The 202555-nt window shown below is 37.4% G+C and overlaps 1 protein-coding gene across 1 annotated transcript; it reads left to right on the top strand.

Moving 5' to 3' along the window:
- The first annotated feature begins 13616 nt into the window (after positions 1-13616).
- Positions 13617-176447, top strand: LOC108679844 (kinase D-interacting substrate of 220 kDa). Its single transcript, XM_047880958.1, has 32 exons — positions 13617-15097; positions 140572-140790; positions 145073-145171; positions 145550-145846; positions 146238-146429; positions 147112-147273; positions 147563-147748; positions 148186-148318; positions 148903-149067; positions 150188-150395; positions 150756-150902; positions 151568-151716; positions 153065-153223; positions 153549-153672; positions 154603-154825; positions 155681-155860; positions 156432-156665; positions 157236-157403; positions 157829-157911; positions 158546-158707; positions 159018-159186; positions 159545-159658; positions 159896-160093; positions 160652-160825; positions 161299-161509; positions 169397-169479; positions 172002-172262; positions 173297-173426; positions 174093-174291; positions 174404-174629; positions 174666-175058; positions 175312-176447. Exons 1-32 carry the CDS (start codon positions 14162-14164, stop codon positions 175813-175815), a joined length of 6888 nt encoding a protein of 2295 aa, XP_047736914.1. The 5' UTR covers positions 13617-14161; the 3' UTR covers positions 175816-176447.
- Positions 176448-202555: the final 26108 nt, after the last annotated feature.

The raw sequence follows: 202555 nt of genomic DNA on the forward strand, positions 1-202555 counted from the left end.
TAGGTTAGGTTAGGTTAGGTTGTAAAGGTTATGTATGAATAATTAAGGTTACATAGGTTAAGGTAGGTTAGGGTAAGCTAGGGAAGTTTAGGCAAAGATGGCCAAGGTGATATAGAGAGAGATTAGGGACGGTTTTAAACTATTTAAAAGGGCTCAATTCTTGCTACGTTTTCAGAGTTGTGTTTTAATACTACAGTTGCAGGGTGAACTAATGATTACTGATAATGTGCCTGATGCTGCAATTGGATAGATTTGAATTATGCCTGTGGGTATTGGAATATGCTTTTTGTGGGCGATATTTTGTTGGACTACCGAGGGCTATTATAGAGTTTAGTATTGGGAAACGCGAGCCATTGTTCTTGAGATATGTTGGCGTGACTGATGAGTGATAAAGATTCGAGTGCTGCAATTGTAGTGAAGGCTATTTTTGATTTATTTTTTTGAAAAGTGATATGATTTACGAGTTTAAGTATATATTGCATTATTTGAATGATAGAGAGTGTGTGGGGTGGTTTGAAGTGAGTGAATTGGTGATGATGTGTTTGTGTAGAGAAAAGATTGCGCTAAAGTGATTGATAAATTTATGTTGTTTATGATATTATTTTAGTTGTTTTAGTTTGTATATGTTTGTTGTATATGTGTGTGTGTATTATTTTGAGGGATGTTGCGGTTGAGATGGTCCCGTGTTTGCTGGTTTTAAAACAGAAGCTAATTTCCAAGACCCAAAAGCGAATATTTTATATAGATTGCCAGGCATTTGTTAGTTAACAGCACACGACTTGAAGAAAGACTTCATGCAACTTGAACGTAGGATTCTTGAAGATTATTAGTTTTTTCTTATTTAAGATGTTTTTAATTTATGTTTACATGCATGTTCTTCGATTTATGGTAGCTTGAATATTCTATTCACTGGAAGGTTCACCACTGTATACTCTTTTCAGCGTTCGTCCTGTCAGTACTATGCTTTCCTTCAATTAAGATTTACAATCCCGAGAATTTTTTAATTTATCGGAAATGGGCCACTGCACAAGTGTCAAATTTTCTATATAATCATGGTCTTAAGAAATTACTCATTCGATTTCCTTAGCGATTTCGAGAACTTAATGACATACACCTAGCCATAGAGATGAACATAATTTAATCTCAATTCAGTTTCGTGTCCCAATAGGTTATTTTTCAAACTTTAGGCTGGAATTCCAGCGACTTTGGTGCCAATATTGCAACGATTAACGAGTTGGATGATTTTACAACACGTTGGGTTGCTTATTACGTTGATCTTCGATTTTACTCTAATGCTTTGAATGTTACTAAAATCGGAGTTTACCCTAAACATTTTTTTTAATCCGATATCGTGTTGAAAGTCTTGTTCGGTTCTCATCTTAAATTCTTACTTGATATCTTCCGGAAATTCATTCTCTGACATTTAAAATAATTCAGTGTACCATCTTCGAATCCCTCTTTGTGTTTTCTACGAGTTTCTTGAAGAAAACGGACAATTATCACCTGTATCTTCTGTATTATGTTGCCAGACTCTTTCTTTGGCCTCCCCAAGAGCGCCTCATACGAATTTGGCAGAAGTCGACCCTTTTGAGGAGATAAAGACACGCTTATCTGTGGGTAATTACACTCTTGCTCGTACTGTACTCTTGCTCTTAGCCTAAGAAAATTTCACTCGTACCCTTCACTAAACATAACACGCTATTTTCACCCCCGATTTTCAGTACCGGTATATCATATAATTACTGTTAGACCTTTGACGTTTTCTCTATTTTTTCTAGTTGCGCTTCGATGCACTGAAATTAGTCGGAAATATATAGATTTGGTATCTGTTAATATAAGTTCTTCCATAATTGCTGGCCATTATATATATCCACGGAGTTATTTCTGGCAGGGCTACCTGCAATTAAGTGCTCAGATACTCAGTGAAAAAGCACCGTCATCTAAAGCAGGAGCTCAAGAAAAATGGGTACAATTATTCTAGATCATGAAATTTGGATTTAATATTTAGATTCGTGGTAAAACGAAGCTTGGTAAACAATGATTGCAAAATAACGGAATTTTGCGAATAAGTGTGTGTATAACGATTTACACTCCTAATCACTGATTTCAGGTTTGAGAGTCGAATTGTACTGCATGGTCATAGCAGTATGTATATCTATAATTTGAAAGTCCATGATAATCTAAGAAAGACATCCATATCATGGCCTTTTAGAGAGAGGCCTGATCAATGTTGAATTATTTTTATGAATAACTTGAACGAGATTTTGGCGACTGGACTCGATACATACTGAGGAAGCTAGTACAATTCGAAATGGATTTTTATATTGGGGGTGATATTCCATCAAATATTTCATGTTATTGTGAAATTTTCTTCATAAATTATTTTTCAGGCAATCAACTGCATTTTTTTTCTGCGTTACTGGACGACGCTGCATGCAGGCAATCAATCACTGCAGGGGTCGTTTAGGCGTCTTGAACGGCCGAGAAAAGTTGTAGGTCATCATATTTCATCCTCGCCCGCACCTTATTCCTGCCTGATTATCAAGTTAGCGCTGGATGCTAAATTGCTGCTCAAAATTAACTAGATAATTTTTGGATTCCAGTGAACTTCCGTTTTAAAATTTTACTCGCTTTTCGCATGATGATGATGAATGCTACGTTGAAATTGATAGCTAAAGATGGTACATCTCCGCAGGAAACTAATAGTTGATAAAATTATGGTTCTGAGTGTGAGTTCCATTAAAAAAGTTTAACTCTTCATATATATTCTTTTCGTTTTCGCCGTTCCATGTGAGTTCTCCTGCTGATCTCTTCCATCGAACTTGAAGCAAAGGCGAGCACAAATGAGCCTTGCTAGCCGCACTCAGTGAAATTAGCGAGACTTTGTCTCAATAATGATGCACTTTTGCCTTCGTGTGGGTCATCCTGACCCAGTTTGCCCCTGCAAAAGAGCGTATATATTAGTCTGCTATATGCTAGCGCTGTGGGTAAGAAAGTGTCACTATTTAGACAATATAACCCAATCAATCTTCTGAATGCGCCATATTCCTGAAACGATGATAGGCACAGCGTGTACCGTTCTCCCCAGGCTATCTGGAGCGCTTCTCGGCCTCGGCAATGCAAGCCTGCCCTTCGCTGTACCGACGTCGACGTTGACGCGAGCCATGCCCTCGAGCCATCTCGCCGTACAAGCGGAACACAACCCTTGTTCGGGTTAATTATGTTGCATGCGGTATTGGCGAATGCAGCGATATTTTAGATCTAGTATGAGGTTTTTGGCTTTTTGTCCGAGTAAACCTCTTTTTTTTTTTTGATTTTCAGGAGATTACGTTTCTTTGCTGCTTCATATATAAATGCCCTCGAAAAAACTGAAAACTTTATCTCCACGTCAATTTGAATACCTACTCCCCTTACGAGTTCAGTGCAAACATTGGCAACTCGTCCTGGGATTTTGTTGTATATGGTTCTCATTTTAATTCATGCTGATTTAAAAGTTCTTCAACAACACTAATAAATCATTAAAGTTTCGTGGGTATCTGCCCTCTTCTGTCCATCGACGTCAGTAACTGATTAATTATCCAACACTATCAGCTTAACTATCGTTTCTTGTGCTTGATAATCCTTCTGATATTAGATTAACTTGATGTTGAATATAATTTCCAAATTAAACTAAAATATTTTTCTGACAGGAAGACCAGTTCAAACGCATAGTTGAAGTGGACTCAGTAATTAACACCCGTTCCGAAATGTAACAACAATTAATTTTTTTAAATCACTTCAAAGTTGGAACGATTTTTTACGAATCCCTAATCCATCTTTAGTTGTTCAATGTCTCAAAATTTCCCAAAACCCAAACAATCCGACACGGTTCATGTTCCGATACGATAGGCCGCGTTGATACGCACTCGAATTACTCCTTACGTTTCCAGTGTTAGGCTTCGCATACACAATTTTTCTGAAATACCTATACAAATTATAGATATGTTTGCTCAAGGGTACACTCAAACAATTCAGTGAAACTTGTCCAAATTGCGATGCACTTTTTGCGCTTGTGTGGGTCATCCTGACTCAATTTGGCCCGGCAAAAAAAGTGTATATATCAGTGCTACGTCCGCTCTCTGCTTGTGCTGCGGGTAAGAAATTGCGTCACTATTTGGACACAATGACGCATTTATTTTGTGCGTGTATACTTGTAGTATAGCTTACTGACTGTCAGATGGACCTCATTGTGCTGAGATATTGGAGTTCCTGGCTCCGTAAACAATTCTTGATAATGACTTTCTAAAATAATTTGAAGATCTACCAATATGTGTTGCTGGCATTCGAGTTCCAAGGAGCAATCAACATATCCGTTGGATACTCGATATTTGCCTCGGGGTGAGAGGGTTCGATATTTGCCTCGGGGTCTTCAAGCACTGAATTAAATTATAATGGAAGCTCGTTATTTCGAATGATCTCATTCTAGTCTATTGCATGATCGTGGCTCCTAGCTGTGCGCTATTCGATTTAACTGCACGCAATTACGATAAAGTTATTGATAAATGACCCGATGTAACCTGCCGTAAAACTTGCTGTAAAGGTGAGAGTTCTGGAGTGCTTGGTGTACTAGTTGAATATTATATCTAGCCTTGCTTAATGAACAAAGTAATTGTGTACTGTATGCCCATGATTGTCATGGCTTCACTCATTTTCTCTGAATTTTTTCTCTGTAGTTTAATATTTCTAATCATATTACCTCAATCTATGATTCTTGGTGGCAATTTTCAATTTAGCACCGATTTGATACAAAAATCAACCGTTTCTGTGTTGTCTGGCGTTCACTGATGATTTTTTTTAAATTACTTGGCTAAAATTTCTCATCAATCAGAAGTGGATGTGCATTCTTAGCTTCTTGATCAATATGTCAAGTTGTACTTCGAGAATTTAAATTATTTTCTACTGCAAGAATTTTTTAGGCTGATTACAAGAATGTTATGCTCTTCGGAAGCGGTGAGTGTTTCTAGTCGACGTACCTAAATTTTTAAAGCATAGATCGCCCAAGACACACCCAAAGACCTTGAACTGCATGCCGGGAAAAAGTTTTCTATTTTGAAATATCTCTGATTTTTCTCTAGTTCTCAGCCCTTAAAGTATTTCACTGAATAAGCTTTCACCACAATACCAGCTGAATTGTGATTTACTCACTCACGCATGCTTGATCTAGCTAATCATTACCTTAATTTTTCGCGGCACCTTTAGATTGTATTAAAAACAGGGACATTTTTTCCTCGTCGGAATTGAACGATGGAAGATTCCATTTAAAATTATTGCTCTAAGGCAAATATGGCTTGTCGTTCCGAACGTCCCTGACACTTCAGCTGATTGTGTTCTTCATTTGGTGACGGTTCACTAATATTCGTAAGAATATTAGCGAAACTTAGCTTCAAAACTAGCTCTTGGTTTAAGAGACAATGAACTCTCTATTTTGATCCGTGAAATATTTTAATATGACTTATTTGCATTTTGATTGCTATCTGCTTATTATCATAAATATATACGTAGTTATTTAAGATTGATTATAGATCGGATAAAGAATCTCCTATCGATGCATCAGGTAACGTTTAGCGAATTGGTGTATTGGTGTATTTTTATGAATGTTTTATAATAGTGCACAGAGAATAATAGAATGAATATGAATAATAGAATGTGCACAGAGGCTGTAGTAATTGTCGACACTAGCTTAGGAGCGTGTGCGCGTGGTATGAATTTCGTGTAGGAAGTTCCTTACATTACCGTGGTTTGTGGCATGTACGTACACTTTTGCTTATTTCGTTTTACGCGCCAGGAGCAAACTCGGTTCATGTTTGATCGAAAAGAGAGAACAAATCCGGCATGAAATATTTTTGACCATCTTATTTGTTAATAAATCTCAACGGAACGCCTCAAAGCTCATCCCTTTTATACATATTGAATTATAAGAGAACTACATAGTCCTATTCGCAAGCCTGCACTGTTTACCATATGAGTTGCAAGTAACCAATACCAGCATATCCTGGTGCGGGTCCGGGATCATTTTGACCGAACATTTCCAAGCTGTGAATTTGACTGGCTTCATATTGATGAATTGGCTTTTATATCGTCCAGTTCTATTTTTGGATGCGCCCACGCCTTGGTAAAGGCAGGGTTTCTCCTCGTCATTTAGCAGACCCAGAGCAATGTATTGCAGGCCGATGGAGATTCAACTGTGATTAAAGTTACCTGGTTTCATGATCCATGGCTACAATGTTCATTTGGTTTTAAAACGAATTTTTATGCTGTATCATTAAGTGGTTGAAAAATTACCTTTGATTTAGGCGCAACAAATAACTTGGCGTAACTCTATTGTTTCATCTTCCTTGCCTTTTTATTTTAGTTTTAGAATTTTTGCATCATCTCTTTTATTTGTTTTTTTTTCTGGGCTTAATGGTGATTAAAAAATACGACTTGAATCAGCTTGTCAACTACTGAGTATATATGCACGTGAATTTTGGTAGTAAATTATTCTATACTTTTCCCGACTTGCTTTTGGACATGAAATCGATATTCCATTTGTGGAGGGACTTAATTAAGCAGCACCTACCAAACCAACTGTACTTACTGTATGCTGCAGTGTTGTCTTTACTGATGTAAGACTTAAACATCCTGAAGAATATTGCTTTAAGCTACGTGAGAGAAAGAAGATTTTACGTGGTAGCAATTTGAAAACCAGCTTATTATGTAGAATTTAGTCCAACCCTATTTCAAACTTTATTTCATTTTAGTAAACTTTTGATGAAGTTGGCGTGCATGACATCAAGTTTTTCCGTATGTCGTTTAGCTTGTACCACTGCAATAGTTGGCCTTTTTTCCTTACTCGTGGACATTTCGTAGTACCTAGTATTCTTGCGTACAAAAGTGAACTTTGGGTGGGATCTTAACACCTTCCGCTACCTAGATTTTATGAAGGTTTAGCTACCAGATTCCTGATTTCTGGGCGGCTTTCTTCATGCAGGCGTTGGCCGCAAAAACTTGACTTAGGCTTCCATTTACGAGCGCGCGTTGGTCACTGCCTGTCATGCGCGCGAGCGTCGCTCCCCGCTGGCGTCTCAAATGTCATAGTCTTGACTAATGCGAGCCTTTTCAGGGGCAAGATCAATTTATGATTCATTTTCTTCCGGTTTCAATGTGAAGTCGTACTAATGAAATTTAATCTCTTTAGTCTTTATCCATAAATGAAATTTGATCGCATTTAATTCCCATTGTTTAAAAATTTGGTTCATCTAATTCATATACTTTCAATGGATCAAATTTCACGTTTATTTTCACACTAATCTGAACTAAATGGTTCAGTATCAAGCAAAAACGGTCTGACTTGAGTTATTCTTACGTTATTTTTATTCTTAAGTTAAGTTTGCCACTGTAAGGGATACAGCCAATAAATATTGGTTTATTCGTCTTTTCCGTTTGAACTAGCCTTTTCTTAACTGACTTTGCGGTGATAGATGCATAATGTGTAAAAATTTCTCCTATAGACAAGCTTTATATCGATCGAGGTTAATCAAGTGCACCTCGTGTAAAGGAAGTAAATAGTTTACCTGCTTGTTCTTAACATAAGTACTGATGGATTTTCCAATTTATTTGAAAATGAAATATTCTTACAAAATTAAGTTAAACGGTCTTTCCTAAGATCTGGTAGAACAGAAATATGTTTTTTAATATTACTAGTTTATTTTTTCGATGGTTCTCGGGCAAACGTCGTAAATGTGCTATGGGAAATTATATTTCAATGTTATATTCAAAATCGTATTAACGTTTCTCCACGCCTCAACGTATCTCCACGTAACGTGCGGCACGAGATGGTTAACTCGTAATTGTTCTACGCGTTGACTGCGTTTGTCAACACGAATTTCATTGTTCATTGAAGTTCGGACAAACGTGGTTAATGTGCCATAGTAAAATTGTATTTTTATGTTGAAATTTGCAGTTTACTATATTTGTCATCTGATGCATTAACTATAATCATTCATTCATAGACGAAGGTCAAGTATAATTAGATTAACTGTTTCTGGATAAAAACTGCAGGCCGCCGTACGGAAGCAATATTACTGAGCCCTGTTCAAACGACAGCCGTTCGACAAGACCTGACCTCCGCTATAAAGCTGGTGTAATAGCTTCGCATCTTCCGATAATTGAAGTCCTTTTTCAGCCTGAGCCTTGAAAGAATCGTAAGCTCAATTTGGCATCGTTCTCTTTCTATCCTTCAAAGTGCATAAACTCGAAGCTCAATTGCTGCTCATTGAATTTTATTGCTGTTCATCACTCGGGTCTTCGAGGTGTTGGATCGATGAACAGATTACCTATCAGTTACCCATCAGTTAGTTGGAGTCGTATTTACCCTGAAGTTATATCCGTATTTCATTGGCATTCAGTGAACGTTATGAGCGTTGCTCTGACAGATAGAATGGGTACAATACAGTACGAGGGAAGGCAACAATAGCAACTACACACTGTGTTGCAGCCTAGCTAAAAAGTATAGTGAATTTTTCCAAACTACATGCATTATTGAGGTAGATTGGAATTTGCTTACTATTCTCTTTCTTTATTTATCAATAGCGACTATAAATGAACAGATTGTTTAATTTTATATCGGTTAACCCGATCAGCACGGGCTGATCATGTATAATGGCTTCTGCGATAGAATTTAAGTGAAATTTATTCACTTAACGTACGTTAGGGGATTCATTCGTATGCGTCGTCGAGCTCTTCTCTTGTGCTGAGGGTCGAGAACGTTCAAGTCGTCCTCTAGATTCGTATCACAAATCTAATTGAGCACGCAGCCATCGGAACATGACACTTGCGTTGTTTCGTCACAATATTTCGCTCGGCCTTATTAACATTTACGGCCGTCTTGCGTTGCGACCTTTATGAAATGCCAGACTTTCCTTCCTCTGTGATCAGCTTTAGTGCTTCTTTGTATTAAAAAGTTTTTTTGTGTATCTGCTCGCAATATCTAACTGCTTCATTGTTACAGAGACTCGTCATTTATCTGTTCGCGTTACTTGAAAAAGCCAACGTATGAAATTTAATTCACTTGCATCTAATATTGTCTGCTTTATTTTTATTTGTTGGGAACTTGTCCAACGATCAAATTGAGTGTATTAGTCTACAAGTATTTTATGTAGGCAATCGTTCGTATGTATTAATCTTTCGCCATGGACCGTTTTTAAATTTTCATGTAATTTATTTCATTAGTATCTTCTCATTTTTTTATCCAGTTCTTCCGTCATTTTTTTCCTGCTGACATAATTTCATGATGATATGCATGTACGTATTGAGTTTTTTTTGTCAACCATCATCTATTCTATTTATCTTTACTTGCGCAAATTTAGTGATATGCTACTTTTGATATTGGTTTTGAATCCATCATAATTTTGATCATCTCTCAGCAGTTTCAGTATTAATGAATTAAATCGGTAAATTATAGCCCTTCCAGCTCTACCTTTTTATTTCACTATAGACACGTGTTTATACAATTTTGATTTAATTCTTTGTAATTTTCCACTGTTCGAAAGATTACCCATAACAATCGAGCCTTCCTTGTGTTCGATCCCAAATTCATTTTGGCACATCGCCTTGCAAGTCCGTGCATGTATATGTTTTGGCATTTTTTATACCGGGTGGCCTGAGTTAGCTTCTTTTCAAGCTGCGAGTTCTTCCTGTATCGCGAACTCTTTACCCGCGATCGAAGTGCGGTATTAAACCCTCTCGGCCGCTGCGAGATGGTGTTACAAATCACACTCACCTCCATAGCACGAGTTGCGCCTCATAACTTATGCCTCCGACATACAGCGCGTGATGCTCCCTGGCTCTTATCGTGATGTGGTCCGACGCATTATACTCTTGGGGCAGCCTTATAGCTGCACTGCATTGCTAGCATCGATGTTCGACGTGCGTGTGTAGACGCTAAACATGTGTTATGTGCCATGCTTGGTCGCGGACCTCGGAACAACTTGGTGATCTGGCTCCTCTGACGAGCCTGGAGTCAGCTTGCTGTCGAGTGACTTCGAGTTGCAACCCTGCATTGTATAAATTTTTCTTAATACTTCTGCATTTTTATATATAACTTTTTCAAACGTACAAACTTCATTATAAATTTCATTCCGTTGTCAAGAGACCTTACATCTGTTGTGTTGAGTAACACTTCAGAGAATTATTGAATTATGTACATCAATTTTACCTGATGCTGAATATTCGACGACTTGTCGACGCATTTGAATTGAAGTTTTTAATCTGAAGCCTTTTTTTATAATCGCTCGCTATTAATATTGTAAGGTGAGAGTCCCTATGCGCTCACTGCTGTGATAGAGTTGGTGCCTGCGTGGTGTAAACTTTTTGAGCCACACAATAAATCAAGGCACGCAATACGTTGGTCGCCGGTTATTATGCGTCCATGACTCGGCCGACTGACCCGCAACTCGGATGCGGCAGTCAGGGCAGAGTTTTGTGCACCCATGCACGGCGGGCAAGGCACCGTGTTTCGGGCCCCTTTTTCCTCCAGACCTTGAAAGACTTGCACCCAAGCACAGTGGGCAAGATACCGTGTTTCGGTTCCCCTTTTTCCTCCAGGCCCTGAAAGACTTGCACCCAAGCGCGGTGGGCAAGGCACCGTGTTTCGGGCCTCTTTTCCACGAGACCTTGAAAGACTCGAGACGGTGCGACCAATGCTTCATCGCTGTTTTTTTTTTGGCGAGTCTTTTCATGAGCCATCATCCGTGGGCCAGCGTTCGTGTTCATTATTTGGTTGCTAGATGCACCAGATTGTGGCTCGCTAAACTCTTGGTGCATCCCAAAATTACTCTGTAATATATTTCAAATTTGTAGATAGTGTTCGATTTATTACGTCCCGTACGTATATTATCCTCGAATTTTAGAAGAGATCTCGTGGCAAAATAAAGTATAGATGCAATTTAATGTAGGCTGCGATTTTGTATGATGTATGGCCTCACTCGCTTTTGTATTAGATTGCTAACTTAATACATGGTTGTCTTATGACTTGTCTTAACGTAATATCATTCTAATGAACTGCAGTGCGTTTGATCATATAACGTATTTTGAAACACTGTCTTGTGCTTGGTACAATTAGAATGAATTTTAGTCATTTCTACTAGAACTTGAATATACTAATTAGAGTACATAAAATCTAAATGTTGGTTAGGGCTTTGTGTGTGATTGTGATCAATTATATAGATTGTGTCGAGCATTTGCGCTTACGATTACCTTGCGTTAACTAATATATACTATTCGTTATGCATGTTTGTACCATATTTCATGGAAGCTGTAGCTGTAATTTGTAATCATTTGTAATGTTGTCATCATGGTTGTAATGGTTCGATGCTGGTATTCAGCATCTAACATACCAGTCAGTTTCGTGCTTTACGAGTCATTATTGAAGAGTTTTTTATGAAGGTAATTGTCCTCGAAAGGTCGAATTTTCTTCGATTTGAAAGGTCAGCGCTACGTTTTAATCACAACTGAGATCATCAGTCCCTGCATTTCTGTCTCCGCATGCCTGCCTCAACCCGGCCTCGTAATTATACATCTGTTTTATCTACCACACGAAGTGGTTGGCAATTTTTCTTCGTGTTCGTCGATATTTTAATCTAACCTCTATTATTACGCATTTCTTAGATTTATTTACTCCATTGTATGACCAGCATGCAGCACGGATTCTTTGCAACGGCGTTCGTGGGTCACCAATTGTCTTATGTTTAAACGAATTTCGGATTCTGTTAATTCTGTCGACGGTTTTCAGCCAGAGTACAAGCTTCCTCGATTTAATTGTGCTTAGGAGAGAACACACTGGAAGTTCTCAATATTTTTGGGTCTTATAAGTTTCTTTTTAACGAAGTGTGTTTATGACGTTTTATTGCGAGTTTCGATAATTTGTTGTTAGGAATAGAAATTGAAATTCATGAGGCAGCATTCTATAGATGCTCTGAAAGATGGGGTATTTTGTATTCGATTGTCTCGTGTTAGATCGAGTTCATCCCATGAAACAATTTTCTCTCAAACATTTATTATCTATCACGACTCTGCTCTCGAAATTATTTAGCATCATAAAAATTATAAGTGTCTTTTCAATGTTAATGCAAACGTGTTATTAAAAACAATTTTAGGTCTTAGAGGCCTGGGTAACTTTGATGATCTAAAACGATTAGGACGCTCCTGAAATCTTATGTCCTTACGTGAAGTTTTGGTCCTCCGTGTCCACGACACACATTTGTGCAAGCTTCCGCTATCGAGCAACTGGTAAAGTCAACACTAATGTTGATCTGACATCGAGAACAAAAATCAGCACCAATGTTGATCTGATTTCGAGAACAAAAGGTGAACACTGTTGATGCATGGGCTCGTCGCTAGTACCCAGATTAGTTACTCGCCCAAGAGTCTGAGTGTGCACTCCTGCCTGGTGATCGGCCGAGCTAATATTTGTTGATCTTCGTTCCTGTTGATCTACACCGTTCCTGTTGTTCTCCACCGTTCCTGTTGTTCTCCACCGTTCCTGTTGATCTCATCCGTTCCTGTTGATCTCATCCGTTCCTGTTGATCTCATCCGTTCCTGTTGATCTCATCCGTTCCTGTTGATCTCATCCGTTTCTGTTGATCTCCACCGTTCCTGTTGATCTCCGTTCCTGTTGATTTTCGCCTTTCTCTTGATCTTATACGTGCCTGTTGATCTTCCGTCTTCCTGTTGATTTCCTCGCACCTTTTTGCCTTTTCAGTTGTTCGGTAATCTTCCTTCTTGAGAATCTTCCCTGTCTCCGTTGGCCCCTAACTTTTTGAAAGTTCTTCCATCTGTTGATTGTCCATGCGAATGATCGATACTTCGCTTACACTGCTTCTATGTGAAAACCGTTGAAACATTTTTCTATACATCTTGGTACCCATGGTACGTGTTTCTCTGAAACCTTTCTGGGTGCCATGTTGTGAGGTGGTTTAGCGGGCGGTTTTGGGTAGAATGCAAAGCTTACCGCCTCACCTTGATGCTTCTTTGGGTGGCAACACAGTTGCCACCCTAAAGGCCTCTGCAGCGAGCTCTTGTCCAAGTTATCCCCGAAATGATTAGCAAGATTAAACTGAAATCATTTTGAGCCTAAAGTTAGGCAGGAGCAGGAAGCCTTTGACCGTCTGCCCTGCAGTGCCTGGAATTTCTAGATCATTCATCCATGCCTGATGCCGAGGCGTTGGCGGTTCCTTGCCACCCTGGCCCTCCAGTAACGCGGGAGCTTCCGCACTGTGTGCGTGTGTGGTGAGCTATTCTCTTCGTGCTGGCTGACGCTTTCGGATGCCGTGCGTTGTCCCGCTCGTTGAGTGCATTAGGATTCTTTTATTTCTCATCATTGAAAGACTCGTAAATTGTCACAAGTTTCTTGTAATTACTTGGTAGATAGTTACTTTTTTTAATAATTGGCAAGTTCATCAATGAAAGTTCTTCATTAATAATTTACCTTGAATTTTTCAGAATTCAATTTTGTTCTGCTAAATGACATTACTTGAATTCATTTCTATTTTTTACAAATTATCCCTACTCTTAGTTTTAAAGTTAAATTTATTTCCTTGTTAAAATTGAAATATTAACTGAAAAATGTATTAGTTCTCTGCAATTTAATGGTCCGGAAGATGCAGCAGGGAGTGAGCATCGAATTGTCATGTATATGAATATTTTTCAAACTTATGATGGGAAATTTTGAACCAGGAATCGACTTCGGCGGAATTACCTGATTTTGAAGTTGTCACTTTCTCGATTTTCACTTGAATATATAAGCCTCTATTTTATGTGAAACGTGTATGTAAAGAAGTTAATAGAACTTGAATGTAAAAATTCAACTGTCGGCAAACTCTTATTTCATTCCTGCTTTAGTGTAAAATTACGATTAATTAAAAGTTTCCCGCAAACGAACGAAAATTAGTTACATGGCTACGTCAGAGTTTACTGCACTACTAGTTAATCTTCACGTTTAACTTTCTAGTAGCGAACTCCTCGATCGACTTGATAATGTCCGGCTTCAGAGAGTGGGCTTATTAATGTTCTTGGTGCCGATATATGTTATTTTTCAAGGAGGTTATGATCGATAAAAATCTCATACCAACCCATTAGCCTAAAATGTCGGGCGTGGCACGGCGAGTTGCTATCAGGAAAACCGGCACCGCTGCAGCCCATCCACCTGCGATCAGAGATGCCGCTCAGCATTGGGCCGATACCTTCACCGAGCGCAAAATCAACTCCGTAATATACGAGCACGAGGAGGAGTCTGACAAGTCCTCCGATGAAGTCTTCTCTCAGGCCGGACGGCAACTGGAGCTTCTGACGGCGTCCGGCACTGCGACGCCGGGATCCGTTCTAAGTACTCCTGATTCCGCGCATGGATCTGTCGCTCGAAGGCGGTCGTTGACGAACGTGTTTCAAGCTAAAAGTGAAGAGCGAGTGATAATCGTGTGCCATGATGAAGGGGACAATGAAATCCCCTGCTTGGAAGAGACTGCGTCCCATGATTCCACTTTGGGCACGCCATCGTCAGTGTTTGACGAGCCCTCCAAAGTCGGCAAAGAAACGGGCTCCCTCCTGATTGAAGTCTCTGACAAACTCAACTCCATGCCAAAACATCACGATGTTACCCTCTCCAATTCCATTCCTGCAGACTATGAACCTGTGCCCCATGCACCCCCCACTCCAGTATCTTTGAACTCTGGCAATGACGGAGAAGCAGACGGATCTGCTGTTCCTCCAGAAATTGCAGGAGACCGTCGCATATACAGGAAACACGGCCGTGCAATTCATAAGAGCCTGGACGAGTCTGAAGGCGGGCTATCGGTTAATAATAGTATCGCCCTGAAGCAGCTGACCCTGTCGGTGCCCAACATCCACGAGCTTGACACGCCCGAGAGCGCCTGGTCGGGACGCACTACTCCACGTATCAGCCACAGCCCTCGTCTCACACCCAAACATTCCCCTCGTCTCAGCCCTCGTCTGGCGCACACCGTCCACAATGTCAAGAAGAAAATATCTGAGGCTGTTAAGCATGAGATGTCCGCTTTCATGGTGAGTCGCTGACACGCTTAAACCTAAGAAGTTTTTACTCTGCAGGTTTTAATGGTGTTCTGTAGATCTATTGGGAGAATGCGGTATTTATTTACGTTTGATCGTGGCGTTTCGTAGAACTGCTACGCGGACAAGCCTGACCTGTCGTGGCCTGCTTGTCGTTTGGGTGCTTCTTGGTTCTGGTAATCGGTTCGTTGCTCTTTGCGCAGCACTGATGGCAGTTTCGCGCTTGTTGTTTTATGAAAAATGATTTTAATATTCACTATTTTTCGCTCATCTCACGGGAAATAAATAACTAATAATGCACATTTAAAAATAATTTTAGTATTTGGCTTTCAGTTTTACAATTGCGAATCTTAAGAAGACAGGATTTTTTTCTGTTTGATTGAAAAATTCGCATGTACGCAATATGAGAGAAGCGGAATTTATTTCACTGAGACGATCTGTTACCAAAGTACAACCAAAGTTCTTTCTCCAACATGTTTTTGTTTCTGATTTTGGCATCAAAACAATTTACTTTCCAAAACTTGACATCTGCCACGTGAGGAAAAAATCCCACTGCATGGCGTCGTGTCCTGCAGAGAAAGTTGAGTTGAAATCTGGCTCAATAAACGTCGTAAGGATCACCTTTCTTTTCCTTGGACATTGATCTTTTAAAATTAACATTCATTTTTATTCGTAAATATTCAATATTGATGCCAGCATAAAAAATTATTTCTAATTTACACGGGAACTTAGTGGCTTAAGTTAAACTTCATCAAATTTGCTTATCGTTTTAATTAGGCTACGCTGCTCGGCGAAGGTGCGCACAATTATTCGTTATCTGTAACAATGGTAGTGAAAAAGGGCTTACGGGTGGTATCTTCTATAGAGTGAATATAAAAAATGTTGATTAAACGTTTTTACTAAAAAATCAACTTGTATTCAACGATTTTTTCCTTGTCAGATGAAATGAAATGAAGGTCGTTCTTTACTTCTGCATCTTCTAGTGCACTTCGGTGACTTAAGCGACATCTTTCATTAAAAAAGTTCGCTCGCAACAAGACACCGTGTATTAGAGCAAATACGAATTCGTGGAAGCTGGTGAAAGATGCATGGCTTGCTTAACGCGTTTCCTCCTCTTATTGATATTGGCTTCACTTTCTGAGCAGTAGAATCGATGATGGAACTTAGGATTATTTATTTGATTATGAAATCATTTTATTAAAACAGCCATAGAATAGCTTGAGTACAACCAACTTAATTAGTGCTAAATAAATACTTAAGGGAAATACGACAATAATTAACCAGGAGAATTTTCGTTTGGTGCCATACCACTTGTTTAGGTATAGTTTCATCGAGTGCGATACTACTTGGTTAGGTGAAGTTTCATCGGGTAGGGCGCCAAATGACCAGGTGCAAAGTCATAATTTTCTCCATTTTCTCCGGCGTGCATAACTCGGGATTAAAGGTCGTGCTGCTTCGATCTTCGAGATACACATCATTGGCGGTTATGAGGCTTATTATTGTTAACTATTTGCGCGAATAAAGCCAGTTAATGTCCCAGACCTGGAGCCATGAATTAGGGAAAGGGAAACTGTAGGATAAACCCTAATTAAGCGTTTGCACTGCAGTTCATGAGGAGTTCGTAAGTGTGAAGACGCAGTCTTCTCGTGGATTGTATGATTTTTGGAGAATACGATCGCTCCAATGCTTTGTGAACCGATAAGTCGTCCTTATTCTCTGTTGATTATATTTTACTGTTATTGCATTTCTAACTTTAATTCTGTAGTGGATTTTCTGTAATACATTAATTATTTTGCATCATGAAACGGGAAACGTATATTTGATGAAATTATAAGGGAATTTATAGTCTACCGCATTCTACGCCCTCCTCGTCGGGGTAAATCTTGATGACATCGATCGGTTTCTTTAAATAGATAGGCTCTTTGTGTGGGATACTGATGCCTTGCGCTTAATAAAGCTTCATAATTTAGAGATGACCTTAAATCCTGCACATGCAGGTGTCTCGAATACCGTGATAGATGAGTGATCTTGAGGTGTCACTTAAAGGTCAACCTTGCTTCTAGTAGTCGTGTTTCCACACCCATCAGTGAAGCTGCCGTTAATCAAACGTTTCATTTTCCCCATCGCTTCTTCGAATATTGAATTGCCTGAGTTCATGTCATAATGGACATCAATGCATTGATCATTTAGTCAAATACGTTTCATGTTTTGAAGTTTTTTTACAGAGACATTAACTAGCTTTTATGGTATTGGTATCTAAAGCCGGGTAACTAGAATTATCATCAGTAGGTGAAACGTTAGCACAACGAGCATGTTTTAAATAGACTTATTTTTGAAAACTAAGGCATATGTTGAGCTTTTTTGAACTTGGCGCGCTTGGCTACTCCTAAAAACTATTAGGAGTCGAAGACCGCTCAAAGAATATTAAGCTTCTGTGGATAAGGTATTGTAAACCAGGAAAATTTTCGTACCATACGTTATTTGGTCAGAAAAATGTTCATTATTGTTAGTAGCGTCTTTAGCCACACGCTGAATTCAGATACAACTATATATCTGTTGAGCTTCGTTACAAGCATTTTGATTCGGCATTGATTTTTTGTACTTGCATTTTTGTCAATATAGCTATATTTTAAGGTCGATTCACCATTTATTCTCATTTATTTAACCATTTTTAAGGCAGATTTACCATTTATCCTCATCCCTATAGCTATTTTTGAGACAGATTCAAAGTTTAAACTCAGTTTTTAGCCATTTCTGAGGCAGAGTCAAAGTTTTCGTTATTCACAATTTGAGTATATGTAATAGCCATATGGAATGTTAAACTGATTTGTGAACATTTGTTGGCCACTTTTGATGAAACTGATGCAAGTCTCAATGAAGAAAAAATTTGAATGTTGAATTTGGATAGTATGGTTACTTACATTTAACTGTAAATTCCATATGGCCTTGCATGTGCACTTCAAGATCGGCTAACGTTCGGGGAGGACGCCTCGGACGGGCGCGTGATGCTGGGGCGATGGTGAGAATAATGTTGACGGTACTTCTAGGGCTCATAACTGTAAGAATGAATAATTGTTATGCCTCCAGATACAGCTGAATGAAGAAAACTTTTGCTTTAAATTGTTCTGAGGTGTAAAGCCTAAAATAGATGAATATTTCGGAGCAAGCGACTTGGGTTAATTGTCTTGTTACGGCTTTCAATGCCATGCTTTGACGTCACGCTGGGGACCAAATCCGGTAAGATCCGGAAAAAAAACAGGGTTCAGACTACTTGGGGTTAAATAAAAATTAAGTTTCAGAATTACAACAGCGTGGGCAATTTGTTGGCCTAGAATTATAGACAATTTGTTGACCTCGTAGTGAATTCAACTCAAACTTCTGAACTCGTAAATTCATATGAAATAAATTATCAGTTTTGCCGATATCGCAGTCGACTCATGCCAGTCGTTACTCGCAGGCTGAGAAGACGTTAATTTATATTTTACTAGTGCTCAATTTGATTTTAAGAACTTTCTCTATAACGCTTAAAAATTATATTCCACTGATTAGACCATACTAGTATCCTGTAAGAATGAATTCCTATACGTTATATAATTTTTGAATCTATTTTAAATGTAAAGCAGCTATACCTTTTTCCAATATTCTTTGAATTACTACTAAACATTTCAAAGTTTTTACAAAGATGGTCAGTTGATGACGTTGTTGGTAAACCTACAGTGAGCTCAATGAGCGTCCTAATTCTTGTGATGAAATTCCTTGTTTTAGAATCCAGATAATTGTTATTTAGGAATTCTGGTGTTGGCTTCATTCTTGTGATGCTGGCAAGAGTCAGCATCACAAGAAGTAACCAAGGCAGGAGCCAGCATGAAGTAACCCTGTTAAGTAAAAAAATGTTTGAACAAAAATAATTGTACTCTGATGCACAGTATACCCGGTACTGAAGAACTGCATTGCGAATGGTTGACTGCCTGGGGACTTGTGGCAGATGTAATTGGTCTTATTCGCGCTGCTGCGCCCTTGCGGCAGTACTATTTTTTGTCCGATTTTAAGCATGTGTATAAAAAGCTTACCCGGGGCGCTCTGCGCCGTCTCACGTGCACCATATATGCATCGGGTTTCTGAACTCAGCCGTATGAGGAGGGGTTGGACATGTGCGTGTAAACTAGTTCTGTGTTTTTTTTCTTGCCTTGCAACTGCAGTCTCTTTTGATACTCGGGTGTGCGCGACTGGCTGATTCGGGATGAGTTAGATTTCTCTTGATGGTTTCATGTGAGGCTTCGCAAGACAAGTTTGATTTGTGGTATTTTTTCTTACTGTTAACCTTTCAAATTTGTATACAGCTCATTTGCAGAATAAGTACACCTCTGCTTTCTTCAGCTTCATTTCTTTAGTTTGTGCCATCAATTAAGTAGTCCTAAAAGCATTAAAGTTTAGCCTAGCCTGTTATCTCTGTCAATATCTTAACTGAGCCGCACAAAGAAGCAGCCTGGCTAGCGGAGCAGTCGATTAATTGCAAGTTTCCTTAATAGTTGAGAACAAATGCTCAGATAAAGGAACTTTTATTTACTAAAAAAATTCACCATTTTGTTTTCATTTTCTTGTATATTTGATTTAGTATCAAAAGTAAAAAAATGGTTAGTTGGTCTTTTATCGATGGTGATTTGTGATTTTGAAAGCGAATACATGCCTTAAATCGCAGGCGATATTCAGTTCTATGATCCTTGAGTGAGAACTTCACGATGATTTAAAAATTTTGACGAATTCCTTTCCTTTCGTCTGACTTTTGGCGGAGCATTGAAATAATATAAGGTACAAAACAATTCCATATTTAAGTAAAAAAATACGAATTTACTAGATGGCCAGATTAGATGCATCTATCTGCCGATAAATGCATTATAAAAGAACTACGCACTCTTGGTAGCCCTGCCCAGTATATGAACGAAGAATGGAAAGGGGTTTTCCAGACTGTGGTATTCATTTTAGTCTGGAAGCTCCCCGTTAGCCATGCCATCGTTGGGTCATCTGATAGCCTAGCTTGCCGGCCCACACCTCATGTCTTCCATTGATCAATCGAAGCAGCAACACATGATACACCTTGTACATCTTACGTGTGCTGGGCTGGCTGCAGGCAACTGTGAGATCAAAGAATCGGTCAAGAAACATGACAAATTTGCGGAACTATTTCAGTAATCAGAGCTTATTATGATTTCTAGACTGTGTTTTAATGATTGCAACGTTTGACGTCTGTACTTTCTTGATCAACCGGCTGTGGTCCATGATTTTATTAAAAATTGTGTACCTTAGTTATTATTGAAAATAATAACTATTGTTCACACGAATTCACACGAATTTAAGATTTAAATATTTTTAAATCTTATGTACCTAGCAGGCATTTTTTCAATTTTCAACCATAGAGGAAAAACGTTATTTCAGCGCACCTAAACCATTCTAAAATTCGTTCAGTTACTCAACGTTTAATTGTTTCGATTGACCTAATTTACCTGAGAAATTAAACTTTTCTATAATGATGTAAATTACACAAGGACGCAATGACGTGGTTGTATGTTCAACTAACCTCGCCTTACGGTCTACGTTCAACCCTAGATCATCTGAAGCTTCAACATTCGCTTTATTTTATGGTCTTGTTTAGTGTTGGTCTGTCTATTCCCAGTCGAGCGCTGAACGAACTGCAGATGTAGTGTAAAGCAAACTTCTTAACTTATGAACTTAGTAGCAAATTATACGTGAGTAGTAATAAAGTAAGCATGATTTTCAGCGGAAAGTACGACTTAATCTGTTCTTAATACTTTTAACTAGATGTTAGTCGAATTTAGTTCAATCAAAATGATTCGCCATAGCAAGTTAGTTTATAGACTTCTGATTGGGGTATAGGTGGTTGTCGCACTGAGATTTCTCTTTATCGCAGCCCTACTCTCATGATCGTGACTGTTGACCTGATGTGACGTTTTTTTCGATTTTCGATATTTCAGGAGAATTTTATGCCTCTTATTTTTTTCACATTCACTTTGCTTCATTCCTGTCTTTTCAAGCACTGGTAACTTTTTTAATACTTATTATTGTCAGCGCTTGGCGACTTTTCAGCCTTCAAAACTCCGGTAATCGTTTGCATTTTGATAATTCGATCGTTTTTACATTACTCATATTTCTTTATTCATTTGAGCTCTAAAGAAATCACATAACTTACACGACAGTAAATAAATTTTGAAATTTTGTCCCCTCCCTCAAAAGCAGTAAATAGATAATTTGCTTGTTAGAATTGCAGAAAACTCTGGCTGTACCGCGGTCCTTGACATGCAGCCTGTGCTGCGTTTCCCACCAAGAAACTCCCGCGAATTAGGCAGCAGAAGCCCGCGTTACTTAATGAGTATCTTTTGTCTACGAGCATTTCTTTGCTTGCTGACGATGAGGTTCTCAACAGTCTACAGCGTCATTAACCGTTGTCGATGGTGTTTTTTTAAAGACCTGGTAACGAGAGTTACCTTCACTGAACACAGGGTTAAATTGTGAAAGTATCATTTGTCAACTCTGCAGTAAAATCTGCAACTGATTTTAGCTTTTATAAATTACGGTCAGTGAGTACTGCTGAAAGTATAGAATTATCCTCGTATGGTCAAGGTAAATGCTCTTTATAATGCATATATACCCGTATATACTTTTATAATGCACTTTTACGTCATCATGTGTTTCAATGTTCGATTACGTCTACTCGTATTTATTTTATTATAAATTTACTGCATTTTACGTTAGGGTTTGCTGCAAATTTCTTCATACTTTTATTTGAGAAGATTTTCTATTCGAGTAAATGGGTGGCAACTAGGAATTGGTTCATTAGCTTCCGTTACGCCATCTACCAAGCTTTTCACACCAGTAGGAACTAGGTAAATTTTGAGTTTTACATCCATTGGTAATTTTTTTTTGTAAAATATTGAGTAATAATTATGATACGGTATTCATTTAAAAAAAAATGAATTTTTTCTTCTAGAAAAAAAAAATGAATTTTAAGTTTTTGCGTGAGGGTAAAAATGTTAGAATCTGTTATCGATAAAGAAGACTACTTTTGCGATCGCTAAATTATTAAGAATTTAGAAACCGAATTTAGAATTTCCTTTATTTACAAAAGGACGCAAAATTCTTGACATGGGCCATAACTTAGACTATCGTAACATGAGCCGAGCTGCGTGAATGAAGCCCGTCTGGCCGTAATGAAGAAATTTAAATTGTCTAGTGCGATTTGTCGCATTACATGCATGATTGCATCGCTTTCCCTAGCCGTCGCTTATTACAGTGTTAAGGCTCCTCAAATGATACACCCTACAACACAAGGAGCGAAATCACTACGTGGGAAGGTCAGTAATTCTTCACGACTTTGATCCGGTTGATCTTCGAACTGATTGGGCGACGCTAGCAAGAAGCGTTGCTTCAAGAGCTCTCATTAATCGTCCTTGACAAAGCAGTTGTGTGCATCCGACTGAACTTCCAGGCGTCTCTTGTTAACTGTTACGTTGTTATTGACCTGGCACGTCTCGCATACACTTGCTCATCTTGTGTAACCTGGCGTGTCTCGCATAATCTGGCGCATTTTTTGTAACCTGATACGTCTTTTTTCACCCCTGAGAGGTCGTGGTCTCAGCAATTCATCTGAATGAAACGTACATTCGTATTGCGTACTAGGCGCAATTGGTCTTCCAATGGACTTACTCGAATCATCCAAAAGAATATAATTGAAATCTCTATTACTCTTGATGTTGCCATTCAATTTCAATTTATAATCTGCCAAAATATTTAGTCCGCTGTAACAATTTTGCGTCTAATGCCTATTTCGGCAGATCGGTTTTAACAATTTAAGGGGCGTACAATCTATACTCGTGTCACTTTGTCAACGCAATATCGCTAGGTACTAATTTTACCGAAAGTTCATGACATTGATTTTGCGCATGTGTAGAAATTTTTTTGTATACGTTTTGTCTCCTATATGTTACTGCCAAACTGCATATCTACCTGTTTTGAGGTCACTGTTCAATGTTTCAAATTTGTGAAGGACATTAGCCATTCGTGGCCTCGGCCACAAATATAGCAGCAAGGTTGAAAAGCGGTCAGCTTATGGAGGCCAATTCGATAAGAAGTGCAACAAACTCAAACAAGCTTTAGGTTCTTGTCCATTATTATTTGCGTTTTTTACGGATTCGGGTAAATTGGAAAAAAATAAGTTTTCCTATTATAAAATACTGTCGTTTTATGAACTGGACCCATTAAATATTTCTCTGAATTGTTTACATTTTGACAGATTTGTGGTTGCTTATGTATCGCACCTAAGAGGTTTTCTGCTTAATAGTTGATGTTTCTTAACGCTCACGCGCGCCCTGTGGTCGCAGTTGTCCACAGGCGAGCGAGCCCCACTCCCTGGCTCACGCTCGATAACTGTTTACTGCAATTAACCTAGATCATTTATTTGTCGTTGCATACCCTTCATTGCGGTAGTATTGGCATACCCGGTGTGTTTGCATAAGGGCTTTAATTAAGGAGCTCACCGAGTCCGCAATTTACTAGTAATCAGAGAAAAATCATGTTTTATTTACTACTTGCAGGTTCGTATAAGGATTTTTAAATTTTTAACGGCATCTTTCTGTGTGTAACAACATGTGTAGGTATGTTATACACAACGAATGATATTGCAATAATCAGTTTTAGAGCATGCGGGTGAAAAAATCTGTATGCATTGAATTTTTAGTCGCCATGCTAGTTATTATATCAGTTTTAATAAAGGTTAGTTTTTATTAGGATGTTTTAAATTTAATCATTTTCTGTTCCCTATTGTCTTATCCCATCGTCATTATATGTTATTGTTTTTCGATTTTAATACCGCTAATGTCGCCTGTGAAGCTTTTTAGCGTATATGGGCATTCACATGGAAGCATTTTGTATTTTTCTCAAAATTTTTGATATTTTCTTGTTATGAATTTTTTGTATGCTCCTGCGTGAATAAAGAATAAAGAATTGTTGATTGTATTTTCTTAAGTAGACAAGTAATCTACGAAGCCGGAAACCTTACCTCGCTTTCCTTGTGTTCCGGCACCGAAATGTTCACGTAAGAGTCATCCAAGTATTCCTCTGTACGTGACACGCATACCGTCACGTATTTGTCACCTCTGATTTTTTCCTGCTGCCTTGATCCTTCTTCCGGAAATAAAGCTTATTATATGGTGTCAGGAAAACATTAAGTCAAGTGTCAAAAATATGTCAACTATTTGTGTAATATTTGTTATTTTTTATGAACTTAGAATATCAAAATTATTGGAGGGTACGTGCGTTCTCTTCAAAAGCGTCTTATCAGATTTTTGCCGAATATAGTTAAATAAATGCTACCGTATTCACTGTTTTTAGGTTTGCTGATACCAGTTGAATAAGATGCGTCAGTCGTGATCTTGCGAATAACCTAGGCATATACTGTTTTTTTCTTGCTTTGTTTGATCTTTTGTCAATATTTCTCTTTATCACGCCAAGTCAGAAACGTAAATAACGCTGTTAGTCGAGCGAATTGCAGATTTTCCTCTTTACGGAACTTTAGTGGAACTAAACAAAATGGGCAATTAAGATGAACGACCATCTCGAGACCATGTTTCTGAACTTACTGAAAAAGGGCTCGGATGTTTTCCAAAAAGATTTATCCGTGCAAAAATTTGAAATCCGCCGTTGAGACACGAATTTCCTCGTTTTTATTGTTAATCTTATGGTTTCCGTGTCGCTCAGAAACTTTTCGAGCTATCGCAGGTCAGGTTTTATCATGAGAATGGTGTGTTTAGTTTTAAATAATTCTACAATTTGTTATATTTTGCGATAATTAAATAACAGGATGTGTATAGACCAAATCACTATTAATTTTCAATATCAAGTTTCAAAATTGAGGTTCAACTTCCAGCAAAAATATCACCTGATTGCAAGGAATTAACGAATTTATTAACATCTAGAAAAGAGCAAGAAAATTCGCTATATTTTCCTTGATTTTTACATTGTAATAATTAAACTGTTGGTTTCTAAGAAATCTTTCTGATTTCACTTGCGTTGCATATCAAAACTTCAAAGGAACCTTCGAGGTCGAAGTTTCTTGCCTTCAAGCAAGACGACATGAAATTTCTCTGCTTTCAAGATCTCCACGAATGTGTCCATTTCGTCGATGACTTCTCAGGTATGCACCGAAGAACGCCAATTATTTACTATATTCTTTATTTATCAGATAATATACTTGTTTATGGAGCTCTACTCGACGATTGACATAGTTCATTGATGAAACTGCCCGTCCTTCACCGAACAAGATTCTTGCGATTTTTTTTTTTTTTTGTTCTCAACTAACGTTTCTCTGGTGACCGTCTCATGCTGGTCCGTCTCTGCCATCCCGTGTACGCGTGGGAATGAGGGCTGAGCGGGATCGGGAAGATTGCGACTTATTGCATTGATCATAAAAAAATTAATGAATTTATTTATATAATTTATATTCATTTATATAATTTATATTTATTTGTATAATTTATATTTATTTATATTTATTTTTATAATTTATATTTGTATTATTTGATAATTTTTAAATTAGCTCGATAAATGCCTGATTCTAGTCTGTAGAGATGTTTGTTAACGGAAGCGTGCATGGGTGTCTTGGGTGATACCAATTAACTAGGATTTCTGTATTACTATCACGACAAAGTGTGTGAGGTGGGAGTAAAGAGTATTAATTCAAATGTTAAACTCACAAATAAGGATCCATGTGACTGTCCATAATGTAAACAATTTTTTCCTCCTTGAAACTTGGCGTTTCAAATAATAACGAACCATGTGACTCTCCTTAATGTAAATCATTTTTTCCTCTTTAAAACTTGGCGTTTCAAATAATAACGAACCATGTGACTGTCCTTAATGAAAATCATTTTTTCCTCTTTAAAACTAAGTGTTTCATTGCCATTCGTGTGTGCAAGGCTGCAAGTTCCTCCGAAATCCGTTGATTATCATTTCATTTTCCAATTTCTGCTATTTTTCTGAAAACTGCTCAAGTTTTATCTCGTAAGCCATTTATATTTATAAATTTGATTATTGTTTCTCCCTTCTAAACTTAGACTTTCGATTTAATGCTCTCAGAAACTGGGTGTTGTCGATTGCCGTTGAAGCTTTCAGCTCGATATGACGCTAGTGAAAACGAGCATGCAAATCATAGACAGAGACAAGCTTTGTCTCCTCGGGCGAGCAAGATACCCGAGACTAGTACAGTCCTGGTAGCACGCCGGTCACTGCTTCCTGTCGCATCAATGACACTCCTACGCGAAGACTTTCGGTTTTGTTTGCGTTTTGATTCTTGAAAAATTAGTTGCGTCGGCCTTGCCATTGAAGGACGACGTTTGAATGCATTCGACGAGACGCCAGCCATCCTTGGCAGTCGAAGCGCAGTAACCGCAGTCAAGCGTGCAGAAGAAATTGACTTGCCGTTTCTCTTAGACTAACCTTGAATTATGTTAAATTTTCCGTGAAATATTTCGTGCATCTGATTTGAAAGATGCTGATGAGATAAGTCAATGAAATCCTGATGAAATCGACCTCTGTACTGCAGAGTATTTTTTTCTGTCGATAATAAATGCACGATAAGACTTTAAATTGAAAGCTTCCTTATTTTTTCATGGTCAAGAATAATCTAAACATTAGTGTTGTAAATTTGTTGAGCATGAATCCAATTATATAACTGCTACAGCAGGTTGAGAGGGTTCTGTTAGTAAGAATTGCATTATACTTCATTAAGCCGGATACGATCTATGTTCACGATTCAATAGGAACCCCGCCATATTACCACTGAAATACAGCCCTCGAATGAGGCGAACAAACTTTCGACACAACTTGACCCTGTACCCTCAGTCACGTACGACATTCCAGCATAGTAACAAATATTTAAACATTGTGCTGAAATACTGTTGATGCTTGCTTGTGGTCGGAGCTGCATGGGTGTCGCGGATTATATGATTTTTTGCTGATATTGACCTTTTTTAAAATGACTACCTGCAGTTTGACTTTTTCATGGCTGCCTTTCCTCTGACTCCGTGAAAAATATCCAGGATTAAACTATTTACGATCATTATCATTAATCATCTGTTGCGTCATTAATTTCGAGTTTCCAGATAAACTGTAGCCTTTGCCTTCAGATGCACCATTTTACGATGAGTCTGCACTTTATTTCGCGAAGGGTGAAATGCGTTAAAGGGTCAATGCAACACAAGTTTTGCGTGAAAGTTGTGGGTAACCGCGCACGCATTTTGCTGTAAGTGGCTGCACTAAAATCATGCGCATGGGCTATGGTCATCTGTGTTCTACCACATGCAGTCTTAAGCCTACAAGCGGACGTTAATTGTGTGAAGAACTGTCGTCTTCACAATCACTCTTCATTTAACTAGCAACTTATGACCGCATTGACCGCATGCAACGCATGGTTACTTAATTTTTGCTGTCTTTTTCCTGGAAAAATTCTCATTGAAGCTCGCGCAGATTTGTAACCAATGTCACAAATCAGTACCGTAGTATTTGAGTCATACTGTATTGACATTTTTTCATTATGAGTATACGTTCAGCCAAATTAAACCTGTAATGTATATACCTACTCTAGACTCGAGAAATTTACTCTACTAATAATTCTCATTTTTCGAAATAAAGTTAGTGTTTTTTTTGGAAATATTCGAGGTTCGTCGATATATCACGGAATATAAAAGTGTAATCTCGTGAAGATGCTGTATTTCTAGGCTACCCTTACGTGGAGCGTATATAACGAGTCCACACTTACTATTGCCGGGCTTTTTAGGCGTTGTCGAACTCCTCCTAGGAGTTTAATTTCTAGGACTTCTATGAGTCTGCAGGCGTTGTTCACGCCTGCTAAATCATACAGCAACATAAGCTTATGATCTCCTCACCTTCATATGGTAGGCGATATTATCACACCCCGATATCATCTGATGTGTCTTTAACTCCTTTTCCGAATCTCTTGAAATACTTCTACTAAATTTAATGATCACGCTCAATAATTGAGATGTGATTCGTATTTTTTTGTTCGCCATTTCTCTTCTGTGGCTCATGGACGTCTGCGAAAGCTTCATTATTTTATCGGACGCTCTTGCCCCGCTGTACGATCGCCGTCCTGACCTCGAGTGCGGGACGACTGAACCTAGCGCCGCTGCTGAGCTATCACTCGGAGATATGAGTGAAGTTTTGTCCAAATAGTGATGCACTTTTCACAATCGTGTGGGTCATCCTGACCCATTTAGGCCCTAGTGCCACGGGCAGTAAGTGTCACTATTTGGACCCGTTTATTCTCCCAAATTTATTTTTCATATGACCGATTCTTGCATGCATTAATTCTCCAAAGTTCTTTTCTTATGTCCCAATAATTTTTTTAAGTGTAAGACGAGCGCCCCCTGCAAAATGATCTCGCGCGGCAGATCGTAGAATCCTTCCACGCTTGACTCGATCCCACGGCGTCAGGATTGAGGGCACGTTGCACCTGTTACCAGTTCGTTATTATGGGTATTTCCTTCAATGCTAACTTGGTGGGATTGTGATCCATTTTGTTGGAAAATTCTTCAAATTTCTTTGTTTCTTATTGCATGATGTCGACGTGCTGTATATGAACGGGTTTTAGTGATGCAAGTTCTGGATGCACGGCGGCAATACTTGAAACTCTCGGGTATTGCCTTGAAAGTAACTTTATGGTTTCAGTTACAAAGGGTGAGATCTTACTATTCTGCTTGATTTTGCAAGCCTGGTCCAGTTTGCAAATAATATGTCTTCTTAAATTATCTTTGAATGTTTGATATGAGTTTATTATATTTATGGCAGCTGACAGCTGTTAATTTCTCGCCTCAGCTCGTGAGGACGCCTCCCTACCCATGGTCTTGACGCGCCATTCTTCATCTCTGCGTCAACTCAGAGAAATGAGTGAGACTTTGTCCTAATTTCGATGCTTATTTGCCTTTGTGTGGGTCACCCTGACCCAAATCGAGCCCGCAAAAGACCGTATCAGTGATACGTGCAAGAAGTTTGTGGTGCCTAACACAACGGCGCCTAATGAATGATGAATATTTTATGAATGAATGAATTTTATTTTAGTTCAGCTTAATTTGACATTAATAATAACAAAGGCCTGTATGAATGACTGTTCAATTTCACAATATGATCCATTAATTTCTCTGATAGTGCCATCATTACCATAGCTAGCTTGCCCGACGCGTCCATTATTTGCTCGCTGTTCAAGTTCACTTGAGATAAACAATGTATATATTTTATACGAAATATCGTCGATTGTTCTAAACTCTAAAGCGTTAATATTCTGATCTTTTCTCCCCTAAATCTTTCAAAATTCATTACTACAGTAAACTGAAAAGTTAATTAAACATCATAGACAGGCTTTACCTGTTTAATATGTTTGATTCTTCTAATTTAGTTACGTTCTGGCATGTTGTGTAATAATTGTTCTGTCCAGCGAATTTTGATGTTCATTGTTGGAGCTCATCCAAGCCTCAGTTTGGCGAACAAGAGATTGGTAGTCTTTTTTTTTTGTGAAATATTTCATTTCTTATATGCACATTAACAAAAGTTTTGTTACTTATTTTTGCAAAAACAAACGTTCATTAATCAAAATACTCGCGTCCTCCATTTTTTACATATACGCTCTAAAATAATTGTCCCTTCTTTAAACGATGGATATCGGAAGAACGAACTCATGAGGATAATTTTTCTGTTCTCAATTCCTTCTCATAACTTCTGTTTTAATACTTTCCCTGAACTCGTTTGTACACACAATTTTTTGTGTTAATATCTTACGGACACGTGGAATGGCTCCGATATCTTCCATCTGCATGACAAAGCGACTTGCTCCAGCACGCTCTTGCCTTAGCCTTAATTTGCCTGTAGATGAAAGGTTATTGCATATCGCTGATCTGATTATTTCCTTGCTTTATACGTGCTGTAGTGCTTCATGACTTCATTGCTATAAAGGTCAAAGGCCTCTGTGGGAATGATTGTTGTTTTTGAAGTTTGTACACTTGCGGTAAGATTAAAACTTTATTTCAAGCAGGTATTTTAAGAATATTTTGGGATATTGTTAAAGAATATACTTTTATTTTCAAAGTTAAACATGATAAATTGCTAGAAACGCCAGGTTATAAATCGTTAATATGACTTCTAATTCACCACCTACTCATATGCAATCCATCGTGTAGTTAGAAATAATATGCAATGCAACTTGTACACAACGGTGCCTAATGATTGATTAATATTTCATTTTATTTCAGCTTAATTTGACATTAATAATAACAAAAACACGTATGAATGACTCTTCGTTCATTTTATTGAATGCGGATTCCTGTGAATGGACCGAGTCTCAGTAGGCGTGAAATTAGCACCCACACAAGATGTAAGCAGTAACTGATGATACCGAGTTTCTTGTTGTTTTCGGAGCTGATCAAATGATAGGTGCACTTCCGGTTATTAAGCTTTTTATTGCACTTACGTGCCGGCAGAGTTTTACAAACTAACAATGTTTACTTACTTCTATGTAATTTCTCTCGGAATTTCATACATTTTGACACCGTTCGTCTGGGGTGTGGCATTGTGTGATTCATTGCAAGTTTAATTTGTTTGTTTTTCTTGTATATAAAATTCTAGAAATTTAATTTTTGCTTCTAGCGTTTGCTCTAATGCATGAGCTAAGATTAATGTATTTTAATTTTGAAGTGATAATTAATCAATTAATTTCATGTGAATTAATTTCAAGCGATAATATTCATGGTTTCGTGTTCTTACCATTTTATCGTTCCCATGTTTATTTAATACACACATGGGAAAGAGACTTCGATGCCTTGTAGGAAGTGATCCTGGCGAAAAGAAGTGGAGTATAAATAAATCCCGCGTAATTATACTATCACGAAAAATGATTAATTCATCGGTAGTGCATCTTTCCATGCACGTGTAGTAATTGAAAGTAATTAATCACTTTTAATATTGATCATCGTGCAGGCATTTCCTTGCGCTCATTACCACTTCCCAATTTTCCAGCGCGCCCTATGACGCTTGATGTGACGACAGTTTTCTAGATAAAATGCCGGAGATTTTGAAGCGAAGAAATCGGCGAGATTTAGTATTTATTTAGGCATTTTAGTAACCAAGAGCAAGTTGCGGTCGTACAGAATTGTAACATTTATATAAAGTTCAAAATTTGGCTTGCCAGATATCAAAATTGTTAGTACCTTTTGATTCACGCGAAAATCATAGTCGATCACGAAGATTTTGGGATTTAGAGGGCAAATTTTGTTACAATTTCAAAACTACCAACAATCTTTAGAAACCCGCGGAGCGAGAAATTAGTTCTGTACATTATTTCAGTATTTCAGTTTTCAATCGCACTTATTATTAAATATTGTCAACCATTTAGCAAAATTTAACTATTTTGTGATTTCTGCTCTGGAACTCTTGAACCATTGCTATAACGAGTGACCTTGGATTCCTGGACCGACTTGCATTTGAATCTTTTTGACTCCGTGGAAAAAATAGTAAAATATTTCTTTCAGATTTCAGATGTCCGAAAAGTTTTCAACTATTAAATTAAGATCGTGGCTGCGTTTAAAGCTTCCCACTGTTAATAGTCACAGGCATTCTACTTCCTATTGAGTGTGTGCGCTCCTGAATTGCATCGTCGTGACGAACGCACAAGAGGTCACCTGATGAGCGCTCTTTGTCCATTGCTGCATTTAAAGTCCTGCTTGTGAATGGGAGAGCTGCCTTTTGTTGAGGCTTGAGACTTTGTGTTTGAATCGTATATACTGAAATTGAATCGTATATATTGAAATTTACAACTCATGACACTGTTCTGGATGGTGAGTTAATTGCTAATACGAGTACAATACTTAATGGTACTTACTAATGGTTATCTGTATACTAATGGTAATCTGGTAATTAATGGTAATCTGTATACTAATACAAACTTAGTAAAAGGAAACTGAAAAAGATGCTGCAATATAGATAATTTAAATAGCGATTTAATAATTATTTTTTATCGTCAAACGCCCTTGATGATTAAATCGGAAGCACCACGTGTGTAATCACCTTGTTTTGACCATTTTCCTCTGGTGTTAACTCACGTTACCATGTATTTAGTCACGCGTGGCAGTGTGACGGTCAATGTATCCGTGGACCCAAGATTAAGTGGAAATTTTTATATTATACCGTCTCCAAGAATCACTGAACTTCCTGCAAGATGCTGGTGGGAATCCCGTGACTACTGAAGAGAACCGATCCAAAACTATGTAAACATTTCTAAATCCATTGTAAATATACGTTCAATCCTCTTAAAAATTTTGCTACACAGCATCCAAATTAATGGAAATGGATGGACCGATTTTTTTTCTCCGAGTATTTTTTTTACGCTAAGTGACCACCCAAACTCGCTATTAATACATCTGATACCATTGATGATAAGAGGCAAGAAGACAAGCTTTTTTTTAGTGGCCGATTCATTGAGGGAATTGAATAAAGTGAAATGACTCCCATGACTGCATAAATTATAATGACTTTTGGTCTTTTAGAGTTATTGAACTTGGTCTTTTCTCTGCTGAAGACTGCACGAGAGGTATTCTGTTTCTTCGTATTTACGCTCTTTAGTTTATATATTTCAAGTTTATCGAGAACTATTTATTATTTATTGACTGAGAAAAATGTATTCTCTAATATTCGACCGTGGGTCATTTTTCCGAAAGCATTTGTTGTGACATGGCGACGAGTACAACTTTTTCATTCATGACACACACGTGAGCGTGACAAGTCGACCTTGTGGCGCTAGCATATGCAGTCGCTTTCACGTCGTGTGGCGCTAAAACTGCATTTAATTTCTCTCATGTTCTCTTGGCGTGGTTTCGAAATTAAGGGGCGCATCATTCAACCTTTAGGACATGATGCTTTCAGCCTTGGAGGGGCATTTGTGTGCGCGTTGCTGTGGTAGCGCTGATGACTTCGAGAGCTGCAAGCGTGACCCTCAGCGCTATTGGCTTTCAAACCACGCTCACTGACAATACCTCTTTTTTGCCTGTTGTTTATTATTACATGCTGTAGCTTTTGCATAAATTGACCACGGCCTTACGGCAATAGGTTCATACTGTACTATCAATTACAACAGCTTATAGTCTCATTTATAATGTCTCGTACTGGCGATTTTTCAGTTCCTTATGTGAAATGTTTTCGTAGTTTGATTTCAATCCGGATTGAAATCTTCACTCATTGGAATTTTTTTATGTCTTGAAATTACTTAACGTTAAACTGCGTGAATTTTATTCCTTCATTCCCATTAGGAATTTTATTTGCATCTAAATCCTGTCACATACATTTAATAGAACGTGAAATCCACTCTCACCTTCTGTGCCTCCACGATTTGCTATGACCGTTAAACTTCTAACTTGGTTATTCAAAGATGCATTGACGTAATTTTAATTGTTTTATCTTTCGTTGTAGCCAATCCAGTTTTGCTTGTTTCGTACCATCCTCACAACTTTTCATTCAAAATCTTTTAGTTTCGTTCCACTTTTTCTTGATTCTTTACTTCTTCATGCTTTCGTCAAAGAATCTAATCGTGCAGGGTTGAATGATGGAAATTAAACCATTTTCAGGAAGGATGGCATCAATATTTTCCCACGTGACACTAAGATATTATGCAAAGTAATGTCTATTGTCTACCAATAAACGGTCGTCTAGCTAGTATTCGGGTTTTTATAACTACAAAAGCCTGCACACTTTATAGCTTGTCTTTGACAAGCTCACACCGTGCCGTTTCTTAACATTATATTACATAACTTGAGCATTAAATAAATTTATGTACTGTTGATCGTGTGTCGTAAAATCTGTTGCTAGATTATTATTTTCCAATTGCGATTATTACATATTTTTTCACTATTTTATTATTTTTTCATTTTTTCAATCACTTATTTTTCGTTATTTTTCTATTACGTACACTACGAAAATACTAACTTCATTCACGCACACCTCTCTTTCTTCGTTCCTCACTCGAACAACGGCCAGTTTCTTTAATGTAAATGTAGTGTTTGCAGCCTGGCCTGACTCTTCACTTACGTTCATTTGTAGGCAGCGGAAGCACACTCGGTTATTGCCTCACTTTTGCGCTGACACTCGATTATGTGTCTGGCAGTTGCTTGTCGCCTCAAGTGCCTCGGCACCTACAAATTTTGTTGCTAAGTTGCATGTTGCTGCTAAGTTACATGTTGTTGCTAAGTTGCATGCTGCTGCGTAGCTGCTTTCGTCGGAAAATTTTTTAATGAATATTTAAAAATATGTCATGTGACGTGCTGTATTTTGCTTTCCCCCGTGCCACTTCCTTATTATATGTTTCGGACATTTTGCAAGGGAAATGTTAATGAAAATGTTTTGCATTTTCGCTTGCATGGGAAAATGCTAAAAATACAAGAAATTTAATACCTATAGTAAGTTCCTCATTTGATGCGATTTATTGATGGTATAAGGAGTAGAAAATCATTTCAGAATGTATGTAATGCCGTCTCTGGATCCGTACTGCATGTGACTTTCAGATTGTGGTTGCCCTCATCCGTGACATTATTACCTATCACATCAGTTCAGTTTCTTGGATTATTTGAATTTGTGAATGATTCGTGACTTGCCTCTTATGGGTTGTTGCGTGTTCGGATACGTTTCAATAACTGACCAATAATGCACAACTCTATGTCGTCGATCTCCACTCAAGTCGCAATGGGATTTTGTTCTCAAATCTCGGTGCAATGAACGTATCTTAGATACAACGCAAATAATAGAAATACTCTCGAATATCGTGTTGTATTTAGCAGTGTAAAATGTTCCTGTGGGTTTACTTTTGGGCTGCGAAGAACAACAGTTTGATCTTGAACGACTTCTTCAAGGCTCGCTGTCTGTCACTGCACACAACACTTCGTTGTCAAGAGGTTTCCTCGTTCTCTGTACGATGTTCCTGTGAGCGGCTCTCCTTGGAAACTTTTGTCGGTATCCTTTGTTCTCTTCATTTTTAAAATCGACGCGACATCTACCTTTTTCGTTTCTGAGCACGACGGAAGTTTCCAAAATTCTCAGATTATTTCTGTGTCACTTGTGGAACTTCATCAAGTTTGAATTCACATTCAAACTTGATGAAGTTCAGCTGGAAAATGTTTCAGCTAAGGTACTGCTCAACTGAAAACTTTCTTGTCCAAATAATGAGGTTAGAATTCAATTTATTCAATGTGGTGTATGTATTGAAATTCATTTTCATTGTATTCTTACAACATATTTGGATTTAATGTGCAGCATTAGTAGTTGAGTACAGTTTGAATTATAATGCATTTGCAACCTTGCATAACACTTACTCATGTTATTCAAATTTTACTTGTGTATTATTTTTTATCACTTACGCAATTGTTAGCAAGGGATTCTCTTTGCGTTGTATTCAATGTACGTGTTGAAAATTCGAGAACTCTTTTTTTTCTTGCAATTTCAATTGCGAACTCAATTTTTTTCTCGCAATCTCCAATACGTAATTGATCAAACATTTATGCGATTGTTTCGATATTGCTGGAAAATATAGTCAAAATCTTTACGTTAAAACATTACTACGTTAAAACATTACCTACCTTAATATGACCTGATCTATGTTCTACATTGTTTTAAAATTATTCACTAATTCTTTGTTCAATTTATGATCTGAATAACATTTGTTTGAGATTAAGCACGTGTCGCATTGTCCCTTCTGCTCAGCCTATTATATATTAAATAAATATTTAACCCTGTTATATGTTGTTCGCATCCAAGGGTGATTAAAGTTTTCGCAATTTGAATCTACAAGTGACACTTAAGTCGGCAGGTGAATCCCTCATGAATTCATTTCTACTGACATAGCCAGTTCCTCCATGAACTCAAGTCATGATGTATTTCGTTAGAATTTTATTTTCTGCATGTAATAATAGGGCGAGCTGTTTTAACCTAATTCGTTACCAGTAGTTTACCTACATTTCTGTAATGGAATACATCTATTTTACATCTATTTTTTATTAACCTGTTGTTTTTCGCATTCTCCCTAGAGACGTCGTTTAGTAAATGCGCCAATTGCCTCGTCAATGTTGCTTAACCTTCCCGCGCCAGCGCTTCAATCTAATACTGGCGTACTGCCTATACTTGATGCAAGTATAGTCATTCGTTTTTTTCCTTGTGCGAGACCTCAATTTCTAGCCGTTAATCGCAGACTTGGAAGGCCGTCTAGCTTGATAAACTTTCTGTTTCATTTCTTCTCGGACGTTTCAGTCGAAGAGAGACCCTATTTTTACGACTTGCGAAGCTTTTCTCTGTCAGGCATTCATTTATTTCTTTTCCAAACATACACCAGTTAATTTTTTTAATGCTCTATTGTGTTTTCTTTATTGCGCTTCATCAAATTATCAATGGCTCATTTAAGGAAGTATGCTACAAAAGTAAAGTCGTACATCCTTGTAATTAAATTCTGGATCGCACGCACCAGAAACTATACATCGAATGCTCAATCTGTACGTAGTCTGTCTTTTGCTTAGCATCATTATATCTGCTCAGTCGCTGATATAATGAAGCTGTACGATATCGTCGTACTTGAATTTACCGCTTCATATTCATCCTTGATGTTCCCGAAAGATAACTTGAAAAAACGTGTTTCATAATATTGTTGCCATGTATTGTGGCTGAGATTATTCGCTTGATTATTTTTCTAGTTAAATTTAGTACATTTTAAAAAATTATTTCATTTCCATTTGAAATATTAACTAAATTTTACATTATTTCTGAGATTTTTAAGTTATGTTTGAAACAATTGAAACTTTTTTTCTATATTTATGATATAATTCGAAAATATATCATGCGAACTAAATTTACGAGAGATTGCAATGTTTTATCCAAGTGTCAGTTTGCCCAGTGTTCTACATGGCATTACATTCGGTTTTTCTAAGTTATCAAAAATTAACAGTATGACTTAACATTCATTGAATAGGCATTATTCAGGGCTGAGATTGTTTTGTGTAAGTGTATGAATGAAGTATTGGGTGTTACGCGTTTAAGTTTTATTTCAGTGCAATGAATATGCTCAAAGTTACTCATCCTAACATGCAGTTTCCAGTTAATCTCATAAAGTCATGGATCAATGATTCATTCATCATTCGCAGTCTAGATATTGTATATCAGTTAATTGCGCTTGCCTTGATATGATAGTCGTGAGCGTCGTGGTGTGGCACTATACCACGTCGCTCAATGAGATTTAAAGCTGATTAACGTACGGATGTTGATTGCCAATTCACATGCATGAGGTTCGGAGTGATGGGATATAGCGGGTGAATTCCTAAAAATAAAATCCAATACAATTGCTGGGAATCAATGAGCAAATAAAATGTAGCAAAACTGCTTTTGAATTGCGATGAAAACATGCAGTCATGAGAGCGTGGATAATGAACAGCGCTTGAGGGTGCATGAAAATGGACAAGCGTTGCTTTCTATTTTTTATGTATATGTAGCCACACACAAGTGGCTTGGCTTTAACAATCTTCATACCTTTAGTCATCGCATTTTGTTTCATAAGCTGCAATATATCCATTATAGATAAATTTGACCGTATGTTCTTGCTGAAGATTGCGACTCAGCTCGAGTAAAATTCGCCACTCAGAATGCACCTCGCGCTGACACGCTCAAGCTAAAGACGACCATACTGCGTGAGGGGTAAATAGAATATCATCCACTATTGAAATATTTATTGACCAGTATGGGCGTCCAGACGGCACACCGCCGTGTTGAAGTGTAGACTTGTTCTTCATGTGTACACCTCAGTGCTCGACATGGCTGGGTGTGGCTACGAGGCGCTTATGTGTTACAAGGCTCTTTGCACTTGCTAGGCTGTGGTCGCTCCTTACCTGTGCCGTGCTTCATCTTGTTCCTTTGCCTTCACTGCCATTATATTAATAGTTTTTATTCAATTATTAACTTATGCGACTTCGTAAATGATAATTATACAGAGAAAAGGTTTCAATATCTGGGTTATATTCCAAATGCAATTCCCAACGAGAAGATGGATTCCTCAAAAATTTTTTGCGTCGATTGCTTCACTCTTGCATCATGCCGACTTATTGACCAAATAGTATATTGTGTCAATTTTGTATATTTTGTTGGAAAGGTGGAAAATAATCACTAATATATTAATTGTATGCGTTTCTTAAGTTTCCATATTTGTTCTATAAATATTTTCAGGCATACCCGTTGAACAGACTTTCACCTGAAAATATAGTGTTGGTCTGGTTTTTGTTTGGATGCAAGAACGTGTAGGCTGGTGGATAGGTTGCCTGCCGGTCGGCACAGCTCGATCTTCTCTGCATCGCCGCTTCAATGTCAACTCCAATATACTTATATAATTGCCCTGCATTTACGGTCATAAACCAGTTCTTGCTTCCCATTTGGACTGCATGCTTTCGTATACGCTTCTGCAGACTATATACTGGAATTTTCTGCATTTACTTCGGTCAATCACTTCTCGATTGCGTGTCAGTGACCTTTCGGGTCTCCTCAAATTCACTTGTGTATGTTTCAAGTGTACAAGTATTAAATTACCTTGAGAACGTTAAACAACCATCGATAAGCTATATTTTTGCTCTCTTCTTTCAAATTTGCTGAAGTTTTGCCAAAAATGGCTACTCAAGTGAATGCCGCTTCACGCTCCGCACCTAAAATGAGTGCAACTTTTTATTAAAGAAAAACTCGTAGGTGAGGCGTTATAATTGAAACGTGCTATCATGACTAGGATATGTCCAAGTATAAATTGCCGCTGAAAATTCTGACATGAGCCCGCGTAAGGCTGAGTGTACATTAGGAGAGACTTGCAATGCATATATGTTACTGACTTCATAAGATAAATAAGGTGGCCTGCGCATTGTTTTTTTATCGCAAAATTGAGTTAAAAAGAGGTAATGTTAATTTTTTAGTAGCATAGAAGGCTCAGAATGGGATGCACAAATATAGGTCACGTTTGCCGTGACCTTGTCTCACGTCTGTCGTGGCCTTGCCTCACGTTTGTCATGGTCTTGTTTCAAGTTTGCCGTGACCTTGTTTCAAGTTTGCCGAGACCTTGTTTCAAGTTTGCCGAGACCTTGTTTCAAGTTTGCCGAGACCTTGTTTCAAGTTTGCCGAGACCTTGTTTCAAGTTAGCCGTGACCTTGTTTCAAGTTTGTCATGACCTTAAAAGTTTCACGTTTGTCGTGGCCTTGTCTGACGTTTGTCGTGGCCTTCACCTCGACCGGCACATTCCGTGCTGGGATTGCAGCTGTGATGAAGTTGATTGCCTCTCATCCCGCTTCACGACTATTAGAGCGACTAACTGATGACCCTTTCTAATGCTAATCCTATACCGAACTGTTCTTGCTGTAGTTCTTGCTCTGTATTATATTCCGTTATTTCTAGTCAGCAGAACATCACTCGAGACTGTTTATCCTTACAATTATTTTTACTCAACTTTTTGTTGCACAAATTATTAGTTTGTCATTTGTGGGCTGCATTAAACCTTTGCTATGCACGCTCCAGTGCCCTTTTCATTGTGCTTTATGAAATTCTTGTATAGGTTCGCTAAAAAATAAGATGGTTTTATAATGTCTCTGTTGACTCCAGACTTCTATAAAATGATTTTCATTTTTTAATGACAAATCTCGTATGTAATTGAGGAGGGTCTTTGATTAATTATCTTATGCTTCCTGATAGAAAAATCGGCTTCTCACTTCATCGTTCAAAGTCATTTGTTCGCTCATATTCTGCTGGACAGATTCTCCTGAGACTATATATATACGAGCGCTTGTTGCCATGTCGCAAAATAAATCACTGCGTCAACGATTTCCCTATTGGAAGTAATTCCCTCGTGTATAATCTAAATTGTTTCTCCAGTGAACAAATGATCGTACACGTTCCTCTACCGTATCTTGACAGCGCAATGCTGTGATCGCAGAGTTATATCAGTGAACTTATTCACTGTCAAGTATGGAGCAGATGGTGCCGTGCAAATGTTAACCCTGCCTTTTACATTGATATCCCTTACTTTTTTTATTTTTAATGACGGTAATATCATGCTTATGATATAATTTTATTTTTATTGCCAATTTTCTAGTTTATTTTCTTCTTAAAATTGGTTTTAATGGCATTTTCGCAGAAGGCCTTGAATGAATTCAATGTATTAGTAAATTAGATCTAATTCAGCTCAGCTGCTATTACTTTTCTATTTTTATGTATAGAGAATTAGTGAATGACAGACTAAGAGAGAATACTACACTCTGGAATATGGAAGGCGTATTCATCTTTCAAAACAGCATTAGCCATGCATGTGATTCCATTCCTAGCAAATACAAGGCTGCTGTACGTATTTTCCAAAAGATTTGTGTACTGCATGGCTTTCGGTATAACTGTCTCGTGCAAGGCTAATTCACATGATTTTTTTCACCAAATACGCGAACTGAAGATCCCATTCTTCTCTTCATCAAATTTATTCAAGTTTTATAATTGAGTTCCATCACTGAAAATCTGTTCATCATAATTCTGATGAAACTAACTATGAGTAATCTTGCGTATATTAAAGGCCGAACAAGTTTCACTTAACGTCGTCAATAATAATCTCATGCATCCATACTTCCAAGTATAATTTCAGGACAGCTAAAGCGAATAAATTTATTTTACCTAAGGTTCAAAGTTAAGCGTGTTTAAGAGGCGATTATTTTCCTAGTGTTCAGTTGCGAGTAGTGGCACACGATTCTTATCATTATTGTAATCCATTGCAAGTTTTCAAGCCTGAATTCTATGTTTTTCGTCTCTCGTCTTTGTTTAGGATGGCTTTTTTCGTTAAGACGGGCATTTTGTATAGAAGAATGTGGTGATTTTTTTGGTGATGTGTGCATTTTGTGGTGAAGAATAATGTTGGTTCTTATAGTAAAATTTGTGCACGTGGTCACTGACAATTATTTTTAAAATGTTTTGCTAAATTTTACAGTGTTTTTCAATTGATTTTCAACGTACGAAAGGGTTTTCTATGCCTTATTTCAGGCGAACATTTATTTGTACTCTTTTTTGTTTTTTAAACTGAGAAATTCCTTGCATTTTTTATTTATTTTTTTTTTGCTATGTGTTTTGGTGCTCGTCACAGAATTTAAGACGTGTATTGTTCCTACCAACGGTTTAAAAATAGTTTTCTGTCATAGCAGATTCAGTTTATTTTCTTAACTATTTTCTCTGTTTCTTTACTTATTTTATCTGCGTTTTAGCAATCATGCATAGGTCAATTTACACCACACTTTGAGTAGATTTTTTTTATTCTCTGTGTACAAACTATGTCAATAATAATCGTGTTTTTTCATAATTTTCTCGTCTTAGTAAACTTCATTAAATATTTCGGCTCAATTTTCTCGTCTAATCTCTCCAGCGCGGATTGTAGAATGTGTGTTTTGTATATAATATTTGGGTATGAAAACATTCTGTTCTCTGCTCATTTCACTCTCTGTTCTCTGCTCTGCTCATTTCTCACCATCAAATTTAACTTGTATTAGAATCACCTGATCTAAAGATCATCTGAAAGCAACCTCATGTACCCTCAAGAAAGCCGTATCCCTTTATAGTCATCCTTAATAGTGAAGATGGCTATTTAGGCTTGGTTTTCAGCATGCTGCGGGGCATGTCGAATATTCTTTAGCCACGATCAAGGCAGAGGATATTTTGACCTGGACGTGACTGCTTCGTTGCAAACTCTTTTTTTTTTTGCCGAGTACCGTATGCCAGATTGACAGCTCAAAATATGACGTTTTAGCTAATGTGCTGGAGCAAAAATATCCATACCAGATACCATCTCAATATACCAGATTTGGGAATTTTGGTATGGATATATATTAGTTGACTACGTTGCGTGGCTGGCATGGCACGTGATACCAAAGGAACTGAAGTGAGGACGGCCTGTGATCGAACTGAACATGTGGATGCGCATGGCATGGAACGGACCGCGACTGGCATACGCCTGGCCTGTGCACGGTATTTAGGTGTGTACCAAGCCTTAGTTGCCGCTTTACGAGAACTTCGTGTAGGTCGGAATTTTACAGAGTGTCCTACAAAAAATATCCCAGTTTATTTGATTGAAAGAATCTCTTTAAATACCCACTTCCATATTCATAATGAACAATGTATGTTTTACTTGCAAGTTTATGTGTAAAACTTCCCAGCAAGTATTAATTTCGCTGAAAGATTATCTACCTCCATCATTAATTATTCTTCCACAACGAATATAGAAAGAGTGTTTCAGGAACTAAAAGAAAACGGTGAAATAATTCGCAAATCTTTTCTTTCAATTGTGAATAGATGTAATATTAATTTTAAAGAAATAGAGGGCATGTAGAATGATATAAATTACTTTACCTGAAAAAACTAACCGAAGTCAATGATTTATTTCTTTTTTATATTGAAATTTTTTTAGGTTTTTGCAATATAAAAATTACTATGAACATGAAAATACTTCTGAACAAGTATTTTTTCTACTCTTCTCAGTAATTAGATCAATTTGGAGTGTTATTCAGCCCATTTAAAATCCCATTATTATTAAAAATTGAAAAATGACTACATTTGGAAAAAATAAATTTAAAAATATTTTTTTTTCAATAAAAACGTGTATATAATAACTTGAAAGGAGGGCACTTTTCTCTGAGACACCCTGTATATAGCTGATAAGCTAGCTGTCCCAGCCGTTCGTTATCGATAGGCTATACCTCTTGTCGGGGTCCGCGCACGGCTTTTAAGCCTATCGTTCCGCTCTTATAAATTCCGTTGCTGATATCGGATGCTCAGCCAAGATGTTGTTTCCTAGTATTTTATTAAACATGAATTCTCAGCTGAGCCAATTAAGCACCTTCAGCTGTTTCTGCTCTACGACGTTTATGTGTTGGTGCAAAAACACAGACAGACAATTTCGTACATCAATCCGCACAACTATGCGCGCAGTGCTCGCATTCATATTTGCAAATTGTATTACAATATTTATAAAATTTCATTTACAGCACTTGATGAACCTTATGGCTTAAAATTAATTGACTCAATATCTGTATACCAATCAAATGGTACTAATGGATAATTTCAGTCTCACTAACTTATTACACAATTTCATTTTACTTACATGACATTTTGCTATGAAAGTATGACATTCTGCTTTTTTCATTTCGTATGAACTTGCATTTTTTGCTTGTATTTTTTTCATTGACCGAGATCGAAGCATAGGTTGAGCGCCTGCGAGGCGAGCATTCAAGAATTATACAACAAATGACATGATGTGAAACACTTGCGGAAGAAAAATATAACGTTGAATTGTTTTGTTTAAAAAGTGACTTTCTAATTAAATTTCGAAAACTTTTCGAATTAAAATAGTCTATGAAGTTGATTAATGTATGCCCGGGAACTGTGGTTAGCATACGCGTTCGCATAGAACTTTTATCAAAAGCAATATTTATTTAAAACAGAGCTTCATTATTTGCATCTTGAAAATGCGGCGAAGTGGAGAACCAGGAAAAAAACTTCGTGCACTGCAGGGCGTTGCAACGTACTATTTGCTGCATACTATACTATTTGCTGCATTCATTAGCCACTTACGGGACATAAGTCGATTTTTATGAATATATTTTATATCTGAAGATCTCTCGAGCGAATGTGCATGTACTGATCTTGCTACATCGTTCGCCTGTATAATGTATTCTGACATGTCGTCACAATTTGTTGATGTGGCAGTTTGTCACAAATTTACATATTAAATAATCTGAAATTCAGTTAACATTGCGGCCAATTAATGTTTAATTCACGGAAATTTGTCTTGTAAAAACATTAATATATCCCGTTCTATTTACTTCATTTCATAGACCTCTTCTACACAGTCGGCATTGTTAACTTTCAAGCGGTCACCACAAGCGTCAGCGGCATTTAAGCCGCCCTCTATCACTCAAAATGACAGTCATCTCTGGTTTTTAATGAGATCTCGATTAGGTGACTTCATTCCAGGAAGTGGCATGCATCTTTGGACTAGACGAACGTTATAATTGCTGGGCTTCCTTGTTGATTTTGTAGCTGCCAATTCATTACTACTTGTTGCTACAAATTAGGATTTATTAACTTGAATGTCATAACGTGAATGTCATTAACGTGAATGTCATTAACGTGAATGTCATAACATGTAATATATTTTATTGCATTGTATTCTGGAGAATACTCGGTGAACAATATGTGTTAATCTATTACGCCACGAAAGAAATAATATAACAAATATAAATGTGACATGCTATTAATTGTAAAATAATAAACTTCTTCATTAATGGCTATAACATAGAACTTTTCAATCATTTAATTATCTACAACACGCTAAAAAATGAGGATGTCCTAAGTCACCAACTTACGGATTTATGCTAGCTTTTCCGCTTGGTCAATTCAAAAATTAATTCCTACCGCAGTGTAAGCAGTACTGAAAAAAAGACGAATGCACTTTGACCTTCTGGCAGCGTTTGAGTTAATCGAATTTGATGAAAGCGATACTTTCAATTACGACTCTCAAGTTCTGAATGGAAAATGGGACTTGTATAATATTCTTATTGGAGTTATTAGCATTCAGTTTTAAAATAAGTAGTTTTAATACAACATCATTCGCATAAAATCACACCAGGTGATTTTTGTGTTGTTTGGGCTGAATAATTTCTAAATAATAGCGAATACGCGTTTGAATAGATTTAATATTTATAGTGCCAGGTCACGAAACGCATACCTACGGGAATATATAATAGATTTTTTGGCACCCTTTTTGCCGCAGCATTCTACTCGTAAGATCAGTGTTGAGAACATCTCAACATTGGCACTGCATAAATTTTATGTTGGGCAGCGACGACAACGCTTGTGTCCCGCCCATTTGCATCTGTTTAACTCCGTAACTTATAGGTTTCTGTTCTTTGTTCATCGGCGATGTATCGAGGAACACACATTTTCTTTCGAGGAACTCGCATGCATTTATAGTGCTCATTTATCATGGGAACACGCATGAGCACTTACAACCAAGGAAATGAAGATTCTTATTGTGAATCGACAATGTTCTGAGTGGTAGCGTGAATAATATTGCTGGCATTGAGTTTGAATGGAATGTATACTTGTGCCCAATGACAAACTAACGTTAATTACACACCGAGAAACTTGTCTTCTCTCCTAGTGCATTCTTGTAACTTCATGATCGATAAAAACCACGTAAAATTGATGCTGGACATCGCAGCCCATACTGTAGTTTCTTCGAAATTTGATGATATCGATGCCATTCTAAATGGTACTCTGTAATGATAATTTAATGATGGCATTTAAATAATTTGCAGAGTTGAGTCTTAGAAAAAGTCCTCTGTAGTGGGTATTTCCCTGCCATAGAGAAAGTTAGACGAAACATTTAAAACTGAGTTTGAATTGGAGAAGATCATAAAATTTCTGAATTTTCAAATATATTTTATTTATAAAATAAATGTAAATGAAATGAATAATAGTATACTATATATAAATATATTTTAAGTTTTAATTGATTAACTGATGACTGGTTATCTCACCTGAATGGCAGAAATGTGGAGTTATTTGCGATTACAATTAATGATTTTTCGCGGAGTCATCACAGTTCGCTAACACTCAATTTATAGTTGTATAAATTGTTTCCAAAGCCGCAGGTTTAGGGTATATTTTGCACGCACTAACCTCCATCTGGATGGTTTTTATCGGTTAGAATACGGCTGTGTATTGATTAAAGACTAAAAAGTTTACGTACATAAACCTCTTTCATATTATAAGTTATTTCTATCTCGAGGAATGCCGCTCGTTGGAGTTAGACTTGCATGATGCTATTAAATGCTCGTCCGTATTATCCTTACAATTTGGGCTTTTGATTTAAAGTCTTCGTTTGAGAGGTTACCATTTCTGGTAAGAATATATATCTGTGCTTTTCATCTTGCCTGAAATGAGCTTAATGCTATGGGCCTTCTATTGCCTAGCCTTCTTCCGCAGAGTTAATTGTCTTCGGATAATTTTATGCTCGCCTGCTCTACAGGCGTATTTACGGTTCTTGTCACCGCTAGTTATGATATTTCCTTGTTTTGTAATTTTCAATTATCACAGCTCCGCTTTTAAACCTCCTCAAGATGGTCATGTTGCTTCTTCCTCGAGATGGTATCAACTGTGGGGAAGCGGTAACTAGACAAATAACACAATATTGACGAATACAAAACTGCTTTCTCACCATGCTACCATTGATTGAATGAAGGTTCTTATACATGATCTTCACTACAGTGTAAGAGGTTTTGTCGCCAAGCCTTGAATAATTGATGCTTGGTCTAGTTTTTCCAATTATATCCTTGAATATGCTACTTTGCATATACCCGACCGACCTTGTGTAACCAACGCAACGTCCGCAGTTGATAGCCTTGTCGATAGACGACGCATCGTCGCCTACAAGATTTATACGTGTTGACTTGAAGTGTCGTCGGGATCTCTATTCTAGACTGATAAGTTTGCATCCAAGGTTCTAGTTAAAGATATGACTCGCCTTCGATCTTCGTTTGCCTTATATCTCACGACTTGGATAAGTTTGTCTTGTCAGAATTATTTTGTTTAGCAATGCATAAAAAGTGTCTGATAAATATGTGACATGGCTAGTCGGATCGATTGTGTTCGAAGCTGAGAACATCTGTTCAGTTAGTGACATTTTAAATCTCGACCCGGGCGTCGACGCTATAATGATATTAGTTATCGCACTGTATGTGCGATCCTGAGTTGGGACAATCTTTTTTCGTCTCAAGAATTGTTTCTGAAGAAAGTGCGAAATTTTAAATATTAATTCATCTATGTTACAGCACGAATTATGCCACTCTGGAAACTGTGTTATGGTAATGGTAGTCGTGGTTTTCTTGGTTCTTTAGCCTTTTTTTATAATAATTCACAACGTGAATGAAATATTTTACGACAGTCAAAAATAATGTATTCGTGAGGCCTTGATTTTATTGTCGTGGACATCAACAGATATTATTCCAAAATGATACAAAATTTACTAAAAAATCATAAATTTCTAAAACGTTTCAGTTGTATACACGTTTTTCATTTAGTCCAAATTTTTAATTTGCTTTAGTTTGACGCATGCATTGCATTCAAAGTGGAGCTTTTTTTCTCTTCGTCCCAAGGGGTATTCTGGATTGACAATGTATGAATAATTGCATAGGTATTGTACAAAGAACTTGCATCGGAATCGGCTTTTATTACTTGACAGTTATTTTTTAACTCTTCGACATACTAGTCTGTATTGATCTTGAATATATTAACAAAAATTCTCACTATTCCTCATTTATTCATTTGCTCATTTATTTCGTATACTATATTACGTCACTCCATCTGACGCTTAGCCCTCGCTCACGACCACGTGCTCGTGTCCCGTCAGTTGACCTATGCTGATGGCTTCTAATGGACAGTGCGCCATAAGTCATGCTAGTGGCAGTTCAGTTAAGTGCTGCCTCCAGCTCCTATTTTCATATGGCGGCTATGAATTGCAATCGTGGCTTCCCTGATAGATTTGTGTGGAGGCTTTGACCTGCATGTAATTTTATTTGAAGGACTGCTTTATAGGATTTTCTTCTAAAAAATCTAGCTGATGTCAGCTTTTATTCGCTTTGGTTTTCATTCTGAATTGCTGCTATCTTCGTCATGGTCACTCAAAATTTTTTGCCGTGATAATAAAAACTCTTATCCTGGCGTGTTTTTGCTATCGCTCACTTATCCCGTGAGTCCCAAGAACGATTTCTTGACAACCTATGACGTCCTGTGACACAAACGCTGACCCGCTTGTTCTTAGTTCTACTACCATAAAATATTTACCTTGTTGAAATATTATGTTTATTGTACATCTTCCTACATTATCCTGTGGTTATTATGAGATGACCACGAAGAATCATACGAGATTAACGCGTATCATTAGTCTGCCCTAATCGCAAGTTCACAAAGAATTTGAAAGCATAGAAGACGTCAAGTAAATTCACCATATATATCAATGGTGAATGGAGGATGGACGGAACCAATGATGGTTCTGTTCTTCGAAGATATGGTGAATTTACGTCGCTTTCTTCGTGGGATTTAACTTCTATACTAGAAACCTTATCTATTCTAGAACCAATTTTGCAATGTATCTGCTAGCCCACTTCATTAAAGAGCATTCCATTCTCTTCAGTATGAACCATTGTGGGAAAGGTAAATTTAAGTTGAATTTTATATGTCTTCATTTGTTTTGCGGGTTACTTGTGTGTATAAGAATAAAATTACTACCGCATTTGTTACGAGAAAAAATTCTGTTCATGTAAATATGATTGAAGACCGCTCATCCATATAGATCGCTCATTATAACTCGCCTATATCCACATTATTTAGATGATCGTAAATAGCACTTCTATACATTCGTACGCTCATGTTCATGCATGCATTGTTTGGCGAGTTATTTGCTTACCCTTGAATGGGGCATGCGTTTGTCCCACGTTTTTGCCCTGCTTGCTTTGCAGTCTCGTTCGTTTTTAGATCCTCTGCTGCTGCGCCCCATTCAACGTTGATCCTTCCGCGCTCCTGGGCGGTCAAGGCCGAACAATGGGCGGTGCTATTCATCCTATTCATGGCCCATTAGCCAACATCTAATGATATCTGCGTTCCATTCTACTTGTTAGTTGCAATTTTTCTAATTCTAATTGGACTAGATTTTTTTGCGAGTTTTTTCATCCGTCCGCCCCTGTTTGTGAAATTTTTCAGGCCGTCATTATGGGAAGACGTCACCGAATGTGATCTTTCTCCAAATTTATTCTTATTTTGAGGTCATTTTTTATAGATTTTGTAGATGCTATCTGATGTTTGATTTCTTTTATTTAACACGTTGACTACGATTGCTTCATCTTGTACTATTATTTAATTTTTTGTACTTTTTTTAAGCAGGGTTGCCAAACGGTCATTTTTTCCGGACAAATTCCGTGATTTAGTTTTTCTCAATTGCGTTGGCCGGTTAAAATTTATGATAGGGGTACTTCCTAATTAAATTTTAAATACTGCGAAAAGAAAATAAATGGAATTTTTATAGCGGAACCTACAAATAAACTAGTAAACATTGAATTATCGGCCTTTTTTGGCCTTTTTTGTTCTCGGATTTGGCCGATTGAATGATGTACCACTACCTCCTGGAGAAATACATTTCGTGGTACGCATATGTACCAATACGTAGTCAACGTGTTAATGGATGTTATATTATATTTTCATAATGGAATGGTCTTTTTAATGATGACCTTCAAAAATTGAGTCTTAGAACGTAAAATACATGCCTGCTAATGTGTATTATAGAATTTAATATTTATCTTTGTATCGGTAATTTAAATATTTATTGTAATTGAATTTATAAGGTTAATTAAGTTAACATATTTTTATTCGAAATTTATCGCCGAATAGCCTCATAGTTTTTTACAACACTTCTCTTTAACTTACTTCTTGTTTGTCTGTTTGTCTGTCTGTCTGCTACAAATCTTGTAATCGAAATTTAACACACTTCTACTTATCCTATCGATCTGAAATCTTGCATACTTGTTTAAAGTTGGAGACAATGCATGAATCAAATGTCAAAATAAATGATTTTAAAAAGTAAAAAAATATTTTTTCAATATTAAAAAATTGAAAAAATTATTTTGTCAGCTACAAATCTTATAGGTACCTGATATTTGACACACTTTTACGTGTCTAATTGATCTGAAATTTTGCACACTTGTGTGAAATCAGAGGCAATGCATGAATCAATTAACAGAATAAATAATTTTGAAAAAAATTTATATATTAAAAAAATTATATATATTAAAAAAATTGAAAAGTAAATTTTTTTAATTTTCGAAAATTAGATGAGAAATTCATTGTACATCTGTAAGATTGGAGATACTGGATTTTTTGGAAGTGTTGTCTTTAAAAAGTAATTTTTAAACGTATATTATTTTAATCTGGTAATAGGTTTGTTTTATCCTGTTTAAATCTAAACTTCAATGCATCGTGCTCTGAGTCTAGAGTCGAATGTATACACTTGAAAATAAGCATTCATATTTGAGAATAGAAATTTCCTTCTTGTTGTTCCTATATCAAGTTTTTTATTCTTATTTGAATATTTTTGGGCCTAACGTGTAATTTAGCTGTCCTAGTGACATGGATATATATAACCCCGAATGTAATGCATATGCTTTATTTGGGTAAAATTAATTACTATTCGATTTTTTATTTCAATTTTTCACTGTAGTTTTTTATTTCCACAGATATTCTGAAAATAAGTTTGAGCGCAGTTAGTTTTATTGAGAGTTTGTGTAGCACGTATATGAAAACAGTATATTAAATCAAAACAACTTAAGAATGCTGAGCTTGCCGTCCTTTTCTAACCAAAGATATATATTTTAAAGTCTTCGGTAATTATTGAATATAGACTTTATAGTAATATCTTCATATTTTTTTGGCACGTTGAGAAAAGATTTGTGCCTCAGCGCATGCAACTGAATGATGAAACAAATTTGACTTTTGATCGAATAATTCAATATCTTTCTGAGTTCAGTGGAAGGTTTCAAACCTTCAATCACATTAATTTGATCGGCAATTCGAAATTTGGGCTTTAAAAATTATAAATAATTTACCGATAAAGGTTAATCTCACTGTAAGTGCTTTGGATTACTCTACCCAGGTGATACTCTACTGCTGAAATTTCCTAAATTGGCAAGGTCTTGCATGAGGATCGGATGGCTCCACTTTATTTTTTGCACATGTAGGAACGTTTGCAGGTTTAGCACAACAGTCCTCTAAACTTGAATTTTTTTCCTACTTTCGACCTCACTGAAGTTGCGACCGCAGTCTTTAACTCTCGTCGTCCGCCGTCGTTCGTAAAAATTGTTTCAGCTCCAGATTAGGGGAGTTTTTGGGGCGCTCATTGATCGACTCGCTGAGAGTCTGTTCAGGACTCTATCGTGTACACGATTTGCATATTCTGCTCATTGCTACTTTTGCTACTCGATCAAACTCATCAAACCTACTCAGGATCAAACATGATATTTAGTGGTAAGCTGTGTTAGAGAACTTGAACCTTGTATTCAGTATCAAAGGTTGAAGCGCCCCTCGTAAGTCACGCCTATAGGTGCAGCAAAGGTACGAAATTTTCATGCTGTCAAGGGCATGTTTTTTTGAATTCTTCAAGGGAAAATTATCATACCTCGTGCTTTTCATAAATTCTTGAAATAATGAAAAAAAGTTTCGCGTATGTGGCTTAAGAATAATATCAGCGTAGATTCATACATTTTTAACAATTTTCTGCATTTAAAAATTCATTTGCATGTTGGCGTTCACTGACGAACTCATGCATGCAATGTCAGCGTTCAAATGCGAGTCACTTATGTTAACGCCGTCTTCTAATTATAGCAACAGTGCGTCTTGGCTGTGAAGACGGGATAAAACTCTGCCTTTTTAAGAAGTGGCGCTGCTTTAAATTGAAGCTTCCCCAAGAAAATGTGCTAATCCGAGATAATATCTGGGATATCTTATTGATATCTTCAATGAGAATGAGAGAGAGATCCATTCATCGCTTCGTATCTCCGAGTATACGGACGTGGCGCTGACAACTATCGGTTACATGCATGATTGATTAGCCGCCACGGAGCCTTGGGCGCTAGGCTGCTTGCGTAGTTCTGGCTCACCGCAGAACACGAAGCGAAAACTCGCGTTGTATAGAGTAACTGAAATGATTTCTAGCGGGTCACAGACTCACAGAGTATTTGCGACTTTCGAATGGTGTAGTCCTAAATTGTCTATTGGAGACTTGATATATGGGCGAGATCTGATATGATTAAACCGATGCGTGTTGAGTACATTTCTTGCATACATTGTTGTAATCCGAATAAGCAGCTTATGCTCTTCCGCTTTATATCCCTTCTATTTGTGATACGATGTTATATTAATTTAATTAACGAACGTAGTACATAATATCTTTTGAATAATTGTGCACCTGATGAATAACTACCGTAAAATGGGGTAACTTAGACCGGCGGGGTAACTTAGACCACTTTTCGTTTTTTTAACAAAAACCCCCCCAACTCAAAAACTATTTGACATAGAAAAATTTTGTCAATGGGCATTAAAGGCCCAATACTGAGGCTACATAACACAATAGAAATATTTAAAAAGTTTGCATATCTAATAGGTTAAAAAATTAAAAATGTGACCCACAAAAAAAAGCTATTATTAAAAGCCTGTCAGAGTACCCCCTCCAATTTTCTTATTTTTTGGTAAAATAACTCCAGGTTTTGATGCATTGTAGTAGAACTCTTCTAGTTACATATGCAAATGACAAATTTTAGGAAAGTGTCATAGTTTGCAAATGGGGGCGCCGCCCCCAAATGGGGTAACTTAGACCACCTAATGTCAGCCCTGACGGGGTAACAAAAACCGGCTTGAAAGTTAATATATAATTACCATACATAACATATTTTATGATTGACAGCCTATTTATGTTTTTCTTTATGTTTCAGACTCTACAGAGTCTTATATATGGTAATTTTAACTTAATTTCCAAGCCAGTCAATATTACCCCATCAGGGCTGCCATTAGGTAGTCACATTTCCCTCATTATGCGGCGGCGCCCCCCTTTGCAAACTATGACACTTTCCTCAAGTTTGTCATTTGCATATGTAACTAGAAGAGTTCTACTACAATGCACCAAAACCTGGAGTTATTTGGAGTTATTTTACCCAAAAATATTATTGATTTTACCACCCGGTCTAAGTTACCCCAAGAGCTGGGGTAACAAAGACCATCACTTTTTTTGAAATTACATAAAGACTATGAGAGGCAGGAGCCAGCAATTTATGGTGAGTGAAGCTAGAGTATAGACCTGTATTTTGCATGTTTCAATTCAAGTTGAATTTAGCTAGTTAAAAAATGGCATCATTTATAAAAAAATAGTGGTCTAAGTTACCCCATTTTACGGTACCTGATGAATAACTACCTGATGAATTGTATTTGTTTGAATAGATATTGGTATCTCATTTCGTGCTTGTGTCAAGGTTACAGGGCTATGTAATTGTTTCACAAACTAATATATTTTTTCTATTTCTTTTTCCAGGTGAGTTTTGCTTGCATATATCCCAGTCAAGAAACGTGTTCATGTGAGTATAATGAGAAATACTATTGGATGGCCGAGATTTTTTTATCAATGCGCATTTTCCTGTCCTGTTGGCTTATTTTAGGACCTTGAATGATTTGTGTTATTGAAACTAACCGAAAGCTTGAACATAAATGTCACCCGGTAAATTAATTTCCTTCGTGGAACATATGACTGAACATTTCACTGCGACCTGAACTGCTGCACTACCAAACGTCTCTTTTCCGTTTTAGTGTAGGCAAATACACCTTGTTTTCCTGCACTTCCTGGTCACGGCGGCCGAGCCTGAGCCAACTAATGTATTGCCGACCTCTGGAGGCCTGCAGATCGTAAAATTGTCCTCAGCTGCACTTGCACGGCGCTGCCTCAACTCAGTGTGCTGATACATTATCCTTCAAGATTTTATTATTATCTTGAACCTGTTTTAGATAACCGTCGTCAATCCTATTTCTATCTTGAGCCTTTTAGAGATAGGCGTCATCAATGCTATTCTCATCTTAAGCCTTTTAGAGATAAGCGTCATCAATGCTATTCTCATCTTGAGCCTTTTAGAGATAAGCGTCATCAATGCTATTCTCATCTTAAGCTTTTTAGAGATAAGCGTCATCAATGCTATTCTCATCTTGAGCCTTTTAGAGATAAGCGTCATCAATGCTATTCTCATCTTAAGCCTTTTAGAGATAAAGCGTCATCAATGCTATTCTCATCTTGAGCCTTTTAAAGATAAGCGTCATCAATGCTATTCTCATCTTAAGCCTTTTAGAGATAAAGCGTCATCAATGTTATTCTCATCTTGAGCCTTTTAAAGATAAGCGTCATCAATGCTATTCAAATCTTAAGCCTTTTAGAGATAAAGCGTCATCAATGCTATTCTCATCTTGAGCCTTTTAAAGATAAGCGTCATCAATGCTATTCAAATCTTAAGCCCTGTTGAAAAAAGTTACCAGCAGCGAAAACGGGTGGTTTCCCAGCCATCTCAGCCTGTTCCTTTGAGCAGCTTTAAATGTTTTACCGCTTCAAAAATTCATGTCCGGTCGCTGATGTGTTTGAAACTTGAAGGCTGAATCGTCAGAATTTATCGTCAATTGATTCTTATCTCTACAAAATCTAATAGTAAATATACAGTGACGGAAAAGCTGATGCTATACTACTGTAAAAACAGCTTGTAACTCTGCGGTGAATATATTAGTGTAACGGCGGTGTTGGTATAGTACGTCTGAGTAAAAATGCAAAATCAAACTTTGAGGCTATTTGGTTTATATTTTGTAATCGTCTATTTAACGCCATTGTTTGTTAACGTGCTCGCGTTCGCGTGCTCGTATCTGTCGCTGTTCTAATTTGCGATGTCAGATTCTACAGTCGACCGCGCTAACTTGCTGCACTTTCCATTTTTCAGCTCCAATTTCTTCGTTGTATCTCGGAAGATTCCATTTCAAAGTTTTTGTTTCTTCTAAATTTCCGTCCATGTTCTCATTCGTAACTAGAAAATTTTGCCTGGGAATTGTTTCAGTAACATTGCGTTCCTTTTTTTTTTGAGTCATTACCAATTTTGTATGATTACAGAATTAATTTTCGTATGACTTAGATATAACGTTCCTTCACCTCACTAAGGCGAGAAAAACGTCGTTGCAGGAACTACAAAGAGCTATTGACTAGAGTTATACGATTTTTAATTAAAAAGCTTCACCCTCGTTTTTCATAACAAAAACCAAACATAATTCAAATTATGTTCTTGTTCCCGGACCTTAGTATCACAAATTTAACTTAATTATCTTTCAAGTGCAAAAACCGTTCGAATACTACTGACAAACATCAGTTCACCTGTAAATAACGTGTGGATTCTACAGAGATGGAAGTCTGCAACCAATAATTTTGACGCTCATTGCCATTTGTTGAGAATGATCTGAATGCGATTGCCATTTTTATCATTAAGCACTACGATAGCGGGGGCACCGCACCGTCGAATTTTAACAATTTCTCGATCCTTATTGCATAAAATATTAAATTATAGATAAACTTTTCAAACGAAAGCCTTGTGAATGAAAGTTCACAACACTAGAAGTGCTTCTAACTTATACATAAGAAACTTGTTTTATATTACAAATGAGAAAGAACCCCAAAGTAGTGTTTCCAGTTTTCTCTGTGCCTTTTAAATAGAAAACGTGATTTGTTCAGGAGGAACTACACTAGAAACTTGCTCGTAGCACTTGACTAGACGATAACGTTCTTGGCTCGCTTTAGAGTCCGACGGCATACAACCGAGTACAGTAGATTTAGCCTTAGGAGAGGTTGCGTTCAATTTGAACTCACAAATGATTCGTAACTAATATTACAGCTACAATCGTTCAGTTCCTTAATTAATTCAGGAATTTTGTTTTCGACTCATTGGCCTACGTTGGGGTATCTGTTGGGTTTAACCTTCACACTTGAAACAGAATTTGTTGAATATTCGACTCGAGACAACATATATACCGTAGGGTGACCAGACCATTCAACATATTCTTGGCTGCTGCCGCTACTTATGGATAGTATGAGATTTTTGTATTATGTGCATGAGCTTCTAGGGTTCAGAATTATAAATTTTGGTTTTAATTATTATAGAAGGAATTTACGAGTGGTATCCGTACGATTTGGAAATTTTATTCTTATTCTATCTGCAACGTGGTTTATAATCATGAAAGTGAGAGAAGTTATATATTTCTGATACGTTAATTCACATGCCAGCATGTCAATATTGTATTCTTTCTTCTATTTCAAAAGGATAAAAACTGAACTTGCCTGATTACTCCTGGATTCTATTCTTATCCCGTAACTCAGACCATGATAAAATTTTCCGAAGTTTCGTGAATTTATAAGTAACACTGGATTCCATTCTTTCTCTTGAATAGTGGAATAAAAATCATACAAATCATTGTTTTTTCGCTATGACTTCCCGAGAAACGTAAACTGGAGCTATGCTGAGAGCCACTGTTACAAATATATCTTTTCATAAGATTATAACTGCTGTCACGGTAGCTCAATCAACCTGCTAAGCCATAACTCGCTGTTTAACAGTGTATCATGTTTGCTCTCGAGTATTTTTTCTTGAATTGATTAATTTCACAAATTATCCTTCTAGGTTGTTATATTTTGTGGGTGAAAGAAGTTTCTCTGCTGTTGAATTATTTTTGCATATTTTGATATGACCGCGCGCAAATTGCGAGCTCCGATGACCATCGCCGCATATCGTCTGAATTTGAACCCGGCTAAATTTGTTTTATCTACATTCACTAGAGTTCATAGTCGATCACTTTTAACACAGGAGTGCATGTAAAACGCTCACCGAGTTATTTTGAGATCTGTGAACGTGTGTGTCCTGCAAATTGCTCATCCAAGAACGGATAGTTGCAAAAAAAAAACGAACTGGAATAATCGTAATGCTGTTTGGGATTCAGCTTAAACTAATCGATTGACGTCAGTGGCAGCGTGGTCTGCTTAACGCGAAAAAGATATTGCAATATACGATTTAGTTTCCTCATTTGGGAATGAATAAAATAAAGATAAACAGTTAAAAATGTTTGAATAAACCAGAAAGAAATATGATAGTCGTGGGAAAAGATCAGCTTTTTTAGTCAGTGTGGCGATGACGACGCTATATGCTCGGTAAACCTGTTCAACATTTGAGAACATTAATTTAATCGCTGATCTGAAAGTTGGTGGCTTTTCACAATAATATCCAGTTAAACGTATAGGAAACTATCGACCAGTCATCGCAACAGAAGTGCAACTCACAAATGCGCTTATAGATGGAAAGAAAAAGTTCTTTGTGTATCAGGTCACTGCCAAAAGTTTCTCGTTCCTGGTGAGTGGAGAAATTGTATTGGAAAATCCCCTTCAATTTTGTTCATTGATAATAAGAATCCCCTCCGTAAGTAAGCTGCAGCTGACGTCATTCAAAATGCGTCATAGGTGCGACGGTGCTATCACGTGCACAGCGTCAAGATTTTAATATGACTCGTGTTTGGATTGTGTAAGTCAAAAGTTTTTCGTTAAGTTTTGAAATCATGTTTTGGTACATATTTGTAGTCCTTTATCCATTATGATTGCGTAGTTTGCTATGTGCTTAAAAGTTAGGTTAATCTATGCATGTGTTTTTTATCCGTAATATTTTATGATATTTTTTCGCAGCTGAATTTTGAATTGTTATGCGTCTTTTGCTGTGGTCTATTTATTAGATTCATAAGCCACATATTTACTCCTGAACTGATGCGAGCGATTATTCAGTGCGGAAGCGACGATCCCGTGATCTGAATGCCACAATTAATTATTGCGCTGCGCCTTTTCTGGTCATCGCCATCAAATGCAATGAAGCCACTACCATGGAATGACCATTTGTTAATTCATTGATTCCAGAATATTCCGGTCGATACTTATCGGTATTGCAGAATATTCCGTTTGATGTTTATCGGCATTGCAGAATGTTTCNAGAATATTCCGTTCCATGCTTGTCAATATAAGTGACCTTGCATCGTCGCGGTTTTCTTGAGTTTCATCCAAAGATCTCCTTGTATACGCGTTTTTTAATCATATACGACTTCTTTCCACGTTTTCTTACTGAATAAATCTAATCATTCCTTGAATTATTTCATCTGGAGGTTGAATGTATACGGTAAATTATTTATCGAAATAAATTGGTCTGCTTCGTGCGATATTTTATTAAATAACTAAGCTAACGAGCCTGTGCGTAGATGGTCCTCTATAAAGGTGTGGACTGAGGTAGATGGGAACTGCTTGTAGATTATTTTTAGTTTGTTTTAATCTTATCTATTTTTTTCGAGCCGCTCTTTCCTTACCGTATTTGGATGCGAGTCCAGTGCTTCTGTTGGGCGTGGCGCGCACGAGTTCAAGTGGACATACCCGTTGCGTGTGGTCTCCTTATGTTTACATTTTTAGTAACAGGATGTGAATGCTAATACCGATGCTAGATAAATTTTTTTCTTTGAGTTTTCACCGAACTCAGACTCTGATGAGTTTATCAAAATTAAGAATAAATTGAATTTCTATCTTGCACAAATGGGAAAGCCTGTGCAACTCACTGACAATTATCGTAACGTTCTCTTATTCTCGTAGTAACGTTTCGAAAACTTTGTTTGACTATTTTCGTTATCGTATGTAGTCAGGAAACTGTTAACTCATGATTCAGTTGGGTGCGACCACACCTTCGGTCATGAAAATATAGTTTTAAATTATCAGCTTTCTGTTTACACACGGGAAAAATCCCGTCTTCTTGAGCACAGAAATAATATTACCAGTCCCGAGGGAGCGTCCGGGATGGTTTTCTGGTGCTCCCGACTTGAGAAAATGCGACCAAAGCTTCGGGTGGCGGCGCGAATCTCAGATTTGGCGTCACGTTCTGGAGCCGCTGCGCAGATCTGCTCGGCACGGGCGAAGGATTTACGGAGACTCACCGAGATTTTATTCACGAGTGACCCCGGTAGCCTCAGAAGATTTAAAGATCTTATAAATAGGCGTCAGTCTTTGGTGAATTCTTTCAGGAAGAATCCATGATGCTAAGTAACAAATGTCAACGTCTGAAAACAGATGGATGAAATATCTCGAGTGCATGTTCATTTTATAACTAATAACATTCCATGCACCCAATAATGCCAAAAGTTTTATTTTTAAACTTTCTACATGCCTGCACAACACTTCTATCCTTAAAACCAAACTACTTTCTACAACACTTTAGCTTCACTTCTTGTCTGTTTGTTTGTCTGTCTGTCTGTCTGCTACAAATCTTGCAATCGATTTTTAACACACTTCTACCTCTCCAATCGATCTGAAATTTTGCACACTCGCGTAAAGTTGGAGACAATGCATGAATCAATTGATAGAATTTATAATTTTAAAAAATTTAAAAAAATTTCAATATGAACAATTCTAAAAATAATTTTGTCAGCTACAAATCTTATAACTGATATTTAACACAATTTTGCCTGTCTAATTGATCTGAAATTTTGCACACTTGTGTGAAGTCAGAGGCAATGCACGAATCAATTACCAGAATAAATAACTTTGGAAAAAAAAAGTTAGAAATTGAAAAATTTTTGATATATTGAAAAAAAAATGAAAAATTAATTTTTTTAATAATCGAAAATTAAATGAGAAATTCATTCTACATCTGTAAGATTGGAAACACTGGGGTCTTTGGAAGTGTTGTCTTTAAAAAGTAATTTTAAAACGTATGTTATTTCAACACTTCTCTTTAACTTCACTTCTTGTTTGTTTGTTTGTCTGTCTGCTACAAATATTATAACTGATATTTAACACACTTCTACCTCTCCAATCGATCGGAAATTTTGAATACTTGCGTAAAGTTGGAGATAATTCATGATCAATTGACAGAATAAATAATTTTCAAAATTCATTTTTTCATATATTAAAAAATTTGAAATATAATAATTTTTTAATATTCGAAAATAAAATTAGAAATTCAACGTACATTCGTAACATTGGAGACACTGGATTCTTTAGAAGTGTTGTCTTTGAAAAGTAATTTTTAAACGTATATTTATATTATTTCAGAAAGCATCCTGAAAATTCATCATTGGAGGTAGCAGGATAAATATAGTGTGATTAGTTCTGCAGATTTCGCCGATTTCGATCGTTCATTCTACTTCTTTGGGTTTTTCAATTCTCCCCCTCTGCCCCACACTTCTGGCAGAGTGGAAATTTTGGCCGTTGAAACCCGGATTGTGTATCTTTATTTTTCATTTGGTAGTTGGTACTACTAGTTTTATGCATTTCAAACGCGCCGGGAAGAAGTTAGCTTCAATAAACCGAATTGTGGTTCACTTTTCGTTAAAAATTAAAATTAATTTCATCTGGGAGGCCAGTCTTGACGAAGCTTGGCATTACTCGTATCAGCATTTTTTATACACTCCAATTTGTCCACTATCTTCATTATTCAATTTAATAACCAGCTGCCCTCATATGTAAACGAGATATTATTAGGCTCTGCCATTACATTATTGCTCGGAATTTCTGTAAACGAGCTCGGCTTGAACTGTTGATCTAGACGTATAGCTGCCCGCCACCACTATTGAATATATGATATATATTATATATTATAAATATAACGCGTGAAAATAAGAATTTTTCTCTTTAAAATATGCGTCAATAGCAGGTAAAGTTCATAAAATGAATTTTCGTAAGTTTTGTCTAGATTTTGTCTTGCCAAAGATGATGAAAATTTCTTAAGCCTTTAATTAGACCTCATTCCGTACTCATAAATTGAACATTCCAACAGTTCACTCATTTTCCCTTGTAGGTATTTGCGATAGCACTGATCTCATATTGCCTTTTAGTTGTTTAGTTTTGTACCACAAACCTCAAGTACTTGTTTTTGCTAAGATCATTTGGTTCAGGTTGATATATTGGTCATTGTATTTTAATGTTTTATTTTTCAACATCTTTCGTGTTCAGAAAAATCCCGTTGTTTAAGTTATTGTTGCTTCTGTTTGTTAGGTTTCAAATTTTTAATTTGTTTTATTATCTTAAATATCTTGAAGTTGGCTTTCCGAAAAATTTTTGTGAAATATTTTCTATAATCGGCCTTCCCGAATTCACCAATTATGCTATCAACTTTGATGCTGTTGTATTTTCTGTACGATTTCCAATTTATTCTACCATTCTCTCAGAAGATTTTGACTTCATCTCCTCGAAACACATTTATGACAATTTTTATATTTCTTTTCACAACCTTTGTAAGATTAACTGTGTCAAGGAGGATTTTTTTACCCCATAGAATACCCTTCACGTTTAAGCAATAAAATGACGTTTATAAAAACTCCAGCGGCGGCTGACTCGTGGCCCTTCAACTTGAAAAACTCTTGACACGCGCTCACTCGTACCTGTTATGTCTAACGAGAGGCTTGAGCCAATTTACATCAAGAAAAAACAATTACGCTGAAAATGAAATGAAAAAGCTCTCGCTCATTTGTATGAAAGACTATCACTTACTAAAGTGCATTTGATGGCATTGCACCTTTTCATCATAAGCCGAATTCAAGAGGTATCCTAACAAATGGTATCAAATTACTAAATACTACCCAAACATCACACTATTCTTGAATTTTATTTTTAATATTGAATGATACTTAAATTATTTGAGCATATAAATCATTGGGTTATAGTATCAAGCAAGTTTATTATAACTTCGTTACGGTACTAATTTGATCAGTTTTATTTATGTCGGAATTTCTTATGTAGGTACTACTAACACGTCGACCTATACATTTATTTTCTCTGAAGCTTGTGTGAAATTGTCACAATTCTGTATAATTTCCTTAACCAAATCCTTGAATAGAAAACCTACCGAACATTTATTGTTACTAAGTTTCTACGTAAATACTCCATAAAATTTCTGCGAAATTTCTGTTGAGTTTCCTTAACCGGATTCCTGTCCATAAAAACTACCGATCTTTCATTGTTTTGCTCGGCCTGTACCCCTGAAGGTCCTGCAGCTCATGTCAACCTAGGGAAAGGCTCGTTCAGTTCCTCAAACCTGGCCCTGGCTGCGGTCAACACCGGAGTCCTTGCTTCCGCACTCGACCTTTCCGAAAGCGACCGCGTCCTCGTCTTTACGTTGAACGAACTGCACGTAAATTAAATTAAGGCAGGAATTCATTATACTTTTCAAATAATGAAACATTTGACAATGAAGCATTGAGTATAGTAAGAGTTCAATTTTTGTTTCATTGACGTTGGCTCTTCCCATCTTAGATGCCTTGTCTTAAAATTTTATTAAGACTTCTCTTGTGAAGCGAGCTTCACTCTAGTGATTTTTGTATGGAAATAAATGAGATGATTGTTCGTATATGGATACTTCGATTGACTCTGGCTCGGAATTTAATAGCACCACAAATGATAGTGGTTGATAGTGTTACTTCCCCTAATATTGCTGACTATTATTGATTATATTGATAATAATGTATGATAATATTATTGATGGCGCTGGCTAGAGCACTGCGAAGTTTTTTCTACTACTATTTGCTAAATCTCCCACCAGCCTCAATTTTGTCATATATCATCGTATTGAATTGAAAATCTAGACTGGTTGATTTTCAAGGTTTCAGATGTTCTGCAATACCGCCTTTTCAAGGTTTCAGATGTTTACTTAAAAAAGTATGTGCTGATTTGCTTCTGCGGCCGCAATGAAAGCAACTATTAGCAGCTCTGTACGGCGGTGCGAAATTACAAGTTTCTAGTTTTTTCTCGTAAGCTATCATCATTTCTTGTCGGGGAGTCTTCGAATTCTATTTTATGACCGAATAAATTTTCTCTGAATCGAGGCAGTAGCAATGCCGCTGATTCTTCGTAAGATATTTTGTTAATTTTTAATCTTCGTCTATCACGTTTAAATCCTGATTTGGAAATCGATTGCTCGTGGAGCGCAAGCACGGCTTCTGGATGGCTGTTTCCTTAATATAATTCCACTAATGCATATACTCTGGAGATGATTAATGCAATGATATCTTAAGATCACACGAATGTTGTACTCGATTTTTCGATTGTAATGAATTGGAATAGTTTTTTGATGTTGAGTAAATTGAAGCCTGGAAATGTCACGCCTTAATGGCGATGTCTATCCACTGCAATGTATCTATAGTACGGTTGAATATGTACAATTATTTTTGTAGATACTCAATTAACGCCTTCATTGTGTTGATTTAATTGATCTAGTTTCACATCAGTTATCTTCAAAACCCGGTAACAAAATTATAATTCGATTGCTTGCGTGAACTCATGATGCTTAAGTTTGAACACCGAAGGAAATGGTTTTAATGTATCGGCTATTGTGTTATTAGTTTAACGAAATGGATTTTACATGAACGCTCGCTAAATTAGTTCAGGTACGGAGTATTACCAAGTGTAAGTAAATTTAAAATGAGGTTTATCTTCATTCTAACTTGGATGTTATTCACGAAAATATGTTTCCGTTACCATGGTTTGCGTACTTAATGATCAAACTCTGTTTTCACTGCAGTATTTTCGATGTCTATAGGTAGGGTAATCCCAATGCTGATATAAAAAAATACCGATTCTTGCAATAAATTGTTAATTCATAATTCGGTTGAAACCAAATTAATTCCTGATATATTTCCGGGCACTTTCCGTAAAGGCCTCACGCATGACGTCGAACGCAAATTATCGTATATAAGGATATGACGAATCTAGGCATTGTAAAGCACCAATTGTTTGAGTATGCCAGGAAGAATGGCCTATCAAATAGAACAAGGTCGGAGGTTGAAACAAGGTCACCGTTTCCATTGTGAGTTGCGAGACTTCTGATTTTTTTAGTTCTCGTGACCGGTCATTACGAAATGTTTTTGTCGTCTATATCTCATTCTTGTCGGCAAAAGTTGCTGAGAGCTTCGGCGACTTCTGGTTGTGTTTGACCTCATCTTCTGGTTTGCCGGAAACTCGGTGATATTTCATGTACCGGTATGTGCTTTCTTTACTTCCGAGTAGGGATGTTTTGCTTTGCTGTGCTTTGCAAATCTTTGATTGGTATTCACTAGCAACATCTTTCTGATGGCTAACTTTGTTGGATTTCATTTTAAAATTCAGACTGTTATAAACGTGAATTGAATGTGATAAAAAGCTATTAATTCTTATTTCCATGAAGGTTTTGTGTAACTCTCCGGTCGATTATCCAGAAACGATATAAGAATCGTGCCTTCTTACGTAAAATGAATTTATGTGATTCGATTTTTATTTTATTATTTTTATTATTATTCTTATTTTGTTGCATGAATGAATTCCATTTCATATTGCGGATATGGACGAGGTTCGCTAATCATGCGAGAACCCGCCGAAGAGCAATTAAAAGAAATATATATATCTTCTAAAAATTCGAGCTAATTAGCAGCAATTCAAATATGAAAATTGTAATGCAATAATTTTCAGTATATGTAAACAAGATATCTACTTTCAAGTTGCGCTATTCATAAGAAAATCCGCTCTTTGTTTGCTTTTTCTTTGGAAAATGGTCGAAAATGGTTTCGATTCCATTCTGGTTTACCTCACCAATAATTTTGTAAGATTTAACCCATGGTCAGCCGTGTATTCGATTACATTACAGTCCGACCTAGCGTACGAGTACTGCTGTACAGTTAAGCAGATGTACACTGCAGCATGCAGCATGAGAACGCGATTTTGTGATGGTCAGGGCCAGCCATCAGCAGCGCATTCAACACCCGGGATGAGGTCATCAGAGCTGTCACGATGCGCCGGAGAGACATTAGCACACGGTCCATCATTTTCTCTCTATGGTTTCTTTTCTTCTCATTTGTATGGTCGCTTACTTCCTAGTATCCTACTGAGCTTGTATTTAGAAGTCGACGTTGGTCGCCTGCTTCCTATAGTATCCTATTGAGCTAGTATCGGTATCTAGAAGTCGACATTGGTTGGTTGATTAGTAGTTATGTTTTTGGTAAATATATCTCACCGTTACATGAATAATTATACAAGAGAACGTGATGTGAGCTTGCTTCTTTGTCACAAATATTCCATTTCCTAGTTTTCATGAATCCTTTAACAATCTGGTTTCATCTGCATGCTGGTGAAAACGGCTCCTTTCGGTTGCCTAGAAATGCATTTTTCATTTTAAATTCGTTTTTCGAGACGCGAGAAGTTTCATTAGAGTCGAAATCTTTGGTCGATTAATGACTCAGCAGTGACTACAAATGGCTAGTTTTCGAGATATACTCCGCACAGCAAGGCTCGTGATGAGCCTTCATGCATTCAAGCGTCGACTGAACATCAGTTAAGGGCTTAGAAAATGGTAACATATGATGAACGAAGCTGTTCGTACCTGGGGGAAGGCAAGTAAGATCAGAACCGCCTCACTTCATGAACACGATTAATATTTTAGGCTAAATTAATAGACTTCTCATGTGAAGATTCTTTTCAATTCGACGAGGCAAATATTTTGAACCCTGACCATGAGTTTGTTCGCGTTTATGATGCATTCTTTGTTGATTTCAAATGGAAATATAATATTTCATTGTAAACGGAAATTGTATCTGAGGTGAAATTCAATTTTTACCAAAATCCACTCGCTATATAACTGGCTTGGCTCACTGAAGTTTAATTCCTTAAACTAAACATTTGCAAATGCTTCTCGAGGTCCGAGTTTCGCAAAGGATTACAGGGAACGTGACATGCAGCTCAAGAAGCCTGCAAAAACTTAAGGATGAAATCTCAATCACACCAATGACTTCCTCCTGGCTTTCACGTTTCATTTCCTGATTGCTTGTCATGCGTTTCATTTCTCCATTGAAGACATAATTTCGAAAAGCATATAAAAACGAAAAATTGAATCCGTGCATATTTTTACTAGTACATTGTAATCACGTTAGTTAACAGGCACTAAACGAAAGTAATGCAAACATTCAGTGTGGGAACTATCTCGTGCGACTTTTTAAGGGGGACTGCCATATTCTAACCAAAGTTTACTCTAGCTTTCAATACGTCACTGAAATGGCATGAGAATCCAAGGCGTATGCAAAAGCATAATTGTTGTCGTGTTTCGTTTGACCTCCTTTCTATTATTGCAAGGTAACTACTAATTTCATGAGAAATATCCATGCCATGCAGCTTCTTGCATTGCAACTGCGGCTGTATAATTCAATTCAGGGCAAGGAATTTAGAAATTAATTGCATTTAATTTCCGATTTGAATATTATCTTGCATAGTAATATATTATCTGTTATGGTTGTGACTATGTCATTTCTTTCACTAATGTGATTGCCACATTTTTCAAGAAGCCCGAAAGATAGTTTCCCGAGAAACATGGAGGATAATCTAAACAGAAGTACTCACCATGTGGGATCAGTATCATATTTGATTAATAATTTTATTAGAATGCAGAAACAACCGATTAAAGGATTGAAAAAATATTACTATCTGCTGTGTAGGTAAAAAGCATCGTAGGTAAATCATAGCTGATGTGCGAAGCTCTGTAAGACAAATCGGCTGCAAACGAAGGATTAAGGCTTCTCCGTCTCGTCGCCCTTTTCCAACTTCTAACTAATTCATTGTGCAATGAGTAATTTACTTGTGCCGTCCCGTTACTTTGCTTGCGCCGCCCCGCAGATCGTGCGTGCAAGTTACGGAGGATCGTCAGTCAGCACGTTACGCAGGATCGTCTCGCGTTACGAAGGATCCTCTACACTTTACACAGGATCGTCTTCCCGTGGTACGCAAGATCGTGTACACGTTACGCAGGATAGTCTTCTCTTTACGCAGGATCGTCTTCTCGTTACGAAGGATCCTCTACACTTTACACAGGATCGTCTTCTCGTTACTCAAGATCGTGTACACGTTACGCAGGATAGTCTTCTCTTTACACAGGATCGTCTTCTCGTTACAGTCTTCTCTTTACGCAGGATCGTCTTCTCGTTACGAAGGATCCTCTACACTTTACACAGGATCGTCTTCTCGTTACTCAAGATCGTGTACACGTTACGCAGGATAGTCTTCTCTTTACACAGGATCGTCTTCTCGTTACGCAAGATCGTGAACACGTTACGCAGGATCGTGTACACGATACGCAGGATCGTGAACACGTTACGCAGGATCGTGTACACGTTACGCAGGATCGTCTACTCGGCGGTGGCCGCTCACCCTGCCCGTGTTCCATTCGCGGGTGTCAGGGCCGAGTACACTGCGGCTTGCTACGCGCATCTTCAAGCGCTTCCTTAGTACCTTTAGTAGTACATAAGTCGCGTGTAGACCGTACTGGTGCCCTGCGATGTTTCCAATTTTGTTTATAATCTTTTAACTGATCAAAGTATGATCATATAATAACGAATTAAAGGGAAATTCTTGACATTGGAATATTGAGAGACTATATATCCCTCACGTGTGCCCCACTGACAGAAAGTAAAAATATAATTCCAAAGTCATTAGCGGAAGTCGAGTCTCTGCAAACATCCCTTGTTTCGAGTAAAATAATTAGCGTATCTGCGAAAATGCATAAGATTATCAATGTTTAATAAGTTAGCCTGATCAACCAACTATAATTATCGTAATTTACAATAACGTTGTGTGATTATTACTCGAACAAGAAACTTGTTTACCACGAATCTCTTCGTCCTAATTTCTATCTCGAGTTTTCCCTCACCATACTTTCGTTGTTGACCTTCGAGCGTACATTAAGTTCATTCTTATAAATTTGTTCGGCTTTGCCTTGTTGGCACATTCATTGCATGATCAGCATCGTGAATGATCAGCATCGTGAATGATCAGCATCGTGAATGATCAGCATCGTGAATGATCAGCATCGTGAATGATCAGCATCGTGAATGATCAGCATCGCGAATGATCAGCATCGTGCCTTGTGGGCTCATTCATTGCATGATGAGCATCTTGTATTTCGCGTCTCTTCTGTTGGTTTTTAACGTCAAGTTGGTCCGTGGCTGTCATGGTCAAGGTGACATTGCGTTTACTTCCCACAAATCCCGAATGTTCCTCACAATGGGTTGTAACTCTGGTGGCAATTTGACGCTATCAAATGTGTGTGTTAAGGCCGCTCTGTGCGCTCCTGTGACTCCCATGGCTTTATTTCCTTACAATAAATGACTTATTTCGTTTAGAGTGGAAGTTGCTCTCGGTTGATTCTTCATTTAAACATAGAGTAATTCAGACTTTCGAGCGGTTCATTTCACTTAAGTCGATTGCTGCCTTATTATCATGGTAATTTTTATTTAAATTTTGCTCCGCATTATTTACTCTGATTATTTCAGCTAGACGCTCCTCAGAAACCTAATCCAATCGGATAAAGAGGCAGAAGGCCTCTCCCGAATCACAAGGATAGAAATTGGTCGCTGTTTTGGTGAACATTTTAAAAATATCCCTAAAATAAATTTAATTCGCAACTACCAAATTATCGACCGTTTTATTACGAATAAAGTGAACGCAATTCCATAACCAAGTTTTTAAGACCTAAATTCTACTTAGATCAAATGCTACGCTTACTTTCATGCGGCTGCTTTTATATTTCTATTAAAAACTGGAAAATGAAACAGAACTTTAACAAGAATTATTCCAGCTTTCAGCCTTTCATTCAGCTCATCATACTTTTTGTACGCAAGAAATTTTTATTTTCAATATTAGCTTGGAATTTCATCAGAACTCCTCGTGTGACCTTCCATGACCGCAAGCAACTCGTTGAAAAAGCTAATAAAGAAAACTTTGCTTCCTCCACGTGGGCCCTTGAGATCTTTGTTGACCGGAAGGAGTTTCGACAAAATCTTTGTGCTCGCCAAAGTTTGATCAAAAACCGGAACTCACTTTGATCTGACAGCTTACAAACCGGTTTAATTTTGTTTGATGAATTCAGATATTTTTTACATCATTTACGAAAAACTGCATAGTTTTTCTGTTCACGTGCCATTGGAAGAAAGTGAAAGATGAAAGTGTGTTCTTTAATTCTGCATTTATGTTGTTGTATGGCTAGTTTATTTCTTTCGTTGTTCATAATCCGTTTGGCTAGTTGGATTGTTTTATTGTGTATAAATTATTAGTTTCTGCATTATTTTTAATGCCTTCTTCCATAACGCGGCTGCGCTACGTACAAAAATATTATGGAAATCACCGAGCGTTGTTCTTCAAATAGCCATTAATTATGGTTCAATGCCCACATCAATTAAAGTGGGAAATTTCCTCAGTTTGAATTCAAATATTCAAGTTATGCCGTTAATTTCAGGCTCGCGAATGCCATTAGAACTCTGCTTATCAAAAACTGTTGCTGTATCCAAAATGTATTTCCGGTCTGGAAAATATTTCTAGAATTCGGGGCACAAATGTGAAGAAAATGAATCGACCCATTTTCTGCAAGTTATAATTTTCTACTTCATTTTAAGTTCTCAAATATTTGTTCTAATCGTCGTAACTTGTACTGAGTTCTAAACTAAACTTATAACTTGTACTCGTCTAAACGAGCCAAATCAATTCGATTATTTCTTGAAACATTCTTAGATTTCTGTTTTTTTTTTACTGAAGTTAAACTAGCGTGATCTTGTCATTGGGTCACGTAAATTTTTTCGTATAGAGAAATGAGTTATAACGAAATAAAATTAATTCATTTTCAGAATCCGTAATAACTTCATCACTCACTCTTCTCCAAGTGTTTTTTTTACTACGTGTTCTGGAAACTTGGATTATATAGTTGACTACGGAATATATAAATAAATGTAACAGGCCTGGTAGAAATTAGTTTTTATTTAAATCGAAGTAAATTTTATCATCATATTATAGTGATGTCCGCACTGAAGAATAGGCCTGATGTAACCTGTCTCCGATTCTTGTACTTTTCGTGACTTGTTCACAGGAGAACTAAAAACAGGTATTTTGACCTGATCATTTCAATAACTGACGATAGTTTGAAATATCTGATAGACCAAGTTCGATATAGCGCTATCGGCATTTCATATTTATCTTTATCCATAGCTTTCTTTATCTAGTCTTCTTGAACGCGTTCATACTCGGAGCGTCAACGATGTAATCAGGGAGGCTGTTCCACATGTCGGTGACTCGAAGCGAGAAGATGTGTTGTCGCGTGGATGAGTTGCATCGAAGTTATTTTAGTTTATAGCCGTGGCCCCTGGAGTTGGTTGTTGTTTTATATTCCAGTAATCATTCTGGTACCTTGTGGCTTGTATAAACAATGAGTATACTTCAATGAGTTCACGGCGCAGACGTCGATAACAGAGGCTTTGAAGCTTCAAAATCTTTAATCTTTCTTCGTAAGACTTGCCCTTCAAGCCTGGAATTATCTTTGTTGCACGTCTCTGAACACTCTCTACGTAAATTTTTTCCCTCTTCGGTTTCGGTGACCACACAACGTTTCCAAACTCTTGAATCGGGCGCACCACAGCGACAAATTGTAGCTTTACCGTTTCTGCATCTATGAACTCATAAGAGCGTTTATTGGATTTATTCCAAGAAGTTTATTGGATTTATTAGTTTGCGTTTCAATCTGCCTAGAAAATTCCAGCTTCTTGTCGACATTAACTCTCAACTTTTTTTCCATGCTAGACTTTCCAATCATTACTCTTTCGTTGCAACCGTGTCTTTTCATACATTATTTTGCTGTTCAATGTTCTCGAGGTGAAGTAATTTGTACTTGTCAGTATTAAAACGCAGCTTCCACGTATCAACCCAGTTAACTCGACTATCAAGATCATCTTGCAATTGCACTTTAATGACGCTTTCTTAACTTTTTTATAAACTTCTGTGTCATCTGCATACAAATAGAGCACATGCTTGACACTACTTATGGCAGATCGTTTATAAAAGCAACTCGCTTACCGTTAGTCTACAAAAATCCTGAAATGGAAAATTTCAAGTTCGAATAATTTTTATGTGTGATTTTCCAGGAACGTTCATCATTTTTTACTACTCAGTGCTAAACGTTAAGTTTACAAGTGGTTAGCGAAACCTTTAGCGTCTTTTTATTAAATAAACTTCTCTTGATATCTCTAACATTCCGCATGAAAAATGCACCTTGGCTACTGAAACGTACGACTGTATCATTGTCGCGGAACCGTGACGCGATCACGGGACGCGAACAACAAGGACGACTGCAGCAGAGGCGAGCTTGGCGTTGAATGAAGCGACGTCCTTCCCAGCACCGTCGCTGCATCCGCCGTCTCATTCAGGGAAACGAAGGACTGCAGCTCGCTGCAATGTGGAGGGCGACCTGCATGCTGTGGTCTTCAGTCTTGGTTCTGACTCGGGTCAGGTCGCTCGTGATGCTCGGTCAGGGGGCGGCGGTCGTGAAGTGTCGCCTATATTCGGTTTGGCTGAAAGATCCAAACTGCTTGCATATTCATGGCTCTCCGAATTTGGAGAATCATCTAAATCATTGTTTCGGGATACGAAATAATTTTAGTGTGAAAATTTTCACTTTTCATTGAAATAAGTGTTCACTTTAATTTTCATGACATGAGCGTGCAATATGGAGGAAAAAACTAATTGGATCGTAAGTGCTGGATGAGAAAGTGCTAGAGTCGTGACCTGCAACGATCCTTTTGAACAATCGGTGCAGAATGAATAAGCTTGTTGGTCCCTAGTAGGTGAGATGGATATCACGGGCATCGTGTTGTAGCGGAGAGTTCACGAAGCCCCCTGTATATTAGTTACCAGTTAAAAGGACTGCTGAAAAGACCTTTCTGAAGCGATCTGTGTGTTTATATTGTTGTATTGCTCTGGTGCAGCATTATTATTTAATGTAAATGAAATGGCCAGAACATGAGAATGACATGAAATTCAGTTTTGAAGCGTCTCCTACACTGTGCGCAGCGCTATGCAAATCCTTGTCGAGGCATATGCCAAGAAAATTCTGCTTCTATCGACATTAACTTTGTATTAATTATTTCATATGTTTAAATTATTTCTGAGTTCTGAAATGAGACAATCGACTTCACTCGTCATCTGAAAACGGACAGTTTGGGGAGCGTCATCGTGATGCCAGAAGTGCAAGACTCCAAGCCCTCATTTGGTGCTTCTGGTAATGGCGTGTCTATACAAACTTCAACTCTTATCCCATCATCTACAAATTTCGTGTGTAATTTATCGCGATCTCACTCTTCATCAGTCCCTAATTTATCTTATAGACCACGTGAGACTTCTGCTCCGGAAGTTCGTTCCCACAAAAAACCGGTGGCAAATTCACGTTCGTTGTCGGGATCTGCGATTCGTGTGTCAACCTTGGCTAGGAGTGATACTGTGTCCAATGATGAATGCTATAATATCGGTGAAAATGTCATCGACACTCTTGTATCTCGCGTACAAGTACAATTACCGACCTCTACTTATCCGCCTTTATGTATCTCTCAGTCAAATGAAACAAAAAATGCAATGTTGTGTGTCACATCGGAAAATATGGAAGGCAAGGAACCTTCGATGGCACGCGCCGCCACGTCTGAAACGACGCTGTTTGAGGTGCATCCAACGCCCCCGACTCATCCGAAACTTTGCAGATATTCTCTTCCTCAGATATCCTACGTTACGAGAAGGCAATCTAAAGTTAGATTCAATTATCCCGCAACTGATTTGCAATTCAACAGTGTCTCAACATCTCACGTCGCAACAATTTTTCGAAATCAGTCGAGGTTCCCTAGTACATCGGACGATAGTAATGTTCCTTGTAATTCTTCCGTTAAACTCAAACGTCGACGCGAAGGAGTCTCTCAAATGCCCCCAGAAAAGAAGCTTGACCCTGACGGTCCTTACTACCCGCAAGGCAATATTTCCAGACGCTTCAGTACTCCTAACAACTTGGCAAGCATCAGCAATGCATTTTTAAAAGATGAAACTCGAAGATTAGAAATGGCTCCTCGAATGGGGCACCGGGCTTCTCTTGGTGTCCGGCGGTTATCGGAATTCAAGGCTCTCACTACTAGCCTTGGGATACACATTCACGGTTCTCTGTTGTCTCTGGCTGGCACTTATGATAAAACTTTTAAGGTAAGTCTTCTAATTAACGCAGCTAATATAATAGGTTTTTGATGTTCGTTTACATTAGGTATTAGAATCCCCATCAAGTACTTTAATGTCTATTAAATTGAATTATTCTCTTCTCCTACATTTCAGGCACTTGGCACAAATTGATCAACTAACTTAACTTCAAATAATATATATTTTTTTAATTACACTACAAAGTAAGGCAGCTTTAGTCGGTCAACTTTATGTGAGGTGATTGCCGAAAATTTGTGAATTTTTCTCCCTATGCTAATGCGCTAGGATATAATTTTTCCAAAACTACCATGGGCTTCATTTCCGGGGGTCGTATGAAACAGGAAGTCCCGATCTTTGTCATGTGCAATTGCGTTGTTCAAATATGATTTTGTTTCGGGTCTCTTACTGTGCGCATTTCAAGACGTAATGTAACCCAGCTACGAAGGTCGTATAGCTGGGTTACATTACGACGGTGCGCTCGTTACGACGGTGCGGTAATAACTGATGTGACTGACGACTGAGGTATGAGATTTATGATCCTTGCTTGATCAGTTCTGCTTGCTGCCTTTATCATTTGAAGGGATGAGGAATCAGTGGTCGAAGGTTTCGTTTTGGGAGCTCTACAATTAAACGTGAGAATTGATGTTATGATTGATGATGATTGATTTTTGCCGCCTTAAACCATGTTGAAGAATTAGTCACTGTTTAATGTAGGCTTGAAATTTTCGGGTGAGTCTGGATTAACAGTGAATTTTTTTCTGTGAAATCGAATGATGAGGTTTATTTGTTGTAACCAATATTTTATTAAGAGAAAATTTACTTTAAACGAGCGACCAACATAAGTTCCTTACGGACCAGGCATTCATGGGTTAAAATATTTCCTTTTAACAAGATACGGAAGTTTATTTAGTAACTACTTATTGCTGAGGCAATCTCATGCGATTCGACTCGGAAAAAAAATTCTAGTCTCGTGCAGATGCATGACAATATTTAGTTATGATTTATTTCGATCGATTTAGGCTGTGAATCAATGGGACAAGTTGAATTTTTCGTCAATATGTCCCTAAACGAATCGAATTCCATGAATGACCGATTTATTCACGGATGTTATTCACTCACTTTCATTCCCTATTTTAATGTGTGTATCAAAATTACTTGCAGAAACAATCTAAACAAATGTGGAAGCTGATTAAACATGATCAGCGACTGTTGTTTACGTGTTGTTGTGCGTTCGCTGCTGTGTTAAATTGAGGACGGCCTTGTAGACTTTACTTCCCATGTTCCTTGGAAGACTCGAGCGCACGACTCCCGCAAAGTGCCTACGAGGACAACGCACGGCGGTGCGTAACTATAAGGCGATATCGTCCAAATTGAGGCTCAACTATAGGCCATTATTTGCGAGCGGCGTGGTGCAATATTGGTAGCTCGGGCGAGCTGGAAAACAGGGCTTTCCTGCGCACGGCTTATAGCGTCAGTAGAGCAGCGGCGTGCGTTCATAAATTCGTACGCGATACTTCCGCCATCGCCGGCGTACAAGCACCGTTGCGTGTGAACAAGCTCGACCGTCTTATCTAACGATCGCTATTCAAACGCTCAATTCTAGAGCTTTGAAGATTTATAATTATTCTTTTGTAAATATTCTGGTTTGTTTGGAATTTCAAACTCTCGGTTCAAGAGTTTTAACAGGTTTTTAAACATCATTTTATTCATAGTTAGTTTATCATAGTACAGAATTTTGAATTCGGTCGTACTCGATGATTTACCCACGTCACCTACTAATCTATTCTGAATTAGTTGAACTGAAAATTTCATTGACTATGATTGAATTATTTTCAGCTGTTATAATAAACTTTATTGTTTTATCATTTATTATCATACTTGATTATTTTCGGCTGTTATAAAGGAGCGGCTGTTAAAAACTCTGACTTTTATGCGTTCGTCGTATTTTTGGCATTCTACTGTTGGTTAGTTTAAGTTGTTGAATACACAATTGCCTGTTTATTATTCTCCCCGATTGATATACTTTTAATATAACATGTTATGATTTCTGGCGTTCCAATGTGATCTGCATGTTATAAAAAAAACTCGTACTCAGTTATGAAAATTTTCGATACTAAGCATTGCCATCAATATTTATGCAGATTTTTATTAACGAAACACCGTTAAATGATGGCAAGGACATCTTTAATAATAAAATGTTCTTAAAATGCAGGGAGTTTTCATATTTCCGATTATTTATCTAATGCGTGTGACTGGGTGCTTCTTATATTGAAAAATGTTCCTAAAATTTTTAGCCCTGATGTGATATAAACCATTTAAACTCTTAATTCAGCGTTGCAAATTATAATTAGATGTTAACGACCTTTCTAGGCTTGTTCATCTCGTTCATGTCATTCTCTCATTTCTAATTTTATTTGTTCATTGTTCTCTTCGTAATATTTTAGATATTAATTCTATTCGTTTATTATCACCTAGAAGTTTTGGAGCTGAATATGATATTGTTCGAAAATTCATTTTATTTGAGTAGGATATTAAAAAATTCTGTTTGAAAAATCTTGTAAGTTATTCTTAATTTTTACAGAGAATTATTTCAGGTCCCTGTATTAAAATTGCAATTTTATTGTGGGCAATAAGTTTACAAGGTTCTCCACTTTGTCTTCGAAATCTCACTGAAAAGATTTGCATGAGTTTGACTTAAGTACAGCGGAGACAAAAACTCTTGATTGTTGTGGCCTGTTGTGAATCATGTGTCTTCTTTTATGCTGGAAGACGCCCGCCTGTTAGTGCTTATTTTCCAACGTGACATGCCCATGCCAAGTAGTACCTACATTTCCCTGTGATGCCCATGCCTCATCTCCTTGTGATGTCCATGCCTCATAATGCCTCATCTCCTTGTGATGCCCATGCTGCATCTTCTTGTGAGGCCCATGCCTCATCTCCTTGTGATGCCCATGCCTCATCTCCTTGTGATGCCGAATCCTCTCACGACTTAGCCCCCTCCTCTCTCTGTTCAGAAACATGGGATTTTTTTCATGCTGTTTATAAAGAATATGGCTCTTTGTTCGGGGGATTGTTCAGAATGAAAACTCGTTGTGGATTGTAACGGTTTCTTAAAACAAAGAATGAACAATTTGAAAACAAAATTGAGGTTATTCGTAATTATAAACAATATGGAGAAAATAACCGAGGTTAACAAGCAATAAAATGATCATAACATATGTATATAATAACGTACCAAATTGCTGAACAATCTAGGGCAAGTTTGGTTTAAAACTGAATTTTGCCTGAGCTCACCAAATCTGGTCCTACCTAAAAGGTCCCAACTTTATGTACACGGGAGAAGTATGTTCAGTAAAAAATTCTTTACACTGTTTCTGTGTGCATAATGTTCAAGAAGTTGTGTAGTCTGTGAAGGGTCCTGCATGTTAGACCATTTGAAGAAGATGTAAATCGTATGGGATTTCACTCAAACTTGAAAATTTTAACATTCGAACGAATAAAATTTGTATAGAGGCTCGTCACTAAATGAGCAACATTTACTGATGAGCCCGTTAAGCAGCAGAACAATCGTGACTAAAAGGTACTCTATTAAAAAGCATTCATCTTTAATACCGAAAGAATTTATCAATTGATCGATGATACTATTGATCAATTGACCTTGGAATCGTTATTTAAAATAGTTTTCATCTAACTGAATTCTCGTGATCCATATTCTACCCGTTAAAATGACTTCCTCTTGAGGATTCCGAGCTTATAGTGAGGTTGAAGTTTCAAATCGAAATTTATATTTGATTCCTTTCTCTTCCTGGATATCGACTTTGGACTATTATAAATATCTTGTCGTGGCCAATGCAGCGACCACTCCCGTGTTTGCTGTCAACACTGCGTGTCGCGTATATGGTCCTCGGACAAATGGTCCAGATGAAGTCATTGTTTACAGTCTGTCCTCTCGCACAGCCTGCGAAAAAATGTACGCAAAAATTCGCTGTACTATTGCATGCAGCAGGCCAACTTTGATTCTTGTCGTGCCCTTGAAGGGCTTACGTCGTACTTCTTTCGCGGCTGTTATCCGGAGCATTAATGTAGTCGATCATCATTCGATCACGAAAAACCTGGAGGCATTTTTTGTGATAGGTTGTATATTTTATTTGCGGTGGGATTTATTATATTTTACTATGTTATGAGCGTCTTTCTTGTGGTTGATCTTTTAGGTAATGGTCATGGGATAATTGCGATCATGTCTACACAATCTTCGGCATCATCTCTTCGGTCCAGTAGCATAGTAGTACCGGAATATGCTCATTTTTTTAAAGCTTTCGTCATCGTTCATAATAACGTGCTCTCGTTTTGCAGAATCGTGCACGTCACTCTTGCAACAATATAAATAATTTTCTTGTGCAAGTAATGATGACCAAGATTGATGAGGATGAGACCCTTGCCTGTTGTGCTTCAAAATTGCGAACAAGTTATTTCTGGAAACCCTGCTCAACATGACCCATTAGTTATTTTATGACTTTTTTCCTTGCTATTAATGATTCTAGCCAGATCATTCATCAAAGCAAATTGGCAATAATTTTTTTCTTGCTCCATAAAGTATTTCCAATTATTGTAACGAACTCCGGTAAGATCCATTCAGCATTTTGTGAAAGGTATCCTGCTTTCTCCAGATACTGCTTTCTCTGCATGATAAAAAATTTATGGAGTTTTGTAGTTTTGTCCGCGGTATTGACAAAATCTGTTGCATACTTGTATGATGTGACACTGACCAAGAATTCTTCTGTGCAATTCGCCTAATCATTTAGTTTATTTATAATTTTAACAAACCGAGACATAGTTTGGATAATTTTTTTAAAATACCAAAATATTTCAATAGAGTTTTTTTCAGTTATTTAGGGAGATATAGCCTAGGGAAATTTTGTTTATATACAATGGGCCATTTGTCAGTTAATCACTTTCGGATTATATTGAACCTCGCATCAGCAAAATAACTGAATTCAGTGACACGTTCCTAATGCAGCTTGTTATTATCTCGGTAACCTATTTTCGTATTGTTCCGACGCTGTCTTCTTCTCCTACTTGTAAAAACATGCGTGCTGCACATGCTTCATCGCCCTAAATGTACTATCGGTTTGCATTTTATTTCCCACTGAAATCTTCAAAATCCGCAGCCAAAACAATTTTGTTTTGAAAACTTCATTTGAGAGAAGTTTGGCCGCCCTGGTGAGCTCAGTGTCTCGACCGCTCATCACAGGACGGTGTATGAGAAACTAATCTCTCTCGCCCCTCCTAATACAAATACGTTCTCGGGCTAGACGAACTCGGTGACTTCATCTGTTGACCGCGAGATCAATTTTCTCATGCCGGTGTCGGGGCCCATTTGACCGGGGTTCCCCTGATGATCTTAGACCAGCCGCTCGTGCACTTTTCTTCGTACCCGGCATGCATTCCCAGCCGCCTATTATCACTCGCAATTGACGGCCTACTTCTGGAGTCGCCAAGAGCTCATGACGTTATTATACTTGCTTGCTATATTGTATTTCTTATCTCCATTTCGAAATTCAGATGAATTTCTCAGCTCCATTTTTTTATGAAGACAGAGCAATGCTATTTCCTTTCTGCGTTTTTTTGGTAGTTTCTGTGGGAGAATTTTGTCCAACGCGGAGAAACGCGTTTTTTTGGTGTTCATATTAATACTTTCGATTTAGGTACGGGTACCTATGGTGAGTTAAGGTAAATATATCCGTAGACTTTAGCACACATTTTTTCGTTGCTTCCATAGCAGAGCGATTGTCAGTAGCTATTGATGCAGGTATTGAAAGTTAACATCATTGAATATATTGAACGGTGTGGTATAAATTGCGATATTTGCTAAATTTTACAGGATTATATTCTGTTGTGGCATTTATTGCAAGTTTTCGCGTTTTGAGCAGAAATGATCCTACTCTGATGCTGGATGGCTCCACGCGTTATGCGCTATTATTCCGTTATTTAAGCGCATTACGCAACAGATGTACAACGAATTTTCATTCCTGTGCATAGTTGCAGTCAGTCTAGAATAGATTGAGCTGGACTTGCGTATATATACGAGCATGACACCGAATTATGTATTTCTAATTTAGCCGAGCCTTTGCCAACCAATTCCTATCTACCTATTCATTCTTTCTTTCTCAATGTTTTCATATGTGAGAAAACGGCCTGTAGTTGTCGTTAAATACTTGTTAACAAAATTTGAATTATTTTAGAGGATAAAATATGTAATTGTTTCTATCTTCGATATTAAAATTTTACTGTGATTGCCTAATGTATAGGCATGAATTGTGTGGAAAGACGAACACAGTTTATACATGAAATGCGATTCAATTGCATTACTGTTAGTCCGAGTTATTCTGTACGAGAGAACGCCTGGAAATCAATAATTAATTTCTATGCATGCAAGCTAAATGTTAAGTCCCAGAAGATTTGTTGCCTTATTAGTGTGAAGGTTAAAAAGGAATTTTTATTTAGGGAATATTTTATTTTAAGGAATTTTCTTATTTAGAAACTGCTATGCTCCTGTAGCTGGGCAGTATCAATAGTTTTAATAATTTAATTGTTCTTGTTGTGTCTTTTGTTTTTTTACTATCGGGCTTCTTGCATTTAGTTCCACGAGCCAGGCTTCGTCTGCAGTCCCGTTATTTCAATTGCATCTGAATATAAAGCGAGGAGCGCACGTTTTGCTACACGGAATACCACTTTGCCCAAATGTTACCGCCGCAAACTCGGCAAATCGTGGGGGCAATTGTAGTCGAAAGCTGGGCGCCTGGAGAATATATTGCCGTTCTTCTCTATTTGCGAGTAATTTTGGAAGCTGCATATAGCCTTAGTTAGATCCAGGATATAAACCTGAGTGTATAAATCGATAATTTAGAGCTTATTTTACAGTACTATTTTTGCCGCCGTGGTGCGCATTTTTTCTCTTCCAATTGTGGACTGTTGAGTTGAGCAGACTACGACTGAAATTGTCAACAATGGTTTGCTTGCAAAAAACTTATTCTTTCATTTTGTTTTCAATGTATAGTTTCATTTCAATGTGGTTGTACGTGTTGCATGAATGTATGACATTTAAAAGGTTTTCTTCTGCTGTCAATATCTGCACTAATTGATCTTGAAATTTTTATGGACTATATCTATTTCAAATTTGAGAAACAAATTGATTTTTTGCAACGTTTGATCCAATTCATGAAACATACCGTAATATTAATATTATTTTGCCTTTTTTACTTATTTTTATTTGGAGTTTTATTATTTCAATAAAAGTAGTGTATAGTATAAATATGCGAGTGTTTAATTTTTTTGCATGTACGTGTTAATCTATGTGCTCTCATTCCCAAAAGTAGCCCTGCGATATTCTTTACTTGTATTTTGTTACTTTTCTAATAACTCTATTAAGTGTTTAAGAAGAGGGTCATCAAAACTGCCGAGTGCTTTCCGTAGAGTATAGGACGCGATCACAGTTTCTCAACATCGCAGGTCGCTACCCTGACTTATATTACAGCTGTTCGTACGTCCTACGTGACTAAGAAGCTTTACTCTAACCATCGATGAATAAACACGCGTCTCAAACATATATAATTGAATCGGCAATTTTTTTTTGTTCCGATCTAATACCTACAGTGGGGGGAAATAAATATTCGTACACTTGAAAAATACATAATTTAAATCACTTTTCCTGTTAAGTTTGTGTACTTACATACATTAAAATACGATTTTTCAAGTGTACGAATATTTATTTCCCCCCACTGTATATATTCATCACTTCGGTGTGCTTAAACGCGCATTGTCCACTGGGCATCAAAATTATCTCACCTCTTTGGTCAGATGTTGCGTCATCAAATTCCAAGTAGCCTATGGTCGACTTTTTCTACGTTGCAAGCGTCTCCGATGATGTGCGTAGATATCGACTGCATGAGACTCCTCTGCAACTCTCTAAGATCGTAAATAGTCCGCATGCGCTGCTGAGTCTGATGCGTCGCAGTTGTTCTGAACAAAGAGCGAAATCGGTGACGAAAATGTCCATTGGTTGCAGGTGATCTATAGGATTAGGCTGCTTGGAGTTTTCTAGATTTGGTTCTTATTTATGTCTGATAATTTATTTGCTTATATTTGTATTTAACTTTTATATAAACCTAGTTCTTAATCTACCTCTGACCAGAACAGCATATCTCTTATTTGCGTAATTTATGTACGGGGAACGCGAGCTCATTTCGTTTTATTGCGAGTCCTTAGCTTATAAAATGATTTATATTGAGTAAGTTCTCATACTATTATTTTAAGATTCCTCCCAAACCCATGAAGACTTGAAGCCGAATACAGCGCTTTAGTCGGATATCTCAACGAACCCCGCGTTTATGATCTACTGTATATCAAGCCATAACCGAACCGCCACGGAAACTGGCAAAAAATTGGCATTGATCTTGAACTTGGTTGGCTAAAGGGTGCGGTCGGCCTTGTCGGCGTGTTGTCCTGCAGGACAGGAGATGTTCTTATGTTCATTTTGTTGTTGCCATAAACATGCAGCCTCAGGGACAGGCTCAGCGAGCTCAGCCTTGATCTTGAATTGGACGGAATTCTTATCCCTGCAGAAGAAAAAAGAGATAAACGCTGCCTCTGGAGCTCAGCCATGAACTTGAATGAATTCTCATACCGCGGTTTCTAGAGATTAGACTCTGTCGAGAATTTGATTTGCTTATCGTTCTCACATATGCAAATTAAGAGATTGGCTGAATACTCATCTTGGTTTCTGGTCCTCACAAGTTTCTAAATCCTGTATGTAATTCTTGCTTGCATCTGGAGGTGTTAAGAATTAAATTGATGCATTGACCTAAATAGCTTTCCAGTTATGCATTGATGTAAATTTTATTTATCCTGAACGTAAAGATAAGTTTTGCGTTTCTGTCCGTAAAAATTTCTAGTTACAATCCCGAAATTGAATTATTTTTCAACTCGTGTTTGGTCGTCGTTGTCAACTTCATTTCCATTATTCAAGAAACTCGTGTTCAAGTTTTCACTTATATTAACAACTTATTCCGTTGATATTAGACTCAATTTATTTTATATTTCGGAATAAGACTCACATTATTTTTCCGTGCTTTAGCCTGCTGAACAAATTATTCATTCACCGAACGATAAAACTACAATTATGAGTATCTTGAAAATTATTAGGTCCTGTCTTCTATTGAATTTTGATTAATCGGTTGAATTTTCTTCAATATCGACGTCCGGAATTTAGTTAACTCAGTCAGCTCGTGCCTGTAAGTTTCGGCCGTCCGGTTGATTCGTCCTGGTCATAATTTACGAATTTGACGGCTGCTCCCAAAACAAGTTTTTGTGTTTGGAGCGGTTAACCTCGCCGGACCGATCCTTCGCACACGTGAGCAACGGACGCTCTGGTAATATAGTCGTAATGACACGAAAACTTCTGCAACGTCACCTTCGTGGTAATAAACGACTGCTGCTTCGTGCTGCTGCGATGTGCCGTTATACTTTGATTTCCTAATTGTTACACGAAGCCTGGCGTGACTTTGAAATTTATTTTTATAAAGTAAATCTCCTCATTTATTAAATTTCTTTGCTGTAGCTGAAATAGTTGATACGATTAACTTACTTCCGTTTCGTTGTGTTCAATGAATAACTCATGACTGAGCTCAGTACTCCTGTCTACATGTCGAGTACGAGTATGTTTTACCACGCCCCTTTGCGTTCGTCTTGGATAAATATGTAGCGCCCGATAAAGCGTCGGGCGCTCGTGGAAAATTATAAAGTTGCGACTTTATAATTCGAAATCTCGGTACTTCAGGCGGATCTCACCTGCAGCAATTGTCATTGCAGTCTTTCAGATTACTAACTTTACGGAGTTCAAGCATCCTTAGTTGGTATCGTAAATTCCCAAATGTGTACATTGACTGCGCCAAGACGCGTTAGCTGACAGCACCTGAGCACGAACCTCGCCTTACTCGAAAACTGAAAAACTTGTTCTCTCTCCTTATAGCTAGAAAAAAATATTTGGGCGACTGAAGATGCTCGCGTCAGTCAAGCTCAATTTTTTATATATATATTTATTTTTTTGTAATGTAAGTGCTGCCTGCTTTGGTGTTTCTGTAATTAGCTTCCTCGAGGCTCCGATTGGTATCGCTGCATGATATTGGTTGTTATGATTCAAACTCATGAAAGTTATACGAATTTTGGCGCATTGGGAGATCGAACGTTCAAGTGCAACTCTGAAATCTGTATTTTACGCGTTGGGCTGAATTAAACAACGGCGTTGCGTAGGCTAAACTGCATGTTAATTTTTTTTTGTTTGCCGAAAAAATTGAATTTCTTTCATAAAAAATATTTCCTATGAACTTGACAGATTACTAGTAGCGCCTTCTCGTAAATCTTATCAATTCATTTACGTCTGCATAATCCTAGATTGTGTTATTTCACTCAACTCAAACGTTAAGTTTTTTCAAAAATCCCACTTCAAAGTTCTTATTTTAGAGCTCCATTTAAGGACATTCATATCAGTAAAAAAATGATTATTTTTAACAAATTTGTCATAGATATTTTTCATTCAATACGCCGTTACTGAATGGCGCTCGCAATTTGTGTTACGCGAATCGCCTGAATTGCAGCCAAGGCTTTTCCGTGTGCGCTGTTTGCACGCAGCGCAGCCTGACACCGCGCGAACAAGGCCGAGGCTGGCGACGTTTCGAGTCTTCGGTCTTCACTGAACTGCAACCATGTGACCTGTTAGGATGTTTCCTCTACGACGTAAAATATCCTTACGGCGGAGTGATGATCGAACTAGAGCCAATTCTTTTACAAATTATGTCAGCTATCACATGATATTATTGTTTGGAAAAAATTCCTTTCAAGGTAAATTGTGATCCATAACGCCATTGCTAGAAATGGCAAGAATTGCTTGTCGATATTTACTGTAAGTTTGGACTTGGCTTCTCGATCAATGAAGGTTCAGCAAACTTGCGTGTTACAGTAATATGAAGCTCAGCAGCCCAGCAGTAATATGAAGCTCAGCAGCCCAGCAGTAATATGAAGCTCAGCAACTCAGCAGTAATATGAAGCTCAGCAACTCAGCAGTAATATGAAGCTCAGCAACTCAGCAGTAATATGAAGCTCAGCAGCGTAGCAGTAATATGAAGCTCAGCAACGGAGCGTAAGAAATGTTCGTACCAATTTTTACGCCTTCGGTGCAATGCAATATTTTCCATTGTGGTTTCAGAGTTTCTCTGAGCCTGTTCAAATTATTTAAGTTGTCATTACTAAAACATTTCTGTGAAAGTTATTGCCAATTTTTTCGTGATTAATTCGTTTCTAGCGCATTTTCACATTTCTGAAAAAGGCGCTATTGTGCTCGTAATGTCCGTCTGTCTGTCTGTCCGTCTGTCTGTCTGTCCGTCTGTCTGTCTGTGACTTCACGTTTTCGTCTACGGGATAATGCGCTGATTGCGCTCTCGTCACTCACTTCAGTGAGTACAAAGTTATACATTTTATTTTTATGTCAGCGTACGTTCCTGACGCAACTGGACTTGTTCGGTTTTTATCGGTACGTCTCTGTCATGGCGCAACGATTATTTATCCATTGTGTATTAATTCATAACGTTGATTGGTAAGTCCTGTTGCGTTGACATTTAACCGCTTCGAGGTGTGGTGACTTAACTGTATAGTTCCGTTCACCTCGTACATGTTGTAGGCCCTAGATTTTATTTTACCTTCTCTACTTAATCTTGTACCTAACTTAGTTACTCTTTCATTACTTTCACATTCTCAAAATGTTCATCTTAGTTTTAAACCTTATTGAAAAGGGTTTTGCCTCTGTGTTGTCTCTTTAAATTTCTCAGCAAGTGAAAAAAACAGTAATTCTATAATTAGATTGTTGCACTCGTTTGAATTTTTTTTTGTGTGGGGGGGAGGGGGAGGAGCTTATGTGTGTGCGAAATTTTCATTCCGAAGTTTTTCTGAGAACTTCCGTAACTTTACTGAAGCTGAACTCATATTTGATCACCGTAATTCCCTGAAGATCTTTCCTTGACCCGCCATTCCTCTTATGGCTCGCAGTTGAAGAATGATTTGTGCCCGACTTTAATCGCCTCGTTCTCTGTCTGCTGTAATTGCAACGATGACATTCATGTCGAAGCAAAAATTCGATCGGGGCTTTCGAGAGCGAACACGAAGGAAAAATTTAGTCATTGCCGTCATGTGACCGAGCATTGAAGCTAAATTTTAACCTTCATTTAACATTTGAAGTGTTTATCTGTAGACAACTTCATAGTATATTAAGGCAATTAGGCTGACGCGTATCGCCATGGCGTCGTATGTAATCCTAAAAAGATCAAAATAATCAATTGGTTAATTTATTGCACCGCAATAAGGATGCGAGCTACGAACAACCGTAGGTATATGTTGGGGTTGTCATATTATTGGACAATATTGTTGAGAATGAATCTAATGAGGCTTTGGCAGGTTCCTCGAAATTCATGTTTGTGTAGCAGAATTTCAAGATATTAGTACAATATCTTCACTGAATCTTCATCTACCTTCTTTATAGATGAACTGTTTCATCAATTTGTAGTTCACTGAAAATTTTTTACTGTATTAAATATCAAGTAACGTCTCATGGTGGGATCTCATAGAACTTATGTTTTTGTATTATGTGTCAATGGTTGAGTTTTTGTTCAATTCATAATCGATTATCGTTTTGACCAAAATTGAAGATTTTTTTTCCACAGCGGAACTTCATACTTTTTTTATTGATCCCCATTCTCAGGCCACCAAAGCTTAAAATCCCGTTAACCTGGATTCACTCCGACTCCGTATCTCTTCTTCACTCATTTTCTTCTGGCTCCATTGCGCAGGGACGATTCAGTTTGTACTGCATCTCCTTCTATTGTTCGTAACAACTCGTTTGAATCGATGATCCATTTACCGACTTCCGGGTCAAACTCGATCATAAATTTTGACGGTCGCGAGTCCTAATACAGAGCAATGATTTATATAATGCGTTCTGCTGAAGCCTCTCTTGTTGCACGATTGTTTTTGGATTTTTTTTTATTGAGCTATTCTTCAATTTAAGTTGTAATATTGATTTAATTAAACGTCAAGATTTTTTCAACAGTGGGTTAATAATGAGCTTCCAATTGTACATGCTCTCATAAAAGGTAATGTAATTGGTAGGATTATATGATATTTTTACCGAGTGCTGTCAAACTTGTTCTCAAAAAGAATGTTGCTAAAAACATATTGTGGGTGTGGTAGCTACACTACGCAAATGGGATGCAATTATGTTTTTGAGTGGGACATTCTTCATTTTAATTGTTTTGACCTGAGGGCTATCTTGGGCTTGTCCAGTTTTTTTTTTTTCGTGGAAAGGGAGCGCAATTGAAAATCTTGGTAATGCAAAAGAGCAATACATAATCGAGTAAGTTTCTGTTCTACTTTCTTGGTGTTTCATAAATTTGTGTTACGACTCGTTATAGTATTTGCTGGATGAAGACACGAGTTTTGATGGCTTTTACTCAAATAAAAATCTGTTCTGGCGAAGGCAGGGAAAAAATTATCCCTTATTGGGCACATTTATAATTCTTTTTTTTTTTTGTAAATTCTCATTAGCTTAATGTGCAGAACAGGTTCGATAAATCGCACCTCTTTCTTTATCAGTTACATCAATTTTCAGTTCATCTCTGTGTTGTGAATAGCAATAAGGCCCTGAATATAATTGCTGACGCACCCTGTGCATACTAATCTCAGCCTACCACTAGCTGTAATCTCGATTTTGTCGTTTTTTCCAAGAACTCGATCGGCGTTTGTTGCCTAACTAAATTCGCCATTTGAGGCAAGAATCTTCTATTTCTGTAGTATAATATTCGCATGCACGAGCGCAACGCGGTTAAAGCGGCGCAAGACGCGCGTGTAGAGAATTCTTATTTACGAATATATATGGGCATTCTTCTCCACTGCATAGCACTGTGTTGATTTTGTCTTACTTGAACTTTTTAGAAGATATTTTTTTTAAGGTTTGATAGTTTATCTTTATTTAAGGATAGTTTATACAAACAAGTGCCTTCTGAGGCACTTGTTTGTATTTTTATTGCTAGACGACACAGTTTTCCGTTTCATTCCAATTACGTATTATAGGTAATATTTATTTTTATAGGTTCATTTGATTAGCAGAATCACACAAACTTCAATTTGAAAAATCTTCAATCGAAAGGTTTCGTTTCGTTACGCACAAAGGTGGGCGCAAAGTATATTATTAGTTCACTTTCGTAACGTACATCAAATGTAATAATTTTTTCTGCAAAATTGGGCTACACATAGGACTCTTTCCTATGTACACATGCACACTCGCGCATGTTTACATAGGAGGGAGTGTATGTGGATATTCTTGAATTGACATCTCCTTGCTCTGCTTGCCATAAAGGCCACGCGTGTAGGAGAAGACCGAGTCAGGAAGTTGACCGAGTGAGTTTGTCCGCTTCTTTCATGGTTTTTGCTTGCATACAGAAACACGGTCTGTTTAATTGGGCTGATTAGTCACTTATTCGCTTCCTGGCACGAAATGACAAGCAGTGATTCCTCCAGAATCGCTCAAGATTTTTTTGATCGTTTAGCTTCAGTATAGAGTTATGCCTGGCATTATCAGCGGCTGATTTCTAAATTTGCTGAGAAGCTGCGCCGCATTTTCAATCGGCGGTTTCTGACTGGCAGCATCGCTTGTCTTAATTCTAATATAATAATATAAGCAAGCTATTATTCTGACGACGTATGAAAATAATGCTAACAGATTTCATTTTATTGGCTCATTCATATGCTTGTGATGTTCTACTAAACTAATGAATTATTTTAATACAGGTGCAAATTATTCAAGTCCACATTTTTCAATCCTCCTTAAATATCTGAAACGCTGTGTACGAGTGTTCGTTTTTCATGGTTAAATGCTTCCAACGTATGAGTGTGCTGGCATACGTATAGAAATGTATAAAAATATGTAAAGAATGAGTTCATATAGGTACTTGAAGCAGTATTACATTAATATAAGTAATTAAGTATAATTGTCAAATAATTACTTACGAGTTTCCATACATTAAACAATAATGCATTATATAAATTTGTTTAGTAACTCATTGCGGTTCAGTTTATATACATTAAGCAGTAATATATGAATATAAACTTGCTCATCAACTCATTACGAATGAGTTGATATACATCAGGAATGAGCGTACGAATGATTTGTATTGACAATGCTGCGATTAATGGGGGCGCAAATTGTGTGGATGCGCTGCCCCTGTGACCCACCCTGTCCCTGTGAACCCTGCCCCTGTGACCCACCCTGCCCTTGTGACCCACCCTGCCCGCGTCACTGCACTCCCTAACCTCGTGGTTAACTGCACTCCACATCTGCTGCTCCTTATTTACGCTGCGGACCTGCGAGCCTTGTGACTCGTGTTACACCCGCCATAATCTCAGACTAGTCAGGGGATGAATGTTTTCTCTGTCGGACATTACTGAACTACTGAATGTTTACCCATAATTTCTTCAGGCTTAAACTTTTAGTAATTCGGTTCGAGTTTTCAAATTAAAGAAGTTTTTACTTCGGTAATTGAGGGTATAGCTTGAATTTTCGAAATATATCGAACAATATTCCATTGCTCCAATTAATTTTAACGAATATAGGAAAAACTTTCTAACTATTTGTTTTAATTATGGCATTAACTTATCTCTTCTAACTTATTTCTTATCCTGGCGTTTTTCAATAAATTTTTTGTTCCAAGTTCGATTTTCATGATCTGATTGAATGTCCGATAAATTCATCCACATTTATGAGGAAAGCTGTTGGGATTTGTGGCTTTGACATTTTCAATTTAAGGAACAAGAAATTCAAGTATAATCAATCTGTTTCTAATTTCATATGAACTAGGTATGTTTTTTTAATAGTTTTCATCCATTTACATACGGTAGCTATAGATTTCTGTTTCAACATTAGCGTCATATGTTGTATTTTCAGTATTTGATTTCATTGTATATAAGACTGGCGACTTCTTTACAGAAGGTTATCGGTCATCAAGGACCAAGTGACCATGAGACACATCGCTTAGTTCTTTGTAAGGTTAGATTAATCTGAACCACGTAATGCTTGTAATAAATCAGTTTGCATAAGGAATAGTTGAAAAAACTTCTGGTATTAACTCATGTTCAACACTCAAATCATTTCCTGGAAGATAACGCTTTATGCTTAAGAAGTACATGTGGGATAGATCACCTCACCTTCTGTTCTCTTGATGTCTTATAATTACAGCTAGGGAACGAAGGTTCATTTGTTGTGTTCCCTCACGGCTAATGCTTATCAAGACCAAGACACTTCTTTTGTTAAGTTCTTGGTGTCCCAGGCACCAGCGATATGATTGCGATTTTTAACAGCAAATTCTTAGGCATTTTGTGATGAAGTAGTAATGGGCAGTTGCAATTTCGGCAATAATCAAAGTTTAAGTGAGCAACATAACCGTAAGAGTAATGTTAGCCTATGGAGTGTTTTAGGGCATACATGTACTTAATTATATCGATTTTATTAGGACTTATTAACAATTTTCGTATTCATGCTGTGTTTTGCAATTAATGCTTCAGCTTTAAGCACAATGCTTTTTATTTCTATAATTCAAATTAGTTTTAAAACTATGGTTTCAACCTCTCAGTCCATGTCGGAACGTGCATTCCTTATCTCGGTATGCCTCGCCATGTTTGGATTCGTCCACTACTCATAATTCTGTTTCTTCGTACGTTCTTGTATTTCTGTTGTGCATGCAGGCAGTATCCAGGCTGCAAATATTCAGTCTCGGAAATGGAAGTGTGGAACAATAATTCTGGTTACCAAGTATTGACGATGGCACCGTAACACAACTTCTGTCGCAGTCACAAGCATCGTCTTGAACTTTAATAATTACTTTTATCGTCGTTGAATTAGCATGCATTAATTATTACGGATAGTAGCTAGAATTTTTATTCGTGTGCTATTTATGTGACTTTTGCATCAATTTACAGTTGCTCTCAGGAGAAACTGTCTTGAGAATGATTCGTAATAATGACTAAACTAATTAAAAATAAGTCCTATTATAATTTGTTTCGTAAATTTTCTGCACGTGTTATTTTTGATTTCGTCCCAGTAGGGCCCCAGTCAATGAGTATTTTTTCTTTTTCAAGAACGAAAATGAAGCATTTTTCTTCTTTAATTGGCTCCATACTTTTTTTTATGCATTTTGTAGTTTTCCTTATTGTAAGATATACGGTAGCTCTTCCATCACAATACACATGTCAGTATAACTACGCTGCAGCATTTTGTTTTTACCACAGATGTTTAATTTTTAATTCGTTTCAATGTATTTTAAGTTCCCATCAAGACCACGTCTTAATTATACAGGTCAACCTTTGCCTTATTCTTTTTACTGATTTCCCTCAAGGTATCTGACGTTGAAATAACGTTGATTAAACGCAGTTTATCCGAAATCAACTCGTAATCAACGTTGTTTCAACGCCACGTGCCTGGAGGTTTAGATCATCTTAAAATGAAGTCGGAAACGTTAAGCGCACTAATGTGCTTGTGCTTGGCATGGCGACCTCGCATTTCTCGCCCTCATGGCCCCAGGCGCGGGTTTCCCTTTCATCGAGCAACAGGTTCACCGGTCGCGGTCTGCAGAGCGTCTCGTTTGAGTTATTTTTTACCCCGGGTTTCCTGGATGTCGTGGTCCGAAATGTGGACGGTTCGCAAACGGCTCGAATTACTTTCGTTTTCCACGGCTGATGGATTCAGAAAATGTTTCACGGTTTTATTTTATTTTACGGTTTTATTCACGGTTTTATTTCTAATAGTAATTTAATTTGTGCACTCATCTGTACGTTACGAAACTAGCGAAGAATTGCAGCATTCAAAATTGAGCGTTTAATAGAGCAACTGTCGTATGAAATCGTTGCTGACAATTTTATTTACATTTCTCATTGCTGTGAGAAGTTATATATATATAAATCCGTAAAATATTTTATAGCTGGACCATCGTTGTTGGACCATCGAATTCTAAATTTCTCATTGCTTCCATAGTTTTGGTTGATTTTTTTGGAATGAACTAAACAATAATTTTGCTTTTTACTCGCATAACGCTATTAAATTTGATCTTGTGATGAGAAACCACAGACTCTGAAATAGAGACGTGCTGCAGTCATCTGTGTTCTGAACGTTTCTTATACAGTACCTGAAATATAACTAAGGCATGTCTGCTGTTCTTATATAATTTGAAACACTCGCCTGTCATCTGTGTATTAAAAACTTCTAGAACCGGGAACGCAAGAGATGACTCTGCATTTCTTACAACGACTCTAATGCTCACTGCAATTACTTGACCTTTAAACTCGTTCGTGGGAGTTCAGCGAGGAGACTACCTTCACAAAAACACACCTGTTCTTTACAAGTTTTGAGATGTCACTTGCCTGGGAAGGTTTCAAGGTGACATTGAATTTGTTGAAAATAATGCTTTATTCTTTTCTTTCAATGAGACTTGTGATTTATTTTTGTCAAATTTACTTCAAACTTATGACAGAAGTTCTGCCGAGCATCTTATATTTCATTCTGTGTTTGACATGTTTAATTACGGCTGTTTAAGAGGCGAAAGATTTATCCAATAAATGTCAAGAAAAAGTCTTGCCTCCAATTGTTTCATGAGCTGTAATTGTGATCCTGAAACGGGAATTCTTCAATTCTGTGACGCGTTAGCCCTCAACTTATAATATTTGCGAGAGATGCTAAAATATGTTATGCCTATAATGATATAAATAAATTTTGGAACAGCATTTTTTGAATATGTAATATCGTTTATTTCTTTTTTTGCGTAAAATTAAAGCCTGCGGTGGCGATTGACGAATCATGTTGGTTTATTGTGCCCATTTAAAGAGATCATAAAGCATTGATGGTAATCTATGGAACCACAGTGAAACAAATGAAAATGTTTATCACCAGAAATACTATTTTGATGCGTGTATTGATAAGTTCCGATCGTGTCAATTCTGTTTGCTCACTCACTGAAATATATCTACGAACATTTTTTTGTAACTGTATTCAACCTTGGGATTTGCTCAGGAGAATCAACTGTTGAATTGCCTGACACTGAGCGATGTACTGCCGAGCGATAGCCAATTTGGTCGAGCGATGGCCGAATTCTGTGTCTCAAGCCATCTGTTTTATTAGGATGTTCAGGATAAATTAGGTGAATTCTGGCAGTTCTCATGTTGAATTCAAAGATTGAAGGACTTTGGAAGTTCCTGTAATTGTATCGATGCGCTCGATATGAAAAAGGATTTGTGACGACCTCAATATGAAACCTTGAAAGAAACGAGGAAAGATGTTTTTTTCAAAACCTGTACCGGTATATCTAACTATTAAAGCTCGTGCACATCTTTGCATCATTATCTATATAATTTTAACAAGGTAATAATCTGAGGCGTTGTCTTTCTTTTATGAATATTGCAACCGAGTATTTTTGACTAGGACATCGTCTGCCTTGTTCAGTCAGTCGTACGCCAAGATTATTTTCTCCCAAGATCTCGACTGACGAAAAATTCCGTCTGCATCTTTTGAAAATTTTTTAAAAATACCGTCTGCATCTTTTGTCTCCATGAAAAGATTCTTAGGTGATTTTAAGTTTCACAGGAAAGAATTAGATCGTCCAAAGCGCTGTATCCTTTTTTAATTTCTATTGATTTCGTGGCCCAGTCGCCGCCTGTGTTCCAAGTTTCTGTCAGATTTCCATTGACCACAACATCGCCTCCTATTGCCGCGACGTTCCTTTTTTAATTTGCCTCGAGTGTCTTACCGTTATGTATTGTCATTAGCGGTCAATAGTCAAATGCAACGGGTGCAGCCATTCTCAGCCGAAACCTTGTTTTTTTTTTGTGTGGATTGTTTGTTTTCTATGCAAGCAACAGGACCAAAGTATCGTTGTGAGTCGCTATATGTCGCAGGATCTGGAAGCGACCGCATCTGCAATTGCAAAGCTTACACGTCGCTGGGCAGGCGGTCGTGCAAGACGAGCGAGGAAGATACGGTCACTTGCATCATTTATTTGGCTTCAAACTTTTTATTTGGACTTAATAAGGAGTTTCAGGTAATAAACAACGTGTTTGCTTGTATTCGTTGCAATTTTTCTCCCACTAGCTAGAAATTGTCGCGTCACTAAGTTAGTATATGTATTTTTAGTGATACAAGTTTTACGTAAGTACCGGTATTACGAAGGTGTGATTTAGTTTTAAAGATTAAATCATGGCGTTTCTTAGGCGTAATGAGTGGGTAGATGCCGGTTTAAAAAATGTTTGTAGAGAACATTTTTTTTATTGTTTCATCGCATGGCTTGTACTTGATATTTTTAAACGTATGTGAGGCTATACGTACGTACATATGAGGGTTTTATCCCGTATGTACTACATCTTGCGCTAAACTCTGTGTAGATTTAGTTTTATATATTAGCTTTTATATGCGTTCTGTGGTTGATTATTTCCTGTCTTATAGACATTTTTTCCCGCTTTTCTACCTTTTTGACAGTTTCATCCGGTATCCTCGCTTTTATTTACAAAGCTGACATTGATATTTAATAGTAACTTTATTACTACCCGTCTTTGTGGACAATTAATTGTCGACTGGAAAACCCGTTCTTAGCAGTGATCGAAGAACGTTTCGCTCAGTTTTTAGTCTCACGAGAGACACCCTTGCAATGACCGCCCTTTTGGATGATACTGGAATAATCGAGTGTGTGGATGAGCCTGTCTATCATTGAGAAAGTTGCAAGCCAACCGTGGGCAGAAACATTATTTCTTAACAAAACATAAAAGTGACGATGCTGGCGCTGTTCGGATGAGAGAAAGGTTGCACCTACGCGGTTGAAGCCTTTGAGGGCGCCGTGTTTGGGCTCCATCTTCATGCCAGCAAGCGCCCTCATTCATGCAACTTTCATAGAATAGAATAGAAGTGTCGGCGTTGAAGAAATAGGCCCATGGCCTGTTGCCGATTCTTGAACTTTTCGTGACTTGATTCACAAGGGATCCGGCCTTTGGAACCCGATCTTTCTATAGCTGACGATTGATTGAGATAGCTGCTGGACTTATTGCCTGCTCCGTAATTTGCTAGGCATTTTAAGACTGAACATATGCTCCTGCATAGCTTCGTCTAGTCTGTTTTTGAAGATGTTCATACTCGGAGCTTCAACGATGCTATCATATTACGTTCGAAGCGAGGCCTCCGATACACTCAGCAGCCGCTGCTTCTGGAGACAAAATTATTCAAAATTTTCTGCTGGCCGCTGTTTGTTTTTGGCTGGTATTGCACACGAATAATTTTTATTCGCATAATTGGCATGTGAATGAGAGCCCTGACCCGCCGCTATCTGAGGAATATTCACGGGGAGTATGAAGATTACATTTTTTAAAATCTCACGATACAACTTAATGATTATGGCAAAAGACAAAGAGTGAGTTAAGTTTTATGGATTTCCCAGTTGATTTGTATGAACTTTCACTTGCTCGGATGGCTTGTTGACATGAACAAGGACATAAAATTTTGTAAGGTTTTCATATTGCGTGTACATACAAAAACGCATTGGAAATATTTATCATTCTTCAAAATACATTTTTCCAACGGACAGCCAAACTGGTTTTCTGATGTGTTTAGAACTTGAAACAAGATGCACTGTAGCGAACCTAGAAATTACGACTTTTAAATAAATATATCCTTTGTCCTCTGACTTGGCAACACCGTTAGGAAGTTTACTTCGCGTTCTAGTAGTTATCATTCCCTATTCCCTGCCGTATCAAATAAATTCACTTGATCCAGTTTGATTCATTTCCGATCTCGTAATTTCCTCACTGTGCGGGTAACTTTCGGCAGTTACCCCACAGCACTCAAAATTGTTGAAATGGGTATCAAGGTTTTTAATTTTTTTGGCGATGAAAATTGTCAGATTTATTGGGGAGAAATCATTCAGTCATCGATTGCTAGAAGTCATTATCATATTGAAAGCTGTAGACAGAAACTTCGTTCTCATTTATGCCGAGTATGCAAGCTTGCCATGCATCATGACATACGAACCTCCTAATTAATGTTTTCAGATCCGTATATTCTTTTGATTTTGTATTAAAATTACCGATGATCATTCAAAGCGAAGAGTTTATATGTATATACGTGCTCGCGCAAATTACTTCGTTATTCATAATTCATAAGTGTACTCCATCGTATTTTATTCTTTATCTCAACGATGTGTTCTATGTTTATTGCATTGCATTCAAATCTTTTCATGAGGAGTGGCGTTTTCTTCATTATATTCCCGACGGTCTTCAGCACTATAGAATCATCAAGCTTTTATGCAAGTAGAAAAAGCTTACTAGCCAGATAATAGTTGGAAATTATCTAAGAATTCATCTTTGTAGTCATTCAATTATTTAGAGTCTCCTCATTGTTGCCAATTAACCCTGCTTCTAGGGAACAGTCGCCTTTTCATTTTCAAGTCACTGTAACTTGAAAAAAAAGTCGACAAAAAACCAGTCGACGTTTGGAAACGTGTTTTTTTGCACGTTTAAATACGGCGCGCTTTTCACAGAATATATGAAAAATGAGAACGATGCCAAGTAGCACGTATATACAGTGAACTTTTCTGACATCTTGTCTGATATTATCTGAAGAATTCCATGAGATGAAAATAAATTAGTATTTCTTTCTAATAATTACTGTACACGTTCACAATTCATATTTTATATTTCGTCTAGTCAGTAATTTTCGTCGATTTATCATTTTTGTACTCAAAAATGTTGCGACCGCACTGTCATTTCGGTTGTTTGTGGTTTGCGTCTGGAAGATGGTCAAGAAATTTCAATCTCCTGTCGCATGTTTGATTACTTCTATTCTGAACGAACCAAGTAGGCATTGACTAGTGTCCATTGACATTGACATGTTTGTCCATGTGCCGGTTTGTTACTAAATTTTTAGTTTGACTCAAGTCTCCACCAACTATCTGTAATTATTAACAATATTTAGCTGGGTTAGTTTTTGTCTTCCATTTGAAATTATCCGGCCTATTTCCATGGGCTGCAAATTCAGATTTCCAACAGATTCACGATTTAGTTACTGACTTTTTTATTTATGTTGAACTCAAACCAATCACACAGTATACCCGGTACTAGTACTATATTTCTATAGAATTATCTTTTGTGAGTTTACTTATCGCTCTTTTTCTGTTTTAAGAATATTTGTAACCGTTGTCTTTGGACATAGAATCCATACCATTGGTTCTAGCTGCTATAAGTTGACACGTTATATAATCTATTTATTTTCTTTCAATTTCCAGGTGAGTTCAGGATTCGTGGGACTATACTGAACCCGGACGACTTGGCTGTACTTCAACCACGTTACGTGAGTTCTGCAAGTTTTTTATTCTGCCACCAATATTTTTTCGCTATATCATCGAAAAAAATTCAGCTTTTTTATTTGTCATATTTTTTAAGATTTTCCGGAGGAACTATTTCTTTGCTCTCATTAACTGAAGAAAAATGTTCATCTGACTGATTTTTGGTAAACTTTCCTCCATTAAACAGCAATAATTTTTCGACGTTTGAATATAACGCTTGATTCTTCCTTCGCGGCTCTATTAAACCAGTAAATATACATTGTTGCGCAATTTTTATTTGAGCGTTTAGGGAGTTTATACCATTAAATTTAACGTCCCGTGCAATTATGTGCGATAAGTCAAGAATTTTTTCCCACTGCCCAAGGTTTGACGTCTGTTTTCAAGCTCAGGGTTTGTTGTGTTTAAGAGCACGTTTGCATCTCATACTTGATTAAATTCAAGGCCAAAACCAGCCGTAAATGGAAATGTACCTGCATGAAACTGCTAAGAGGTTTTAGATTGTATTATCCAAAATAGTATTTCTTTTTCGGATGACATCTGAGAATGTTTGGGCGTCACCGAAGCATCCTTTTTCCCTCTACGAAACAATCCCTTGATCTTCATGAGTCAGTATAGAAATTTCAACGAGTCTATGAACTCCCACTAGATGAATGTAAAGCTGAAGCTTTTGCGACGCCGCCTACCACCGAACCCTCTTGTGGATCTTTGATATTTCCTTCAAGGCGCGGGCAGGCATCATTTTGTAGCCATCATCCCCAGGCTTTTTTGATCTTGACCGTAAACACAACCAACACCCGCAACGTCCTCCCTTCCATCGTCCCCTTATATGGAGTGTCTTTCAATTACAGGCGTCGAGCTGCTGTGCATCACCAGGTTTTTGAGTGTTTGACATTGAAACTAGTCAGTGGTCCGTGTTTAATAGGCTATACATGGTTTACCTTCAAGGACTATATAGGCTTACTTCCAAGGTTGATATTAGTGCCGAGCGAGTCAAGTTCACAATATAGATCATGCCTCGTGCCCAATCGGGTTTACATAAAAAACTCTAGCGTTAGACGGAATTTTTCACGGCCGTGGCCGAATTTTTACTCAAGTTTGCTATTAATTTATGGTATGGAATTACACGGCAGTGCATGCTGCCAAGTTTTATTATTGTTCTTGAGGTACCTTCTAAATATAGGGCCAATGAATTGGTTGTGTTTCACACTGAAGCTAGTGCAGAAATTGGCTATTTTTTCTTCTTCTTCCAAAAGAAGAAATTTTTTTTTTTTAAATTATTAAGTCTTAATGCATTCTCTCGAATCCTTAACAGCCGGAATCGAAGTTTTTTCAATTCTGAATTTTCTTCACTTTAAATGTGCGAAAATATTTGAATTTATTCACGTTTGCACATCATATTTTTATATTGCAAGCAAATATTCTATCATGCTCATTTCTTACCGACTATTTTTGTCGAAAGCTTCTTTCTGTTTTGATCTAAATTGACGTTTGCTTTTAGAAACCAGTTCTCACAGGACAAATCTAATGCACCAAAATTGCTCTAGATTACAGTCCAACCTTGTCGAATACTTTGCTTAATTAGCATTAATGTTCGATTTTTTCCATTCCCGCCTTTGAGTTTATATATGTTCCATATTTAATGGTGTGCTTGTCCATTAATAAAGGAATGTAAATGCAAGACTTCCGGCTGATTTATCTTGATGAAAATTTTAATCTAAATGCAAATGCAAAACTATTTTTAGCGGAAAAATTAGTGCCAGTTTAACTTGGATTCGACTATTAAGAAATCGCTTGTGATCGTTCCACTCCATCCCTCAATTTCAGGGCGATTTCGTTGAAAAATTTGTAGCCTGAAGTCAGGTATTGTGTAGGCGGTGGCATTTCTCAGCTCTGGCATTTGTTTGCGTGCTGCAAATTGCGCTACTTATTCACTACTGACTGAAGGACCCGCCTTAGTGTGCAGTTTTTGAATGTCTTTTTTTTCAGACTTTAATAATGAGCGGCATTCTAGATCATATATCTGCGCTATCGTAATTAGCTCAACGCCTTATTTGGCGTTCATTATGTTGCTTTTTTGTAGCAGGGGGATACCGACGTCAACATTTGTCAAAAGTACTTCTGTAAATTATTTTATGTAAATGTAAGGATTGTCGGCAATTCTTTGTCTCGATTAATGCACGTACACGTTGTTGCGCGTTGTTGTTCGTAAAAAATTTACGTTGATCATAAATATGATTAAATAATAAATAACGTTCCATCTATGCTTTCTAACCATGTCCATGATATTCGACATAATCCAGATAAAAATTTAAAGATTTTATGCTCAATTACTGGAGTTTTTTATATTTAATTATCCAGTTAAATGTTCATCAAGATCACGATATTTTATTGCCTTGATAAATGACTTTTACTTCGAAAAAAGGCTAGCGCTGCCAGTACCATAGACGAATTTATTGAGCTGTAATAGTTACACAACATATTATAATAATACAAACATTAACTGCAATATTATACGTGAGAGTTAATGAGTAAGTAAGTCTACCGATGGTCGACCTCTGAATTCTATCTTCAGTTTATTATAGATGAAGTAAGTATCAGGATGACGAGCTCATCGTCACGCATGACCGCCGCCCTCAAACCTCATCTCCTCGCGCTCCTGCGTACTGAGGCTCTACCGACCTCGCTACTAACTTGGATTTGTCTCTGACCCTGTCACCAATTTTTGGTTGAAACATAGCAAAACCTGACACTATTTAAATCATTTCGCTTGCCTTCTAAATTCGATTGTGTTACCATTCTCCCTCATCTTAGTTTCCACCTAAAATAATCCCAGTTAGCATTTACCATCATTATTCGCCGTCACTAACCTGCGGTTCAGCTGCCGTGTACTGCAATCAATATATTACAAAAAAACTCCTTCCTCTGACAGAAATGACATTGTGCTCACGCCGACGACGCACCTCTTCTTCACCGTATGTACATATTCCCAATTAATCCATGAAAATTAAGTTAGCAAGAAAGTAAAGTATTGGAGCGAAACGACCTTCAGATTATTAACTTTTCTTTAATGTTGAGTGACAAATTATTGTTAGAATTTTGGTGAGCTCTGTAAGCCGCATGGGGTTGCAGAGGCGTACATAAACAACGAATTATGCGACCGCTGGGTACTTGGATCGACACTGCCCCGCATAATGTGACCGATGTTGTTAAACCTTGCCACAGTTTCTCATAGTCTTGAAAACATGAATAGAAGCAGTCAGTAAAAAATTGTTGACAAGTTTTTCCCCGCATGCCTGGCATAGAAAAGGCTGGTTATCATCTTCAAACCCGATTTCTACTCTTGAGCTGATTAGAATTTAGATCGAGGTCAGCTTATTATTATTATCACTATTATAGTTTGTTAATGATTATTATTACCTGCCGTTATATTTTTGAAAAGTTAACATCTTTTCCAATATTTGTTACGTAGGTTGTCAGAGTGTGATTATTCGATTCTCCCATTCCTCTGAATTATTTTCCTTAACTTGCATTACTCATGTTTTATGTCTGGAATTTTTTAGATGATGAGCATTGAGGGTTCTGTATACTTTGCTGAATATTTCTGTGTAAAGTATTATCTCTAAAATTAATTTATGGACAAGTTCTTCTTTTTGCCTTCATTTAAATTGAGTCATGAACGTGAATGAATCTGATGTGGATAGTGTCATCAAATTTACCCTAGCGTCAGACAAGGTAATAGTGAAATAAAGATATAAATTTCTTGGTGAATTCAGCTCCAAGATAAAATTCAAGTTATTTCATCAAATTAAATGATATATTCATGTCATGTTCATGTTAAGTAGGAAACTCAAGTTTTATTTGTTGGCCTTTCAGTTTGAGACCAGAAAATAGATAACTAACACATTTCAAGTCGAAAAATGTTTGTACGCCCGTTGCGCTTTTTTTCTGCATCTTACTTGACATGGACCTAAATTTTTGAAGGTTTGAAGGCTTATTTCTTCACTCAATTAATTGCTGATTATTGTTTCCACTTTTCATATCTTTATTTATTGCCAATACTATAAGGTCAGAAAATTTGATTAAAAAATTACACCTACCAGAATAGCTTACAGCGATCGCTCCCACATTCTATGCAAATCAGATGGTTGCCATTTCAAATAACGGCGATATTTGAAATTAATATATTCGACTGACATTTAAAACTCCATTGATTTTATTACTTGGCAATAAGCGTGCGATTTGTTGGATCATAATCCGTAAGTGACGCTAAAATATTGGGAAGGGATAAATAGTTAGACATAAGTCAATCTCATTAAAAGGCTTTATATACAGTGGGGGGAAATAAATATTCGTACACTTGAAAAATCGTATTTTAATGTATGTAAGTACACAAACTTAACAGGAAAAGTGATTTAAATTATGTATAGAGACGCATAGTATTCAAAAATACTATCAAAAGAAATTGAATCTCAATGCAACAAAAAACAATGCAACATGTTCACTTTTCGGGTGAAAAAAGTATTCGTACAAAACAATACATCCGCATTATTTTAATTTAATACTTGGTTGAATACCCTTTATTCAGCTCAACAGATACCAGTCTATTTCTATACGTCTCGACCAATGATTTGCAGATGCTGACTGGTATCTTATACCATTCTTCTTGGCACACCACCTTAAGATTCTAGAAAAGTGAACATGTTGCATTGTTTTTTGTTGCATTGAGATTTAATTTCTTTTGATAGTATTTTTGAATACTATGCGTCTCTATACATAATTTGAATTACTTTTCCTGTTAAGTTTGTGTACTTACATACATTAAAATACGATTTTTCAAGTGTAGGAATATTTCTTTCCCCCCACTGTATAGCGCCGCTATTTCTCGTGGATTATTATTTGAAAATTTTCATTCAGCCATAGAATACGCAGGTAGTCGGTAAATTGCCAGATTATTTCTGGCGTGGAAACTGAGATTTCACTGTTGACACCAAACAAAATCAGGACGCGTAGCAAAATTTTTGTTTCGAATAATTTATCATTATTTGAAAATCGTACGCATTTTTCGCGGTTCATTCATGCGAAAAACAATGGTAAGGTACCAGTAATTGAAAAAAATAACCAACATAATTGCTGGTCGTGATCTTCACTATTGAGTAATTCCGAATGATTAAATGACGTGATCACTGCTCATGTTTATTATGGCAATTCTTATGATAATTTTACGTTTAACGCTAAAATTTATAATATTTCTCACCTTGAATGCAGTGAGGACCGTGAATATCACGTTTTTCGTTTTTTTATTCACCTGCAAAATTGATTGGGACTTCCCCGGGTTCCTCCGCTGATTCAATCCAAAGTTCCTACCATCTGCAAGTCGCTTCTTACGGAGTCATTGTAAGACCCTCGAATTCCAAACTGGTTTGTTAGATGGAAATCTCGCTTCTAGAAATTCGAAGGCCCTTTGCCTTATTTTATACTGTTTTTCGAACTGTTATCTTCAATCAATCCGTTTGTAAATCTTGGTATCGTTGTTCTGCTTGTAGACTCAATATTTTCTGTATTTTCGTGTTGTCATTCTTCATATATTTTGAGCTGCCCAGAGTCAGCGGCTCGTAGTCCTGTGCATTAATTCAACGTCGCGTTCGTTGCTTTGTTCGGAGCGCACAACGGACGGCAGGCAGCCTCTGAAACGGAGGATCAAAAGACGTCATATCTCGTCTCGTTATTCATAAAGGCTTAATATCTCGCCTCGTAATTTTTATAAGGCTTAATATCTCGCCTCGTTATATTTATAAGGTCGCTCTCGCCTCGTTATTTTTTATAAGGCTGCATATCTCGTCTCGTTATTTTTTAATAAGGCTGCATATCTCGTCTCGTTATTTTTTATAAGGCTGCATATCTCGTCTCGTTATTTTTTATAAGGCTGCATATCTCGTCTCGTTATTTTTTTAAGGCTGCATATCTCGCCTCGTTATTTTTTTAAAGGCTGCATATCTCGCCTCGTTATTTTTTTAAAGGCTGCATATCTTGCCTCGTTATTTTTTAAAGGCTGCATATCTCGCCTCGTTATTTTTTAAAGGCTGCATATCTCGCCTCGTTATTTTTTTAAAGCTGCATATCTCGCCTCGCTATTCTTGGCCACCGCTGCAGTTTATTTGAGAGGGAAACCTTCTGCGCGAGGGCGGCATAAGACTAACGCGCGGCCACGCGTGACTATTTCTTCATCACGGATCTGCCCGATCTTAGCTCCCATATCGTGGTCTCATGGACCCGTTCCTTTGTGCCGCTTCTGCATACATTAACTGTAGCCTCGTAGACTTGCTGCGACCAGAGGCTGAACTTCTACAAGGCTAATTAATGACTTCATTGTTACCTAATGGAACGTTGAAGAGACGGAAAATTGCTAAAAAAAATTCATCGATGTTTTCTAATAAAATAGGTTTTCTAATTGAATTTCAATGGTGTAGAAATAAGCAATATGCTTACATATACATATGGTTGCTCACTTGGGTCTCTCCTGGTATTTTAAACTTTGAAAGGACTCATTTCACAAAAGTAATTCGCTCAAACGTTTCATTAAGAAGGAAAATGATGTTCGGTAATAATAAATCAATAAACTCCTTAACTCTCCAGCAAAAAGATTCCTCCCTACATCTCTTCTCATGTGCCGTTGTCGCGCAGGTCATGCACGTCGCATAGGTCGCACAGGTCACGTAGGTCGCGCAGGTCACGTAGGTCGCGCAGGTCTCGTAGGTCGCCTGATGCGGGCATGTGGCCTCGACGCGAAGGTCGCTCTGCTTGCGCTCCTCCCGCTGCCTGTAACGTTCACGGCAGGGAGCTTGTCCTAAAGACTGCAACACTAGCATGCAGATAGTTTTCAATAGCCAAAATTGTGGCCCGAAAAACACATAAATTTTCCCTTAATCATGTTGTAAGGTGGTGTACATTGTGTGTATAAGAGAAAATATGAGCACGATCGTAGTCTTTGCAAGAGCCCTGGAATCGCGTCATTTGCGTATCTCCAGTTCTTTATTGTCCATATAGTATAAATGATGAAATATTGCAACATAGCTCGCATGGCAACTGGCTTTTAGTTGACCTGTGGTATTATCAAACTACAATTATTTCCGATTTCATGTGTTCAATTCAAGCCTTAAAAATACGATAGATGTGAAAGTTAGTTTAAGCAGTTATGTTTTTAGAAGCGTTTTATTGACTTGATAGTTAAAATCAATCCGTTTCTAGTCGGATTTAAAATGAGGTAAGGACTCTTCAAATTCGGATTGTATTATATTGAGGCCCTGTAAAATTCGGATCTTATAGACAGAGATAAATACGAGGCATTTCTCACGTCATTCAGCACAGGGAAAAACTAGCAAAAACTGGGATCCTGGATTTATACTTATCTGATTTTTGGAGTTCATCTTCGCATGCAGCAGTCCGTAACGAATGAATAAATAACACAGCAAGGATATTGAAATTGTCTGTTATTAGAAAAAATATGCATATTAAGTGGGATTCATACTTTACAATTACAAAATACGTTAGGAAGGCACTCTGCTTGATATTCCTAATTCTCGTTTATTATAAATGAAAACCGAGTACAGAATTAGGAGTTGATGTTTGTCAAACTGCGACGCCCAACTACGGAAATTTGATTTGCAGATTGCACTATTATATCTACACAGAAAAGTGATGTGCAATAATTTTTTAGGCGGAATAATGTTCATGGCGTTATACGTTTCATCTTTAGTGATATTTAAACGTTTCGAATGTGATTATAATGATATTCTTCGGGGTGTCTTAAATTCGAGAATAATGATGTCCAGGATTAAGTTTCAAGTCAGACAATTGTGATGTTTGAACCTTTTTGAACTTAAACTAATAATAATTATTATTATTTTGAGTCTGAACTAAAATTATTTACCGAGAGTTTCATATCTGAATAATAATTACGTTAAAAACGTTGAAATGGCTCTAATAGATATCTAAATGATTTGAATTCGTACACTAAGCAGCCATCCTGTTATGACGAAAAATTTCTATGAACGACTAACTTTTTTTTTATTTCATGCTAGTTTCCTCATTCTTTTCTGTACTTTTAGCAAGAGATGCTTTTTTACGACTCCAACTTTTCTCTGGGACGGATGGTACAAGGCACAACTTGCAATATGGTGGAATAAATGCATCACAACCAAGGCGTCTTCCTACAGTTGTTGACATACTATATCGTTAACTAACCTGCTTGGAGCTATCAACATTCCATATGAAAGTTAGCAAAATTCTGTGGTTTTCTCGAACTTTTGTAAGTGATGTTGAATGATTAAAGTTAGCCCCCAATTTGAAACTCGTCAAGTTCCTTCAATTTTATTTTATTTTTTATTTTCGTGGCTATTTCATAGAATCAATTTTGGGCTTACTAAGAAGCGTCTTAGTGGGAATTGATATTAGTGCTCCCTGAAGGCAGGTGGCAAGAAGGCCGACGCTCGGTCAGCTGCGCAATGCTTATGCCAACTGTCTTAGTAAACTGAACACATATGCTTTGTTTAATTTTTGTTGATCACTACTCTATGTTGGTTAATTGTTTGTTTGACTTAATTGTTTAAGAGCTACTCGCGATTAATTTCGATTCAATTTAATTATTGTGGCCTTGGTTACATTTTTATATGCAACAACGGGTTTCATTATCTTTGTGATGCGGTACATCCTGTTCAGCATTTCTATTTTCGACTCAAAAATGTGTATATTTTTACATCGCAGTATCTGTCAGTATCTGCGCCTTTATCGTGCAAAATTTGTGGCTATGACTGTGAGCAAATCTCAAGTAAAAAATGAACAGCCTACAAGAACTTTGCTGCACCAAATATATCAGGGATTAACAAGCCACGAGCTGCAACATGCTTTTATTTAGGTCATGGTCCTATGTGTGTATAGGCCAAAACTTGTTTAGCTTTGAAGACTGAAAGTAAACGCTTCTGAGAAATCCTCTGCCTTCTGAGCTCGTCTTTTTTATTTGCCCGATGGAGAATGCATGAAACTATATATTAATATTCAGCTACTATTTAGAATTGTCAACTTTTTAAATTAAGTATCTATATACATTTTTGTGTACATGAATTTATTAGGACATCTTTTATTATAATGTTAATTCACGACAAATGAAGCCGTCTTGGTAAAGTTTTTGATAGCATATTATGAGATATAAATTATAGTTTTGACTTTATTAATCGTTCGCGGGCAATATATTCGGCAAGTTTTAAGATGTTTGTTCATGTTGTTATTTGTACTTCGAGCCTTGAATAAGGCCAGCCCTATCTAAGATTGTTCTTGTGAGTAACAAGTTTCTTATTGAAGATCTATACATTTGGGATATTATAGTAATTTAGGCATATTACTCGTTGCTACGATATTTTGTTTGGTGTCTTTAATCTTTCCCTCATCCATTGCACTTGAAACTTCCCCACCACTATACTCATTTAAGCCTGGCCTGGTGAAAGAATTTCTATGACCAAAAATAAACGTTTCTTAGTGAGTAATATGTCTGTGACTGAACATAGCTTTACAATTCATTGCATTCATTTCGCTGAAATTCGTTTTGTGGTAACATTTTTTCTGTTGGGTTTAACACACAGACTACCGTACTCGAAGAGACTGCGATGCCTTCACGGTAATAATCCTGTTGTATTTATTCGCACTGGGGATCCTATATGTATGTGCATCCAAAAGAGAAGATGGTTATTTGTTCTGCACAAATGCCATTTAATAAAATTTATCATAAAATAAGTAGGAATATTTCGATAAAGTTTATGAATTCATGTAAATCTTCAAAATCCTCTTCGCTCGAACACCGTACGTTTCGCGCTCTCGAAATTTCCAATCCGATAAATAGGATCTGCGTCTTGAATATTATTTTCATTAATGTCACGTTACTTGAATGAATTAAGCATAAAATCCTTGCATTGTTTGTTTTTTATCTAGATACACGTTAATTCTTTAATTTGGCATGCTTAGTTACGCTTATTACATCGCTATGCGGTATTACACCGAACGCGTTCATATAGCAGCGCTCATCAGCAGTCATGTCACGTTCCGCAGGGTAATTCCCTGTCAGTGAGCCTTACACTCTTGGGTCTATTATTGTCGCTCTTGCGTGGTTCCTGTAGCTATGTGAAACATCACCTACGACTATGAAAGAATTTGATCCTACCTTGAAGCATGTAATTCTATTTTAATTTACCCTATATATAATACTGTTTATTTGTTGTATGATTCGGTAAGCTACGCATGCTCATTTCTCGTAACTTTCTTTCAGCCATTGAATCTTCTTATCTGATCTCGACGTTATTCCTAATCGTCATCCTTAACGCCGTGAATGACGATCCTCACGTCTATTCAGATCCAAAATCTAACTATCAAGTCTCTTTCTTATGCCGTCTACTTCAACTCGAATTATCTCGCGAGGATAATTGAATATTGGATTTAATCCGACTTTCACCGTGGTTGAATAGCGTCTAACTAAAGCGAGCCTTCTGTGTTTTTCATCCATGAGGCCTGACGGGAATGTTGAGTGATTTTCGAGTAGTCGAAATGGCTTAACCCATTACAGCCTACTTGAATAGCTACCAACCCCTTCAATTCCGCTGGATACATGCTGTCGTGCATATTCAAGAGCTCTCGATCTGGAGTTGCTGAGGGAACACGCACACGAAAATTTGCGTGAAATATGTGCATTCGTTATTAATTAAATTAAACCTACCGATTTTTCATTCCTCTTCTAGAGCTCTATTGTTTGCCAGACGCTGGAAAGTTAAGTTGGGCTAGCTTCACGGAGTGACCTCTGATGTTGCTAACTTGCTACGTACATGGTGCACTGCACAAAGCTGATGGTTTGCTTATGTGGTTTCGCGGATCATATTTACTCTGGATTCGTCTTTACAGAAAAAGCTTTACTGTGAATAATAGCTTGAAAAATTGATTTTTTTAATGCTTAATGCCGTTCTGGAATGAAAAATTGTAAATTTAACCGTGCTTTAGTTTTCAAGTAACGCAGTCTGAATGAGCTTACTGCTTATAGTTTTTCTGAAGGTTTCCCTCGATAGTATTTTCAAATAAAATTTTTATGTGCGCGCTCACTTAAAAGCTTTAAATTTGTAATGAAAACTTTTATTATGTTTACCTACTACCTGCGTCCCATACTATTTCAGTTGCAATTACAAATCTTTATTGTTTTTCAACATTGAATCCTGCGTATGTCAAACTTGAATTTTAGAAGTCGTATATCACCCACCAGCCTACTCATGTAAAAATAATAAAAATTACCCATACGGTAAAAGTATTCGTATGTTGTTATTTAATCAAGACGACACATCAAGTTCGGCATTGAGGATATTGTGGTTTTGCTGTGGCCTCAGATTCTGGAGTCAAGTTTGACTTCTCCATCGTAAATTCGTGTCGTGAATGAAAGTTTGTTTGGAAGTCATAATAGATCGCTATATTGGTAACAAAATCAAACGAAATTTGTGCATGGGATTCTGCTAACCAATTATTTTTAATTGCGTATACTTGTGTTGCATGTGGCGTACTGAATACAGGATTGTAACAGATTTTGCAATTTAAATCTAAAAAATAGAGAAGATTATAGCCTTCGAAAAAGGCTATAATCTTCTCTTGTGCGAAATTTTTCGAATTTTGTTTCTACTGAACTTCTAAGTTGTCAGAAATTTCTAAGGTTTAGGACAACTGGGCCTAATTATTCAGTAGTTCCACACATTCGCACGCAACTTGGGTAGTTTTTTTTATCGTGATCGGTGTAGGTTTCACCTTCGATTGTCCGGCGGAGACCTTGCCATTCAAACGCCGCTCGTGGTTCTCTTTTTTTCGAGAGCGCCAGCCGTTTTCCTGACCTGACATTTTCTGTTTCAAGAACAAATGATGAAAATAAGGTAGCAACTTGCGTGAAAAAAAAAGGTATTTAATCGTTCAGTGCAGATTTTAATTAAGTGTCATTAACCATCTTTCTACTGTTGGCGACTATCGTTACCTAAAGCATCTACTTACAAATACCTTTGACGCATTTTATCAAGTTTTTGTTGTCATTTAATTCCGGTTCTATTCATAATTTGTTAATTAAAAAATCTGGCTTGCAGTATTCATCCATTGATGAATTTATAATTGTTTCCTAACAGATTCTTGTTGCACGATGTGATAAGACAATCACAACTCATAGATTTAGACATAAATGCTTGTATGTAATTTATTTATATTTCGTTCAATGGCCAGCATTATGTTCAAACGGATCAATGGTTCCCACGACTTCATTTTATTTTATATTTGCTTGTTCAATATTGAAAAATTGATCTCAAGACCAATTACATCGCGCAAATACATTATTAACTAATAATCAGTAAAAAGTATTCTGAATGTCTCATCCAATAACTTTAACCAGTTTTTTTCTGAAAAAATTATTTCATAACTTGAAGGAATTCCTTTGACAATGTGCTCATTAACTTCACGGTTACAAGATGTTCGCACCGCGAGGCACGCGCATCAATTGTGCGTGATTTGCACATGCCTCTTCCTCATCGCCCTCAAGAGTGTTTCAGCATTTACGACTCGATCGTTATACTTCGACTCCCGCATCGTTATGTTGGCCCCTACATAGCCAGGCTCGTGATCGCTACTTCTCTTGTCCACCCTGGATCGTGACACTGCGTTTATCTCCCATCTCCTCCTAAGGATACGTGCATGAATTGTTCAGTATTGTGGTGTGGGCTTACATGGTCCTTGGCTGCAATTTTTGACTTTGTTTCTACTACGCGTTGTTTGGCAACATTTATATCTATTGCTACGAAAGGTTTTGAGGTTGAATTTACATTCTGAATTACTTCGAAGAATGATTTTCACCTCATTCATGATTTGAATATGTACCTTTAGTCCCATCAGTTTCCATCGGTTAAAAACTTGTTCGTTTAAATTTTTAGCAGATATGAAATAAAAGTATTTGATTCTTTTCAAGGCGATCGAGATTTATTTCATTCACGAAATAAAATCATTCTAGGTTCAAGAGCACGGCTACAAGGACAAGTTTTTGTTGCCTGGTTAGAATGATGGCAGCATTGCTGTAATTGCATGCGACATTTGTGCAAGTCTTGCTTTGCATGTACAAGCATAATAACTTGAACGGGGTTCCCTTGTCCGACAAGCAAAATTTTTCATTGCCCCAAAATCCTTGAATTGAGTAGCATTTCGGGGGACCACCAGCATAGTCGCGTGGGGCTCCTTGTTAATAAGTTTTTGCTTAAATTTCGAGCATTATAAATTATCTTGCATGGTACAATTTTAGATATTCTCTGTGATTAGGTTGTTACTTTTTTTGTGATGATTAAAAATATCTTCATCCTTTGATCATTCCTATGTTTTGTGTCCTAATTTTTGTGAAGCTTTGAATTTTTTTACGTAGTGAATTCGAAATGCGATTGCAGTTTAGATACTATTTTAACATGAATCTAATCTGGCATATATCATGTCAAGGCCATCTGTTCCAAAGCATTATAACCTTGATATTTTTTGTCTTCTAAGCAGAATATATGAAGTTCAAAAAATGTATAAGTAAGATATTCGTATCATTCACAATCGTTACTTGAACAAGCATCAGTCCGTAATACCTAAACCAGGAGGGGCTCAGAATTTCCTCAACAAGATGCAATAAAACCTACACTCACGGCCCTTGTAAACATCAATGGATTAATTGATGGATTGAATTGAATTCAATGTTAAATGCGACACGATTCTGTGAAAAACTCCTTTATAAATTGCGCCGAAAATTGTCACTCCCTAAATTTTATAGTGCAAACGAGCTCTGATAAAACTGGTAGAGAAAAAAATTCCGCAATGTTGTTCCTCAAGCGCGCAGGAAAAAAATTACGTCAATGCATGCACACGCATGTGTTTTAAATGTATATATACTGCATAACATTCTTATAATTTGTTTTGACGTGGGGTGCGCCGAAAATATTTGGTCTAGGAAGGTACCATGCGTCCATGCCCATGAAAAACTTCGCAATTTTACGCATTGCTGCTGTTGAGTTTCTATGAACTGGGGTGTAACTATTTAAACGAGTCTAAATGGAAATCATCTTGTCTCGAAAGCAATGCGATGTCAATCTCTGTTCGTATCACGATTTTCTCGGAGTTTTGTGATTATTGGCCACTTTGCTACCGTAGTCGTGTTACTTATGTGATTATCAGATTTGTGCCTGCTGTTTCTCTACTGAAATTCATTTTTCATTATTATATCCCTCATCTAAAATTGAGAGCGAAAATGTTATAACTGCGTGAAAAGTGCGTGGAATGCTTGTTTTTCGAAATGCCATCAAATAAACTAAAAATCGGCTTGCATCTTAACATATCGGTAGGGTTTTTGTACGTGATTATATCTCCTGAAACAAGGAGCACAGACAATATAGTGATTTGTCGCGTCTGCCGTTTGATCCCTTCCGTACGCTTGAAATATCCTAAAATGTCGGCCCACTGGAATTTCAGGCCCAAAGTTTTCACTTCCTTGTTGTACGCTCGGTGTATTTTTTCATCAGTTTTTTGTAAAACTGGAAAGCCTTGCTTGTTCTGTAGCGATCAGATAAAGATTAAGGTCACGTGCGGCATGAAATTATTACGCACGCTGAAGTTCACCGGGGAGAAACATATCCTTTATGATGTCATGCGCTGCACGCAACGTGCGAATGTGGATTTGCTCTACAGAAACCGTAGTTCTGAGTACCTGACCGCTGAAGAACAAAAACTCTTGAATCTCTGCAGTGTAGGCGCGCGAGTGTGACTAAAACGTTTTGTGACTTCAGTATTACTGGAGTTACTGAAGCGCAGTGTTGGTTCAGTGTAGGTAAACGTTAGGGAATGAAGCGTAGTGTAACTACAGTGTAAGTGATTGACTGAAGCGCACTGCGGTAAAGCTTCAGTGTGGCTGCATGTACGGGGTGACGGCATATCACAACTCCAGAAATGGTGGATCGGTGATTAATCACTTGCATTTTAATTTTCCAGCCGGACACTTTGATCTTTTTTGTCGCAAAGTTTGTTAGTCGTGTGGTGCCCACTCGCTTTCAGAAATTTATGTAAGACCTTAGCTCCTGAGGACAACAACTATACGGTATAACTGATATCAAAAAATTTCATCTCAAAATGGTCTTTTACTTCGGGAAGGTTCTCGTGCGTTTCTGAAAATGTAATTCGCTACACCAGGCAGTATTGCAGCCGAGCAGTATTACGAAATAACGATCCTGATCGTTTCCTCAATGTCAAAAAATACATATATAGTATAGGTTTTTATCGTAGCTGCTCCTGCAGAGCCGAAAGCTGTGTGGTGGCCGTTCATCGTCGATTTGATTTTAGTCCGATAGTTTGTGGGTTTGTTGAGTGGAACTCGGAAAAATCGAATCTTACTTGAAAAAAAGCACTAACAATAACATAATTTTTATCGTGAAATTTGCATCGTATTTTGAAACCGGTCTTTAAGTAACAGCTTTATTAATGTCGATTCGGCCAATTAACGATCAGGCTGTTGCCAACTTGCAGACCGGTCTACCCCTTCTTAAAAAACCGTCTTCTTCCCCTAAAAACTGCCTTTTTTATCTGTATTTTATTTACAGTTTATTACACTTGTGGCCAACATGGAGACGTCTGCCCAGAGGCCTGCAGGGCCTGGTTGTGGCCGATGAGGCTTGAACTTTTATAAGCTGCGTCGGCGCCGCGAGCCGTCGATGTATATGCTTCATTTGTTTGAATACTCAACGAAGAGATTATCGTGACGTCTTGTACAAAACTTAAAGGCACGTTACTAACTTATAAGTTTGAATGTGAGCAAGGACTGAGACACGAAAAATCATATTACAGAATTAAAACTTACATCATTCAAAGCTATTTACATCAGTTATTACTTGGCTTGGCTTCTATACTGTCACTGCGTTGCGCTAGGGAGTGATGCTGCGCAATTTAATGTAGTTACGATGTATTTCACATGACAGTCGCTTCTTCATTATAATGTTGAATACTCTACCGATGTTCTGAGGTTAGGGCTTCCCATGGGGTCACTCACTTTTCGAACACTTCTCGGGGTCCGAGAAGTGTTATTCGCTATGTTCATTCGCGTTTCTGTCCAGAATTGATTTAATCTTCTTCAATGTGCTTTAATTCCTCTAATTATTCGTGCTCTAATTTCGTGTACTGCACTGGCAGTGCACTTATCCAATCTTCTACCAATGTTCGTAAGATTTTTGTCGAGTCTTCTATTCGAGGTCTGCGCAGCACCTCCGTCGAAAAATACCAGAATTTTCAGTTTTTTATCGAGAAAATGACCAAACGCTTAACGCCATCTCGGTCTGTAAAAAGCAACTTTTTAGGTCATAACTGCATAGCTGCCCTGCGTCCTGTCTGCTCTTTTCACCTGAAGTGGAGTTCAGTGCGGGATTTAAAATACAACGAAGAGAGAGGGTTAATAGGAAGCGTTTTTTCGATGTAGAGAAAGCAAAGACGTAAACGAAAATTACGAGATGATCAGAAATTTAAGATTTTAAAAATGGCATTAACGATTGAAATAATGTGTTGTTCAAAAAATGCTAATATCAGCAGAAGGAGACAGAAGCTAACACAAAAAGGTTACGTTTAATGGCACACAGATTGACTATTAGTAATGAACCACAATGAACGATCGATGCAATTAATTTTTTTTAAACATCCGCAAGCATGTTGCCGTTTGCGTGGTTTGATCTTGATTTGAGTTTTTATATAAAACATTTAAATTAATTAAATTTTTATTCAATCGAAATTTCACTCGGACCTTTGTTTACTTTTTTATTGAAGCGGAACCGATCAATGTAACCAGTTAATACAATGAATATCTGAAAGTAGGCCTAGTCGCATTGAAGCCCACGTAATATTTAATATTATTAGTAATATTTAAGTCATATGACGTAATTTTTCTCTGTTGTTGCTACCGGCTACGAGTATCGATGATACAGCTGATGCTCGTCGAAGAAAAGCGCACGCTCTCAGATTGCGCATCGTCGTCTGGAATGATAAGGAATCGTTTCAATTCAATGATCAGAAGTGTGATTCAATGATTCCAATTCAATTCAATGATCATGAACTACATTCATATCGATTAATACATTTGGAAGGTTCACGCATTGTAAACCTTTTAGTGCTGATAAAAACCTGCATGGAATGTGCCGGTAAATTTTACGGTTATTTCTCATTTATTTACCTTTGTACAGTTTAGTTTAATATTGTTCCTATTTATAGGTTCATTTTTCTTTCATGTAATTTCGCGAAAGCGTCCGTTCGCAAATTTTTCTTTTTCTTTATTCTCTTCATTCTTATCCATTAGAATTTGTCCTTCTCTGATCTTTTCTTCTCCCGCTCTTCCATATGCCAGCTCAAGTACGAATTAGTAATCCTATACGAACTGCAAAGAGTAATCGTATTAAGGAAAACAAATGATAAAATCATGAAATAATTTTAATAAATAATAACAAATCATGAAATAATTTGAATTTTTCCGTGATAAATCATGAAATGATAATTATCACGGAAAAATTCATAACAATTTTTCATAAGCCGGTGCGCAGCTGAACATGCGGGGACTCGCTGTCTGCGCCGTCGCACATCTGGCGTCGGTGGGCGCCATGCATGCCGTCAGTGTCGGAGCGTCGGCCCCCAGGTGCGGTTGTGGTGCCGGGAGCTCCCTCGCCACATGCCCGGCGTTATGACTGTCAGCTTGTTGCTCCAACTGATCATTTTTATGCGAGTTGACGTGATGACAGTCTCGTCTTGACCGATAAATTTATAGTGTCCAGTCCCATTTTGCGAAGAAAATGAATAAGAGTGCAAAAAAATATATTGAGGTTTTCATTTATATGTGGTTGAAATATTAATCCGATATTGCATCAGCTGTTTTTGTAGGAAAACTGTTTAACTCTCCCGCACAAATTAGAACGAATTTTTGTTTTGAAATCTTTGTCTTGTCGAAATTTTATCCGTGATTCAGAATAATGTAAGTGCGTGCTTTTTTTATATGTTCATGGATAGCGATTTTATAATCATAAAGACGCCACGTTTATAGCGACACAGTCTTTCATAACCGGCCATCTTGAAGCTCTTCGTTGAGTAATAAAAGGACATTTATTGGGAGCCGCGAGGCGTGCGCTGCGCCGCTGAGTGCCACTGCGCTGCTGAGTGCCACTGCGCCGCTGAGTGCCACTGCGCCGCTGAGTGCCACTGCGCTGCTGAGTGCCACTGCGCCGCTGAGTGACACTGCGCCGCTGAGTGCCACTGCGCTGCTGAGTGCCACTGCGCCGCTGAGTGCCACTGCGCCGCTGAGTGCCACTGCGCCGCTGAGTGCCACTGCGCCGCTGAGTGCCACTGCGCCGCTGAGTGCCTCTGTGCTGCTGAGTGCCACTGCGCCACTGAGTGCCACTGCGCTGCTGAGTGCCTCTGTGCTGCTGAGTGCCACTGCGCCACTGAGTGCCACTGCGCCACTGAGTGCCACTGCGCTGCTGAGTGCCACTGCGCCACTGAGTGCAACTGCGCCACTGAGTGCCAGTGCGCCACTGAGTGCCACTGCGCTGCTGAGTGCCACTGCGCCACTGAGTGCCACAGCGCCGCTGAGTGCCACTGCGCCGCTGAGTGCCACTGAGCTGCTGAGTGCCACTGAGCTGCTGAGTGCCACTACACCGCTGAGTGCCACTACACCGCTGAGTGCCACTACACCGCTGAGTGCCACTACACCGCTGAGTGCCACTACACCGCTGAGTGCCACTGCACCGCTGAGTGTCACTACACCGCTGAGTGTCACTGCGCTGCTGAGGGAAACGACCTCGAATCGCCGCGTCCTCTTAATTGTGCTGATTCAGTCGCAGTTGAATTCCTGTCGTCACTTGCGCGCGGCGTGGGGCTGTGGCCTGTCCTTAGAATTTGCTCCTGCAACTACCGTGTGTATTGCAAGTATTTGCTGGGGCTGAAATTTCATGCATTTAGTAAGTGACTTTTGTTTCATGTTTGAGAGTGTGACAATATGACTCTTGTGTTGTGATGGTAAAAAGATAATTGCAGAAAATTTCATCTTTTTTGTCCATTCAAGTGAGCAAAACTATTGTTGGCACTAATATAAATGTTCAATTAGAATGCAGCACCGATAGCAGTATGACGTATTGTTGATTAAATCTGTTGAGGAAAGTAATTGCAGTCTTAATTATTTTCAATGTTGGTCATTGTGGATTTTAAGCTCATAACTGATAAGTCTGTTGAACCCTTGCATTTCATGCCGAGTGGACTGCAGTACTCTTCCTTTCTATTTAATTTCGTGTCTTAGAATAATGAAAGTTTAAAAAAAATGCGCATCACAATCTCCTATTGTGTTTCTGTTATTAACAGATGTGATCGCTTCAAGTAGGTAGATCTACTTTAATTTCCCGTCCATTTCACATTCCAGCCATCTTCACTTGATACCGTACCAACAATGTGATTTGTTTACAGAAGTATCATGCTCATTTAACTCAATATTTACAAATTTAAATTTATTCGTTATACTTGTTATTTTCATTTTTTTTTCTCGCTTTCTGATGGCATTGCAGTTTGTGTTACATTGACTTCATTTGGCTCCACTGTTGTATATTTACTCCTCTATGAACCCATATGAGGTTCACTCCTATTAAGGCATTAATCGAGCATCTCAATGCTCACTGTGTAGTATGAACTACAAACGTCGGAGCACAGCCTCGGTAGAACTACGCCATGGACAAAAAATTTTCTACATCAAGGTAAGTTGATAAACATTTTATTTGTTATTAACCTTTATTTGCTGTAATTACACTTTCGAAAAATTTAGCCTTAAAATCTGAATGTACATGGCTCTATGTTTAAGCCTGAAATTATTAACATGTCAGTTGACGAAACATTCTCGGCTTTGTGGTAGTATAGTTTAGGCGCTCTAGTGATACGAACTTACGAAGGCTATCGGCCATAACTTTTGCAACCCGGTATTCATAAAAATTTTTAATTATAAATGACTAATTTTTTACTTTTTATGTTATTTTCATTTTAATATACATATAGGCTTCAAACATACATGATTGTGGAATGTATCCTTTGTAAATGTACAACATATTTATCGCCACGGTTTTAATACCATTAACTAGCAACTATGATCTTTTACGAGGATTTTGAAAAAATCATTTGCAATCAATGGTCGTTGCAAATGCCATGTCACGAGTAATCTTCACTTTTCAGATTAAGCAACATTATCAAATCTTGTGAAATTGGTTATTTAATCCCTGAAGTTCAATTTTTATTCATTATTCATCTTCATTTAAGGCATCATAAGTTGAAGTTCCTACAACATGCAAGAGCGTTCTAGTCTCGACTTACTGAACAAAAATCTGACTTTGAGCGAAACCTGATCTGGTTCTGGTTGTTTTTTTTCTATTTTATTTTCTGTGGACTTTTGTACTCTGTTAAGAATGCTTCCTGTTACCATGCAGACTACGCGTTTCCCTATATATATTATTAAGCATCCATCTGTCTCATTATGATTGAATCGTATTTCTTTCCATATGGTTCTGATTGATGGTATCGAGAAATAGAGGAATTTTAATACATATAATTCAACGTATGAGCTAGGATCTTGTACAAACTTGCAATGTTTTGTATTGCCTTAATTTCATTCTTACTAGTCAAGCTACTTTATTTTAATTTGAGTTGGGACGAAATAAATTCATCTCTGCAATTTTTAAACTGCGTTCAATGAATAACTTAATTAAGTAAAAATAATATTTATCAATATTTTTTCAAATTCTATTTCAAAATTTGAAATGCAAATAATGCATCTCATTCATCTTGATGAGATAATGAGAAAAAATAACGAATCTTGATTGATTTTTAAGTATTTTTTACATTTTCTGCCGCACTGTAATAATTAATTGATCGATGACTAATATTACCAGCGTTTTTTTCGCCGTTTGTTGACCGAATAACAGTTTATGCCACGCGACAACACACAATATATTATAGATAACTGGACTTCAAAGGATATAGGTATGATGCAAGGCGTTATGGTCCATGTAAGGCGTGTGCGAGGGATACGAGGTTCTATCTCACCTTTCTGCCAGGCAGTTGGATCGCCATGTAATAAAAGCCAATATGCTTGGTGGGCCTAAAATCCTGTTGCCCCTTTTTATTTTCTAAATGCTGTTAATTTTATCCTCCATTTCTCCGAATTTATTAAAACCTTAAGTCGGGTGAGCCGGGTAAAAAAGCTCAGCTTGTGCTCCTTGTTAGTGTTTTAGAGGCTATGTTGTTATGCCTCTGTCAATCTCTAATCGTCTGCTCCTCCATACATGCATAGCATCATCCTCTGCCATGCTCAAGAATTGAAATATGACCGTTTAAATGAAAGGTTTGACCCGAACAATGAAATTGACGCCCTTTTCGCATTCTCTAAAAAAGTTGAAGAAGCATTATAAATTTAATTAATTTAAAATAGATTGAAAAAATGAAATCAAATTACAGCGTGACAGTTGACAGTTTCTTTTTGCATTCGAATTGATTAATTAAAAAAATTCAATTTCTTCTCACGTAGACCGCTTTTTTTAATTTTTCATCTGCGTTTTACTTCAATATTGTGCAAAATTTTGGAAAATTCACACGAGCAAATTTATCTTGTAATTATGCGTACTTTCTCGTTCGTCGTGGCTTTACAAATTCAAATTTCATCATATTCTTTGTTTGCCCGCGCAAGGTTTAATACATGCTGACCTTCTATATAATTCTAAGAGAAATTAGTTCGTGAATTACGCAATGTAATTAGTCAAGTTACGCAATGTAATTGTCAAGTTAGTTACGCAATTAGTAATTATTCATTAATTTTAGCCCAGATTAATATTCTAGTGTGTGCTCCATGTCGTTTCATTTAGACTTTTGTTCACATTAGAAGATACTCAATAACGCCAGTATTTTTTCTTTGGAATTATTTTTCTCGTAGAAAACCCGTAATTTTGAATTCTGTGATTTTGAAATTAATCGAAAATAGAAATAGCAGCTTTCATGGAATAATTATAAATCTTTTGTTCGTGCCAAATATAATTCCAGCCCTAAGTTAAAAAGCTCATCGCCCCATCAAAAACTATTTTCGTGTAGTATTACAGTAAACAATCTTGAATTCTTGATCAGGTTGAATTTGAGGAACGTCGTAATGGGCGAATAGCTGGCATGCGGTCTGTTTTGCGCACAACTGCCTGCTGATATCGAGAACATTTTTGAGGTAGTTTTTAGGTTCTTCATGCTATGCATTTATATTTTTCAAGCCCAGTTAAGCCTGCCAAAGGACATTTTTTTCTCTTCACAAAGGTTGACTGTAAATTTTTAGCATTCAAATATGTCTACTGCGCATGCCTGCCATCATAATAATTTTCTTGTATTAGTGCCTTCTATGAGAATTGCACAGCGGATGATTAATTAATGCATCCTCACTAAATTTGTTAATTACAGAATTTTCTTAGAACATTCAAACAAAAATTGTTCAAACCGAAGTGCTGTTGTTCGGCAGCGCGGCTGCCTGGCTATCGTCGTGTTATCTCTTCCGACAAGGTCCTCTCTGCGCTCCGTTTTCTCTTTGAACAAAGCCAACCTAGATTGTAGCTTACGGTTTTCATCTCACATCGGTACAATGCCAACAAGATTTTGTTTTACCCAAAATCCTTACTTTTTGCTTTAACTACGTACGCTAAATTTGCAGCTACACGCCGCTGCTAACTATTATTAATGTATAACTTCATGAACTAGTAATTACATATTTGTCAGACCAGCGTTCTGACCGTCCGAAATATCTTTTACACCCAGAGAAATGGGAATCCTTACCCTTATCTAAAATGAGAGTAAAATATATGTTCGTTTCCGTTATGATAACGGCTCTTGGCATTTTCTGCAGTGGTCGTTGATAACGGTTCGGTGCTAGCGAGCGGCTCCCTAAATATGAGGCTCCATTTATATAATGACTCGGCCCTCGTCCGTGATCTTTATGGCCTAAATGATTGGCATCCTGTACTCAACATTCACTTATTAGTAGCGGAGGTTCGGGATTTATTGCCTTAAATTCTGTGCATTATTTAGCTGTTTGTGTTTTCTCCCTGCAAGCTTCGATATTGCATGTTGATAGAATTTTGAAAATATATTGGTTTCTTGTTAAACTTCTCTTTCCTCTGAAGCTGGTACAGGTTTGAAAAAATTACAAAAAGATGATATATTTTTGTGGATTTTATCTTCATGGCATGAATTTTGAGCTGAAACAGGTAAAATAACATTGAAACGCAAATTTACTCGTCGTAGCTGTCATGACTGAAATTCTCATAGTATTTCTCTATCATTGCCTGTAGTATTTGAATATTCTTTGGCTCGACCTTTGACATACGCTGAAAAAGAGCTTAGATTGTCACAAACCCTAAGTTTGGACGCTATTATTTGGCAGAGTGCACTGCACGACTGTTTTCCTTGTACGTCGATCGATATGTTTTAATGCATTTTTCGTCCCAAGATTTACAATGATTAACAACTGAAGACCAATTATCTAAATAGCTTTTTATTGTTGGTTTCAGCCCGCACACATATATTTGACAATGGATAAAAGAGTCGAGAAGTAACTAAATTTAAATCTTTTATCTACTATTCTCTCGAAAAATGTTATCAAGTCGCATGAACGATGGGCCCAAGTGTTCAAAGATGTTATTTCATTGTTCTACGCTAGACATTAGCTTAAATACAGCACAGCTCTCAAATTTTCAGTTACTATATGCGTTAGATTTTGTGTAGAGGCTAACGGTTAAGCTGCTTGCTACGATGGCCGCTAACATTTCGGTGTCCTTCAAATTCCTGACTTACAGCTCGCAACTAAATCTACAGCACGCGGCGCACCGTAGCTTTTTGCAACACCGTATTTATTATGCCAGTTACTGCTACATTAAGTTGCGATCTCTATGAATTTTAAAACTTTCGTGCAATGTGCGAGTGTATAGATTTGATGCATATCTGAACTTTGTCACTTTTTGATGCATATTTCAACTTAGGCGTCAGCCTCGCATGCTCGACTGAAATATCTGAGGTGCTGTTGCACTGAAGGACTGGGCAAACATGACTTGACCTTATGGAGGAAGGCATAACAGACGCAATTAAGAAAGTTTCGAAGAAGTAATTCAGGAATAAGTCTCTAGCTTGTCCGATTTATTACGAATAAAAGAATAGAGTTGGAGGTAACGGTAACATGCATGGCAACAAAATCTAGTAAGAGAAGTTGGGGACTAGTTATACGAGCAAGTTATGTAGTTTGAGCAAAGTTACAGGTATCTTTTAGCGAATTGCATACAGGACGACTCTTTGTGCAATCTTGAGGCGTTGAAGACGTTAATGCATTGATTTATCATTCAAATTGTAGCGCAAGAGCAACGAGTGTATCATCCACTTTAACTGACTCTATAGTTAAACGGTCTAGAAAAGCTGGGCAAACGAACAGAAAATTAAGGTTGGCGGGCGTTCCTCGTGTAAATCGTGTGTCCTTTGGCAAAAAAGAAAGCCTTCATTTGCCCTTCATTTTTGGGTACCATAAGTAGGCTAGTAATTATAAAGAAAGTTTTGATCATGGCTACCAGCATCATTATATACAAAAAATTTCGAATTATAGTATATCAGGAGATTAAAAGTGAGTCGCAAATAAAACGTTTCGTTCACCACCCTAAATCATGGGACTCAAAAAGGAAAAGCTGATAAGGAGTTTGATATAGATTTTTGCGGTGTTATTTGATGATCAGTGCCGTGTATCATATCGTACCAATAAAATCACTCAATGTTTACCAGAGGATTACACGTGGAATGAAGCAAAACCCATCTAGATAGCGAAGACTTATTTATACAAATATATTGGTTAGTCTTATTATTTTTTGTTGCAAAAGGCTTAAATAAATTATTTAGACTGTTTTCTTGCATTTAATTCTTTGCTCGTTTTTTTCTGACTATAAAAGCTGGTCTGTTTGGGTGCCTTTACGTTTTAAAATTACATGCCCTGGTGCATTTGAATTTTTTTGCTGCCGCCTGAGTAACTAACTGTTCACGTGTTATTCGGGTGGTTATCGAGGCCATGCTTATTTTAATAAAAAAAATATTGACAACTGATACCCACCAACCACGCAATTTTCGAAAAAAAAAATTCCCTTTTCAGTCCACTCCTTCCTGTATAATCAATAGCATGAATGGATATATTTAGTAAAAAAGACATGGCGTCAAACGCGCCAAATGATTTGTATATGGTTATGATTTGCTTCATATAGATACAATTCAGCCTGACTCCATAAAATTTGCACTTTCGAAAAAAATAACTGCATATCTTTATCTACTTTAGAGAAGATGCTTATTTTCCGACTAACTTGGATAGATTTCGAAAGCGGATTCTGAAATAATGCAAATAATGACATAGGAAGCTATTTCTATGTAAGTATTTTGATCTCGTGAGCATTACTGTCCCATCATAAAAATTCTCAACTTCCAATGAACATTGTGCATAACATTAATTTTGCAAGACGTTTATCGACTTGATCCATTCAATGTAATTTCAAGACTAGCTCAGTCCAGTCAGCTTGCGGAGCGAACGCGTAGGATTCTCTAATTATACTGGCATTCTATGAGAGTAGCAATATTTTAGTGGTGACAAATCTTATACATTAAGCTTCCATATCTTTTCTTTCATATGCCTAGCTCTTTATGACGTCGTGTGTCATCAACCATTATTTACAAAAATTCGTATTCGAGGTAATTACTCTCTAGTGCTGGAGGCAACGCGACATCCGGTGCATATTTTAGGACTAAATACCGACAGCACTTAATTAATACATCGTTGTCGTTGTTGGATTTGGTAAAATTTCGTATTCACATGAGTTCACAAGTATTTATTGAGAAATATTAATAGATTTTGTTTTCTACTTGAGCCCGAACACTAATACAAATGCCCGTATTTAACGTGTAAATAAAAACCATCAAGAATTAAGAGATGAACTGGACTTTAAATTAAGTATCCTCGCTTTTTCAGTGCAATGAAGTGCCTGGACTTTCTGCTGATGACAAGACTGCGTCTCAAGGCTAACTTTGCACCATCATCTGTTGTTAATTTCGGGTGTCGTTGAGTTTTGCTGAATCATGGCGAATTGTGTTGCAGTGCGTCAAGAAAAATGACTAAAATAAATAGGTATATTTTATTAGTTTGATGATGAATATCATGATTATGTTTTTAATGATTGTTTAAATTCATTATTTGCTTAGTTTTTAATCCGGAAAATTTAAACTTTGAATTTTTCAGTTCATTCACCAGAATCCTTTTACGCACCGCCGTGCCTTCATTTTTCTAAATTGCTTAGGACCCGCTGAGTCATCTAACATTGAAGTCATCCGACATTTTTGAATCTCGTTTTGTGGAATCCGTAATTATGTTGACATCGTTTGTATTCTTCACAATTCGGCATAGTCGTCGAGATTGTGATGATGGTCTTGCTTCCCATCAGCAACGCATGTTGTTCTTAGCAATAAGCTTAATACAACGCGCAAGGCGTATTCGATATCAAGCCGTGACGATATTTGAAACATTGTGTGATGGAGTAATGAAAGAAATAAAGTTTAGTGATGCGCCGTTTGTGATGTGAACCTCAAAACTTTACTTTTAAATGATGTTTCATACCCTTCAGGCAAGTGGCGTTGAAACAACGTTGATTGATAGTTCATTGCGATGAAACAACGTTTATTCAACGTTATTCCAACGTCAGATGTCTGAGTACTCGCACAAAGACCGCTCAATGTCTTGTGCGTAAATGCAATACTCACTGCGTAGTAGAAACTTGTGCCGGCACCATATATATTTTATACACAGACCCGCTCGGTCATTTCATGGTCAATTTTCATTTTTTCTGCATCAATTTGTTTACCTGCTATCCCTGCATCCAGATAATAATTACTGCTCCATATTTACGATCTTGTTTTTACAGTTTCCAAAGCCTCTCGATGATGAGAAACAAGGCCTATAGGGATGTAGAGCAAGTTGAATTTTTTGTTGGTGTCGCTCGCCTGTTAAGGTTTTAGAACATAGATTCTTTTGAATGCCACTGCGCAGTTGAAACTTTTCGTTTGAAGCATTTTTCATCGTTTTAGGAGTTAGTTGTCTTGAATTTCAAATCATTTCAAAGTCACTCTTCTGCAATACTTAGCAAAGCTCTGCTTTTTGTTCTGACACTAGTATGAAATTTTTTTTTAAATATTAGAGGTAATTAATTGATACAGAGCTAGCTAGGTGATTAGGTAGTTAGGCAGTCGTAACAATAAAGTTCGGTCATGAGCGCATAGTTTGCAATTAGTTTCCAGAGAAGATTTAACATTGATGCATATTTTTGAGAGATAAATAATAATTTTAAATAAATTTCATTCAAACACGAGGAAGAAAATTTTATTACATGGTTTTTTTAACAAGTTCAAGGACTGGTTCAGAAATAGCTGTTCAAGTCACTGCGAGTGACTTGAATATTATATTGGCTGAAGTCACTACGTGAAGGGCATTTTTCGCCAAAAAATTGCAGCTGGTAATTTACATATCTGAATTTCATTGCATTGGCCGTATTTATGCTACTTCAGACTAACGAGTTGTTGTTCACATTATATTCCTCCTTCTACAACATTCGTTCCCGGCAATGCCGAAGCATATTTTCTTTGATTTGTCGTCGACTCTCTCGTGGATCTCATCCTTGAAACGCCTTTGAAATAATTGTTTGGTTTAATAATCAGCCTGAATAAATGGTCACCACTCGTGCGTGTCTTGTGCTACACTGTAAGTCACTGCTATGCGTCCGTCCTAGGAGTTTATCCCTAAGAATTTTACCTAACTACACGCATGAGGTCTTGCTTCCTTATCCTCTGGGAAAGTCTGTTGCATTAATCGTCGCCATCCTGTTTTTTGGATCGTCCAGCCTGATCTTGAAGCGCGACAGCAATTCCATTACTCCAATTGTGTGTGCACTAATGCGCGCTTCGTGCGTGACGTATTCCGGATTTGACTGAGACGGAGCCTTCCAGATAAGTGATGTTGAAAAACGTCGATTACGAGTTAATTTCGTTGAAACAGCGTTAAAGCCACGTGGATTCCACGTCTGATGCATAGTTGGGAGGGACCTTGTCCGCGCATCTTGGCCAGGGCATATCAGAAGTTTTTGCGGGTTCTGCCTTTATCAGCAAGCATGATTTGTTGACACTAATTACCTCATTCTTCTCAAGCGACTGTGACTGACATGCTCAAAATACGTTATCTAGTTCATTCATGCGTGTCACCACAGGATACCACTGCCTGGTCTTCTTGTTGTTTTTATTAACAAATTTTTCCCTGAAACTATCCATTCTACAAATACGTAAGATAATTAACCCTGATCATACGAGCTCAAGGTAATTAAATTGCTTATTTTTCTAACGGCAACGCTTCGGCAGTAGTTGAAAATATTTCCGTATTTCAGTATTAACGCTGCCCCAGGCTGTCCCCATAGATGTTTTTAGGATTGTCTATACATGACATAAAAAATGCTCACGTCCAGTAATCTTGTTTAAATGAGCAACAGCGAGTGAAATGTTCGAGTGAAATGACTTTTTCAACAGCGTGTGAAATGACTTTTTCATGTGTGTATAGCGGCCGCAGGGCTTGCAGCCTGCCCAAGACGCTGGAATTTGTATGATTGGATGCATGCAATCGGCGCCATGTGGCGTTGTCCCATGAAAATTTCAGGTATGACTTATAAAGTAGTGATAAAATCTTGGAATTTCCATCTAAACTCTTTATTTTTCGATGGGACATGATTTTTACAGCGCACGCAAAGAAAAACTTCAATTCTAATTTTTTTTACTCCCGCTACTTGCTGCGACTCTTTGGCCCAAAGAAATACCGATTATTAACCCATTGAGTATATATGGAGTTCTTTGTGTTTTCTGCCATTCCCTGCACTGACCAATTTTCGTTTGCCTTCACACACCTCTACACCTCCTGCCTTCAGTGCAGAGGCTGCCTAATCATATATTATTGAATCTCAGAATAACACAGAATTTACGCTCAAATTTATGCACTGCCAGCGCTTTTTTCAGCTTTCATCAAGTTAGTATTTTAATAAAGTTGGTATTTATGAGAATTTTGCAAGCGCATTTTCTCATTTATGGAAAAAAAAAGTGCTATTGTGCTCGTCATGTCCGTCTGTCTGTCCGCGACTTCACGTTTCGTCGACGAGAAAATGCGCTCTCTGTCACTCACTGCAGTGAGTACTGAGTTATATTTTTTACATGCTTTGTCCCTTCATCCTCTTTCTAAGCTTCTGTCATTATCTTGATGAGAATTTTTTAGTGTTTCTATTAAGCAAGAAACTTTTTTCCTGCAAAATCGGGTATACAAATACCCGATTACGGCATTTGTATACCCTAATCGGCTACGGAAGCCGTGACATGGGCTGAAACGTAGCACAGTCGCCGGGAGCGATATACGGGGAACTCCCGTGCTGAGACCCGTATGTTGTTCAGTCATTTTCTTACCTCACATGTGCTCATCGGTTAAGTTTTTGTCATGCCCCTGAGGTGCAAGTCTTGCTTGCGTACAGCGGCTTTGTTCCCTTTTGTTCAGACAATTTAAATAAAAGGACCTTTGCCTTATTTTTTACTGTTCTGCAATGCAATAAATATAACACGTACAAACGCAACTATTTATTACATTGGGGCAATTGACAATCAGCGACAATTTTCTTTATCTCACGCTTTTTATCTGGCGTGTGATTACTATTTACCTCGTTTTAGTCATCACTGTTCACAACGATCACATTGCTCTTGCATTGGACGAGTTTGATCTTCCAGGTATAAAATAGGCAGCAGATATAATATACACGCTGGAGTTTTCTGACTTTGCTTGACTGGTATTCGCCGTTCCTTTCCTAACACTCGGACTTCTTTGAAGCATATGCTGTTGATATTTTTATTTACATCTTTGTTATCGTTGTATAATTGCATGACTGGAAGAAAGGTTCATCTTTACTCCGGCCTAATAACGAGCACTTGTTTTCCACTGAATAAAAAAGACACTGATTATGCATGCCAAGGAGAGAGTACGTATCGTCTATGGCTATGCTACGCGACAATGAGGTGCTGTTATGGCATTAGAGACCGTTTTTTGATTCATCAGCAATGTAAACGCCTTCTAGAAATTTTTTGTACTAGTGTAACATCGGAGACACTGGCCCGAGTAGCCTCTTTAAAAGTGTTGTCATTGAAAAGTAATTTTTAAACGCATATTATTATTTCAGAAAGTTTTCCTGATTATGAGCGTGCCCATCAAATTATGTACGTGTGCTACTTGATATCTATTGTATTCAGGTTTATTGAATTCCTGAACTCGTAAACATTCGCGTCCGTAGGTCATGCATGTCTGTCTTACATTTAGAAATTTGTCTCGCATCCTGCAACATTGGTGGGACGTTATATGGAGCATCGGTTGCAGTGTGTATGAAGATTTCATTTCCATTATTAGTAATAAAAATTATGGGTTACTCAGGCGCATTTGCGGATATCTACTCGCTTTTAGAAACTCTATCCACAGCGTTAATTTACGTTCTTTGCTGAATTTTCGTTTAGAGTTTTTCTGGATTTGCCATGCGTGTACGATTCTCTTGATCAGTATTGTTGCTAACAAATCGTTGAGAAATCCATTTTCACAGAAGGCGTATTTTCTATTAGCACAATCATAAACGAATCATTCTAATCAAAACAGTCTCTCTAACCTAATTTGTACTAAATCGTTACGTTTTACTTATGGGAATGCCTGCAACATTTTTTTATGCAGGGAGGCTTTTTTGTAACATAATTGCTTTATATTTTTGGGCATTATCCTAACTCATTTTTTGCTCTAAATGGCAATAAATACAAATTTTTATGTCAGCGTCGCATTTCTTTTTTCACGGTGTAATTCCATCATCGAATGTAAGCGTTCAGATCCAATTAACTAAGGCTGCTCATTCAAGTTGACGTCCGCTCATATTTTTAAATCGCCTCAAAACAATCGTTGTGTAGGAATTAAATAAATATTTATTTGATGTCAATGGCGCCTCAGAAACAATATTCAAGCATCAACTCGTCAACGAATGTATTGTTGGCCTGTTAACTAAAGCAAAGAGAGCCAACTGTTGAGGTACCAGCTACTTTTCCCAATGATTATTTAAGAGGGTAAATAATTTGAAAATCTAACAGCTGCGTTTTGTCCCGACAATTTCTTTAAAGATAGTCTTGTATTTTATTTGCCTCGTATTTGGTCTATATTTGATTACAACTTTCATCAGTCTCACCTGAAATGTTTTCTTGTTTGGGATGCATGCAAAGAGAAAAGAAAACGACGCGTACGTGCCCTGCATTGACCTATGAACGCATTCTTTCGCGGTCGCTATCAAGCTGCTTCCTTATACTGAAATGCAGCAAGCGGCTTGGTTAAAGCTAGGTAGTCATAACTGCATCGTCAGCTCTTATAGTTTGCGTTACCCAAATATAATTGAAAAGTGGATTTACGTAATAAATTTAAATCTAAATTAAAGTTTTTCTTCCCATTTTAGGAGTTAGGTTGCTTGCGAAATTTTATTCGTTGCATAGCTAGCAAGCAGCATTTATATTTTAAATTCTCATCGTTTTCTCTTGCACCTTTCCTACACTTTTCTCCGTTGTCAAGCATCAATACGGTAACATTAACGTTACGCTTATAACGACGAAGTTCGTTGTGAGGGCAGAACCCTCGCTTGCACGTGTGCTTTTCGGTGCCGGACCAAATGCAGTTATTTGCAGCGAGCCCAAGTGAGCGTCACGGCAAGGCCGCGTCATTGGTCTACCGCCCGCCCTACGCACGACACTTCCCGTCTTGTGCAATAAATACCGCCGTCGATCACCGGACATTCATTGAACTCTCAGTCATTCTCACGGTATAATCCCGTAACTTGCTATGAAGTTAGGGGAAGAATTCACGGGTGGGATATTTTGCTGTCTGTCAGCAATGCTATGCTGTCCTTGAAAAACTTTATTGTGAAAATTTGACGTGGGATTTATTTACTCTCAATAAACAATAAACCGTTTGTGTATGTTTTATGAAGTTCTTTTAAGCCATGAAGGAATGAAGTTAATTAGTATGCAATTGGCACACGGTGTCTAATGATCCACAGCTAAAACTCGCACAACTATCTTGATTTATTTGCGTGTTAAGATTCAATTAAAAAAAGGCTGACAAATTTTGCATGAACGCAACGCTCATGCAAAATTTATAATGATGAGCTTTTTAATAATGATAGAAATGTTTCTGTTTTTGAATGATAATTTGATTTTGATCTATCGTCGTCTCTATATTACAACAAAATTTTGCCGTCCTAATTTTTACAGAGAATTTTACCAATACACATTGCACAAGTATTTTCCCCCTCAAATTTTCTGCAGTTGGCTCAAATGTAGGATATGGGGATTGCCAGTTGATACTTGAAGATCTGATCCATCCAGAGGCATGCAATTTTTGAAGGCCACTCGCTTTTTGTCCTCCTTTTTTTTCTAAAGAGCTGCAGGAAGATTGTTTCAAGTTGAGGAGCTCAGTCAAAGTCTAGGTTACGTATTGTGTCTTTGAATTTTCTCACAGGGAGCGAATTGCTTGGGCTATTCCAAATGTTTTTTTAGGCAAGAATTGCTCTGTGGAGTTGGACGGACTATTTTCTTGCCTATCACTACGATTAATTTGCCTTGCACTTGAAGTGTGTCCGCCGTCCTTGGTTGAATAATTCCTGGAATCTCAAGATCCTACAGCAACAAGTCCTCAGAGTCACGCTACACACGGGGTGCTGACTGTTCGTAGAGTAACATGGGAAATTACCTTATTTATCTTAGGCTTTTGTCCTAAACATTTTTATTCCTCTTTTATTCTGATTCAAAATAAAGTTTTTTTTTTTGTGAAAAACTAGCTGTCCTCACGTTGTCGCCATTAGTATGAAACTTAAATCCAATTATTCTGACTATTCACAACAGTTGAAATTAAATTTTCTATACTTTTGACTCATTATATATCACAATACTCGCATTTCATGTAAGAACCCTAATTAACATAAATCAAAAACGCTTTCGTTCAAGAATCCGACCCAGTATAAAAAATCCTCATATTCCGTGCAAGATCTCGCTGGATGCCGTGCCACAGCTGGGCGGGATATGACGCGGAAGAGTCGACGTTCTCACTTCGTTGTGCCACGCTCCCTGAGGGCGGGGCGCCGCTACCGGACGTGTGGCGTGGTAGCCACGTGCGCGACTTGAGTGAGGCCCGTGTTCCCGCACCCCGTGTTCACGCTGTAAGTCGCCATACAGACATGCAGAGTTCAACTCTCTACGTCTGTATGGCGACTTACAGCGTGTACAGAGTTCAGCTACTGGGCACTCACATTGTCCTCGGCGTTGATGTCGACGCCGTGCAGCAGCAGCACGTACACTCTGTAAAATGACGTAGAGTTCAACTCTGTAAGTCATTTGATCGTCGGTCTCCTTTTGAAATATAACGACGATCTATTTCCTTATGAAGAAGGCATGAGAAGCGACTTTATTGAGCTTAATTATGTGTCAAATAATAATCACTTATTCTCCTTAAACGAAGAAAAATGGATTTGTTTTTGGCTATAAAATCGCCTGAATAGGCGCGAGTGACAAGTTTACAGCAGTGGCCTCATTTTAGTGATCTTCGATCCTAGGATCCCAAGCAAATAGTTTGTTTTAAAGCACCGATTGAGAATAAGATTATAAATAGAGGATTTAATTTCAGGAAACTCTTTGCCATCCGTTTCAAATGTTTATTTGGCGATCGTCCTGAATTCTAATTTTATCTAGAATATCCATGAAAACTCAAAGCATAAAACGCTGACGCTCTACAACCTTGCACTGTCAGATCATTTTCAGTAATAAACATTTTACCTGCAGTAATATGCTGCCATAAAAAGGTCAAAGTCTTCCTTTTCGTTTAAGGTCACCGCTGATGAGCTTTCAAAATTCCTTATGTGGCTCCGGCAGGCGCTAGGCTTGCGATTGTGGTTCAGTGAATTTGCTTCATGCAGTAGAGGAGGCAAAGGTATAATGCAGAACTGTTGACTAGCAAAAACTAAGAAGTATGAAGTACATGATTTTTTGAAGCCATGGTTTGACTTGACACCTTGAGTGTTATCACTGATAAGATCTTCGATGCGAAGAGTATGTTGCCCCTGAACGATCGAAATGAGTATTAATAAGCAAGCCAAACCCTTGAACAGTTGAGCCTTTAATAAGCTTAAGTGCGGCTTGGCATATTAAAATCGCCCTCATAATTCTCATATCTTAAGTTGTGGATCTTACTATCACTTTCATTCTGGGCTACTCACTTACTAATTGTCATCGTTCTTTACCAAAGCAGTTTTGTTTGCCTGCAAAATCCGCATGCGCAATACCGGAAAATTATATAAGTATTATTAAGCTGTAACAATTCTCTGCTTCTTCTGATCACAAATAGCGTGCGCAGTAACGAAAACCCATGTAGTGCATGAAATTAAATATAACTTCCTTTTTCTGAGATCGTACTTCATTTTTTGTCATCGTGTCGCCACCAGTCACTGCGTCCTTCAAAAGTGAACAAGAAAACGTGTACGACTGGACGTTGTATGCGGGCACCCGTTAACCACGTGACCAGTGCAACAGCGTCATGCACTGCATTCAGGTCCTGAATGCGTGCAGAGCAGCGCGCTCGGCAGTGAGCATCTGAGTGCCCTGCTGGATTGTTTACTGACGTGTCTCTCGTCGCGTTAATGAGAAGTGTTCAATTGTGTCTCTCGTCACGTTAATGAGAAGTGTTCAATTGTGTCTCTCGTGTTAGTGAGAAGTGTTCAATTGTGTCTCTCGTCGTGTTAATGAGAAGTGTTCAATTGTGTCTCTCGTCACGTTAATGAGAAGTGTTCAATTGTGTCTCTCGTGTTAGTGAGAAGTGTTCAATTGTGTCTCTCGTCGTGTTTATTAGAAGTGTTCAATTGTGTCTCTCGTCGTGTTTATTAGAAGTGTTCAATTGTGTCTCTCGTCGTGTTAATGAGAAGTGTTCAATTGTGTCTCTCGTGGTGTTAATGGGGAGTGTTCAATATTGTGTCTCTCGTCGTGTTAATGAGAAATGTTTAATTTATCTCACTGTTGCTGCGCTCTGACAATTGAATCATTCAAGTGGTAGCTTTGAGGACTCCTGTGTCTGTTCTCTGAAAATTTAAATTGTGTGTTTGCTGTTAGATGTACATTTGAGGTGGACATTTGAAAAACTGTCAGTTTCAATGTGCCGCGCTATAAAAGAGATTTTTGAATGAAAGTGATTAAAAATGTTTTTAATTTTAGCTTTAGAAAATTTGCATTTTGAATCAATTAAATTTTGCAGTAATGATGGCTCACCTAGAAGCCGAAAAGGTGATGCGAAATATATATAATTCCATTAGCTGATTTCGAAATTCCTCAATCATCAAGTGTTGAGTGAGGGTATCTTGAAAAATATTTGCGTAGGTACCAACTTGATGGTTTAGGAATGATTTTTTAGAATATTCGGTAACTTTTTCTTTTCTAGACTCCGACTATTCCAATACGTCTACTTTAAATGAGAGGACTGTTCTGTCTCGGTGTATGACTGTTTTGCTAACGGCAGAACAGGAATCGTTACTTATTGCAATTTTCGGGCTTTGTTCCTTGTAAATCTGAAGCCATCGTGTGCTGTTGATCATACGGATTGATTTCAGTATACATATTAATGTTGTTTTAACGGAATTATTTGACGCCCGAGTTGGTGTGTCAGTTTCATGTAGTGACGTTTGCACTGGTAAAGCAACAGTTGCATCAAGATGCACCTATTTTACATGCCAAACCTAGCTTCAAGTTTTTCCGTAATAACCCGATTTTAGCCATTTGGGAGAAGATAAAAACTGCTGGTGACAGAATCAGGGTGTAATTTAGAATCACAACCAGTAATACATAATTTTGAAGAAACTATTTATTCTAGTTTTGTGATATTATCATTGTTTTACAACTGTAAGTGTTGTTAATGGCTTAAAGTTCTTGAAAAGAGACAGTATGCCTTAATTGACCGAACATTAACGAAATAATTCCACCAGCTTTTATCCTAGTTATAGAACGCTGCCTTAATTTATGCTAAATATGCAGTTGAGCTAATAACTTTATAGATCCAAATTCATGCAAATTCTTATTGTTATAATCATTTAGAAACGACTTGCAGAAACGGTAATCGAGTTTTTGCTAGCGCTGTTTGAACAATCTGAAAGGCGTATATAGAGGAGGCGCCTCTACGCTCGCTGCCGCACTTCCTGGCGATCACGCGGGCGGATATACTAAAGGCAAGGTCCGCCCTGCGGATAATGCAGGGCACTTCTTCACATCTGCGCTGAAAAAACTGTTTGTTCTCGCGTACCCTCCCTTCGACTGAGCTAAGATGAAGCGTGTTTGATGACGGGGTCGTTTTTCAACTGAGCTCCTAGAGAGGCCTTGATCTTATTCGTTGGTAAAAATTTACTTCCTCAAACCTCTTTTTAATAATTGCCGTTTTGAAATTAATGAATTTCATAACTCGAATGCATGATGTAAGAGACAGTTGCATTTTTTAAAGCGATTAATCAGTTATATGCTGATTTTCATTATGACATATTTTCTTTCCAGATTGCAAACATATAATTGATTTTGTTTGGCTCTGGATGAATCCTTAGCCGCGCAGTAGTTATATCTTTTATAGACTAATAATTGGTGCCAGTTGTTACTTGATTGGTTTAAAATTGTTACACTATTCATTACCTCAATTTTTCTCGGCGATCTGTGCAATTAAACATTGAAGTAATTTTCTTTGGAGCGTTTTTTTTGGAAAACAATGTTACGTATCGGAAGTTTGTCCTGTGATAGTGGTGTTCGTCGTATAGTTCGCGAGTCTTGCGAGTTTTATTCCGAAGCAATCTTCTTGAGTATGTATCTTTTTCTTCAAATTTCAAGTAGATTTATTTAAATAATTCTGTAGATAACTTCAAGTTATTAGCAATAACTTCGATAACTTCAATAATTCTTGAAGTTGTTACAACTGCTCGACGTAGTCATGGATATGTTAGTACAATCCACCTATCGCCTTCCTCCGCTCAACAACAACACGGCCATCCCCCTCGTGCTCACCACGTATCCTCGCAAGTCGGTAGGTCGAACACTCGGTTTTTATTGCGAAATATCAATTTTATTAAGGTTATAATTATGGCTTTGTATGAAATACAATAACGCTGTACATTCTACGTCATAGTGGTAAGCCAGAAATTTCTAGATTCCCCTTAAGTTCATTCTTGAGTCTTATAAACAGACCACGACCAGTAAATTGAGTAAAGTATCATTGATACCAGCAGTACATTATCATGCATAAGAAATTGGTTTAAATCTTGAGTAAATTATGTAATAAGAAATGAAATGATCCTAAGAAATCCCCTGGTTTGTCACTATGTTCTACGTTGCTTTTATCTTCAGATTTTACTGTAATCGCCTATTTTGATTCTCAGGTTGACTAAAACTAAAATTAAACTTGAAAATTCCAATTTTCTGCTCCGTGACAAGCGCCATTGTTAATCATGAGGTGTAACATGTACACTGCAGAGCTTTGCGCGTCGAGAAGAAATGTTTCTTGGTATTGTTACGCTAACTGAAACTAAATATTTGGCTCGAGCGACTCCTCAAGCTGCTGTCAGTTAACTGTCAGTGCGAGGGAGGAGAGCAGCTTCACGTACTCACGTGCGCACGCGCTTCATGTGTTCCTGTGGCTGCTTCACGTGCGCACGCGGTTCATATGTTCCCGTGGCTGCTTCACGTGCTCACGTGTGCACGCGGTTCATAAGTTCCCGTGGCTGCCGATGGCGTCGGTCTCGGTGCTATCGCCGCGGTGTGGTTGACTCATCTTGAGAAAATGGATGATGGGCGCTGTTATATTTACTAGCTGTCGTATCGTAACACTTGCTCACGAATACATTAAACGTCATCAATGCTATTCTTATGGGAATGCCTGCCAGTTTCAGCTATTGTTAGCAGATTAGTGGACATGAAATAATTTTCCTCAAAATTCCAAACCCTAGCTCCAAGTAATGTTTTATCGTTGAAAAAGCTACTGGTGAAAAATCGGTATGAAGGTAGAATGCGAAAAAATATTCAGTCCGAGTCGTGCTAAAATTAAACTTTTAAAATTGAATCTTTACATTTGATATCTAATACAGTTGTTGATTTGCTTGAAAAATGTTTATTTCAAAGTTGTAATCATGTAACTTGTTTTTTACGCTATAAGGTTATTATTTAGTTGCGCACTTCCGAGTGTTGAAAATTAGTTAAAGATCGCGAGTCCCCACGACCGTGTGAGTGTGCCGCCTGCACACGGAAGTCTTGAGGCGTAATGTGTAATGACGCACGGCAGCGACTTGATTGTTTTCCGCGATATTTTGACTTGGAAACTAACTCTTGCGGTACCCTCAGCGCTCACACCATCAACGTCAAAACGTACCACAACATGTATGGGAATGTTGACCTTGCTTTCTAATATTATTTAGGACAAATTTTCTGTCAATTTTCGATAATTCTTAGGTGCTGTCTCATATTTGTTTGATCACTACGCATTAATTAATCAGTGCTATAAATGTACTACACAAGAATAAATGTATGATTCTAATTTTCTGTGGGTATAAATATACGTATTAATACTTGTTCACAACTCACCGTCATATTATGTTAATAATAGAATTATTAAACGATGGAAGTATAAGTCTCTGATTCACAAACTACATTTCTAGTCATGGCTTGTTCGGTGTGTTTATCAGAAATACGTTGCTGTCTCACTCATGATTAAACTTAATACGACTGTTCAGAATTAAAATAATGAACGCGTTGATATCCATAATCGGCGTCTTCACCTACGATTTTCAAATGTATTCCTTCAAAGTAACTGAGTTAATAATAATGCATCTAATTCTCGAGCAATAAATACAAAACGATTCGATTAGTCTCTTTCGATTCAAAGTTTTACATCGCACATTTTTCAGGGATGTCATATTTTAACTTCAGCTACAAAGTATTTATACTGCTTTTCAGCAATTCCTTCATTCATTTCCGTCCTTTATTCGAGTTAGTGTTTTAGTCATGTGTTGTAATACTATTCATTGCGCGGTTCTTAAATTGCCAGCTTTGAAACTCGGTATGGCAGTATTCCGACATAATATAGGCTCAGACGACGGTTATTTCTCAAAGCCGCTGCGCTGCTGCATGCCAGGTAACATTCCAGACAATGGCTTTAAACGCCGGTGGGACACTTCCTGAGCTCTTGGTCACCATCAGGTATAATAAAACGGTTCCCCCTCTTTCCGTTCAAATAATTTTACCGGGAAATTCCCGAATTACCTAACTTCAAAGATTGATGGAATATTCACCACTTTGAAAAAGCTAGCTATTTTACTATTAAAAAATTATTTTTGCAATGTGCGCCATCAAGCATTCTTTGGTTTGACTTCAGTTTAGTACATCTATAGCTGATTTGATTTTGATTATTCAATATTTGAAATCCATTACTTACTGACGCTCAAAAGTATTTTCAAAGTTAGGTATATTCTGAATTAAGGTCACTATGAAACATTGAGAAAATTCGACATGCTAATTAATTGTACTTGAAGAAACGCGGCAGATTTTTAATGTAAATAGAAATGTGAGTCGTTATATTATGATCCGAAATACTTTCTAATATCATTTTTTTCTCGTTATCTACTGTTTTCACCAAAAACGGTGTGATCAACTTTCATCTGTTATTTAGGTACGAATATCACCTATTACAGTTTATGTATGTAAAATATATAAAAAAATTTTGTGTATAAATCTGGTTCCTTTTAATTATTTATACTTCATTCAAATTCTGAAGAACCGGTCCAAATTGAGCTTAACCTCCATCACTCATCCTGCCGGCTCAGAGACTCAGAGTCCTTTTAATTCTTCTTACTTTGTTTACGTCTTTCCTCTGCGGTTGGGTGAGGTTTACCGCGCTGAAAAATAGGTAGGGTAGGGCAGGCAGGGCAAGTGTATAGTTGGCACAGGTAGAGGAAAGATCGGCTGCCTAGCCTCATGTTAGGCCAGTGTTTCGTGAAGGGTGTTATGGTGCGTACAACGCACTCACTGCACTGATTACGCGGCGCCAGCTCAAGTGTTTACATGACCACTGCAGTATTTATAGTGGATCTTACACTTAGTAAAGTCTATCAATAATATTTCAGAGAGGAATTTGTTATTTTGATAGGTGCCTGTAAATGTTTCTCTTTGAAAAATTTGAAAGGATTATTGATGAACCAATTTCTTGTGAAGATTGCTCGAGGTCTTCCATGAGTTGAAAAATTCATCGAACAATTTAAGTGAATTAGGTACTTGTACTTTCTATTACTTCGTAGCAATCGTAGTAATTTACGTAAAATGAGCCAATTCATCGGTATTGGAATGCTCACTCAAGTAAGCCATACTTGATATCCGAGTAACAGTGATGCGTTCTTTGAACTTCACAATTGACTGCGCAATTGAAACCCGGTTTACCATAGCCTCTGCCTGCCCCTGTGTGGTGTTCGAACCAAGTGAATATATTAACGTTTTTATCCCAAATTCTTTATATTTTGCACCATGTCTGACCTGGACTTATCACTGATGGCTGTGAGCGAAGTAAGTATGACGGTTATAATTCCTCTTCGTAAGATTTTTTGCATTTAGTGTTTTTCAAGGTATATCACTGCTGCTATGCTAAGAATTATCGAGAATCAAGTACAGTCTGTGTTTATTTAACGCATTGAATTTCGTATGTAATAATTCCCTACAGGTTATTCGCCGTTGGATTTTCTGCTTGCCCTATGATTATATTTTTCATACATTATTTCTGGCCTTAAAAATCTTCTGAATACTTCGGAAATTTTTATTAATATTGAAAATGCCTAGAATTTTTGCTCGACATTTTTTAAGGACTGACGATGATATTCCATCGTTCACGTTCACCCCTCCGTCCATGGCTTCTTCCCCCAACGAAGGTCCTAATTCTATACCAGGTCTCTTTGAAAAGACTGTTTCTTATCACTCTAACCCATCTGAACTTCGTTTATATGTACGCGAAGAAACGGGAAACTCGGCTAACGGCGAACTTCTGTCTCCGGTCTTCAAAGAGATATCCCTCATCGAAATGCCATATCCCCCATATAATCCCAAAGACAGTCAATCAGCCATTCCTTTGTTGTATATTCATGATGAAAACGAACCTCACGCAGACCATTTTCCTTCGTCAATATTTTGCAACTCTATAGAAGCTCCACGTGCCATTCCAGCAGCTGGAGAATCTTCACGATCAAGTCCTGAAAACGAAGCCAAGGATGATGACAGAGGAAAAAATAAAATTCCTCTCATGGAACGCAGGAAATCTCCCGAGAATTGCAGTTCCCTAAAAATTTTTCCCTCCCTTGACATAGGTACCAGCTGTTCCGAAAACTCCTATCCACATTACCAGTCGAATTCAAGCCATTCTGAGCCAAGCACTGGCTCTACTCACGAAAATTCCAGCTTCCCATTAAACTTGGATGAAAACCAATCTTTTGCCCATAAGTTTAAGACAAAGATGAAGTTTCATATGCCGTCTCCGAGCTGCAGCGGAATGCTCGGCTCCCTGGAAAGACGCGCCTCGATGCTATCAGTGACAGGATCTCTGAACATCAGTCGTCGGCCATCAATGTCTTCTTTGTTGAGCCTCTCACCAAGCATCCAGTTGGCAGGACGACGCTTCTCTTTCCTGAACCACACTAAAGTGAGATGAGCTTGCCTTGCTCAACTTGTGCGTGCGCGTGACACTAGAGGTGCTAGTGAATTATTTCGCGTTCGAGTGACACTTTTATTGAGGGTGATATGCTTCTAGATAAATTAGATCGATTCTACAGCCACTTCCCTCAACCGCGGACAACATATATTGGTTCTATCCTCTTGTTAACCGTAGCTTATTTCCCTACGTAGCCGACCTCTTTAGTATGAATTTCACAAATACTTCTGGTTTGATGTAGTGTGTAAGAGAGTAGAAAATAGTTCTTAGCTCATATAATAGTTGATGAGTGAGTGTTTTGAATCGCAGATCTCATATCCATATTGTTTTCTCCTTCCGCGTGTAGTACCGGTATTCGGGTATGACGAAACGTACCAGTTTGGTTAGTTAATCAAGTAATTTGTCGATATATATTAAATGTGTATTAGAAATATACTAGCATTGTATGAATTTTCGACCCCTTGAACACAATAGTTACCTACTATCGTACTTTTTTAAGCGCAACTCCAGATGAACCACTGAGAGAAAGTTCTACCACTCTTCACGGTATAACTTGCGCCATATTATAAACGATTTGCATGCGATCAAGCGACAATAAACTGGATTTAGCTTCTCGCTCACTGCCCTGTCTGCATTAATAATTCATCGTCCTCTTGAAGTTTCTCGTGCATATTAATTTCAAAGTTCCTCTCAGACTTATTTATCATTTGTATATGCTTGGATCATGATTTATCCAATTTCATCGCAACGTAGCAAAGTCTTGTATGTGATTCATGTTTAGTGGAGACTTAATTACGCCTGGAAGGAAACATTTGCATATGAGAATTAAATGGGTTTTGGCGACCTAATGTTCATTCTTTTTGCGTAATCTGATGAGCAGGAATTGTCACCATACAATTTTTATCATGTTGAATCGAGAAAACTGCTTTTCGACGTTATTGAATATCTTATGCCCAACTGTAGATGATGTACAGCATCACGTTTTCACATTGTTTTGTCTTTTTAATTAAACGTTGATTTTTTTGAAACTACATGTACTCTATGGAAAAATTACACTAGCGTGGTCAACATCCTATATATTAGCTCAAGTCTGAAAAAGGATTAAGTATTTTTCCATAATGCAATTTTATTGTTGTTCACAGTAAAAATGAAATTCGCTGTTTCAACAATCTAGAGTCTAGACGATAAATTAAATTGATAATAGTCTTGTACATGTACAACTTTGACAAATATTATTTGCTACAGTGTTGGGCTTCTACTAATTTAAATTGTATCCATGCAGAATTTGAGAGAGATCAGACCCTATATATAGGTGTCCGCGGTCGTATGGTGCTAATTGTATCTTTTAAGCCATAACTCTCATGTTATCCGCCAACAAATTGTAATACAATTGATCCCTATATTAACTTTGAAACCGTCGCTCGCCGTAATATAACGGGGAATTACACAGTGTTGACTCGGCTCCCTATAACGATGCACTTGCCTGTTTGTTAGAAGAGTACCTATGCAGGCTTCTGTCTGCCCGTAATACTATTACCGTGTTGATTTTAACTAACGGACAATACCGAATTTTCTCGCATCGCTGTATCTATATTTCGTATTTAATATAAAACAATTTATTCCATCGTTAGCAATTGTTGATTATACAGTATTTGGTGGTGAATTTATTAGATATTCATTCTTTAAATACAGTTACACGTGCTTTTACGTTGAAGTATTCATTTTAGTATTGCGTTAAATTTTGGATAAAAAAATCGACCGCTTCTTAGTTGCAGTAAGTTTTCTACTTGTTTGCTTGGATCTGTTTTTTTTCTTTATCCCATTGATTCTTATTTCCTTTTGAACGATGTGTGTTTCCTGCGTTCCAATTAATGTTAAATTCCGCAAATTTCGTTCTCGTTTTATGTGCCTATAATTTTCTGAAAAACTGCATGTCATTCCTTTGTTTTTGTATTGATAATTCCCAAGAACGATATTGTGATTGGTGCTGAAACTCCTTGTTTCTTTTCAATCTCACAAGTACCTTCTTTGACTTCCCGTTGAAAAGAAAAATTTTCGTTACATTCATTGCCATCACACTAGACACCTTTTTTTGCTCTCGATACCAACAAATAACGCTATACAACGTCAAACTTCCTGGCTAGGTAACTTAGCTCAATTTCTAATGAAGGTTGTTTTTTGTTCACAGTCCGACCAGATGGTGTCGGTGAGCTTCAAGTCTCTGGAGACGTTCATCGAAGACCAGAACTTGAGCGGCCTACAGGGCTACCTGGCCACGCGATCCGTGCTTATCGACGACCGCGATGACAACGGTGCTACAGCCCTCATGGTGGCCGCTGGCCGCGGCCTCCCTGACTTCGTCAGAGAGCTCCTACTGCACGGCGCTGACATCAACGCCGAGGACAATGTGAGTGCCCAGTAGTTTATTTCACCCTAGCTGCTCGGCGCCGACATCCATACCGAACCTGAAAAATGCAAATTGATGTCAGTTCCACATTCACAAGCCATCCATGCTGAGAACAATGAGTGTTAGCTCACTGCGCACTAACTTTTTTGTGACTTGTCTAAAGGTTTATTCCTTTGATTGGAAATCTAAATTTCATAAAGATGAATAAGATCAGTCCTATATTTATAGATTTTTAAATGAATTCATGCATAATTGTGATGGAAATGAATTAAATTTTTGGTCGGCTGCTCCGATAGAGTAAACCCCTCGACCCACTCTAGTGAGGAAAAAATAATTGTTTAACTTCTCGTTCATTTACGACATGAATCCAATTGTCAGATTGTGAATTATGTATTTTAATAAAAATTCAAAATTTAGGATGACACTTTGTTTAACTTCATTTCGAGTGGAACTTGGAGTAATATAAAACTGGTAATCTGGTACTGTCGTTGATTGTATTACGTGAACGTTCAATCCGCGGTTTACTTTAGTACAAAACGAACGGTCTGCACTCTGCAAGCGGTCTTCTAACATTCTTGAAAATTATGCGCTACTTACCAATCATAAGGTGGACCAAAAATTCGTTCGTCTTGTTATGAGACTATGATAACGTTTTCTTTACTCATTTTGCACCTTCATTATCTCAGACAGACGATGGGTCTAACTTCTATGGACCAGTGATAAACAATTATCCGTAATTGATGATTAATATGATCGAAGTTTAGATCGTTAAAACAACATAACGATCAAGTGTTTTCTAGACAACAGACAAATGAATAGTTGTAATTATGTAATCAGTTTTAAAATGTGTCACGAACAAAGCCCGTAAGGAGCGGCTTCGATTTTTTGAAACTTAGTTGAATATTCTACGAATGTAGCAGAAATTGTATGTACTGATAGTCTTCATCCCTGATTTACCAAATTTTGAAGGAAATACTATGTCCCCCTTACATGAATGGAGACGCATGAAGGCCATAGAAAATACTGTTGATGAAGACTAAAGGACTTAGCTAGTATTTTAGACAGCAATTACGTTATCATATAAAATGTATAGAAATTCTGTTGGAGAGCTACGGCAGAACTCAGTCACGCTCGCTTGGTAAGACTGCATGACTCATGAAGACTGACAGGCTTGAAATAAATCAAACGACGTTGTCAGACAAGCGTGTCTCTTCTGAGTCCCGTTCATTACTTCTGTCAAGTCTCATAATTTTTGTTACAAGAAATGCGCCATTTGCGATTCTTCAGCTTATCAAGTTTTTTCCCCATTTTGTGATGATCAGCAGGAACTTTTTTCTTCACGTATTTCAATCATCATACGAATCATTCTATTACACGAACACTCAAGTTTTTTTTCGGAATCTCAGTGCCCTGCTTCCGATAAAATCCGAATAATAATGAAAACAGATTTGAAATTTTTTGACAGAATGAACTCATGAAAACGGATAGTATTTCTGTCTGTCAGTTTCTATTGCAACTTAAACTCCATGTTGATTGTTCTTTACTGCTTTCATATTAGTACGAAATATGTAAATTCATTCGTACTCTCGCCCTCCGTCCAACTCTCTTCTTCTTCTGTATCGAGTATTTTCACGTTGTAAGTAGATAAAGGGCTATTCGAGCGCTTTCCCATTAGCCAATGTTAGTTATTAGAAATGTATTGTGGAATCGAATGTTTTTCAACAGCGTGGGGGCAAATTTCTCACCATACTTATATTGCTTTCCGGATAATTCGACATCCGAGAAACTGAGGCGTCGCTCACTCATTCTCGTCAAGAATATAAGAATACTGTAGGAAACGAATAAATAAGTTATTATTTCTTTCCCTATCTATTGAGTGACGAGTAAAAACGAGACTTAAAATAAATCGCATATTTTCTCTACAGAATAATTCCAGTGCTAAGACGTAATTTATATTTGAGTATTTAACTGCATGGCTTCTGGAGTTGACTGGACTTTAGTGCAGAGTGAGATGCATCTTGAAGGTTCATAGCTCAATATCGACTCTCCGATTCATCTTCTCAAGATACGAAATACAGATAATTCGAGTCGAGTCGTAGGCTGCATTTGTAAGCTGCGAAACTGACAGCCCCGGTGACATTGGTTGGGCTACGCAGCTGCATGTTCGTGTTTAATGCTCCTGTTCGAGAGCTGCATAGCAGCTGCTCAGTAGGTTTTTATCGGCGAGTTCTTCGCTGCCGACAACTTTTTCGCCAAGACGAGAGATGCGATTGAGTGCGAGTCTCCCCTATGTCACTGCATTGTTGCCGGCTTCAGAGGGGAGCGAACTCCGAATGTTATCTCATTTTTTTAGTCAAACTGGCTCCTCGGTCGATCAATGCTCTAGAAGATTGTTTGCTTCCGCTTTATGTTTACTTACAGAAGCGTTATTATATCTTAATTTCAGCGAATTATGCTTCGAGCTATGAGATATTCGTAATTTAATGCAACTTGTCGAAGAGTTCATTACTGTCGAGAGTGTCAGGATACATCTTACCACCAATTAATACATTGAATCGTGAACAATGGATTGGCCTATACGTATATACATATTTTCAGTGTTAGCAATTTTTAAAAATCGCGCACGAATGAGCGAATAATTGTCAAACTTTAAAATTTTAATGCGTTGATGAAAGTCAACCTGCCTTGAAGAATGAACCAATAGTAAAAAGCCCTCTTCAAATGAAGGGCGGTTTTTGTTAATTAAAAACAATGTTTTTTAATCGTTGAAATTATTCTGGAGTGAAATTTTCAAAATAACGCAAATATTATTCCGAAACTATTTGAATCTCCTATTTCAATGCATGTACCTTAATTATTTCTTTCTATTGTAGGTGAAATATATTACATAACTGAAAAAGCTTTAAAACTCCACCCGATGATGTTCTTATTTTGGACAAGGAGTCCAAAATTTTGTAACCTGTAGATATTTGTTGAAAATGTCTATTGAATCATTTTTTAGTTAAAAACATTCCGGTAGAAAAGCCTTCATTTTACACGTTACATTCAAATGCATTCACCTACTATTATATTGGAAGCGGCGTTCCGCTCGCCTGAAGTTAAGAGTTAGTTCGATTCTTCAAACAAATTTTTTGCATCTATCATGCGGTGCAAATGTTCGTACATACCACATATGTAGTTTTAATTTTGATGATTCAATTTTGTAGTTTGTGGAAGCTAGCGTTTGTAAATTTGGACTTAGCTATAGCGTATATTGAGCCCCAACTAGAATTTTAAACTTAGTTATTCATGTTAATATTTTATACGTTTGCCTAAGATAGAATATTTGGAGAACGTTGTTGCGATTCATGTGTGAGTCGGCGTACGTACGTACATTAAGGATTTGACGTACATGGGCGATGTGGAACCTCTACATACCATCTCATGCTTCGTTGCTACCTGCCTACGAAGAGACCTTTTGGTTGCAGCTATTATTGGCGACGTGATCTTTCAAATTGGAGGGGTTTGCCCACCTAAGTTTTTAGTCCTGACTTTTTGTTTTGTGAGTTTTGGCCCTGAGTTCCTAATGCGGTAGCCAAAATGTTATTGAATGCTCCAAGTTTGGTTTGTCGTTTTTTTCGATGTTTGGGGAATATTTGTACAATGTTCAAAATGAGTACGTGGGTGTTTCTGAATTAAAAATTCAATTCGGTGGATGATTTTGGAATTTTGATGGTTGTGACAAATTTTTAATGTTCATGACGCAAATGAAAATTCAAATTTTATGTTAAATAAATTTGCACAAATTGAATCTTGACCTGATATTGGGTCAAGATCAAAACTTTATAAATGATTTTTCCTGACTGGCATTGAACAGGACGGATAGTCCTTGGTGATTAACTGAATAGACCAAAAATTTCTTATATTTACATTCACGATATTTTGTGCAAGGATTTTGTAGGCAATTAACACCAAAACAAAATGCGTGCTTTGAAATTTAGCTCTAGAAAACTGAGTCTGGGATTCGATGTACTTCAACGCCAACGTCTCGTCGTAGGTGTAAAGTCTTCGTCAAACTTAACGCTGCAATTGTTTTAATTTCAATTATTAAATAAACTTTATTGAGTTCAGTTTATAGTTAAAATTTTTATCTAAGAGAGCCAAGGATATATTGTATTACAAAATTTATATTACATTATGTAATCTTATTATAATTCGGTTTACTCATGTCTCTTGAGTGAAAGTGCACGCTCTAGTACCAGCGTGTTTCCTCCACGACATAATTCATGACATTCGTGTACAGGACCAATGGTGCGCCCTGCTCGTGGCCGCGAAGGAGGGACATGATGCTGCCGTGGCGACACTCCTCGACCACGGAGCCAATATTCATCAGAAAGACATGGTAACATCCACTGCATTTTTTCGGTTCATTTTTCGTCAGTCTCGTATTACTCTAAAATATCCCGCATCAATTTTAATCATTAGGTATCATGCAGCTAGTTGAGGATTTGCTCTACGACGGTGTTGAGTCTGATAACTTTTTCCCCACTTAACTATTTCCGTAAAGCGTTGAATAACCTTTTTTCCAATTTATTTTGTTTGCGTGTGCCAAAAATCTATACATTCTTAATTCATTCTGCAACTCCTCGTAAATTTTTTTTTTTCATTCTTAGCTGTAAGTGATTATTTTTGTGTTTTTTCCGTCGATACATGATTCAGACGCAAAACCTCTGATCAAATGCTGAAACTTGGCGTTTTATTTTGAATACCGCACCTGCAGGGCGGCTGGACGGCGCTGATGTGGGCGTGTTACAAAGGGCGCACGTCCATGGTGCAGCTCCTCCTGGAGCACGGCGCCGACCCCAACACGCAAGGGCCCCACCACATGACCTCCCTCATGTGGGCCGCGGGCCGGGGCTACACGCAGATCGTCAAAGACCTCCTCGGTAAAGGAGCTAAAGTCAACATCGGAGACAAGTTCGGCACGACGCCATTAATATGGGCGGCTCGTAAAGGCTACCTTGAGATCTGCCAGGCGTTGTTAACGCATGGAGCCACCACCGACGCTACCGGCATGGTGAGCTGGGCAATGCAAACCTGATGTGTGTGCAAACATTCTTGTGGGGGATGAAAATAAGACTCGAAGTAAACGTGACTCCTCAAATGATTTAGAATATTTTATTTGCAGTCTCTGAAAGCCTATTGTAATATTGTGTGACTCTAAAAATGACACCATTTCTTTTCTCTTTTTCAAACGTTCTCGTGTAGACTCTCCATCATGACTCCAGTCTCAGTTAACGTGGTGAATTTTGTTCTGTCAGTAAATATTTCCATACTCTTGAATTTCTTCATGCATGGCCTTATATTTATTCTTTTTAAGGTTGTGCGTAAATATCCAGTCATCTCCGTGATGTCAACTTCTTTTCTCAACTATAGCAATGTGATTGATGTGTCACTGTTTGTTGCAGTACTCATGGACGGCATTACTGGTGGCAACTAGAGGCAATTATGTTGACTTGGTGCGCTTATTGCTGGACCACAAACCGAACGTTAACGCCCTGGACAAGGACGGAGGCACGGCGCTCACCATCGCCTGCAAGGAAGGCTACACGGAGATCGCCCAGGCTTTGCTCAACGCTGGTGCTTACGTAAATATTCAGGTGAGATCCTTATAAAAATTAACCGAATCTGAGTATTGCATCTGACTTGGTTTATGTTTAGGTAATATTCTTATCAATATCTATTGAATCTAAGTATTGAAACTGAGTATCATCGGTATGTCAAGATTCAGGTAATCTTCTAATCAATATCCATCGAGTCTGAGTATTAAAACTCAGTAGGTAAAGTAAGAAAGTTATCAATATCTATTGAAGCTGAAATCTGTAGGTACGCTAATATTCAGGTGTTAGTTATATCTTTATCTATCATAGCTGTTCATTTATATTGAGGACTAAGTAATGGTCCGTATTTGTACTGTATTTATAAAATATTGTAGAACTTTGGTCGTCTTTATCTGTATTAGATTGGCTTTTGTGTTTATATTCTCTACCAAAACTATTTCCCTTTCCTCGAACGATTATCTTCAATGATCTTTGTCAATAGTTTCGTTGATATGCAGATTCTACTATCAATCCTCGCCCTAATTAGTGTCTCCTATTTTTAAAGCAAAACAAATAAATAATTCTAATATGACTGATATTTTTCTTATCTCGTTATTTCAAAATCTTTGCATGCTAGCCTAGCTCATTTAAAGATGGTTGAAACTCTTATCAACATAGATCATTGTCGTTCGAGAAATTGAGTAACTACTGAACGATAATTAAATATAACTTTTTGGTGCAGGACCGCAACCAAGACTCCAATTTGATATACGCGGCTAGAGGCGGCCACAGAGCTGTCGTGGAAGCCCTTATGAAGAAATACGCTGACGTAGACCTGGTCGGCAAAGATAAGAAGAACGCTCTATACTGGGCAGTCGAGAAAGGCCACACATCAGTCGTTAAGGTGGGTGTTTTTAACCATGTCAAAACGTACTTAACTAGTAAAGCATTGAAATATTTAAGTGGAAATGGTTTATTTGTTTAATCTTGTACGTTTGTCGTCGCTTCTTCTTCGACGTTTTGCTGTGCACCCACAGTTTTTGCGACTCATTTCTATTTGAATTCACTGCTTCAGTGATTAATTTCTGAGGATCGTCACAGCTGCCGTAACGTATTAATGTGCCTCTACATCTACTATGACTTATTTCAATGTGTTGTCACAACTACCGTTGACGCTGAACTGCTGTTAACAGCTGCTGCTGACGGCAAACCCTGATCTGGAACATAGCACCAAAGACGGCGACACGCCGCTACTCCGCGCCGTTCGCTCCAAGAACGCCGAGATCGTGCAGCTGCTCATCGACAAGCGGTGTAAAGTCAACGGTGCCGACAAGAAGGGCGACACCTGCCTTCACATCGCTATGCGTGGCCGATCTAAGGTATGGTTCTATTAGCTTAGGGTTTTTGTAGCAAAATTGTGAGAAAATAAATCAATGTTAAGGGGTTAAGGGGTTCATAAATATACGTATTGATTCTGCATTAACATTTCATGAATTATTGGGAACTGCATTCAACTTTGATGATAAGACTCTCTGCTATCTTAAAAATTTGAACTAGTTATCCAAAATTGGTATGATTTTACACAATGAATTACTCGTCTCCATTATTTATTGTTACGTTTCCCTACCTTCCCAACTTAATTCCGAGAATGCATATGGATTTTCAAAATAGTGTCTTAATATTTCATGTTTGTTTATTGGATAAAGGAAATTTTTCTAGTGGCCCAACGAATTCAATTTATACTTTAGTGATCAATCACAATGACTACAAGTTTAATTTGTTGTTTGTGCCTAAAATGTTAATTTTTTTGACGCAGGGAATAGTTGAGATTTTACTACGGAACCCAAAGAACAGCCAAATGTTGTACCGACCCAACAGAGCGGGAGAGACGCCCTACAACATCGACTTGGCTCACCAAAAGACAATATTAGGACAAATATTCGGTGCTCGTAAGTCGTGCGAGATTCACATAATCCTAATAATAATAATAATAATAGTTACTTTCATTAAACATTTGAAGTAATATATTGATTCTTCTACTGTCCATTCGTGTGGATCATTATATCTTGCATTTCATATTTGACGTTGGTTGTTATTATTGTATTTTTGATTTGTCGATTTCATACATGGTGTGAAATATTAATATTCCATGTGTATCAGTGGAAAATTGCCTATCAAGTTTTGCAAAGCAGGCCTATTGCTTATTATTGATAGAAATTATTGCTAGTAACAGTACGAGATGTAGGTATGCTTCGAGTATTTCTTCAAGTTTGTCACTTCTAGAAACTATTTATTTTCTATGTTCTACTAAAACGAGCTTGAATCAATTGACAGAGCTGACTTGAAATGAGGACTTGAATCAATTTTTGCAGCCCTCGTTAAAACTTACAATGGTAAAAAGATCTCGGTATTGAAGTGTACCTAGTAACAAAGATTCGAAACCGTGTGATTGCACAATAACAAAAGTTTCAATAATTATTATTGTATCTTTGAAGGGTTTGTCTTCACCTTAAAATGAATTTATTTCCTGCAGGTCGTTTGAACACGAACGAAGACAACGAGAACATGCTGGGATACGACCTTTACTCGTCTTCTTTAGCTGACATCCTGAGTGAACCTTCCCTCTCGATGCCTATCGCTGTGGGGCTCTACGCTAAGTGGGGCTCCGGCAAGTCTTTCCTCATCAGAAAACTCAAAGGTTTGGCTCAAGTCATCTATGAAATTTTAATTACTTTTATTGCTACACTTCTCTTTAACTTCACTTCTTGTTGTTTGTCTGTCTGTCTGTCTGCTACAAATCTTATAATCAATATTTAACACACTTCTACCTGTCCAATCGATCTGAAATTTAGCACACTTGCATAAAGTTGGAGACAATGCATGATTCAATTGACAGAATAAATGATTTTAAAAATTAAAAAAATTTCAATATTAAAAAAATTAAAAATAATTTTGTCAACTACAAATCTTATTATCGATGTTTGACACACCTCTACAATCGATCTGAAACTTTGCACCCTTGCGTAAAGTTGGAGACAATGCATGAATCAATTGACAGAATAAATAATTTTATAAATTAAAATTTTTTATCATTATTAAAAAAGCTAAAAAATAATTTCGTCTGCTACAAATGTTATAATCCATACGGTATATGACACAATTTGACCTGTTCAATCGATCTGAAATTTTGCACAATTGCATAAAGTCAGAGACAATACAGGAACCAGTTGACAAAATAAATAATTTTGAAAATTTACAAAATTTTGATATCTTAGAAAAATTGTGAAAGATAATTTTTTTAATAGGTACCTACCTATTTGAAAATCAAATTAGAAATTCATTGTACATGTGTAACATCCAAGACAATGGATTCTTCAGAAGTGTTGTCTTTGAAAACTAATTTTTAAACGCATATTATTATTATTATTTAGGTTCAATTCAGAATTTCCGATGTAAAAATTATTGCATATTCAATGCGTTCTCATAATTCCTGTGAGTCATTTTAGAATAACTCGTTAATTCATAAATACTCTTATATATTACATACACAATTCTTTCATTAATTCATGTATTGGTTTTTCTATTTTTTTAATCATACCTACAATATTTTAACCCATACAAATATTGATACAAAATGTATCAATTGGTAAAATTTCTTGATTTTGAGCCTGTATGGTTGCAGAGGAGATGCGTAGCTTCACCCGTCAATGGGTGGAACCCATGTTCACTATTTATCCTGTATGGTTGCAGAGGAGATGCGTAGCTTCACCCGTCAGTGGGTGGAACCCATGTTCACTATTTATCCTGTATGGTTGCAGAGGAGATGCGTAGCTTCACCCGTCAGTGGGTGGAACCCATGTTCACATTCACGCCGCTGGTGTTCCTGCTGCTGCTACACGTGGGGGTACTCAGCGGGCTGCTGGTAGGGGCGCCGCTCCGAGACTGGCGAGTTGGACTCGGCATCGGCAGCTCCATCTTTATCATCTCCACGATCTTCTTCATCGCCGTGTGGAAAGGATCGAGAAGGTAGACCAAAAATATTATATTTATTTTTCTTCAAAAATGTCACATTGCCATCATGGTTAAAAACATTCGTTTTGAAATCTAAATTTCTCTTGAGTAACAATATTGATTTCTATTATTTGGTGTAACTATGAGTATGATGTATATGCGACTTACAGCTTTGGTAACTCTGCTGACATTATTCATTATCATTATCATCAGCCTTGTTACCTTGGCTGACATTTATTCATTATCATCAGCCTTGTTACCTTGGCTGACATTATTCATTATCATCAGCCTTGTTACCTTGGCTGACATTATTCATTCTCATCAGCCTTTTTACCTTGGCTGACATTATTCATTAACCTCACTCATATGACGCAGGTACGAGATTCAGTTATGGCACAATCTGTCAGTGCGGCTGGAGCGCTACATGACAAACCTGAAGCTGGTGATGCAAGTCATCTTCTGCTCGCCGCCGGGGCCTCAGTACAGGAACTGGAAGGAGAGCCTACACGTGCGCCCCCTCAAGTCAGTTTCATTTCTTAACTTCCTTTTGATTTTTTCCACTTTGAATATCTGTTATTTTCCTCCAAACTAATGCTATAAAAATGATGATCGATGTTGTATGTTTGTATCTCAATGTTAATAATTTTTGATTCATGCGAGTATGTACTCGTTTTGTTCTATTCAGGAAAACATTTATTCCATGTACTTGTCAATTTCATTTTCTTTCTTCCTCGGTGTGCCTCAGTTTGTTTCTCGAATCTCGAAACCTTTCGTGTATCAAATTTTATCCCAAATACCATGAACGCTTGAGTCCAATAAGATTTTATCCGAGAAATAATTTATTCTGTTGCTAGGCTATTGTAAAATTCGGACGTTTCTTCCACGTTTTCGCATTATTTTCTTCCACGTTTCTTCACAATGTGCGAAATGTATGAATTGTTACGGATTCCACGTAAATTTTTCGGAGCATGAAACATGGCTCTAAGAATCTAATTATGCATGGCAAATTGATAGACCTGATATCCTACTGAGCGCAGACCTGTTTCTCAGTATATAATGTTATGAAGTTTCTTATTATTAGAGAAAAATTGCAGTAAAGTTAGTTATAAATGATGTGAAGGGATGAGGTTAACATTTTCAAGATCTATGTTGATAATAAACGCTGATGATAAATAACCGTTGTGCAGGTTTGTGTTTGCGGACGGAGCAAAGCCAGGCAACACCGCTGACGGCGAGTCCTCCGTGGTGCACATGCTGGGGTCGCTCTTCGATAAGGTGGAGCAGGAGTACGGCGTGTTCTCCACCCGCCTCTACAGGGCCTTCAGACCTAAGCCACGTCAGTATAACACTTCATTATACTTGTATATGTGACTGAAGATTTCATTCTACTCGTGTTTTGTGGTACGATTATACCCGCTCAGTATGCACTCTAGTGTTGTGCTTCAGTGTACACTCGCGTGTTGTGTTGCAGTGTACACTCGCGTGTTGTGTTGCAGTGTACACTCGCGTGTTGTGTTGCAGTGTACCCTCGCGTGCTGTGTTGCAGTGTACCCTCGCGTGCTGTGTTGCAGTGTACACTCGCGTGTTGTGTTGCAGTGTACACTCGCGTGTTGTGTTGCAGCGTACACTTCGGTGTTATGTTTCAGTGTATAGGTACTTTAGTGTTGTGTTTCAGTGCATACTCAGGTCGTGTCCGGTCATTCAAGTTCGCTTTGTGTAGTTCTGATGCCAAACTTTTCCTGCCTCTCTTACCTGTCCAAGCTAGCTGAAGATGGTTTGAAAGCGTGAAGATGATGCTGGATGGCTGCCATGAGTGAAGTGGTGAAGGTTAACACGGAGAGTTAAATTTGTTTACACGCTAAAAAGCCAACTCCTTTTTTCGATATGGTACTTTTTTTAGTACCGGTACTTGAAAAGTGATTTTCTCGTCTGCATTTTGGCATGATGTTAAGCATTTGACCCTAATTTCTTCGAAGCTTTGTGGCAATTAAACTGTTTATCTTGATCGTTTGTATGTGGCATGGTAATGTCGTTTACGCTGACTGCGGGTCTCTGTCAATTATTATTTGTGTTATTAGTTTCTATTGTGTTGCAACGCTAGTAAATATATTAGAAAGTCACTAAAATGTGCTCATGAGAATCAATGCATTTCAGAGTTTGCACTATAATTTAGTCTTCGGTTGGAGTTTGTATTGAATTATTAAATGTTATCATCTGCTATAATGTTTACCGCGCATACCATAGTGTATAGGCAATTCCATTATGTGTTTGCGTTATGATAATTACTCGTATACATTTCTGGAACCAAATTTGTAATTACAATAATGCTTCTAATAAAGACAGTTTGTATCACACATATAATGTTCAATAAAAACTAGGTATTACCACTACCGTAACTGTTGGTACTTCTGTTGACGATTATTATGGATTATTATATATTTCTTTTTCGTTTATTATCAATTCGTGTGAATTAGTATATCATTGTTTTTCGTTTATTATCAATACGTCTGGATAATTATATCCTTGTATGTCGTTTATTATCAATTCGTGTGGATTAGTACGTACCTATCTCTCTATTTCGTTTGTTGTCGATTCGTGTGGATTAGTACCTGTATCCTTGTATTTCGTTGCCAGACGATTAATGTGGATTGTTGAATAAATCCCCGATTCTGCCCCTCGAACAGAAGGAATCACGAGTCCGTGGAGATACAGAAGGCTGTGCTGCATCCCATACGTGCTGATCTACCTAGTGACGCTGTTCTGCGTGCTCACCGTGTCCACACTCGCTGCTAATTTCGGATTCCACGCCTGGGGCTACGAACCTGAAGAGCCTGCAGTAATAAGTATGTAACGCTCCAGGAAATGAATGTTAAAATCTATTTTACTTTGTTTTATAATGAATTAATTTTGTAATGACAAATTAAAAATTTTATCTGATTTTTGTTCATTTCATTATACTACTTACATGTTTGCTCTTTAAATTTGCTAAAATTGGAAAATCGCGTTTCCATTTCACCGAAATATTTTATATATATAATAAATTGGAGAACCATTAGAAAAATAATTCTCAGCACTAAATTCAGTATTTATTATTTAACCTAAAATTAGTTTTTAATATCTGACTGTAATTTTTTGATAAAAATTAAGAAACTTCATGCTTTGGTGCAGCGCTGAACGATGACATGCCGGTCACGAACAACCTGACGGGAGGGGACGGCGGCGAGGACGACGATGATAACAGCAACGAGTCTCAGGAGGAACCTGCAGCCGACGATGATAGCGACCCTTACTCGTGAGTTGAACGATGATAGCGACCCGTCCTTGTGATGTCCGTCATGGTCCGAGAATATCATCGGAACTGGCGCTTATCATTTGAATAAGAGAAAAAAAACCTGGATGTTTCATGACTCTATTAATTATTTATTCGATATTTTGACAGAGTGACCCCCGCGTGATTATTATACTTTTATATTTTGAAGTAGCGTAGTGTCATAGTTAACTCTGGCCATTGCATAATGATACGCCAATACTCATAGTTATTGAGTAAAAAGATATTCCATAATATATCGACCCTTAAACACTTTTCTTTATCTGATCGTTCATCCTGTTTTCTCTCAATTCCTTGTGCGCCGCATTGTTTTTATTATCACTCCAGAGCCTATCTCACAATCTTACTACGTTTCAACCCAACTCTACTCACACATCTTCGCATATTGGTCTATTTTTCTTGTACTGTTCTTGATGCATCACGCTCAAACGTTAAATCTTTTTCTTAGAGACGTTAAGTCCTGCTCAGAGGACCATAGAAGTCTGTATATCAAGGTGCGAATAAATTTTCTGTAATGAAATGAAGTCCATACGGTTATGTAGTTAGATGCAACTAGCACGTATTTAGTTCGCGAATCAATTTCCAGTAAGGAAACGTACTCTATACGGTTATGTATTTAAATGCAACTAGCACGTATTTAGTTCGCTAATCAATTTCCAGTAAGGAAATGTACTCTATACGGTTATGTATTTCAATGCAACTAGCACATATTTAGTTCGCTAATCAATTTCCAGTAAGGAAATGTACTCTATACGTTATGTATTTCAATGCAACTAGCACGTATTTAGTTCGCTAATCAATTTCCAGTAAGGTAATTCATCATGTCCAATAATCCATGCCGTCATGTGCCATGAACCCCTCATGCATCAAAAAGTTTTGTTTGCGTCTGTGCAGTCGTCCGTATCACGGCTACGTGATCAACCCTCTGCTGTACACGTCGATCGCGCTGGTAGCGGTGGTGCTTATCGCCAACTTGCACACCCTCTTCAGGATGCTCGTGTCCCTTGTGTTCTCGCACCGCCGCCATCTCATGAGGGCTGTCTCGAAACTAGACACTCTCAAGGCAGAGGGCTACCTCCACACCCTCAAGGGCGAAGTCATGCTTATGGTCGACATGGTGAGTTTCAGGCAACGTTGTTTTCGTTATTCCTGGTCTTTTACGGATTTTTTTCAGATACGCCTGTTCAATAGTCAGAGGTGTTTTTAAGCTTGGCAAATGTCAGGGTAACCGTGCTTGATTGTATCGTCCGCGTCCAATATATTCAGATGAACGAGGTTGAAGGAAAATTTTAAAACCGTGCCAATGACCGGCGTGTTACCGCAATTTTTGCAATTTTTTGTCCGATTATTTATTGGCCTTCGAATGCTAAAGCTGACACTGTATAATATAAATGTTTAACTAGTTATTTGACGACACTGTATAATATAAATGTTTTACTAGTTATTTGATACCAGCTAATAAAATATACCGGTACTTGTGTAATAAATTCTTAATCAGTCGTATAAAATTGAGCTTGTGCTTTAAGTTGAGCATCTTAAAATTGTTGCTTGTAAATATACTGCAAAAACGCAGGAATATATCAGCCTTTTAATACTTGAAAAACACAAATTGCTGATATGTCATCTTTAACTTGAGCGAATGTATGATGTCGCATCCATAGAATTTTATAGAAGTGTTCAAAACCGGTTTCCATAGAGTATTACCCTTGAATCCTTGTTAGGGGATTCCACTCGCCACTGTCCAGTAGTCGTGATAGACCTTTACTAAGTTATATTTGAACAATTTTTAGCGCATTTTCTCATTTATAAAAAAAGCGCTATTGTGCTTGCCATGTCCGCCCGTCCGTCCGTCCGTCCGTCCGTCCGTCCGTCCGTAACTTCACATTATCGTCGACGAGAAAATGCTCTCTCTGTCACTCACTGCAGTGAGTACTGAGTTATATTTTGATACATTGTCGTACTTGGTGCGCAGGTGAAATGCCTGGACGCGTTCAGCGAGCAGCAGACGCGACTCGTTGCCATCGTGGACGGACTGGACACGTGCGAGCAGGAGAAGGTGCTCTCCGTGCTCGACGCGGTCAACACGCTCTTCACTGACTCCTCGGCGCCATTCATCATCGTCCTCGCTATCGACCCTCACATCATCACCAAGGTGAGCATCGCTTGCTTGTCCTTCATCATCGTTAATTTTCGTAAGGTGAGCACTCCACTCACCATTCATCATTATGTTATCTCCGAGGCCTGAAGCTCCTCCCTTATTCACAATTATTGTCTGTGATACTTTATTTTGTCAACAGTAAATCGACTTTTTTATCGATATGTACAAGATATCGATAACAATTTAATGAATTTGTAGTACTATTCATCATGTATATAATTCTAACAAAAACATTCTTTATTATTCATCCTTAACGTTCAAGAATAGACTAGATAAAGCTATGGAAAAATATATGTTCAGATTTGAAATGCCTAGCTCCTTATCGAACCCAGTGGAAGTCTAGTAGCTACTTCAAACTATCGTCAGTCATGAAAACATCCGGTCAAATGACACGAGTTTAGATCTATGAACAAGGCACGAAAAGGAAAAGAATCGGCGACAGGCCACATCAGGCCTACACTTCAGCGCCGACATCACCATGTTATGTTATGTTAACGATATCTAAGTACTATAAAATTAAAGAATATTGTTGATGTCAACGTTTCTATCACGTTGACGTGTGCAGGCAATAGAGCTGCACGTGCACCGCGTGTTCAGCGAGTCAAGCATCAGCGGGCACGACTACCTGCGCAACATCGTGCACCTGCCCTTCTACCTGCAGAACTCAGGGCTGCGTAAGGTGAAGCAGGCGCAGCAGGTGGCCGAGCGAGCCCGCAACCGCTCGGGGGGCACCTTGTGGGTGGACGAAACTGACTCTGTCAGCGTGGCAACCACCTCAGCCATGGGCGGCATCAGCCATGTTAGTAGACCCAGCAATTACGCTTCACTAGTCACTACTGTACAAGTAATCCGACGGGGCACCGCTGGTTGGTAGTGAAACACAATTGGTAACACGGCACGTATACTGGCAACACAGAGAGAGCGAGAAAGAGTCGGTCTGATTACGATAAATCAGATACTTACGCGACGTGTTGCTATTGTGTACATTGGCTTCCGAAGGCACGTTAAGGTTCGGACGAGAGTTGTGAACATCACTCTACACAATTACTATTTCCAAACTAATTACTATTTCCAAACTAATAAAAGTATCGTCCATGCTTTTAATAGGGATTTGTTTCGAACCTGACTCTTTTAACGTCGCCACTACATGACTCGTTCATGCTTTTATAAGTAGTTTTTTTATATGTGATCGTACATGCTTTTAAAGGGTTTCCCTGGAAAATCGCGAAACCCTTTCATTGAGAGTGTTTTCCTCGACTTCTGTTGAAACCTTTTCATTTAGAGGGTTTCCATCTTAAATTTTGGAAAGCCATTGAAAAGTTTTGCCTAGCGTTCTACTCAGCCTACTTATTAACAAAACTACATGCAGATACCCACGAGTCGCCGGTTGTCGGTGGAGAGCGGCGTAAGTCAGGCCGCCGGCATGCGCCGTAACCCCAGTAAAGGCAGCCGCCGTCTCCTCAAGCAGTCCGACTCCATCGCGTCCAGCATTGCTTCCAACCTCAACAGGGCGGGCGGCGCTCAAGACCTTACAAAGGTGGGTCACATCTACTCACTTAATATCCTGTGTATGGTCATGGCAACTCGCTTATGATCCCATTTAGGGTCATGCAAACAAATTAATAATCTGGGGAATTTGAGCCTCGGTATCTAGAATGTGCCTACATTTCCATATTGTCGCAGGAATATTCTTTGATGACGTTGCTCATAGATTTTAAATTCGATTGCTCTCTTTCTTGGAGTGAAATGGGTCAAAGAGTGAACGAGTTTATTTGAATATATCGCTAGACGGTATTATTTAACTTTTCCGCGAGTATAAGTAGTACGTTTTTATTTATATTTTCATTTCTCATGCAGCCCTCGAAATATTTCATTCTCTAACCGCAAATATATTTAACTAAGACAAGGCGTAATGGAACACGATATTCGTTAACCTGATCTGCTATCTCTGCCTCCCTCTAGGTGCTCCTCACTGACGACTACTTCAGTGACATCAACCCTCGCTCCATGAGACGCCTCATGAACGTCGTCTACATCACCGGCAGGTGAGAAACTCTGAATTAAACTTGTTTCATGTTTTTGCGCAATGTTTTATAAGTTCATTATTAATATGTGGTGTACGAGTTTCTCTTTATGATGATACTTGATATCTAGGGGAAAGTGAATGGGGGACAGTTGGACGCGTTAATTATTGGATACGGTATTGCAAAGGGTGCAACGCGCCTCTCTGCCACGTCCTTTAATGCACTGACTTGTGTGCCATTACTACCCGACACTGTTGTTTAACATTAACCTTTAATATGAACAATAATTCATGTGTCCCACTGTCCCCAATGTACCACTTTCTCCTACATATATTGTTAAGGAGCTGATACGTGATGACATTTGAGCTTCATTTCGATTTTAATGGCTCTCGAACAATTTGACCTTGATATTTTTGCAGGCAAATTTTTCCCTTATTATTTTAGTCATGCAAATTGACTTTATTATTTGTACTGACGTTTTAAACTGATAATGAAAGCTCTTAGTTCGAAGGTTTGCATCGGAAATATAATGAATGAACTTTCTTGGAAATATTTTTACTGTTAGTAGACTCTTGGCCACGATGCAATTTAATAAGACGCCTTAATTTTTTATTTACGTATTACGAATATTGATTGAGTTTGTAATTTTGATCAGGTTATTGAAGGCGTTCCACATCGACTTCAACTGGTACCACTTGGCGTCGTGGATTAACATCATCGAGCAGTGGCCGTATCGCGCCTCGTGGATCATCATGTATCATGAAGTGCATGAAGAAGCCATCGAGGATAAGATCTCCCTTAAGGATCTTTATGACAAGTAATTAGTCCAATCCTGAGTCTAATTAAGCATCGTATTCCAATACCTAGACCTTGCAGCGCTAATCGAATTGTTGCAGACGTGAATTAGTCTTGTTTAATGTGAAGAGTTCGTGTTGATTATGGCCTTGTATGTCTCATTATAAATATGGAAGTTAACAAAAACAGTTCGTTAGAGCATGCATCAAATGGTCCTATAGATCATTTAGCTTCATGTAATTCATCATTTAATTTCCTACGAATATAGGTAATTATTCAACTCCCTGTAATAATTCTTTATATACGTGTTCTTCAAAATAGTTTTTCTGCAGGATTAAAAACCTCATTCCGAACAACAAGGACATGGAGCCTTTACTGATCATGGACAAAGACGAGAAAAAGTTTGAAATTTTCTTGTCCATGCACAAAACTTCCTTGCATGTTGCGGACATGAAAGTCTTCTTGCCATTCACCATAAACTTGGATCCATTCATTAGAAAGGTGAGTCATGTTTATTGCAAATGTTCTGAAAAATTTCTCCTTGTGATAGCAAGAAAATTACAAATAATGTGTCCTTATTATAGTCTCGGTAAGGCTTTTTATTTCTTGCTTCATGTGCAATGCACATCCATTTTAATGCTCTTACACCATTATTTCTTTACTTCAATTTGTTGCAAAGGTGATGAACGCTAACTATTCAAATGATCCTTTTATTAATATTGAAATCTTTTCTGGTCGTAATTGTGACCTGCTTCGCATCTTTTTTATTAATTCTTATTATATTATATTATAATAATATATATAATATCTTATATTATATTATATCATATTATATCCATGACTGGTATTATTACGACAGGTGATCAAGGAAGATCAGCCGCAGTTCGATGTCGCGTCCACGCCTGCGCCCATGTGGAACTACCAGACACCTTACGATGTCGCCAGCAAAGCCTCCACGCTCACCAGGAGACAGGTTAACATTCTAAAATATGCTTATGCTTTCAATTTATTTATTTCTTCTTGTTTCTTGTGCCTGCGATAAACCAATAACTCGGGACATCTTCATTGACGATACCTCTTGGCGCATTGCCTAACTACTAAACTGATTCTGATTCCTAATGAGGATATGCTAATGTAGAATTTCATTCTTTTCTCTTTAGACGCAAAAAAAAACAAGCGTCCCTAATTGCAAAATGTACTTGCTCTCCAGATACAGCGCAGCAACCAGAAAGTGTCGACGGGAAGTTTACCTCATCACGCCTCTCTGAACCCTCTAATGTGGGGATACCCGCCTCAGCCCCCTAACTATCTCCCCGCGCCCCTGGCATCTCATGTGGGAGGTTCTTTGGATTTCAACATCCCCCCTCCCGCGTCACAAATGAACCTGCCTGACCTCGACACCATTCTCGTGAGAAATGTCTTGCAGATGTTGCTTGTTTCTGTCTTATTCTAGGAAGGGTTAGGACCTTGACACCATTCTCGTGAGCTATGTCTTGAAGATGTTGCTTGTTTCTGTCTTATTCTAGGAAGGGTTAGGAATTCTGGTGAGCAATATCTTGCAAAATTTTGCTTGTTTCTTTCTTATTCTAGGAATGCTTAGGACCTCGACACCATTCTGGTGGGAATCTCCTGACATTGATCGTTTCTATCATATTTTTAAAATATTTTTGGCTGTAATAGAAACCATTCCCTTTCACTGAGAAAGGCTTTTCAATTATGTTAAACACTGAGATGAAATAGCTATTATCCACTTATTAGGTTATTCTGGCAATTGCATTTCATTGGGACTTCCAGCTTTTTTCGACTTGGGTTTTGTACGTACTACCGCTTTTTGAGTTTTATGCGTTCTTCCTTTCCAAAAATGATCACACGAATTTTACACGTTAGGAATTAGCGATCGGTAGTAAATTGCTTTTTAACTCTCTAAATGCATAATAGTTGATGGAAAATCCCTTGTGTGTTGCAGAGTGATACGCCTGAAAAGCATCTCTCGAGCATGACTTTAGAGGATCTGTGTAGTCTACTCAATAAAATCGTGGGGCTGAACGCTGCGGTGCTGCCCAAGTATCAAGATAATTTCCGAGCCAACAACATCACCGGCAAAGTCTTGGCGCACTGCGACCTGGATGAGCTCAAGAAAGTAGGTTCTCCGACTTCCAAACTGCATTTATAACTAATTTCGTTCTGAGGATTATGGATAAGTAACAATTCTCCAGTAGGCCTTCGCGTTAGAAGAACTGGAAGCAAATTTCCCTGAAACTATTTGTTCTCTACCATTTGTCTATATGGGAATCGTTACTGGACTAAAATCCTAATACCGAAATAAGTAAAGGTTCTTAAAAGGATCGTACAGCTGATGGGTTCTTTTTGATGATTTATCCTGATACAAGACCCTTGCTTATGAGTCCACGCAAGCGTGTATCGATTGGTAAGGTATTGTGAGTTAATAAGGGTATGTCTATCTTACTAGTCAATAGGGAAATATTGTTTTATAAATCTTTCCAGATAAGAATTACATTATCTATGAAACAGCAGTCATTTTGATTTAAATTACTAGGTTTTCACTGTTTCTAATTCTAATGGAGTGTTGGATGTGCTGATTGTGTGTTGCAGGAGCTTTCAATGAGTTTCGGCGACTGGGAGCTGTTCAAGATGGTCGTACAATGCCTGAGGGATATAGAGATCACGGCGGAAGAGGAAGATTTCATCACGAGGAATGTACGCTTCGGAGCTCCCATAACTCTGGACGGGGCGCTGGGGGGAAGCCATCATTTCGGCGACGAAATTTCCAGTTTGCCATCAGACGCGTCCTCGTCTCGCCGGGGTAATGCTCTTGAAGGCCCCCCCTCGGACTCTCCCGTCCTCACTGAAATTCCCTAAGCATCGTTGTTGTTTGTTTGAAGCTTTTAAAACCTTGCGCCCCTCCTTTGCACCAGCACCCAGTCCTTTTCGTCCTTTTGATGATCGAGAGAAAATACATTTGGCCTTTTGAAAGTCTGGTACTTTTATATTGGACAATTTTAATGTGTTCACTTCACATTCACCAATTTAATAAAATGGGCACCTGCCTGAAAGACAACTACTTTGTTGTGAAGAAGTGAACGTCAAATGTATAGCTATTTATTCATGTACTGTAGATTTTGTTCTGACACTCATACATTTGAATGGCCATTCGTATTTTTGTGGTGCGTTCATATCGCATGTCTCAGTTTTATGAGTCACCCGCGTATGAACCATGCATCCCTTCATACAAGTTTTTTATTGGGGTCGAAAATGTCCTAAAAGCATTTTTCACTTGCTATATTTGTTTATGTGATTAAAAATGATTAATTTCGTTCCCAGCAGACTTGATGTTTTGCTCATCGTTTGTCAATCTTCAACAGTTTGATATTTTTCGATACCGACATTTCGAGTAGTAGTAATTCTTTACATTTTTTGTGCACGTTCTACTAAATTTTTCGATTCGATGATTTATAATGTACAGAACTTTGGGGCATTTTGCATTCATTTTTAGCACGTATGAATAAAATTATCCTTACCTGTGATAAAGCGTATAATTCATCTTGAAAACGCAGTCACTTATTTCATTTTTTAATCTTGTTACGAGTGTTCCTGTTGCTGAGTTTTTCGTTGAAAATTCTATATTGGTTCATGATTTCTTTAGCCGTGAATGTTGAAGCGATCAGTATTACTGGCGTGTTTCTTCGCCAGCATTTTGTATTGAAATATTATCTGAACGGATTACTCGATTTTCTGGTCCGTACGGCTGTCGATACGAATTATCTGTTAGATGGCAGGATTACTTTTGTCAAGTTTTCTACTTGACTTTTGGGCTGAGCTGTCCTGTGATATGTTCTGTTTAAGTATGAAACGCTCCTGCGCTGTTCACCGCTATCCATTCTGTCGACCTCTTTTATCATAACCATTTAGAACATTTCTCGTCTCACACAGACCTCCATAATTTCAGCAAGAAATACATATAATTATAATTTGAATTTCTGCCGATATATAAAATTCCAATTATTGCCTGACAATACCGATTTTCGATTTGATTAAAATATGAGCAGTTTCTTTTTGTTTAGGCCTAAAAGAGTTCGTTTATGATGCCATTTAATTATGAACCATAGTTTCCGGAAGAAACTTTGTTTAATTTTTTTGCGCGAGATTAGTTGATTTTGCATTGCAGTGTTTGCACCTGTGGTCCCATCTGCCTGCTGGTGCCCCAATATGTTGCCTGTGTATTGCACGTGTATCCATGATACCCCACCATGCATTGCGCTCACTGGAAAGCGTAACTCAAAATAATTCAATTTAATGTACTGTACATTACCCGGCCCCCTATTAGCACGTTGTTGACCATAATATTCCAAACTTTTTTGAGCATTCATCCCCCTTACTTCTCCTTTTTTCAAGGCATTCGTTCTTTTTGTTACTTTTCGTCCACTTCTGCAGTCTTTAAAAAGAATTTTACATATACTAGTGCGTACCGTTTTTCTCGATGCCTTTATCTGTGAACTCAATTGTATTTAGTTAAGTTGTTATATTTTCATGCATGTACTACGGGATATCATCCATGACAGTCGATCTGAATGATCTAGTGTGTAACCATTCCATGACCACCCTATGTCATACTCGACAAGTTTGAGTACATGCTCATCCAGTCATCCTCGCTCTCTAAAATAAGGCCCTGATGATCAGTCACTAGACCTTAAAAATCATTTGTAGCTCCTCCTATTGGCATTGACTTATATGTATCGTGACAATATTATTAAATGACTGTTACCTCACCCTGCTAATTATAAATCGTCTGCTGCCTTAAGGTTGGTTTACTATTATATTGCATGCCGTTCTAATGTGTTTTTTCCATACTGGTGGTGTCTGACGTTTGGTGCTTATCCGCACGCTTGATAGATAAGTTGCTTTGAAAATTTTCTTCGCGTTGACGCTTATTTACTTTCATCTTTAGGTTTGACCTTTTCTTACAATGATACTGTCTTGGCGAAACATTTTGAAGACGGTATTGCTTCTTTTTAATTTCCTTCGAATGCTGTCAGCCTGCAATATTTGTTCAATAATGTTTGTTCAACTTTATTTAGTTTAAATTGACATCATTTCTGATAACAGATATCAAAATTTGTCTTTTGTTTTTATGAGATCGCTTTTGTTGACTGTGATGATAAAATGGCTTGAAAATATAACAAAAGCCTCTGAACTCTTAAGAGCTGTTCATACTTCATACTCTGCATTCACTTTCTTCTCGTCTTCCATTTGTCTACTGAAATGAAGTATTGAAATTCTTGTTGAAATCAATGCAACTGAAATGTGATATTTTTAACAGCTCTTCCATTTAACATACTTGCAACGTATGCGGTAAACCAGTGAGGCAACATGAATAGATCAGTGGCGTGGCATGTGACATGGATGTGGCATGCGTTGATGATGTGCCATTTATTTGCGTGGTGATGATAGCAATGTGGTGTAGTGATAACCTTAATATTTAATATGCTTGATCCCATGAACGGGTTTCAAACGAACCCTGCAGTAAGTGAAACCTTTCTTGTCAGATGACCACACTCACTTGCCATTGATCCCATCACTTACGGAATAGGACAGATATTAATTTGATAATCCTATTGTGCTATTGTTCAATAATTTTTCTCTTTTTTAACATCGAGTCTCTTCTTCTTTCACTTCAAGTATAGAATTTGTTTATTTAAAATTTCCGCTCTCTAATCTCACTCTGCGTATGTTTATCTTCGACTGAAACTGGTTACATTTTCATCGTTCCACCATCCCGCCACAGTTGAGGTTTAGCCATAACTTTGTTTACCAAAAATTTTAAAACTTTCATGTTCAATAACCTGCTGTTTTTTCAGCGGCTTCCTTACATTTTTGTCTATGAAAATAAATTCCGTTTCAGAACTATCATTTAGTTGTGATGTCCATCGCTAAGGAGCCAGTCATTTAGTGCCTAAATAAAATATTTTAATAGTTTGTGTTTACTTCCCCCCATGATTTGTTGAGCCATGCTTTTGTTGTCATTAATTCTCTGTTTGCTTATTTGCCTTGTTCTTTTTTTGTGTGAGTGAGCCTGATTTGATCCCTGTAAAATTCCTGCATCTGAGCTCTGATTACTCTAGGGTAATCAGAGTATTGCTCTAGGGTCACAGTCAAAACTTAATAATACCCTGCTTTAGTAACGTCCATCCTTGTAAATAATCTGAAATCGCTTTAACATAAATTGTCAATTTGCTGATAAATCATTTTTATGTTCCACTGACCTGTGTGATAAATCGAACCAGGACCCAAGTACGAGTTTATTACAGCGCACGTAAATTCCTAATCTCTCGGAGAGCTTTGGCGACCATCACAGTAGTTTAAATAAAATTTTGTTCCGATAATCAAAGACTGTTTAAATATTGTGAAATATAATTTCAATGATTCTGAAAATCGAACATGACGACATTCCGCCAAGTTGTTGACCTAACTTGGTATTCCGAAAGGTGAAAACCGCTCTGATGCAAAGCTAAAAAAATTAAAATTGAAGCCAATTTCCATTCCAAAAGTATTTCATATCCGACATTCAACCGCGTTGTTTAGAAAAAAACTATCCAGATCGATTTTGGAGTAAACTACTAACTCTTAATTCCGATTGAAGCATTCAGTTTGAGATGAATTTCTAATATTAATTTTAAAATGCGTCGCAAACTATTCACGTAATACAACTATGGAAGAATAGATTCAATAACTTTTTTCTTGCCACCAAGGCTCAACGTAATTGTATTAATGGCAACCGGTGCCTTCTAAAGTTACCTATAAATTGGGCAAGAAATTAATAAAGTCAATGTCGGCATAAATTTTAGTCAGATTTTTTTATGACGAGGGAAGCTCGATTCAGCTTCCACGTTAATGAAATTTTTCTGTATGCAGCGAACGTTCGTGTGCTTATATGAACAAAATTGACGATTAATAACGAATTCCATTCCACGAGAAAAATTTTGGGTTCTATTTTGGATTAGAACTAAAGGTGAAATTAAATAAGTTTGAAAATTTAACAAAAAGACATGAACTTCGAAGTTCGTCTCCAAAGTGCTTTCTAAACGTGCATCATCTTTACTCACACCTGTATAGTTCATGTTCGATTTTTCTTTAGAGACTTGTTGCTATTAAATTGGAAATAAAGCTTAAGTATCGTGATAGAAGCCTATTACTAAAACGATTTGCCAGAAGAAATGTATCGCAGAAAAAATGCTTAAAACCTGAATTTTAAGTTCAGATCTCAAGTAGATAAATGCATAACTAATTGAAAATATTAATATCGAAAGTCCAATTGTTATAATTGATTTACAATGCGGATATATGATTTTTTATAAATGATTTATTGTTGTTTTAAAAAATCTTGGATGATGAATAAGGCAGCGAAGTTGTCGATTTTTGATTTAGCAGATTTATTTAAAATATTTTGATCATCCACCAATCTCCTAGAAGTTATCACGATATAACCGACGTTGCTCCTCAAAACGATATCTAAAAAGCAACTTCATCCGAAATTATTTAAATGAAATATCATAGCAACGTAAATTCTGATGAATTGTTTTGAAAGCTTCCCTTCAATTTAAATTAGGCATATGTCCGTCATATTGATGATTTCAAATTTGTTTATTTGGCCTCTAACGTTTTAACCTTTGTACGTTTTTTAATTTTTTTTAACATTGAAGCAGAAGATCCGGCTTGCAAATTTGAATATTCCTACATTTTTTACATCATTGCACTACCAAATGTTTAGTTACATCTCGTCTTGAATATAGCTGAACAATCCATGAATGCCGATCAAGATTTTGTGCACATAGTCTAATATTGCATATTGCACAAAAAATAGGGCTGAATTTTTAATAATGAATCATGAAATCATCATCTAAAAAATTTAAAACTATATCGTACGTAAACTCAAATACCCCAAAATAATCGAAATCTTACAATTTAAATCAAGACAGGAGGGAATGCGATCATATTGGGTATTAATGATCCATATGCTAGATGGTTATTGTAGAAACGGGGACATTTTTTAGACGCATAGACGGATTAAGATGGTACATACAAATTTCGAGGTGATTTGGCTCAGATTTTATAGTTACTATGAACTTAATTTTTAAATAATCGTATGAAAAATATTATTGATTCCTAATAAAACCTATAGTCAAGCTCCGCATACATAATATTTGTTTTCATAATCCCGCTAAGTTGACCTGTCAAATCTCGTCACCTCCAGGAAAGGCTACCAATTCTATAATCGCATTTCCAACTACCCTCTGAGAAAAATAAAAGAGGACTTGTCCAAATACCTATGCACTTTTTTGCATTCATATTGATCATGTGACCCATACGAATCTGGGGCCATACTTTCAAAATTCGCTAAGTGAACGTAAGTACTTACGCTCTATTTTCATGTCTATGATTGGTGGATTTTGTTTGAAAGGCCATCAATGATTGGCTGATGAACTTACGATCTCTTAACTTTTTTTAAAAGTATAGATTCTGGCTGTTGTTAGTGTATCAATGCCCGTCCGCTGCCTGCTCGCGCTGCGTCTGAATGTGTCACTATTGATACATTAACCCATTCATTTTTCTGAATTCAAGCTTGATGAAACTGAAAACATATGTAACTTGAGCAGACTTTCCGGAGCACTAATGTAATGATAATATTTTATGATTTTATTCGCAACGTTGATAATTATTCATGCATATTTCATCGATTTAGTTTCTGAGAGTTATACCCACCGAATTTTTACGAAAGTGGCAACCCTCCAAAATTAAATTTAAATAATACTTGGTAAAAAGGTTCATTAATTTTTCTTCGTCGTGTTCGAGATTTAAGAAGATCAGAAATCGAGCATTATTTCGACAAGCATGAGGCTCATATCAAGTAATTCCTAAGCGTGAGGTCGTTACTTTATATTTCAAATAGGATGTAAGACAAGTTCATATATGAGAAGCCCCCTGTGAAGTCTGAATCGTCTAATCTATAAATTTATACAAACTTAAATCTCGATCCAAATAAATCGTAAATAATCTACAATTCATTAAAATTGGAAGTCAGCTAATACGTTAAAATTATTTGAGATGCATTTCAAAATCCCCCTTTTCTGGTCAAGTGACTTGTAGTACGAATCGCAATTATTACTCAGCCGCGGAATACGCCTAGTGGAATCCGTAGTAAATTTGCTAACGAATAAACCCAAAAAATTCATTCGTGAGAACCTCTATAACGAAATCAGTTCTCAATAATCACAAATTATAATGATTCATAAATTTCATTGTTCATTGGCGTTCTGTATATATGAATTTAGTGACTACTGCATCTTATCACTTCCAACTGATAACTGAGTAGTTTGTTTAATAGAAGGTATCAGTTTTTCTTTTTCGATGAAAGGACTTTCAACCACACTTTAGTCCAGCCAAATAAAATTCGAGTGTATATGCCATGCGCTTTCCGTTCCTATAGAGCTTTGGGGCAATTAGAATTTTTTTAAATCCAAAAATTACAATCAATGGCGTATTTTTAAAACGTTTGTTTCTATTTATTCATTCATAATGTTTTTTCTCGCGATTTGAAATGAATAAAGTCGAACAGCATATAACAAAAATTCGAAAAGGTATTTGTTGTTTTTTTCTCATTCATTTATACATCCGTTTCAAATTCATCTTTCCTTTCGTCACTTTCTTGAAAAAGTGATTGCCTTTTGACGCTGCTTGCCAACTTGCATCATACCATATAAATTCAGGAAATCTAAATCATGTACCGGTAGTATATTTCTCAGGTTTGAAATATAAGTGGAAAATGTGTAAAATTAATATTTATAACGGAAATGAGATTGCCAGAAACCGTGTAATATATAGGTACCTACCGGTATAGTTTTGAAATGTTTTTCTGCTTGCCATTTTAAGCAAATGTTTTGGAGCGTTTAAATATTATATTATATTATATATTATCAAACAACCTCCTGCTCCAGAAAAATAATGAAACGATTCTATTTCAAATCCAATTTAAAGAGGACTGTCACATCCTTGTTATAGTTCCGCATGTTCAAATTAACCGCCGTTATACTTTCCAGCCGATATAAATACAGTCACTTACAAATAAATATTCTCAAAATTACTAGCTGTTTTAACTAAACGCTGTATCAATTATTTATCAGCTTTTCCTACTACTAGCTTATAACTCAGAAGCCTGAAGATTTACGGCAGAATAATTCACTTACCTTGAACCTTAGTTGATCTTTATTTAAGAATTTAGTCCCTTCCATTACACTGGGTTTTACTTAATTTCAGTATAACCCCACTCCTTGCATACTGATATTTTGGGATATTTTATTTGTTCTTCTTCGCTGTTTCTTTCTCTTCCTCCCTCGCTGAGCTTGTTAGGTTCCCGGTTAGGTGCAATAATTGTAACCATATTTCTGTACTCTAAAATAAATACATATCACATATGTGCCTTGTTCGTAGAATAAAACTGTAGCCACATTGCGCGTTGATAATCATACATGTTCACGAAAAACTACGATCCGATTATTGCTTTTACAAAAAATGAACGAATCTTAATAAATAACAATAATTTTTTATCGTTATTTAAAAAATATATAATAATAAATTTAAAAAATAATAATAAAATAATAAATTTAAAAATATTCTGTAAGTCTGAATTTTTCCTCAGGTACTCCGCGGTATTTTGCGCCGCCGCATCGAGAGGACTTCAACTGCCGGCGCAATGCGAAGACCAGCCTGGTCTCCAGACAGGTATTTTTTCTTCAAAAATAATTGATCACTGATCGCAAAAGTCGTCCTTTTAATTGTCGAATGAAATTATTTAGTCTCCGTTTTGTAATTGGCCTCTCATAGTGAAATATATACCTGTTTATGTCCTTAGCATGTTTTATTTAGTTGCTATACATTCGATGATTTTACATCTATTGAAATACAAGATGAAAATTGCACATTTCGCTTCCTTATCAATACTTTACTTGTGATCTTACGTGTTAGAAGCTTACTTAACTTTTCTTATTTTAGTAGGGTACCTATCACCGTGTTTCTTAGTTTTCGCTTGCAATGCTAAACAATCGCTTTCGCAAAAGTCACAATTGGCTAAAAGTCCTAAAACTTTCGCATATTAGCAATTAATTTTTCTTTCATGACAATATTGAAACTTTGCGACTAGCGTTTATACTGGGAATGTTCTTCCACATTTTTTATGCTTCTAGACTTTAGTGGGCCATTTTTATCTATCACCAAAAATGTTTTCGTCTCTTCAACAAATCTTTCTACCTCTAAATGATAAGTCATTTCCAGCGCTGTGTGCACTAGCGTTTAGCAGAGGTGTTTCTTCACATACTATCCTTCTGGACAATTTTCGGGCGAATTTTCTACCGCTTTCCAATCGAATTTGGCATCGAACGTTCGTGATAATACATAATCTTGACGAAACTACTCAATTTTATTGAATTTTGCGCATTCACCAAGAGTTTAGAACTTTTTTCATGGCTCCAACAAGCTTTGATTTTTTCGATGATATTTCTTGAATTTTCGAACTTTATACACTGTCTTACACTGTTTCTACCCGAGTTCAATATTATTCCTACAACGCGCGACGTACTGTTTATTCTATCAAAATAAAAAATCGCATTTACGATGTGAATCTGCAGAAATTTTCAAACTTCAAAATTTCCATTGTCACATCAATAGGCAATTTCCTGTCTTTCTTCAAGAATCTTTTTTGTGCATCATATTTTCATTGCAGCATAGCAATAAATTCGCACTCTTTCTTATATGCATGTCGTACAAGTCGATTTGTTATCAGTTTATATCGCATGCAATGCCGTACGAATGCTATTTTAGCCTGACAAATTTATAAGTACAATATTTTCACATAAATTTCCTAAATTGTAATATTGTACGAGCAGTGAATGATACTATTAGAATTATTTTAAATAACCAGAATAAACTTTGGCTGATGATATCAATGCACCAAAATCTTATTGGATACATAGTAACTCACCTTATTTATACACGTATTCATTTATTCATACAATCCAAGGTGTGAATAAGAGAAAAAAGTTTCGCGTACTTATAACTTCGGGACTGTGGACTTCCCTTCTAAGGCTGTGGTTCTGAAAAGTGGAGATTTTAAAGTATCTTGTGTGTATTAAGCCTAAGGTTTAATGTTGATGACTTCGATGATTACTCGATGACTGGGCTACAATTACCAATTTCACGACAATTAATGTTTTGCAGACTCATAAACCATCGTAATCTTTCAAGACAATTTATCTTTTCTAAATCAGTTGAAATTTCGCTCGTGTTGAACAGCGGGTAAAGTTACTAGATTGTAGAGTTGCCCTAAAACAGCAAGGATTTCTTAACCTCATTAGAAGAAATATCTAAAATTTGTAAAATTTTAAAGGGGAAAAACATTCTCTGGTATTCAAGCAGCCTTGCATAAATGGTAAAATGTACATCCGTACTTTGACCGATGTAAAGAATTTCTTACCCGTTATGAATATGTAGGGAATCACTTCTTCCAAATAAGAGCATTTGTTTCTATTTAGTATGTTGATGTCGGAGCATCATTAGTCATCATGAAATCGCTATGAAAACCCTTCTTCATTATGGTATCCCAGTATTCTTTAAAAGTGTATTCAGTTCCCGACATGAAATTTGTACCCTTACATAATTCCAAATTGATGTGTGGCATTTGTTTGAGCACAAAAGAGGAAATCTCTGCAATTCCAGCTTTTTCTTAATTAGCACTCGGAAGACATCTTCAATATTTATCAGGCTTGAAAAGATCAGTTATCAAGAGGCTTCATCGGGACTCTTCGGCGAATATATTCCTTTACTATATTCGCACCAATACACCTTTTCACTTCATATGCCTATTGGATGTGTTCATCTGTTGTTTTTAATAAAAACATATTATTGCCAGCTGTCTGCATGAAGCTTGCTACTCGTCGGAAAGCTTGTTTCTCGTCTTCACCGCGTGTTTTTTTCGTATTCATACTAATGCTAATTCATTAACACTCTTGCGTGTTTCTATTTTGCGTGTGTGGCAATGTTCAAACGAATACCTGCTCATTTTTCCTTCGCAGTCAGAGGCAAATTTAAATTAAAGTTTAGATTTGCATTCATTTCGAACACGATTTTATAATTCAAAGATGCGACTTGTTATTAAAATTTACTAAATTGTCCTAATTACAATATTTACCACTAAAATCATGCAAGTGGACGACTGCAAGGCTTCCCCAGACATGATTTATCGTGAGCAGGTTTCTAACAATCGACGAAAATTTGCCGTTGCTCCACGAGATTCGGCTAAAGACCGAGATCTTGAACACCTTCTGGAGGAGCATGAGGGTGCGGACTTGCACCCTGAAAGAGACCTTAACGAAGTTCCATCCACTCACAATGTTCATAATTTGATGCCACCGGATTACGTACGAAGCCGAAAACTGGACGTAACGCCCGTGTCGTCACCGGAGGACGACTATGTAGATAAAGAAGGGTTGCCTAAGATTGTGATTCACCAGGTAATTTGGCTGTCTTGACGCTGTAGTCGTGAGTCACTTTTCAGAAGTAGTTCGCAAAGGATAAAATTAACGTGAATTGGAGAGACCGATCCCCGTCCCAGCAGGTTTAAGAAAATATTTACTTTTAGACGTGTTTTTAAAATATCTTTGACCTTTAACGAGTGATTTAACCCCCCAAAAAGTGACCTCAAATGAGTTACGAGTTTTGAAACTACATTATCCGAATTTACAACATTCATATCTTGTTTCACCCTACTAATTACTAATCCAGTAAAATTTTTCCAGGAACCATTTTCATCGATGTTATTGGCGTAATTTGTGTTCGCACTGCAGCACTTCACTCATCGTTCATATCATAGTTCCTCTCACATTAATTACTAAGTAAATTGCTGCCGTATCGTCGTGAATTGCTATTATCGTAGCTTGTCCACGCGGTCCAGTAGATTTGATGCCTCGTAGTGCAAAGCTTCGTCGCTCGTGATGGCGATACTCAAGCACGCATATATTCATTAAATACTGTATACATTTGTTCATTATCCGAATTGATTTTTGTAGATTAGAAGTAGTATGATTATTGCTTTTATATGCAATTGTATTTGTTTACTGCAATTGATTTTCGATGATTATTTTTAAATATTAAGTTTTTATTATTATATGTGTGATGCTAAGATAATATGAGGATAATATCAGTGAAATAAAAATATAAAAATCTACTTATATATATGACAATTTATGAGTACATTTCGTGGACTTACTTGCAAAAACCCAGGATCAATGACTCGAAATAACCTTTAGCTTGAACTACGAGTAAATCCATTTTCCACGATACTCAAGGGCTCGAAATAAGATTGACTTATTTTGCGTCAAATTATCTATTTAATTCATTACTAAGGCCTTAATACCCCTCCTTATAATGCCGAAAGAGACCATAATAATTTCAGTCATCACAAACTACTTAGGTTTGTTTAGTTAGACCTCAATTCTGAACGGAATATGAACAAGACTTACCCTCTGCTTTTGCGCGACACGAACAGCTGAACCTCGAGGAGCAGATGATCTGCGGTGCTCTTCAGACCCTCAGTGAGGAGGCCTGTGAAGACGCGCTGCAGCAGCAGGAGGAGCACGACCTACTGCCACACACGCTCTCATACACGCCCTCTGCAGGTACTCATTCTACCTTCGTTTCGATGTACCTTTATATCATTGTATCCTCATTTCGTTCTGTTCTCATTCATTCTACCCTCATTTCATTCTACTGTCATTTCATTTTACACTCATTTCATTCTACTTTCATTTCATTCGACCCTCATTTCATTCTACCTTCATTTCATTCTACACTCATTTCATTCTACCTTCATTTCATTCTACACTCATTTCATTCTACTTTCATTTCATTCTACCCTCATTTCATTCTACCTTCATTTCATTCTACCCTCATTTCATTCTACCATCATTTCATTCGACCCTCATTTCATTCTACCTTCATTTCATTCTACCCTCATTTCATTCGACCCTCATTGCATTCTACCCTGAAATGTACTCATTCTTTTCCATCTTTCATCCACTCTGAAAGAATAATAGACCGTTCATTATAACTTCAAGCATCCATACTCGTTATTAATATAACACAGGCTGAGATCAGACAATATTTATTTGGAAATTTAATATTTATTTGAAAAAAAAAACTTTTTGGCAATCATGCGGAAAGGAATATTGTCAATCCTTATCTTAATTAGAAGAAGATGTAAATTCGAGATCTGAAAATAATGAAGCACGTATTTTGACAATAGCCCCACGTATCGCATGCGTTAAATTACTCTGAACTTGCAGAGGACCTTCAAGAAAATGGCGAGGGGAAACGAGGAATCGGAGTGATCCTCGGAGGGGAAGAGGTAGACGTGGTGTTCTTGCAGTCTTCCCCGCTGCTGCCCCACAGGGTCATCACGCATGTTCCTGACAGCGATAACATCTCACTTGCATCTTCGAGCTTCTCGCCAACCAGGAACTTCAATGACATTTCTTTATCTAGGTAGGCTTTTTTTCTTTTTTTTTTTAATGTGCATCTTTTCTACTGCCAGAATTCAACTATTTACGTATATCACTAATTTTGAAATATTAAAAATTACTTTATTTTTTTACAGAACATCTTCAATTATCCGGTCGGAGGTTTCACCGAATGTCTCCCCAAAAATCAGTCTTCAAGAGATGCGGAAGAGCAGTTTGAACAGTCGCAGGAGCAGTGCTATGAGCCAGGGGGACAGATTCGATAACAGAAAAGACAGCAAAGGTAGCCGCAAGTTCAACGTAGAGAGCCCCGTCAACTTACACGAGCTGCCGTCTGAACGCAAGGTATCTAATGAGCGGAAAATCTCGAATGAGCGGAAAACTTCGAATGAGCGGAAAATCTCGAATGAGCGGAAAACTTCGAATGAGCGGAAAACTTCGAATGAGCGGAAAACTTCGAATGAGCGGAAAACTTCGAATGAACGGAAAACTTCGAATGAAAGAAAAACCTCAAATGAGAGAAAAGTTTCAAATGAATGGAAGATTTCTTCTGAACGCGTGAGAGCAAGTTTGGGCCCAGAAAGGAAAACCACTCTCGCGTCTCCCAAGAAAACCCCACCAGAAACAGTCTCAAATATTCCTGATGATGACAGCACTTCTCCTAGATCTCTTTATCCAACGGTGACTTTTGGTCAGGACACTATAATCGCCGAGAAATCAGAGGATGAGTCTTCTAGAGTTGATAATGAAGAAATAAACTCTGATAGTGAATCGGACGAGAAAAACGTTGGTGTAAGTACACCAATGTTCAAATGTCTCACAGTTTGCTCTAAGGTATTATCCTTTTTAATAATGACAGCGTCACCGATGCCATTCGAACCAACATGTCACCTTTTCGATCACATTGGCTTATTTGGGAGCGTACTTTCAATTGTCAAACTCTATTAATTCGTATGTTCAAAAAGTTTAGTATTTAATGCTTGCCTATGCTTCGGTGTTTTTATTAACCACATCCTGAGCTTAAATTGTTACGCTTACCTTACAGGTGTCGTCACCGCTGCTTCGAAGCCCCGCCGGGGGGCCGCGACCTCCGCGCCCCAAGTCCCTCAACTTGTCGAGTCCACTGGACGCCACAGGAAGCTCTCCTCCTGGAGCCGTTGAGCCTCATCCTCTTCTGAAGCAAATATCTTCCTTATCAAATCTGAGCTCCACTGAAACGATTTCCTCTCCAGTTCGCTCAACCCTAGCTCAACAGCTGTCCTCGACCTCCATGGAGACTGTCCGGAAGCTGAGAGATCAAATTAGGAAGGTCATAAATCCACACGAAGGCTCAAATAGTTCACTCAAATATAGGTTAAGTGACGGAGAAGGCGAAGCATCGCTGTTGGTCATGGCTTCGCCATCTTGGCACAGTGATAGCAACAACGCAGCCTTCTCGCCCGGCAGTGTCAAAGAGGACGCCAAACAAAATCCCGAAGATACCGCGTCGGATGAATGCGTATCGCCGACCAAACCTCACGCTAATGCCGAGAGGGAGACTCATGTATGATGGCAGCGTACGGAAACGAATGTATTTCCTGTGTATATAGCTTGAACATATATTATTGCGAGGGGTCTGTACATTAGAAGGTTTTCATAGTTATGATTGTGAGCAGAAATTGTATAAATATTAATGTCATAATAAGCGTCCTAATCAGAGAGGGATTCCTTCGGATTTTGTTGATTTTTATCTTGTCGATCAATTGTGGCTGAGCGCTTGTTTACCGCGTACCAAATTGTGCACATATTTGATGTAAACAGTTGTTTTTTCAAACTACGTGTGTAATTTCTTTCCAATGTGTGCGATGGACGCTGTCGATGCATTTCACTCTCGGTCAGATCGCAGACCATTCTTCCAAAATAGTGCCTGTAGCTCCCGTATCACAAATCCCGTATATATGTAAGGCGAAATATGTACATTGTGTTAACTTAGAGGTTCCTTAAACTTATTGTATACGAATGAAAAGGTTCTGAAGTGCACATTTTGACAACTAAACTCTAAATTTCTGGCCATAAAGCAGGTGGTTGACCGTCGATTTATAATATATACTCATTTGTTATTTACAATGTCTGTTTGAGCTTCTTTTCGGATAGTGCTTGTGATTCAAGAAAAAATTATTTGAACTGAAAACAAATGTCCACTGAATTAATTTTTTTAATATCAGAAAAATCTAAAAACTAGCAACTTACTATTATTATAAATAAGTAATAAATAGATCATATCTTCACAAACCTTCATATCATATCAAACCTTCATACTTTCCAGTTCCAATACATATTCCAGGATCATTGATGCCTTTCACAGCCCATTCCGCTTAGATATAAGACACGTCTACTTCGATTTCTTTATTCGTAAATAAAAAAATGACATTTTACTATAGCTCTGAAAATTCGATGCATATTTTATCGGTGAGCATAGTGAAATCATCGAAATGTCACTTGTTTACTAACTCGTTTATTTGTATATTCTGATAACGCGGCCGTCATTGTCACAACTAATAACTTTTGATTGGTGAATGAATGAAACTTTTGAAATTACCATTGAAACAAAAAAGAAATATTCTAATTTTTATTTGAAATGCAACATTCAGTGATAGGCGAATGATTTTAATGTTATAAAAAAAATTTTCAACTGAACTTCACTATCTTCACCATATCTTTAAATGAAATCTTTTCGTTGAAGATATGTTGAATTCACTGAGCTGGATTTTCTCCCTTCTTTTGTCTTCATAAATTCTCTTATAATTTCATTTTGATAATGTCTTCTGATACACTTTTCCTCTTTTTCTGTTTTTTTTTAACCGAGGCTGTTGGCAGTTTGCAACTTGTGAATGTTCACTAGAATATGAAGTTCGCTATGCCTGCTACATAATTCGAGCGAAATTTCCCTGCAATTTCTTTGAAAAAATTTAATTACAATTCAATTTCATAAAATTGAAATTCCAATAAATAATGTATATAAAGTAACGTACTGAAGTATATTGATGGTTGAAATGCTGCTGCTCCAAATTAGCCATCAACTCAATTTATTACATTTTTATTGACAGCTGTTAAGTAATTAGATCTTGTAATAGAATGATCGATGTTCCCGATTTTTAAGTTGCAACGATCCTTTTGTCTTTGTAGCATTTGATGTTTTTACTTTTGTTAGCGGACTCTATTTATTATTTTTTTTGCATTTTATGGAGACAGACTTTTTTAAACTCGTCCTTGCAGCAAACAAATCCGTAGGAAATCAAACTTGTTTCATCGTGCTTTTACGGTCAATATTCTGTGAATTGTGCTGTTTTTCTCAGGATTAATTTGAGTTAAACTTTCCAATAAATTGTAAGCACAACGGAGGTGAATATTTCCTCCATCTTCTTAGAAATGGACCTGCTGTCTATAATATTGTAGACTCGCCAAATGCCTGTATATGAAGTGTTATATATTGCACGCCTTAGACAGCAATAATAATATGCGCGTAAGAGATGTTGAACCGCCTTAAGGAGTTGTTAAAACGTCTCTGTATTATAGCTACTGTTGGAACCAAGCATGTGTCAGCATTGTAATGATGTACGGGTTAGTGAATAGAAATCACAGCCTTATTAGCTCAGCTCCACCAGTGTCAAGTTTTAGTGCTTAGATTCATCGATTGCTAGTTAGGTGTATATTTGTGCCCTGTTATACTATCAGCTTCAGAATGGTGTTTGTGATCGGAAAATGTTGAGAATTTTATATTTATCGTTAAATTTAAGTAAAGAATATTTAAATCCCAGGCGTACAGAAGCATTAATAGATTAATATAATTTATGCTTTCTTGCCTCTTATAATTTAATAAATGCTTATTGTTATGTATTGATGAAATTGGACATTCCCTAATATTTATCTCTTTAACACTCTATTCAGCTTCGTCCTATAAAAAATTAATTTTTATTATTTAACATGACTTTTTTCTGTGAAATGCAAAGAAATTGAAACTAGCATTCTTGATAGACACGCAGTTATTTTTATTGTGCAAACCTACAATAATGCATTATCAACGAGTCCTCCATCTCATGAATCAGTTTATCCGATATAATACTCAGCAATACTCATCACTGTTATTGAGTTCATCTGTATTTTCACTCCAACATGACGAGAGAACAAACATTGCTGTGATAAATTGTGCGTCATGCTTACGGTGTGCATGTTACTCTAGCAGTCTAGCCCTAGCGTATACTGTCTGCACGTGTGTGTTCGTGATGTGAGCGTGTCCGCGACGCGCGCAGGATGTGGCAAGAAGCACCAAAAGGTGGGAAGCCTAATACGCTTTTCGAGGCCATTTATCTATTTAAAATTTCCTACTGCCAAATGAATCAGTCTGGTTACTGTCTGATTTTGAATGGGATGTTACATATTTATGGATGTTACACAGATATGGATGTTACGCAGATATGTATGTTACACAGATATGGATGTTACACAGATATGGATGTTACACAGATATGGATGTTACACAGATATGGATGTTACACAGATATGGATGTTACGCAGATATGGATGTTACACAGATATGGATGTTACACAGATATGGATGTTACACCGCTTTGTTCATCATTAAAAACGCGAATGGTCAGTATTCGCAGTTGTGCAACCAACATCTGTTTAATGATTGAAGTTTGTATAATTTTTCAACGTTAAAGCTAGATATACGGATGCTTGCAATTTATTACTTAGTTTTATGCAACTCGATCACTGAAATTTATTGCAACTTTGTTTTCATACACATTTTTTCAACATCAACCATTCATGTTACTAGCCCGCACTCACAGAAATGAGAGAGGCCTTGTCCAAATTTCGATACACTTTTCACCCGTGTGTGGGCCATCCTGATTCAGTTTGGCCCGTATCAGTGCTACGTCTGCTCGTGCTGTGGATATTATAGAGGATCAATATTTGGACGATATGACCTATGAATTTTTCTGAGTACGATGACAATGGTTCCAAAGTGGGGGCTGAATTACTCAATGCAGTAAGGTGGGAATCTTAAAATTTTCTGAGAGTAACAAAGAAGTGATCAAAAAGTGAATTGGTGACAAGGGTACATTAGTAATATGAGTTAGATACTTGTTGTTTTGTTGTTTGATGTGACCTTGGGAGGCAAGAGGAGAATGTTTGAGAACTCCTGGTCTAAAGCAGCTAGTTACGAACGTATATGTCAGAGTGTGTGATTAAAAGGCCCAAAAAGCATAATGTACAAGCCGAATCATTGCAGTGAGATCGAACCTTCTTCCGATTTGACGTTGAAATCATTAAACTGTCATTATCGAATTTCTTACGATGGTCCGTCTTTTGCCCAAATTAAGCTAAATTGTCTGTCCAACGGTTCACAAACAATGCAGTACGTACCTTCATAGTACTTTAAATGTATGGAAGTTCAGAGCGACTTCGCAAAGTTGCGAGAAATCCACATACGATGTCAGAACGTTGCGTCATTCCGAGGCAAGACGTCTAGGGCCGTACTATCAAAACTCGCTTAATTACACGTAGCGGCCTAAGTACACGTAGCGGCCGATTTCTCGTCTGTGATTGGTAGGCTTAGCTTCAAAAATCGTCGATGATGAACTGATTGAGTTCTTAGCTCGTAACTATTTCGAAAGTATAGCGCCAGGAGGGTGATCCAGCGCTTCAGAGATTCTGTGACTCTGAAGTTCAGGCCTAGATGTTCGATGACGCCTTAACTGTGTATGTGTGTTTTTAAATATAAATAATGAGCTAAATTGCATCATTTATGGGCCTATCCTTTACGTCAGCCAAGTGTCCATAAAAATTTCTTTGTCCATGGGTCTAAATAATTGACGATTGACTGCAAATAACTTTGTGCTGAAGACAACACGAAAAAATGAATGTAGATTCATTTAGACTACATATACTTCTAATTTTTTCACAATTGAATTTGAAATCAAATGGAGTCTGGTTTAATTTCTCCAAGTAATTATTGCTCATTAGAACACATATATTCTGAACTACTCTGAAAAAAAAATTTTTCAAGTCTCCATTGACAAGTAAATTTAGTCCAAAATTTCATCAAGAACAGGTGCATTTCCGTTGAAGGTATGTACATGTATTCCAGCTACCAAATTTCAGAGTGCATCCTAATCAAACACTACTTTTATAATTCTCTGGATAATTAAGAATATTTGTCGCAAGGAGATAACTGAATAAATATGCATAACTGTTTTAGCAAAACACTGAGCAACAAAGAACGTCACTCATCCCCCTTCCGCTTCCGGCTAATTTTGATCGTCAGGGTCGATGTGAATAATTAATTAAATCTAACCAAGAATAAGCTATGTATTCATTGTTAATTGTAATGTGAGTTTATCGACGTTCTTATTCCCCATTTAAACAGTATCGGCCTTTTTATCGATAGTAAAGTAAGCTGGAATCGGGTTCGTTCTGGTAAACTATCATGGATAATAACTGGTATCTCTATAATAAAGTTAATATGTAAACAAAATCATTTTGGACGATCAATTTTTACGCTTCCTATGAAATGTTCGTTGTTATCGCCACATTTCTATATGTGCTCTGTGGATTCCTACATACTGATGAACTGTACAAATCGGCCATAGTTAATTCGGACGATGCTTCCCTTCAGATAAAAATTATACACCCTGACTTATCTGGAGTTGGATATAAAGCATGAAAATGTTAGACCGACGCGTGATAAACGTCTTGAAGATATATTGATAAGTGTGCAGTTATAGTCTCCTAAACATTGAGTAACCTTGAGTAGATTGTGATAGCAACTTTGAACCCATATTATTAGCTTTACTTAAACTCGATTACTTCTTGCTGTGGTCTTGATCCTTTAAAGGAGATATTTTCCGAGTGCTAGGCAGAATAAATCGCAATATTACTTATTATTATTATAATAATTATTATATATTTTTTTTTTCAATTTTATTATTATACAATATCATAATTTTTATATTATCTGACCGTAAATTTATAATTGAACGTCAGCAAAAGGCCTAATATGATTATCAGTGAAATTAACAAGTTTGAAATTTGGTAAAAGTGATCAATAGGAATAAGCACACAACTGGTGAACTTGCCTTTTCTTTCGAAATAATCCATGAGGTTCGCAAATTTAAATTAATTTCTGTAAAAATAACGCCGCCGAAAAATTATGTCTTCGTTGTTTCGAAAAATTACAACAAAGCGAATTTGAATTCAAGCTTCTGCAAGCTCTCGTAGTTTGGATGACATGAATACTTTTTAAAATCACACGTGTACTTTTTTATCCGAGGCTAGAGTGAACGGCCGGGGAACGCATTTACCCGAATACAATTTTATCATTGGTGATTTCTATTGTCTGTTCCAACCAGCCTGGGCTGGACTCCGCCGGCTGGCAAAGAGAAAGTATTAACTGAAGCGGTCATGTTATTCTTGACCAACTTGACAAGGATTTGTGCCTGCTATTGTAACGCACACAAAACGTACAGATGGTGCGCTTCTGATGCACCCTGCACCAGTAACTAAGTACTATTTTTTTGCCCAGTTCGGCTGGTCGTGAAGTTGATAACCACTGACACCTGACCCTTCACTCCTTGTCATCTTCCCTATGGAGCCGTACAAGCTGATAGAGTTACGCTCTCAAGTCGCTTATATATACAGTCTCGTCAAACGTGCAAATCCTACAGAAATTTGTCCTGCTCAGACAACATTGAGTCAAGACAATTAACATCGATTTATTTGAATATTTGATATCAAAGCTTTGTCTCCTTCTATAATTACCGTTAGCTTTAGTTTTTTTAGCGTTATACCTTTCTTACAAGTAGCGAGACATTTTACTTGTACTTTCTACAAGACGGTCTGTCAATGGAAACGCGTTACCTTTGGTGTAGCGTTTCCTCCATGTTCACGTAACTGCAGGGCAATGCTAATGTAAGCAACATCTGTCGAGTACTTTTAGGTAAAATGCTTAGCCTGCCTGTTCTGTTGCGTCACAATTGGCGGCAGCACTTCGGATCATTCTTACCGGTCAGTAAGGAAATATTTCTGGGGTCCATGCTTCATTATAAAGGGAGAGATTGAAAGTTTAATATAAGAAGTTATCAGCCAGGCTATTTTTATCTGAGAATTTTCAATAAGGTATAAAAATTTTTTTTAATGGCTTTAAAAGATTTAAATTGAATGATTTTGTTCGTTGATGTCCCATATATGGACGTTTGAATCACTGAAAAAGTGTTTTTTTTTTTAATTAAATGCTCGTCAAGAAACGTATTCTAATGTTATAAAGAATCGGCGACAGGGCGACAGGCCATTGCCTGCCTAATCAGCGCTGAAACAGCTATTAAATTAAATTACATTTAGCAACAATATTTATGAAATTGATTAGATTTCTTCATATGAATAATATTTTGTCACCTGTCTTCAGAAGAATATCACTAAATCTTAGATCAGCAAAGTGAAAAATTCAAATCCATTACATTTGAGTGAAAGTTTTTGTGCTTGTTTGGAACATGGCACCGTGAATTTATAGCGGCTATTCGGACGCGTATCCACAATACTTTTCGTCTCGGGATATTACCTGGTTCTGAAATTTCCTTTACGGTAGAATAGTTCGGCACTGTAAAACGGAGAGAGAAGGGTTGGCCAATAATTGAAATATACTCGAGCAAATATTTTTTACGAGAGATGGAATCCAGTTCGGTGGGATTTGGGATAGTAGAATTTTCAAGCCATAGGGATTACAAACCAGTGCAACGAAAAGATAGATTGCTAAGTTCGGAAAACGAACCGATAAAGTACGTGCAAAGGAAGTTTAGACTAATCTCGAACAAATTTTGGACGGAGTTCGGAGAAATCTTGGAAACAAAGTTTGTATAAGTCCCAGACAAAGTTCATATAAATCTTCAATCGTTTCGGGCATAGTTCCACAAAGTTCAAATAAATCTCGATCAAATCTCAAAAAAACTTGGAATATATCCGATATAACTCTAAAAAAGTTCTGACATGATAAACTTTGGACCAATCTTTGGCAAAGTTCGAACAAATCTCAAAGGAATTTTTGACATAAAAAAGTTCTGATGAATCTTGTACAAAGTATCGACAAATGTCGGACATATCTTGAGAAAAAATATCGCCAAAAGTAGCATTTTAAGAGATTAATTGTGCTCTTATTTACACGAAATCAAATCGGACTGGGCTTTGAGGTGGCATCATCGTGGAGGAATCGCGAAAACATGGGCGCAAAAAGATGACTCAGCTAGCTTTCAAACCAAATTAAAAAAGGTGCAACTATTCAGATTAAAATTTGATTAGCGCGGATACATGACTAGAAATTTGGTTATTAATGAAAAGTGTTGGTCGTCTAATTCTCATTTTAAAGTTTGTCTTTACATTTTTTATTGTGCAGCGCACCAAATGCTATACGAAGAAAATCCGTCCAAAATAAAGATTTCAAATGCTGGGAAGATCAGCACACGAATTGAAACATTAAATCTTCTAATTAAATCCGAATTAGAGATTCGGTCGATTTTTATTTAAGTTTTAAGGTTTGTAAATTCGAAGCGAAAACTTTTAAATTTCCAATGAATTTTATGATTTCATAAACGAAATTTCACACAATGCCTTATCATACGTACTATAGAACTGCCATGCTTTCTCCCGTCTTTCCCTCATTAAAAAACAAGTCTGGACAGTGCATTTCTATACGGAAAGGCAAACCGACTGGCTTTCATAAAACCGTAATTTCAAGCAATTTAGATCCGGGCAACGTAGTCAAAATAGCACAAATTTGCGAGTGCAGATGCTGCATACTTTTTCTTGCACTCTGAGAAAGAACTACTTAGTGCAAATAGCTATAGACTCTCTGCCAAGTCTTGGTCATCCAGACCCACCTTGGCCCGGAAAAAGGCGTATCTGTGTTACGAGCAGAAAGTGTATCATCATTTGGACAAAGTGACCCATCCATTTTTCTGAGTGCATTATCACGACTGCAACACCACGGGATTATGCGTCGGACATCCTCACTATTAACGAGACAGGCTTTTGTCCCCCGACGCAGCGCGGCATTTCGAAATGATCGCATGACCTCGCCATCTGCAGCCTCCTCTGGTTATATTCCGTGTCTCGTAATGAAGACGATGCAGCCAACAAATGCTTTTAATTCTTCCTGACATGCTCTGATAAATACAGGCTCTGCGATACAGGTTCTGATTTCATCGTACGAAAGTAAGCGTAGAATAGATAGGCTCTTGCAACTTTTTAATTCAGGAGTAGAATATCGCCAGTTGATTTCCTGTATTATTTATATGGAATATTTTTAAACATTTAATAAATCATATTTTTGGAGGAAATTTCAGTCGTTTCGTGATCATTGTGGACTCGCTGTGTCTACGTGAAAATGTTATAAAAAGTGCATAATTCTTAAAGTCAGCTCGAAACATGAGATTTATGTGGCAAACTAGTCTTAAATTCCCGACTAGCCAATTGCGTCACCTTAAAAGTTCTGATGATCCTAAATGACACGCCCACCAACCTTAACAAAATTTAGAGTCGCCCCAGCCTCTGGTAATTAAAATCAGAAGCTGCTGCGTCTGTAAATTTTTACTGGGAATGACCGGAAGTTAAAAGATAATTTTCGTTTGAGGAACGAAAACAATCTAATTAGAGCTCGGAGTTTTAGGCTGTTTGCTTTTAACATTTTAAAGCTCTATTTGATCTTTGGATTGTTTCTTCCTCGAATTTAATCGTAGCGATAAAGAAAAAGGAAGAAAGCGGCCTCTGGCAGCTTTTCTACCGTTGACCTTGAGTGGTGCAGCAGCCAGCCGGGGCAGTCTGCCTGCCTTCAATCGTAGCACTGTCCGTGTAAAGAAGTTTGGGGAGGAGGTGGTCTCAGCACAGCCTAAAACTACTGATCAAAGGATTTGATCGCCCTACGACAGCATAGCTAACGGGCTCGTCAGCGGCTGAGCGAAACGGGCTAAGGCTAGTTTGTGCAGTGCTTATATGAGCAAGAAAGTAATCTCACTGAGTCCGGAGCACTGAATCACGCCCAGCGTGAGTCAGCCTGGCTGACGCCCGGCGCCTCGCTGAGTCCGGAGCACTGAGTCACGCCCAGCGTGACTCAGCCTGGCTGACGCCCGGCGCCTCTCGCTTACAAGCGCAAAATCAAACACTGCACTCGCGAACTGGTAAACAGTTATTAGAACTGGTCACTTAGTTAACACATAGCAATTTTTAAGGCTAAAGCCTTACAATTATCAAATGATAATTGCAGGGTTATGTGTCCTAAAACTCACTTGGTCGTACGAATGTATATGTGATGCAAAGCAGTCACTAGAGCAGCTGCGTAGCAGCACGCGTGACAGCGTAGCGACGATTGAAGGCAGGCAGACTGCCCCGGCTGGCTGCTGCACCACTCAAGGTCAACGGTAGAAAAGCTGCCAGAGGCCGCTTTCTTCCTTTTTCTTTATCGCTACGATTAAATTCGAGGAAGAAACAATCCAAAGATCAAATAGAGCTTTAAAATGTTAAAAGCAAACAGCCTAAAACGGAGTTTGCTCTAATTCTTCCCTATTGGTTTATTAATTCGCAATAGCTTCGGCTGGACGGATTGACAACCCAAGACAAGCTTACTTAAATTTATTATAGATAAGCGGTATATTGAAACAAAACAAGTCAAAACTAACGATTTTACCGAGATGCGACAAATGTACTAAGCTAATTAATAAATTGAATGCGGAGAGAACTAAATGCGCGGAGAGCAAAATGCGAGAAGATAGCTAGAGCATGGAGGTCTGAGAATAACGCATCCTACAACAGAAACCAAAAATAAATACCTACACATAACAAATCATCATATTCGCAAAAAAAGATCACGATATTTCATTAAATATCCCAATCTCCCACTATCGCCCGCAACTCACCCTGGCGACGGAGTCAAATCTTATAAAAGAAGGACCAGGACGCAAGTCGGGATCGGCATCGTATCTGACGGCTATCAACAATAATTCAACGCCCACGTCAGAGCTGGTCCTACTTAATCTTTGCGGTCTGACAGATAGTAGTGAGAAATTTGCAACAACACTTCATTACAATTTATATCCTACGTATGTTTTCACTTGATATCAGAATTATTAGGTAGAAGTTTCCCAGGAATTGTTTACCTTGACCACACTAAATTTCGATGATCGAGATCATGAGAACTAAAGACAATGTCATGTAGCCTCCTCACTCATACCCTCGATATTATTATTGTGCTACTCTGAACCCTGATCCCGACCGACAGTTTCGCTCCAGTTTTCAACATAAATCTAAGGAGACGTTAACATTGTCTCAGTCTCGCAGTGATACTATTAGACGACCACACCCATCGGAAGCCGCGGAACATTGTCCACTAAAGAGCTCCACCCCACCTTGACAAAAGCCATCCTTGCACGTTGTCCTGTCCTCTGCACCTCTCAGAACTTACTCAGGAATTAGGCACTGCAAGTCAGCTAGTGGAAGCTTCAAGAATATTCAGGGAATTTTTATTTCCTCATAATCTGAACACGTTTAGTAAAAATATCAGCAAGACTCGTCATGATTTTGTATTATCATTCTAAGTCTCGTGCTTAATTAAAGTCTTATCTAGTAATTGACATTGGTTTATATTTATAGCAACGTTTTGAAATATTTAAAAACACGAAGATATGTATGTGCCATTAATGAAATTTCATGAAACATGGCCGAAAGGTTTTTCTGGTATTATGCAATATTTTCCATTTTCTTTCTTTAAGAAAATTTGCTAGCAATTCATATTTTAGTTAATTATATTATCTATGATGAGAAAAAGAGATTTTTTTATAGTTTTGGTCTTCATTTAGGTGCTTTTTTTCTTTGGCACTGTTTGAAGATAACATTTAATGAACTATTTTCGTCTTTTAGGGAACTATTAAATATATACAATGAATTGAGAGATTTATCTCGTATAATTGACATTCAAATGTGCATCATGCAACAATACGAATGCCGTCAACATGCGTTGGTCTCGAATATTCAAACTTAGCCTTGTACAATGAAGACAAGCTTTATGTGGACTATTTACCTGATACCGCGTTTGAATAAATTATGGAGCAATATTACAGGCGGCGTTTCCATGCAATCTATCAATGCAACTTGTTTATTCATCGATGAATTATTGAGGAGAATATGGTGATTATTAGAGATAATAATTAAAAATAGTATTGACTTGTTGAGCCCAATTGAACCAGATTTCACTTGACAATTAAGAAACAGATGCTTAACAGAAAGTGATTAAATTCAAGAAGATAAAATGTGGGAACTCGACTATAAAAATTCTGCTCAATCAATGGAATGTTCAATCAATTTTGATTGAATTGTTTCAGATACCAGCGTCACTGTTATTAAGGCCCATAAAACAGACGTCTTCATCATATTTTCAAAATCATATGTTGCATCATGACTTTGCAAGGCGTGATGAATGAAAATAATTTTTGCACTATCGATAACTAAAGGCGTGAATGTAAAAAAATTGTCCATCAGGAATTAATGTCTATCTGACCTGATATATTAAAAATTGCGTCGGGGTTTAGTAGTCATTTTAAAAGCACCATTAATTATTCTTCTCAATTAACCTGCATTTAAGCCATTGCCAGGCGAATTTAATTATAGACCGATTCATGTTGATTCGTTAAACTTTTCCAACTAGAAATCATGACAAAAACCTTTATCTCTTTTCCCTTAAAGGCTTTGAGCTGAACTCCTTCATGACGGCTTCTCTGTAAGGAGAGACAGCTCATGGGCGCTACGCATTACAATGACTTACAGAGTTATATCAGAAGTGCATAAATCGGTCGCCATTACACCCTTGCGATCGCTCGGACGCATTTTTCGTGCTGTCAGAGAAATACGTGAGACTTTGTCTAAATAGCGACGCACTGGGCTCATCCTGACCCAGTTTCGTCCGGCAAAAGGGCGCATCAGCGCTACGTCTGGTTTCTGCTCATCCATTTTTCTGAGTATGACAGTCTGGGCTTCGTGCTCCAAGCGGAGCAAAAACGACCAAAGCGACGGCGCTGGGAATGGCATGCATTCCAAGCACGATCTGAGAGCTAACTGTCAATTATCGGCTTTAAGGAATGCTGACCATTTAGTGAAAAGAGACTAAAAAATTATTTTAAGAGGAGGTTCGTTTTAGCGCTGGAATTCCAAGTGTAGCATTGCAAAATAGAGCTGTAATTTGTGCATTAAAACTTGGATATGAAAACCATACGTTACTTAAATTTGCAAACTTGAATTTAGAATGGAACAGCGAGATAAGCTCCAATCGATAACTTCAATTGTTATACTCAAAACTGAGCGCAATAATGTTCATAGCCATATTATAATGATAAAATATGATTAATTTTGTATTATATACTATAGGTCCTCAAAGCAGCATGCATATAGTACACATAAAAAATTTTTTAATTTGCGTCAATTTGTCGGGAAAAAACAAACAATAATTCAGAATATAATAGTTGAGGACAACTCTATGTATTTCTAAAGGTAGTAATTTCTGGAATGCTCGCTCAACTGTCAACGGGAACGCGGTTCTCGGCTCTCGACTGGAGCTCTGCAATTCTCACCAAGATTTAAAAAATTGTGAAGTAGAATGCCTAGAGTGCAGCAGCTGTTATTTAAGTAAGCGCTCAGAGACACGCTGAGGATGCTGAACGTGAGGCCGTGCTATCTTATTTTCTTTAGTGGAGAAAAATTAAATTAAAAAATCGGAGCTTACCTATGCTATACACATGAGGTATTTAAGTCCAACATCATACACCAATTGCACATAGTTTCATAACCAATACAAGAAAATTTGCGGTAAGCAAATTTACCGCACTTTGGAATCGCAACCTGCACTAAAATCGACTTTTTTATGAGGAAAATTTTTATTATTTTTCTGAAAATACTAAAATTTGAATAGCAGAAATTTGTTATCATTAATTTGCTTTTTATCGCTGTACAAAAATTGCTGGTCCTCATCAATAAACTAACAATCTCAATGAATATTCGTTCAAGTATAAATTATCTTCAATCAGTTTAATGTTATAGGTAATTATTGCAGAAACAGAAACTAAAAAAACCAAGGATCACGAAGTGACGGTAATATGTGCCTTGACGGTTTGGTACTTAATGGTGATGCGATTGATGGACGTGCATCAAATCTTGATCCATCACATCAAGCAAGGTTATATGCATATTTAAACTGTATAAGTATAAACGTGTATAAACAAAGACTCTTGAGAATTATTAATTAATACATCGAGGAAGCATTAGACATGTTTTCATGATAACGTTATCAGAAAAAAAGTATTGTTTTCTCGTAAACTTTTTTCATTTAATCAGAACTCCTCAGCGTTAATTTTACAGAAAAATGCTTGGAAAAAGTCAGCCAATTATAGAGTATAACAGACTCCAAAGTCTTCAGCAGATAAAGTGAAGGCAGCAAGAAGGACTATTATTGCATTCATATACCTTATTAGGAGATGATGGTTAAATTGAACCGGCTTTTGCACAACAAAAGTTCAGATATCGTGCTTCTGAAATGGAATTTATATGGAACAAAACTTGTTGATTTATGTTCCTACAACAAATGCTATTTTTCACTTCATTTACGGTAATAGACCAATAATTAAGCGTGTCAACGTTTGATTCATCATCACCGAGATTCGTTCTATTCTGCCCGGCTTCTTCTCTCATGGCGAGGAATGTAAGCATGCGAGTATCTTGTTCCCAGGCCATAAGTCATCCGAAAAAGGCTCGTATTTCCATCGATTAGGCAGCTGCCACGTAGGGAGTGCGAAGACCGACCTCAAATATATTATATAATCCTGTATAGCCCAGGCCAACTTGTTTCACATTCACTTATCGAGGACATGAACTTGGCAGCTCTTTAGATTTCGGAGCCAATATGGCGGGGTTTAAATTTCAGTTCATTTCCTCGACTCTTGTTTCCAGCGGAGAATACCGCACAGACGAGGTCGACGGCCCTACCGGCGTTCTTTATTATTCGCCTCACGTCGACATTCTTTTACATTGAACTGAGAAACATTGTACGCTGCAGGCATCAAAGTATCTCAAGCAAAAATAATGAGATAGGAAAATTTAAAATTAACAAGGTTCAAATAGCGGTATGCATTGGTGATTTCAGACTATATCAACGATTTAATGGTTTAGGCTATGATTCTTTATATCATAGCCTTCTTTATATCATATGATAGCGTTTAGGCTATGATTCTTTGGAATGTTAGGTTTGAATACCATATTACCGGATATGGTTTGGATTATATATCATGATGAAACGAAGGCAGTTCTTCATAGAATCATGACTCGAAATAAGAGATGCATGCTGTCATATTAGTGGCAACATTAATGCCCGAAATGAATATGCCAAATCATGAAGTATTGCATGCATAATCGCAATAACTTTCCAAATGATATCGGCCTTGTCTGCATGTGGGAAAACATCCAGGCCGTTTGATGGATGTCTTCATTACTGGATATATAAAGTCGAACGGGCTGAAACACAACATCGATCTTCAAAGGCCGCTCCACTCATCCGTTCGGAAATGGCCTTCTATTGTAGACATTCAGGGGATTGATGTCGAGAAGATGTCGTGATGAAGCTTTACAAAATAGCCTAGATTAATGAATGAGGTCATCTGCGATCGATTTTAAAATTGAAGATTGCGATACATTCAAATGTTGATGAATGCAAAGGCGAAGAATTCGTCCACCGCTGAGAGGAAAATTGGTCATGACTACCGAATTAGCCGCATGACCTTTGAAGCAATATTGGCGAAAATGAGACTTATTTTAGCTCATTTGTTGCAATTGTAAACATCAAAATATATCTTTGAAATGCTTCATTCATTTGTCAATTGGAGTATTTCAGAAGCAATATTTAATTAAATTTCATTTCTATTATATTTAGCATTTGCCAGCATAACATACTGATTATCAGTTTATTTTACTTAAAGCATGTAGCATACATAAGTTATTGCATGAGCATACATAACAACGGCAAGTTTCTCCAATATGGTTGAGACATTCATTTTGTTGCAGTAATCAGTTAATTAGCATTCATTCAGAAACAACTGAACTTACGTATATCGGTATATGAAATTATTACTGTAAAATTGTAATATGTAAAATTAACATTTTTCTTGAGTTTGGTAGGATCCAAATCTATTTGCAGCAGTAATCGGTTAATGAACTAATTCATAAACAACTATACTCATTAAACTGAAATTATTGTTGCCACTGTACATTGGTAAAATTAAACATATTTTTAAGTTTGGTGAAGAACAAACTTCATTTGCGGCAGTTGTCAACTAATTCATTAAGTCTAAACCCATATACCAGAAATTATTGAAGCCTGTGCGTTGGTCTAAAATTAAAATATTTTTCTTGATAAGGGGAAACCTGATATCTAATATGATTTAAGTCAAGTGAGGATTCAATTCTGTATATACTTATCAAATTTGGGTAAGCTATATGGAGATTTATGAGTCATATTTTTATGGAATGGCTTGAAAATACAGAATCCAAAGATTTTAGAGTCCAACCGGAATTATGCGTAATTTTCATAACAAGAATCTATTCCTAATTTCTATTCATTTTACGCTGAGTGGAACATAGATTTAAAAGTGATCGTTTCAAAACATATGCTTGCATGGACATACTGGACTATCCTTCATCTGTGACTAGTCGCTATCGGTCAACTTTAGAATTAGCCCCTTTCAGTATAATTATAACCACAAAATCAGTTATTGTTGCGCGACCTCAGTTCTACGAACGCAGATCTCTGGATAGATAAATACAGATAGATCAATAAACAACAAAGCGTTCGTCGTGTAATTATCTGAAATTGCATACTTGTTCTTACGTGGGGTTGGAATTATATCGTGTGAACTAATTGTATTTCTATCACTTGAAGGGTAGAGCATTTTAAGTAATAGTGTCAGTATGATTGTGTGTAACGTGGCAGCGCGAGAGCGAATCTCCTGATGTTTTGCTGTAAGAAATAACACTTCGAAGTGAAATAATTGTCATGCACCACATTTCCACCCTAATGTCCACAAGCGTGTATAAAGTTTCATGATTAGTTATCTGTAATAACACCCGCATTGTTTTATGGCAGAATCAGACTGCTTACTATTCAGAGTTATTTGCAGTGATTTACTAGTGAAATTTAAAATAAAACATGTGGGAAGTCGAATGAATAAAGAGTACGAATAAAATTCACTCGAAATTACAAATGACCTAGAATCCTAGATCATAATGTGACTCATGCTTAATTATTAGTAGTTTCAAGTAGCGATAATATTTATCGCTCATAAAAAGCTAATTTTAATTTTTGTGCAGAAATCGTAAATTTTTCAAACAGTTTAATCGAATCTTATATTGGTTTAACTTTAACTAATAGCGACAGTCATCGCATTCGAGGATCGATTCTTATTCTTGAAAAAGCATGCACGCCAGCGCCCAATTGTACGCCAATGCCCTTCAAGTTAAACCAAATCGGCCATTATTTTTCCTATGTTTCCTGTGTAAATTATTTTAGCCTAAATTTATTCTAATCAATAAGCATGTCCTGACTAACAGAACTGATTTGCAGTTCGAGGGGTTTTCACCTCGAAAGCTCATTGTAAATTTTTGCTTAAACAAAAATATTTTTACAAGTTATTCCAACGGAGTTAGAAAGACATTCACAGATTATCGTCTCACTTTGTTTAATTCTTTTCCATGAAAACACATATTTTCGAGTCAATGATCATTCATTTGCAGGAATATTATTTTTTATTATTATACTAGAATACATTATTCAACAAAAATGCTCGCACCACTGGAAAAAAAATTAAAACTCGTCAATTACGTCTTGTAGATTTGAAAGCTCTATCCAATCATTCCTAACAACTTCATTGGAAGCTGTCGATGTATGGGAAGATTTTTGCCGCATATAATCAAGTACTGAACGTAAATCTCATTAGACTTTGCCACGAACGACTTGTTCTTCCGTCATATCTTTTGGCAAAGATGCTCGTAACTCACAACTTACGTCGCTGTTGCAGCTAACTAACGAAGTGCCAGGAAATTGCCTTTTCGGTTGTTTGAGTGTTGTTGTAGTCATTAAAACCTTTGCGGCTGTGTAGCTCAAATTAGGAGAAGACATACAGGATGTCGTCTGTTTGGGCCTACATAGCATGCAGTGTATTTAAGTACCAATTAACTTGGGCTGTGATGAATGTCAGTGAAAATATCCGTATAGTTAATATGAACACAAACTTTAACATTGAGCGACGGGTCCTTGATATTCGTTTCAAGGACCTGATTGAGCAACTCTATACCAATCATCAGTTTTGATGCAATATTTAAATTTGTGATGTGCTTACGGAAGGAATGCCATTGACTAGACTCACTAGAGTATCCAATTTGTTTATATCTCGTTATTCATTCCTTATTTTATGCATTTCTAATGGCTCAGACGTACCACAAATGTTCGTGATAATGAATTTCGATGAGAATAAGGAGAGTTTATAATGTAAAGATTTATCATTTACAATGAGCCAAGGAAACAAAACATAGAACAATCTAAACGTTGAACAAAGTGCTTACGTCAGCCATAATACTCATCATGTCGTTGGTTATCCGAGAAAGTTGTTGTGGAAATAAGATTGGCGAAGCATCACAGAGTGCAAGTAACTCAACTGACACGAGGTGACAAAGGTATTTTATCCATTGAGAAGTTCGTTGCATGTACGGGCACATGAACACCAAAATATTCTAAAAAAATGATTGGATAATATAGTTCGAATAGGGACTTACTGCACGTTGCTCTGACACCCACTTTTGTTGGGCCAAACTATGTCATGTAAGGATGACCCACATACGGGCATCAAGTGTTTTGCCATTTGAACAACGTTTCACTGAAGAGTGTTTGTAATAGATTACCTCTATAATATATAATATTACCTCTATAATATATAGATTACCTCTATAATATTATAATAGATTACCTCTGAGTGTTTGTAATAGATTACGGCTCGTGTGTATCAAGAGGCGACCATATCAGGCGCTGGCAAAACATTGTGCGTCCCTCAAAAACTGCTGCTAAGGAAACGCGGTGGAACGAAGTAGGTATATGTTTTTATGAATACCAGCATTTACTTATTTTGCAAACATTAAATAATATTCATGAATTTCAAATAATCCTTGTGATTTCAATCAAACCTCCTATTTTTAGGAAGGCAGAAATTTCATTTAAAGAAGTGTAATCGAATTGGATGCCTTAAATCGAATTGGTGCCTTAAAATAAAAGAATCAATGCGAGAACGAACAAAAAAGAAGGCGCAAAATCATTAAGTAATACTGCGTGATACGTCCATCGAAATGACGGTGCAGCTAACGCGTGCGTGCTCGAAGGCTTACAGGAACGAGGTATGGTGAAATAAACCTACAAAAAAGTTCATAGCGTATTCAAATACCTCTAATTCTGTATACGCAAGACGTAAGATGAAGCCTATATCAATACTGAACATATCGATGCGAATCACTAACTGACTTACCAAACACCAACAAACACGCGTTGATGTCATACGTTCATGAGTAATTAAACTCTTAATTATTTTCATCCGTAAAATAAATAACTTTAAACTTCAACTTAAGCTATATACTTTTCAGGCAGTACTACAATGTGATATAAAAATAATATGCGTTTAAAAATTACATGTTAAAGACAACACTTCTGAACAATCCAGTGTCTGGGATGTTACACATGTACAATGAATTTCTAATTTTATTTTTAAATATTAAAAAAAAATTATTTTTCAAATTTTTTTTAAGATATAAAAATTTTGTAAATTTTAAAAATTATTTATTCAATCCATTGATTCATGCATTGTCTCTGACTTTATGCAATTGTGCAAAAATTTCAGATCAATTTGACAGGTAAAATTGTGTCATATATGGATTATAAGATTTGTAGCAGACGAAATTATTTTGTAATTTTTTTTAATAATGAAAAAATTTTTTTTTAATTTATGAAATTATTTTTTCTGTCAATCGATTCATTCATTTTCTCCAACTTTACGCAAGTGTGCCAAATTTCAGATTGATTGGACAGGTAGAAGTGGGTTAAATATCGATTATAAGATTTGTAGACAGACAGACAGACAAACAGACAAACAAGAAGTGAAGTTAAAGAGAAGTGTTGTAAAAGAACCGGATTACGAGTGGGTTTGATGTGTGTTCCTTGCCGGCAACTGACGATGTGTGCAACGTCAGGCTGCGTCTGCAACACTTCTCAAATCTGGTTTTAATAAAATTGTTAGCTCAAAAAATAACAAATTTAATAAAAAGAATTAGTTTAGGTCTTTTAAGAATAGGAGGTTGGAGAGTTCATCGGTATAAGGCTTGAGCTATAGGGGGTGATATCGCGATAATTTTTAATTCCTAATTTCGGGACGTATTCGAAAGTTAATTGCGTCATGCAGGTATATCTGCAATACGGCTACAAATTAATGATAGAGTTACATTTTTATAAAAAAAACGCATGATCTTTCTCGAAAAAGTAAGAAAAGAAGCTTTAAATGCGTTAATATTTTTATTTAACAAAAAATCATGGAATTTTGAATTGTCATTTCTAAAATAGGTTCAAAACACGTTGATACATGTTAGGGAGATTAGCTGTTAAATAAGCTGATTCGAATGACTTTTTATAAGTGCAAATAATGCAGACTCAAAAATACCCTAAAAATAGAGGCTGCTCGACTCGGTTTTTCCTCTACTTTTCCTTATTACTTATTATTACTCCTAACTGTTTACTTATTACATTACTTATGCTTGACTCAGTTTTTCCAGCATAAACAATGTAAATGAGTTACCTGCCTTATATTCACGAATTTTGCACTAACTTTCAAATGCTTTTTACTGATTTCGAAAGTCTCCCAAAATGTCTGAACTAACCGAAATGTGTCAAGGACGCCTCGATTTAACTTCGTAACTTCGTAGACATATGAAACGTATTTGTCCCTAAATTTCCCAACAATTTTGCGCATATATGTATACATTTATTCTATAAGTCGCTCAGTCAAACATGTAAAAATAATGAAGCAGAAAATATCTAAAATATATTCCATAATATGCCCATTTCATCTCATCTATGTAAAGTATTTCAACGCGATCCAACGTGTTGAATCGATTTAATTGTGCAAACTTTATATGTAAATAAATTGGTTTGATTCCATGAATATGTGACAAAACGTTTTTTTATGTTATTTTTTTCTTCTCATTTTTTCACTAGGGCTCAGATTTATAAGCTACGACCTGAATATTATTATTCAGGTCGCAGCCTTCGATATATTATATATATTTAAAATGTTAAGTACGGTACGACCCACCGGTTGGTCGTAACACCGGTATGAAATACGCCCTGAACACGGCATAGCCGCACTTAACGTGTTAATATTATAAATTAGCCTTTAAGATGCAAATGGATGGTTTCGAACCTGTCATCGGTGACAGCTGGACGAAACTTAGTTAGACATTTAATGTGTGAAGATATTCAGGCCTCGTGAGGTTAATAGCGACAGAAAAAAGCGTCGAAATGGAGACATGGCGCATGGTGTTAAAGGCTGTCTTTTTAATACATCATATAATTTATTTTCATATATCATTTTACGTCATTTTTTTATCATATGTTTTTTGTATTTTTAATTATAATTTTCATCAATAATTTTTCTAGAAGCTGACGTGATTCAAAAGAAATTTGTAAAGTTTGCTCAATTTGAAGGAAAAAAAAGGTTTTTTAACAGAGAGTTCGTTTCGTTATTGGCCAGTGTTGCACAATTTAGAGATTTTCTTCTTACGCACAACCAACGAAAATATAGTCCCCTTGTTTGCAGCTGTATCAAATGCTAAACATTTGGGCGTTAGAAACTGAGCTCCAATACCTGAAATTTATTACGGAAGAAGGCTGAAGGCGTTGAGTCTGTTAAGACGGAGATAGCGGCCATAATAACCAACTATTAAGCAAGGTTAAGACCGGTGCCACATGCTCGTCCATAATTGCATTCAATCGTTCATTCGCGGCTTGAATGACGATGAGAAACTACGGTGAAAGGTTGAGTTTTAAATATTTCATCATTTAAATAATATTGGGAGATCCTTTGCGTTGGCTTAGTAATATTTTATATTGTATCAGATTCAATGTGAGAGTAATACAAATTCAATGTGAGAGTAATACAAAATGCAAAGAGACACATTTTGTCAGAGTATGAAAAAAACATGACCTTAGACATAGTTTTATAAAGCGCGTGCCTTGTGCTTTATCGCATTGAAACGTTCAATATTATGCCTGTTATACGATTGCACCGTAAATCTAATCAAATGGCTATTCTGTGCTGTATTAAAAGTCTGAAATACTTTTCGCATTCAAATATTATGAATTTGCAGGATGAAATTACGTACAAATTTCGTATTTGCACAATATCATGCACTATAAGTGCTAAACATAATATAATACCCTAATAAATGTAATAATACTCATAACTATTTCTGTCGATGCCAGCATTGAAGAACATTGAGGCGGCTGGGCGGGTTACCAACAACAGCCAAATATGAAGCAAGATGGGCGGACGAAATCAGGGATTGATTTCTAGGAAGAAGCACGCACGTAATCATCAGATGATATAAATATAATGCCGAATATTATCCTTCCTCAAGCTCATACATTATTATTATTTATGATTCTGACCAAATAAGACATTTGTACAGGAAACCAATACGAGCCATCATTTGAGGGCACTTATTCTTACTCCCATGCCTTCGATTGACGTTGTGTTGTGATGGCTCACCTCTGGTGCATTAATGCAGACACGCATATGACGGTGAGTGTATTCACTTGTTTTAAAATAGAATTAATACAGTTTATTACAAATAATGATATCATTTGCTCTAAAACCAAGAATCAGACAAAATGACTGATTATCATGTAAATCATTTTTTGAGTTCTTTTCAACGCTGTGCATAAAATGGAGCCGCCTGTAATGTCCACCGTTCGAAACTCCGCGACATTCTTTATGAATCTATAATATATTCATGATGTAAATCAAACACATTACATTTGAATGCAAAACTTCCTTCGTTCATAAATATACTCTATAATATATCAGTTGAGGTTCGATAACATGTGTCTTTCTATAAATCATCCCTCCTTTTTATCTAGATTGCTGAGGGTCCTTCTCGCGCACGGACTGTGATTAATTCGATGCATTAATTATTAATTTCATAGTAAATCAATTCAAAGTTATTTCACATCTAAACCTCCTTCCATTGTGAAATTACTCAAATTTTTTAAAGAGGTCATTTAATCTTAATACCGATGCATAAAGTACAAGCAACGGAAATGAAAATAAATTTCCTGGCGCGCGTGGATTTGACTCGAACGAGATTCTAACTTAAAACACGAATAGAATTCAAGGTGAAAACAACGGGAATTAAGTAAACGGGAAATCATTTTGACCCACCATAGGTGATCCATAATTGGGAGATGAGCACGAGTTACAGCCACGCGGTCCGACAACGCGGGACTGAAGCAAATTGCATGTCGAGGAGGTCAGCTGAGCGACGTAAATTGCTGACTGTCATCGCAGTAGGTAGCGCTGTAGCTGATCAGTGTAACTGATAACTGCAGCTGATCACTCTAACTCATAACTGCAGCTGATAACTGCAGCTGATCACTCTAACTCATAACTGCAGCTGATAACTGCAGCTGATCACTCTAACTCATAACTGCAGCTGATAACTGCAGCTGATCACTCTAACTCATAACTGCAGCTGATAACTGCAGCTGATCACTCTAACTCATAACTGCAGCTGATAACTGCAGCTGATCACTCTAACTCATAACTGCAGCTGATAACTGCAGCTGATCACTCTAACTCATAACTGCAGCTGATAACTGCAGCTGATNTAATAACTACAGCTGATCACTGCAGCTGATCAGTGTAACTAATAACTACAGCTGATCACTGCAGCTGATCAGTGTAACTAATAACTACAGCTGATAACTGCAGCTGATCATTGTAGCTGATTACTGGAGCACCTGCAACGGCTGATCTGAATATCCACAAATCCTGGCCTAAAGATTCACCTTTTGTAATTCAGAAGCTTAACGCTGGTAGACCTGAAGTAAAATACTCATAAATAATTATTATTACTATTATTAATGTTAAAATCATGCAAAAATACACACTACATATTCTCAGAACATTTTTCAGGTGACTAACTCTAAGAGGGAGGAATATTTACGGAACAGTCATGTCAGCGCAAATATCAGCCTGAACTGAACACGCAAGTCGGAATTTCGACTTTTTGCATGTCATAAATTTCTTACGACGTCAGCAAATCCGAGAATATGGAAACATTTATCAAGCTCAAGATTGCGTGACCTCCTACGAGTGCTGGAAAATATTAGAATATTTTAATCACAATAATGAATGAGAATAGGCATGAGTAGAATGAGGCAAACAACTTTTAGCTCTCACGGAACTGTGTAAGATGATTGGGCAAAAATCAAGTCGACCATCGTATAATTTTTGTGATCTTACGTTGCGGTACGAAGACTGGATACCGAGCAATAATGCGTTTGTAATGCCTCTTTATATGTGTACATCCGGCTGCTAAAGCAGGGGCGAGGAATAAATTATTAACATATCGTATACTATGTTAACAAAACGGTAGCGGAATCTGAGCGTAAGAACCAACACCACATTCAAATTGAATGTGAAATGAAGTAGTTCTGAATCCATTAATGCAAATAATAAATGGTAGTGCACACTTAAATACTGAGAAATGAACAAGTTTTTTTGATAACTGTAGAGGAAGTTTTATCAAGTACAAAGCTTGTATTAAATAACGGCTCAAACTTTAAGTAATAACTAACTAAGGATACTGATAAAAAGTGATCGAATATAATTAACAAGATTATGGACTACCTGCACACTGAACTATCTCGTCGATAATGCCATTCTTGCCAACTCTCGTCGTTCTCATTAACTCCCACGTGCCTCGCCTCTCGATCAGCCGTCGTTCTGTTTCGAAATTCGTTCCACGGAGTCGGCGGCAACGATAAACATTGAAAATATTTCTGGCATTTTATTTCCGTATATTTATTGATTAGCCCAGTTATAATAATTATAATAATTAACCGCTAGAAAATAGACAAAATCGGCTTGTCACATAATAAAAAGCATAACAGAGAATGAATAATTCTGTATTTATCTATCGCACCTCTGTTATAATAAAAACATGGTGAAAACAACGGGTCTGTCTACTATCGAAATAATTTGTTTTCGAAGCATCGGTGCCGCTCACTTTAAGGTGTTTTGAGAAGCGCTAATTTGATGTCTGACATATAAGTTCCATACCCACGACCAGGAACAAAATCAATCTATTGGAAAATCGTGACCAACAGAAACAAAAGAAGATCGTCCGAAGCGCTTCAATTGGCTGTTCGTAGGACGTTTAGCTGCACAGAAAGTAAGTCAAGGATTCTAGAGGCTCGATAGTTAGACTCGTTGAGCTTCAAAATTTGTGCGACAAAATCGTCAAGAATTTTTGGGGGCCTGAAAATATGTTTCACTCGCATCGGAGTTTTCAGAAGACTATAATTATTCTTTAATCTTTATCATGATAAATCAGGGTTGAACATTCTAACGTTACAGCGATATGATGTAAATCAGCCTTGCTAAATGATGAGTTTTTTTTTACATGTGGGAGTGCTATTGAATAAATTTATTTGCTTTGATCTACATAGTTTTCATTCGATGAAATTTGATGTATAAATGCAATAAAATGGTCATCAATTACATGTAAGAAATGTTCAGAATATATAAATGTGCTTCTTTAAAATACGGAGAGGTCAATATTTATAGTAACAAACAACTGAATTGGCAAAACGTAACTTGAAGTTTGAGCTGCTCAAATAAATAGTAGTCTACAAATATATAGCGGGATAAGTTCAAATAACATTTTCTCAAAGTGCTCGTCATTGGAATCAACTAAACTAAAGGCTTATGGGATGTATGTATGAAATTTACTAAATTAATTTAAGGGAACGCATGGCCAGAAAAAATTGACTTTGATGCGACTCCTCCGAAATATCGTGCTGCATTTGGGAAAAGCATGATATTAAGGTATAGGCTGCATTATTTTCCTCTGAGTTCGCACCAGCTGAAGAATGCTATATAATTTGAGGTAGAAATGTCTGAACCCTCTTAGAGATGCTCGATAGCACCTGAAGCCACAATCTAAATTCCATTGGACTATCCTCCTCTAAAAAATATGAAAAAATTCCATGTTGGATCTTGCGATTTCCAAAGTCGTAAAATGTTTGAAATTGTTCTAGCTCACGTATTTCCGCCGTCATAGATGGTCAAAAATACAACTGACCAGCCATTGTTTCGTAGAATTTGATTTTTCTGAATCCGTTTCCACCAGCAAAAAACATGATTTCTCATGTTGAAGTTTCTAAGGTTACTAAATAATTGCTACTGAGATGGCAAAAGCTGAGGTGTTCATTTTAAAACTCGAATTGAATGGAAACCAAATTGCTGGACTAAAAAAATTTGAAACTCAATTCAAATCTTCAAAAATAAGTATCACTAATCTAATTCTCAGTAGCGGAAGTTACTATGCTGAACTTATCTGAAAAGCAACTCTGCTGAAATTAAAGGATCAGCAAAGATGCGCGTGTGAATTATCGCACGCACCCATGCACGAATCGTCACGGCCATTTCAAAACTTTTTTCTAACGATCAATTCATCAAAAATTGTGCTTCGTTAACACCTAAAAAATATGTTTGGCAATGACATTGATAGTGAAAAGGGGCTTATTTTTTGCTCCTTTATTGAGTTTATTCTATTAAGCATTATTCATCCTCCTTAATAGCGCTTATTTTTACACTGATCAAAACGTGAATGTCTGGGGCCACTGATTTGCTTTATTTTCAAATAATTTATTTATCAAATGGGTCACGACAACCGAAAAATAATCGCATGACACTCAACTCGTTGCTGTTGTAGTAAAATTCGGGGTCCCCCCGGTTTTACCCCGCGCTCTCAGTACGCGTATTGATACTTGTATCCGAACAACTTTATACTCTCTAACCGGGAAAATCCAGAGCGAGGTAAAATTTTTACTTTTTCCATCATAACTCGGCAACGGC

This window comes from Hyalella azteca, unplaced genomic scaffold (assembly GCF_000764305.2).
Source record: "Hyalella azteca isolate HAZT.00-mixed unplaced genomic scaffold, Hazt_2.0.2 contig6676, whole genome shotgun sequence".
Classification (NCBI taxonomy): domain Eukaryota; kingdom Metazoa; phylum Arthropoda; class Malacostraca; order Amphipoda; family Hyalellidae; genus Hyalella; species Hyalella azteca.

Bases quoted from the DNA above. Each gene is read 5' to 3' on its own strand.
- LOC108679844 (XM_047880958.1), top strand. From the start codon at position 14,162: ATGTCGGGCGTGGCACGGCGAGTTGCTATCAGGAAAACCGGCACCGCT. The intron at 147,274-147,562 runs GTGGGTGTTTTT...TGCTGTTAACAG, and splicing joins GCCACACATCAGTCGTTAAG to CTGCTGCTGACGGCAAACCC. The intron at 148,319-148,902 runs GTAAGTCGTGCG...TATTTCCTGCAG, and splicing joins AGGACAAATATTCGGTGCTC to GTCGTTTGAACACGAACGAA.